Source organism: Esox lucius, chromosome 2, assembly GCF_011004845.1.
Source record: "Esox lucius isolate fEsoLuc1 chromosome 2, fEsoLuc1.pri, whole genome shotgun sequence".
In the NCBI taxonomy this organism is placed as follows: Eukaryota; Metazoa; Chordata; class Actinopteri; order Esociformes; family Esocidae; genus Esox; species Esox lucius.
Genome location: NC_047570.1, coordinates 4496135 through 4734951, shown reverse-complemented (window position 1 = coordinate 4734951; position 238817 = coordinate 4496135). Strand labels below are relative to the sequence as shown.

Below are 238817 nucleotides of genomic sequence, written 5' to 3'. Positions count from 1 at the left end.
AATTTTTTATTCAGTGCAAAATCATATGTCTATTTTGGCTATGCAAGTAGCAAAAGGTTGTTTATTTGTGTTTGGCATCCATCCTCAGGTGCACAAGGATGGGCCCCTCATTGTTGGCAGGTTTAAATGATAACAACCAGAGATCAGCCATGCAGAACTTAAAATGATGTAAGTCTCCCTAAGCCTTCCTAAGTCTCCCAAATACTATATTACTATGAAATGGAATATTACTAAAACACCTTGTAATAATACTATTGCTCACTTTCAGCTAAATTCCCTTGGAAACTTCTACTATGAAGGTAGTGATCCGAATTAATATTTAATCAAATAGATTATATCTTCTTGTAGTCCAGAAAAACATTTCAAAATGCTCAAAATACTCAAATGATAAGAAAGAAGTTGGTGGGATTTGAGCCGTTTTATTGTACCTTACCATGATTTTACAGTTTTTGTAATCAGGTAAGTATGATCAAAAACACACCTGGGAGCAATTGCTGCCTTGCTCAAGGACAGAAGGACAGATCTTTCTAATTTCTGGCTTAGAGTGAGATGGTGAAGAGAAGGGGGTGAAGAGAAGGGAGAGATGAGAGAGGAAGTGAACTATGGGAGATAGGCAAAGAGAAAAGAATGATATGCATTAATGGGTAGAGACCAGGTAGAGAGAAAAAAAGAGAGAAAGAGGGAGAGAGGGAAAAGAGAGTAGAGAGAGTTCTCTGTATTACTAGATTTGAGTTTATAGGCCTGTCTGATTGCTTTCCTGGTCCAGGGCTTCAAAGTAGAAAGAGAGGGGGAGAGTTAAAAAAGGGTAGAGAGGGTTAATGGGAAGCGAGTAAGGTGATTCATGAAAAGGTTATGTCTTTGAGGTCGTTCCTTAAGCATCAACATTGTAAAGGCAAGGTTGTGAGAAAAATGTCAACAAGGCTTTTGTGACATACAGAATCTCACAAAAATGAGTACACCCCTCACATTTGTGTAAATATTTGATTATATCTTTTCATGTGACAACACTGAAGAAATTACACTTTGCTACAATGTAAAGTAGTGAGTGTACAGCTTGTATACCAGTGTACATTTGCTGTGCCCTCAAAATAACTCAACACACAGCCATTAATGTCTAAACCGCTGGCAACAAAAGTGAGTACACCCCTAAATGAAAATGTCCAAATTGGGTCCAATTAGCCATATTCCCTCCCCGGTGTCATGTGACTCGTTAGTGTTACAAGGTCTCAGATGTGAATGGGGAGCAGGTGTGTTAAATGTGGTGTTATCACTCGCACACTCCCTCATACTGGTCACTGGAAGTTCAACATGGCACCTCATGGCAAAGAACTCTCTGAGGATCTGAAAAAAAGAATTGTTGCTCTACATAAAGATGGCCTAGGCTATAAGACGATTGCCAAGACCCTGAAACTGAGCTGCAGCACGGTGGCCAAGACCATACAGCGGTTTAACTGGACAGGTTCCAATCAGAACAGGCCTCGCCATGGTCGACCAAAGAAGTTGAGTGCATGTGTTCAGCGCCATATCCGGAGGTTGAAGGGGTGGGGGGGTCAACCTGTCTGTGCTCAGTCCATATGCCCGCACACTGCATCAAATTGGTCTGCATCGCTGTCGTCCCAGAAGGAAGCCTCTTCTAAAGATGATGCACAAGAAAGCCAAGCACACCTCCAAGACGACCACTGCCTTGCTAAAGAAGCTAAGGGTAAAGGTGATGGACTGGCCAAGCATGTCTCCAGACCTAAACCCTATTGAGCATCTGTGGGGCATCCTCAAACAGAAGGTGGAGGAGTGCAAGGTCTCTAACATCAACCAGCTCCGTGATGTTGTCATGGAGGAGTGGAAGAGGACTCTAGTGGCAACCTCTGGTGAACTCCATGCCCAAGAGGGTTAAGGCAGTGCTGGAAAATGATGGTGGCCACACAAAATATTAACACTTTGGGCTCAATTTGGACATTTTCACTTAGGGGTGTATTCACTTTTGTTGCCATCAGTTTAGACATTAAGGGCTGTGTGTTGTGTTATTTTGAGGGGATAGCAAATATACAGTTATACAAGCTGTACACTCACTACTTTACTGAGTGTACAGCTTGTATAAGTGTCATTTCTTCCGTGTTGTCACGGAAGTGTCATTTCTTCCGTGTTGTCACGGAAGTGTCATTTCTTCCGTGTTGTCACGGAAGTGTCATTTCTTCCGTGTTGTCACGGAAGTGTCATTTCTTCCGTGTTGTCACGGATGTGTCATTTCTTCCGTGTTGTCACATGAAAAGATATCAAATATTTACACAAATGTGAGGGGTTTACTCACTTTTGTGAGATACTGTATCTTTCCCCATTGAATTTATTGAGGAAAAACATTCACTATATCACATTAATTTCTTCCCACTGTATCTCATGTCTTAAGAAAAACAAAATGTGACTTTTACCATTAAGTAAAACTTTAACCATGTGACCCTCATTTGTGTTGACAAAAAGCTATATTACATTAATTTAATGCATTGTATTGAGAAAAACATCAATCAAGTGACATTATTTTTCTTCAGTAAATGCTATGTATTGAAAACTAATTTGAAATGTAACTCGTTTAATTTTGATCCCATCTTTCATGAGCTGAAATAGAAGTATCAAATAAATATTCTATGAAAAGTATTAATTAATTAATTAATTAATTATGTATTAATCCATAAATTTAGGCATAATTCGTATATTCCAGTTATTTTTTCCTTACTTGAACTGTAACTCATTTTCTAGTTGAATGTACAGTGGATATAAAAAGTCTACACACCCCTGTTAAAATGCCAGGTTCTTGTAAATAAAACTCACAATAACCTGGATGCTTAAGTTTGCACACCCTTAAACTAATACTTTATTGAAGCACCTTTTGATTTTATTACAGCACTCAGTCTTTTTGGGTAGGAGTCTATTAGCATGGCACATCTTGATGTGGCAATATTTGCCCAATCTTCTTTGCAAAAGCACTCCAAATCTGTCAGATTGTGAGGACATCTCCTGTGAACAGCCCTCTTCAGATCACCCCACAGATGTTCAATTGGATTCAGGTCTGGGCTCTGGCTGGGACAGTCCAAAACGTTAATCTGCTTCTGGTGAAGCTGTGCTTCTGTGGATTTGGATGTGTGCTTTGGGTTGTTGTCTTGCTGAAAGGTGAACTTCCTCTTCAGCTTTCTAACGGATGCCTGAAGGTTTTATGCCAAAATTGCCTGGTATTTGGAACTGTTCATAATTTCCTCCACCCTGACTAAGGCCCAGGTTCCAGCTGAAGAAGAACAGCCTCAAAGTATGATGCTGCCACCACCATGCTTCAATGTGGGTATGGTGTTCTTTGGGCAATGTGCAGTATTTTTGCGCCAAACATACCTTTTGGAATTATGGCCAAAAAGGTCAACCTTAGTTTCATCAGAACATTACAAATTTTTCCACATGCTTTTGGGGGACTTGATGTTTGTTTTTGCAAACTTCAGCCGGGCTTGGATGTTTTTCTTTGTAAGAAAAGGCTTCTGTCTTGCCACCCTACCCCATAGCCCATTCATATGAAGAATACGGGAGATTTTTGTCACATTTTGCACACAGCCAGTACTTGCCAGAAATTCCTGCGGTTCCTTTAATGTTGCTGTAGGCCTCTTGGAAGCCTTCCTGACCAGTTTTCTTCTAGTCTTTTCATACATTTTGGAGGGATGTCCAGTTATTGGTAATGTCTCTGTTGTGCCATATTTTCTCCACTTGATGATGACTGTCTTCATTGTGTTCCGTGGTATATGTAATGCTATGGAAATTATTTTGTACCCTTCTTCTGACTGATATCTTTCAACAATGACATCCCTCTGTTGCTTTGGAAGCTCTCTGCGGACCATGGCTTTTTCTTTGAGATGCAACTAAGGAAATGTGAGGAAAATCCTACTAGAACAACTGAACTTGTGATTAATCAGAGACACTTTAAATGATTGCAGGTGTGTAATGACTTCTATTTAACATGAGTTTGAATGTGATTATATAGGTTATGAGAGGGTGTGCACACTTATGCAACCAGGTTATTGTAAGGTTTTTATTTCTCCCCCTCGAAGATTTCTGTTTGTTTTTCAATTGAATCACATTAAAAGTGGAAAATGTTCTGACATGATTTATTTTTGTCTCATTCTTTTACATCTCAAAAACCTGGCATTTTAACAGGGGTGTGTAGACTTTTATATCCACTGTAATGTATTGAGAAGAACTAACCACATGACCACATATTTTCCTCTTGACTGCAATGCATTGAAAAAATATTTATGTTACTTATTTTGCCATTTAATATAATATATTGAGGAATATGTTGACAATTTGAAGTCCCATTGAATGAAATGTGAAAAAACATCAACCACATTAAATTTATGATTTATTATTGAAAGCAATACATGGACAAAAGAAGCTATTGTGACATTTTTCCTAAAGAATGTTATGTACTGAGGAAAGAAATTACGACTTGACATTCATATTTTCCCATTGATGGCAATGCCAATTGAATGCAGTGTATTGACAGAAGCAACAATCAGATTGCACTTATCTCTTCCCACTGACTGCATTGTATTGAGGAAAATGGCAACGTATTTTCTCATTGAATGGGACTATTGGGGGATGCCTACTGCAAAGGTTAGAAAGCTGGTTATTCTATAGATAATAATCAACAGCAGGATATTCGCAATTGTCTATTTCCCCTGTATTATGAATGCCTATGGAATGCCACATTTTCGCAGGAGGCGTTTATACTGTGTCTGCCACTAGATGTCAGTACTAACCAATGTTCACTACTAACAAGTGAGAAATATCCTAAAGCTGAATGTTAAATACAGTTTTAAACACACTCATCCGTTCCATTTCCTACTCACATTTCAAAGGAAAACAAATTACAATTTCAGTTAGATTTATATCTTTGAGAGTGGTAATACATTACTTATCACCCATGTTAGAGTAAGTGTTCGCTGGTCTATTTATTAGCATGGCTGTCCAGAAATAAAATGCGTAAAAGCTCTATTAATATGTCAGTCATGCACACATGGTTTATTCAATTGAGTGACTCGTCCTTGAGGAAGCACACTTGTGTGAAAAACAATTCAGTATTTGATTTTACAATATATCATATTTCGGCCTTTATTGAACAATGTGTTGTCACTGTTGCCATTTTACTCATTTGGTATATTCATGTACATAAAACTTCTGTGGGTAATTATGAAACAGTATTAGCTAATAATTCAGATCTACCAGTCACCAGTTGGTTATTAATTATATCATAATGAAAATGTTATGATTTACTGTCATTACAAAATGTATTAAGATTCTAGTAAAACAAAACATTGCAATAGCACATAAAATGTACAATAGCTGATTTGTAGTTGATTTATTAACATTCATTTATTGTGTATTTGAGTCTCCCCTGGAGTCTCATGTCAAATGACGGCATGCGGTGATCTATTTGCAGTAAAAATGGTGTCATGTTCCTAAGGGCATTGAACATGCTGAGAACAGCCCACTGTACGGCAACAACATGTGGAATGGAACCTCTTTGGTGATTACATCACCACTTAGCCATTGAAATCAGACCGTTGGAAGAGAGAGACATCTGTTAGGAATGGCAAAGTAAAATAAAGGAATGAAATTGTGGGAAAAATTTAAACAAAGAAACTAGTGATGTAATTTGACATTTTGTTTTGAGAACATTCCTTAGAAAAGTATTGTAATTCATTTTGTTATGAAATTGGGTCACTAAAACTAGTGCTGTCTGTATTCTGCTTCTCACCTCATGATCAAAGGTTTGGAGTTTGAGTTTTTGGCAAGTACAACGTGTTTTGGAAACGACACTGTCATTTAGCAGTACACTGTTTTACACTTGCAGATTTAAAAGAACAGGGGTGTGAACTGATGTTCATGTATCCCTGCCAGAGGAATGTTGGCTTCTGTTATCTACCAATGCAGTGCCTTTAGCTGTAACTCAGTCGGGTAACACATTCATGATGTGATTGGCACTCTTTCTTAGATCTTCGTCATTGCACTGTATCCTTCAAATGGGTCCTTGTTTTCCATCATAACTGAGACTGTAGATCCAAGAGACTCTGAAACTGCTGTTTCAACAACAATATGGAAAGAGTTTTGTAATAAGCATTGTGGGCAAATTGGACTGTGAATATAATTTTTTTCTGTGATGTTTGGAGAATGAATATGCATAACCAGAATGGAAAGTCATGGCAACCTCTCACTAGTTTTCACTGGGATTATTTAAGGAATATCTCATAACACTGGTGCTTATAATGCCATCAAGATTTTGTATGGGAACTCTCAAATTGAGCTTATGGATGGCCTTGGATTGTCAGTCTGAAGCTGAAATACAACCAGTGTTTTTTAAACACCATATTCAGGATGAAGATTTCTAAGTAAAGCAGCTAATAACATTATGATAGCTGTCAGTTGGACTTGTAACAGCAGTAAAAAAAAAAAATCTGTGAAGCGACTTTTCTTTATATTTTTCATATGCAGTCCATTAGAGCATTAATATTTGAAAATCTGTTATCTGTCATGTCGCATTTTGAAATGGTATAATCAGCATGAAAGTATCTCAAATAGGATACCCTCTGTAGCATTAATCCAATCAGGAAATACCCTACATATTTTGTTTATTACCTTTTGCCCCAGCTGAGATTTCTGTGCTCATGAAGATATCATGGCCAGCATCAAGGCATAATAGTGCCATTAATGGTGCCGGCAGTCAGCAGACGTTGCAGAGACGTCCGTTCCTGTGGCAGGCACTTTGGCAGACAGCACAGAGTTTAGCACCACTGCAGCCATGCACTAACAGCCCAATTCAACAATTACCGCACCAACTACTACACAAAATGCATACTGCATATGGAAAGCATGTTTACTCTCTGCTCACCAAGCTAAAATAAACAGGCCACGTGGCTATGATTCAAAAGAAACAGAACAACTCGATTGTGTGTCCTTTAAAAGGACACGGTTTGATCTGCAATTATATGTGTAGGATTTTAATTGGAATATGTCCACAGAATACTGTCCAAACAGAATGCACAAGGTCTTTACTTATTTGATTCTACTTAAATTACTAACAGATAAATACAGTTTGCATTCTCGAGAGGCTTTAACATTCCTCAAGTGTTTTTCTATTCAGTGACATGCAGTGAGATCAGGCTAAGCAATTATCAAAGAAAGATTCAATAGTGAATAAAAGGGTCAATTCCAAGTTCACCAAACACAATAGATAGGAGTACCAAAATTAGGAAACCATTTTCACCGTAAGCAAGGCACCAAATGTAAGCAAGGCGCCTTTTATGATACACCAGCAATAATCTTCAATGATTAACATGAATGCATGTGTCATAACATACACAATCACAAACATAAACAGCTCAACATAACCACGGCCTTCCACACGTCATCACAGAGAAACCAAACTCACCAAACTCAAGTTATTTTCACTTAACCTTTTGCCAGATCTTTTGCACAGTTTTCAGGTGTAATACTCAAGTTTGAGCTTCCAGTTTGTACTGCATAGTGACTAGTGATGGGTCATTCTATTTGAATAAATCTTTTTGGTGAATTGTGATTCATGATTTATCTCTTTCAGATCTTCGAATCTTGTTCCCCAGAAGGAATGATGAACGAAATTATTGATGATCCATGGATCTTCAAATCTCGTTCACCGGAAGGAACAATGAACAAAATGAGTTATTCTTTATATTGAATGATTCGAAAAGATCCGGATCAGTAAAGTGAGTCGAACTTCTCATCACAAATAATGACATGTCATGACTAAAAGGGACAGAAAAAGTCAAAAACAGTACATTTACCCAGTTACATAATAATTCAGTGACACAGACAGGCCAACATAGGTAATGACAAATGCAGAGACGGTAAGCCAGTATAACCAGAAATCTTACTCTAACAAACATCTCCTTTAACATGATAAACTCCATCAAACACCACTTCAGAGAGAATTCAAAATATATAACTAATTCAACAATTTTCAAAGATAAGCAGCACACACACAGAACACGGAAGTAATATATATTGACATATATTCTGAAAACATTTGTTTTTAATATGTGCCTATATTTTTTTTTATATATACTAATATATGTATTATATGTATTACTAATATATGGCCATATACAGTGGGGAGAAGAAGTATTTGATACACTGCCGATTTTGCAGGTTTTCCCACATACAAAGCATATAAAAGTCTGTAATTTATATCATAGGTACTCTTCAACTGTGAGTGACGGAATCTAAAACAAAAATCCAGAAAATCACATTGTATGATTTTAAAGTAATTAATTTGCATTTTATTGCATGACATAAGTAATTGATACATCAGAAAAGCAGAACTCAATATTTGGTACAGAAACCTTTGTTTGCAATTACAGAGATCATACGTTTTCTGTAGTTCTTGACCAGGTTTGCACACACTGCAGCAGGGATTTTGGCCCACTCCTACATACAAGACCTTCTCCAGATCCTTCAGGTTTCAGCGCTGTCACTGGGCAATACGGACTTTCAGCTCCCTCCACAGATTTTCTATTGGTTTCAGGTCTGGAGACTGGCTAGGCCACCCCAGGACCTTGAGATGCTTCTTACGGAGCCACTCCTTAGTTGCCCTGGCTGTGTATTTCGGGTTGTTGTCATGCTGGAAGACCCAGCCACGACCCATCTTCAATGCTCTTACTAAGGGAAGGAGGTTGTTGGCCAAGATCTTGCGATACATGGCCCCATCCATCCTTTTATACAGGTAATGAGTTCAAACAGGTGCAGGTGCAAATACTTATGTCATGCAATAAAAAGCAAATTAATTATAAAAAAATTATACAATGTGATTTTCTGGATTTTTGAAATCCATAGGCTGTACACACACCATCACGTTCAGCGTATCCATCAACATAGTATGCCCCGATTTTCATTTCACCCTGGTACAGGGCATGCTATATTGATATATTCTCATCGGAGGCCACATATTCAAGCCACTGGATTGAGCTGTTTGAGAATGTCTTCTGACAGTGATTGTAGTTGTCTGCGGGGACCAATGCGATTGTGTCCTGGGCAAAAACCCTGACAACACAGATATATTCAAGGCTATATTCAAGGCAAATTAGACCGCAAAATACGGAGTTAATATGATCCAACCACAACTGTCATTGACTTAATACCATGAGAAAATCCAAAATCCGTATTGGCACTGTATAAGCACGTAGGAAATTCATAATCAAAATGTTCCCTTGACGCGGTGACTAGTCCCGGAGATATCATACATATATATTACCATATTTGTATTGTTTCCTGTCATGTGTTTATTATGTTAACTAGTCGTTTCTTTGAAGTACTTTTACAGAGAAGAATGGAGTTTATTCATATTGTTGTCATAATGAGTCTCTTTTGAAATGTATACTTGGAGTACAAAGTGGTTCATTATATTGAAACGGAAAAAGGTGCTATATGCTGCTTGACAGTAACTAAAGTCAAAACTTTGGTGTATTTACTAAACATTTATCATTATATTGTGACACAATGGCAGTTGTATGATACTGTGAACAAAGGTCCTTATTTCATTTTTCTTTTTTTTCTTTTGACATTGCCAGGGTTTAAACACATTTGCCACATTTGAGCTAACACAAAATGCCCAGGTGGCTACATTGGAATTTTCTTCAAAGTACACATAAAAAAATTATAATATATATATAATTTTTATATATAAAATAATTTAAATATATATATAAAATAATTTAAAAATATATATAAGAGAAAATAAAAAGAATAAGCATATCAATATAGTACATCACCATTGGGTAGTTATTCAGTCCTTCCATGCCAGGTTCTGCATTCCCAGCGCTAGCATGTGTCGTCGTCCCCCCCCAAGATTGAGGAAGGGGTCCCATATTTTATAAAATGTAAAAGGTTTATCTTTTAATGCTGTTGAAAAAGCTTCATATGGAATAAGGCCTTTAGCAGTGTTAATCCACTGTGTTATTGATGGGGCTTGGTCTGTTATCCAACACACAAGTATGCATTTGCGGGTACAGTGTAGTAGGATTTGAAGGAGGTGGGTCCCTTGGAAATTGGATGGGAGTTCCTGGCTCATACCAAGCAAACATGTCTTTGGTCCTAATTGTACTGAGCAGCCAAAAATACCTTCAAGTTCCCTTAGGACGCCCATCCAGAATTGTTGTATTGTCGAGCAGCTCCAAAAACAGTGAAAGAGGGTTCCTTCTAGCCGTTTACATTTGTTACAGAGGTTAGAGAATTTTGGGTTTACTTTATGTCTTTGGGCTGGGGTCACATGCAAACGGTGAACAATTTTAAATTGCATTTCCCATGCTGAATTGTTGGCAAGATAAGAGGGCATCTCACATATGGCTTCCCAATCAGTTGTCTGAATTTCCTCCCCAAAGTCCTTTAAAGAAATAATGGAGCCACGGAACTGTTTAAGTGCTTTGTTAGGAATAAGTACTGGTAGCATTTGAAGTGGGTAAAGAAGGCGGGGTAAAATATTCATTTTGACCAGGTGGACACGACCCAATAGAGATAAAGGAAGATTACACCATCTGTCTAGGTCTGATCTGATTTTAGTTAAAATAGGGACAAAATTGCTTTTATATAGACTTTCCAGCTTCGGTGTAATCTTTACACCCAAATATACAAAGCCTGCAGGAGACCATTTAAATGGGTGAGAGACTGTAGGGTTGTGGGAATGTGATTTACTTAACAGCATTGCTTCTGATTTTGAAAGATTTATTTTATACCCAGAGAATGAGCCAAAATTAGAAATTGTATCAATAAGATGTGGAATTGATTCTTGTGGAGAGGCGAGGTAAATTAAGATGTCATCCGCGTACAGCGATATTTTATATGTTCTCTCCCAGTCTAAGTCCTCCAATAGATGGGTTATCTCTAATGACCGCAGCCAGCGGTTCAATAGCAAGTGCGAATAGCAGTGGCGACATTGGGCATCCTTGCCTGGTACCACATGCTAAAATAAACTCAGGGGATTTAAGGCCATTAGTAATGACTCTCGCTGTGGGGGAAGACTACAATATCCTGACCCATTTAAGAAATGCATCACCCAATTTAAATTTAGAGAGTACTGAAAATAAATATGGCCATTCGACCCTATCGAATGCTTTCTCAGCATGTAATGAGATGACTAATCCAGAATTTGCATACTGATTTAAATATTGAATTATATTAAAAAGCCTTCTAATATTATGGGCTGAGGATCTGCATTTGACAAAGCCTGTCTGATCAGGATGACTTATTTTAGGAAGATTAATTACCCGAGTGGCTAGTATCTTCACCACAATTTTTGTGTCTACATTAAGCAGAGAAATAGGGCAATAAGAATCACACTCGTCTCTGCAATAAATTAGCTAGATATTTGTTAGGTTTATTGGCAAATTCATACATTCGCTGTCTAGCGAAGAACACAGATTTTTCAGCTTTCTTTGTAAGAATTGCTTCAAGAGAGGTTTTAATCTCTTAATCTGACGGGCAAGTATTATATTTGGTTTTTACAAAGGTCCTTATTAAATTGAAATGATTGACAACCAGTAGTTTCTTTACTTACATGTACAATGTATTTAATAGAAATTATGGTAAATACATACTGTACAATTTACAAATTGGCTCTTGTTTGTAAAAGATAATAATTGGCTTTTCACAGTAATTAATGTAATGCAATTAGGCTTAGACTGGTGGTTATGTTGGTTTTCTCCCCATTTTGCCAACAATAATTAGTTAAACTCACTATAACAAGTAGATTCTCTGGAAAATAATGTCTTGATGGTTAATACCATGATGTGTTGATGAGAAATGCTTAAAGTACTGCATATTCATATATTTAATTATTTTAACACATAAAAGTCTACGTATTATGATACTGTGGAAGTGCAAGTTATGTATTTCATGAACATATTGAGGGCACATATGTAAATACATGTTGTTTAATCCTCTACATACAGTGAGGAAATTTTGAACTAAGGTACATTTGAGAAATGTCTGTCTTTCCATTGGCTGGTATGTAAATCTTTACTTTGATTGTGAATTTTGTCTCTGTTTCTTACTCCTTTAAGAGTGTCGATCGATGGAATTGCCATTATATCCCCTGCTGATTTTGTAAGTTTGCTCACTGACAAAGAAATTATCAGTCTATAATTTTAATGGTAGGTTTATTTGAACAGTGAGAGACAGAATAACAACAACAAAAATTAGAGAAACACATTTCAAAAATTATATTAAAATTTACCTGTATATTTTCTGTACATTTATGAATTTTTCACTGCACATTTAGAATAGCCATATGTAATGCATTTGCATTAATTGCACACCTACTGTATACATTCCACTTTTATATACATTTACTTACACATTTTTCTGCACTCCTCTATTTGCACTTCTGGTTAGAGGCAAACTGCATTTCGTTGTACTGTACTTGTACTGTTCAATGACAATAAAGTTGAATCTAAAAATCGAATATAATACCAAGGGGGGTCGCTGCTACAGTATTAACTCCCTTTGAACTTTTCAACATTGTAATACAACGTGATATCAGAATTCATTTAAGCAGGATGTTTTGCCATTGATAAATGAAGTCTTCAAATTGTTGTTAATTAACTACAGATATAAAACAGTCTGTAATAGATAGAATAAATATTCACCCACTTTGCTATGACACAACTGAATTTGCCTTGGTGCAACCAGTTGTCTTTAAAAGTCATGTATGAGTTTACTATTGTCAATGTAAAATTGGCATTGGGGACAAAAAAATATATCCTATCCATGAAATATGGCAATATGCATAAACAAATGAAATTCGCTCTAAATCTTATCACATCAGATGGCATCATCACAACGCAATATCAGGAGTCTTGTTATATAATGTAAGACAATGACTGTGTTTGAAATTGGTAATGGTGGGCTGTGTTCTCCCATTCTTTCAAGGGTGAACTTTCAAGGGGAATGAAGGGGAATTAAAACAAAGTGAAAATGTCTCTGGCACTGCTCCAAATATGAACCAAAAGAATCCCTGAGAAAAGAAGAGTAGATAAAATTGTATAGAAGCTGCATATATAGTCTGGCTATTTATAACAGCTATTCTCATAGGTTATTACAAGGCATGCACTGGCTGAACTGCTTACCCTGACGGCACGTCACATCCATTTGTCAAAAGACATGACAGTCTTCTGATTTGATTGCACTCCACATGATTGGCATGGCAATTTTCTAAGAATTTTGCAGAGTAAATGGCACAGCAAAATTAGAGAACACTGTGTGTCGTGTGTAACATTTTGTTGATGCAAAAATGATATCAAGGAATATTTGTATCTGTGTGCCCTTGTAAATTGATGCTATTATCTTGTATCCCACCTCCCATCTTTAAAATGAGACACTGCAATGTGATGTTGCCAACAGGATATTGCAGATCAGTGTTATGTACAGAGTTATATAAAGGCCTCCTAGTGCCTGTGTGACATCTAAGCTTGCTTCCTCATTATTGTTTTCTTTACAGCTTACTTGGGCTCAGGGTGTACAGTGATGCTACATCTTGAAAAAATATTTCAAAAATATTAAAAATTATATACAGTGGGGAGATCAAGTATTTGATACACTGCCGATTTTGCAGGTTTTCCCACTTACAAAGAATGTAGAAGTCTGTAATTTTTATCATACCCACTGTATTTACTGGCGACCTCTGTAACCATCTTTTTTGATATGTTGTGGAAAAAGACTTTCCTTGTATGGATTAATATTTGGTTCGGATTATGTCTGGTCTTATTAAGCAATAAATCACAAGGGTGTGTGGTATACAGTGTTTTATAAATTGATAATATTTTAACAGAAACATGTCATGTACTTAAGTATTCAGACCCTGTATTCATTTGCAGGAGCGTTTTCGGCAACAACCACAGCTTTTAGTCGTCTTGGGTATGCCTCATTTGCACACCTGGACTTGAGCAGAATCTCACATTCTTCCATTTAGATCCTCTGAAGCTCTGTCAGATAGGATGGAGAACTTCAGTTTGTATTTCAATTGAATTGTTCACATTATAGGTAACATTAAAAGTGGAAAACGTTCTGACATGATTTATCTTTGTCTCATTCTTTTACATCACAAAAACCTGGCATTTTAACAGGGGTGTGTAGACACTTTTTATATCCACTGTACCTGAAAAAAGTGTCGGTCTGTGTTTCTTTACACAGACCGACACCATCTGTGACCTTTTCCTGAGGCAGTGTAATGAATCAAGGACACGGAGGAGGATTCAAGTGCAGTAGCGTAGTAGTGGACAGGCAAGGGTCAGATACGAGCGAGTGTGGCAGAACCCGGTGACGGTACCAGAGGGCAAAGGCAAAAAGACATAGTCGGTGAGGAGTATCTGAAGCTAGGGTCATAGGCAGGTATCCAGGTAACTGTAATAATAGGGAAGTTCACACTAAGCACTAATCAAACAATCTCTAACAAAAGTCTAGTAGGGATGTCTGGCTTAGGTACTGTGGCAGAAGGGAAACACCAAGCGACAGGTGTTCTGCATTAATCAGTATTCAGGGGAATGGGACCTGCCCGCGTGGGCGTGGCCAGGTGCCTGAGAGCGTGTGCTGTGCTGGAGAGAGTGTAGGGCACTTGTGGGAGTCACGGATCTTACAGGCAGAGTGTTTTTTGTGTAATTACACATTGAGGACTTCCCTACCAGAGCAATAAAACCATAAGCTTAATTAAAAACAGTCCTGGATTATTTCAAAGACTTTTAACACAGACTTAATTTCTTGTTTTTTCCTGTTTTCATTTTCCCTTGATTGAATCCAGAGCTGGACTGTCATCCATTAATCAAATATTTCAGCACAGACTTGGATCTATTTTATTGTCACTGTGCAGATGCATTAAACAGAAGTGAGGGCGTAGCCATTCTGGCATGATAACCTCATCTCTATCTGTGATTTATAATTCATTCTTAATGGGAGTCCTACTTTGGCAGGGATGATGTGTGCCTACCCGGAAAATGTCTATCCATTTTCACCGTCAAAAGGTTCAGGCAAGTGGAACTTTTTAAGGCCAAATGTTAAAACTAATTTTAGCCAATTAAAATAGAGGACACACGCACAGGACCTTGGATCAAAATGTTCATTTTGGGGTCATTGTTAACCAATGAACAATTGCCCATCCACCAATGTACACATTATAAGAGTTTTTTTGATTGTTATTTTGGGAGAACCACCGCGCCTGCAAACCTGCTAACCTGCTAACCTTGAATTCATTTCAGCTGCCACACCTTCAAGGAGCAGGCACATCTGCCCCCAATCAGGCATCGTCAGGAAGGATAAAAGGGCCCCAGGTAGAACAGAATAAAAGAGTGGGCTACTGTATCCTGTAGGTTTTTGCATTTAAATTATTTCTTAGGTCTTTCTGTTAACTTTCTGTTAATAAATGCCCTCCAGGGCCCTTAACACTGGCAATGTGCCTGTTCCCTGTACGCTGGCAATGTGTCTTTCCCTTTTTTAACTACTGTCAGAGAAAAATACCAATGTATACCAATGTTTCTTAGTGCATCTTTAACTCCAGACACCAGCTGTTCAATCAATACCAAGTCAATTTCACTGCTTGTTACATTATTTACAATTTTGCTCATAAGTTTGCGTACACAGGCAGAAAATGTGACATTTTGGCATTGATTTTGAAAATATGGCTGATCAATACACTCAAAAATACACTTTTATTTAAGGATTGTGATCATATGAAGCCATTGATTATCACATAGTAGTTTGGCTCCTTTTTAAATCCTAATCATAACAGAAATCACCCAAAAGGCCCTGATCAAAAGTTTGGCCTTGTTACAGACGCACAAGGTGACACACAGTGGTTAAAATGGCAATTAAAGGTTAATTTCGCACACCTGTGGCTTTTTAAATTGAAATTAGTGTCTGTGTATAAATAGCCAATGAGTTTGTTAGCTCTCACATGGATGCACTGAGCAGGCTAGATACAGAGCCATGGGAAGCAGAAAATAACTGTCAAAAGACGTGCGTAACAAGGTGATGGAGCTTAATAAAGATGGAAAAGGATATAAAAAGATATCGAAAGTGAAAATTTGGGGATCTCTTAATACCAAGCCAAGGTCAGGTAGACCAAGAAAGATTTCAGCCAATGTTCGGGATACTAAGAAAAACCCACAGATAACCTCAGGAGAAATATAGGCTGCTCTGGAAATAGACAGTGTGGTTGTTTCAAGGAGCACAATATGCTGATACTTGAAAAAATGAGCTGCATTGTTTGAGTTGCCAGAAAGAAACCTTTACTGCCCCAATGCCACAAAAATGCCTGGTTACAATATGCCTCACAACACCTTGACACGCCTCACAGGATCTAGCACACTGTATTTTGGAGTGATGAGACCAAAATAGAGCTTTATGGTTACAACCATAAGCGGTATGTTTGGAGAGGGGTCTATAGTGAACAGAATATCATCCCCACTGTGAAGCATGGTGGTGGCTCACTGATGTTTTTGGGGTGTGTGAGCTCTAAAGGTTCAAGGAATCTTGTGAAAATTGATGGCAAGACGAATGCAGCATGTTATCAGAAAATACTGGCAGACAATTGGCATTTTCTACGAAAGATGCGCATGGGACGCTCTTGGACTTTCCAGCACGACAATGACCCTAAGCACAAGGCCAAGTTGACCCTCCAGTGGTTACAGCAGGAAAAAGTGAAAGTTCTGGAGAGGCCATCACTGTCTCCTGACCTTAATATCATCGAGCCACTCTGGGGAGATTTCAAACGTGCAGTGTATGCAAGACGACCAAAGACTTTGCATGACCTGGAGGCATTTTGCCAAGACGAATGGGCAGCTACACTCACCTAAAGGATTATTAGGAACACCTGTTCAATTTCTCATTAATGCAATTATCTAATCAACCAATCACATGGCAGTTGCTTCAATGCATTTAGGGGTGTGGTCCTGGTCAAGACAATCACCTGACCTCCAAACTAAATGTCAGAATGGAAAGAAAGGTAATTTAAGCAATTTTGAGCGTGGCCTGGTTGTTGGTGCCAGATGGGCCGGTCTGAGTATTTCACAATCTGCTCAGTTACTGTGATTTTCACGCACAATCATTTCTAGGGTTTGTGAAAAGGGAAAAACATCCAGTATGCGGCAGTCCTGTGGGCGAAAATGCCTTGTTGATGCTAGAGGTCAGAGGAGAATGGGCTGACTGATTCAAGCTAAAAGAAGAGCAACTTTGACTGAAATAACCACTCGTTACAACCGAGATATGCAGCAAAGCATTTGTGAAGCCACAACACGCACAACCTTGAGGCGGATGGGCTACAACAGCAGAAGACCCCACCGGGTACCACTCATCTCCACTACAAATAGGAAAAAGAGGCTACAATTTGCACAAGCTCACCAAAATTGGACAGTTGAAGACTGGAAGAATGTTGCCTGGTCTCATGAGTCTCGATTTCTTTTGAGACATTCAGATGGTTGAGTCAGAATTTGGCGTAAACAGAATGAGAACATGGATCCATCATGCCTTGTTACCACTGTGCAGGCTGGTGGTGGTGGGGGGTGTGGGGGATGTTTTCTTGGCACACTTTAGGCCCCTTAGTGCCAATTGGGCATGGTTTAAATGCCACAGCCTACCTGAGCATTGTTTCTTACCATGTCCATCCCTTTATGACCACCATGTACCCATCCTCTGATGGCTACTTCCAGCAGGATAATGCACCATGTCACAAAGCTCGAATCATTTCAAATTGGTTTCTTGAACATGACAATGAGTTCACTGTACTGAAATGGCCCCCACAGTCACCAGATCTCAACCCAATAAATCATCTTTGGGATGTGGTGGAACGGGAGCTTCGTGCCCTGGATGTGCATTCCACAAATCTCCATCAACTGCAAGATGCTATCCTATCAATATGGGCCAACATTTCTAAAGAACGCTTTCAGCACCTTGTTGAATCAATGCCACGTAGAATTAAGGCAGTTCTGAAGGCGAAAGGGGGTCAAACACAGTATTAGTATGGTGTTCCTAATAATCCTTTAGGTGAGTGTATACCACCTGCAAGAATTCAAGGCCTCATAGACAACAATTACAAAAGACTGCATGCTGTCATTAATGCTAAAGGGGGAAGTACACAGTATTAAGAACTAAGGGTATGCAGATTTTTGAACAGTCAGTTCAGTTTTTCTGTGTTGCAATATATTTTTATTATTGTGCCATTCTGTTATGACCTACAGTTGAATGTGAATCTCATAAGAAATATAAGACATGTGTTTTGCCTGCTCACTCATGTTTTCTTTACAGATGGTACATACAGGTGCTGGTCATAAAATTAGAATATCATCAGAAAGTTGATTTATTTCAGTAATTCCATTCAAAAAGTGAAACTTTTATAATGTATACATTCATTCCACACAAACTGATATATTTCAAGTGTTTATTTGTTTTAATTTTGATGATTATAACTGACAACTAATGAAAACCCCAAATGTAGTATCTCAGAAAATTAGAATATTGTGAAAAGGTTCAATATTGAAGACACCTGGTGCCACACTCTAATCAGCTAATTAACCCAAAACACCTGCAAAGGTCTTTAAATGGTCCCTCAGTCTAGTTCTGGCCACACAATCATGGGGAAGACTGCTGACTTTACAGCTGTCCAAAAGACGACCATTGACACCTTGCACAAGGAGGGCAAGACACAAAAGGTCATAGCTAAAGAGGCTGGCTGTTCACGGAGCTCTGTGTCCAAGCACATTAATAGAGAGGCAAAGGGAAGGAAAAGATGTGGTAGAAAAGTGTACAAGCAATAGGGATAACCGCATCCTGGAGAGGATTGTGAAACAAAACCCATTCAAAAATGTGGGGGAGATTCACAAAGAGTGGACTGCAGCTGGAGTCAGTGCTTCAAGAACCACCACGCACAGACGTATGCAAGACATGGGTTTCAGCTGTCGCATTCCTTGTGTCAAGCCACTCTTGAACAAGACAGCGTCAAAAGCGTCTCGCCTGGGATAAAGACAAAAAGGACTGGACTGCTGCTGAGTTATGTTCTCTGATGAAAGTACATTTTGCATTTCCTTTGGAAATCAAGATCCCAGAGTCTGGAGGAAGAGAGGAGAGGAACAGAATCCACGTTGCATGAAGTCCAGTGTAAAGTTTCCACAGTCAGTGATGGTTTGGGGTGCCATGTCATCTGCTGGTGTTAGTCCACTGTGTTCTCTGAGGTCCAAGGTCAACGCAGCCGTCTACCAGGAAGTTTTAGAGCACTTCATGCTTCCTGCTGCTGACCAACTTTATGGAGATGCAGATTTCATTTTCCAACAGGACTTGGCACCTGCACACAGTGCCAAAGCTACCAGTACCTGGTTTAAGGACCATGGTATCCCTGTTCTTAATAGGCCCGCAAACTCGCCTGACCTTAACCCTATAGAAAATCTATGGGATATTGTGAAGAGGAAGATGTGATACGCCAGACCCAACAATGCAGAATAGCTGAAGGCCACTATCAGAGGAACCTGGGCTCTCATAACACCTAAGCAGTGCCACAGACTGATCGACTCCATGCCACGCCGCATTGCTGCTGTAATTCAGGCAAAAGGAGCCCCAACTAAGTATTGAGTGCTCAACTAAGTATTGAGTGCTGTACATGCTCATACTTTTCATGTTCATACTTTTCAGTTGGCCAACATTTCAAAAAATATTTTTTTTGTATTGGTCTTAAGTAATATTCTAATTTTCGGAGATACTGAATTTGGGATATTCATTAGTTGTCAGTTGTAATCATCACAATTAAAAGAAATTAACATTTGAAATATATCAGTCTGTGTGTAATGAATGAATATAATATACACATTACACTTTTTGAATGGAATTACTTATAAATCAACTTTTTGATGATATTCAAATTTTATGACCAGCACCTGTATATTACCAATTCGCCAAGGGTATGCAAACCTTTGAGCACAACTGTAACCAGTAACCAGGGGCGGAGTTTAGCTTTCACTCAATGGGTGCAAGACATAACTTCGCCCAAATTCTTGCTTTTCTTTACTCTTCTGAGTGGTAAACATATCTACTTTTCATTTTTATGTTATGGTACTTAAATTAAGCTAGCTTTTTTCCTCAACTCAGATATTTAGCTAATGGACAGGCAAGATAATATTACACCCCCATGATCACAAATGGTTTGATCCAAAAAATGCATTATAGAATCAAAAAACATTTCAGTTGTTTATTTGATTAGATTCAACTTTATTGTCATTGAACAGTAAGAGTACAGTACAACGAAATGCACTTAGCATCTAACCAGAAGTGCAAATGGAAGAAGGCAGGTAATTTACAAGTATTAAATAAAGTGTGTGTTACAAGTGGAATGTATTGATGTGCAATGTACAAAATTCTGTACAAAATGGCAATTCTAAATTAGCAATGAAGGCAAATAGGGGAGGGCAGAAAATGTACAAATTTACAAGTATTAAGTATATGTATGTGCAAGTCATAATGAATTAGTTGTGTGATGAGGCAAATGCAAGTACAAATGGCAATTCTGACTGTGCAATCAAAAAAGTTGGAGGTGTTAGTCTGTGCAACTGAAATGCAGCAATGAGGTTCCCAAGGTAGACAAGTAGTACAGGGGAGTGGTGCAACAAGGTCCCTGAGAGGCAGTACTATGCGGTGGGCGGGTGGGTATGGTTAGTGTTGGGATGGATCACAGAGTTTAGCAGGGTTACAGTAGATGGGAAGAAGCTGTTCCTGAGCCTGCTGGTGTGGGAACGAAGAGACCTGTACTGCCTGCCTGATGACAGGAGGAAAATAGTTTGTGGCATGGGTGTGCAGGGTCTCTGATGATGGCTGGGACCTGGGCATCAGTGATGTGCTGGGCGGTTTTTACCACCAGTTGTCAGGCCTTCCGGTTGGCCACAGAGCATCTACCCAACCACACCATGGCACAGTTTGTCAAAATGCTCTAGATTGTGCAGCGGTATAAGTTTGCGAGGATATGGGAAAGCAGGCCTTCTTCTTCGCTGCTGCTCCTTTTTGACCAGGGTTGGGGTGTTGAGTGTCCAGGAGAGGTCCTCAGAGATGTGGACACCCAGGAATTTGAAGCTGGACACGCTCCATCTCAGTGTCATCAGTGAGAACTGAGGCATAACTGCAGCCTTTAGACTTCCTGTAATTCACAATGTCAAATATTCTGTTAAATAAATAAACTAACTAAACTAAATAGTATATAGCAAAACAATTAAATTATGCTAGGTTTTCTGAATGATGAGAAAACATTTCTTGAGAGCCTTTCTGTTTGGCTGCTATCGGTGCCATGCAAAAAATAAAAACCTTACAATATCCTGGTTGCATAAGTGTGCACACCCTCTTATAACTGGGGATGTGTCTGTGTTCAGAATTAACCAATCACATTCAAACTCATGTTAAATAGAAGTCATTACACACCTGCCATAATTTAAAGAGACTCTGATTAATCACAAATAAAGTTCAGCTGTTCTAGTAGGATTTTCCTGACATTTTCTTAGTTGCATCTCAGAGAAAGAGTCAAGGTCCGCAAAGAGCTTCCAAAGCATCAGAGGGATGTCATTGATGAAAGATATCAGTCAGGAGAAGGGTACAAAATAATTTCCAAAGCATTAGATATACCATGTAACACAGTGAAAACAGACATCATCAAGTGGAGAAAATATGGCACCACAGAGACATTATCAATAACTGGATGTCCCTCCAAAATTTATGAAAAGTGGTCAGGGAGGACTACAGCAACATTAAAGGAACTGCAGGAATTTCTGGCAAATACTGGCTGTGTGCAACATATGACAACAATCTCCCGTATTCTTCATATGAATGGGCTATGTGGTGGCGTGGCAAGACAGAAGCCTTTTCTTACAAAGAAAAACATCCCCCAAAAGCATGTGGGAAAATGTGTTTTTTGGCCATAACTGTTTGGCTATAATAAGGTATGTTTGGTGCAAAAACAACCCTGCACATCACCGAAAGAACACCATACCCACATTGAAGCATGGTGGTGGGTGCATCATACTTTGAGGCTGTTCTTCTTCAGCTGGAACCTGGGCCTTAGTCAGGGTGGAGGGAATTATGAAAAGTTCCAAATACCAGGCAATTTTGGCACAAAACTTTCAGGCGTCCGTTAGAAAACTGAGGAGAAATTCACCTTTCAACACGACAACAACCCAAAGCCCACATCCAAATCCACAAAAGCATGGCTTCACCAGAAGCAGATTAACACTTTGGAATGGCCCAGCCAGAGCCCAGACCTGAATCCAATTGAACATCTGTGGGGTGATTAGAAGAGGGCTGTGCACAGGAGATGTCCTCACCATCTGACAGATTTGGGGTGCTTTTGCAAAGAAGAGTGGGCAAATACTGCCACGTCAAGATGTGCCATGATAACAAACTCAAGTGCCCAAAAAGTGCTGTAATAAAATCAAAAGGTGCTTCCACAAATTATTAGTTAAGGGTGTGCACACTTATGCAATCAGGAGTTTTTTATTTTCCCCCTCAAAGCTTTCAGTTTGTTTTTCAATTGAATTGTTCACGTTATAGGTCACATTAAAGGTACCTGGCATTTTAACAGGGTTGTGTAGACTTTTTACATCCACTGTACATATTGCCATAGTCATGACTTTGTTTGTCCTAAGTCAATCTTACTGGTTTTCCCCATAATCCTGTAAAATTAGACCACAATCTTATTACATTTACCATCACGACAACAAATTCACAAGTACCCCGAAAAATAACTTTTAATTAAAAGCCATACCAAAAATGATCAATTAATCCAAATATTTTTGGATGCACTTCCAGATTCCCTCAACTTATCCAAGGATGCCAGAGTAAATAAATCTGTTAACAATCTAACTGAGGATCAAAACTCAATCCTGTGTAATACCTTAGATGCGGTTCCACAATTAAAAACAAAAACATATTTCATAAGAAACTAGCCCACTGGTATATAGAAAATACCAGAGCTCTTAAACAAGCCTACAGGCAGTTGGAATTTTTTTTTGAAAAGTTTGAAATACTTAGATTATCCTGGAAGACAGTACAATGCAATATCAAAAAAATATTTCTAGTAATTTTCTTGAACTGATGTATTTATGAATTCTAAAAATATGTATGGGTGATTAAGGAATTACTAGTTTAAGTACTGAGTCATTGTGTAATGGAAAAGTACTGAGTCATTGTGTTTAGACAAGAAGAGGAGTGCCAGATGTGTTGATAATGTTGTAAATGTTGGGAAAGGAAGAACATGAGGTGCTGATGTTGATGTAATCCATATGTCAGAGTGGGGGTGAGGATAGATCAATGTATTTTATGATAGGATAGAGGAAGAAACAACAGAGGATTGGAAGGGATAAAGAGAATATATGCTGTTTTCAAGGGATGCCTATGCAAACGTTTACCCCCACCCATTCTAGTATTGAAGTACTGAATGTACAGTGGGGAGAACAAGTATTTGATACAATGCCGATTTTGCAGATTTTCCTACTTACAAAGCATGTAGAGGTCTGTAATTTTTATCATAGGTACACTTCAACTGTGAGAGACGGAATCTAAAACAAAAATCCAGAAAATCACATTGTATGATTTTTCAATAACTATTTTGCATTTTATTGCATGACTTAAGTATATGATCACCTACCAACCAGTAATAATTCCGGCTCTCACAGACCTGTTAGTTTTTCTTTAAGAAGCCCTCCTGTTCTCCACTCATTACCTGTATTAACTGCACCTGTTGGAACTCATTACCTGTATAAAAGACATCTGTCCACACACTCAATCAAACAGACTCCAACCTCTCCACAATGGCCAAGACCAGAGAGCTGTGTAAGGACATCAGGGATAAAATTGTAGACCTGCACAAGGCTGGGATGGGGTACAGGACAATAGGCAAGCAGCTTGGTGAGAAGGCAACAACTGTTGGCACAATTATTAGAAAATGGAAGAAGTTCAAGATGACGGTCAATCTCCCTCGGTCTGGGGCTCCATGCAAGATCTCACCTCGTGGTGCATCAATGATCATGAGGAAGGTAAAGGATCAGCCCAGAACTACACGGCAGGACCTGGTCAATGACCTGAAGAGAGCTGGGACCACAGTCTCAAAGAAAACCATTAGTAACACACTATGCCATCATGGATTAAAATCCTGCAGCGCACGCAAGGTCTCCCTGCTCAAGCCAGCGCATGTCCAGGCCCATCTGAAGTTTGCCAATGACCATCTGGATGATCCAGAGGAGGAATGGGAGAAGGTCATGTGGGCTGATGAGACAAAAATAGAGCTTTTTGGTCTAAACTCCACTTGCCGTGTTTGGAGGAAGAAGAAGAATTTGTACAACCCCAAGAACACCATCCCAACCGTGAAGCATGGAGGTGGAAACATCATTCTTTGGGGATACTTTTCTGCAAAGGGGACAGGAAGACTGCTCCGTATTGAGGGGAGGATGTATGGGGCCATGTATTGCGAGATCTTGGCCAACAACCTCCTCCCTCAGTAAGAGCATTGAAGATGGGTCGTGGCTGGGTCTTCCAGCATGACAACGACCCGAAACACACAGCCAGGGCAACTAAGGAGTGGCTCCGTAAGAAGCATCTCAAGGTCCTGGAGTGGCCTAGCCAGTCTCCAGACCGAACCCAAAAGAACATCTTTGGAGGGAGCTGAAAGTCCGTATTGCCTAGCGAGAGACCCGAAACCTGAAGGATCTGGAGAAGGTCTGTATGGAGGAATGGACCAAAATCCCTGCTGCAGTGTGTGCAAACCTGGTAAAGAATTACAGGAAACGTATGATCTCTGTAATTGCAAACAAAGATTTCTGTACCAAATATTAAGTTCTGCTTTTCTGATGTATCAAATACTTATGTCATGCAATAAAATGCTAATTAATTACTTAAAAATCATACAATGTGATTTTCTAGATTTTTGTTTTAGATTCCGTCACTCACAGTTGAAGAGTACCTATGATAAATATTACAGACATGCTTTGTAAGTGGGAAAACCTGCAAAATCGGCAGTGTATAAAATACTTGCTCTACCCACTGTATATACATATATATATATATATATATATATACTTAAGTGTTTGTATGTATATATGAATGTTTGTATGTATATAGAGAGAGTTGTTTATGTTCACTTGGATTTAAATAAAATATCAAGTGAGAACAGGTGCACTACTGAGGCATTTCGGTGAAAGAACAAATTGTTCTTGTTATGAATCTGTCCCCTTGTCAACTTTGTGATGAATGGGGAGAGATTCCTCTCAGCCTCAGCCAGGATGGAAAATGGGCTTCTGCTAAGGAGATCATATTCTGCTCCTCTAGCTACTCCTACACATCAGTTTGGTTTGTAATTTCTTTTTTTTTGATGGAATCCTTGTTTTTCAGGTTGCACTTTCCATTCTGAAATGTGTTGGCTCCCTGTATGCTGTGTCTAGTGTCTGTATAAACAGCAGTCAGCGTCTGATTATTCACTCTCTACCTCTCTGGCCACATTGCGTAGTTGGTAGTGCTTCGCCAAAGCAAACACTCCTTTTAAAGGGTCTGACAATTTGTCAGACCAGTTTTTCCTCTAGTTACCTCTCAGAGAAAGAGATATTTTCCCCTAAACTTTGAAGGGCATGTTGGAGGCTGTAACTGAATGTTTGTCACGGGTTACTGCCATGGCATACTGAGAGGGTCATAAAACATCAATAGAGCATTAAAAAGAGCTCTTATGTTAGCGGATGTTCAATAGAAACCTAATCTATTATGGCCTATTAATTCACCGGTTAAGTGTAATATTTTGTGTAGAAAAAGGCTGAGTGACATGCTAGTCATTAGACGACGTGGGCTAATTTGGTTGCAGAATGAAAGCCAATAAAGGTGCTTAGAGTTGACATGGTGCAGCGGTGAAGCCACTGCCTTGCAGTTAAATGCATAATTGTGAGATCAGGGTCTGAATCCTGCCTGCGGGTTAGCCAAGTGGTCCCACGGAGGACGGTGCCCAGAGAGGGCTGCAATTGTCCAGCGCCATTCAGGTTTGGGTGTTAGTAATCTTATATTGTTGCCCTGTAGCTTGGGCACCTGTGAGCTCATTCGAGGTAGGCCAGAAGGCACATAAGGCTGTCGGCCTAAACCAGAACAAGAACAGCATTAAGTGATTTGGAAAACACATATCTCAACATCAACTGACTGTAGTTGTTACTATCAAGCAGGGCCTTAATCACAAATTGGATATCACAAAATTGGGTAGAGGAACCGGTAAAATAGAAAAAGCCTTTAAATGAATATAGAATTAGAATGTTCTCATGCTGTTAATCAGGTCATTGTGTCCTTTATTTAGGATTTTATACTCTTTTGCCAGAATCCTCAATGTTACATCATCATTATCCTCATAATCTAATGATTATGAACATTTGATATCATCGAGCCATGCTATATTTTGCTGGGAGCCCTATGCAAACCAATATATTTTTATGATTATAGCTCTCTTGAAAAATTGCTATGGTTAAGTCTTACTAGTTTCCCTAATGAGGTCGGCCTTCTTTTTGTGGTAAAATAGCGATTTGCCATCACTCTCGGCCTTGTCAAATTTGTTTTCAGAGAGGAAGAGGGGTAATCATCCCCATGGCGTTCTTATAAGATAATGACAAATGTAATTGTTGTGCCCTGTCTGTTGCTGCAAGGTAATGGTAGTGTAATTTCAAAGTTTCAATGTTGCTTTGCTTTGAAAGAGGCCCTATATGAAAAACATTTTGTTCAGCTTGAAAGAGAAAATGTTCTTATTGTTTGTTTAATGACACTGAGTCATGTATCCCAAAGCCGAATTTTTAAACCTTTGCATCTCTGCCCAGAGTCCTAGGTATTTTGCAGAAGAAAGCCTGCGAAATTTGTGAGTATTATCCAGATATAATGTGATTTCATATGAAAGTCCCATGTGTATTTGAAAACATTTGAGCTGGTACAGATGCTGTTGTCAACAGTGATCATATAATGATCTATCAAGAGCAAGAGAATATTAAAGACTGGCTTGCCAAATAATAGTTTTTGATTTCTGCATCTCTGTACATTACGTTTTGCATGCCTCCATGAGTTGGCTTATGCATAGGTACTTTTTTTTGGGGGGGGGGGGGGGGGTTGTACATGCTATTACAAACCTCTTGGATATTGGTCTGTTTGTGATCATTGCCTTAGATTTTCAGATACTGAACCAATACTATTTCATAATAACACAAGTAATTTCTGATGGATTGCTGTTAACAGAACTTACATTTGATAATGATTTTGGAGATTTACACATGGCTGTATACTGTATCCATTATTAACACATTGTTTTGTTTTGGGTGGGGGTAGTATGGTAGGACATACAACTCTGCATTATTGAAAAGAAGCACGGCTGTGAGACCTAATCATTCACTGGCTGCACATGCCACTAATTATGCATAATGTGTGTGTTATTTGCAAATTATATCTTTGCATTTGTTGCATGTTGTTCTGGTCTTGCAGTCATTCCTATATGGGCAGTCCTGGCACCCAACAAAGCTTTAGATAAACAATCAGGAGAAGCAGGAACAGAATGTATTCCCAACAAGGCTGCTAAACGATAACAATACGGGTGACATTTTGGACATTAAGACAATTAATTATGCCTGAAATGTGCAGAAAAGTAAGTTGGTATCCACTGAAAAGAACAGGGCATGCACTCACTGGGCACAACGTGTGGATGAATGGGTGTTTAAGTGTTAGTCAGACACTCTCCACTCTGTAACTGCACTAAACTCTCTACCATTGTTTTAAGTGCTTTAATGACCCTAACCAAAACACTGAAAGGTATTTTTGATGTTTTATCTCCATCATTTGCAACATAAGTGTATGGGCCTTTTCATTAGGAATTGAATTGTACTTTTAATGTTTTATCAAACGTTATGTTTTTGTGTGATAGTGGGGAGTGTAGAATTTTATGAATGTATGCTTTTTATGTTTAGATTACAACAGAACATTCATTTATCCGTACACAGGAAGTCACGTCCAGTCAAAGCGTGACAGTAATCTGTTAAAAGTAATCTGTAACAACTGATAATGTAAAAAAGGCTTTTAATTTGATTGATTGAAAATTTTATAAACTTTTCAGATGCATCTATGAATGTATCTATCAATAGAGGGCACATATGAATTCTCTGCTTAATATAGAAGTGTCCCAAAGGTGTGTCTGTTCACCTACGACCCTATGGATTTGCACAACACAAACTCCATAATCAAACTAGCAGACAATACCATGACTGTAAGTCTGATAACCAACAACCAGAAGTCAGGGAGAGGGAAAGCAAACTGGCATTGTGGTGCCAGGACAACGATCTCCCCCTCCATAAAAGCAAAACAAAGGAGATGATTGTCGACTATAGTAATCAGAGGAAGGAACACCAGCAAATTCATATCAAAGGGATATCAGTAGAGAGAGCAGGCGGTTTTAAGTTACACGGATCCACATATCCACCAGTGTTGTCATTAGGGAGCAGCCTCAACTCTACTCCCTAAGGCAACTCAAGAAACTTGGCATGCCACTCTTGGTCCACTCTACAATAATGACTGACTATATGACAGCCTGGTACGGGAACTTCTCCGCATATGACCGCAGCGCCTTTCAGAGGACAGTAAACACGGACCAGCAGTGAACATCTGCTCTAAACAGTGCAAGACGAAAGAACCTGAAAACCTACTCTGACTCTTTCCCTGTTCATTTACATACATTTTTGTCATTTATCAGACACACTTATCCATACTTAAAAAATGTATGTCATATTGCTAATCATTTTCCATAATCTAATGTTGATCCCCTTACCTTGTAAAGAATTTTTTTTTTGTTATTAAAATATACCTGTCTCTAAAAAATTTAACCAAACTAGTAATGGGCATTCAAAATCACTACAGTGAACTGAATAATTTAGTAGAGTTCTTTTAAAAGATTTGAATATTTGGAATCATTGATTCATTTAATCAACCTTTTTGTCCAACCTCTTAATTAAAATTCTCATGATGGGACTTTATTACTAGCACTCAGTTCAATGTTTTATAGCATGGAACATACAAAATACTAATAGTATTTTTTGTAAACAAATTATATTTGTGTGATGGCTGTGGCTGTGGCGTCCCCATTTCTCACCTCTACAGGTCTTACAGTTGGGTGTTGTGAACTCAAATGTCTGTGGAGTTTAGCATTTGATTTTCCACAGACTGACAGAAGGATTTAGAAAATTGTAGACTTGGCAGTATATACATTTATTGATAAAGGTAGTACCAATATTGCTCCTGTCACTGTGCTCTCATGTTGCTTTTTTTTCATCTGGCATGTTTTTTTGTGGTTTACTTAATATACAAAAAAGGCTGTGTTGATATTGACCTACGTCATACCCAGAATTATGTTGTAATGTTATAATGTTCAAAATAACATTTAAAATATTCACTGAGGTACTTTCTGAAGGTAAATAAATTAGATTTACAAATGACACATCTTATGCTCATTAGGTATGCTTAAATTAGAGCCATTTGGATATTGTTTATAATTTAAAGTTGATAGCTACGTGTCATAAATGTTTTCTAATGAATGTAATCTACCTAAATGGCTTTGAAGTGATTAAAACTGATGAGCAGGCATACAAATTTGTTTCCACCATTATTTTTGAAAATATAGTTTAATCAGGGCATTGTGACATCACAAAATAGTTAAGCATTTATGATGAAAGAGTTTTAATTCTATGACAGTGTAAATTTGTGATTCTCTCTTGTGAATAGTGATTCACTTGAATTAATCCTCTAAAGCATTGATTTAGTACACTGGGTTGACTGAAAACATTTGTTCAAAAAGAATGAGTCAGTCATTTGTACATTGCTAAAGCATTCAATTACCCGAATTGCCTCTAAGATTATAATTGTAATGGATGCTATTTGCCGTTCCTATTTTATTACTGTAGAATAAAGAAACCTCCATGTTCGACACTCCATTATTAATATCCAAAATAATTAAATGCTATCACAACACTGAGACACTCCTCCACACTAATGTGTATAATGTTTCTGACAGTGACTGTGTACAAATCAACATTGCTGTTGTAATGACAACATTTATTAATCACCTCTGTATTGCAATTGCTGCAGAATAGCTTAATGTGACCTCATCTATTAGTTGAATATCCCATATAATTATGGATCATTTTGAAGCCTACAGAATAACAAGAACCACATGGAAACAACCAATTAAGAGTAGCACACTCCTACATAATATTAATAAAAAACTCAGCAGTTTGGGTTTGACATCACTTTAAAGCTGTATATAAAAATGTCCTAGTTTGCTCCCAGAATGATTACACCAACCAATCGATCCTTCTGGTCATGTCACTGCTCCAGGTTTAATAGTATTCGTCATATCTGATAGCAAAGGCTTCTGAGATCACTATTTGACAGTCTACAGGGTGCACATGTTTCCAATCATTTGATGAAAACAATGGCAGGTTGATGCAAGCTTAATTTGAATTGGCCCAGGCTTCATGAAGGCTCCCATAAAACATTTTTTGTAGGGCTTCGATTGCAATCATGCTCGGGATCTGTACAATGGATACATTTATAGAAGAGATCTGGCACTGAATAAAAACATGCATCTTATTACACTTACAGCTCGGCATGCAGTGTCACAGATTTTCTCGCCAAATTATGCAGACGGACATTTTGTGCAGTATAGTCTTTGATTTCAGAAAGGATTCAACATTAATCCTCTACAAAAGTGATAAGAAGGCCATATTATGGATGGCATATTTTCTTTCTCTATGAACAGAATAACATTTGATCAAGACTTGAAATGGCTGTCAGTCTACATTTTCCAGGTAACCAACTTGCATGGATAGGAAAGCAAATTAGTTGTTTTTGCTATTTGCCCTTAAAATGAAAATTATATTTTTACAATAAGATTGTGTTTTAATGTGTGCATGCTTTGTAGACAATACAATTTTGTATGTACAGTTAAGCCTAAAAGTATTCATACCCATGCCAAATTTTGAGACATAGTGAATTTTTATTTGACCAATATGTTTCGTCTGGCTGGAAATTACATAAACAAATGACAAAACACAGTAAGACATAGTGCTGGAGATACAAACGAATAACGTAACTTATTATTTTTGTAGCCATGACTTGCAGTTGACTAGTAACTGACTAGAGAACTACTGCTGTTCAGCTGTTCTCAATTTATAGGTGATCAGAATGCTCACTCATGGTAGAAATTACAAGACCATTTTAAATGGTATAGAAACTTGCATTTTCTCAAAAATGTCAAGGGGTATGAATAATGTTGGACATGGCATTTTTCGTAAAAAGGTGAAAAAACGGAAATACTTACGTTATTCATTTGTATCTCCAGAACAATGTCTTACCGTGCTTTGTCACTGGTTTATGTAATTTCTAGCCAGAAGGAACCTATGGGTCAAATAATTGCACTATGGCTCAAAATTTGCCATGGGTATTGTCCTGCATTAATGTGGATGTTACTTTGACACAGACCACTTACCTGAGCATTGTTGCAGACCATGTGCAACCTTTCATGGCAATGGCATTCCCTGACGGCATTGGCCCCTTTCAGCAGGATAATGCGCCCTGCCAAAAGAGCAAAAATGGTTCAGGAATGATTTGAGAAACACGAGTTCAAGGTGGTGACTTCAAATTCCCCAGATCTCAATTCAATCGAGCATCTGTGGGATGTGCTGGACAAACAGGTCCTATCCATGGAGGCCCCACCTTGCAACTTACAGGACTTAAAGGATCTGCTGCTGATGTCTTGGTGCCAGATACCACAGCACACCTTCAGAGGTCTAGTGGAGTCCATGCCTTGACGGGTCAGGGCTGTTTTGGCAGCAAAAGGGGGACCTACACAATATTAGGCAGGTCGTCATAATGTTATTGCTGATCGGTGTACATGATAAAGATAAAGCCTATGCTACTCATCAACAATTTCCATGACAAAATAAATGTCTAGATAAGCTACTTTCAAAAACAGTACTGCTGTTTGCTCATTGTCAATTGTTGAGAACTTTGTTTTAGGTTCTAGGTTCTGTTTTCAGTGGTAGGCATTTGCTTTTCAAACTGTTGGTTTTTCCAACAATAGTAAAAAAAAAAATGCTACTACATAAATATCATCATTCCTAGATGGCAGTTCCCATTCAAGTCAATTCTGGCAGAACTTAATTGTGTACTCATGAATAAGTTCCAAAACCCTTCTAGAGGTAAACTTTTCAACATATTATATTGCATGTCTATGGTATATTTGGCTTGTGTGTTGGCAAAATAGCATGCAAAAACTGACTATAGGCTGCAGTTGTATACATTTTTGTATAAACATGTATACAGTTATCTTTAAAGAAATCCTTTATTAACTCACAAATATGCTTGAAATAAAGCTCTCCCTTTCCTCTTTTAAATAATGGTAATGGTTTATGTTAATCCAGTGGCATTTTATGGGTAAATGAGCGCATTCACCTATCTAACCTTACATCATGTCTTATAAAGGCAATGTAAAAAAATCACAAGTCCTGCTGAGTTTCACTGGCTTTATTTCCAGTGACAGCCTCTCTGGCATCTAAGGATTTAATTGCTCTATGATGCTGATTCCTAGAAAGAGATCTTCAATTAATAAAAATGTATTTCATGGAAAATGCTGCTAGCCCAAAACAACTATGGTTTATCAAGCTCCACAAAAAATAAAGATGAAAAACTACCACGCAATAACTGTAGCCCAGTGCAGTTCAAGTTCATTTGAGGTTTGTGGGTTTGTGATTTATTACCTACTTCTCCTGAGAGGTTATGTTGTAACTTCTGTCATATGGTCTTTAATATTTTATAGAGGTAACTAATAAGGATGTGGTGAGGTAATCTTGAGGCTGCAGTATATTATAGCCAAAATAGAGTTCAGCATCCACCCACAAGGAAAGAAAATGTCAGAACCCTTCACATTGACACATCGCCTCACAAGTCACCTTAATTTCTAAATGTACTCTGAAAATTAGAGACAAAAAATAAATAATGAAAATGCTTTGTTTAACAAAATTCTATTAAAATTTTTGACTTATCGAAGTAGACACCTTTTGCAGATATGACAGCAGAATACACTTGTGGCATTCTTTCTACAATGGAAATAAGTGTTCTAAAAGTTATTCCCTACACTGTTGCAGAAATTCCAACAAAAATGTTTCACTTCCCAAACCAGGTGGATGGGGTTTGTCTGACTGTGCTGACCATTAAATTATTTGAATATGAAACATGATATGTTTTGTGTCATAATCTTGTCGTAGGATGGACCCCTGACCAACTAGGTGTATTGCATGATGCTGCAAAATGCTGTGGAAGCCATTTTGGTCACCAAATCTAGATCCAGAAAAATAGCCCTAGACCATCAAGCTTCCTCTTCCATGTTTGACAGTTGGTGTCACACTGAGGAATGATCCTTTCGCCCACTTGACAGTGTATAAAAACGCTACGTGATGAACCGAAGATTTCACATTTTGGCCCATAAGACCTACTTCCAGTCTTGAGTATTCCACTGGCATTCCTTCATTGCCCAGAAAAAGGCTCTTTTTCTTATTTTGCTATCATAGCAATGGCTTTCTTACTGTCACTCGACCTGTCAAACCTGCAGCTTGAAGTCTTCTCTTCACTGTTGAAATTGAGACTTGCTTAATTCGATCAGTGTTAATTGATGCTTGATGTTGTTGTCACGCAAGCTATTGACTAAAAAACTTGTCTTCTGATTCTGTTTCCTGTCAGTGTCCTCCAGTTTCCAAGTGCCTTTTGATGGTACAAGAAACTGTACTCTCTGAAGGAAAGACCTATACAAGGGTTATAATGGTCTGTCTGTCTTCCTTTGTTAATTGTGTTTTTCTCCTCATTTAATAGAAATATACTACTTCCTGCAGTACAATAATATAGTAACACAGTCTGCTCGAAAACTGCTTTTATACAGAAAGGGCATTTGTAAGCAATCAACAAAAGATGGGACACTTGTAAGGAATGATTAGCATCAACTTTCAAGGCTTAATTTATTAACATTGCTGCAGAACAGATCTATTTTAACCCATTGTAAGGTTTTGGTGACCTAAACTTACATTTGTACCATTTTCAGGTTATTCACTGGATTTGAACTGCTTAAATTTGAATAAAAACTTGATAAATGGGGTGTTCTAAAACTTTTGACTGTTAGTGTATGTCCGAAATTATGAACTTCTCTGCATATATGATAATGTATAAAACACAATAGAAGACATCCAGGTGTAAAACAGCACTAAATTAGATTAGATTCAACTTTATTGTCGCAGTTTGCATCTAACCAGTACTAATAGAGGAGTGCAGAAAAATGTACAAGTATATGTATATACAAGTGGAATGTATAGGTGTGCAATTAATGCAAATGCATTACATTTGTTGGAACCCATATTTCAAAAAACAAATTGTCTGGGAATGGATTAATTTCTCTACTAGAATTAAGAAAGCAAAGGTATGTTTTCAATGATTGGTGGCAAAGAGAAAGCGATTTTCTCATTTCAAAAACACGGCAATACCTGACTGATTACCTCTATCAATATAATATCTTTATGATGATTTTTGAGTTAACGTAACTATTCTCAGTACATATTGCCCTTCAAAAAATGTATGAAGTTGTACTTCATATGAATAATAATAACTAATTATAATTAAAAACAAATCCATATTTTTTAAAGTTTGGCATACTCGTGGTATAGATAATCTGAGTGGTATTTTTGATGACTCTGGTAATCTCTATACATATAAGCACCCAAGGATTCCCAATTTTTTTTTACAATTGTCAAAGCAATCCCTGTTGGCCTATTTCAGTTAGAGAGGGCCTGTGGAAAGATACACAGGATTTGAAGAGTCAATCACGCATTGTTTGTCAGATGCTTACATGTAAATGACCCAAAACAAGTCTTTATGTATGACATTACTGTATTTTTTTGACTTATGAACTGTTACTTAAGAGTTAGGTAAACAATTTCCACAAACTGTAAAATGGTATGATATTGCAGGAGTACCTCTCTTAAATCTAGAGTAATAAACAACAATCGACCATAACCTGGAGGGCTGTATGAAAGTGCAGCCCTTCATACCTTGGGGTATGAAAGTGCCTTTATTACCATGGTCACTAATATAGACTGCTCAAAAAAATTAAGGGAACACTTAAATCACACATCGGGTCTCGATGAAGGAAATATATTAAAGATCAAAATCTTTACTGTATATTGTGTAACTTGTTGAGAACAAAATTACATAGTAACGGTCAATGGAAACCAAAATCAACAACCAATTGGTTGGATTCAAACACATACCAAAAATCTAAGTAAACAATTTAAATCACAGGATGTTCCAATTGTGTGAATTTCATTGCAGCAACACATAATGTGACTCAGTAGTGTGTATGCACTACCGACAACGTCCGGGCACGCTCCTGATGGGATGGCGGATGGTATCCTGGGGGATCTCCACCCAGACCTGGATCAGGGCATTAGTGAGCTCCTGGACAGTCTGTGGCGCTACATGGATACATGGTCTGGGGAACGTGAGGACCAGTCAATGGCACCAATGCCTTGGTCACCAGGAACTACCTACTCACTGTGGCCACATGAGGCTGGTTATTGTCCTGCACCAAGTGGAACCCTGGACCCACTGCATCAGCATAAGTACTGTCGATGGGTCTGAGGAATTAATCCCAGAATCTAACAGCAGTCAGGGAACCGTTGTCTAACACACGGAGGTCTGTGCGACCCTCCAAGGATATGCCTCCCCAGACCATCACTGACCCACCGCCAAACTGGTCATGCTTGAGAATGTGGCAGGCAGCATAACGTTCACCACAGCGTCTCCACACTCTTTCACGTCTGTCACATGCTCAGTGAGAACATGCTCTCATCTGTGAAAAGAATGGGCGCCAATGGTGGACCTGCCAATTCTGGTACTCTCTGGTAATTGCCAATTGTGCTGCACGGTGCTGGGCTGTGAGCACAGTTCCCACTAGAGAATTTTTGGCCCTCATGCCATATTCATGGAGTCTATTTCTGACAGTTTGTTATAAGGTTATTGTAAGGTTTCCCCCTCGTAGATTTCAGTTTGTTTTTCAATTGAATTGTTCACATTACAGGTCACATTATATGTGAGAAAAAGTTCTGACATGATTTATCTTTGTCTCATTCTTTTACATCACAAATCCTGGCATTTTAACAGGGGTGTGTAGACTTTTTATATCCACTGTACATGTGGCTGGCATTAGAGAGCTGTCAATGTGTAGTCTTGATTCTAAGCTTGGATTTCGCATTTGGTGTCTGCAATTGGTGTCTTTCCCATACATGAGGACAAAAGAGGTGTCAGTGAAAGTCAAGGAAGAAATTATCAAGTTGAATTATCTTCAGCTTGATACAAAAACAATGGTTAGGAACTAAGTAAAAAGTAGGAAAACACTGGTGAAATCAGTGATCGCAAAAGGACTGATAGGCCAAAGCGACCCTCTACAGTCGATGACTGAAGAATACTTACTATATAAAAAATAAAAGAACAACTATAGACATACAGTATCAGGAACATTCTCCAGGGGGCAGGCGTGGTTGTCTCAACCACTACCATCAGCAGAAGAGATAATCAGCAGACATACAGAAGCTACATTGCCAGGTGCAAATCAATAGTTAGATGTCCATGTTATGTTTTGTTGGCCACTTCAGTGCCATCATAGACAGAGAATGCCTGGCTACTTATTAAATTAAACTGGCAAAATCCATGTTATACTTTTAAGTCTATTGTGGATTTGTTCCCCAAATGCTGTATCATCTGTTACATTTGTTGATGGGATGTTATGGCTTAGGCAAATATGGCTGCAACTGGAACTGGCTCACTTGCCTTCATCGATGATGGAGCTGGCAGCAGTTTAATGAAAAGGTTTGTCTGCTAATAGGGAGCCCCATGGTCATGTAGTGGGTACAAGCTCCAACTGGAAGACAGTAAGAGTGTCTGCTGAAAAGTGGGATGGCACTGGAGATCTTGGTAGAGGTTGACCACCAGTTCTGAGAGAGTTCAGCTTGAATTAGCCTAGTGGACAATTTGTGTTGCAATCGCCCTCGAGAGTAACCTGGAAAAATAAAGGTTAAGTTAAATATTTATACAGGATGGCGACAAATGAAAAGAAAAAAATTCATTGAGATACACCATCTCTGTGTATACATAATAATTTAACACACCCTTTTTTATATACATAATTGTGAAATATTACAGTCTGCTTTGACACTGCATTTGCAGTACTTTGAAAACCTCTAACAGTCCATGTGAACTTGGGACCAAACACAAACCTCAAGATAAACAATGTGTGCTGGAATATGACTTTACCTTTTAGGTATCCTTGCTTGATTCTGCAATTATGTCAAGCAACGATCCATGCAAAGACATGGATAGATGAATGCATGGTTTAGGTTCTGTTCAGGCTCCATTCCGGGGGTCACAGTCTCTGTCATCACTCACCAAGCCTTTTAAGAATATAATCAGTAGAGGGCTTAAACCGCACTGTGACAAAAGGTATCCTTCAGTATAAAGGAATGTGGTTAAATGGACGATGAAGTTACGCAAAACTAAATACTATGTGAACCTATTTAATCAAGACCATTCATTAAGTTTGCAGGTACCATAACAGCAACCCGTCCTTGATTCCTTTCGGAAGCCAGAGTAAATAGTAATTTCCTAATTTAATAAAAACAGGTAGTAGTATTTTCTTGAATACTTTCTGGTGACCATTAACTTTTGTAAGACACTCTTTGCTACATTTCTGTGACCTCCCCTAGCCATAGGTCAAGGTTTTACAGGCATTTTAACAACGGTACTTTCAGTATGACACCTTTTGGTACAAGGCTGTTTAGTGAAAATGTTATAACTTCCAGTTCCACACTTTTACACCCCTAATTTTCCTTCTCAAACCACAAAGTTTTGGAAAGGAATGGTTCCATATTATTTCCATTCATAGGCCTATAGCTGGATAATTTTGGCAAAATATACCATTATACGATCCAGCATGCTTGCAATTAAGAAATCAGAACTGAGCAATCTATTGTGATACTGATCTATAGTAAATGGATGTACTTACATAATGAATGAATAAGCAGGAAATAAAGCCAGGTTGCATTGTTCATCCAGGTTGGAAATTTAAAAAATGTAAACTATCAACTACGATTGAAGATATATTGTAGTTTAGGATCAATTTTGCTTGATATTAAAGGTTGCCCACTAACATTTCTAACAGAAAAAAAAATCGAAAGAGGCTAAACTACTCACCCTATTCAAAGGTTAACATTTACATAGATGTCACTCCAGATGTAGCCTACAGTACTCTTAAAGCCGGTTTTGGATTAAAAACTGAGGAACCACAGACAGAAGATGGAAGTGACGGGTTTTAAGCTATTTGTTGGGAATTGTATTTTTGTCAACTTTGTAAATGTTGAGACTTCTCTGACGCTTACAGTGGTTTCCATGACCCCCTATTTATTTTTTCATAACTTCGTGCAAAATTACCTTTATAGGCTACACTGAAAGTTATAAATCGTACCTTGTGTAGTATTTTGGATGGAGCGTCTTTTTCGTGGCACTTCTGTCTTGACAGTCCAAAACTGCGCAGCGTGACGGAGCAGGGATGTAATTTGAGAGAGGGGTAGCCTATCATTAGCCAAAACCAAGCGCGGCGCTTGAGAAATCCAGATGTTGAAATTGAGGTTCAGCGTTTCGTGGGGCACTTTCAAAACGTTCGCAGTTGGATGCGTTTCTTAAACTGCTCCATTGTGGAATCTTCGTGGGAAATATATGCTTAAAGATAAAGGAACGTAGCTTTTTAAAAACTTGTCAAGCTCACGTGACGATTGTTTGTGGCTGAGCTTACACGAGGAGAGCTGATAGAAGACCTAAAAATATCTCAAAGTTTGGTGCTAGTACTTTCGGTCTGTTCGCTTTTGGATACATGCCTTGTAAGTTTAAAAATGTTTGTGATTGGTGAGGGAATTAAATATATACTTTTTGCGCTCTGAAGAAAAGCATCTTCTGTTCACGAATTGCCAAGAAGTGGGTAGCATGGCTTTTCTTCACTTCATAATAGCTGCAGGGATGTTTTCATTACCCCTATGCGGTGCATTTTTTAAGGGACCTCTGTATCCCGAAATGTCTAATGGCACTTTCCATCACTACTTTGTGCCGGACGGTGACTATGAGGATAACGATGATCCTGAAAAATGTCAAATGCTTTTTAAAATGACAGACGACCGAAAATGCGGTCTTGACGAAGACCACGATTCGGTCATTCGAGATGATTTCACGATCATCAAAAGACAAATCGAAGACTCCGCCAGAGTTCTGGAGGGAATCGGGAAAAGCATCTCGTTTGACTTGGACGGAGAGGACAGCTATGGAAAATATTTGAGAAGGGAGACCACTCAGATTGGTGAGGCATTTACAAACTCTGAGAAGTCTCTGTTAGAACTGGAGGTGAAATTCAAACAGAGTCAGGAGAATGAGCTGAAGGAGGAGCACCGCATAAACGACGACTTTCTGAACATGGTTGTCCACACAAGGGACATGCTAAAAGAGACACTGGACATATCTGTTGGGTTGAAGGATAAGTACGAACTTCTCTCTCTCATCATTCGAAGTCACGGGACTAGGCTGAGTCGACTGAAAAATGAATACATGAAAGTTAAACATGGGTAAGCTACAAAGCTTAGGCCTAGCTATAGAAGACGCTATACAAAAAAATATATGCACCAAATTATGTTGTAATTCATTCTTTTTATAAAAACAGAGGGACAACATGCAGAGAAAGAAATGTTACCAGTGTTTTATTTATTAAACAAATACAATAGACTTAGTAGTGTTTCAAATGTCTTGGTTGAGATGTATTTAATTGACAATGCTGTCAGTTTATTTAGTTTATCAATGGTTTACTTCTGGCATTATTTGGGGATTTGCAATATGGCTGGGTTGGGTTAATATGATTGGGTTAAATTGGCTATGCAATTAAGCATTTTCTATGCCTTTCTTAAAAAGGGTGATTTTAAAGAGGCCTATTATTCACCTATCTAGGAATTCAAAGGTGTATTTCCACATAAGAATTTAACTGATGTTGATCGAGATTAAGTTGACTAACAGTTGCAACATTGTTATTTATAATGTGTCATACAGAACCCATCTGGCAGTATGTTTCACTCAGAAATATTCCTTCCAGTTGAGTGAATTTTTGCAGGAAATTATTGAAAAGTTTACAATACATCCCTATTCTCATGTAAATTTTTCATGTACATAGCTTTAAATAATAGCCTACTTTGCACAGTTTTTCATATCTCTTTTCCATTTTGTGGAGGTAATATAATTTGGGGAAATGTTCAGAGCATGTTCTTGAAATAAATACTGTGAGTGTCAATATCTATGTTACAGAAGAGTATAATTGTATTCATTCTTGTTTTAAATGTTCCAATATTGAAAATGTTTTGTTTCTTTATAACATTATATATTGGCAAAAAGTTAAACAAAAATACTTAAGACTGCAGGCAGCACTCATGGATTTCAAACACTGATGTCTGTGGCAACATTCCTGAGAGGTTGTGTCTGTTCCGTTTTTAAATAAAGATTTTGTGTTTGAAGTTCTATGTTGTTGGGACACTTAGTCATTATTGATAAGACCAAAGTACAGCTGGCAGCAACAGTTTGCACAGTGTTCCAGGTCACATGGTAGTTAACGTAACAAAGCTTCTAAGGGCTCACTTTAGTGCCTTTAATGCTCGGCAAGAAGTATTTAATTACAAGACTTTGAGTACTGCTGTGAGTAAACTTCTGAATGTGTGTCATTCACACATGCACAGAGAGAGAGAGAGACTTGTGTATACACCTACAAAATACCTATGCTTTGCTCTGTGGACTAAATCTTGGTCTCACAGACAGTCTATGATATTAGGCTGTAAGGGCACAGGGTTAACATTTTCTCACATTGACTCACTGTTCTGTCACAGAACTTTACACTACACATGTGGTAACAGTATACTTTCATCAAAGTATTCAACATAATGGAAATACCTGGCAACCAATAGTGTAGTAAGATAATTAGTATGCTATTATCATGTAGGTATTTTTTTGTAATTTCAGAGTCAATTCCAATTAGCAATCAGAAACTAAACTTTTAACTATAACTGGGTGACAATGACTGTAGTCAGCCTAATAGTCTCTATACTCCAGTAGCCTGCAGGTAGGCTGACGTAAACAGGCTCTGGATATGCAAAATAGGCTTACGTGTGAATACGGTTTATAGATGTACTTTTACCATTTCTTTAGTTAAACTATGTTATCCAGGTATTTATGATCCTAGGTATTGATTATCATGGGAACAGAATTCAAATCTATTTCCTGATGATGTTTCTACTCCTTGGAAGATTCCAGTGCAATGATGCAAGCCAGGGACTCGTTTATCATGTAATAAGACAGAGTACATGCTGATTAAAGTCTACGATACATATCATTGCACACAATTCCAGCTTACACATCAGTTTAACTTGCAAGGGGAAATGGCTGCAAGTCAAAATTGTAATGACAAACTGAAAAGCTGAGAGGTATAGAGGGATGTCTCTGTTATTCTAATTATGTTAACAATGTTTCGCATTGTATCTTAATACATTTTTCTAACTTCATATTGGGACACTACAACCCTGGTCTGTGGCTATCACTAAATACATTGGCTATGTTGATGTCACCATGTAGAGCAAATGTCACTGACCGCATCATCTTTCATGCCTCCACGACGACAGTGGTTATTATGTCACACGCCCGAGCGCTAAACCTAACCTTTCCCCTAGTTCCAGTCTGCAGTGCGTTTTTATAGGCGCGTCATTGACAAAGCACTTTCAAAAGTCCCGAAGCTTACGAAAAATATTAAAGGTAAATCTGTTTTTCTAAATTATTTTTTACTTTCTATTATTTAGATAATATAGTGTTTTTTTGCGGGTAAAGAGCATGCTGTTGACACTTGCTGGAGAAACTAGGTAAAGTTAGCTCCACCCGCGTTGCTGTGTTCGTATAAATATATGGGATATTCGCTAACGCCAGCAAATACTACCTTGATTCAAACATTGTCACAAGCTTTTCGTTAATCATTGAATTAACTTCAGAATGCGAGATTCTGATTTCATGACTATGTTGTTGTGGGATGCTACATGAAATTGTTATAGCTACAATATAACCTGGGCAGAGATAACGAGGTTACACAGCGTTAGTTAGCTACTAAACATAGCTATCGTTCCGACGCGCACATTAACATCCAAATAGTTAAAAGCAAGACACGTCTTTATGAACTTACTGAAATCCAGGAATATGGTTATCTATTAATTAATATGCGCACACGTTTTCTGTGTGGTTCAAGGCTGGTTCCTGAACGCTTGCTTCTTGGCTGTATTTCAATGTAATCATTCTCATTTCCTCTCTCCTCTCTGGTCACCTCCTTCTCAATTCTGAGAGGAGTAGAAGATCAGGGGGGCGGGACGTCTTGCTTTCTCACCCAATGGGTTTTGAGAAGGAGATAAAGATAGAGGAGGCAAGGAGAATGAAAATGAGAAAAGGCCCCAGTCTTTTACCTTTCACCTAAATTCCAAAACGAGAACATGTATTGTGAGAATGTTTCTAGCAAAATGTGTTTCTCTTCTGAAGTTCTTAGGATTGTTACATGTTTTTTTGCAATCAGTGTTGAATACAAAATGTTGCATAGTCTGTTTCTCTTAATCAGTGTGTGATATCTGCATCAGATGCATATAGTATTAAACATGCAATTAACATAATACTAGCATACAAGGTTATTTCCCAATTAGGAACCAGCATATTGGATGTTTGAAGGAACTGAACATTCTAAATTCTATGATTATTTACTAATAATTAAATTAGAGTTCCTGAACAGAGTTCCCGGACACAGCACTTGCCATGGTTTATTGGCAATATTTAACAAACCCTGAGATTACTTATCATGCTTAAAAAACTGGTTACCAACAGAATTTGACCCGTAAAAAGTGATGTTATGTCATACACGGGGTATATAATCTCCATGGCTCCATAGGCATGGCAATCAGTCAATCAGCATTCGTGATTCAAATCACTTGGAAACCTAAGGAACTTAATCAAGGTATGTATCTTCTCATTCATTGTAAATCTTCTGGGGACTAGGACACTGTAGGCTTTTTGTGTCCTGGGAATTAAAGCCCCCTTTGGCAAGCAATTGCAGTGGGGCACTTATTGGGTACCGGTGTTTGTGTGTTTTAATCATGACATCATGGGGAGATAATAGTGGTCTGGTTGGTTCACCCACGGGTCAAAGTCCAGTTCCACAATGTGTAAAACCCTGGCCTAAACCGTGCCCACAGGGGCGGACTGGGACAAAATTCTGCCCTGGCACTGTAGCCACACCAGGCCACATTACCACGCCTGCACATCCCCACCCACTGACACACACATTCCCTACTTACGTTTGTGTACAAATGGTAGAGCTATTAAAATATTATATAAACAGTACAGTTATTTAAACCTTTAATCTATAAGTGACTGGTAGGCAATGCGCACTACTTTTTAAAGAGCACATGTTTATAACAAATGCACACATACAGTACTTAGAATCTGTAAAAACAATGACTGTTCGCCTGAGTCTGTTCTACCGCTGTTATGTGCTGTCTGTCTATGCATTTTGTCTGCTGTCACTGTCTTGACTATCATTCAACAGTATGTTTTTCTTTGTTGTCACAAAGAACAACTTGGTTTGTTTGATCCTACTTGTTCTTCTCTGTTGTCATTCTCTGTGAACTTTGTCTGTCTGTCTGATTCTCCTTGTTCCTTTCTGTTCTTACTCTGTGAACTTTGTCAGTCTGGCTGATTCTCCCTGTCCCTTTCTGTTCTTACTCTGTGAACTTTGTCTGTCTGTCTGATTCTCCTTGTTTCTTTCTGTTCTTACTCTGTGAACTTTGTCTGTCTGTCTGATTCTCCTTGTTCCTTTCTGTTCATACTCTGTGAACTTTGTCTGTCTGTCTGATTCTCCTTGTTCCTTTCTGTTCTTACTCTGTGAACTTTGTCTGTCTGTCTGATTCTCCTTGTTCCTCTTTGTTGTCACTCTCTGTGAACTTTGCCTGTCTGTCTGATTCTCCTTGTTCCTTTCTGTTCTTACTCTGTGAACTTTGTCTGTCTGTCTGATTCTCCTTGTCCCTCTTTGTTGTCACTCTCTGTGAACTTTGCCTATCTGTCTGATTCTCGCGCTCTGTGAACTGTCTGATTCTCCTTTTTATGATGTACAGTTAAGTTTAAATGTATCTACATCTAGATATCATTAGGATTATTGTCATGTGTTCCCCTCTAGTGTTAATTACAAAACCAAAGTACATCACTGTGATAAAAATAGGGATGAGTCTCAAACACAGAACCCAAATATCAGAAACAGCATTCAACAATTGTTAAATTCATTTTAAGAATTTAGCAGTGTCAGACTTAAGAGCTCTTTTTTGGCTTTATCAAACTTTTTCAGCACCACCTTTCCTTTTTATTTTATTATCTAGTTATCGTTTTCTGTTCTGAAAACGATATTAACTTAGCTGTACTGACAATCAGCTCGCGTTGTACTCTCACTGATTTCGTGTTTGACTTTGACTGGAAGTCCCAATTTGAGCAACCTCTGATCGGGCCGGCCCATCTTGGGACCAGGCCGGCTGATGCGCCCACTGGGACAACTGCTTAATATGGATTATTACAACCACAGTGAAATTGTGCAAGTGATGAAAACCCATCCTAAGCGCCACCAGTCTGTAAAAATATTTGTTTATATATATATATATATATATATATATATATATTTAAAAATAAATCTGACCTGTCCACCCCAGTCCGGCCCCTCAGGCATTTGCCAGAATTGCCAGATAGCCAGTCCGCACCTGCTAGCACATAATCCCACTAAAATATTTTCCCATGCAATGCTGTTTTATTTGTCATAGATAATTATATATTGCGAAGTTTTTCAGGTTTTACAAATTTCTTACATCCTTTACAAACATCCTTGTATGCTTACATGTGAACCCTATCAAGTTGTTTCGGTACATATGAACTACATTGTTTTGGCATCTTAAAATAAACATCCCAAATTTGCTCCCAACTGCTGGACAATAGCTGAATTAGCCTGCAGTTAGCAAATGCGCATTCAAACCAGTTTTACTTTCATATAAAATTCTGGATAGAGCCTTCCTCTAACTGAGTTGGAATAGCCCTCCACAGTTAAATACTGACTAAATGCTTCTAATTCTAGATTTGGAGAAAATGTATACATTTTGACAACATTTTACATACATTACCTTATTCAACCTTTATTCACTTCTCCCACTGTCTCCCATTGATACCCCGAAAATATAGTGTGTCAAACTAAAACCAGCAATGTGCATTTCTAAAACATCTCATATCATTTGATGGTAAAATTGGCAACAACAAGAAGCTTACTCCAGGCCAACATGTCCTGACCTGTACCCTCATTAACCTTTGGAATATTTATGTTGACTCAGAATCCAGAGTGCACTGTTCTGATGTCTTTTCACAGCATTTAAATGGAACGTTTTTAGCCTTTGGAACATCTGATAAACTTAATGATGTTTTTTCCTTGGCAGTGAATTACTGTGTTGAAGTTCACTGGCACTTACCTGGCTGTGTTGTTTCCTCTTGTTTTATGAAGCATTTCATAAGAGCAGGTGACTCAAGGCATAATAAACCAAATTGCAGTAAACACACATTGAGACTTCAAACTCTATATATAAAACTGCCTTTCTGTGTTTTCTTCTGCCAGGTTTCTGTTCTGGAGACGCAGGTTTCGGTTCAAGGATGTGGACGACCACTCTAGCACAATGCACCCTTCAGACCATGCTCAAACGAAGCAACTCTGTCTTGGCCTGCCATACCTTGAGGGCTGGGGGTAGGCCTGGATGGCCAGTCGCCAGATCTTCATCTACTTCTCTTCGCACAAACTGGATGCAGCTCCGTGAGCATGGGACCCAGGCAACCGCCCGACTCCCCTTCACCCCCCTGTGGACCAGCACTGCAGTGAAGCAGGTCCGAAGTTTGGAGCAGGAAAGGCTGCTGGAGGTGGAGTGGGAGGATGCCGGACAGAGCCTGTACCCATACACGTGGCTTAGAGACAACTGCCAGTGCCCGGTGTGTACCCTGCAGTCAGCCCAGGCACGCAGCCTGCAGCTCTCTCAGCTGGACATCCACACTGGTGTGGACCAGATCCAGTTCACTGACAACAAGGTAACAGATCTCAAATAAGCTTACCTTTCCCCAATTCTAAATGCAGTTATTACAAAGGGATATTTAACACAGACCTTGTATCACTGTTAAACTACTAACACTTTTCTGGCTCCACTTAAGCATTTTTTTTACATGAGATGCCAATTTTATTGTATGAACTGTTAACTGCCTTTGTAAGAAAGTTAGGCGTGCTCATGTAAACTCTTAACCAATGTCTTTGGTTGCTTTTAGGTGTCCATAGTGTGGCCTGACCAGCACACAAGTGAATTTGACCCAGAATGGCTGAAGAAACGATGCTTCTCCTCCGCTGCCAGACAAGCCCTGCAAGAGGAGCTCTTCCTCAATGGTAAGATTTATGCCTGCAATATTGCCTGTCCCACAATGATCAAGATCATTCATTTGTTCCTTTGATTATTGAATTTGATTCAACCCCAGACTGGTGGGGCCTTTATTAGGTGTGTCAAACCTACAGTACATAGATTTTATAATAAACGTTAAAAATGAAACTGGACCTACATCTATTTGAACTGAATGACAGAATTAAAAGCTAGTCAGCCAGGGAGCACAGGAAAAATGGCTGTCCTCACAGACGCACAAAATCAACATGACTGACTTGGACTATATAGAAAAGATAGTGTCTATGATCAAATAAACATAATCTCAACCCTTTTTCAATGCAACAAATCAAAACAAATCTCACTTCGCAAGAATGAGCCTGTGATTCTTTTGGAGGCTGAGCCAGAGCACATCGGAGTAGAATTCTATTGACAGTAGCTTATGAGCAGTTTTCCAACATCGTAGTCTAGGGGATACGCTTTTCACATGAGAGTTAAGCCAAAAATAAAAACAAATGGATAATTGTGTTTGAAATGCATCAGAATGGTAATGGGAGTTCTACACATTACGGAATTATTGAGTGTAGAAAAGAAGACATGCATTGCTTTGAATTGCAATATTGACATGTAACCTTTTAATCTAGTAGCTCAAAACTGTTTGAAAGATTAAGTCAAGTTTGTAGTAGTGAAATACAATGCACTCTGTAAGTGCCTACTGCTAAATAGCGGACATTTGTGAATACCCACGTAACCCTGTCTCTAGTGTCGATGTAATCAGTAGGACTTTTTCATGAGAGATATGCCATGACCTGGGTTTGAGGAAGTCTGTTGTACTTGAAGTCTGTTGTTTTTTTCCCCATTTTGTCAGCAAGGAAATATAACTTTTCAGCACAGCCATATGGACCCTTTTTGAAAACAAAATGTGGCAACCGAGGCAAAATTAGTTCTGACACCCCTGGTGTCTGGCATAAATAGTGTGTTGTTATTTTCTTCTTTTTCTTCCTCTCTCTGCTTCTTTTTCATACGCAGGCACACACACACACAGTATGCCAATTCTCTGTCATAACGAGTGTCAGTTCTATTTCTGGCCATCCTAGTCCAGCAGTAGCTGACTCCCACAGTTCTCTGAAGACCCAAGAGATAATTGCTTTTCCTTTTTGAAACATCCCTGAAAGCTTTGTCTAAAAAATAAAAGTTATGGTGCTGTGCCCTTACATAAACCCTGAAAAATGTTGGTATTTGCCAAACTATTTGTGCCAAAAATTTTTGAAAAAGAGTTGTTAGGGTTAGGGTTAGCCTAACCCTAACCCAAAAGTTGTTGAGGATAATCTTATTTATAACACTAACCATACCTATAGTTTAAAACTATTTGCTTGTACAGATACCAGGCATCTAAATGACTAAAATGTAAAGTTTGCCAGCTGAATGGATAGTGCGTTGGCTACCACAGAATAATTCCGGTAACGGTGACATTTCGAGTAAGGTTCATTCACACACATCTGCGTACTGTATGAGATATGCAAATGCAGCTGTATTTACACTTCTCAATAAACTCCACATTTCAAAGTTGCAATATAAAGCGGCCGCATTTCAACCGAGGAGACGAGAGGGCGTGTCCACACGTGGTCCTGAAGGACCTACAGGGTCGAATGGCTGCTGCTTTGTCTCCACTCTAGAGCGATTAAAGGCTGTGTGTGGATAATCAAAAACCTCGCTTTTCTCCCTCCTTCAGTATGGATGTAAGAGCCCCCCACACACACACACACAAACACGTGCAGTGTTTCTGTTCTCCAACTGTTGCCAGGTCAGCACCAGGAGTGCTCCAACCAGACAGTTCAGCTCATGTTCTGTCTGGCTCTGTGCGCTTTCTGTCTCTTTCTCTTTATTTATCACACACACAAGCTCAAACACACGAATGCACACACTTAGTTCTGTGTGCCCCCCACCCGTCTGGCTTTAATTATATCCTGAAATTCCTGCTTGCTGAAAAAATCCTGGAAATGTCTACATTTTTAGATGGATGGACAGGGAATAAATGTTCACTTCTGGAAGTTTGGTTTACATCCCTACCTAACCCCCTTCTATTATTCTCTTACTCTTTTGTTTTCTGTTCAAAACTTACAGACAATCCAGTTCTGAATATTTATATGCACGACTGAAAGCCACTTTGGATTAAAGTTTCTGCTAAATGGTGTGTATTATATTATTATTACATTTTCCTTTTCATAGAAGACTGTTAAGTTTACAGGCCCATGCTTCCCTGTTAAAGAGTTCTGGATTGAAAAAGTGTAGAAAACGGTGGAAAACGTGAGGTCAGTATGATAGCATGAGCTGTGTATTTATTCTGTGTTACTCAGAATAAATACTATGTCACTTTGGATTTTCATTCCTGCCAGGTGTAGGAATTGACGGTATATTGACTGCCTACAGTTTCTTTTATCACATACACCGATGAACCATAACATTATAACCACCTGCCTCATATTGTGTAGGTCCTCCTTTTGCCGCCAAAACAGCCCTGACCTGTCGAGGCATGGACTCCACTAGACCTCTTAAGGTGCCATAAAAGGTTACACATAGTCTGCAACAATGCTAAGGTAGTTGGTACGTGTCAGAGTAACATCCACATTAATGGAAGGACCCAAGGTTTCCCAGCAGAACATTGCCCAAAGCATCACACTGCCTCCGCCAGCTTGCCTTCTTCCCATAGTGCATCCTGGTGCCATGTGTTCTCCAGGTAAGCGACGCACACGCACCCGGCCATCCATGTGATGTAAAAGAAAACTTGATCCATCAGACCAGGCCACCTTCTTCCATTGCTCTGTGGTCCAGTTCTGATGCTCACGTGCCCATTGTAGGTGCTTTTGGTTATGGACAGGGGTCAACATGACTGGTCAGCGGCTACGCAGCCCCATACGCTCAGATCCTTACACTTGCCCATATTTTTTCCTGCTTCAAACACATCAACTTTGAGGACAGAATGTTCACTTGCTGCCTAATATATCCCACCCACTGACAGGTGCCATGATAACGAGATCATCAGTGTTATTCACTTCCCCTGTCAGTGGTCATAATGTTATGGCTAATCGGTGTATATTTCTATTTCATTAATGTAAACACCATATAAAGTAGTGCAAGCGAAGCCAGTGTAGAAACTCAACAGGGATTCAATTTGATCCCTTGCTCTTGGGGGGGCATGTGTAATCCGGTACGACTCGCCCCCAATCATTTTCAATTATAATCTGTTCACCAGCCTCTACTGCTGCTGTCAAAGTGTTCAGTAACTTAAATTCTAGCCCAGAGAAGGTTGCTTTTACACTCAAACATCATGGTTGAGCTTTGCGTCGTCAGTATGTGAAACAACTTAATAACTTGAGACCTTTCGGCAAAAGGTGAAGTCTGTGTGCAGTCCTGTTCAGTTCCCATCCCCTGCCTTCCACCACATGGAATACTAATTAAATGGAACCTGAGTTGAAGTGGTTGCTTGGAGCCACTGTTTAGACCAAACTAAACTCTTGAGAAACCAATAGCCCTCTTGTTCATTCACACCCTGCAACTGAGGGGACCTTGTTTTCACTAGACCTGGATTTAAACAGAATTTGGTGCTTAGCAAGTGAGATTTGTGGGTATGTTGTTGATTTCACTATTCCAGGGAAACTTATGTAGGCTACAAACTGAATTCATAAGTTTTGTAAAGTATATAATCAAATGCTCAAGAGACTTGTTTTGTGCACAGGGATATTGGAGTCTACAAGCAATGTATTAGAATGTTCGAACTTGCCTTGTGCAGTTATAAAGCCTTTATACTGGTGCTATCAAGTCCCTTGTGGAGGCAGCAGTCTTTGAATATTGGAGAAGGACAGACGGTTTGAATGTTATCATTGGATTGAATGGGCGTTATCAGTGGTTATCAGACTCATAGATATGGGTCAGAAGGGGCCTGCTATGCCTACTGGTAGGCTCAGAAGGCTGTTATCATCCATTCACATGGTTAATTTAGCATTTAGATCATTTAGTATTGACTAAATTATCACAGTTTAAAGGCTCTCATTTTAATGGTCTTACCTGTAGACTTCCGGTTAGCGGAGACCTGGATTAGTCTGGGATTGGATCTGGAGTCTTCTCGTGTATTTATCCGTGATTAACCAATGCGAATGGATGATAACAGCCTTCTGAGCCTACCAGTAGGCATAGCAGGCCCCTTCTGACCCATATATATGAGGCTGATAACCACTGATAACCCCCATTCAATCCAATGATAACATTCGAAGTGGGTGAGGAGGATAAGGTTCTTGTTTTTCAGCCAGCATACTTCGAGCCTTTCACCTTCCATGAGGTGACGAAGGCATAGCAGTGTTGGCTGGTCTTCATTTAAAGGTTATACTACAGCAAGAGCTATGACTACCCTGCCAATATAATAAAATGAAAGATAAGCTTGAAATGGGAATAGGCTAATTGATTTAATAACCATAAACAAGTACTGTATGAGAGTTCACTTTTCTTAATTAACCCTAAATATTTCATGTTTCATCTGGTTGTTTATCAAAGTAAACTGGCCTATTGATCCTACTTTTTAGTAAACCCCTTTGTAGTCTCAGTTGACTACCGCTAGTAAATGTGTCACACTAAGTGTCTTCTATTTAGTACCTGATTACTGTGTCACTCTCTCTTTCCTGTAGTGCAGTGTGGATCAGCTCCCCTGGCATCACTTCCTAACATTCCTTGATGAAATGAGCAAGCCTGTCCTTCAAAATAATTTTGTTGCCATTACATATATCTTTGATAACATTTTATCAAGCAAGACATGTTTATAAATATATATACAAAAATAGGCTAGAATTTCCATGAAGGTAATTACTAATCCAAACTAGCCATGTTTTTATTACCTTCCCTGTGTGTTGAATTAATTGAGTTTGCTGTCTAAAATACTTTCACCAGCTCAATTAGCCAACTGTCCAGTTTTGAATATTATGATAATCTACCTGACTTCTTGCGTGTAGATTGGTCCGAGTTAGGCCTCATGGAACTTGATTGGTTCCTGCTCATCCAAGCTGCAGCTGATAAGTCTTTCCTCTGACCTAATGGGAGTCTGTGTCTGTCTCGACTCATCTGGTCTGTATTTAAAATCCCTCTAGATCTATGTGCTCTGGCATTGATATGTGAGAACACATCCTGAAAAACAAGGCTCCTGGAAACATAGCTGTGGTCCTGCATCGATGGAAAAACATGCGTCTTTTCCTTCAACCTCCCCACTTCCATGAAAGTGCACACGTCATTTATCAAAGCACACACTTCATTTATCAAGGAGATGAATCTCCCCCACTGAGCGCGCGCTCACACACACACACACACACACACACACACACACACACACACACACACACACACACACACACACACACACACACGGCATGCAACAATGGACATATAACCAGGCCTGCATAGTATAGCTCAGTTCTGCTTAAGTCAGCATGCTATTATTGCTGACTCTGTACAGGTCTTCCTGATCTATAAAAAGTACCATGGGGCAGAGGTAGGGAGTATGGGTCAGTTTGATATCTAGAGACTTCAAGCTTTCCAATGAAAACACAGTTCACTCCATCTGTCTCATTAAGGCTTAGGTAGCTCTGTAGCGCAGATTTCTCCGCTAGCTAGAGAAAGGTTTGCTTGTTTTATTGTACTGGGTGTGGGGGGCATTGGACTAGTTGCAGTAGTTTTCACGATGGTTTCATAAGATGCTGTATTCTTGTAAATTGGAGCACAACAGCTGCTGTACAATGTGATACACAGCTGCTGTACAATGTGATACACAGCTGCTGTACAATGTGATACACCACTGATGAGGTGTGTGCCTGCATTTGAATGGGACTTCATTTTTCATTTGATTGGATACAGGATTGTTGTTTTGGAGAAACCTCCATATTCAAATAGTTGTTCACATTAATCTGATTAATAAAACATGCCTTCACCTATTTCGATTTACCCAATATAAACTATATTTTGCGACTAAAATGTTTCGTTTAGGAGATTAAATATTGACGGGTGATAAATTAAAAGATAAACCAACCAATTGCCGCAGTAAAGTGTTGGGCCACCACGAGCCGACAGAACAACTTCAGTGCGCTTTGGCGTAGATTCTACGAGTCTCCAGGACTGGAACGTCACTCTTCAAGAACATATTCCCTAATTTTGAGTTTTTGAAACCTGGGGCCTCATGTATCAATCGTGCGTACGCACAAATATGAGTACCATGAGTACCCAATTTTTGCCGCAAAGTTTGGCTTTTATATTAATGTGGAACTTGACGGGAAAGTGTGCGTGCCTCTACGCAAATTTCAACCCATTGTTATGCACAGCCTAGCGGTTATTGAATGTGAATACCATGCTATTTCAGAAAAGCTGGTAGAGGAATGTCAACTGAAACACATGGGGGAAATCTTTTAAATAGAAATATGAATAGCCTACAGGAATGCGCAGACTGTTTCCTGCAACATCATAGGCTTATAGGCTATGGATGTAGCAAGCGTCAAAACCATACAGTTGTAACTGAACCATAAACATGTTAGGACCAATAGGTTGTAAAACGTAGCCCTTTCAGTGGGCATATCCATACAGTTTGAAAACAAGACGAACAATAGCCTCAGGTGCATGTGCTTAAAGCAACACATTCGACATTGCATTTATTTGAAGATGCTCACTTTTGCGACCTAAATGTTCTTTGTGTTTTTGAATGGGCTACAGGGTTATCACACATATTGGCTTACAATTTTCAACCTCATAATGTTTATTTTAGGTTTCAGACATTTAAATAGACATAAGCACGAGTAAAATAATACATTTGTAGTTTGTCAAATACACCCTGATGGCTGTGGAAGCAGCAATAACAATCTATTCAAATATAATTTACCGAAGTGTTATTCATATCAGACATAGGTGGAAGTAACTATTAAGTTTACTCTATTCTTCTCACAGTTCACCGCCCACTTTCTTGTATGTATTTCGGGAGAAACTGATGAATTACGTGCTCTAGGTTTTTCAAAGTTTTTAAAAGTCCAAACACACTCACTTACATGTATTTGAGAATCGGAATGTCAGATAGTTGATGACATGGTAAGCAAGTTGGTGAATATTTTGAATAAAAAAGGAAAAGGGAAATAAAAGCGATATTTGTCATACAGTGTTTGTGTGTCACGTCTAAACTGCATTGCATGTTTTATTTTGTGCAAATAAACCTTTAACATTTATTGGTTCGCTTGATTTTTCAGAACATTTTAACCAAATGCTTTCAAAAAATGGTGGCGACAAAATCAGCCATTTCAAAAAGTGGTGGGGACATGTCCCCAGCGTCCCCAGTGTGAATGACACCTATGCTCCTCACTCGATACCATAAGTAACGCTGCCATAACAAAATGCAGAGTAGTGATGTGATGTTCGCGAACGATTCGTACGTTTTGAATGAATCTTTTTAGTGACTCGGGACTCGTTCAATTCTATCGTTCATATGAACGTTTGACAGTGGATTTCTACAACATGATCACTTGCTTCTTGTGATGGGCATTTCGGCTCTTTTAAGGGAGCCGGCTCAATCAGCGCAGCTCACTAAAAAAGATAGTTTGACCATGATTGGTGTTAAAACAATTCTAATAAAATGTTTAAATGAAATCATACACTACCTTAACCACAATGTATTTAAATGCATTGGTTTGTTATGAAAAATAATGCTATTAAACATTTGCGTTTAAATGTTTAACTTTTTAATATATATAAACAAGGTGCATATAAATATATCCAGTCAAAACGAATACAAATCTGAACAGCATCATTTGAATGATTTTGGACCTGTGAACTGTGTGTCCCATAGAAAGGATAGACATTTTTGAGAAGCAACTTGGACATTAGGGAGCACTTATTGAAATTGAAAGTTTTGCACTGTATGGTTATTTTATGCATATTTTATTACATTCTACTGTATGCACAAAATGCACCCATTCAGGCATATTCATCTATAAGAATAAAATAGACCGCTGATTCATAAAAAACTAAGTGAAAATGAGTGTCGGTGTTGGTTCTTTCCTCCATGATTTTCGGCGATGTGTAATTAGTTATCGAAGCATTTCGCTCAGCTGCTTTTGTTAAGTGTCCAACAACCTGTACAAATGATGTCCGATTGTATGTGTTATTTACGGTAACTAATGCATTCAAACATGTTATTGAAGACTGATATCAGCCTGCATGGTCGGGCCTTAGTACTGTTAAACTATTTTGTGCAAAATGTCACCTTTTCTTTGCTGTTTTGAAAACCCCTTGATTACCTATACTATAAATTAGCATGTAATTCAATACAGTTCTTTATTTTTTGTGGTTTAAACCAATGAATCATGATAATTAGCCCCCCGATCTCTGTCCGTGCATGCTGCAATATGCATCAAAATAGATACGAAAGGTGTTTTCACGGCTCTCTCTAAGTTGCACTTTGGTGCGGTTTATACACCGTGCGACTATAAACGGGGAATTACGGTAGTCTGAGCACAGTCAGAACAAATGTATGTGCTTGAACATTTAGGACAATATTATTTTATTTATTTTTTCGTTCTTTGAATTAGTTAACTCTATTCATTTAAACCGTTTGATTATTCGTATGTTAATTTAAAAAATTGTTTTACCTACAAGAGACGGCTCTTAGAGCTGACTCGTTCGCGAGCGACCCATCACTACTTGCTTCATACCGGGTCCTCCAGCTCCGCTATCCGATCAACGTCTATATATGCTACATTAGCAGAGAAAAATCGGTCAAGGCAGGAACATCATAAAGACATGTTTATTACTGATAATTGGACACACGGTAGGTCTAAAATAATCTAAGTAATAGTTGATTTTTGATTGTAATGATAAACACATATGAAATCGTACACTGAGCCTTTGCCTACATAAAAAAGTATCTTGAACGACTGACTCGGTTTTATCGTTCAATTGAACGGTTGTTTCGTTCATTTAAACGGCCGCCAGCGGAGTTCTAAGCCGACCACTGACTTCCAGAGTAGCCTACTTTCCGTCCAACAGCTTTTAATTTGTCGTTCTCAAAGAAAAGTTGATCAAGAAAGTAACATTGTAAATACATATAATACAGATAATGGGACGCATCGCCTACAGTAGTTAATGTAGTATTTGATTTTTGATTGTAATGATAATGATTGATTGTAATGATAAACTGATCCGAGTGCTAGGGTCACAATACATTCGGGGCTTAGCCCACCTTCCCGCCCCGACCGGGACAGAAAGTACATGGTTTTGAATGTACATGCGGAAAATGTCGATGTACATGATAGCGGCCTACATGTCTACATTGTCATAATGCGCGGTCGGAATGATAGATGAATAGATCAGTGGCTATTTTTTTATTCTATTTTTTTTGGTCCGTTTGAGATCGGGGCAACTCATAAAAGACCCGTGGCTATAGCCCCGGACTAACGACGTAAAACTTCCATCACTAATGCAGAACCCAGGAACCCCACTCTGGTATGTCACTGCCAAGCGTGCCGCACAAGCCCTGAAAAGTGAAGCCAAAACGTCTCGATCGCCCCCTGGTGAGTGGTCCCAGTATAGGTCATAAACCCCGCCCTCCCCATGTTATTCAATGGGACGCGAGACCAACTAAACAATTAAATTACCCTTCAAATATCTTTTTTCCGAAGCTGGTTTCTATCATTTACTGTAGTTTGTATCACGCTAATGTAAATTCAAGAGTTTGTTTTTAAAATAAGTTGGTTTTTAGTTAGTTATTTAATGCTCTAAAAACGGTGGTGTGACGTCGTGATTCACAGCTGTGATTGACAGCTATCTGAGCCGATGAGCCACTGAAGCACCATCAGGCTTTTTTCGCGATCTTCGGAGGACTGAGGAAATTGGAGCTTTACATTTAATGTCTAAATTTCTATAATTGATATAATTTCACATGGACATAATGGGTTGTTCTGCAGTACATTGTGCTAATCGATCTGGCATTTCCAATCGATCTTTGAATTTTTTTCGGTAAATTAAATGTATAAGCTATTTAATTAGTAAATAAATGTAATGGGCTAGCTAACGTTAGCTAAAAGACAACAAGCCTCGTTAATAGCCATGTTAATAGCTAGCAGGTGATCATTAGCTAGAAGTTACCAATTATTTTTGTATTAGGCCTATTCTAAATGAAGGTTAAACATGATGTAAGTTAGGCTATAACATATCGTCTAGGTTTAACAAGCAAAGGTTGTACTGTACTTGGACTTGCGATTGATTACGGTATGCGCATTCTGCGAGGGAGAGTGAGGGCGGGGCACAGGGGTGGGGCCGTTGATTTCGCGGCTTTACGGCTTTACTTCCTGCTCGCTACTGCGCATAACTACTGCGCAGAACTGGTCCCAAGATCGCTATCTGCGCAGAAGCAAGTCCAAGATGTCAGCGCCGTATCGGGACACTGGCGGCTTCAGTTTTCACCAATGGAAAAGAGCGAAAGGCCGTCGTCCATTTTTTTTACAGTCTATGGTCACTGCAGATACTTGTTCTGTAGCGAAAATAACGTCCTAGACCCAAATTACTTGAACTGGGCTCGACCAATTCTATTTGATTTTATGTCTATATTTTGACATGTTACTTGAATGTGAAGTTGAAATGTTATGATAAGCTTAATGACAAATGATCACTTACTGCAACCCTTCCACAGTGACATGTTGGTGTCTCCATCTAGGACTTTTCCACTCAGATCTCCCTAATGATGCCAGCGATTTGCTGGTCAGTGGGAGAAATATCTGTCACACTTTGGCCACCTCCTGTAGTTTGGACACTGGTTAGGAGTGCAGCAAATTGATTTCTCTCGTCCACCTTGATTTATCTCTGACCACTTTATTTTATTTACAACATTTACGTACATTGCAGAGTATTTATGACTGGTTGTCGGGCTACTTGATCACTTTTGAAAAAGGACATGTTTTTACATTCTATATTAGATAATATTATTTGAGGTTCACATTATGGTAAATGTATTTTCTTGTAAGTTTTTCCTTGCTTCCTGTATCGACTGAAATTACATAGTCAATTTGGATACCTTATAGTGGTAATTGTAGGCGTTCATTAGGCTGAGATCTTAAGCTGGTTCACGGACACAGAAGTATAGTATGGGTCTGATTTATCAATGGAAGCTTGAGTATGTGTTGCGTACCCCAGTTTGATAAATCCCAATCATTTTGTGCTCATGCAAATCATAGGATTTCCTCATATGCCAGAATTGAGTTAGAAACGTACGCAGGACTGATATATGAGGCCCCTGGGGACTGCGAAGGCCATAGCATATGATATACATAATTTTTATACTCATCAAACCATTCAGTGACCCCTCATGCACTGCAGATGGGGGCATTGTCAGCGTGGAAGTGACCCAATATTGAAACCTCTTTCAAAGTCACTAAAATCCATTCTTCTTGCCATTTTAATATAAAATCGAGGTCAAGTGGGCCTGCTCAGCATTTTTATACATGCCACAGAACATGATTGGATGTTAGTTTTTCTGAGAAAACAATTCTTTTTAAGTAGGTTTGCGCTTGCAATGCAGCTTTTGTTGCTCGTCAATTCATGATGCTTCAATTGACAATGTTAATAACGCTAATTCCAGACAGGGACAGAGGTGAATAATTGTCTGTTGTGAAAAATACTCCATGGGCCTTCAAGAATAACTCAGGGTAAACGTAATTTCACCCAAATATGAATCAAAGTCAAACTATTCCTTAAACACCAGAATGGGTAGCTACCTCGAGTCCAGAGTCCTGTACTTGAGTTGTATAACAATGCCGTCCGAGACCTGTATTTGTTTCAGCTTTGAAAATCTCTGCATATTCACACAACAGTTTTTGGAGACCTCTACAACTGAAGTAGAGCATGGGGGAGAAAGGAAGAGAAAGAGACAGAGCCAGATGGCCATCAGTTGCCTGCCAGCCACAGGAGCCGCAGCTTCACGTTTCCTCGTCTGGAAAAGCCACGAATCAGACGAGTAAGGGGAAAAATTGAGTTGGATTATATATGCAGACACACACACAAAAACATTGACATACAAATGTGTGTGCACACTGCCATCAAACAGACAGATTTCACATACATACGCAAGAATAAAAAACAGATGCATTCTTTTACACATACGTACAAGCACAGACACAAGCTCCCTCAAGCGCACGCATGCCCAGCGCCTGACATTTTATCTCAGTTCAGCCCAGCTGGAAACTATGCAAAAGTGAGGGAGAGTAATCTCTAATTGGCCTGGTGTACTGCTAGACGTTCCAGGATATCAGAGCAGTGATTTTGCATTTGGTGAGAAAGTGAACGTTGAGCAGTAAACACCAATAACAGCAAGGAACATTTTAGGTCCGTCTGTACCATCCCAGCCTGTGCCGACTGTCCACCAGCCTCACCCTTTTTTTCAACTATTAAAATTTGTAAAGTCAATTTTGCAATTATGGCTTTGCCTCATCGCAGCAACTCCCCCTGAGCTTGGGAGAGTTGAAGATGGTGACTTCACCTCCGCATCTTGGCGTGAAACCATTCTGCTTGTTGTCAAGCCGCTCGCTCAACCTGTAAGTCACTACAGCTTTGCTGCTGCTACACACACACAAACACAAGTCAGAACCAGAATTTGACATTGTCTTTCCTGTGTGTTCCTCCTGCTTCAGCCTCTCTGTGACCGTCCTTTCTTCGTCTCTGACACCTGTACTGCTATCCTCTGCGAACCTTTGGTTTTTTTAACAAAGAAGTCCAAATGGATTTGTATTGGTCTTTTAGACATTGTTTGGTTAGGCATACTGTAGATCAATACGCAAGCTTGGGTACAGATTGTATGTGAAGGAGACACCTTTCAGGCAATGTGATTCCCACATTCTGGTCCCAATTCCATTCACATGGGGGCAGTAACAGAGCTAATCTCTTGCTGAAAACAATGCAAACTAGCTAGCCTTTTTAGCTTTCCACACAACAGATTTATAAAAAAATTCACATTTTTATACTTACCGGTGTAATCTATAACATTATTTAACTTCCCAGGTTGATATTCTGATTTAATGATTTCATTTCAAAATCAGCTAACAAAAATAGAATGTCTTCAGAGGAAAAAAGGACATGGTAAGCAAGTTGGCTACAGTGGTTCTTCCATTTTTATTATCAACAAAATACCTTTTGTGTGGATTGTTGTTGGGTGTACTGTTCAAACAGTGGCTGATATTACACTGGGCTATTATATAGCCTAAACAACCAGATTAGATTTAAACCAAACATCAATACCCCCACATTTCTATAAGGAATGATATGGGATGTTCACATTTTTCAGGTGACACAAAAGTACATAGATCAATTGATAATACTACAATGCACCTTTATGACAAAAAAGAACATGCAAATGTGTTCCACACCTTCTGTCTCTCTAAAGTCCAGATCGACTCATACTCCATCGCCCAGTCACTGGCAGTCCCTCTCTTCTCTCTATTCTCCCCTTTCTCCAGTTCTTTCTCAGATCCTCTGTCTTTTCTCTATCAATATGTTTTTGCCCTCAAGGATTAAATGTGTTTATTGATTCAAAACATAGTTCATTCCAACATTTGTGAAGGTAAATACCGATCTTGGATCAGTTGTTTCGGTGAAGAGGTCAGCGGTAATGTTTGCTAGACATGACATGCTCACCAGGCAAAGTTTTTCCCCCAACTAATTTGGGGGAAGGCATGCTTGGTCGAAACTCCTCATTTGATACACCTCTACTGCTTACTCTATCCTGTATGACAGCCAAAACCACAAGGGATCTGCCCCTGAAACACCCTCCCACCTCAAGCCAATAACTTGTGTGTGGGTGTCTATGGACTGATTTCATAGGAGTACTTGTAACATTAGAATATTGGAAGGAATTAGCAATGAGCTTTAAGACCAGACAGCTTTTATCTTTTTCCTTCATAAAATATTTGTTATTGACCCTTTGAACTATACCACCAGAGAACATTGTTTTAGAGATTACATCATGGAAGGATATGTAAAGTACCAGTTAAGAGTATCATTGTATCTCAGTGAGTCATTGTTAAAGCTTAAAATGCTCAGGATCATTCCCCATGGTGCCATAGCAAGCTGCAGCATATTCCTACATAAGACCACTAGAGTCAGAGAGACTCCATATGTTATTTTACTCAGAGCAAAATCCCACCAGTACATTGACGATGCAAAAACAAATATGTTCATCATGTTAGTTGATGCAGAGGCAGGATTTTAGACATCTAACTAGGGTTGTATCTCCTCAGTTTATTTTCGAATAAGTAATAAAAATAACTTTCGTACTAAAGATGGATTAGTATGAAGGTACGCTAATGTTCTTTCTCCAAAATAAATCCCAGTTAGCTAGGACAGCTTGTGGGCAGAACCATTATTAGACACATTGCTTTGGTTTTCTCCATTTAGAGATTTTCCACTGGAAGAATGATGGTTCACATACATTGCACAGGGTTTATTGGGTCCACATAAGAAAATATGTTGGCATGTTTTGGCTTCAATGCCATCATCAGAGCGAATAAGTCACATACAAATTCAAAAGGTAAGTATAAAATTAGCAGGAACAACAGCTGATAATAATCAGTGGTTAATAATATAGTATTGTTATCTGTGGTTCTTTTGAACTTGGCATGATGTGTTACAACATGCCCATTTGGTTAAGACCAAACGAGAAGACCAGTTTCTGACCTCTATGAAAAGGCTGGATCCTCCCAATTTACTCTCTAATGATTTTCTAATCATCATCAATGAATGTGGTTGGAATTTCGCTCAGATATCCATTTATCAAAATATGTAAAAAAAAGAAAAAAAAAAAGAAAAGGAACCAGGCAAGCCTAGTTCTGCCGCCCCGCCATTAGAAGGAATGAATGTTGTTGACCAAGCTGGATTCGATCCACGGTTTATTACATGAAAGACTGCGTCTTTATCCCCTACGCTAAATAAACAGTGGGTGTAGGTGCACATGATACGTGTTGAGATGTGGAGTCTGTTCACTTGCATTGTAAAACCAATTAGTTGAAATTCCATGGTTCCCTACATTAGTTAACATCCAGACAAATCAGGTATAACAGGATCACTACACTACATTCAACACGTTCAATTAGAGTGTACTATAGATGGCTAGGTAATAGCTATACAGTAACTATAATGAAAACAATGACTCGATTAACTCCATATCTGCTTCCTTTCTTTAGAAAACAAATAAACAGTTCAATAGCTAACCACTACACCAAGTAAACTTCGCTATGTAAATCGAAAACGAGAGCATTATAAACAAATCCTAATGTCTAATTTGTTTGATCTGTGGCAAGGATCAGACCCCGGTCACCAATGTGACAGTCTGCATCTCTAACCATTACACTATGTTGGGGATGGCTGGCTAATAGCTGTACAGTGGAATAGCTAACCACTACGCCATTTGAACTACACCATGTAAATCAAAAACGAGCAATATGTTCGTCGGCGGTGCAATATAACACAAAGTTCTAGTCTATCCTTAACAAATCCCAATGCCACATTTGTTTGGTCCATGGCAATGATTGAACCCCAGTCACCTGAGTGACAGTCTGTGTCTCTAACCACTACACTATTTAACAATGGGTAGTCAGTCAGGTAAGAGGCATTCGCATTTTTTGGCAGGCTCTGCTGATGCGGTCCGACCAAAAGACTATCTGTCCCATGGCAAAATTGCTGCACATTTTCTATAGAACTGCAACATTTAGGACCCCACAGTTGTGCAACCATTTAAGTCACTATTGCGCAGTACCTTTATATTTAATTAATTTAGCAGATGCTCTTATCCAGAGCCACAGTATTGAGTGTATACATTTTTGTTCTGGCCCCCAAGGGAATCAAACATACAGATATGCTTACTTTGCTGTCCATGTTGGTGATTTGTGTGTGTATGTTTGTGCAGTTGGATAAACATTTTGACTTAAGTTCCTGTTAGGAACCCCAAAGAGCATTTTCCTCCTTTCCTTTTTTTTTAAATCCTGGGACCTATGAGTCGATTGCCAGGTTATAAAACTTACTAGCTAACCTAGCTTCATTACTTGGTATCAAAGGTTCATCATGGTTGGTTAACATTAACACAGTTTCTAAAATACCTGACTAGCTATATATACAGTGCAGACCATAAGTATCATGTTTTTCTGGATCAAAAAGGGTCTTAGTTTGTGGACATGGTGAGGGGCATGGTCAGGGGAGTGGCCATAGACGACGTTGGCCTGTCACCTGACAGAATTTATGAATTTTAGAGGCCCCTCCCTATCGTGATAATGTTTGAGACTTTACTTCACATTTCTCCAAGGAGATTTTTTTGTAATTTTAGAACAAATTTCATGCACTTCTAACAATTTTCCCATGGACCTCAGAACAATGGCACCACATAGATTGCTCATACATTCAGCCTTTTAGTAGTTTTTCAATTGCATTATTGTTGCATCAAAATTTTCTGACAGTAGTGAATCAATCTAACAGTTAACAATTTAACATAACGGAAAATAAATAAGAAAGCTTGTAGGGGGTACTATAATACTGAGTAGTCCACCTCCTTTTCCCCACACCAACATCTCGGACAAACAGCTAACTAGTACAAGAACCTTTGGAAACTCTGCAATGTCATCCTCAATGTCTATCGAGACAATGAAAAACATGGTCAAGTATTGCTCAGTCTCGGACTGCCAGTTGCCCTCAATCTGTATATTGCAAATTCCTTCCAATATTCTAATGTTACAAGTACTCCTATGAAATCCGTCCATAGACACCTGTATTTAATAGTGCAAGCTTTTGTCATCTACCAAAACAAAATACTAGATACCTGCTAAAAACAAACGGCATGCACCCATTTTTGTTGAATGAACCGTTTCTGCGAGGGCTGTCACGGTTCTGTTTAACTGCCAGTATAGCTGAGAAATCTACTGAATTCCCCTGCATTGTTTTTTAGGGAGTTTCATTTTAGCAAGAACAATGATTTCTTTACAACGCTGCGATATTTGGGATTGCACATTTAAAGTAAAGAACTGATAGTTATGGATGTTTGCAATTATCAATCAGTCTGCAAAGCTATCAAGTGAACGATCACCTTCAAATTTCAAAAATCACTATTGCAAAATGTTGATATATTGGAATAAGTTAAGGGTACAAGACCTGTGTATCTTTCAGAGAGTGAGTGGGAAAATAAACTACTTATCCCATGAAACAGTGTGTTCTGTAGTGTCCAATCACCAACTAAATACAAGTTACCTGGCCTATCTCCTCAGAGTGCGCACGCAAACACTCGGGAAGCTACTAACTAGCATAACTTTGGTAACTAGCAGTGGTTATTTTGAGCCAGATCCTGCTGGAACCGGATTCACTTTGCACCGTAAACATTCCACTAGAAGCAATCGGAGTTCATAAAGTTGCTTATTCCTGCAGCCTCATGTAGCCTCAGCACTGCCTGACAAGATTGTGAAAGTTTTAGCTTTTAGTTGTCTGCAATTTGCACTACCAATGTGCCTTATTTGCGTTGATTTGCCAACCGGATCCATGTCTTTCATCCACCCCAATGTGTCCCGGGATCTCTCTATTTACAAATTAAGCACTGGTAACTTGATATATAGTTATGTATATACAATACACAGCCATGGGTCAGTGTTTAGTACCAGGATGTAATCATCACTATGGAGTAATTGCTAATCGTTTTATCGGTTTCCCAACAACGAAGCTAAGAACTGTCAGTGAATCAGACTGATAAGATAAATAGCTAGGTACCTAGCTAAATGTACAATAACATTATACTTCAGCACTAGTTACGACAATGTAGCTACATACCTAACATTAGCTACTAGGCTACTGGCTGCTTGTAGTTGGCCATCCTCAAATCCACCGCACAAAATTTGCTGAATTAGTTACCACTTTGGTTAGCTCTGAAGATAATTAATAGCTATAGCAGTGCCACTAAGGCTTGTGGTTAGTGTAGGTTTTGGGCTCTTAGAAAAACACAACTGAAGGTTAAACACAAATTACCATTTACAACATTTACAACCGATTGCCACAACATGGTCATAGGAATTGTTTCACCATCTTGACAAAGAACAGAATGTCTACGTTGTACAGTAATATAGCAGTCCTTAATATTTAATATCTCTATGGCTCAAAACAGTGGATAACTTCACTTTCCAAGTCTATAGCCACCACACCATGTTGTCATCGGGGTGGGCGTGAACTTTAATCTCAACAAGATATGTGAAGATAGGTAGCTTGGCTAGCTGGCCCATTTTAGTCAGTGGACTTCAGCATTGTAGATATTTATCATTAAGGAAAATTCTGTGATCATGTTTTTTTTTGCAAAGAAAGGTACAAGGAACATGGGAGAGGAAATTTGAGGTTTCACTTGTTTTCATATTGTAATCCAGAGTTGTGTAAACTACACTGCTCAAAAAAATCATCACAGTATAACACCAAGTCAATTAAACTTCAGGGATATCAATCTGTCCCGTTAGGAAGCAAAAGCAATTGTGAATCAATGTCACCTCTTTTGGTGCAAATACAAGTGACAACAGGTGCACTGGAGAGGCAACCATCAAGACAACCCCCCAAAGGGAATAATTTTAAAGGTTGTGGTCACAGACAATTGCTCTCACTTTTTCCTTCCTGATTGATTCTTCTCTAGTTTTGCATTTTGCTAGTGTCCTTGTCACTACTGGTAGCATGAGGCGGTACCTGCAGCCCATTCAGGTTGCACAGGTAGTCCAGCTACTCCACGATGGCACATCCATACATGCCATTGTAAGAAGGTTTGGTGTGACTCCCAGTACAGTCTCAAGAGCATGGAGGAGATACCAGGAGATCTGGGCTGTTACACAAGGAGAGCTGGACATGGCCGTAGAAGGGCATCAACTCAGCAGTAGCTCCTTTGTGCGAGGAGGAACAGGAGCAGCACAGCCAGAGCCCTACAAAATGAACTCCAACAGGCTACTGGTGGGCATGTTTCTGATCAAACTGTCAGAAACAGACTCCATGAGGGTGTCATGAGGGCCCGACATTCTCTTGTTTACATAGTTTTTTAGGCCTAATAAAGGACTTTGAATTGCCCCTCGAGTGGGAAATGTGCTATACAAATAAACTTGCTATGCCTTACACAATTGTTTGTTAATATTAGATGGCTACTTACTCATTTGAGAGCTGTCCAATGGATCCCTCATGCCTAGAACGTCTTTTCCAGTTTATTTTTGGAATGTAAAAAAGTTCCCCAGGAGTTATGAGTGGGGCGGAATCCAGATGATCAACCACACATCTTGGAACAATTTCAGCTTCAGGGACAAAGTCATTCAACATGGGCATCAATAGTTCCCATTAATTGCAACAAAGCATTCTGTTTCAGTTGGCATTAGATTGAACGACCCACAACTACCCCACCAATCTCTGGATATTCTGGGCAAGGGTTGGGGATTAACTTGTTCACTATTGCCCCCCTCAGCTGCTGCCGAGCTTGTATTCGGTCAATTCATCCTCTGTGTATTCTGGTTTGAACAAGTAAGGCTCTATCCCCCAAGAAAAGTATTCTTCCTGGCTGGATTCTGAGTCAGACATGATATATAAGTATTTTCCTTTCTTTCTCAAGCAAATAAAGTTTCACTGTCCGAGGTGAATATCTACGATGAAATAGGAAACTTGCTTTCTAGTTGGCCAATGCTAACTTTTGTTGACTGTGACGTATACACTTCCTCTTCCTGAAAGAACCTGAGATACAATTGTGAACAAAACTTACCAGTAAACACAGGAAATACCAGTTTATTTGAAAATGTGATTTATATTGCAAAAATTATAACTTTATTCGAGGTAAACAACACCTCTAGTCTTAGTTGTAAGTTTTTTGGAGTAGTTTTCTGCTTGAAATGCAGCTTTTTTAAAGTGGGATGCACCATTTCCATTCATGAATATGGACGATACTAATAATGCTAATTACAGACTGGGACAGAATAATGGATTGTTTTGAATGTATCAATCAATCAAATGTATTTATAAAGCCCTTTTTACATCAGCAGTTGTGGCAAATTGCTTTTACAAAACAAAACACACAGCCTTAAACCCCAAGGAGCAAACAACAATAGTGTTGAATTTAAGTGGCTAGGAAGAAACCTATAGATGAACCAGGCTCAGAGGGGTGACCAGTCCTCTTTCTGGCTTTGCCGGGTGAACATTTTAAGAGTAGAAATTGTAATAATTAATAAATGCATGTGGGCATTTACAGTCCAGAGTGTATCTAAACCTGTTCCAGGTCGGAAGCATGACCAGATGGACAAGGACAGGGACGACGTGGGGGGTCAGCAGAGTGGCAGCTGAAATCGTCAGGTATCATCTTGATCTGCAACACAACCAGGAGGACTTTAGACAGGGACAGCAATGAATCTTTCAAGCCAGGTACTCCGGAGGTTTGGGCCAAGACCTCATGTCTTCCTAAGTTTAAAACAGGGCAGGAGACAGGGAAAATTTTGAGTAGTCCACCTACTGGAGAAGGACAACTGACTCTACTCCCCCGGCACAATAATACAGCAGCATAAGACCTTGGGGCTGAGACACAGGGGTCCGGTGACACTGTGGCCGTCTCTGGGGGAGGCCTCAGACAGGGCCCAACAGGCAGGAAATCAATCCACCCACATTGCCAAGCATCAACCAAAGGGACACCCACCAACCGCAACCACCCTGAATCAAGGCCGAGTATTGCCAGCAGAGTACAGCCCAATCGCACAATGTGTGCAACAGAGAGACAACAACAAGCCAGTGACGCCGCCCCCGAAAGGCATTGGAGGGAGGGCATCCCAGTGGCGATGAGAGCCCACCTGGCAAGACAGCAAGGGTGGAGAGTATCAAGTCTTTCTGATCACCTTCACACGCCTGTGCTACACTCAATCATAGACCATGCTAAATAGATGAGCCTTTAGTAGACACTTGAAAGTTTGCATTGAGTCTGCATTTCTAACCTTAATTGGCAAATAATTCCACAGTAGTGGAGATCTATGAGCGAAAGCCCTGCCTCCGGCTGTTTGTTTAGAAATTCTAGGTACAGTTAGAAGGCCAGCATCTTCCAATCTAAGGTTACGTATAGGTATGTATGTCTGGATCATTTCAGCGAGGTAAGTAGATGCAAGTCCATATATTGATTTATAGGTTAACAATAAAACCTTAAAATCAGCCATAACCCTAATAGGCAGCCAGTGTAAAGAGGCTAGTATTGGAATGTGTTAAATTTTTTTGTTCTAGTTAGGATTCTAGCAGCCGTGTGCAGCACTAATTGAAGTTTATTTATTGATTTGTCAGGGTAACTGGAAAGTAGAGCATTGCAGTAATCTAGTCTAGAAGTAACAAAAGCATGGATTAGACTTTCTGCATCAGTTTTTGATAGAAAGTTTCTGATTCTTGTTCCAAAGATGAAAATAAGCAACTCTTGAGTTCTATTTTATATGTTCATCAAAGGTGAGGTCAGGGTCGATGCCGAGGTTTTTTAGTGCAGTTTTTTGGGATACGAAAAATATCTGAAACACATGCTTTCAAAATAGCTAATTTTGGGGCTTCTCCATGCTTCATCGAAATATATAACTGTGTCACCAGCAAAAGAGTGAAAATTTACATTGTGATTCCGGATTACATTACCCAGAGGCAGCATATATAGTAAGAACAATAATGGGCCCAAAACCGAGCCTTGAGGAACACCAAAACATACCTTTGATTTGTCAGAGAATATGCCATCCACACATACGAACTGATATTTTTCAGATAAGATTTAAACCAGGCTAGAACATGTCCACGTAGCCCAATATTGGTTTCCAGTCTCTCTAAGAGAAGGGTTAGTGCTACTTTTTCTATAATGTCAAAAGTAGCACTAAGATCAAGAAGCAACAGGACGGATGCAGAGCCTTTGTCTGAGGCCATTAGAAGGTCATTTGTTACCTTCACGAGTGCAGTCTCAGTACTATGATGGAGTCTGAAACTGGACTGGAGCATTGCATAAATGTTATTTGTCTTCAGAAAGGCATTCAGATGGGAAACACATTTTCAATATTGGCTATTCTTAGTGAGTTTGGTACACATCAATTTTACCTGTATTTAACCGGCTAAAAAAGCTATTTACAGCCATCACCTGGGAACAATTAGGGTTAACTGTCTTGCTCAAGTGCTAAATGACAGGGTGTTAGCTTCAGTAGCAATAAGGCTACTCTGTCCTGAGACCATTAGGCTACTCTGTTCTGAGACAGCTAAACATACATGATCTACAAACACTAAGAGAGACCGGAGCTGTTCCCATCCCCTTTGATGATTTTTCCAGTAGAGCTACTTGGATATTAAAGAAAACCTTTGAAAACAGATGTTTTATGAGATGTTTTGAGCACACACACCATTTGTGCTCGGCAGCTGTGTCTTCACTGCATAGCCTGTATGAAAAGATCACTTTAAGCCAGGTAAGTGCAGAGCATAGCAGTGGGTGGATATTTCCACTGCTGTCAGCAAAGACATGTAGACTTCTTACTCCTTTCTCTCAATTAACCCTCCTGCTCATTGAGTATTCCAACCATATTGAGCTGACCTAATTCCCTCCTGTCCCTCAGAGGAAATGGTCAATTGACATTGACATATTATGTACAGATAGTAAATATACTGTCTATTGACAGGTTGTTGTGTTTGTCTGTGTGGTTGTTTAGTTATGACAACATAAGCTGTCCATGGCCAATTCAAGACATTCAGTCATTGCAAAGAGCCGATAGTGTCAAGTTGTCCTCCTTGATAGAAAAGTGCCAAAATGTGCATCGCAACAGCTTCAAGTTGTGTTCTCTTAGCCTTAGAAAAATTCTGACCTAGCAAAATCCAGAAATTTTCCGGGCTTTAAAAAACAATGGTTCAAGGATTTCAAGTTGGAGGATTTTCCTTCTTGTTACTCAACTTTGAGCTGGGAACCTGAAAGCCCTGGTAACTTTTTACAATTCAAGATGGTATACTATTCTATGCAGGATAGTACAATGATTTGCCTTTACTGAAGTATGTATATATCCTTTGCTCTCAGAGCGTGTTTACTGGGGCTCAGAGCTGCAGATTCCAACGGCCAGCTTTGAGGAGGTCCTCCGTGATGACAAGGCCGCCCTGGCATGGCTGCTGGCTCTACGTCGCACGGGCATTGTCTGCCTGAAAGGGGCGCCAGTTGAGCAGGGCCAGGTGACTCGCCTTAGCCAGAGGATTGGATACCTTCGACTGACGTTCTATGGGTAAGAAACCATTCCATCCATTTTTGCATCACCATCTTCAGCCAAACTGAAGTTATATTATTCACAAAGGTTTATTTATTAAACTTTGCCACTTTGTTAGATTTTCCGATTGATTTCATTCTTTAGAATTTTTTTATTCAGAAAGCAGTCACATACACTGATCAGCCATAACATTATGACCACTGACAGGTGAAGTGAAAAACACTGATAATCTCGTTATCATGGCACCTGTCAGTGGGTGGGATATATTAGGCAACAAGTGAACATTCTGTCCTCAAAGTTGATGTATTAGAAGCAGGAAAAATGGGCAAGCATTAGGATTTGAGCGAATTTGACAAGGGCTAAACTGTGATGGCTAGACGACTGGGTCAGAGCATCTCTAAAACTGCAGCCCTTGTGTGGTTTTCCCGGTCTGCAATGGTCAGTACCTATGAAAAGGTCCGAGGAAGAAAAAGTGGTGAACTGGCGACAGGGTCATGGGCTGCCAAGGCTCATTGATGCACGTGGAGAGTGAAGGCTGGCCTGTGTGGTCTGATCCAACAGACGAGCTACTGTATCTCAAATTGCTGTCAGGGTGCCCATGCTGACCCCTGTCCATTGCCAAAAGCGCCTACAATGGGCACATGAGCATCAGAACTGGATCACGGAGCAATGGAAGAAGGTGGCCTGGTCTGATGAATCACGTTTTCTTTCAGCAGGAAAATGCGGCCTGCCACAAAGCCAAAATGATTCAGAACACACCAGTTGAGGTGTTGACTTGGCCTCCAAAATCCCCAGATCTCAGTCCAATTGAACATCTGTGGGATGTGCTGGACAAACAGGTCCGAACAGGACGATCGGACCTGTTTACAGGACTTAAAGGATCTGCTGCTTCCGACTTGGTTCCAGATACCACAGCACACCTTCAAAGGTCTAGTGGAGTCCATGCCTCGACGGGTCAGGGCTGTTTTGGTGGCAAAAGGGGGACCTACACAATATTAGGCAGGTGGTCATAATGTCATGCCTGATCGTTGAATCTTTATAAGAGTATTGTTACTATCAACTATATGTTAAGGATATGCAACCTAATTGAGTGTTGGGAGGCCTCTGTCCATCTCGATCTGTGATGATCTTGGTTCAGTGATGCTGAACCAAGGGAGCGACTAGGAGGCCAAGTCCAGATCAAGTTGACCATGAAACATAACTCAGGTAGGAACAAGCATCCCACCACAGCCGGTGGACTACCTCATGTTGGTGGTAGCTGACAGCACAAGACATTTCATGAAAGAAGCTGCAGTGTTAATGCCTTCCACATGTTGCCTCAACCAACAACCCCTAGAGACCCAACAAAATAGACGGGCATACATTTGCATATATTTGAGCGCAGAGACTCAGAGTAAAGATGGGACCTAGTATAGTTGACATACTATTTAGCGTGTTTCCGTTGGGACTTTAATCAGTTGCAGTGGCAACATTAGCACGTTGAAGTTGGGATGTGTGGAAAATGGCACAGTGGCAAACATTTGGAGGGTCTACTCTTTGCTGAAGATGTAAGTATTTTTGCCACAGGGCTTTTATTTTTGCTTGAGTTTTAAAGGCAGGGTGTATAGAATATACAGAAAAATGACAGAATATACAGAAAAGCTCTTTTCACTTTTGTGTCCCTTACTGTCCCTTAATTGGGTTGCTTTTGAAGAGTTATGGGTAAGTTAATTATTGGCTGATACAATTGCCAATGTTCTTATAGCACAGTTGGTCAATGTTGATACCGATGTTTTGTCATTTCTGTACCTGTGTACTCTAGCATAAATTTGATAAAATGTTGCTTCTAATTTCAAATGCAAATTCTGTCATAGTAAAGCTATTTATCTATATATTTTAATAACAAGACGTATGTCTACTAATGTATATGTAATAAATAAATTTATAAATTATTTGATAATAAATTCATTTGTAAATGTACATTAACCAATGCCTTAATTTAAGTGTAACAATTAAGGTATTAGACCTCAACAAAACTGCAACTGAGAATTTTTTTTATTCAAAAACATATACAAAAATTACTGGAGCATATTGGACACCTATTAAGGCTGAAGCACAATTGGCCTGAAACAAATAAGCCACATTTAAAGCAATCAGTCATTAAAAACGAACACATTTTGCCTATAATTGTCTGATACCAATATATCAGTGCATTCCTAGTTCTTGGTGTACTTTAGGTTTCTTTTTTAAGGAATGTTTCCGCCTAGATTCATATTTAGGGGCAATAAACTTGCCTTGAGTTGTTGAAGCCCCATGGAGTAATTTTTCAAAACAAGCAATTATTAAACTTTGTCCAAGCCTAGTTTTGCCATTTTTCGCAATCGAAACAAGCAATTGGGACTGCAAAAGAAGCCCAAACCAAGCAACTTGGTGCTGCGGACGAAGCCCCCAAAAAGCTTAAGTTGGTGACCTATTTAAGAGAGACAGCTGCTCTGATGGGGACGAGTACCTGATGTTGAAGTACTGTTAAAATTTTTCAATGAAGTTTTGATGTAACTTTATTGACAACCTGTTACAACCACTTTGCATTTGCTAGGCACTGTGTTTATTGCAAAAAGCATGGAGAAAAGAAAGAAAACAAGATAACTGCCAGACACAAAAAATTTGCCAAGCATGTACACAAGTTCATCACCACAGATCCTTGAGCTTTCTGTTTTCATCATATGTAATGTTATCAAGAGGATAACAGCCCATGCCACTCTAGCCAAATTCCTTGGATGTGGCCACAAGAGAGAACTTGATGGAAGATCAAGTAATGCAGCAAAGTAGAGTTTGAATGTTGGAGAAAGTGACTTGTTCTACTGCCACACAGATTCAAGTTGTCCTTCAGACACAAGGTACCACAGTTTGAAACTAAATACCAAATATCTGTTTTCTAATGATCATTAACCTTTCAAGTTCATTATTCATTGCTTCCAAAGGAAAGGCCAGGTCACTAGTGGAATGCTGCATTTTTGTTAACTTGGCCTCTGTATGTGATGACAGTTCCACCAAAATGAATTGTCAGATGTATTTAATTTTGATTAATGTGCCCAATAGCAAGCTGACCATGTCTTACTACCGGAGTTTAATTTTGTCCTTCGGCAACCTGTACTGAGCTGTCACGGGTCATTCTCTAATGTGCCGCTCGACTTTGCACCCCAGCTAGGATAACCCTCCGTGGGAGGTGTGAGCTCCAGGGAATTTTATGCCCTGGCTATGGACGGTTAACCTGCATGGGGAACGGTCAGGATTAGGTGTCCAGGTGAGCACCACAAATTCGGTGGCAATTCCAGCGAATAGAACACAAACTTTTAGGAGTAGTAGGTGCAGAGACAAAAGTATCTTGGCACAATTAGCAGTTTTATTAATACTTGCAAGGAGAGATCATTGTTACAAGGTAAATCATGAGACATCTCTGAGGGCAGTTGGAAATACAGTGGGGAGAACATGTACAGTGGGGCAAAAAAGTATTTTGTCAGCCACCAATTGTGCAAGTTCTCCCACTTAAAAAGATGAAAGGCCTGTAATTTTCATCATAGGTACACTTCAACTATGAGAGACAAAATGAGAAAAAAAATTCCAGAAAATCACATTGTAGGATTTCTTATGAATTTATTGGTAAATAAATAGTATTTGGTCAATAAAAAAAGTTAATCTCAATACTTTGTTATATACCCTTTGTTAGCAATGACAGAGGTCAAACATTTTCTATAAGTCTTCACAAGGTTTTCACACACTGTTGCTGATATTTTGACCCATTCCTCCATGCAGATCTCCTCTAGAGCAGTGATGTTTTGGGGCTGTCACTGGGCAACACAGACTTTCAACTCCCTCCAAAGATTTTCTATGGGGTTGAGATCTGGTGACTGGCTAGGCCACTCCAGGACCTTGAAATGCTTCTTATGAAGCCACTCCTTCGTTGCCCGGACGGTGTGTTTTGGATCATTGTCATGCTGAAAGACCCAGCCACGTTTCATCTTCAATGCCCTTGCTGATGGAAGGAGGTTTTCACTCATAATCTCACGATACATGGCCCCATTCATTCTTTCCTTTACACGAATCAGTCGTCCTTGTCCCTTTGCAGAAAAACAGCCCCAAAGCATAATGTTTCCACCCCCATGCTTCACAGTAGGTATGGTGTTCTTTGGATGCAACTCAGCATTCTTTCTCCTCCAAACACGACGAGTTAAGTTTTTACCAAAAAGTTATATTTTGGTTTCATCTGACCATATGACATTCTCCCAATCCTCTTCTGGACCATCCAAATGCTCTAGCAAACCTCAGACGGGCCTGGACATGTACTGGCTTAAGCAGGGGGACACGTCTGGCACTGCAGGATTTGAGTCCCTGGCTGCGTATTGTGTTACTGATGGTAGCCTTTGTTACTTTGGTCCCAGCTCTCTGCAGGTCATTCACTAGGTGTGGTTCTGGGATTTTTGCTCACCGTTCTTGTGATCATTTTGACCCCACGGGGTGAGATCTTGCGTGGAGCCCCGGATCGAGGGAGATTATCAGTGGTCTTGTATGTGTTCCATTTTCTTATAATTGCTCCCACAGTTGATTTCTTCACACCAAGCTGCTTATCTAATGCAGATTCAGTCTTCCCAGCCTGGTGCAGGTCTACAATTTTGTTTCTGGTGTCCTTTGACAGCTCTTTGGTCTTGGCCATAGTGGAGTTTGGAGTGTGACTGTTTGAGGTTGTGGACAGGTGTCTTTTATACTGATAACAAGTTCAAACAGGTACCATTAATACAGGTAACGAGTGGAGGATAGAGGAGCCTCTTAAAGAAGTTACAGGTCTTTGAGAGCCAGAAATCTTGCTTGTTTGTAGGTGACCAAATACTTATTTTACCGAGGAATTAATCAATAAATTCATTAAAAATTCTACAATGTGATTTTCTGGATTTTTCTCATTTTGTCTCTCATAGTTGAAGTGTAACTATGATGAAAATTACAGGCCTTTCTCATCTTTTTAAGTGGGAGAACTTGCACAATTGGTGGCTGACTAAATACTTTTTTGCTCCACTGTATTTGATACACTGCCGATTTTGCTGGTTTTCCCACTTAAAAAACATGAGGAAGTCTTTCATTTTTTATCATAAGTACTCTTCAACTATGAGTGATGGAATCTAAAACAGAAACCCAGAAAATTCACAATCACATTTGGTACAGAAACCTTTGTTTGCAATTACAGAGACCATACGTTTCCTGTAGTTCTTGACCAGGTTTGCACACACTGCAGCAGGGATTTTGGCCCACTCCTCCATACAGACCTCCAGATTCTTTAGGTTTCGGGGCTGTCGCTGGGCAATATGGACTTTCAGCTCCCTTCAAAGATTTCCTATTGGGTTCAGGTCTGGAGACTGGCTAGGCCACTCCAGGACCTTGAGATGCTTCTTACGGAGCTACTTCTTAGTTGCCCTGGATGTGTGTTTCGGGTCGTTGTCATGCTGGAAGACTCAGCCACGACCCATCTTCAATGCTCTTACTGAGGGAAGGAGGTTGTTGGCCAAGATCTCGCGTAACATGGCCTCATCCATCCTCCCCTCAATACGGAGCAGTCTTTCTGTACCCTTTGCAGAAAAGCATCTCCAAAGAATGATGTTTCCACCTCCATGCTTCACGGTTGGGATGATGGTATTCTTGGGGTTGTACTCATCCTTCTTCCTCCAAACACGGCAAGTGGAGTTTAGACCAAAAAGCTCTATTTTTGTCTCATCAGCCCACATGACCTTCTCCCATTCCTCATCTGGATCATCCAGATGGTCATTGGCAAACTTCAAACAGGCCTGGACATGCGCTGGCTTGAGCAGATGGACGTTGTGTGCGCTGCAGGATTTTAATCCATGACGGCGTAGTGTGTTACTAATACCATACCATACCATCTTCTTCCGCTTATCCGGGGCCGGGTCGCGGGGGCAGCAGTCTAAGCAGGGATGCCCAGACTTCCCTCTCCCCAGACACTTCCTCTAGCTCTTCCGGGGGGACACCGAGGCGTTCCCAGGCCATAGTCCCTCCAGCGTGTCCTAGGTCTTCCCCGGGGTCTCCTCCCGGTGGGACGGGACCGGAACACCTTCCCAGGAAGGCGTTCCGGAGGCATCCGAAAAAGATGCCCAAGCCACCTCAGCTGACCCCTCTCGATGTGGAGGAGCAGCGGCTCTACTCTGAGCTCCTCCCGGGTGACCGAGCTTCTCACCCTATCTCTAAGGGATCGCCCGGCCACCCTGCGGAGAAAGCTCATTTCGGCCGCCTGTATCCGGGATCTTGTCCTTTCGGTCATGACCCAAAGCTCATGACCATAGGTGAGAGTAGGAACGTAGATTGACTGGTAAATCGAGAGCTTCGCCTTGCGGCTCAGCTCTTTCTTTACCACGACAGACCGATACATCGACTGCATTACTGCAGAAGCTGCACCGATCCGTCTGTCAATCTCCCGTTCCATCCTTCCCTCACTCGTGAACAAGACCCCTAAATACTTAAACTCCTCCACTTGAGGCAGGCACTCTCCACCAACCTGAAGTGGGCAAGCCACCCTTTTCCGACTGAGGACCATGGCCTCGGATTTGGAGGTACTGATTTTCATCCCCACCGCTTCACACTCGGCTGCAAACCGTCCCAGCGCATGCTGAAGGTCCTGGTTAGAAGGGGCCAACACAACAACATCATCTGCAAAGAGCAGAGACGAAATTGTGTGGTCCCCAAACCTGACACCCTCCGGCCCCTGGCTGCGCCTAGAAATTCTGTCCATAAAAATTACGAACAGAACCGGTGACAAATGGCAGCCCTGCCGGAGTCCAACATGCACTGGGAACAAGTCTGACTTACTGCCGGCAATGCGGACCAAGCTCCTGCTTCGGTTGTACAGGGACCTGACAGCCCTTAGCAAAGGACCCAGGACCCCATATTCCCCAAGCACCCTCCACAAGATGCCGCGAGGGACACAGTCAAATGCCTTCTCCAAATCCACAAAACACATGTGGATTGGTTGGGCAAACTCCCATGAACCCTCCAACACCCCGTAGAGGGTATAGAGCTGGTCCAGTGTTCCACGGCCCGGACGAAAACCACACTGTTCCTCCTGAATCCGAGGTTCTACTATCGGCCGTATTCTCCTCTCCAGAACCCTGGCATAGACTTTCCCGGGGAGGCTGAGAAGTGTGATCCCCCTATAGTTGGAACACACCCTCCGGTCCCCCTTCTTAAAAAGAGGGACCACCACCCCGGTCTGCCATCCCAGAGGCACTGTCCCCGACCGTCACGCGATGTTGCACAGGCGTGTCAACCAAGACAGCCCCACAACATCCAGAGACTTGAGGTACTCAGGGCGGATCTCATCCACCCCCGGTGCCTTGCCACCGAGGAGTTTCTTGACCACCTCAGTGACTTCAGCCCGGGTGATGGACGAGTCCACCTCTGAGCCCTCATCCTCTGCTTCCTCAATGGAAGAAGTGACAGCGGGATTGAGGAGATCCTCGAAGTACTCCTTCCACCGCCCGACGACATCCTCAGTTGAGGTCAACAGCTGCCCACCTCTACTGTAAACAGCGTTGGTAGGGCACTGTTTCCCTCTCCTGAGGCGCCGGATGGTTTGCCAGAATCTCTTCGAGGCCAGCCGATAGTCCTTCTCCATGGCCTCACCGAACTCCTCCCAGGCCCGAGTTTTTACTAATGTGTTACTAATGGTTTTCTAATAATTGCGCCAACAGTTGTTGCCTTCTCACCAAGCTGCTTGCCCATTGTCCTGTAGCCCATCCCAGCCTTGTGCAGGTCTACAATCCCTGATGTCCTTACACAGCTCTTTGGTCTTGGCCATTGTGGAGAGGTTGGAGTCTGTTTGAATGAGTGTGTGGACAGGTGTCTTTTATAGAGGTAACGAGTTCAAACAGGTGCAGTTAATACAGGTAATGAGTGGAGAACAGGAGGGCTTCTTAAAGAAAAACTAACCGGTCTGTGAGAGCCGGAATTCTTACTGGTTGGTAGGTGATCAAATACTTATGTGATGGAATAAAATGCAAATTATTTATTTAAAAATCATACAATGATTTGTACCTATGATAAAAAATTACAGACCTCTACATGCTTTGTAAGTAGGAAAACCTGCAAAATCAGCAGTGTATCAAATACTTGTTCTCCCCACTGTATAATATAATTAACGAATAACAGAGGCTGTGTGTGGTGGTTATAAAAAAATACCCTGCTCATAAAATACCCTGCTCAAAATAATGAAGGGAACAAGTAATCATCACAGTAACACCAAGTCACTTAAACTTCAGGGATATCAATCTGTCCAGTTAGGAAGCATAAGGGTTTGTGAATCAGAATCACCTGTTTTGGTGCAAATGAAAATGACAACAGGTGCACTAGAGAGGCAACAGGAACACAACCCCCAAAAAGGAATGCATTTGCAGATGGTGGCCACACAGAAATACTCTCTCTATCATGGTTTAGAGTAGGCAGGACACAAGGCACAGAGCGAGTGTAGGGAAACATCCTTTTATTTTGAAGTATAAAACAACAAAAGGAGAGGCAAATCGTGAACTGAGCCACAACACACAAACACGACTGGCACAAACAATGATCCACAACACAGCAATCCAAAAGGGCAACTTAAATAGGGTCCCCAATTAGAGGCAATGCAGGGCAGCTGCCTCTAATTGGGAACAATAAAAAAATGCAGCACAGAGATGCCTAGAGGCACCTCTGCACGCTGGCCCTGGGTGTGACCCCGAGGTGCATAGAGATGCATAGAGGACCCCTGCCAAGACAGGACCTAACACTTTCCTTCCTGACTGATTCTTCTCTAGTTTCGTGTTTTGCTAGTGTCCTTGTCACTACTGGTAGCATGAGACAGTACCTGCAGCCCATTCAAGTAGTTCAGCTCCTCCAGGATGGCACATCCATACATGCCGTCACAAGACAGTTTGCTGTGTCTCCCAGTACAGTCTCAAGAGCATGTAGGACATACCTGGAGACGGGCCGTTACACAAGGAGAGATGGACAGGGCTGTAGAAGAGCATTAACCCAGCAGCAGGACTGCTATCTGCTCCTTTGGGCAAGGAGGAACAAGAGGAGCACTGCCAGTGCCCTACAAAATGACCTTTAGCGGTCTACTGATATGCATGCTTCTGACCCAACTGTCAGAAACAGGCTCCATGAGGGCCCGGCATTCTCTAGTAGGATCTGTGCTCCCAACCCAGCACCGTGCAGCTCAATTGGCGGTCTGAGACGTGATCCCCCTGGACAACATCCTTTGCCAAATCAGGAGCATACCCAGACATTGTCGGGAGTGCATACAGGCACGTGGGGGCCATACACACTTCTGAGTCACATTATGAGTAGCCATGATGAAATTCATGTGAGTTGGAACAGCCTGGGATTTCAACTGTTTAATAGATTTTCGGTGGTGAATCTGAATCCAGCCCTCCATCAGTTGGTGATTTTGGTTTCCATTGACAGTGGTTATGTCATTTGGTTCTCAATAAATGACACAATGTACAGTAAAGATTTTGATCTTTAATATATTTCCTTCATCAAGACCCAATTTGTGATTTAAGTGTTCCCCTTAATTTTTTGGAGCAGTGTAGTTTGCATAGTGCCAGTTTGCATAGTGCCAAATTCTGAAAGCTGTTTTGTCAGTGTGCAGTTGAAAACAATTTATGCAACCCATTAATTAATTTAATAAAGTGTTTTTTAGTTCTGCTTACAAAGCAGCTTTTGTTTTTGGGTACACACAATTAAGGATTTTGGACAAAGATAATAAAGCTAATTCCCGGCTGGGAAAGAGTTGAATTATAGGTTGTCGAGAAAAATGACTTTATGGGCCTTCAAGAACAACTCAGGGTGAGTGTTATTTCACCCAAATATGAATCTAGGTCGCACTATCACTAAGTGTAGACTGAAATGATTAACTACGTGAATAGTTTTGTAGTAGTATTTGAGTACCTGCTTGGGGATCTTTTTGGGTCATTTATTGGTTAACTTTTGGCTTACTTATAGGTACCAGTGCCTGTTTGGAATACTTTGGAGTTGAGTTGGTTTCTTTTGTTTACTTTTTGTAATTTCTTGGAGTATTTTTAGGTAAGTTGGGTAATACTACAACCAATTGTTATCAGTTCACCATCTTGTCTCCTTAAAATATACCTGGTTTTAGTTAAGTTTAGTTTAAGTTTATTATAAACATTTAATATTTTTTAAATGTTTTAATATAAAACTGCCACATCTTATATTGTTTATGAGTAATGGCTCGCCGCTAAGAATGAGTAACTTTTACCATGTCCTATTGCACTTCTACATTTTGAAGATGTTTCCTTACAGAATGGCTTGGTCATTAGTGCCCAGCACATTTGAGAGTAGACATTTAATTCTCATTAATAATGACCTATTGGCACTTTTCTAACTCTTTCTATAGGCATACATGGCAAGTACAGGACAAACCCCAGGCCAACAACGTGGCCTACACCTCTGGCAAACTCAGTCTCCACACTGACTACCCAGCATTACATTACCCACCTGGAGTAAGTAGACATGATGACACTAATCCTTTTTTTTTTACCACGATTGGTCAGACATGTGAGTCACAGACACACACAACCATGGTTTCCTGACTTGTCATGACAAAAAAAAAATCCCTGTACACGTCAACAAAATCTTACCCATAAGCCTATAAAAGCATTTAAAAATGTAGGCTTTGCAAAAAAAAGCTAGAATTGTCACTGTTTCATGTAGTATCAGGACATTTCGATGAAGTTTGGCTCTGAAAGGTGAGGAACCAACCATACACACATACAAGCAGTTTACAGCACCCAATAGGCTTATATCCTTACATATTGTAAGATGCAAGTATTATGTCTGTGCTGAAATCCTGTATGACTGTTTGCAGGTGCAGTTCCTGCATTGCCTAAGCCAGGCCAATGAAGGTGGGGACAGTGAAGTGGTGGACGGCTTCCACATGGCAGAGCGACTGAGAAGAGAAGACCCAGAGGCCTTCAGGACCCTTACTTCGCTTCGCGTGGACTTCACCGACACTGGGGCAGACTACTGCGACTTCATGGTGCAGTCCAAGAACCACATAATTGAGTAAGTGAGAGCACCACACTACCAAAAAAAAGCCAGACGCGTCAGCCAGTTGTTCACACACTTAGAGCTGTCGCTGACCTCACCTGTGACCTAACAGAGATCTATTTGTGCTCCAGGTTCCAGCACGTAGAGACAAATACACAGTTACATGATGGTCACTCACTCCAAAATCATTGTTATATATGGAAGATACATGGATGTAATTTAGGAGCTTGGTGGACATGTAAATATTTAAAGTGTATGATGTCGCCATCTGCTGCTGAGAATGGAAACAGCCATATGAATGTGATAATACGCAATGGCCTAATCCTAAATCAACCTCTACCCTCTGTGCACTTGTGGAGATTTGAGAATTACACTGAGACTATCAGAGATGTTGTTCCAACCAAATTGCTTACACCTGCCAGATCTCCACAAGTACATAGAGTGTAGGGCGTAGGAATCCAATTGGGATCAGTCCAACCTTCGAAAGATTTATGTCAACCAACAAGGTCACTTTGGTTTCATTTAGATACTGATCTTATATTTTCAGATTAGATTGTTCTAGGATTAGTGCATTTGACATTTGACTCCTGAATCTTTCAAAACACTCAACTTCCTGAGTTTAACTTTTTACTGATTTTCAAAAGTTTGAATTAAGGTTAATACAGACTGAGACACAGACAAACAATGGCACCGGTCTTCTTTCTGAGCAGTGTTGATAGTGACGGGCAGGTGGTGCGGATCAACTACAACAACGCCACTAGGGACTCAGTGTTGGACCTTCCTCTGCACCAGGTCCAGCCCTTCTACTGCTCCCTTCATGCTTATGTCCAGTTGATGATGCGGCCAGAGAACATTGTCACCTATAAGATGGAGCCTGGTTAGTATGTGTGCGTTACTGTGCCCCTACAATATCAGCAGTTAGTGATGCCTCCCCGGATAGGTCTTTGCAATAGGATTATATAATAGCACTTGAGTACCTAACACATGTTGAAGAGTAGATTTTTTGTCTTTTGTCACATCTGTACATATGCTATTCATTTGAACTTTCATCTCAATAAACCTGTATCTGTATAACAGGAATGATACTGATTCGCTATATCTCTCCTCCTTCTGCAGGCGACCTGGTCACATTTGACAACTGGCGCCTGCTTCATGGCCGCAAAAGCTATCTTAGCCATCCAGACCAGGTGAGACACCTGGAGGGAGCTTACCTGGACTGGGATGAGGTCATGTCTCGCCTTCGGATACTACGCAAGTCTGTCCATGGAGAGAGCAAGAACCAACAAGCTCCCTAGAGTGAAAAGAGGAAGGCTCCCCCAGTTATATAAGAGCCTACGGGATATAAATAATATACGTGATTTCTGAGCAGGAAGGGCAAGTGGATCCAACATGGCTAGTGGGCAACAGCTTTCCAAAAGTGAAAATTGGGCAAAGTGCAAGAACAAAAAGGTTGAAAGCTACATGCCCGTTTTTTTTTATTTAAATGACCAATTTCTGGTTAAACAATTTACCAACTGCTCAGTGGAAGAAAACATTTGACACAATTCCCCACTTATTTAGGGAGCAGTAGGTAGCTGTAGTGTTATCTAGTTGTAGTAACTAGGTAGCATGGGTTATCTTCATCAAGTTTGCATTTTATGAGAGATAATATCCTAAAGTAATACTTCACCGTCTAATAGCAAACTTTTTTTAATCCACTTTTCTAGAATCCATTTTATCTGTAGATACACCTGGGATCTTTAAGTAAATATGTGACATTTTGCTGGGTAAACTTCTGCCGATACACTCCCCAAGTGGTACAGCCAACAGGTAGAGCGAAATAACATGTGCTTTAGGGAATGGTGAGATGTCTCAGGGATTTGCAGAAAAGAAACAGCTTTGGAGATTTGACAGAAAATACCTTTAAATGCTTTTCAACCATCTTTTCCACCCAAAGTATGAAATGGAAATAAGAGGACAAAAGAAAAATAAACTCACCAGAACAAGTAGCCCTTGAAGGTCAGGGCAAAGCATTGTAGTGTCTTCTGCAGTTTAACATTGAGAATGTACAGTAGCTATCAGGGAATATATCCTGTCATTTGTTAGTATAAGACAATTTCTGAAGTTGACTGAACCAGCATGAATGGTAGTAGCAACAAGAGGTTTGAAGCCCAGAGGCAAAAATGTGTGATACCTCCTGGAAATGCTTGCAAAGCAGGCTTGACAGACAAGACAGGAATTTGGTGTTTCACAAATCAATGGGACTAGTGAAAAATGTATGCTTTGTTAATTTTCTCTAAACCCTATTGAAAAACAAACATTGTCTTAAGCAGCCATTACTGTCATTGCTTCAACCTTATGAAGACAACAAACACATTTCGTTTTTTCAAAAACAACTACATTGATTCAATAGCCTGTACATGGAATCTTTATGCACATGGGCTTAGCTAGCAATGGCATTACCTACTAGAGTTGATTGGTGATGGGTCGTATCTTCTCGCCTCGTTTCCTTCTCAAGACCCATTTGGATAAGGTGAGTGGATTTACCTAGTGGACATTTAAATGGAGAAGAAAACATTCAAAAGGAGAGATGATACCTAAGAATACCAGCAATTTACTGTGTTTACATTTTGAATGACTAATGCCTTGCTTGGGGCTGTGCAAAGTAAAATATTGAGCTGCAGTAAATGTTACTATACTCATCTAAATGTTTCTACTTTTCTACTTTATGTTGTATTTATGATCAGTATACCTTGCCTCTTAAGTTGTCACATCACTGAGATGATGCCAGGCTGAAACATTTTCTACCTCAATCATATTAGACTGGCAGTCCAATTATTTTTTGTTGAAAAAGATCTGATGAAAACATCCACTGCTATATTTTGGTTTCAAGCAAGTGTGTAGGAGCTGGTGTTGACATGTCTCCCCCAATGTTAGAAGCAGATAAATTAGTCCTTTGCAGATATATTAAATGTGTGTCCCTCAATATGAAACTCACTCCAATGCCCCCAAGTATTAAACCTCAGGACGAAGTGTCTAGCACTATTACTTACAAAAAGCATACTTTGGGAAAGTGTTTGCTAAAGGGCATACTGTTTACATGGCCATGTGTCAATGAATAGATCTGCCATTTCAATATAGGGTTGTATTGACATTTACATACAGTAAGCACCATAATTCATTGGGCAGTGATTTTCTTTTGTTATTTTGGTTCTGTACTCTAAAAACTCATGTTTGAAAGGATACAATGACAATGATGTTGAAGTGCAGACTGTCAGCTTTAATTTGAGGGGATTTTCATAAATATCAGATTAACCATTTAGAAATTATAGTACCTTTTGCACAGTCGTCGTTTTAACGTAATGTAGTATAAAGTAATCAGTGTTAACATTTGGTTGCATTACTTTTGCATGCAATGACTGCTTGAAGTCTGTGATGCATTGACATCACCAGACGTTGGGTATCTGCCCTGGTGATGCTCTGCCAGGCCTGTACTGGGTATCTGCCCTGGTGATGCTCTGCCAGGCCTGTACTGGGTATCTGCCCTGGTGATGCTCTGCCAGGCCTGTACTGGGTATCTGCCCTGGTGATGCTCTGCCAGGCCTGTACTGGGTATCTTCCCTGGTGATGCTCTGCCAGGCCTGTACTGGGTATCTTCCCTGGTGATGCTCTGCCAGGCCTGTACTGGGTATCTTCCCTGGTGATGCTCTGCCAGGCTTGTACTGGGTACCTTCCCTGGTGATGCTCTGCCAGGCCTGTACTGGGTATCTTCTCTGGTGATGCTCTGCCAGGCCTGTACTGGGTATCTGCCCTGGTGATGCTCTGCCAGGTCTGTACTGGGTATCTTCCCTGGTGATGCTCTGCCAGGCCTGTACTGGGTATCTTCTCTGGTGATGCTCTGCCAGGTCTGTACTGGGTATCTTCCCTGGTGATGCTCTGCCAGGCCTGTACTGGGTATCTGCCCTGGTGATGCTCTGCCAGGTCTGTACTGGGTATCTTCCCTGGTGATGCTCTGCCAGGCCTGTACTGGGTATCTTCTCTGGTGATGCTCTGCCAGGTCTGTACTGGGTATCTTCCCTGGTGATGCTCTGCCAGGCCTGTACTGGGTATCTTCCCTGGTGATGCTCTGCCAGGCCTGTACTGGGTATCTTCCCTGGTGATGCTCTGCCAGGCCTGTACTGGGTATCTGCCCTGGTGATGCTCTGCCAGGCCTGTACTGGGTATCTTCCCTGGTGATGCTCTGCCAGGCCTGTACTGGGTATCTTCCCTGGTGATGCTCTGCCAGGCCTGTACTGGGTATCTTCCCTGGTGATGCTCTGCCAGGCCTGTACTGGGTATCTTCCCTGGTGATGCTCTGCCAGACCTGTACTGCAGCAGTCTTCAGTTCCTGCTTGTTTCTGGGACTTATTGCCGTCAGTGTCCTATTCAGCATGTAAAATGCATGTTCAATTGGATTCAGATCAGGAACTTCCACTTTTTGTCTGTCAAAAACTCCATTGTTGCTCTAGCAGAATGTTTAGGGTGATTGTCTTGTTACATAATGAAGTGACGTCCAATGACTTTGGAGGTATTTGGTTTTATCTGAGCAGGTAAAATATTTCTGTAGACTTCAGAATTCATTGTTCTACTTCTGTCTGCAGTCACATCATCATGACAAAAGTATTGTCTCATCTGTCCACAATAAAGGTTTCTTTTAGGTGCTTTTTAACTAACTGTAATCTGGGCTTTCTGTTCTTCATGCTTATCAGTGGACTGCATCTTGTAGTGTACCCGCTGTTGTCCTGCTGTTGTAGTCTTCTACGTATGGTAGACTTTGACACATCTACACCTGCATCCAGGAGAGTGTTTTTGATCTGTTTTTTGTGAGTTTTCTTCACCATAGACAGTATTCTCCGGTCATCCACTACAGTGGTCTTCTTCTGTCTACCAGTTCATTTGACATAATTGAGTTCACCGGTTGTTTTTTTCTTGTTAGTGATAAACCAAACTGTTGACTTGGGCATGCCCAGGGTTTTTGCAATGTTCCTGATTGATTGATTTTCATTTCTGAGCCTTACAGTCAGCTTCATTTGCATTGACATTGCGGTCTTCCTCATTTTGTCACACCCCAACAACAACCTCCAAAGTCAATTGTAAAGTCTAGTTTCAAGACTATTCATCAACAGCTCTCCTACATTCACTAACGATACAAATGAATACACCTGCCTGACAACACACATCTGTGAAGCCATTTCAACAAGTACTTGTAGTACCTTAAAATTGGGGGAGCATGTACAAAAGGTGCTGTCATTTCAAAATGGTTAATCTGATATTTATGAAAATTTCCTCAAATTAAAGCTGAGAGTCTGCACTTCAACCTAATTGTCATTGAATCATTTCAAACTCAAAGTGTGTGATTACAGAACCAAAATAACAAACAAAAAAAGTCACTGTCCAATGATTTATGGTACTCACTGTATGTAGTGTGGTAAAAGCCACAAACATTGTGCATTTGGCATTTAGTTTCTGTGCAGAAATATTTTTATTGTTTGGGTAAAATCCTAGATGCAATTTTGGATTTCATGCTTACAGTGCTCATTGCATTAGTGTGGTGAAACGGGAATCTTTTCCTGAAGGATATCAATGCTACTTGCATTTCTTTATCTAAGTAACAACTCCACATTTCATTCTGTTTTTCAAATTGTGGTAATATAATGACGTGAAACAAAAGGGAGGTCTTCAGTCGGCAACTTTTATTTTGATATTGCCAAAGCTGTACATGTTCTATAAATACTTTTTTCCAACACTGAAATATTTACACCCAAAGAATCATTTCATTTATTCTTCCTTTCTCTTAACAGCAGCACTCTAACTACTACAGTAATAGAGTTGATAGGTTTCAAATACACCTGTTTCTTAATGTTCGTCTTATGAAGCTATACCTAATGTTGTTATTGTCTTCGATTTGGTTTTGGAGACACTTCATTTAGATACTTATTTACACCAAAGTTTTTATTGTCAGGAATCAAATGACTAAAATAATTGCCTCATGAATTTGTAACAATATGTTCCTTACACACTCATTTCATCCCAAAAAAATTGAAGCCAAGAAAACATATCCTGACGATATGCTATAGCTGTATAATTAAAATATTGCTGATCTGGTGAAACAATACACTGCATGAACGAACACACAAACCCACATTTAACCCCCATTTACACAGGCACCCCATTCTGATTTTTTTTTTATTCTTTTAACCCATCAGACAGGCTCAGAAAAAGTTCTGATGTGAAAAGATCTGATGTGATAGGGCAACAGAGCAATTAGTGGAGAAAAGATCACAATTGGACCGCAGTGTAAACACAGCTTTACAGCAGGGTTGAAATGCAGTTGATTAGACTTATTTTTCTAACTACAATACAGACAACATGAAGACAACACACCTCCCAAACTAACCTAAAACATGACAGCAGTAGGTTTACACACCTCGAGAAGACTTCCAATACAGTAATTTTGCACTTATTTTGCATCATATTTATTTACTTCAATTTATATCTAACAATGAAGTCCTTTTTCCTGCTTTTTTTTGTTTTATTACATTCTTTGCTCTTCGAAAGCCAGAAAAGCGGAGACATTTTTATTAGACCAATGACCTGGCTCTGGCTAATTATGTAAAGTATTGCACATCTAGTGATTAAACCACACTTTGTAAAAAAAAAAAAAAATTCTAACAGTGAAATGTACAGCATTTTGCTAATCTTTTCAAATATGTTTTGCTCATAGTAACATGCAATTAAATATAGAAGACAACAGACGAGAAATCTTACAGAACTAATACAGTAGTTCAGCCTAATGGAGCAAGCTAAAGTGTTACACGCATCTTGGACCACACTCACAGTATTTAGGGTTCAGAAGGATTGAAAAAGCTTTTACATGCGGTGTTTCTGATGCACCATACAGTAGTAGCATTTAACATAGGAATTTACTGGTTTAGACTTGGACAGACTGGAGTTTTACAGTAGTATCACGTGTTGTACACAGAATATTAATCATACAGTCATAGGGAGCGGGGCAGACTGGAGAGAGTGGAAGGGGAAGTTGGTCGCTTATCAACTCACATGGCTGTGCATGGGACCTGCATGCAAGCTAGTGCCTCACATATCTCTCAGACAGACCCAGTTTCCCCTTAAACAAGCAAACATTAGGCTGAGACCTCAGGCTGGGTCTGTATGGGAGGGGCCTGGAGGACATGACCAGGTTTGGGGAGAAAGGGTGTATATGCACAATGTCAGAGACCAGGGTTCATAAACATACTGTATGTATATAGTCATACACCATATAAATCGTAGAGGGCATTTCTTGGGCATGTACTTACAGTACAGGTTGCATCAGGTAAAGAGTTGTGTGCTTAAGTAGGTCAGGGATTGTCAGAACTCACAAGTCATAGTAGGACGGATATTCAGCGTTTTTCAGAGTGAGGCACAGAAACAGGTTTGTTAGGGTACATTAGGTGGGGTTGTTCACTAGCTGGGCAGGGGTCTTGGAGACAGGGGTTTGGGCTTGCCTTCTGCTTCCTTCCCCTTAACCGCAGCCACATAGGAGAAAAGGCAGAGGACGGAGTAACAGATCTGGTGTGCCTGTTTAAGAGAGGAAAACAAGTATATAGAGAGAATCCAAAGAAAGTGTAGCTCTGACCAAGCTACTTTTGTCGAAGTCCTGCTACATCTGCCACCTTTCATTGTTATTTGCCGTCACAGCTCTGTAGAACATATACTAAGTCTTATCAACAAAGGAGGAATTCCATTATTAGAATACCTAACATTTTGATGTAGTAAAAAAGCCCTGAAAAACATGACATGCGTATTTAGCAGACACGTTAAAGAAATTAAAAATGCTATTTGGTAAAACAGACCTGGAGTCTTTTGAATGCCAAGGACATAGCAGTGGCTAATAGTGGAAGAGTTCTACTCACCATGGGAGTCTTGTACTTGTGGATCACCACTTCTTTAGTTTCAGGAACTACAAGCGCAGGTGCAAGAGACAAAACAAAGGATTCAACAGGAGTTGAAAACCCCTCGTAGGGAAGAGAGAGAGCTGGGGGTTGCAGGGGGTGTAGCATGTGATTAGAGTTTTCAGAATATGAGAGGGTAAAAAAGAGGCTGTGGGCCAAGAGAGTCCACACAGTACTGACCTGGTTCAGAGTTCAGAGGTTGCAACACAAAAATGTATGCTACCAAAATTGGGCAAGCACCAGATTGGATAAAAAATCAAAACAGCATGATACACTTGTGCATTCTTGACAAGCTTTCAATCAGATTACGATGAAGATTGTGGATACTTTTATTTTCTATCTACAAACAAAAAACGTCCTTCCGCAACTAGGTGTGGCCAATGGACTTGAGAGGCTAAGGGGCGAGGCGGTAGAATCGAAGCGCAGCTCTGGGTGGTTCTTGCTTATGAAAATACTTTTTTAATAAACCACTTAGGAATTATACTTTGTGAAGTGAAGATTGATCTGTTGCACCAACAAAGCCCCAGTAGGTAGCTAACGAGCCAGCTATGCTCATTGGCAAACAACCACTGCTACCTTCGAAAAATTATCACTAGCTACCATCACTATATGAAGTTGATTGGGTGAACATAAGTTAAAAATCGTTTAATGATGTTCAAACAATCTGTTTATTAGAGATTACAATCATGATCATGACTGTCTGAGGAGTTCACCAGAAATGAGATGCTAAGTAGAAAATATTTGCATATTTTAGAGTGGCCTTTTATTGTGGCCAGCCTAAGGCACACCTGTGCAATTATCATGCTGTCTTATCAACATCTTGATGCCACACCTGTGAGGTGGATGGATTATCTCGGCAAAGGAGAAGTGCTCACTAACACAGATTTAGACGGAGTTGAGAACAACATTTGAGAGAAATAGGCCTTTTGTGTACATAGAGAAAGTCTTAGATCTTTGAGTTCAGCTCATGATAAATAGGGGCAAAAACAAAAGTGTAGCGTTTATAATTTTGTACAGGGTATATAGGCTAGTTATTTCCTAAAGGATGCCATTTCCTGCCCCATATTTTACGGTTCCTAGATTCATTTTAATAAATAGATTGAAAGGTTTTCGATCAGCAAAACCTTTTAATTCAGGTATCAAATGATTGTGTAAAGAAGGACATACGTGGCCCACGGAAAACAAACATAATTACACAAATAGCTTTAAAAAATCTGAAACCATGCACAGTAACACAGTGTGAGGAAATGTGTACAACAATTACAATGTTAAACAATGTGAAGGAGAAGAATAAAAGGCAGGACATTATAGGGAGAAAAAAAGTTTTGTTAACCAAAATACAGAAAGCTTAAAGACATCACAGATAAGTGGTTAAAGATGCCCAACTCCCTAGACCAAGTTTAAAGCCACTGTCGGAGGACAGACTTTTCATTAGTAACTGTGAAACATACGAAAGTGTGGACAGTGAAAGGTAGGGGTCAGAAACAAGGCGGGAGGAAGAACAAAACCGTCTGCTCTCCACATTGTCAAGCCAACTAGCAAGTTTTCTTGGTCTCAAAACCTCAATGCATTGGGGGGGGCAATGCTATAGATGACAGAGTCAGCTTTGGAAGGGATGGGGAGGAATTACAAGACGAGCAGAAAGTTTCAGTTTAATCAACCAACCGTCAGAACAACAGGCAAAAAGAATGGGGGGTATGAGAGAAGGTGGGAACGTAGTAGAACAGTGCTTGTACATGAGGAAAAGAGTAGAAGAGAAAGGTGACAGCACTTTACCTGCTGGAGAATGAAGGTTTTCATAGCGGCAAGGATGAGGGGTAACGTATTACAAAAGCAGCACAGAGACACGGCAGTAACCCAGTCCTGCGCTGAGATTGATAGGGTCTATCAACTCACAGATCTAAGCCTCTCCTAACAATCTCATTTGTCATATGGACATCTGGACATCCACAGACCTATGTCAATGACCATCGGTAATATGTTTCAATCATGACAGTATGATAAGCAATCTCCTGTACACATAATCATAAGTCCTCATTTTGAAGAAAATGGTCTAAAACATCCACATTTTTCACTAGCCTTGTTCTCTATTTTGTGACGTTTAATAGACACCCACTTATGCTATTTAACGGGTCAAAGTCAGCACATTTTCCATTTCTTTCTGAAGAGACTTGACTATTTGCACCTACTCAATATAACTAAGTTAGCATCCTTGTAAATGTAGTATAAACATCTACAGCAGCCTTTTGTACTCCAAGGTAAATTATTTAATCTCTAACTTAGAGCTGAAACCAAAACCAAACATTTTCCAACATCCTTAAGTGTCTGGTGTATAACCAAGCTGAGCCCCAACTTTATCATAACATGTCCGACTAAAACCTCATAGGGTATGAAACAAAACAGTCTGACAAAACGCAATGACAGCAGAGAAAGACAAAAACCTCTCAGAACTATGTCCATTTGGGCCTATTTTATATCAGCAATGAGTATAAAAAAAAGTTACAAGGGCTTTGACATCTGAAACGCCAAAGTAAACTAGCTTTTGCACAGTCTATAATGGCCCTTATGTAAGCAGGCACCGTTGAAAATACATTCACCCCTGCCTAGTCACAACTGCTATCTTACTGTGTCAGTGTTGTTTTGGTAGAGAAGCTGAGTTACTGCCGTGTCGAGTACAGACCTATAATCAATAGATGGGTAATTACCAAATTCCTCCAGGACAAAGACTCCCTTCACAGTATTGCACTTTTTAATGTGATTCAGCTCTATGAAAACCTAAAACAAAAAAAAACAAAAAAAAGACATTAGCAAATCAATGACAACAGGCTGAAATTAAACATTTCAGATAGGAAATGGACAACGATAAATTCTCATCTAGTTAATACTAAAAGTAAGAAGAAAAAGAATATGGTATGCAAGCTTTTAAACACTATCAAAAAGAAAAACAGGGACAGCACGAAAATACATTTCCATGTTTGAATGCTTACAGGGGCGGAGGTTAGGTGAGTAGAAATGCATTGTGGAAATGTCTAGAATGAAGACTGCTTATAACCAATACTTGCGGAATAAATCTACAAAATGGCAATTTGACTGCCATTGCCTTAGATATAGCACACATCCCCATTAATGCAAATGCACTGTGGCCCATGTAGTGCATAGCATACATGGAAATTCCGTCAGAAAAAATTAAAAGAGGACACACAAAATAAGGTTTGCCACACAGCTAAAACAAATGTGGAGAAATAAAAAATAAGAGGAAAAAGGAACCCAATTAAAGAAAAGTAATAATCGCTAACAAGCAAACACAGCAGAGGTTGTGTACCTTCCGCTCCTTGCAGGGGGAGAGAGCATGGGAGAGAAACGGTTTGGATTATTATCTGACAGAGGAGCACAAACATTGGACGGCACTCAAAGCCGGCGCTATGCTATCCCCGAAACATAAAACCCAAACATAACGGACGGGACATATTAACAGCTATCTACGCCAATACCTATCACAGAAAACTCTACCAGAATGATAAAGGGCTAAACTGAACTACAAAAGTGGAAAAACAACTAGTAAAAGAGGGTCTACTCTATTTTTATTTATTTATGAGCTGGAGTTTGTTTGGTTTGTTACTGGGTTTAAGCCAATGGGCAAAGCTGGTTGTAAATTGTATCAGTACTACCAGTTACAAACCGATACTATGGCTGTCCTTACATAATTTCAACCAGTCTTGACTGCTGGGAACCCACGCCGCACCCAATGCCCTCCATGCCCCCTCCTCCAGCAACGAGGCCTGGCACCAACAGTCCAGTAGTACAGATACAAGAGGGCAGACACCCACATTGCTTTCCAACATAACAGGCTGCCACATATAACAACCTGACCTCTCTTCAACATGCCCACGTACTTAACTGCAATGACTCATGTCTAACAACGGAAGCTTGCATCAGAAATTGCTTGGAAATGGGTTGGCATAAACTACTATATGGAAACGCTGTAGATTGCATTTATACCTGATGTATGAAAATGACATGTACTGCATGTATGTAAGTTCCAGAGATTGTCACAATTGTGGACAAAATTAGCCAAGGTTTGAATTAGCAAATCTTCATCTTATTGGCAATTATAACAATTACTGTACAATCTGAAACATATCTGTTGTTCGTAAAAGATACGTTAGGACAAGTCTATTGGTATTAAACACGACATGCAAAAAATTCTAAAGATTCTACTGATTTACAGTTCATATAAAACATTTTTTTTACTATAATTTCATTATTATCATTAATATAATAATCATTACGCCCATGTCTACAGATTTACATGACTGGGAATACATATAAGCATAACATGCTCAATGGGTGACGTCCTGTGAGTATGCAGGCAATGTAAGAAGTGGGACAGCAGCAAAACCCCAGCACAATGTGAATCTCTGTAATGCACTTGGGGTTTAATCAGTTTCTTGACATACCACAGCTATTAGGTGGAAGGATTATCTTGGCAAATTATAAATGCTGACTTACAAGGAGGTTAACAAGTTTATGCACACAATTCAAGAGATATGCTCTCGGTGCAGGTCAAAAATGTATGGGATATTTTTTTCTGGTTTTGAGTGGGTATTCCTCTGTGAAGATTCAATGCGTTTTGTTGCAATAGGGTGATGTCAAGTTTCCTATGCCCATTACCCATAATTATTGGCAGACTAATTGGTTATTATTGTTTATATTTCATATCCAAGCATTTCCTTTGGATTCAAAAACATCTACATGGAAGGGGTGAGGATTGAGGTAATTAATATTCTTACTAATGTTAATTCTAGGAATTGCACATAATCCAAAAGTATCTGTATTTTTCAATATGCAACATAATTTTGATATGCAATTCAAAGGAATTGAGAGGGTCAAAACAAAGGATTATAAAATGTAAAGGCAATTATTAATGAAAAGTCTTTGCACAAGGTCATCTGCCTTACCTTTGATGCACAAATCTTGACACACACAGAACACTTGCTTTCCCCCCACACACAAACAGACAACAAGGTATGGGCAACACAATCAAGAATGTTAAGCATTACCGTACATTTTGAATGGCTATGTGTTTTCATCTGGAAACACAAATCCTACTAAATTATAGAAAGCCAAAGCACAAAAGTGATTTATTCCTCTAAGGTCCCGTTCAAAACTTATGTTAACATCAACATCAATGTTCCCTGATTTTGTGCTCAATTTCACTAAGCTATACTTTTATTTAAAGGAACCTTAGAGGAAGTGAGTCAGAGTTGCAAGAGAAAACAATACCAGGAGAGGAATTGAGGTGAGTGGTAAGGGTTTATGGGGTTGTGTGTGGGGGGTGCATTATAATACAGGCCCCCTACCTGGCTATGCATGAATTTGAGGTTGATGCCTTCCAGGGTGACTTGCAGCAGTCCCCCCTCGCCTGTCTTCATATCCTGCACAGGGAACTCTCCACCCAGCTCTGGACCTATCAAGAGAAGGGGGGATCTCTTAAAACAAAATATTCCTCCCCTACTAATTACAGAGAACATTGTACATTAATGATTTAGCATTCACTCTTACCCAGAGTGACTTACAGTGGTGAGTGCAAACAGTTGTGCAGTTCTTCAAAAGTTGTTATCAATGACAGATGTTTTTTTTACCTGGCCAACAGTACCGAGTCACTCAAAGGGATGAATGATACCAACATTTAGAATGTTGACACAATACCAATTAAACAACAATTCTCAATAGCTATTTTGATACCTACTTCGATACCACAGCAAAAATTAGCACTACTAGTACGCTAGGCCCATTTTAAAATGTTTGCATTTGTAAGGTTTTTGCTGGAACATGTAAGCGGACCCGGCCAATTACAGTGAATGCCTCAGAATGACTAACCGTTGTTAAATAGCATTGTGGTTAGAGACTGCTGCCCAGTTGACTGGGTATTGAATCTGGCCAGGGACAAGAAAGATTAACTGAGGAGACACAAGATGGCTACAAGCATCAGTAGTTACACTGTATCAAGTTAACATGCCAAAAGGAAAATATAACCGAATCGCCTGAACTGTCCACGGACGCAGGAAATTCACTTCAAATGCAGTCCTGTCTGCACCATTATGGAACGCAATTTGTGTCTTTGTGTGATGCAAAATTGCCATGTTAAATTTTAACGTGTTGAATAAGCCTATTAACATGTTGAATAAACCAATCAGCACTTGGCTACTTGCATTTGTAATGCATGTCACACTGATACATCAGTACATATGTAATGCAAAGACAGTTGATTTGCTGCCAGATATTGAATCATCTTTTATGGCTAGCTGGTGTTGCACAATTACCTTGTTGCTTTTACAACACACAGCCAACCATTTAAATTATAATGCAATGCTATATTGAGAATCTCATTGCAGCTATGAAATATGTTCCAGAAATGAACAAAAGCCATGGCTGAATGGTTCCCAGAGGTTCTGTGATGGTGTTAAATGCAGAGCTAAAATCCATGAATAGGACCCTTGCATAGGTTCATGGACCATCCACGTACTGTAGGATAAGGTGCATGCCCATGTTTACTGCATCATTCCTCACTGACAAAGATTGAATCAATTTCATTAAATTTGGCTTGAATGTGGGAGATCGATAATATGGCATTAGAATATGTATCAATTATCACGACATCCTTGCCTGAAAGTACATGCAATTTCCCCATGTTCCACAGCAAACTGACATAAAAAAAAAGATTACCAGACACGGCAAGCTCCCAGGTACTAATTCAAATCAACATCATTTACATAACCCCCACCCGTTTAGCCATTATTAGCTAAACACAAGGACTGCCAAAAGCTCACGCCAATTAGCTGTTGAGTTTGTAATTAAAATAAATCTGCCATTTTGAAAGCTACACCCTACTTCTTCCATTACTTTTCCTAATTAGGTGTATTTTACATTGTTCCGTTGTCAGAATTCCAAAATCACAAGTTGAAAACTATTTAGTGACCATTTACCTGCTTTATTTATCCCGTACTCCTACTTAATCTGCCACAATCACACGTCGCTTTGTGTTGATACCAACCAATACTAATCGAGGAATCCAGATGCCAATCACCCTCACTGAAGGAATGACTTCAATGCATGAATGGGCGATACCCAAAGGAAAAAGAATAATGAGCCTTTGTTGAATGGGTGCTTTAAATCCAGACACATGTGATTGAATTATGCATGCGATTGAATTGGAATGATGAAGAATGATGAGGGTGGATATAATGAACAATTCAGAGAATGAATGAAATGTACGTGTAGTTCCCAATGGCAAACCAAACCCAACAAATGTACGCATGTGCTGCAAAATTTGGATGAAATGGATTTAAATTAACATGTCTGATGTCCAGTCTGATTTTGATATTTAGCAAACACCTCCATTGCCTCAGACACATCGCAGGAAAACCCAAACTGAGCCATCGATAACCCCAACTTCTACTGCAAGACACAAGTCTAGAAAAGAGCAATGAGAGTGAACCAGAAAGGCGGCCTTAGCAAAATATCCTCACCAAGAACTCAGGTCCAACAACCCAGGCCAAGAGACTCATTGACATTAAACTCAACAGTTTTCTGTGACATAAAGATGCTGACAAGAATGTCTTTTCTGACTCGGGTGGTCCACTTCACATCCGATGCATGCTTTGTGGAGAATAGCCGCAACAACGTTTTCCAGAATCATACCCAATGTTGCTTTGATGATCTTTAATACTTGTGGTGCAAGGTGTTTGTCCATTTTGTGATAACTCTTGTCAGCATATGAAAGGTATGACAGATTAAGAGGTCAAGCCAATGGTAGTTTCTTGTTGGGTATGCTGGTGTAATCGAGTTGTCGGGGGTCCAGGGTTCCTTAGAAGGCTTCAGTGTTGTCATCCAAGGCGTCACACAGCCAGGCCTCAGCCTTGGGGTCTTCAAACTGGTTGGTTGTAATCTCGAGACATGTTTCGTAAATTCTTCCGACTGCTCGGTCTGTCGGTTTTTATGCTGTGTTGAGGACTGTGTTAACGGGGCTTCAGTGTCTTACGTCAGTCGAACAGCACGAAGTTGCATTCACAATCGAAACGGCTGACATTTTCCGGAAATTGTTCCAATCTAACAGAGTCATACTGCTTAATTCCTTCGATAACTTTAAACAGTACATCTACCGTATTATCTGTGCCCTGTTTTGGTCCCAAATAAAACACTTTTCGAAAAGGTGTTCCATAAACTGGCATTAAAAACCATTTGATCAGTCACACTGGCCTTAAACTCTTGGCCTTCGGCATCGGTTTCTTCGGGGTTGGCATGTTGATTGCGTCTCTGCTGTCCACTTGTAATCTCTTGCCGACTCGCTGACCAGCGGTTAAGCTTTTCTATAATGCTAACCTTATTTATTCATTTTATTCAATAGGCTTGAGTGGATACCCTTGACCAGATGGCAAGATTGTACTCGGTCAAAGGAGGTACTCGTCACTGGCTGTTGCCGTATTCTAAAACCTGTTCGACATGGATGCTATCAATGCATATGTACAAGCAATGTCTTGACAAGACGGTCAGCAGAAGACATTTCATTATGGATCTGGCATGTGAGCTTCATGAAAACTACATGAACACCAAGACAGCCACTAGGCAGCTACAGTAGCTTACACCCGGCAATAAAACACAAGACCAATGTCAAGTTGGCAAGTGCACACGAAACAAGACCAATGAAAACTGTGCAGTGCAAACGTTTTGTTTGTCGTTCTTCAGGGTTTTGCGGACTGTGTGCCTGAAGCATAAAGATTGGTTCATGCATAAACGCATGGTTAATAATAGCCCACTGTGTCCAACACAATTAACAAATTACTTTTTTATATTTTCATGGATATATTTAATCAAATAGTGACAAGTCTGGACTATTAGTATATTTATGATGCTGAACGGTGTTAGCTCTAGTGGATACAGGGGGTCTGAAAGGCCTATCGGTTCTAGTGTTAAAAAATGAAACCTATCTGTGGTAATTTAAATTCATAATGACATTATGGTATGGTGTGTGCATTTGTCAAAGTTTTGATTAAGCATCTAATGTATATCTAGTGTTAGAGTTCAACTAGATTTATTATATAATTTAACACAATGCAGAGGAGAATCATAGGATCACTAAGAAAAGCTAAGCTGTTTAATCTCTTAGAGGGACATAAGGAGATGTGGAATGGAATGGAAGTCTGAAACACAATTTTCCGGCAAAACCTATCACTATTGTTTGTTACCATTGCAAACACTGCCATTAAATGATGAGCTGGAATAATGACCCATTCCTAGAACGGAACATTCCTCTTTTGCTAGATACAAAATTAAAGGGCCAGATGTGCAATTACAGCAGTGTTTCTTAATCCTGGTCCTCGGGACCCAAAGGGGTGCAACATTTGAATCAGGTCTGTGAGTGCCCGGGCAAAAACAAAAACATCCACCCCCTTGGTTCCCCAGGACCAGGATTAAGATACACTGAATTAGAGGAATACCAAAATATCATTTGTTAGGTTTCCAGACCTAAACTTAGTACTGTCTATAGTAATTGGAATGGACATAGAAAATAATATTTAATCAAACAGATTTTGTGGGATGCCCCATTGTTGTTTTTAAACAATAACTTTAGGTATATTGAAAAGAAAGAAAAAAAAGCACAGCATTCACCTGTATACCGATATTCCAGTTAATGACCTGGAATGGCATTTAAAATGGTTTTGTACAAGAATTGAAGTATAACTTTCATGCATCATGTAAAATCCAAAAACTGTTCAAGCTTACTTACTGAACTAAGGACATAGCAAAGCATTGCTGGATGACGAAGGATGACATACCTGGTTTAATGCTCTGCTGGCGTGCAGCGGCTCTTTCCATGCTGTCCTTCACACAGTAGTACAATTCTCGACACTAGACAAAAAAATATATTTAAAAAAGTCAACATTAAAAATGTCACGCCACACAAACGACGCCAGTGTAATTATCTTTTATGCCATATCTTTATGATAGCTTTATTCAACTTCTAGCTGTGGGTGTCAGAGATATAATGGGTTAGCAAGACACTGATCTAGGGCTGCTTTCACAATACTTCTCATGTTTGTCCTGATGTTGCTGAATGTCGGTAGGCTACAACAACTACGATGATTGTAGTTGTAGATTGTAAACTATTTGAGAAGAGATATCCAAGTACATATTAAAAAGTATTGTTTTTCCTTTGTATTTCACCAGAGTAAAGCATGACAATTAAACAGGGCAAATTAGAGACAATTACTTCAGAACCGAAGACAAACACCAATATCCACCATGTGAAAATGCCCTTGCTGTTCAACTTGTTGGAGAATGCCTCCGTACCAAAACCGTAGCCAGCCCTACTCGGATCCATAGTCTACTATCCAATTTCAATGCAGGGACAACAAATTCGGATTAATGACTATGAACCATTTTTATAAAAGGGTGACATGAAAATCCTAATATTAACAGTCACACAGAGCTCATGAGTGTGAATGGGATGGGTTTACCTTCTTGGTGTAGAACTTATTGAGTTGGGTCTCCTGGCCATTGCGCCTCCATAGGCACAGCACCTTGGTCTTGGGGCAGTAGGTCATGTTGATGAGCTTCTCATACCACCAGCGCTCATACACAGTGCCAATGTTGCTGCGCAGGACTATGCAGTCATCACACACCTGAATGAGGCAAATTGACAGGCATGTTGTTATCCTCCTGACAATGCCGGTAGAGATACTAAAATAAAATATTGCTGAGTTTTGTCAACTGGTAGATTTGGTATATTCAGATACTGCAATTCATGCATCTTTGGGACACCTAAAATAAAATAAAAACCAAGGCCAGTGAAATATTTACAATGAGTGACAGGAAAGTAAATGCTTAGTGTCTAGCACATACCTCCATGAAGAAGATGTCCCCGGTGGTATCTGTCCCAGCATGTACCACAAAAGTCTGCTTTTTGATGTGACGGCTTCCGCTTGGTCTGATTGGGAGTTCACGGCCAGTCTAAAATTTAAGCGAACAACACGTTAAATACAAAGACTTCATCAGCAACACAAATTCTTAAGCAAACAGTAAAATGTGTTGTAAAAAATATTTGTCTCATAGACGAACATAATAAAACCATAATAACAAATAAACACTGAATAAAATGTCATATAACAAAGTAAAAGGAAAAAAAAAAGTGTTGGCTAAAATATAATTTATACTGGACTACACAAGGTGTAGTTCATGAATATAAAAGGGTAACGCAGGGCCTATATATAGGTTAGCATACAATATACAATAAGCAGCTTTTCATAAGCTCAATGTAGTTGTGATGTTAAAATGTTGAATGCATAAATGTGTTGAGAAGTTATGGACTGATTGGGCCAGTAACTGACAAGATAATGTTTTTTACTGGCTCGAGACCAGCAGGCTATTGTAAATATCAGACTCTTGACTCCTTTCATGCCAAAGAGAATCTTTGATTCTTCTTTTTCTTACCAAGTTGGCTAGTTTATCCAAACACTCGTTGATCTCTTGGCTGTGGCTAAGGCCGATGTGGGACTTCCCCATCAGACGCCTCACCTTCTTCCTGATGTCATTCTTGTTCACCTGGACAGACACAGAAACTTAGCAGCAGACATTTGAAGATCTGAACATTTGCAGATACTGTAATTGTTGTTGAGCACTTATTGAGTGTGTGTGTTTGTGTGAAATAAGCCACCTTCATCATTAACATGTAGGCAATCATATTGTGCAGTAAAGTAGCTAGGAGCCGGTCCTCATCGTCCTCCAGGCGCTTGCGGTCGTGCTCCCCGAGTGACAGGTATCTGTGTAAACAGTGGTAACAATCAGAACTAAAACAGGAAGTAGCATTATAGAAAAATACAGGACTACTCTGATGGGCAATCAGTACCTGTCAATCATCTCCTGAGGTCCCTGGTCCATGCCCATCCCCTCCCTCTCCAACATAACAGCATCCAAATAAGCATCTTCCCAGAACTGGACCTGGTCCCAAAGAGTGGAGCGCTCCTTACCTACATACACATACAATAGACACTGCTTATTTGACACCAAAGCACACACACTGTTACACAAAGACACAAGTGCGCTAACCCTCACTCATAACTTATGTACAAAATCACTAGATCAAAAATCCAGCCTAGGTGGCCTTTGCATCCAAACAAAAACAAAGAAGGTTAAAAGGTGACAGAGGAGTCAGCCCTACTCAGAGAGAAGGTTTCCATGGCAGCGTCCTCCAGCTGGTCCCAAACTGAGCTCTTGTCGCGCCCTACAAGGTGTTCCCCGGAGACGCAGCAAGGAGAAGGAGAAGCAGCAGAGCGAATAGGGTAAAGCCGAGAGGTGAGTGGGTTATTGGCAAGCCAAGAGCACAGACTGACCACGGGAACAACTGACCTCTGAACACAACCCCATTAACTTCAGACCTATTATAGCAATATTAACACAGGATTTGTTAGTCAATAAGCAAGAAAGAATTTTATGAACCAGAAGAAAGAATAATTGTTCTTAAGGGAAGAATTCACTTAACTGTAAATGGATAGTGAGATATTTTGTCAAGCAAGACATATTCTTCATGGATACTGTTGTAAAGTCTGTGTGTAGTTTGAAGGTTTATTTGAACTTGAGAGTTGACATTAGTTTTTGGTGCCATTGCTATTAGAATTAGTGTAATGCCTAGAAGTCTTTAGAATGTAGAAATATGCAATCCATGAGATTAGAGAATAGATCCTGGTTGACAAAATGCTGCACTTCCCCCATAAAAGAAGAATCAGCAAGATGGTGTTGCAATGATTGCAGATAGAGGTGAAAACCATGCAAGACTTCAATTTCATTGTCACTCACACAGCATCTACATGTCTACAGATGGCTTCCCCATTCTACAATGAATAGCTGTGGTACAGCCTTCCACTTCAATGCCCCTTAGTTGATGCTGGAATGTACCTGATGTTTTATACTTTGTGTACACATCTTATTGAGTCTATCTTTTAGTAGATATAAGGTAGATATTCACTGTAGCGTTTCCCCCCGAATGCCTAATTTGGAAAACTAAAGAAACCACTGGAGTAGAACCACAGACAGTCTGAAACATCATGTGGAACATACCCAACAGGCCATCACACAGGTAAATCCTCATGCTGATGTCCTCCAAAGGTTGGGCAGGTGGCCCCTTAGCCATGACGAGCACTGGCTTGGCCTCCTTTACACCCGGCTTCATCTGGTGTGTCTTACCCTGGGCAAACACTCACATAAGTTACATGGTAATTTTGTCTTGCCAAACATTATAAAAACTGCAATTACCACTTTATTTAAAAGACTGGCAACCCTAGGCAGATGTGCAGAGAATCTAGAAAATACCCAAACAACAAAAACATTGCGCATACTGCATTTTCACTGGTGAATTAATGAGACACACTGTGTAACTTCACACATACCAATATACACACTTACACAGATGCATTCACTCTTTGTGGTTGCCAGTGTTTTAGTGTCGTTGCCAGTGTGCGGTGTGAGAGCCTCTTCGTTGACCATTAACTCACAAAATCAACTAGGAAGTATTTTCCACTTACAAACACTGAACTGGTGGCCGGGTTGGTCTCAATCTCACTGTCAGACAGAGTTCCCCTGGAGAGATTGAGATGGGGGGCTTGCCTGCCACCCAAGCCATCCCCAGCAGTGCTGCTCAGGTCACTGTCAGCTCCCAGTGTCTCCCCTGAGCTGTTACTTATCTGGAGGAATCATGGGGTCAAAGTGTCAAGAGACCAGTTGGCTAAGCATATGAAGTTCATACAACAAAACAAAAACAGACAAACAGTAAAGCTAAAAAAGGCATTAAAAAAAATACACAGATGTATTACAACTATGGCTAGAAGAGATACTGTGCGAGTTAGATCAGTAATCCTTAGTCCCACACTTGCAATTTAATCTTTAGTCCCCCACTTGGAATTTGAGTACTAGGGATCACTGAGGTCTACTAAGGCTCAAAGACACTGTGACTGAAGCAGATTAGAATGACATACGGTTTTGGCAAGAGTCACTGTGAGAGGCTGAGACAAAGCAAGACAAGGGTGTAAGTGTGGAATGTGAGATTAAGAACTTTTAAGTATGTCTGCAAAAAAAAAGCATGTGTAAGCCTTGTAAAACTAGCCTAAGAATAAAAAGTAAGTATGGGTTTAGGATTAGGTACAGAGTTTCTCTGTGTTGGTCGTGCCCTACCACTGTGCTGGCCTCCGAGTCCTGGCTAGTGCTTCTGGTAAGGACTGGCGGTTCAGAGCTGGTCACAGACTCTGTGTCACTCTTCTGCAAAGCAAAACAAAAAATAAAGAAAGAGCTGAACAGCGATTTACCTAAAGTAGAAATGAACATCTTCGGCCAAGAACCATAGCATCTCCTGTTTAGTTTCTAATTCACAATTCAATCCCATCAACATCTAGACACTCTGTACAAAACCCTGGTTTTTCTGAAATAAAATGGCTATAATGAGAACCAGCAAACTTTGCTGCCCTCAAAGACCACTTGGTGGATAACCAAAGTGAACAAAACCCATTCCCTGTGCGCATTTAATTTTTACCCCGGAGTAGATCAGTCATGAGCAAGTAGACATTATAATAGTGTATGTGGTTTTATAGATTGATAATGTCAAATCCATGACATTACCAGAGCTGGCATTAGGAGAGAACATACCTGGGATCCGGAAGTGACGCTGAGGCCACTGTCAGCACTGATCCGAGACTTCTTCTCCTCTGCATCCGTCACCTCAGGAGGCTGCTTCTTAGTCCCCTCCGCTCCTGCAGAGGACACGCTGTCAGCATGGATGCCAGGCACACTTCCACACCGCCTCCTTACAGTGTCACATGACTGGCAACTAGCACGATGCAACTGTCGATGAACGTCCCCCCACCACCAACCTAAGAGATGCCGTCTAATATGGGCTTCCCCATTGCTGGGTAATAATATGGTACTTCCCATGGGACACCCGGCAACAGGCCGGCAAATGGAACAGTGAAGCCTCTCACCTAGATTGTAGTGGACACCTCAGGGCATTACACTGCTTTTCTGCCTGGGCGCCCAAACTGTCAAATTTGAAAGGTCAGGCATGTGACTGTTTAGAGGCAAGTGGACAGTGCTGAATCATGATGAATATTGATGGACGTAGGTCAGACTGTAAAAGCAATACATTGACAAATGCCAAATACCAATATAAAAAGAGGTCCAAGTTACAAAACTAGACATACAGACACAGGCAGTTAGGCATGCAGACAAACTGAGGACAATCAAGATAGGAGATACCTTTTGATCAACAGCAATGCTGATAATACTGTACCAGTCAGTTGTTACAGATACACCTTGTCATGACTAACACAAGGCTGGGAAAATCAACGATTTCACACAGCTTTACCATAGCGAAAACAAATAGTCTGCAATTCCCACATTTTGAAGAACCCAAGACATGAAACATTGTGAAGAATGTATATTTATAAAAACTGAATGCAAACCTAAGTGTGAATTCTATGATATGTTTGATCATGCAGACAGCAAAACTGTAAGAGTGTTTGTAATCAGAAATATCAAAGAAAGGTATTGTTATATATCATTTACCTTCTGGCCATGTATTGATTCCTAAGTCCTTTTTTCCAAAAAGCGAAATAAAATACAACAACAGTGTAAAAACCTTTATAGAACCTCAGTATCTGAGGAAGGAAGGGAATGTTTGGGATTGGGTATGGCCCTGATAGACTAATGACTGTTTCACAACTGAGGAAATGGGACTTGGGGAAAAGAACCGGAACATGTTGTTTGCAGAGTACCTCTAGGTAGAAAGTCATCACTTCATGACTTCAGATTTGTGATATTCAAGTGTAATTTGGTTACATTAAGAATACCTCTGAATCAAGATTACAGACCAATATTTCAGTAATCACTTCACATGTCTGAATGATCGCTTAACTACCTAAAATGTCCTTTGTGACTTACAGACATTGGAAGGTTGGGGAAAGGTAAGGAGAAGGCTGTGAAAACAGCTTGCAGTTATGAAATACCCCAGTCTTTTTCAGTGTGTGAGAAATATCTTACTCTGTTGTTTTTCCATAGCTTTTTGCTTATCCTTTTCGTGGTGCCTGCTCCACAATTCTACCCAAGATGCATTGCAAGCAAGGAGAGAAAGACAGAGAGAGTGTCAGAGAGCTGGTTGAGAAGGCAGGTATGAGGATGAGCTTTAGAGAAACCATAACATAAAACAAAATTAAGCAGTACAAAAATGTGTATTTTAACAATCAAGGATGTTTTGTAATGTCAGAGTAGTCACATTTCAGCCTGGCAACCAGGACAACGCTGATGTGGTTGTTCTCTTTTTACCCAAAGTTTGATCCATTGCCAGTTACTGCTACTGAGAAGTTACATTACAACACACCCAACACTCTTAGACCTTGGTCCTGGAGAACCACACTAGTTTGTATGCCAAGGTTCTTCTGAAAGTTCGCTCAGAGTTATTATGTTGCTGTTAGCAAGCAGTGTATGGCTCTCCAGAACCAGAGTGACAGAGGCAGCAGGGCTTGGTAAAGGGCGTGGAATGGTGGGGTGGAGTGGCCAGCCAGCTAGCCAGCAGGTGAAATGGAGCTGTTGCAAAAGCCGGGGTGCAAGTCTCAAAAAGACATTCCGTAGAATTGAAGGTGCATCTTCCCAAAGATATAAAATAACAGGGTTGGTGGGGTGAGGGTAGGTTGGTTGGTTGGTAGGGATATTATGAGGGGTTTGGGTGAAACTGTCCCCTGTATACAGACCCAAATGTACTGTTGAGATAGTAGAATGCTGGTCAAAAGCATAGAGCAATGCTTTGCTCCGTATCCACAGTTTGGTGTTAACCATAATCACAGCTTCTACTTCTTCAGTAGTTAAATGGCAACCGTGGTTTACCAACGGTAAGCGTGATTCTTTTCCTTTCCTTGGGCCTGTCTACTGGGGAGTGACGCTCCACCCTCCATGCTAAAGCTGAGAGCTGCTACTTTCGCACAGCACTCCTCAGTAAAACCTGCAGTAAAGGCCCAGATAGGTGTCCAGGCTCCTTAGCACAGTACTGCAGATTTGGGATTTAAAGAAGACCACAAACAAACAAAGACATGCACATTCAAGGAGCTGAAAGGCAAATAGAGGATGACTCCGCGGGAGGTGGCGGCAAACAGCCGTTCAACATTCAGAGATAAAGGGGGGAGGTGCAATGTGCCAACACCTCTCAAAGATGTTCTAATCTTGCACACATGGCAAGATATTATCCAAGGCCAGATTTAAAATAGAAATCTGTCAAATGTGGTTGGGAACTACATAGTGTGCAAATATGCAACCGGTATTCAATTATTACGGAAAACCAGCATAGTTTGTTTATGTTTTAACAATGCTTCAGACTTTTCTAGTTTTAAAAGTTGATCATTGTGAAACATCACTGGTGAGGTTTAAACTGAATACAATACAATAAATATAATTTTGAAGGTAGGGGAAATCCCTCCCCTGGTTGCCTGTCTGAAGAGGTGGGGCAGGGGGCAAGGGCAGGCATAGGACTGCTGAGCAAGGGGTTCTCTCAGAGCGCATGCAAGGGGTTATGGGGTGGGGTACACACCAATGGAGGCAATAAAATTCTCCTCGTTCAGACTTCGGGTGTCAAAGTGGCGGGTGCCTTTGCCCCCCGAGGTGGGGTGCGGCAGTTGGAGACGCGGCACCAGCAGAAGGCCAGGGGGCTTGGTGCCCTCTAAGCGAGCAGATGGGCTTTCTTTGCTGCCCGGGCTGCTTGCAGCATCACTCGGGCTCCGTTTGCGCTTTTCTGGGTCTACCAGGGCCACCGAGGAGAGGGGGACCAGGGAAAGTCCACCGAGGAGAGGGGGACCGGGGAAAGTCCACCGAAGAAGAGAAAAGGACAGAAAGGAAAGAGATTGTAGCAAAAAAAGAAAGAATGAAACAAAGTTGCAGTTGGGGGTTTGAAGGTTCGTATAGGAAGTAGTCGGTCTTCTGTTCTTATGACCCAGAGTTGCTGGTTAGCTTCTTAATTAAACTGCAAACTCACTGAAGGAAGAGCACTCTTAAAATCTGAGGAATCAAACTAGAATTGCTTTAATAACATATTGGGCTTGTTTCGCAGACACGGATTTAGCCTAGTCAAGGACAAAAAAATCTAGTTCAACATTGATCTTGTTTTGTAGTCCTAGACTAGGCTCAATCAGTGTCTACGAAACCAAGCCATTATGTTTTTACAGCAGTTCCAGTTTGATTCCTCAGTTGGTTTTTCCAAGTCAGGATTTAGTAGGGAAAATATCCAGATTGCACAAATGCATGTACTTACACTATATCCTAATTATTTTAATAAATGATTTCAAAACATAATCAGGCATCAGTACCTCTAATTTTACTGGGAAAAATAAATACTTCAATCAATTTGTTGGTTGACTGTGTCCTCCCAGAGATAGATAAATGCCAATGCCAGTGGCAGATGGGCTTTGAGCCTTACCTTTGGTTTGGTAGTGGGTGCGAGCTATTTCCATCAGAACAAAGACGCTGGCCATGCCTCCAAGCCCGGCATTGGTGTATGAGTGCTCCAGACTTGAAACAGTACACTTAAGTATGTCCAACATGCCCTTGTACACCTTCCTGCTAATCTCCTGATGAAAATAACACAGGGTTATTCAGCTTTAATAAATAATAAGCTCCTTTCTTGCCCAACAATCTGCCCACATCTGGGGGTGGAGCCACTCACCACATCACGGATGACCTCTTGCCTGGCGTCCTCTTCCGTCTGGACAGCACGATTCAGCTTACTCAACACAAAGACACGCAGCTGCTCGTTCTCCAGTAGGCGGCGCACCTTCTTCATGTTGAGCCAACCCACGCCCTGGCCATCCAACACACTCTGAACCACCTCCTTCAAGAACTGCTGGTTCTCACTTGGACACATGGGCACAGATCTAGTTTTAGTCACTCTGATCACTCTCTCGGTTTTCAAGTAGCCATTGGCCCTTAGGACTGATGTCAATTTAATCCCGCATTGCTTGCTCTTTAGGGTTTAATGCTGAGAAACTTTGTGACAATTCCTCATGTAAAAAGTGGCCATAAGAAATATCTGACGGATTATCTGGGCTTTGCTTTCATATTTCTTTGGTACCTGAAAACCTCCCCAGTCCCTGCCCATGACAAACATACCCATAACATGCAGCCAACATAAAATAAAGGAGCTTCCAGCCAGTAACATTTCTTTATTATTAATTTGATATTCTAATATTTTGAGACACTGGATATTTGATTTCCATGAGCTGTAAGCCTTAATCATCAATACTGCAACCAAAAAGGCTTGAAATATTTCACTTTATGTGTAATGAATCAAGAATATATGAAGGTGTCACTTTTCCAGGAAAATTATATTTTTTTGATTCACCTGTATATATACACTGTACACATACACACACGTGCACGTGTATATGTAAAATGTTGCTAGTACACCGTTGTGAAAGCTCCTAATTTATATAAATGGAAAAAGGGACACCATTAATATACCGCTGACCTCTACCTGTGAACCATTAAAGTTGCGGTCACATTTTCTTAAGTATGGCAGTAGCAGCATCATGTTGTAGTGATTGATGGCTCATTAGTGGTGGAGTGAAATAAAGGGAGAAGAAATGCTTCTGTCGACTAAAACACAAACTTAGCAAGAAATCCACCTTTCAGTGAGAAAATGATCAAAGTCCTGATCTCAATCCTGTTGAGAACCTGAGAACCTTCTCGTAATTAGCGGTCAAAAAGCATTTTCCCACCAAATCTAAACAACCTGCAGAAAATCTGCCAAGACAAATGGGCCAGAAGCAGTCCGACACTGTATGCAAAGCATGTACATACTTTATAAGTATAAGCTGTTAAAGCTTTCTCAACATAAAACCAATGTCACTTAAAATAAAAGATTGTATGTTTCCATGTTCTGAAATTCAAAGGTAAAACTTTCACAAGGCATTTATAGGTCAATTTATATTATATAATTAACACATATAGTTTTGGTATAGCCAACATCATCACGTCATAAAGAAAAATAAAGGTGGTCACCTACTTAAAAAATATTATAAGTTGCTATTAGGTTGCTCTTAGGGGTCAGTTACCTGGTGTTGTTTGCCCGACCCTGAGGCGAGGGGGACTCTCTCTTTACCGTGGGACTGTGCTTAATGACTGATGATTTCTGATCAACAAGGGCCCTTGGAGGACCTCGAACGCCACCTGGAGGAGCCATATAGAACATTGAGATCTCTACAAAAATCACAAACACAAAACAATAACCAATGACAAGTTAGACACGTACAGAAATGCTAGCTGCCTTGATACAGACTTCAACAAAGCATATATACTCACTATAACAACTTGCTATTTTGCTGTAAAAAAATAAGCTACCATAACAAAACCAGCCCAATTCTGGTCTTTTCACTACCTGGTCTTTTGACTAATCAGATCCACTCTAAAAACTATTGTGTTAAAGTGAAAAGATAGAATGTGATGGGTGAAAAGACAAATGAGTGAAAAAAATATCAGGATTGGGCTGCCTATGTAAACGCAGCACAGACAACCACATAAAGGACTTTGAAAAAAAAAAAAAAATGGGACACATAAAAAGGACACCCACACAAACACACTTTCCCTGACAGGGATTCTAAGCTAATGACTTGCAGAGCTACAAGCTTACTATGCAGACAGTACGTGAGGGACATGTCACACAGGAGTCAAAATGGCGCTGTGTTTGGGCATCACACATTGGCAGATGACAAAGGCATGATATGATAGGAGAATGGTCGGCATAACAACAAGACAGACGAGTTATGCATCATGCAGAAATAAACAATTAAAGTTGGGTTGAACAACAGTGTTGGGATTTGTTACATTGAACAAAAGGAATCTTGCGACATTATAGTATTCCTTTGCATTGAAAGTAATAAATTATTTACATAAAGTAGTCACAACGACTCATTCAAGAGTATTTCTTTTGTTGTACTATTTTGCACATTGCAGAATAATAGTGAAGACATCAAAACTATGAAATGACACATGGAATCAAGTAGCAACCAAATATTTTAAAAGTGTAAATTATCAAAATGAATTTATATTTTAGATTCTTCCAACCTTTATGTTGATGACAGCTTTGCACACTCTGGGCATTCTCACAACCAGTTTCATGATGTAGTCACATGGAATGCTTTTCCAAGTCTTGAAGGAGTTCCTACATATATTTTTCGCTGCTTTCCCTTCACTCTGCAGTCCGAGTTATCCGGAACCATCTCAATGTGGTTGAGGTTGGGTGATTATGGTCATCTGATGCAGCACGCCATCACTCGCTTCTTGGAAAATAGCTCTCACACAGTCGGTCAGAGATGTGTTTTGGGTCGCTGACCAGTTAAAAAACTATTATAGTCCCACTAAGTGCAAACCAGATGGGATTGCGAATAACTGGAAATGCTGTTGTAGCCATGATGGTTGAGTGTGCCTTGAATTCTAAGTCACCGACATTGTCACCAGCAAAGCACCCCGACAACATCATACCTCCGTCTCCATGCTTCACATTGGGAACCACACATGCGGAGATCATACATTCACCCACTCTGCCTCACAAAGACATGGGGATTGGAACCAAAAATCTCAATGAGGACTCATTAGACCAAAGGACATTTTCACCAATCGAATGTCCATTTAATGTGTCTTGGCACAAGCAAGTCTCTTCTTATTGGAGTCCTTCAGTAGTGATATCTTTGCAGCAATTCAAACATGAAGGACAGATTTGCACAGGCTACAACGACCAGTTAATGTTGGGATGTGTCTGTTACTTGAACTCTGTGAAGCATTTATTTGGGCGCCAATCTGAGGTGCAGTTAATTGAAGATTGTAAATGATGAACTTATCATAGGCAGAGGCAACTCTCCATCTTCCTTTCCTGTGGCGGTCCTCACGTTTCATCATAAGGCTTGACATTCAAAGTTCTTTCATTTTTCCAGATTCCAAACAATATGTAATGTTTGCTTATTTGAGCTGTTCTTTCCATGACATGGACTACTACAGTACAGACATAGTAATGGTCTACTGTAGACCATCCTTACCTAATCACAACATAACTACTGGCTGAAAGGCAGGAAGGAAATTAAATAAACGTTTCATTGAAATGCATTCCAGGTTACTACCTCATGAAGCTAGTTGACAGAATGCAAATAGTGTGCAAAGCTGTCATCATAGGTTGCCTACAACCCTGAAGAATCTACAACCCTGTTTCCAAAAAGGTTTGGAATGAAATGATGTGCAAATTATTTAAACCCTATATTCAATAGAAAATTGTACAAAGACAACATATCAAAAGTTTAAACTGAGAAACGTTAAAGTTACTTGAAAAAAATATGACTAATGATAGCAACATATTTCAAAAAGGAAGGGACTGGGTAACAAAGGACTGGAAAATTGTATAATGCAAAAATAGATCAAGCCAGCACGATTATAAAGACACCTATATAACTGATAATTAGATGCAGGGAACAATAATGACTTGCAGTTAATTAATTATTGTGCCGATACACACATTTATATGAAAACATTCACTGAGATTTCTTTAATGAGACTTGTGAATGACTGATTCAATTCAATTCAATTGTTTATTTTAATGACTGTTGTTCATTCCAATGGCTGGGAGCAGAGTTCTCAAACATCTCTGCCTGTGTTCATGCACAATACAACATTTTCGTTTATGTTATTAAAGTGCACTTTTCAAAGCCAATTTTGTAAGAGCCAAAATAAATCAAAATTAGATCAGTATCGAACCGGGATCTGGTGAGCTGAAATCAAATCTGGAGATTAGTGCTGATACCAGCCCAAAGGAAATGGCATAAGCCACAACAGAATGCGTTGAAGGGAATTTCCTTTAAAAATGCCTATTTTCTGAGCCTAATGCAATGTGTTTAGATTAGCAGGATTATTTTGCATTTCGCACACTACATCTGGCTCTTAGCTCACTAAAATAATTATTTTAGTGGGGGGTCGTTGTTTTATGATTCCTAATATTTGGGTACAAACCCAGGCCATAGAGAATACCATATAAAAACATATTTCAAGATTTACTAGTTTTTATTTAAATATAACTTTCCCCAATACTACACAAAATCTTAATGTAACACATTTTTACATAAATAGAGTCGACAGATTAAACTGGGTATGACCAAAATGTCACCAATACAGTATCATCACCACCACCACCACCAATACCGTACAGTACTTACATTTTTTTTTTTTTTAAATAAGACCAACATCAAATGTGTACACAGTACATCCAGCAAATGACCATTCCATGGATTTTATTTCATTAAAATCCTCATATCAAGATATTTTTTACATTTCATATAAGTGTTGATTTTGGAATGGAATGCAGATGCTGCATAAATACACTACCGTTCATAAGTTTGGGGTCACTTAGAAATGTCCTTGTTTTCCATAAAAATATCATTTGAATAGAAAATGTAGCAAAATGAATAAGAAAAATAGTCATTAACAAGGTTAGAAATAATTATCTTTAAGACAAATAATGTGTCCTTCAAACTTTGCTTTGGTCAAAGAATCCTCCATTTGCAGATATTACAGCCTTGTAGACCTATGGCATTCTAGTTATCAATTTGTTGAGGTAATCTGAAGAGATTTCACCCCATGCTTGCTGAAGCACCTCCTACCAATTGGATTAGCTTGATGGGCACTTCTTAAGTACCATACAATCAAGCTGCTCCCACAACTGCTCAATTGGGTGGAGATCCAGTGCCTGTGCTGGACACTTTATTATAGACAGAATACCAACTGACTGCTTCTTCCCTAAATAATTCTTACATAGTTTGGAGCTGTGCTTTGTGTCATGGTATGGCATGGCGTTGCAAAATGGAGTGCTTGCCTTCCTTCTTTAAGATCCCTTATACCCTGTACAAATGTCCCACTTTACCACCACAAAAGCACCCCCATACCATCATATAGCCTCCACCATGCCTGACAGATGGTGTCAAGCACTCCTCCAGCATCTTTTCATTTGGTCTGCGCCTCAAAGATTTTCTTTTGTGATCCAAACACCTCAAACATAGATTTGTCTGTCCATAACACTTTTTTCCAATATTCCTCTGTCCAGCGTCTGTGTTCTTTTGCCCATCTTAATCTTTTCTTTTTATTGGCCAGTCTGAGATATTACTTTCTCTTTGTAAGTCTGCCTGGAAGGCCAGCATCCTGATGTTACCTGTTGATGTTGAGACTAGTGTTTTACAGGTACTATTTAATGAAGCTGCCAGGACCTATAAGGTGTCCGTCTCTCAAACTAGACGCTAATGTATTTGTCCTCTTTTTCAGTCGTGCACTGGGGCCTCTCACTCCTCTTTCTTGTCTGGTTAGAGACAGTTTACGCTGTTCTGTGAAGGGAGTTCAGTTTCTTCACAATTTCTCACATGCAATAGCCTTAATTTCAAGAATAGAGTGACAAGTTTTCTGAAGAAAGCCTTTGTTTCTGGCCATTTTGAGCCTGTAATCGAACCCACAATTGTTGATGCGCCAGATACTGAACTTGTCTAAAGACCAACACAACAGTTTTTAGCTGTGCTAACATAATTGCAAAAAGGTTTTCTAATGATCAAGTAGCCTTTAAAAATGATAAACTTGGAGTAGCTAACAACATGCCATTGGAACACAGGACTGATGGTTGTATATAATGGGCCTCTGAATGCCTATGTAGATATTCCATTAAAATAATCTGCAGTTTCCAGCTATAAGTCATTTACAAAATAAACAATGACTACACTGTATTTCTGATCAATTTGAGATGTTACTTTAATAGACAATAAACCTACTTTCCTTTCTAAAACAAGGACATTTCTAAGTGACTCCAAACTTTTGAATGGTAGTGTATATCCCCTGTACAACTTTAAGAACACGCCTTTCACTTAAGACTCACAGTGAGGAATGTAAAGGGAAGAAAAAAACAGGGGAACGGAGGGGGCGGTTACCTCGGCATTTGCAACCAGTATTAATGAAACTGCAACCAGCATTAAGGAGACAAGGCTTTAAAATAAAATAGTTTAAAATGCTGACATGATTCATAAAGTACCAGACACAATACATGACAAGTAACTAATAATATTAACAAACAATTTGAACATAGTTCAAACCACTCAGTTACTCATTAAAGTAATGTATTCATTTGATGTGTCAGTGCTGTTAACCCCAACACTGGTCGTAAACACAAATACACAGATAAAGCGAAGTATAATTTCAATTAACTTTCCCAAAGGGGTTCATATTTTAGTCACGCTGCACAGTTAGACACACAGTAAAATTAACACACAGTGCCATGGTAGAAAACAAAATGGTGGATCACAACAGGGATTGGGCCGGTGAACAATATTAGTATCATCAAATGGATTATAATATTGTTACGCATGCATAACTTAGGCTAAATGTTGAGGAATTTAAAGTGTGGATACAAATAAGTGCATTCAATAAAATCCCTGGGCTCCTAGTCTTTCATAAACATTGGCTGTTACCAGAATATACAAGTCAATGTTCTGCTTGTGTAGTGTTATTTTGCCTATATAAAAACGTTACCAAAAACCTTGCCTAAAAACTATGCCATTTTGCTATTTCAGAAGAATAGTTATACAGAAAATGTTGCACAGTAAAACAAGTAGCACAGCATATAATTCCATGCCATTTGATGATTGCGGTACAGATACTCAGTTCTAACAACAGTCAGCTTAACTTGACAAAAACAGGAACTAGGAGTTTATGTAGTAAGACAGAACAAGGCTCTTGGTGCTTCAAGACTGCTCTCTAATTCTAGTATGAACAGTGTTTAGCCCACAAGACTGGAAGAACGATGTCATGCCTTACATTACCCTCAGGCTACCAATTTTCACAGAAAAAAGCCTGTCTTTGATGGCAAGGTGATAGAAGGTCTAGCCGTTTGTAGGAGTGTGTGTGTGAGAGAGACAGAGACCAAAGAGGGTCCAAACAAGAACAGTTTCTTGATTGGCTATAGGAATACTAAGAATGCTGATGTTAACCTACTTGATCAATGTCTTATTGTTTGATACAATGTGGTGGAATGAACCTTGGTATCATCTTGGACATGATACACATAATACACATTGCACCGCTACTAACAACCTGAGATTTTGAGGGCCCAACCCCAACTTACAGAAAGTGACATGGCAAAGATTAGTAATTGGTGAAAGACACTAGATTGGATGTACAACGACTAATGGTATCTCAATGGTACATGTTAAGTGACAGAGGAGTGTGACAAGCTGAGAGAGGAAGATGCTGGGAGTTGACTGGCTTGGAGAAGCATGCATCCCACACAGATTTAAAGGGCGGAACCCACCTTCTGAGCTCCCCGGGCCGGCCTCAGTTATTATCTCCATTAGAGAATTTAGCCCAAATACTGGACACAAAACCCAGAATTAGTGCAGAGCAACGGAAAGGACAGAGGACACCAGCCCAGACAGAACCCGTCTGAACATAAACCAACAACACAGATGGCACATGCATTACACACTTTGAGAGAGCATCCAGGGAGAAAAGAGAAGAGCTTAAGAGTGAGAGAGAAAAAGAGCAACAGCAAGACAGAAAGGCAGAACAAGGTAAGTGGGGCAGCTAATATTATTATTAAAATATATAGATATTTGTTTACATTGTGACTACACCTCTAAGCGAGTAGCCATTAAATTGAATATTGCATGTGGCAATTTAGACTAATTTTGTTAGAGTCCCATTGTCTTCTATCAATAATCTAGCGCTGGGAGAAGTAACATTTAGTTGCGTATATTCATAAGACCGCAAGTCTAGGGGCCCTCTGACCACAGAGGGACCTCAGACAGTGAACCCAGTAGAATGATGGAAAGACACTGAACAAATAAGCGAGCAAGCCAAAAAACAGACCCGTAAAAGGAGATCGGGTTTCAGGTCAGTTTCATTTCAATTCCAGTCCAGTTAAAAAATAAATTGTACTTCAACGAGAAATGCTCTAAGAAAGTAATGGGTAATTTGCAACACTGAAATTGAATGTCAATTCATCCCCAAATATTGAGTAGAATTGAGAAAGGACGTTTACCCCAACTAGTCAGAAAAAACAATTGAAGAACACCCCATTGCAGTGAAAATGCCACATCAAAGAAGGATCATATAAATGTTAAATGAATTGGCAGATAAGTATGCCGTCTATAAATGTGTTCATCGTAGCGCATCCGACTCCCACCAAACAGAGGAATGACAGGGAAACAAAAGGATGGGTACATGGATAAACACGAATAGAAAATGCAGGTATATCTCCTACTGTATTACCAAATAACTATGGATATAGACAGGTAGGGTAATAAAAAGGTCAGAGAAGCAGGAACTAGTTGGGTTCAAAACAAACAACCACACCAGACAATAACATACCCGGGCTGTCTGGACCCGAGCTACCGGGTGTACTAGCTGGGCTGTCATCTGAACAGTTAAGACAAAACAAATTACCATCAAAAATGCAGTTGTTCTACACAGAGTCAAACACATGCATTTCTTCTTCTCTCAAAAATGTTCCCATAACGTTCAGGCAACCATGTGGGATTTGGAACATTGAAAACAGGGATACTTGAGAGAAAATCAAGTTTTGTCAGGCCCTCAATCGACTGAAATGGTGGACGTGTCATAATCCCCATAAAACCTAGCTGCAAAATGCAATACTGTTTCTTACCGGATTTCACCAATGATTTTTCCCATAAGGAATTTTAGAATCTCTGCAAATAAGGTCTGTGCTTCGTGTAGGCTTAATCTGGCTCGGCTACTTAATAACCCTGTAAAACTCCCAGGACAAGTTGACGATTGTGGGCATATTTACTTTTGTTACCTCTACAAAACGTACATGTTAATAAACAACACAGAATACCCAATGTAAGGCTACAATTCCCTCAAGTAAACCTACCTACATTGATTCTAACCAACATATGGAAGCTAACGTTGACCCATGCAAACATTTCAAACCGTTGTGCGGTTGTATTGAAATGTACTGCAAATAATGACGCAGGGTCAGTGATTATGAAAGCATAAAATGACACAACCAAGACAATACATTCATTAACAATATTAATGTGAATCTGAGATTGTGCAGAGTTATATAAAATCGAAGTCACCAACCGTTTTAGCCAAAAACGTCTGTCATCTATCAAGTCCACCATCTTTAACTTGTTAATGAGAAGACTACCAATGATAAGTCACATAACTGACAGACTGAAATTGTATGCTTTCTGTTCTAGTTGACTTGTTAGCTGTAATTGGACTTATCAACGTAGTGAGATGCTAACCACCACAAAGTGGGTCTTTTTGCTAACTGTCGTAAGCATGGGCTAGTTCAGGGTTAGTGTACTTAAGAGTTTTCTGAAAGTCCACATGTGGTACAAGAAAAACAATATTCATTACTAAAATGAGAAACTACAATGAAGAAAAGTGAAACAATATTATTTCTTTACATACATGATATCTGCTATATTCTTGCTAATTTACTTGCCAATGGTACTCGCTTGGAGGGAATGGTGGAGGATTTTCCTGCAACCACACACTGTACTTGGTGATGACATCAAACATAAAGCGTAGTTCTGTAAGATTAGTGGCAGATTAGAATTCCATATTTCTTTTGATAAAACTAGCTAAAGCCCACAGAGCAAAATAATGTCAAAGATGTCCATTCAATGTCTTTTCCAAATCCTTCGCTCGGTGAGAGATACTGATTTTGAGAGATACTGACATTGAAGTCACCTTGTCCTATAGATATTTACAGTTATCAAAATGGTGAGCTGGTGTTAGCCCACATGAAATACAGACCTTATTTGAAGTGAGTCTAACAGTCCCCTATGGAAGAAATGAATGGTGTAATAACAGAAAGAGAGGCTATTCCAGTTGTGCCGCTAGATTTAATGGGTACTATGACCCATACTATTTCAGCCTATATCCATCTAATGCTGTACATCAACTTAGCAGTCCAGAGGGGGACAAATACAAATTTAGAATGAAAAGGTAATTCATTCTAAAGAAAATACATATTTCTACAAACCTTCTTCAATTTCTTCCTCTAGATCAAAATTTAAATATTCTTTTTTTGGAAAGAAAATAATTAATAAAATTAAAAAAAGGGGAAAGGCAAAAGGAAAGAAGATGAAAATCAGCAATACAAATTAATGCTGTGCTGTGGAGGAACACAGATGGCTTTCCAAATATTTTTGCATTAGCCCTGAATTTGAACTTGACTTAAGTCATTGTAACACTTTTAGATTGTCTACTCTTTTGGTAAATGGCATGTCTACTTGATTCTACATATCAGGTTAAGAGATTATCTCATAAGCAAATAGGTTATGCTCCAGGTGTCTAAACAAGATATACTCTAGTGTTATAGGGTATAGTTCTAGGTATTTGAAACTGGGTTGATAAAAAAACATGCAAAACATGAAAAAAACTAAAGCATATCCCTTTTAATTTCTCCAAGAGCTGAATGACAACCCTTTTAATATACTTCCTGCCTTCAATTGACATATCTGACCACAAATCGGCTATAGTGTAGATACTGAATTGAACAGAAAACAAGAGAGGAGAATAACACCACAAAATGAAATGGAGGAGATGAGATCATGGATAAATGAATTAATAAAGACAAAGATGAAGAGGGTGGATGAGTAAAGATAACGTGAAAGACAAAGTGCCGGATGGAGTGGAGCATCATTACTGTACCTTTGAGATTGGGGAAGGGCCCGGCCCCGGCTGCCTTCTCCCTCAGCCCCCCCTTGTTGGGTACAGCCAGGTTGGAGAGGCTGAAGCTTGTGCCATGGTTCTTGTACAGATTACCTGCGGCGATGGATACAGGTGCTCAGGTAATGGGACCCATCATTCGACCAATGCATTCTGTAAGTATCAACTGTACTACGTTTGAAAATGAACAAACAATTGCATAACTAAACCATGGCCCATTCAGATCTGTGATAATCATTCAAACTGAAATAAAACCTGGTTGAGGATACTCACTAGCAAAGGACATGAGGCCCCCAAAGCCATCGCTGCTGTTGTTGGAGATGGTAGAGTTTGGAGAACTGTTGTGGGAGTCGCCCTCTCCATCAGACTCTCCAGGCAGCTTCAGGCTGCTGGGCCTAAGGGGGCGTTGAGGTCTGGAGAACAAAATGTGTTGGTCTGGTGGATTGGCATGTTCTGTGAGCGCAGTTTTAAGACAGCTACACCAACCAGAATATCTCAGGTAGAAATCCAAAAACAAATTGTATGTGTATGTTTAAGCTTTGTTTATTTTAAGCAAATAAAATTTTCACAGTTTGTAGCAAACTATAATTTTTCATATGTGCAATGTTTGGCGTATCATACTTGTTGCCATTGAGATTCTGGTTGAACCGGGGCGTGTAAGTCTCTTCTTGGTCTTCTACATCAGCGTCCTCTTCAGCAGGGAAGCCATACTGAGGCTCAAAATACGGGTTGTCGTACTCTCCCTTCTTATTGGCAGGTCCCACCGAGGCAGTGTCCGGGGGAGGTCTAGAGAAGGGCAGAGCACCCAATCCCGGGACAGGGTTCTGGAGCGCTACACTGGCCGATGCCTCAATTTCAACTGGCTCCATCTGCTCCTGGATACAAACACCAATAAACTGTCACTTAAGGTTTAGACCAAAAATATGAGAATAACGAATGGGAGAAAAGGACAAATATTAAGCAAATGTACACAATTTCCATAATGATTTCATGGTTAAGGAAAAAAAATCCTAATTGCCAGTTGCCAATATTTTCAGTTGCTAAAAACATACTGTGTTAACTGAATCATTTTGTAATAGAGTAAACTGAGCTGTTCACTGACATTGGTGACTCCTTGGATGATTGTGCTGGGGCTGGAGCTTGCAGTTGTGCTGGAGCTGGAGCGGAGGGCTTGCCCATCTGGAGGTTCGGGAGCTCCATCAACCCCGTCAACCAGAGCCTTGTCTTGGGGGAGAGGATCGTCTCCTCCCTTGAACTCCTGGAAGTCCTGGAACTCCACTTCACTGGCATCTCCCAGTGCAGCATGAGTTGGGGGATCTAGATCTGACAACCGAAAGTAGATATAAATGGACAGGTGCAGATAAAAACATGTAAGAGGTCCAAACATTGCCAGAACCATTGCCAGAAAAGGTGCTTATTTTTGGATTACTATTGTCATGACAGTAACATATTACCAACAATCACAGGCTTAATCTCTTGATACATATTAACAAACTACTAAAACTTAATACATTGATTAATGAACAGTAGGTGTATAGTAACAATAGGATATAGGTTTAACTTTAGTTAGAAGGGACCAGAACTGCTGGCGGTGCATTTGGCTAATGACTGGCATCACAAATGTATTTTTTAATATACATTTTGGCATTTGCACTGGACAATAAATTAGTGAAACACAAGAAAGTAGGTCAGACTCGAACCCAAGCCACAACAGTACATTTGAAATTGACATTTTGGTTGTCAGAAAGCCATTGTCCAGATGTAAACACTCCAGATATTAACAAAATGTAACAACAGAAGGCTGATTACTCCCTTACTTCCACAGTAAGCCATCAGAACATAGAGCAGAAAGATCTGTACAGGAACTTACTTGTTATGTCCCCTTGGATGTCACACTTGATCATCTCGCTCACCAAGTCTCCAAGTGATGAGTAAGAAGAACTGGAATCATCGTAGCCAGTCTCACTGTCGCTGCCACAAAGACAAACACAGAGTGGCATTACTGTGGAGGCCATTTTATTGACAGTGAATGGAAAAACACACTGAACCTTTATCTCATACTCAAATAAATCAAAATGTTTTGGCGAGACTAGCCAGCTAACCACTGAACTACTAGTTGACTACAGGCTAAGTATTGTTCACCACCTAGCTTCTAATGCATTTACCACTGACATTCTATAACCTACCATGCCGTTCCTTCTTTTATGTCTCCGTTTACCGAACTTGGAAGACACCCACGATGCACACATACAAAGACAACTGAACGATCAGACACAGGACTTCCCCTAAGGTCAAGTTTTTATATTCAACTACATTATGTTCTAACATTTTCCACATTGCAAAGGTGTTTTTAAACTTCTAATAGTACCCAGCTCTGGAGAAAAAAAAGTATATTGAAGATTTTGTCAAGTGTTGGCATAACATCCGACCACTGAGAGGGGTCAGAGGTTTTTACCTATCATCTGTGGGGTCAGAATCATTGGCCTCATCCTCGAGGGGTCCACTCATGGCCTCAGCTAGCTTAGAGCTGCTGTCGTATACACGGTAGAACACAGGCTGCAACTGGTGAGCATACCACTTCGGCTTGTCTCCGATTAAGGATGGGTCATACACGTCTGTGGAAAACAGACAAACAAGAATGTGTGTATTGCTCATAGAAATATTCAGTACTGCACTTCACGCCATAACATACTTTTTTCTCTAAACTCAAAACTATAAATATAAAATCTGGCAAATGATGGTTCGGAAATGAAAAACAAAGCATCAGCCAGTGCATGATACACAGCAGGTGTGTGAACTAGGGTGACTCACTGTTGTGGATCCTCTGAAAAGCCAGGTTAGTGGGGTTGAGGGCCCACTCTCCATAGTACTCTACTGCCTGGGTGTGTGACAGCTTGTCAGCGAAGGCTGAACGACGGGGCCTTGAGGCCAGAAAGGATGTGGCTTGGAAAGCCACAACTGGCCGGGGGAAAAGGCGCAGTGTGCGTGTGTGCATCTGGAAACCCTGGAGCACATTGGGGGAATTGAAGAAGCGCACCATTGCAACCCTGTTGGAATAGGAAGCAAAGAACAGTCAGTCTTCATTGACTAATTAAATGACAATAAAAAAAGCAAACATAAAACTGTTTGCATGGCATAATTTTGTTAAAACAAATTATTAGGAAATTTTGGAAGTGGGAACAAAGGTCAATCCTGAAGTCGTGCATACGCAAATTATCTGCAGTCATCAGGAACTAAATGACAAGGAGTACAAGTGTACATCAGGTCCTAACTGGATTATTCAACTGGGCTTACATTTCTAATGGAACTTTACAACCATGCAAATTATTATAAAAAAGTACTTCAAAAGGGACGAAGTGAAACGAGAAGCTTGCCTGGTGGCCACATCCACAGAGTCCACGTCATTGCCATAAATGAGAGGGTTGAACTCTGTTGAGGAGGGTGAAGCCTTTTCCCGCCCAGGTGGCAGAAGGGGTAATTCCTGGCCCTCTTGGAACTTCTCCAGGTTCAGAATGGGCTGTGTGTTGAGACTCATGCTGGCCAAGGCCTAGAGCAAGTAGAGAGGCTTTAACCAACACACTGCAGTAGAGATGAGAGGAGGGGGTCCTCCACCTTCACTAGGGGGCACTCTCACGTAAGGCATCAGCTAAACAGTGGCGCAATATAGTGGTCTTGAAAAGACCAGTGTGGACCTGTCTGTTTTGGAGTTCAAAATGATGCTGTGTTGAAGTACAGGAGATTGGGGAACAACTAAAAAAACATTAGGAAGTCATAGCTTTTCCTTTTGGTTATTACAGCCTATTTGTTCATATTTTTTAACTTAGTGATGCCTTATGTATTGTTATGTTTTCTAATAATACTAAATACTAATAATAGTAATACTAAAAATATAACTAATATAGCATAAGGGAAATGCTGGGTTGGTTCAACGGCATTTAATGTTATAAGCTGACCAGTGTTTAGGGACAAAATGTGCAAAGCTGGTTTCCCTGCAAGTTAATCAGAGTAGTGAATGTTTTCTGCTGATGCCTGAAATGGGAGCGTCATTTGGAAGAGGACATGGGAAGGAGCGGTAACAAGGGAGGGAATTCACTATTCTGGGATCACTGCAGACTCTCATTCAGTGTTTGGCAGGAAATTAGCACAATGAATGCTTTGACGGCCAGGGTCAATCCTGGACACAACCTATGTTTTACAGCAAATGGCTGCATATACACTGTTTGTTTACAAAAACTAACTGAAGACAAGAGAGATGCACATACAATCAGGCATGCTCAAGCCAGAACAAAGCAGCCAGTGGAAAGTCTGCAAATGAATGATATAGGTGTCTATGTTTCCAGTCGGCCACTATATCTCAACAACTTGAAACTTGAGAAATGAAAACAATAAATAAAGCAACATAAAAAATTTTGGTTTGGTGAGGGAGTTTATCCGTGCAAGGAGCATGGCACATTCCACAGAAGGAAAAATTAGGAACCTTATTGTCAGAAGAGAAGATCTGCTTTTGGGTGATCACGGTCAACCTAACCAGACACTTGGGAAGGGGAGGAGAACAAGAGAAATGCCAGGAACACGATCACATGAAAGGCTGAGCAGACCAATCGCTGAGCAGGATTGGAACAGGACTAGGGCTGCACATTATGGACAAAAAAATCATATTGTGATTTTTTTGCTTGACATTGCGATTGCGTTTTGACTTGCAACACGATAAACAACAACAATTAACATGTCCTTTTGATGTGGTTTAGAGCATATCTTTGGCTAAATAATGTGACTGGCTCTGTTATTGCTTTATGTCTCAGTAAGCTCTTCTCACATGGAGTTACGCTGGCAAATGAAGGGATTATTGACAAGATCGGCGGCTGTAGGGTTGTGTGTGGTGCAGCAGTAACCCTGCCTAGCCCACCCAAAATAAAAATTGAGTAGAATATTAAAAGTAATGTATTGTTGGAAGTATTTTGTCTGAACATGTAAACTGTATAAAAACAGACAACCCACTTTTGGGAGTTTCCGAATTCAATTCAATAAAAAATGAGTAGCCTATAGCATAATATGCAAATTAGGATAACTTGGGCATTCTCTCTAGTGTTCCATGGGCAATTTTTTACACTTTGTATATGCCTTAGGCCTATCCATTTCATAGGATAGTGTCTAGACTATTCAAATTACGTTTCTCAGACTTGATGTCTTACTGTTAACTATTTTAATGATTTTTAATTACTGCACTTTTCATATCAGTTATAAATGTGAATGTTTATAGCTTGTAGGCAACGCTTTTCTATAGTGTAAAGGATAATTTTGTTAGGCGATTTTCTTCTATGCTCTATTGACTATAGCTTTTGCTATAGACTAATAAATAAAAAGTGACCTAATTTATTGGTATGACTGTGCATATTTAGAGTTAAATTACATCTTTACCAATATGTCCATTAAAATAGCAAATCCCACAACCACCGTCATGAAACAGTTCCGCTGCCCCTGATTATTGTTTGGTTGGTCTGGGCTGGGTATGCGATTTATTTATGTTTTGTCAAGAGACTTCTTTGCCACAAATTTTTCAAGCAAGTACCTATGGCACTGTCTCAGGTGTTGAAATAAGTTTGCTGTGTTGCCTTGTGTTGTTCCAACCACCGTCTTACAGGTTTTGCATACTACATTAGTTTGTGACATCTCTCAGGAATCCAAAATATTCCCAAACAACAGAAGATTACTTATTTTACGGTACTAAATGTCCTCTGGATTAATTTTCTTAAACGTTCCTCTTCCTCTCCCTAACTGCACATTCTACTCTGCACTATTCTTTTGCAGTGTGCATCTTTGATGTTTCTGATCAAAATTAGAATATGCTGTAGAGTGCCTGCACAGCTAATATAGCGTCTATGGGATATTTTAAGAACAGAATAGTAATCCATTCATTTTCATCTATTTCAGCCTCAGAGAGAATTCCTCAAAATTTATGTTTTCAATACACACTTTAACTCACTTTTAATAAATTGGGATGAGTGACAGGCGTAAAGAGAACAATGTATTGATTGACTGATTCAAGAGAAACAGCTCGACATTTGAATAGTAAACGTTTATTATCTTAAAATAGCAAAACATAGGGAAAGACGTAAGAACGCTTGTATGTTTTGACAGACAAAATTGTGCTGTTCGCTTGACAGGCTCCAACCTTTTTAATAACAATCTGAATGATTATTTTCAAGTAGGCAAACAGATTCTAAAATCAAATCTAATAAACTTTATAAAAATATGAACATGACTATAGCGAGGATAGCACATCAGTATAACTTATTATTTGGATTGAGGTTAAAATAAAACCCCAAATCACAGGTTTCTGCAGTATAGAAACTGCACATGTTCAGATCACGATTTTATTATGATTTTGATTAATCGTGCAGCCCTAAACAGGACATGACAAAAGACAAAAGACTATGTGTCCAATTCCTTTTAAATAGATTATTTTCCCAATCTCCCCTTAGTCCTGACTACTAAACTACTGAAAAGGTTGGGATGCTGAAGCAACATGGGAACCATGACTACACAACAGCCTTTCAAATGGGTTTTTGCAGACAAAGGGAGAAAGGAAAGAAGTGCCATTTTGGAGAATTGGGACATAGTCTGAATACATTAGAGGAACAATGACAGACAGGTACAGCGAGAGAAGTGCAAGAGAAAAAACATGTTTTACAGAGGTCAAACCATGACACAGAAGTGAGAGAGACAAGACAGACACACGTAAAGATGAGTACAAAAAAACAGCACACAAAAAAGGGATAGTAATGCACCGCGCCACATCCATCAAAGGTTAGCCACTGAAGAAGTCTAGGGGATTAACTGTGGGATTACCATCTGGGAGTATAACCAGTGGCGAGATGATACTAGGACACAGAAAGGAGCAGATCTCTTGACAATAAAGAAAAATTATAAAAATATTTTTCGCTTTTGGGGGTGTTTACACCATCCATACACCCCTTAACAAATGTTCTCCCCTTAAACAAAAAACTTGTAAGATGCTGATGTCACTCCCTGTGAGGTACTGCAGGGACCTCCTTTACACTAGTTAGTTTCTGTGTTGGAGAACTTAGAACTGATTTAAACCTTCCATAACAGAACCTTCAGCCATATTCTTTAAATTTGCTTCTTACCAGAACAGACTTTTGGCCTTGCCTCATCTTATTCAATCACACGACACATGGGTGTAGGGGCAAATAAATCACATACAAATACATCACTGGTTCTGATTCAAAACATATCAACTAACTGTGAAATGTAGGGATTGTCTAAATGACATGGTAAAATCAGGGGAACTAAGTTTAGAGAAATACACAACCAATGAATGATGACTGATGAAGAGTTAAGATGCTTTAAAGGTTCAGATGTAGCAAATATTGTCCACATTGAAGATTAATAGGTTTTGCTGTTTATTTTAACAATGTTTATTTGCATCCCTTTTCTTCATAAAACATTGTGTGGTTAATATGCACATAAAAATTCTAATAAACTCTAAATGCAGATGATGAAAATATTGGGCAATGTTAGGGGCAAAATGTACTAACACTAGCTTGTGATATAAAGATTTGGGGTGGGGTGTGACAGATGTCCACAGAATGTTATTTTTTTCTTAAAATGATTTAGTCATATGTGCATACATTTTTACATATGCGTCAAATCCCCAATCCTGGCATTTCAAGCAGCACACTCTACCAACTACACCATACAGTACCAATGCTAAACTGTGTTGTAGTTCTACAGTGGAATGGTTGACTAACATGCAAAACGTGTCAAGGATAAGGTTCTGAATCAGGACCAGCTTCTAATCTACAATCTTGTTAGTTATCATACTAGAGTTGTTACTGAGGTCCCAGAAAGTAAGACCTAGTATCTGCTTTACCTCCAAGAGCTAGCGCATGCAAAGAAAAGAGAAAAAGAAAAAACACTTGTTTCGTTAAGACAATGCTCAACTCCCCAATGCTCCCACACTATATGCATAGTATGAGATGGACGATTAGAGAACAAGGACACCAATGAGCTTGTTCAAATAATTCAATTATCTTGAAACATAAAAAAGTGAATAAAACACTAACACATAATATTGCAGAGTACTACATTCACTGATTATAACACTAGAACCGCCAAATGCCTACACCAATTGAGTTTGAGTTTGTAATAAAAATGAAACTGCCATTTCGATAGCTACACCTTCCTCCTTCTATTACTTTTCCTAAATAGGTTTATATTAGTGTTCCGTTGTCAGAATTCTAAACTGACAAACAGAAAACTATTTAAAGACTATTTACCAGTATTTTTAACCTGTTTTCTGACTTAATCTGCCAACAGCCTACGGCACATAGCGTTTGGTACCCAAATGGTACCTAGGCGCTAATCACCCCTCACTGAATGCATGACTTCAGTGGAAGAATGTGCGATACTCCCAGATGAATGATCAGAGCCTTGGTTGAATTTGAACAAACTTACAAATGAAATATCAGATTTCCATGACCTTTCAAAAACTTGATTAGGCTATTATTGAAACATAATACCACCGATATAAGTTACTTATCACACGTTACTGTTTTTCAATAGGAGATTCGGCTTAATGTGTAGGCTAATTCATCAAATGTAAAAATGTATTATGCTAAATAATTATTCACGAAACGAAATACGAAGGATATTGTTTACCAGTCATCAATTACCAATTCAACAAAGGCATAAAAATGTACTGGTTTTTATATTAGGAGAAAAAGATAAACAAAATCGCACACACATCCTATCTTTGAATTTTCTCTCAGACTTTTCTTTGCTTATTTTACTAAAGAATAATATTCTACAAATGTATTAAGCAAATTAATTATTCACAAAACGAAATACCAACTATATTCCTTACCACTAGAGCTATGCATTGGCATTGAAATCAACTCGATAGCCCCACTACAAACCCGGGAAGAGACCTGCAAAGACGCGCCGTTCACCAAGCCTATTAATTTTAGAAGTTGTCTTTTTCTAACAACTCCTCTTGGTTTTTCGATAACTTATTCATGTCACCTATAGACAAATCTTATATGCCAGTAATCTAGAGCTATGCATTGGCATAGAAATCAACTCGAGATTCATGTCACCTATAGACAATTAATGTCACCTATAGATTGGCTGTGTAATTTTCATTTTGTACATTTATAGGGCCCTAATAAACAACTGAAAATGCCTGTGTTCTTAGAAATAATCGTTCTTTGTATTATTTTCAATTCATAATTTTTTTTGATTATTCTATATAATTTGATAACAACCCAGTAGTTGAACTGATGCTCTGGCTGGATGGTGATGCTGCAGAGGAGAACATGTATGCTAATAGGGATGATTAGTATGCTAATGACGTCGAATGGCGTTCGACTCTGGCAGATATTGGGGGTCTGAAAGGCCTGGCGGTTCTAGTGTTAACTGATGCCGCCCCCCCCCCCCCCCCAAAAAAAAATGCTCAGCTATATTTACCTGTTTCAGGTGTTTCTTCAGTTCTGTGGATTCAGGCTCAGGAAGAGGGGGTAGGTGCTCTGCATTGGTGGGTGCTTTCACCTGTGGCAGAACAAAGCATAATTAAATTGGCCAATTGTAGCAAGCCACCAAGTATAAGCACTGGATCACATATAACCACATGAGGGAAAAAAGTATTTGATTTGCCCACTGAAAAAGAAATGATCAGTCTATAATTTTAATGGTAGGTTTATTTGAACAGTGAGAGACAGAATAACAAAAAAATAATCCTGAAAACCCATGTCAAAAATGATATAAATCAATTTGCATTTTAATGAGTGAAATAGGTATTTGATCCCCTCTCAATCAGAAAGATTTCTGGCTCCCAGGTGTCTTTTATACAGGTAACGAGTTGAGATTAGGAGCACACACTTAAAGGGACTGCTCCTAATCTCAGTTTGGTACCTGTATAAAAGACACCTGTCCACAGAAGCAATCAATCAATCAGATGCCAAATTCTCAACCATGGCCAAGACCAAAAAGCTGTCCAAGGATGTCAGGGACAAGATTGTAGACCTACAAGGAAAACAATTGGTAACACACTACGCTGTGAAGGACTGAAATCCTGCAGCGCCGGCAAGGTCTCCCTGCTCAAGAAAGCACATGTACAGGCCCGTCTGAAGTTTGCCAATGAACATCTGAATGATTCAGAGGAGAACTGGGTGAAAGCGTTGTGGTCAGACGAGACCAAAATCGAGCTCTTTGGAATAAACTCAACTTGCTGTGTTTGGAGAAGGAGGAATGCTGCCTATGACTCCAAGAACACCATACCCACCGTCAAACATGGAGGTGGAAACATTATGCTTTGGGGGTGTTTTTCTGCTAAGGGGACAGGACAACTTCTCTGCATCAAAGGGACAATGGACGGGGCCATGTACTGTCAGCCAGGGCATTGAAAATGGGTCATGGATGGCTATTCCAGCAAGGCAATGACCCAAGGCAACAAGGAGTAGCTCAAGAAGAAGCACATGAAGGTCCTGGAGTGGCCTAGCCAGTCTCCAGACCTTAATCCCATAGAATATCTGTGGAGGGAGCTGAAGGTTCGAGTTGCCGAACGTCAGCCTCAAAACCTTAATGACTTGGAAAAGATCTGCAAAGAGGAGGGGGATAAATTCCCTCCTGAGATGTGTGCAAACCTGGGTAGCCAACTACAAGAAACATCTGACCTCTGTGATTGCCAACAAGGGTATTGCCACCAAGTACTAAGTCATGTTTTGCAGAGGGGTCAAATACTTATTTCACACATTAAAATGCAAATCAATTTATAATATTTCTGACCTGTGTTTTCCTGGATTTTTCTGTTGTTATTCTGTCTCTCACTGTTCAAATAAACCTACCATTACAATTATAGACTGATCATTTCTTTGTTGGTAAACCTACAAAATCACCAGGGGATCAAATACTTTTTTCCCTTACTGTACAGTAGCATTCACCAGAAAATTTGACCTGGATGTGGTTGAAGGTTTTAGCAATGAAAACACAGATGCTCTCACACTGAGTCGAAGGACTCACACTGCAGACCGTTTCTGCACTGGTTTTGAATGACGAGGAATATAATTTTACCACCTGCATTGTCATTCAATATTTAGCCTAACAATTCATCCTACATAAAAAAAAAATTATCCCCCAAATGGGATAAAGCAGTAAACTTAAAAACATTGAAAGAAAGTGTCTAAACATCTAACATTTTGGAAAACAGATGGGGTGGGAAATAGCATTAGCTGATAAATAGCTAAGATCTATGGTGAGAAAGCATTGATCTGTGGAAGACAAAAATAGATATGAGTGGAAAAAAAGCATAACTGTGGAGAAAATGGATGGGATGCTGAAAGGAACCTCCCATTGGCACACTGACCTTATTACAATCCAGGTCTACCAGCCACACATCATCAGGCATTTTGAAATCGGACTTATAGAGGAAGAAGCTGGCGGGCACGCCTATGATGTAAGGGGTAGGGGCGAGGAGGAGCTTCAGAAAAAGAAAGAAAAAAACATTTGTATGACATCACTAGCACATAAAATCACGCTCAAATATGAGCAAGATAAGCAGGAAGCTCACACTGTAAATTATAGTAAACGGGCTAGAAATCCACCAGGCATACATTCTAATCTCATGTAACACTACAATTAGTATGTAAGTCATTAAGCAGACACTTATCCAGGTCAACAGGTTACAGAAGTGACTGCATACATTTCCATACTGGGGCCTATGGGGAATCAAACTCAGAACTTTGGCACAGTAGGCACCATACAGTACCACTTGAGCAACACAAGGCTCAGCTAGGGAATCTCCTCTCCTGCATGTAGTTACAAATTGCAAAAAAAAGGGGACGGAAGAATGCCACAAAATATGCATAAATAAAAACAAGAAAAGGAACCAGGCAAGCCTAGTTCGGCCAGCCTGCCTTAAGAAGGGATGAATGTTGTTGCCCTCTCTGGATTCAAACCTGGATCTCACATGTGACAGGCTGTGGCTTTAACCACTACACCATTAAGATATACATGGGCCAAGGGTCGGTATAGCGTCTCGACATTAGATAATTTTTGTCACGCATTAACATCACACCAAGTTTGAATATTTAGACGCTAGACACCATTAAACATTGTGTTAAACTGACTAACGTTTCTTATTAAGCTTCCACCACAAACAGCATCTGTGAAATGTACGGCTTTTGCTACTTGCCATTTTAACAGCTTATTTGCCAGAAATAGGCTTACTAGTATCCACAAACTTACTACATGGAATAGTCATAAGCATTGAGCAATTGCTAGCGAGACTGAGGATGAACTGTACACTGCCAAAGCTATTTTATTTCAAGGCACAACAATGTTCATTTTTCTTTCATTCATAACTAATAATATAGGTGACGATAACTGACTTGTTCGACAAGTGAAAAGACGAGAGAACCCCCTCCTCTTTTACTGCCCTAAGGGTTGTGATTTACACCAATCAGGCATAACATTATGACCACCTGCCTAATATAGTGTAGGTCCCCCTTTTGCCACCAAAAAGCCCTGACCCATCGAGGCATGGACTCCACTGACCTCTGATGGTGTGCTGTGATATCTGGCACCAAGACGTTAGCAGCAGATCCTTTAAGCCCTGTAAGTTGCAAGGTGGGGCATCCATGGATCTGACCTGTTTGTAAAGCACATCCCACAGATGCTCGATTGGACTGAGATCTTGGGAATTTGGAGGCCAAGTCAACACCTTGAACTCGTTGTTGTGTTCCTCAAACCATTCCTGAACCATTTTTGCTTTGTGTCAAGGCACATTATCCTGCTGAAAGAGGCCAATGCCATCAGGGAATACCGTTGCCATGAAAGGGTGCACATGGTCTGCAACAATGCTTAGATAGATGGTACACGTCAAAGTAACATACACATGAAAGGCAGGATCCAAGGTTTCCCAGCAGAACATTGCTTAAAGCATCACACTGCTACCGCCGGCTTGCCTCCTTCCCATAGTGCATCCTGGTGCCATGTGTTCTCCAAGCAAGCAACGCACACACACCCAGCCATCCACGTGATGTAAAAGAAAACATGATTCAGCAGACCAGGCCACGTTCTTCCATTGCCCCGTGGCCAAGTTCTGATGCTCATTGCAGGCGCTTTCGGCAGTGGTACAGGGGTCAGCACGGGCACCCTGACTGGCCTGTGGCTACCTCATGCGCAACAAACTGCGATGCACTGTGTGTTCTGACACCTTTCTATCAGTACCAGCATGACATTTTTCAGCAATTTGAGCTAGAGTAGCTCGTCTGTTGGATCGGACAATATGGGCCAGCCTTCGCTCCCCATGTACATCAATGAACCTTGGCCCGCCCATGACCCTGTCGCCGGTTCACCGCATTTGATGTACTGACCACTGCAGACTGGGAACACCGCACAAGGGCTGCAGTTTTGGAGATGCTCTGACCAAGTCATCTAGCCATCACAATTTGGCCCTTGTCAAAGTTGCTCAGATCCTTACACATGCCCATTCTTCCTGCTTCTAACACACAGAATTCGTGGACAGAATGTTCACTTGCTGTCTAATATATCCCACCCACTGACAGGTGCCATGATAACGAGATTATCAGTGTTATTCACTTCACCTGTCAGTGGTCAGAATGTTATGGCTGATCAGTGTATATTACCCCAAAAAGCATGCACGGATGGGTACTTCAAAAATCCTCCAGAGATGGTAGCAATATAACGGTAAATAGTTTTATTTTGGGCTTACATAGCTACTGAAGTTTGTAGCCTGTGAAGTTGTGTCTATCCTGAACAAATCCTAATGCATAATTTGTTTTGATTGTGGTGAGGCTTGAACACCGGTCCCCTGCATGGCAGTCCGTCTCTAACTACTACACTATGTAACAAGGGGTAGGTAGTCAGTCAGTCACTCAGAAAGAGATATTCACTTTTCTTGGCCGGCACCTCTGCAACACCTGGCTCCTACTACTTTATAAAAAATCTCAATAATCTCAACTACTGTACTAGAATGGAAGCTTATTGGACTCAAGTACCTGTTCAGCCGAGGCCATGCAAGTGGGCAGCAGTGGAATGACAGGGAACATGTACTCCAGAGGGTAGATCATGGCTACAAACGCCATGACACTCATGGTCAGAGCATTGTAGTCCCGTGACTGGAGGACCACCTGGGAGACAAATCAACTAGAACTTCATTTGACCAACACTTCGTTGTAAATGGAAAATAAATGTACTTTATTGCGGTCGATTTCTAAGGAAGAACCTCTTCAAAACACCCTTCTCACCTTGTGCTCCAGAAGGATGCAGCTGAGCACCATGAGGCAAGCGTCAACACCCAGCAGCTCCAGCGGAAGGTGCAGCGGGAAGTCCACCATGGAGAACCGAGAGTTGTCAGGCAGGGCAAATGTAAGAGCCGGCTGCATTTCGCTGGGCAGCACCTCAACGTCCACACGCCGCTGGCCCGCCACGGGAACCGGGGATCGCAGGAGGCGGTAGACCCAGGACTCAATCTCCCGCAGATCGGCAAGCAGCTGGCTGCCCTTCTCCTCCACTGACAGGGCCCCCGTGAACACGCGCCACATGGTGTCTCTGGCAGAAGGCACATCAGTCAACAGAAACACATGGAGGGGTTTAGATTCACATGGAGGGCCCTCTGTGACATACGGGAGAGTCAACAAGTCATACTTTTATCAGACATTCAAACATTTCCAGCTAGAATCCTGGTCGAATTGACCCAATCTCATACCATCACAACTCCAACTGGTCACGTACATCGCCCAAATATTAGGAAAGCCACATCATTGAAATGTTAGAATACATTCGCACAGACACAACACCATTCTGGTGAATAGTACGATGATTGTGCAAAAGGCAAATGCACAAGAGGCCTCTTAAGAGGGCCGCAGATAGGTAGACAGCCCTTCACTCTAAAAGCGCCAGCGCACCCTTTCGCACATCACGTTCACTCGGAATGAAGACCTGGCATCTTTTGGCGAGGGAGAGAGGGAGGCAGTAGATTAATTATTAGCTCATCAGAGCACCGCCCCGGGCTGCCGCCCACTGCAGCTGCTCCCGCAAGGCAGTCAGAGACCTCATTCTGTCAGTAGAACACTGTATATGCCTGGTAGTCATATGCTAATGCATACATATGTCAACTGTGTTCGTGTGCGTGTGTTGGCCCGGGTGTAGACCCTAACAATATTAACTAAAAGGTTAGCATGTGTAGAACTGCATACATGCATATTAGGGTTACTTACACTTTTTCTTACAGCAGGAACTTAATAATAAATAATGAACCGGAACAAACAAAACCTTAATAACGCAGGCCTGTCTGTTAGTTTGCTAATTCTACCTTAGGCTGTTTCACTTCTGAGGGGCAAACATTCCTCTTTTAACAACTAGCCTGGGCCAAAAAAATTGTGCAATCAACATTTGTCATTGTATTCAGTAATATGTTATTTGGTAAACATGTCTAATGAGTAGTGATAATAGAATTCAAGCATTGGCTCAGCTTACTTATTGTCTATATATGCTTCTTCAGCCCTGGAACATAAATACCGACCACAAAACCAAAACATAAGTTGATAGATAAAACTGATTACCTACAGATTTTTATTCACATATAATGTTAGACGTGTCAAAAGGTTTAACTCTGAGAAGAATGAGGAATTTAAAGCCACCTGTATGCAAGCAGAGTTGTTGGAAATTATACTCATCGCCCTCTCCACTCAAAGAAAAAAAAACAAAAAAAAACACTGCCACTCCAAATTTAATCCATTCATTTTATGTCATAATTTAAACCAAACAAATGTTTTGACTATGTATTTTGACCATTTATTTTTTAAATATTAAAACATAACCACATACAATGAAGCCAATAGTCTATTTTTATAAATAATATGAAAAGGTGACCTTATGCCTTTTAAATAAAACTTATACAATTGAATATTATCAGCTTATTATTCAAATACAGTAGCCTACAAAGAAACCGTTGTCCTAAAGCAGTTGCCACACCCCCTAGGTAGCCAGGAAAATCTGAATATATATACAGTGGGGGAAAAAATTATTTGATCCCCTGCTGATTTTGTATGTTGTCCAAAGATCAGTCTATAATTGTAATGGTAGGTTTATTTGAACAGTGAGAGACAGAATAACAACAAAATAATTGTGAAAAACCCATGTCAGAAGTTTCCTAAACAGAATGATTTCTTGGTCCCATGTGCTTTTAATACAGGTAACGAACAAACTGAGAGGAGTGCTAAAGGGAGTGCTCCTAATCTCGGTTTGTTACCTGTATAAAAGACACCTGTCCACAGATGCAATCAATCAATCAGATTCCAAACTCTCCATCATGGCCAAGACCAAAGAGCTGTCCAAGGATGTCAGGAACAAGATTGTAGACCTACATAAGGCATGAATGCGCTACAAGACTACTGGCAAACAGCTTGGTGAGGTGACAACAGTTGGTGCGATTATTCGCAAATGGAAGAAACACAAAAGAACTGTCAATCTCCCTCGGTCTGGGCTCCATGCAAGATCTTTACCTTGTGGAGTTGCAATGATCACGAAAACGGTGAGGAATCAACCCAGAACTACAAGGGATGATCTTGTCAATGATCTCAAGGCAGCTGGGACCATAGTCACCAAGAAAACTATTGGTAACACACTACGCCATGAAGGACTGAAATCCTGCAGCGCCCTCAAGGTCCCTCTGCTCAAGAAAGCACATGTTCAGGCCAGTCTTAAGTTTGTCAATGAATATCTGAAAGATTCAGAGGAGAACTGGGTGAAAGTGTTGTGGTCAGATGAGATCAAAATCTTTGGCATCAACTCAATTTGCTGTGTTCGGAGGAGGAGGAATGCTGCCTATAACCCCAAGAACACCATCCCCAAACATGGAGGTGGAAACATTATGCTTTGGGGGTGTTTTTCTGCTAAGGAGACAGGACAACTTCACCGCATCAAAGGGATGATGGATGGGGCCATGTACCGTGAAATCTTGGGTGAGAACCTCCTTCCCTTAGCAAGGGCATTTAAAATGGGTGCGGGATGAGAATTCCAGCAAGACAATGACCCAAAACACACAGCCAAGGCAACAAAGGGGTGGGTCAAGAGAAGCACATGAAGGTTCTGGAGTGGCCTAGCCAGTCTCCAGACCTTAATCCCTTAGAAAATCTGTGGAGGGAGCTGAAGGTTCGAGTTGCCAAACATCAGCCTCGAAACCTTAATGACTTGGAGAAGATCTGCAAAGAGGAGTGGGACAAAATCCCTCCTGAGATGTGTGCAAACCTGGAAACTACAAGAAACATCTGACCTCTGTGATTGCCAACAAGGGAATTGCCACCAAGTACTAAGTCTTAAGGGGGGTCGAAATACTTGTGTCACTCATTAAAATGCAAATCAATTTATAACATTTTTGACATGCGTTTTTCTGGATGTTTTTGTTGTTATTCTGGCTCTCATTGTTCAAATAAAAACTACCATTAAAATTATAGACTGATCATTTCTTTGTTAACCTCGCAGCCAACATCTGACTAAGATAACCACACAGAACAACACAACATAAAATATAGATGCAAGAAAATTATTATTATTGAGGCCAGGCACGGGCCCCTACCCACCAAAGGCCCTGGTGCAGCCACACACCGGGCATCCCCAACAAGCTACGTCAGTGTTGTTGCAGATTGCGGAGGACCCCAGTATTTACTTTTGATTAGTTGCACTTATTCTCACAATTCAACCGAGTGAATCAAGAAAGGACAGAGACCGGAGCTACATCTCAAAGCTACAAGTTTACTATGAAAAATTTAAAAATCACTCCTCAATGGGTTACATCTGTTAACATATCAACAAGGAACAGTCTCCTGAGGATACTCAAGAAGTTTGGCATGTCTTTAAAAAGTCTCACCAATTTCTACAGGTGCACCATTGAGAACATACTCTCAGGCAGCATTACTGTCCTGCCAGAGGGTATAGTCTGCAGAGCGCGTCATCGGCTGCCATTTTCCCCTCCGTGCAAGGCATCTACCATACACGATGCCATAGGAAAGCACAGAATATCATCAAAGAATAAAGCCACCCAGGCTATGGTCTGTTCACACTGCTGCCGTCTGGAAGATGATCTATAATATTCGATACTTTTACCCATATTGTTCACATTCCCCTTCCTATTCTTTGTAAAATCGCTTATATTATGTATATTATTGGTTTACTTGCTACAGTTGGGCAACAAAGTATTTAGTCAGCCACCAATTGTGCAAGTTCTCCCACATAAAAAGATGAGAGGCCTGTAATTTTCATCATAGGTACACTTCAACTGAGAGAGACAAAACTGAAGAAAAAAAATCCAGAAAATCACATTGTAGGATTTTTTATGAATTTATTGGTAAATTATGGTGGAAAATCAGTATTTGGTCAATAACAAAAGTTAATATCAATACTTTGTAAAATACCCTTTGTTGGCAATGACAGAGGTCAAACGTTTTCTGTAAGTCTTCACAAGGTTTCCACACACTGTTGCTGGTATTTTGGCCCATTCCTCCATGCAGATCTCCTCTAGAGCAGTGATGTTTTGGGGCTGTCGCTGGGCAACACAGACTTTCAACTCCCTCTAAAGATTTTCTATGGGGTTGAGATCTGGTGACTGGCTAGACCACTCCAGGACCTTGAAATGCTTCTTACGAAGCCACACCTTTGTTGCCCGAGCGGTGTGATCATTGTCATGCTTGTTACGAAGGACGACCCTTGTAGGCAGGTAAATTGGCTGTTTTAGAATTGGCCAATCAGGAGCACCATTGCGCTCGGCTTTTCACTGAGGAAGATGGTTTAAGTTCAGTTTTAAGAAAACCAGGAAGAGGGAGCTGACGTTGGAAAACTGTGCGGTTGATTTATAGTTATTATTATATAGTGTTACTGTTATTATATCTAAGTCCTTACAATTGTGTGCGTGCAACTACCAGTAAGTAAAACAGATGTTGTTGTTCGTTTACCTTATAAAGTGACGCTTTGTTCATTGTGCTGTAACGAGTTCGCAGCATGTTGCTGTTCCTTATTGTATAATGGCGGAGCCTCGCACTGCCCACATGTTTAATTGTTTAGACTGCAGCATATATATTAATGGAGGTGTTGCTTTACAAGCCTTATATATATCTACATTTGAAATATTTAGGTTGTTCTTGCACCATGTGTAACGTTGTTTACATCAAGGAGGAATTCTGAATCTTATCATTATGTTTTAGCTATTTAGAATGTTGGGTATTGTTGCAGTGAATTTGCAGCACTTAACCTCTAAACAGGCAGAAAGTGTACTACTGCATTTAAGTTGTATAACGAAACTAATTTAATCTCTTGATTGTGTGTTTGTTTATTATATACCTGCTAAGCATGTAATGGCTAGTTGGCATTTATGTAGTCTTCATTTACTGATTTGTATCTGTATCTTTGTTTTAGAACCACACCCACCAATGCCCGTTGAAACGTTTATACTAATAAATCATCTAAAGGGAACATCTTGTCTGCATTCTGATCGATGCCCCCTTGATGGCCACAACATTTTAAAGACCAGCTGAAGTATACAGTCCAAATCATCAAAACAATGCTGAAAGACCCTGCCACGTTTCATCTTCAATGCCCTTGCTGATGGAAGGAGGTTTTCACGAAAAAATCTCACCATACATGGCCCCATTCATTCTTTCCTTTACACGGATCAGTCGTCCTGGTCCCTTTGCAGAAAAACAGCCCCAAAGGATGATGTTTCCACCCCCATGCTTCACAGTAGGTATGGTGTTCTTTGGATGCAACTCAGCATCCTTTCTCCAACAAACATGACGAGTTGAGTTTTTACCAAAAAGTTCTATTTTGGTTTCATCTGACATTCTTACAATCCTCTTCTGGACCATCCAAATGCTCTCTAGCAAACCTCAGACGGGCCTGGACATGGCTTGGCTAAGCAGGGGGACATGTCTGGCACGGCAGGATTCGAGTCCCTGGCGGCGTACAGTGTTACTGATGGTAGCCTTTGTTACTTTGGTCCCAGCTCTCTGCAGGTCATTCACTAGGTCTCCCTGTGTGGTTCTGGGATTTTTGCTCACCGTTCTTGAGATCATTTTGACCCAACGGGGTGAGATCTTGCGTGGAGCCCTGGATCGAGGGAGATTATCAGTGGTCTTGTATGTGTTCCATTTTCTTATAATTGCTCCCACAGTTGATTTCTTCACACCAAGCTGCTTACCTATTGCAGATTCAGTCTTCCCAGCCTGGTGCAGGTCTACAATTTTGTTTCTGGTGTCCTTTGACAGCTCTTTGGTCTTGGCCATAGTGGAGTTTGGAGTATTACTGTTTGAGGTTGTGGACAGGTGTCTTTTATACTGATAACAAGTTCAAACAGGTGCCATTAATGCAGGTAACTAGTGGAGGACAGAGGAGCTTCATAAAGAAGTTACAGGTCTGTGAGAGACAGAAATCTTGCTTGTTTGTAGGGGACCAAATACTTATTTTACTGAGGAATTTACCAATAAATTCATAAAAAATCCTACAATGTGATTTTCTGGATATTTTTTTTCTCATTTTGTCTCTCATAGTTGAAGTGTACCTATGATGAAAAATACAGATCTCTCATCTTTTTAAGTGAGTGAACTTGCACAATTGGTAGCTGACTAAATAGTTTTTTGCCCCGCTGTATATCTATAACAATCAATACTTCTACCCATATTGATTACACTCACTTAAAGGATTATTAGGAACACCTGTTCAATTTCTCATTAATGCAATTATCTAATCAACCAATCACATGGCAGTTGCTTCAATGCATTTAGGGGTGTGGTCCTGGTCAAGACAATCTCCTGAACTCCAAACTGAATGTCAGAATGGGAAAGAAAGATGATTTAAGCAATTTTGAGCGAGGCATGGTTGTTGGTGCCAGACGGGCCAATCTGAGTATTTCACAATCTGCTCAGTTACTGGGATTTTCACGCACAACCATTTCTAGTGTTTACAAAGAATGGTGTGAAAAGGGAAAAACAACCAGTATGCGGCAGTCCTGTGGGCGAAAATGCCTTGTTGATGCTAGAGGTCAGAGGAGAATGGGCCGACTGATTCAAGCTGATAGAAGAGCAACTTTGACTGAAATAATCATTTGTTACAACCGAGGTATGCAGCAAAGCATGTGAAGCCGCAACACGCACAACTTTGAGGCGGATGGGCTACAACAGCAAAAGACCCCACCGAGTACCACTAATTTCCACTACAAATAGGAAAAAGAGGCTACAATTTGCACGAGCTCACCAAAATTGGACAGTTGAAGACTGGAAGAATGTTGCCTGGTCTGATGAGTCTCGATTTCTGTTGAGACATTCAGATGGTAGAGTCAGAATTTGGCGTAAACAGAATGAGAACATGGATCCATCAAGCCTTTAGACCCCTTAGTGCCAATTGGGCATCGTTTAAATGCCACGGCCTACCTGAGCATCGTTTCTGACCATGTCCATCCCTTTATGACCACCATGTACCCATCCTCTGATGGCTACTTCCAGCAGGATAATGCACCATGTCACAAAGCTCAAATCATTTCAGATTGGTTTCTTGAACATGACAATGAGTTCACTGTACTGAAATGGCCCCCACAGTCACCAGATCTCAACTCAATAGAGCATCTTTGGGATGTGGTGGAACGGGAGCTTCGTGCCCTGGATGTGCATCCCACAAATCTCCATCAACTGCAAGATGCTATCCTATCAATATGGGCCAACATTTCTAAAGAATGCTTTCAGCACCTTGTTGAATCAATGCCACGTAGAATTAAGGCAGTTCTGAAGGCGAAAAGGGGTCAAACACAGTATTAGTAAGGTGTTCCTAATAATCCTTTAGGTGAGTGTATATTAAAAAAATTAAGACAAAAATCAGTGGAAACCTTTTTGGAAGACTCAGAGACCTCTAATTCCCTAGATGCTCCCAGTGTTATTAGCTTCATACAACACCCCAAAAAAACATCCAAGGGAACTTATCACATTTTAGAGTGGCCTTTTATTGTGGCCACCCTAAGGTACATCTGTGCAATATTCATGCTGTCTAATCAGCATCTTGATATGCCACACCTGTGAGGTGAATGGATCCTCTCGGCAAAGGAGAAGTGCTCACTAACACAGATTTAGACAGATTTGTGAACAATATTTGAGAGAAATAGGCCTTTTGTGTACATGGAGAAAGTCTTAGATCTTTGAGTTCAGCTCATGATAAATGGAGGCAATAACTAAAGTGTTGCATTTATAATTTTGTTTAGTGTATTTGATTATTCATACAGTGTTTTATTTTACATACCACTGACCTATTCGTTTAATCAGATTTGTTTGTAAGCTTGAACGTAAAGTCACATTCTCATATCAAAGAAAGCAAAGTCATCCTGCAGGTTTCACCAATCCGTGAAAGACTGCACAGGCAAACAGGGCAAACATTTATGAATAACGTTTCTCAAAGTAAAATAGCAAAGTGTTTGAGGATCTCATCTACGGTACTTAATATCATTAAAAGAGTCCGGAGAAATCTCTGTACGCAAGGAACAACGCTGAAAACCAATATTGGATGGGTGTGATCTTGGGGCCCTTAGGCAGCACTGCATTAAAAACAGACACGATTTTGTAGTGGACATCACTGCATGGGCTCAGGAACACTCTCGAAAATCCTCATCTGTGAACACAGTATGTTGCTGCATCCACAAACGCAAGTAAAAACTATACCATGCAAAGAAGATATTATATATAAAGAAGATCAGGAAAAGCTGCCACCTTCTCTGGGCATAGGTGACGTCCACATCTGTGAAGCCAAGATTAATGCTGAACAGTATATACAGGTCTTTTTTAGGGAAGGTCTTGCTTATTTCAGCATGACAATGCCAAACCATATTCTGCACGCATTACAACAGCATGGCTCCGCAGTAAAAGGGTCTGGGTGCTAAACTGGTCTGCGTGCAGTCCAGACCTGTCACCCATTGAAATCTTTTGACGCATTATGAAACAAAAATATGACAAAGGAGACCACAAACTGTTGAGCAGCTGCAATCCTATTTTCAGCAACATTCGTTTTAATGAGAAGGAACCACCCCATTTCCCGTTAACACGGCGCTTCAACAATCTCTCTCTTTGGCTCCATTCATTCTGTTAATATAGTACGGCCCTTAGGTTTCCCCCTCACCCTGTTACCATGCCACGCAAACACACATTACTACAATCAGTTCCCAGATATTTTAGACCCACAATTATGCTAACATTAGCCCACTCGTAACCATAACATGAAATCTATGTTGCTTTTTGTTTGAAATACTGAAATGTTTGTAAACAAGTTGGGTTTATGCTTGATCACAATTGTGACTGATTGGAACATAGTGTACTTTCGCTCTGCTTTCATTAAAATGAACAGGTGCATGCTAATGTAATAGTGGCAACATCACTGCTATGCAGTACACCTGGATCACCGCTGCCAAAAGTTTATTTTTACACAGTGAAATAAGTCAGATAGAATCTTTTACAGATACACTCAAGGACCAATGTAACCAACTAAAGTAGCTAAATATCAGGAACAGGTTTACAGAAAACGTACATTTTAAATCAGTTTCTTCCGTTAGTATCTGCATTATAGTAAGCCTGAAATAAAACAGTTTACGGTTATATTGCGACTGTTCATGCTGAATTTTCGAAGTATGCATCCATGCATGCGTTTTGGGTCAGGATAGACAAACACATTTGCTGGCTTAACATACAGTAGTTACGTTATAGTAAGCCTTAACTGAAACTGTATAGGGTTAATAAGAAATGTTAGTCAGTTTAATGCAATCCTCAATGGACCCTAGCGACTGCTGAAATATGTAATGCTGTGGCGTAGTAGTTTAAAAGAGTGCCTCTCATGTGGAAGACCTAAGTTCTACTGAGAGCAACAACATTTATTAATTATCTCTGGTAGATTCCACGATTCTCTCACCTTTTCACTTGATGAAAAAGTTAGTTGCCTTTATTGATAGTTACTGTATAAATGTCATTCACGAATGAAATGAAATAGCTTTGGCAGACTCGCTAGCAATTGCTCAATTCTTATGACTATTCCAGTAAGTTAGTAGATACCAGTAATGCTTATTACTGGTTAATACGCTGTTAAAGCGGGCAGTGGCAAACGCCATACATAGCTGCTATTTGTGGTGGAGGTAAACTTAGTAAGAAACATTAAGTCAGTTTAACTGTATCAATGTCATACACAAATGGCCAATTAACTATTAAAACGGACAGTGGAAAAAGAGGATTTGTTCTGGATAGAGACAAGAAGCTATACTGACACCCAGAAAATATATAGCTCTGTGGTGTAGTGGTTAACAACATAGCCTTTCATGTGGACGACATGGGTTCAAATCTCAAGATGGCAACACTTTCTATTGTGGGCCGGCTGAACTTGACTGGTTTCTTGTTTACAGAGCTTAGCAACAACTGTTACTATAGTCCCTTTAGACAAGAAATGGACAAAAAAAGAGGACTGGCTCATATAGTAAGCCTTATTTTTTATATTTGTCTTTTAGAGAAAACACAATCTAACAATCTAATGTGTTAAAGACTATTTTCACCAACTGTAAGAAGTGGTTATGCATAGCAATGACACCATATCCTTGGAGTGTAAGGTGCATGCGCACAATGTTCAGAGATCTTCATCAGTTCCCTAGCATGAACACCAGCTGACAACAGCATGATGGGGCATGTGCCAGTGTGCAGGTCTGGAGAGAGCAGTGAAACCACACATTTCCTGAATCATTTACAAGGAAATTTAACAAGAGGTAAGTAAAAGCCATGCAGACTCACTTATGACATTTCACTACCAAGACTCTCATAAGGGATATGTTTGTCATTGGAAGGATTCTGACTGAACTAAATCTCCTAAACATGATGGAAACCACAACGCTATTAGGGTGGTACGAACAGGTCTCACCTTTGAGTTCCACGGGCCAGGCCCGCACGCTGAGTCAACCTCTGGCTGCAGCAGTCCACCATTCTCTTGAGAATGTACAGGCACTCCCTAAACGTGGAGAAGAAGGGATAGTGGCTAATCATGCACAGCGACGTCAGAGTGCTGTCGCGGTTCCGACTGACCACCTTGGCGGAGCTGCGTTTGTGTCTAGACCTGCCCGCATTTGGCTCACCGCCAGGCAGTCCTGGCTCCGTGCCTGGCACAGATGTGCCCCCGCTGTCAGAACCAGCAGGTGGCGGCAACGTAGAAGCAGCGGGGCCGCCACTGCTACCATCGGAGCTCTCGCTGGTCGCTTCCTCCGTTTGGGCAACCGTCCCACTGCTACCCATCTTGTCACGGCTGCGGTGGTGGCCACCTCGCTGGAAGGAGCGGTAGAAGTTCACGCAGATACCATAACGTGTGATGCCTGAGTCTTTGTCAGTTAGTGCAAAGACAAAAGAGGCATCATCTCGCAGGCTGACGCGCCGCTGCCTGATGCTCTGGCATCCTTCAGGCTGGCAGAAGAAGACCACATCCGGTGGCAGAGGGAAATCCGGGTGGTCCTCCAGTGGATAGCGGCGGAGGAGTTGGGGGGTCTGGGACCCACTGTCGGTGCTGGGTTGCCTGGAAGATTGGATGCAGAGAGAGTGAGCCTCAGAAATAGTGACATATTTCAAATGCAAAAAAAACTAAAAAGCATCAAATGTGGTATAGTCAAAGAAAATTGGGAGTGGACTAATATCGCCCAGCCAACCCGATAAAGTCATCACCTGGCTCCCACCACCACCAGGTAGTCCAGCAGACGGGGGCACATTTTCTTTTTCTCCATTTTTGATTGATGACTTCTTTAAGTCATGGCAACTTTGACATGTACAGCCTTTGTAATTGGTCAGCAGCAATCCAGTCACTATGAGGCAGGACAAAGTGTGGGAAAAGCATGCAGGACCTCGGTGATCATTGTGGACATCTGTGAAAATACAAATGGGAACACCTGCAAAACAAAAAAAATGGCATTTACCGTTAACAGAAGAAACTCGGCTAATTGTTAACATTTATATGGAAATAAAACTTAATAAGCAAAAAGTGCAGGAGTGGATTGAAATAGCAGTTTGTTAGAGCAAGCATATTCGTTTAAAACATGTTATGGTAATTAAATCTTGTCTACCATATACAACTGTGACAATTTGATCAAGTTTGACTTATTTCCATTGTTGGATTCAGTACTGCCGGAGCATGCAGGAACCTCTACTGGTAAACAATACATTGAGGACTCCTAAAATAATAAATCTCACTTGCTCTAGGGGGCTTATTTGAGGAAACAATGTACAATTTTAACAATGTACATTTGTGAGTGCTAGCATACAAACACCATGATGTACTGATATACCATTAGTGAAGTGAAATTCCAGCCAGCTTATATTGTTAATTACTTTAGTTGGCAGAAAAATTCATTCTCAAATTTGAGTGGTGGAGAGGCAGGATGTGTGGTTACATTTGTTTAAAAAGCTAAGTCCACTGAATTGCCTAAATTCAGTGCTCTAGACAAAATTGGCTACAACGGGCCACTACATTTTTGTTTGAAATTAATACACAAAGGTGTTTAAGTCCTGTGAAAAAATATTTACACCAAAGAATAAATCTTACACCAAATTATATGGCTAAACTCAAATATATTAATTAAAAATAAACCAATTTCCATTGAAATGTTTTTATTAGAAGGGTATCTTGTTTCTTAAAGATATCACGAACAAAGACAGGAAAAGTATCACTCATGAGAAACTCAAACAAGCATAATGGTGAAACATTCACTTCAGAGGTATAAATCAACTCATTGCAGCCATAGCAGACAAATGAAAAAAGAACACACACTAGAAAGCAATGAATGTCCTGGTCGCCCATCTATTAAAGGTCATGCATGGATAAACCGGACTAACATAAATCATAAAATGTATTCCTTCCATCTTGCTACAAAAAATCTGACTGCAGCACCCTACAGTAATCAAAACATTTGGGAAAATATTTTTGATATTCCAATCTCATGGCACCAAGTGTATGGATTAGTATTTAAAACAATTATTGATGAGTTTCTGAGACCCTTTCAATTTAAATTGTTGTACAGAATTCTGCTAAGAAAATGCTTAGATTATGGGGACTTGAGCAGTTGCCCGTCACAGAGTCACACGGAAAGTTAGTTTACAGAGAGTCATATTGGGTGACCTGAGAGGCAATGCTCAATCAATTGAAAACATGAATCTACTCCTCGGAAAAACATTCATTTTCATGACTGCATCGGTGGACGCCTTGAGCCTCGACGGATTAAAATATGTTGTAAAGAATCATAGCAAGACCGAGAAATACTGTATATTGCAGCTGGTAATGAAAAACATGTTAGTCTACTGGGAAAGATGGTCACCTCTTTGGAATCTAGAGGGATGGAACTAATTAAATAACTAGAATGTGTGTATAAATCGTGAATGTATGTATGTACGTACGTATCTATTTGTGAATAAAAATGATGGATTAATCCCATTGAGATTCCGCTGGTAATCTCAGAAAGATACATCTTTTACTATACAAGTGTGTCTAAACAGGCAATATGTTTTTTGTTTCACACCAAATTTTTGTAGTCGGATGGCAGTTTTGGCTCGTGGTCTGGGGGACTTCGGATGTGCGGCATGTGGGTGGTGCACCTTTTTTTATTCTAACATATGATAAAACTGCTGTGTGCTACGGGCTCCTCGAGAAGTACTCTTGCAACATATATTACATCCTCCAATCCTCCCCAATATGTAACCTGAAGTGTGACCAGTGAAGAGGGCTGGTTAGCCAATGTTGGGTAAGATCCCAACTGTGATATAGGGACAACCTAAGACAGGCATCTGGTCACAATCCACAATATACCCGAGGTACATGTGTACATAACCCAGAAACAGGACCTGTGCTGAACAAATAGCATAATGACTAGACCAAGAACATGTGTTTTCCAGGTCCGGGGAGGTTGTCGAGTGTCAGTCAGACAAATGCACTGGATTCCCAACTGCACACATTGTTAGTCTCACTCGAGGTTGGGGCATAAACCCAAGTGCCGATTGTTTTTTCGTTTTCCTGGAGCATGGGCCCTCACATCTTCCGGATATAAAAGCAAGGGACATCGCAGCACTTACATATTATTGTGTTTGTCTGTCTGTACTTTGTATCTTTTATGTGTGAGTTTGTGTGATTGAGTGTGAAATGATGCATTAGAAAAAGAAAAAAAAAAGGGAGAAAAGAGGGGGTGCAGAAATAATGCTAATAATGACAGTATTCACCATTGATTTAGTTGACATTAATAATGACAGTATTCACCACTGATTTGGTTGACACCATTGATGATGACTGATCTGCACACAGAAAAATGTTTTAATAATAATACACTCACACAACCCTTATCTATATCTCGGTTCATAATAATGTGAAAGAAAACATTAAGTATATTTTCACTGCATTTAACAAAAGTGGTTAACTTAATAAAAACGTTGATTTTGTGTGGGGAAAAAATATGTAAGCCTGTCAATAGCTTGTGGAACCTCCATAGCAGCAATAACAGAGCAAACGTCTCCTATAGCCACTAATCAGTCTCGGACATCATTTCTGGGGGGGATTTTTGCCTGGCCTTTCTACACTTTGAGTGAAGTTTGAGGGGTGTCTGGTATGTACTGCCAGTTTCAGCTTCCTGCAGAAAGATCTTGACTGGATTAAGGACAATCTAAAACACAAATCTTCTTTTTCCTGAGATATTCTTAGGTAAATTTGCTTCAATGCTTTGGGTTGTCTTGCTGGAAGACCCATTTTGAGGATAGATTTAGCTCCTTGACTGATGGCCTGATGTTCTCTTTAAGAATACCCTGGCATACCTCAGAATTCATGGGTCCCTTGATGTACAGCTGACCAGGGCCATAGAAGGATAAGATGCCCCAGATATTGACATGCCCACGATCATGCCTGACTGCAGGGGTGAGACAGTGGAGGCTCCTTCCAAGCAACTCTTCTTTAAATGCTATTTCGATTCAAAGTTCTTACTGCTGAAGCATGCACAGTACCCTGAGATGCAGTAAGAGGTCTGCAAATCCAACCTGGTCTCATGGGACTACGCAGCCTATTTTACATAAATCTTTGACAGCTAAATTCATAAGCTATATTATGTCAGGTAAAGTAATGTTACAATAATAATCCAGAAAAAAAAAACAATACACCATGTTTCAAACCAGGGACCTTCTGCTCTGCAGCAGAGTGCTCTACCCACTGCACCAAACAGGAACTTGCTGTGGTGGTGTTACAACATCAATTTTACAAGTGTTTTTTTTCTTCTAACCCAAACCTTAACCCCAACCTTAACCCCAGTGCTGTGATGTCTTAACCTAACCCCAGTGCTCTGATACCTAACATGCAGTGTAACGTCAAAATGCATTTATTCCATATTGTAGCGACCTTGATAAGGCCTCTACTAGTTCCCTGATATCCATATACCCTGTGTGGAGCGGTGGGTAGGGTGCCCGTCTTACGATTTGAATATTGTTGGTTCGAAACATATTTTGTGTTTCTATATATATCTATCTACACTCACCTAAAGGATTATTAGGAACACCTGTTCAATTTCTCATTAACCATCCATAGTCGACATCCGCGATACCGCGGACAGTGCTCATTTGCATAAATATTTCGAAAAATAGATTCGCCATAATCGTCCGATTCCAATGGTATATTATTTGTAGCCACTTTCCTGAAGCGTTCCGTGTATAATTGGGGTTTTCCGTGTATAATATGGGTTGTATAGTTGTATAGTTTGGGTTGCTATGAGAACCTTTCACCAGGCAACGACATTGCCAATGCATCTTAGAAAGGCTCATTTGTACACTACTATGAATATTACATGCGTGTACATCACTATATATGATGTTTTGAACCATAATACATCGTTTGTATTATATATAAAAATTAATATTTAGTCAAAATAGTATGGGGATGTTCTTGAGTTTTTGGGAAGAAGTTGGTAATTTTTCTGAGTTTATAAAATATATAAGTCCAAACGTAACTAGCGATCTAGTGCTGCCACCTGCTGGCCGTTTTGTGTCATTAAACTAAAGGAACCGTTATATTGGGTTTTTATCTTTTATGTTATAGTGTTTCATTTCTAGGTTGAAGAACCAAATTTTTTGGGGGTGCCTATATTTTTTACCTTCTATTATATAATTATTTCATTATTTTCAACCCAATTACAGTGTAATTTGATATTAAAGGCATGAAAGTATGAGGAAATACCATTGACACAAAATCTCATAATGCTTTAAAAAAAAAAATCTTGATGCTGAATGGCAGAAATGTTCTCCGAAAAAATTGTTTTGCCTTTCAAACAGATGAGTTTTATAAATAGTGACCCAGAAGTCTGTTTTTATTGTAGCCAGAGGGGTTGCTATTAAAAGGATTCATCATAATAGGTTGTATCTGTTACAGAAATGAATCTAGGACCCAAAATGTCACACTAGTGAAATCCGGCCGAGGTCAGAGGAGAATGGGCCGACTGATTCAAGCTGATAGAAGAGCAACTTTGACTGAAATAACCACTCGTTACAACCGAGGTATGCAGCAAAGCATTTGTGAAGCCACAACACGCACAACCTTGAGGCGGAGGGCTACAACAGCAGAAGACCCCACCGGGTCCCACTCATCTCCACTACAAATAGGAAAAAGAGGCTACAATTTGCACGAGCTCACCAAAATTGGACAGTTGAAAACTGGAAGAATGTTGCCCGGTCTGATGAGTCTCGATTTCTGTTGAGACATTCAGATGGTAGAGTCAGAATTTGGCGTAAACAGAATGAGAACATGGATAATACCAGTATTAACTTTTTCAGCAATTTGAGTTACAATAGCTCATCTGTTAAATCAGACCACACAGTCCAGCCTTTGCTCTCCACGTGCATCAATGAGCCTTGACCACCCATGACCCTGTCACCGGTTCATTGCTTTTCCTTCCTTGGACCACTTTGGATAGGTACTGACCACTGCAGACCGGTTACACCCCACAAAGGCTGCAGTTTTGGAGATGCTCTGTATAGCCATCACAATTTGGCACTCGTCAAAGTCACTCAGATCCTTACACTTGCCCATTTTTCCTTTATTTTTTCGACAGGGAGACGCAAAAGTTATTATTTTATGGACATTACTTTTGTTAGTTATAGGTCCATCACGGAATTGGTTTATTTTAAGAATACACACGTTAACTCCCTTAATAAAGTGGGATGAGTGAGATGCGTGATCAGAACAATATATTGTATAGTTTGATTGACCGATTCGAGACGTACAGTCAGACATGTGAATTGTAAACCTTTTATTGTTTTAAAATAGCAATAGAGTAAAAATAAAAAGCCTAAATCACAGCTTTCCCATTTACAAATAACAAATGTTCAAATTGCAATTTCATTATAATTTGGATTTATCATGCAGCCCTAGTAGAAGTTGCCAAAATGGTGGAGTAATAAACTCAGGAGTGTACAGACACACACCGTAGGAAGCTTATCAGTTGAAAGCAACTACTAAGCGGCACAAACATACCTACATCTGGGATTAGCTTCTGGAAACAAAGGGAGAGCCATGTGGACTGAGATCCCAATAGAGGAATCACACCACAACAAAGCAGTGATTCCACATTGCCACTGGTATTTGATTCCAGCAAATTGGTAACTGCAGAACGATCTAGGAATCACACATCGGTCAAAGACAAATGAAATTTGAGACCCTTTTTGCATAAGAAAAATGTGAGCTGCTCTTAAGGAAACTGAATTCTTTGAACTTGACACCACTAAGCAACGCCTGTAGTATGCCCGACAGCAATCGTATATCCTCAGAAAAACCCAAGGCGCCGGCTGGTGTTGAATTATTAGTTCAAATTATGATGCAAGATAGGGCTTTAGGTGAGCTACAATACTGCATAATGTATCTCACAGAAGATCAGACCCGGTGCATCCAATAATCTGACATGCTGACCGCAAAGAAGTGTTTGAATACATGAGATGTAATCCAGCAAAGGATTATGTAGATGTAGCCCAAAGCACAGGAGAGTGAAACCCATGAAATGAGCTTCCTTCACATGCATTTTTACCACTTCACCAAACCATGAGTAAGAAGTAGGCCTAGTTTAACAATTCCCAATGTGTGGTCTAGGCTGCTACCTAATGGAACACACATCCCAAACAAGCGACTGAATCCTGCCCACAGCTATTCCAGCACACCCTATCCACTCTCTGTACTGTCCTATCAAATAAAAACAATTAAAAAGACAAAAAATAAAACTGGGCAGGCCTACTCCTAAGAATAAAAATATGCACACTGCAATAAAACATCACATTGAAATGGCCCAGTCAGTTAATTGTGTTTAAGGGCTACACTGGATACACACATTTAAACTAAGATTGTATTTCTGAGCATGAACTAGTTATCCAATAAAACACTTATGATAAGACGAATACTATGATAAAATACTTCCTAGGTTAATGCTTGTGGAGAATCGCTTGGGTTGTAAGACTACCTTAGCCCTTAACCAAGCAAAACGATCAATCTGTTGTTGGCAAAGCGGCGAAAACAAAGGCTTGATTCCGCTATTAAAGCAGGCACATCTGCTCGATGGGGGGGTTCCTAGAAAGAAACTCTCACATATCAACCCTGTGGCTAGAGACTTCAGCCTGGTTTGGTATTAGCTGGGCAGATATAGTAAGTCACCTGTAATGGGCCATTTGAGTAGTTAACCCATCCACACAAGTTGTGTAGGTTACCAGAAGGACATTTTTGAAGGACATTTGGAACAATGGATTGTGGTCTTCAAATGTGCTACAGCATCTGCCAGAGTTGTAAATCCACAGAAAAATGACAAAAAACCTGAAAACAGGTTACAGGCTATTTGACAGACCACTCATCCCTATCAGTAAAGCCCTCTCAGAGGGCTCCTATTAGGCTACACATGAGAAAGAAAAGTCAAATCCAGGGGTAAAAAACAGGCTATGGAAAAGTCTAGCTGCAAGTAGCTTTGGATAAGTTGTGCCTGAATTACATTACAACAGTTATCGTGTTCCCCATTTCAAACAATTAAGGCTGGTGGTGTAACGCCCTAAGAACAATGCAAAAATGGGATCTTGCAGTCTTGTTTTGAGTTATGAATTTCATGGCTGCACAGGATGGCGCAGTATTGAGGGTAAACCTATTTACATAGCCACGCAAGAAAAACTATTATGGCCGTACAATGCGTGCCCGTTGCCTCGATTGACGCACACCTCATTCACCTTTGTTTGGAGATGAAAATCATGGAAGTTGGGGATTTGGATATTGCACATGTCAATATCTCAATTTCGAATATAATTCGATTAATGGTGCAGTCCTGCCGCCCAATAAGTGACAAATTACCATAATTTCCCGTTTACAGACCACATCTTATACACAGATATTGAAAACATGTTGCAACCACATTTAATACATCGGTGCAGCTAATACACAAGTTGACATTTTGAAAACTGTTTCCACTGGCAAACTTTTTCACAGATGATTGCTTGATGAGATAGAGGCCTCAGAATCTCATGAAGCAAATTGGTGTCACAGGGTTTTCAAAAACATATTTTATTCTTCAACAAATACATTTTGATAGCACCCTATGACAATGCTTGTGCAAGTCTTAATTCCCCGGGCAAATGCGTTTTGTATAAGGGTGTGGTTAATACTCTGGTTCGTATACACACAAAGCTATAAAAGTTAATGGTGTGTATTATACACAGTGCGGGATATAAATGGGGAATTACGTTATATAAACCCAGCTTTACAAATAAAAACAACATTGTCAGAAAAGATGGAATGAACAACAAATGGGCACACAAACTTCCTTTCCATGAGCTTAGGCTGAATGATCTAGTGATACTAGCTAGTAGTGACAGGCATTGTTTTTGTTAAGGATTCCCTTGTGAATACCGATTTATGTACAGTAGTTATCAGCTCTGTAATTGTCCATAATTGTTGTGGTTAATTGTCTGCACTAGAGACAGTTGAAAATATACCATAATTTAACTGTATTGCAAAATGTATTTGTCGCTGCTTTGAATTTTAACACACACTCCAACATACAGCCGTGCGTAGATGCCAAATTTTTTTTTTTATCTATTACTAACAACTGCAACATTGCATATCAGATGGTAATACCGATAATAAATGTACATAGATTTTAACTTTGTTAAGGATGTCACAGTTGTTTCAAATGTTCACATCCCTATATAATTTAAGTAGGGGCTGCAGCTATCGATTATTTTAATAATCAAGTATTATACCGATTATTTCATCATCAATTAATCTGATAAGAAATAATTGCGCCTTCTTAAAGAACAATTGTAAATATACAAAGATTTTTTATTTCTTAAATTGCATATAAAAATATTATCCATCAAAACTAAACGCATTTAGTGAATTTAATGCCATATTACATTCTGGGTTTTAAAGAAAACCTTTTCTGAAAAGCAAAAGCAAATAAATAAAAAAAGTTTTTTTCAAATGACTAACCTAAACACAGGCTAAAACTAAGGTATCAAATTAAATAATAAATAGTAATAATACAAAGATTGTTTTAAGTTGGTGCAAGTTGGTGCAAGTTCAGAACTACAAGTTTCAACCTAACTACAGCTCAAACATAACGTACGCCTTTACTGTCATCTTCGAAGTCTTTGTGGCATTTGTAGGAGGCAAAAAAGAAGAAGCGCGGTCAGGATCGTATCTACAGGATGAGGTGTGTGTGTGTCATAATAACAACATGAATTGAGCCCAGGTTTTAACACATTTTATTTTCTGTGGTTATTTTCTTGAGCAAAACTAACTTAGGGACATCTACTGATTTAGATGTCAACATACTGATGCCAACCTACTGATATACGTTCTTAACTAGCCATTACATGTAGCCATAATTAACGCACATTCTTCACAAGCATTCATCTCAACTAACAATCATATTGCAATGCTAACGTTAACGTTACCTTGTTTCGAGTCTGTGGACTGGATGCGTAGAGTGGATGCTTTCTGCTGAGATGCTTAATCATTGACTTCGGGCTATTGTGGTAGGCAAGTTTGTTTTTAGAATAGACGCACTGTACTGAGTTTTCGCTTTTTTTTTATCATCTTAAAATGATCCCAAACTTTCTGACGTTTTCTCTGGCCTGTCTCTTCGCCTCGCTCCATGACATTTTCTCTCCCTTTCTCCCAGTGGTGTAGTCTACGTGATACGCAGGTATACGCCGTATACCCACTAGGAAAAGTCAAGGATTTCCGTATACCCACTTACAAAAGCGCGATGATACGTAACAACATCGTTGTGACAGAACGTTCTCATTTTCATTCATAAATTCACCCCGTCTGTGTTGTGAAGCACTGACACTTGGACCTTTGAGGCTTCCGTGGCGGTGCCCTGGTTACCTATGGTTACCTTATATACCGTATATACGTCAATGAACGTTACTAAGCAACAACAAGTTGTTTCTCGCAACTAGCTAGCTAGGTAGAGCAGAGCCAATGAAACGTAAACAGACCCAAAAAACACAATTTCAGTGTTTTAAAAAGTCGGTCCCTGAAGCTACTGCCGCGTCGGGTGACACAGCTGCCGCAGATCATGACGACCGGATTACCGTTACAGAAAACCAGCCCGACAATCCAACCGCAACGTTACTGTTACCTGGTAAGTGACAGTATCATAGATATATTGTTCTATATCTATGGACAGTATCTTATATGATGTTGTGTGTGTGTGTGTTTTAAAAGCATTGAAAAAGTCTTAAATTTGATAATCTCAGGCCTTAAAAGCCTTGAATTTGGTATATAAAGTCTTGGATTTCGTTACAAATGTCTTATATTGTTTGCCTTCCCTAGGATTAAGTTCATACCATAACTAAATGAACTGTTACTAATGTAGGCTAATTAAAAACTGACCGGAGCGAGGACCGAGACACAAAGTAAACACACCTCTCTGACCGGTACCGGGAGGGGGGGTTAGCTCGGTTAAACTGATCGGCGGATGTGCGGAATGTGTCGGAGCCTGGCTGGCCACTCGGCGCCTTCAGACAAAGCTCAAGGTAACAGGCAAACGGCTTATTAGCTAGCCAAACACCGAGTGGCTCCATTAATCTGCTCTTATAACAAACCGAGCATCTGTGATCCGTGCAGGACTTCACTGTGAGCGGACTGTTTAGAGACCATGTTACCGGCAGGTAACGTTAAAGGTTCGCTGCTACTGTAGCGGAGCTGCAGGTAAACCACCAGGGCTCTCAAGTGTCACACATTGAGCGTGACAGTCAACGTAAAAAGCAAACGGGGCTCTGTGTCTGTCAGACGGTCTGAGATTTACCCTATCAGCAGAGCAATCATGTAATGCACAGCAGACTATGGTGCAGGTAGATTATTTGTATAGTTTTTTTTAGGTACTTTATTTCTCTCAAAATATCACGACTCCTCCAAATCTCAGAGAACACGGATATATTTTGAATGTGCACAAAGTTTTGAACATGAGCAGAAATCTTGCTCAAAACACATCTGAAATATTACAGTCCAGGGGTGTATTAATTCATTAAAATGAATGCATTTATCATTGAGGTGAATAATTGTCATATGCACATTAAAGGAGGTTACTTCCTCAAAAAAGGTGTCACTCTTGTCCTTAAAACTGACCTGAGCTATACGTTTTCAGTGTTAAACACAGCTGCAGGTATTCATGCACAACTGTTGTTGGTGATTTACAGAGGTGGAAGATCGTGTATTGCAGTAAAAGTAGAAAAAACAGTGTTGTAGAGTTACAAATTACTTGTCAGTTACAAGTCCTGCATTCAACATTGTCCTTAAGTAATAGTACAAAAGTATTATCAAAATATACTGTAGGCTACTTAAAGTACCAAAAGTAAGTGCTCATTATCAGTTTAATATATCTTATTTTATTGGATTATATTATAATCCAATAAATTGTATTAAATGACTGATACTTTAAATATAACTGTTATATTAACTCGCCTTAAACTTGAGACATTAGTTAATGAGTGGCCTGTTGATACCTTGAACCTGTTATGGATGGATAATCTCTAAGGGAAGAGCATGGCTGGTTTTCTTAGAGTGTGATGTCCTATGGTGTTCAGGTTCAGTTGCATTTTTCAAAAAGTGTTTTTCCAGGGCTTTCAATAAACGCCATCAATACTGAAGCAGTTGTCCGTGTATACTAGTTTGTATATGGAAACGTCACAGTGCTTAGTGTATGGGGTGTTGCTCTGGGACAGGCGAGTAAGAGGCTGGGAGGGGAAATCACAGTATACTCACTACAAAAATATAGACTACACCACTGCTTTCTCCATTCTGCAGTCCCCGCTATCAAATCACGTCTAGCTCACGTACAGCGTAAACGCTGTTGTAGTTGCAACAGTAATTATTTTTCGGGCGAAACAGGGTTCACTGAGCTGTACGGATTAACCGAAGCTTTGATGATTTGCATCGATGATTTTTAGTAAATCGAGGTTTTCGAGATTCTCGAGGAATAGTTTAAACCCTTACTACTAATATATAGACTAACGACTACATAAAGTGTCACTATTTTGAATAGCTGGAACTGTATCTACAGCTGACCAATGAAACAAGTAACAAATTATTTTAATTTCAGGCGTAATTCATGAAGAAAATGTTAGCCTACTGAGTTTATGCAGAACATTTGAGAGAAAAATCTATGAAAAGACAGTCTAAAATCTTTATTCAATTGGTTATGTGGCCTGCTTGTTTCCCCGCCGATAATCTTTTATTCTGCCTACAGCCCTAGCATGGCCGTCTGAGTTAATAACATTCTGCATGGTCGTCATAGCAACCCAATCCTGCTTTCTTCTTGTTCAGCTGTGTGTCTGCTATTTTTGAAATCAGAGAATAGACTGACCCACAGCCATCTCATGATTGAGAACGGTATAAGAGGCATGGGTTCTATAATCTAGGACCTAGCCTGTTTAGCTTATCGGTTGCTATCCAAAATATGATTAGGTAACAGGTCAGATCATGAAATTAGCCATGATAGATGGACCAGACCTAACCAAAAGGTGAAACTGAAGGCAAAACTCAACATTTCGCATAATGGGAAAACGAGAAGTGCTATTCCAGTCTTCTCAAAGAACATATGAGTGGATTAGTAACCTAAAATGGGCTTGCATCCTACAAATTCAGAGAAAGGATCCTGCTAAGTTTCTCTGGCAGAATCAGTGAATCTCTGGCCTACCCTTGAAAGGTAGCCAAATGTTTGACTACAGCAGATCTAGTTTATTCAATTTCCTCAATGACGCCTGTAGCTCATTTGTTCAGTAGCACCTTTCACAATAAAGCCTAATTAACTGCCCACCGGACTCAGAAAAACATTCATTAAAAAAATATATAATTGCATGCTCAATTTCAGGTCACATCCATAAAATATTATGCAGCTGTCAAAGGCTGGTACGAAGAAAAGTCTCTGGGGGGGGTTTCCCTCAGTTATTAGGCTGCTATTATGAATGGGCAACAAAGCAGCTCAGTCTGTAACCATCTAGAATGTTACTTAACAAAGAGAATACATCTTTTGTCTTTTTACCCCTAATCCGGCGAAAGATTGTGTAATCACATCCTTCTCACACCAATAGCCTAGGCAATTTAATGTAAGGCCTCACAGCATGTCAGCATAATTTTTCCATTCAGTAACACAGTGAGGAAAATATGGCTCAAGTCTTCTTCACTGGTTTGATTACCAGCAACAGGGACGGTGCCCATTCTGGAGTAGCCTTTAAATGTGCGGACGCTGATAAACTAGGCAATTCAGCATTGAAGTAGCAATAAAACAAAGCCATGTGGCCATGTAAAAACTCTGCAAGCTTAAATCTTGTTCATAGTAGCTCTAATGATGATAGGTTTGCTCCACTCTGTATCTTAGACTTAAGCTACCTCAATACTGATTTTTCAGGGGGTAAAAAGACAAATCAGAATTAGGCTGCCTGTTTAAGTGCAGTGCACGATGCCTGGTTCTTGACTACTCAGTGAGTTCTGCACTAGAAACTAGATACAAGTAGTGCCCGGCCTCACCCAGAAAGTCAAATACTCCACAAGCATGACCTGTCATTAACCTAGATCTGTAAAAAGTGGTTGTGTTTGATCTGATGGGTTAAGACATGCTCAAATATTATCCTAACAAGCCTAGCTGAGCTCTTAGAAGAAAATAAATTCCACACAGAATACATTGAATCCACCAGACTGTCTGAGTAGGATGTGTGCCTGGATAAGTGAAATAAGGCCTGTTCGTGCCATTCATCTGTTGATTGGTCATGTGCCATTTGGAATGGTTATGATTCAAACAGCCGGTGTGCAGCCCTCAACAGACCACAAAATACTGTGTTCTTCAGCTACTGAATTTCAATTCCTCAAGGGCCTAGACAACAATGAAAAAATATTGATTAGAGACTACCCTACCTTGTAACACCTATATTCGGGGCATACTGGCCCAAGAAATTAGCTACCATTAGAGTAGCTAATTTCATTCATTTGGTATCATTCATTTCATTCATTGTTCTTTCCAGTGAACAGGATTCAAAGATCTGAGAGGGCCACGGATCACTGTTCATTTCATTCATCATTCCTTCCGGTGAACGAGATTCAAAGATCCTACTGAGATTAATCATAATTCACCAAAAAGATTTGTTCAAAAAGAATGAATCATTCACAAACGACCCATCACTACTACTAGTGAAGGAATCTGCCATGGCAGATAAGGGAGATTTTTTTTTACCAGTGATGTGCATTGGAAATGATTTTATTATCCGAATAATGTGAGTTATCGTTTGAATAGTATTAGACTAACCAAAATACATGTTTATATAAACTACATATACCACAGGAGCGCTACTACATACAGTGGGGAGAACAAGTATTTGATACACTGTCGATTTTTCAGGTTTTTCCACTTACAAAGCATTTTTATTTTTATCATAGGTACACTTCAACTGTGAGAGACAGAATCAAAAAACAAAAATCCAGAAAAATCACATTGTACGAATTTTAAGAATGTAATTAGCATTTTATTGCATGACAAGTATTTGATCACCTACCAACCAGTACGAATTGCGGCTCTCACAGACCTGTTAGTTTTTCCTTTAAGAAGCCCTCCTGTTCTCTACTCATTACCTGTATTAACTGCACCTGTTTGAACTTATTACCTGCAAAAAAAAACCTGTCCACACACTCAAACAGACTCTAACCTCTCCACAATGGCAAAGACCAGAGAGTGAAGAACAGGAGGGCTTCTTAAAGAAAAACTAACAGGTCTGTGAGAGCCGGAATTATTACTGGTTGGTAGGTGATCAAATACTTATGTCGTGCAATAAAATGCAAATAAATTATTTAAAAACCATACAATGTGATTGTCTGGAATTTTGTTTTAGTCTCTCACAGTTGAAGAGCACCTATGATAAAAATTACAGACCTCTACATGCTTTGTAAGTAGGAAAACCTGCAAAATCAGCAGTGTATCAAATACTTGTTCTCCTCACTGTAACGTGCGAAGAAGTGGGTGTCGTTCTCATCTAACATCGGCTCAATCAACAGTTTATTTAAAGTGTTAAAACACGCCCCAATGTTTAAAGTGACTTGAGTGGGGATTGACATTCCAAGTCGAGCAGATAAATCCAACTAATAAAGGAAAAAAACATCCATAAATCAAAACGAACACTAAGCATCTTTACTAACTACATACTAAATACTAAAATAATGACTAATTGCAGGCTGTCATCTTGCCAATTGCCGGCATCAAAATGACCAGTAAATTGAACGCATTATTGTCATGTCTAAATACATAGGACTGTGACATAATCTACTGAAAATAGTGGTTTTAATAATTAAGTGGCCAGTAAATTTTTTTATCTATGCACCCCTTTTAAGTCTGCAGGATACAGCATCTCAGAGGTTGCTTGATGAGCCGTCCTTCATGCAATGCAGATACATAGGCCTAGATCTTTTGGGGTAGAGCCAGTAGAAATTGTAGGATGGTAGAATAAATTAAACAATTTACCCCGAACCCTGGTCTAGCTAACTCATAGGAAAATTGTCCAAAGGAAATATCTGTGTCTCATTAGGGCTTAGCGAGGCAGTAACTGATATCCTTGGTTCATGAAGATAGAGTAGAAACAGTAAGTGAAACACTGCCAACGAATGCCAAAAAAAACAGGCAAAATACAAGTTGTTGCAAATTATGTTAATCTCCCAGATGCCTAATCTGACAAGAGATGAACTATGGGAGCAAGAAATCAAAGCCTAATCAAAGGGAAATCAGAAAAGGCTAGTGAAATGACCGAACCAAAGGAAAGAAAGCAGGCCCACGCAAATCTAATCAACTGCACAGGCTAAATAATGGAACAGGTTAAGTCAACAGCTTGTTGGTCAGAGCGTTCTAAACTGCAGGCGGCACTGAATGGTTATGTAAGCAGTCAGGTGAAATATGATACACAACATGCAAACCAACACTAGGCAGTAACACTGAATTGCAACGAAGACAGCCTTAATGGCCATTATTTTTTGCTGCAAAGAAAACTGAAACTGCAAATAGCCACCTAGAAACATCAACAAATAATGGAAGTAGACAATAAGTGTACACTGGGGAACAATCTGTAGACCACGGGGTGAAGCCTAGAATTGTTTTGTAACCTCAGTTTTTTCTTGCCTTTTCCCAGTTAAGGTCTTACCTTGTTACTAGTACCATCTTTGAACTCATTGCTTGTTAACCTGCCACTAACTTTAGCAACCTTAAAGCCATGCACACAGATGGCAAAATCTGCAAATTCAATTGACGGGTGAGTCACTACAACATTTGCGTATTTGCCACAATCTAATAATATGAAAATGATATTTCTCAAAATTCTAAACACGGTGCAGTAAAATGCTATTAAAAGGGCTGTCTTTTATTACTTATCACTAAGGTTGTCTTTGATGGGCTTGGTTGTTATGTACATCCACGCCTGATGTTAGTATTTCATTTATAGATAAGGGGCCCATTTATAGATTGCACATTGTGTTGCCAATATTATGTAGAACATTTGCTTTAGGACCAATTTCAAAGTGGACATTTGTCACCTTTGGTCATCATTTTGATGCTGCAATGTTTACTAGTATAATGTTAGCTTGGAGAATAGGGGTGACATTTCTTATCTTGCCAGCTTAGGAATTCAATCTACCAACCATATGGTTATTGGTAAGATGATCGAACGTATAAGCAGTCCTGCTTCTCCACAATGATGAAGACATGCAAACTATGAAGAGATCAGGACCACAACATTTTATTTCTCATTAAATTCATTGTTTTTACAGAAATCCACCCCTATTCAGGAAATCTTCAAACCGGGATTTCAGATGTACTGTGTGTATATTTTTTTTATCATGTATTTATGTGCCCTCTGTAGCTAGACATTGAAATATTCTCTTACAATAATTGGTAAAGAGCCAAAATACCCTTGGCCTTATAATATTTAAGTTTTAACTGTACTACTTGCATAAATACAAGCAAAAATAACCAATGGACTCAAGTTCATATTTTAAATACAAAATGTCAAAATAAACAAGGCCTGCAATTAATTTAAAATGATTAGCGCTGTTGATTATGTTGTGGTTAACACACTGTTCGTTATGGAGCCTCAGAACCATCCATAGTCAGTGCTTGACCTGCCTGGAGAGCAGTAACTGCATTAGCAACAACATACCGGTAACTTTACTGGCACTTCTGTTGGAGCTGTCCAGAGTGCTTCACAGGTACTTCTTTTTGAAATGCTGAGTATGTATTAATTTCACAAAACATGTTTACTCGTTACTGGTCTGTAAACCCTGCATAACAGTGCAATATTACACATCCTTTACTACATAGAATGCATGGAGTTGTCTGAAATTGGAGCCGCACCTTACGGGACTTAAGCCTCTCCACATCTTGCTCCGGAAACCGAGCAAACAAGTAGGCCAGTAGAGCCTCCTGTGACATTGTTTTCCAATTGGTCCCGAGATGGTGTGTGGGCACGAATACAACAGTTAACACCTTGCTTGTAGCATGGTCAGTTACCATAATTTTATGCTTTACCTAGCCTAAGCTAAACATTATCATTGTCAGTCAGGTTTACATAAAAACATTAAATTAACAAACAACTTCCATGCTTTGCATACATTACAGATCTCTCCTGATTAATGTTTGTAGATAAACATCTCTAGTCAATCAATCAAATGTATTTATAAAGCCCTTTTTACAACAGCAGTTGTCACAAAGTGCTTTACAGAGACACCCGGCCTTAAACCCCAAGGAGCAAACAACATTAGTGTTGGATTTCAGTGGCTAGGAAAAACTCCCTAAGAAGGCCGAATTATAGGAAGAAACCTAGAGAGGTCCCAGGCTCAGAGGGGTGACCAGTCCTCTTCTGGCTGTGCCGGGTGAGATATTAAGAATAATAAATTACAATTAGAATAATAAATTAGGGACACCCACCAACCGCAACCCCCCTGAATGAGGGCAGAGTATTGCCAGCAGAGTACAGCCCAATTGCACAAGTGCGCAACAGAGAGTCAACAACAAGCCAGTGACTCTTCCCCCGAAAGGCATTGGAGGGAGGGCATCCCAGTGGCGACGAGAGCCCACCTGGCAAGACAGCAAAGGGTGGACAGTATCAAGCCTACTGCTCACCTTCATGCCCCCGGGCCAGGCTACACCTAATTATAAACCGTGCTGAGGAGATGAGTTTTTAGTAGACACTTGAAAGTTTGCAGAGTTTGCATTTCTAACCTTAATTGGCAGATCATTCCACAGGAGTGGAGCTCTATGAGAAAAGGCCCTGCCGCCAGCTGTTTGTTTAGAAATTCTAGGTACAATTAAAAGGCCTGCATCTTGCGATCGTAGGTTACGTGTAGGTATGTATGGCTGGATCATTTCAGCAAGGTCATGTATTGATTTATAGGTTAAGAGTAAAACTTTAAAATCAGCCCTAACCCTAACAGGCAGCCAGTGTAAAGACGCTAGGACAGGAGTAATGTGTTCAAATTTTTTTGTTCTAGTTAGGATTCTAGCAGCCGTGTGCAGCACTAATTTAAGTTTATTTATTAATTGGTCTGGATAACCAGAGAGAAGAGCATTGTTGTAATCTAGTCTAGAAGTAACAAAAGCATGGATACATTTTTCTGCATCAGTTTCTAATTCTTGCAGTTTTCGAAAGATGTAAATAAGCAACTCTTGAGACATATTATTTGTTCTTCAAAGGAGAGGTCAGGGTCAAGGGTAACGCCAAGGTTTTTTACAGTTTTTTGGGATACGACCATGCAGCCGTCGAGGTTCACAGTGAGATCTGCTTACAATGCTATTTGTTTCTTGGGTCCTAAAACGAGCATTTCTGTTTTCCTTGAGTTTAAGAGCAAGAAATTCTGTCATCCACTTCCTAATATCTGAAACGCATGCTTCCAAAGTAGCTAATTTAGGGGCTTCTCCATGCTTCATTGAAATATATAACTGTGTGTCATCAGCGTAACAGTGAAAATGTACATTGTGATTTTGGATTACATCGCCCAGAGGCAGCATATATAGTGAGAACAATAATGGGCCCAGAACCGAGCCTTGAGGAACACCAAAGCATACCTTTGACATGTCAGAGGATATGCCATCCACACTAACAAACTGATATCTTTTAGATAAATAAGATTTAAACCAGGCTAGAACATGTCCATGTAGCCCAATATGGGTTTCCAGTCTCTAAGAGAAGTGAGTGATCAATAGTGTCAAAAGCAGCACTAAGATGAAGAGGCAACAGGACGGATGCGGAACCTTTGTCTGAGGCCAATAGAAGGTCATGTGTGACCGAGTGCAGTCTCAGTACTATGATGGGATCTGAAACCGGACTGGAGCATTTCATAAATGTTATTTGTCTTCATGAAGGAATTCAGTTGTTGGGAAACACATTTTTCTAAGATGTTCGAGAGGGACGGGAGGTACGATATTGGCCTATAACTGTTTAATATGTCGGGATCCAGATTAGATTTTTTTTTTTTTTTAGAAGAGGCTTAATTTCCGCTATTTCTAGTGAGTTTGGTACACATCCGGAGGAAAGGGAGCAATTTATTATGTTCAACATTGGCTGACCTCGCACAGGAAATAGCTCCTTAAGTAATTTTGTTGGAATCTGATCTAGCTGACAGTTTTTGGGTTTAGAACTCATTACAAATTTTGTAAATGTGTCGAGCGATACGGTATCAAAAAATGTATGTGTCCCCATTAACACCTAGTCAGGTAGATTCAGGAAATGTTTAGGACAACTGAGATTTTGAGGACCATAACTATTTAAGGAGGAGTCAGTTATTTGTTTTCTAATGGTGATGATCATTTCATCAAAGTAGTTCATGTATTCATTATAACTAAAGTGAAGACCCACTTCACTTGTTGAGCTTAGCTTTTTTGTTAACTTTACAACTGTATCCAAGATAGATTTTTTTTTATTGTTTTTGTTCACCTCAATCAGGTTGGAGAAATAAGCTGATCGAGCAGACGTGAGTGATTTTCGGTATTGTAGTGTACTGTCTATCCAGGCTAGTCTGAATACTTCCAACTTGGTGGAGCGCCACTTTCGGTCCAATTTTCTGGAGGCTTGCTTAAGTGCTCTAGTATTGTCTGTGTACCAGGGAGCAAGTTTCTTGTTGCGTATTTCTTTTGTTGTTAGTGGTGCAACCGTGTCTAATGTATTTTGCAGTGTTGAGTTTAGATCCTCGATTTGATCGTTTACAGATTTATTTACTCTGTCATTAATGAGCGAACTTGTAAGAATATCAAGGAATTTATTTGCAGTCCAAGAATATATAGTACGGCTTTTGAAACTCATTGTTTGCGGAGGAAATGGATTTCTTTTTTAACGATAAATGTAATAAGACAGTGATCTGATAATCCAGGATTTGGGGGGGAAATTATTAGATCTACAATATCTATTTCTCGTGACAGGACTAAAGGGTCTGATTGTGGCAATGTCATTGGACCTTTTCATATGACTATTGAAATCGCCAAAAATTTGAATACTATCTGCCATGACTACAAAGTTAGACAAGAATTCTGGAAACTCATTCAGGAACATTGTGTATGGCCCGGGGGGCCTATACACAATAGTAGCTATGTAAAACGAATTATCGGCCTGGTTAACTTTCATGAGTAAAACTTCAAAAGAATGAAAATCAGTGATGTTTTTGAGAGTAAACTTTGTATTTACTGTCAAATATTAGCAACACCCCCTCTTTTTCGGGATGCACAAGGGATATGATCACTAGTATAGCCAGGAGGTGAGGCCTCATTTAAGGCAATTAATTCATCAGGCTTAAGCCACGTTTCACATAAACCAATAACATCTAGTTTATGATCAGTGATTAATTAATTTACTGCACCTGCCTTTGGAGCAAGGGATCTAACATTTAGGAGTCCCATTTTGAGATGCGAGGTGATGGTCAGTCATTTTTATTTGTGACGAGGTGGAGGAAGGCTTTATCTTAATAAGGTTGTTTTTGTTAGCACTACCTTGTTTAACTTTTCTCAGCCTGGAACGAGTCACAGTGGAAATAGGTAAAGCTGTACTAACTACTCTGGCTATGCTATCGACAGACTCAACTATGATAGCAGGCTGGCTAACAGCCTGCGGCCTGACTTGCACCCTATCTCATGGTGAGGCTATAGGAGTGAGACTCCTGTCAATGTTCCTATGTAAAAGAACAGCACCACTCCAGATAGGATGGAGTCCGTCGCTCATCAGCAGATCAGGCCTGTCCCTATTTCTGGGAGAGTCCCAAAAAGAGAGCCAGTTATCTACAAACTCTATCTCCTGCGATGGGCAGAACTCAGTTTTCAGCCAGCGATTGAGTTGTGCAAGTCTGCTGTAGAGCTCGTCACCACCCCTAGCTGGGAGGGGGCCAGAGACAATTACTCGATGCCGACACATCTTTCTAGCTTGTTTACACACTGATGCTATGTTCTGCTTCGTAACCTCTGACTGTTTCATCCTAACGTCGTTGGTGCCAACGTGAATAACTATCTCTGTACCCAGTTTTAGACTTCACTAGCACCAGCCCCAGATTTGCAGCTACGTCGGAGGCTCTGCCCCCCGGTAAACAGTGTACAATCGCCAGCTGATTCTTTAGTCTATTACTGCGGTTAATGGAATCGCCAATGACTAAAGTTTTTAGTTTTTCAAGACCACCGGTAGAACATGCCTGCCGATCATTCCCCTCCTAAGACGGCTCAGGCCTTGACTCCGACTCCAGTGGGGAAAACCTTTTGAAAGTGTCAGTTGGATTTAGCAATGACTCAGTTCAACTGGTCGACGGCATTTCTTCCCAGTGACCAAGAGAAAGTTCTTGCCTGGCTGCAGGAGCTGTGCCGGGGGGCTAACAAGACTATCGTTTCTTCCTGGTGGCACTGACGCAGTTTTTTTCTATTTCTACACTAACATAATCCTTGCCTGACATTTGCATCAGAAGCCGAGTCTCTAACTCTGCTATCTTTACCTGAAGATGATAGTTCTCCTCCGTGTTGTTGCTACAACAATTAGTGGCATTTTAATGATACATAGCGTCGGGTGTTCAGGGGTGAGTAGTTCTGTTAATTATGTCCAAAAATAATCCTGGTGTAGTAAAGTTGGGTAAGGGGTCAACAGATTAAAAATATGGCGTTGGTAAACTCCTAAAGTACAATTTGACCAATTAGTTTATATAGAGTAAATTCGGAAAAAAAGAGTACTTTGATTAGCAAACACAATGTACCTCTGGAACACAGGAGTGATGGTTGCTGATAATGGGCCTATGTATGTAGATCTGATGCAGAAAAACAAATCCATGCTTTTGTTACTTCTAGACTTCTAGACTAGATTACGGCAATGCTCTTCTTTCCGGTTACCCTGCAAGGTTATAAATCGTTAACGAAAACAAACGAAAAATGAAAACTCGGTGGGAAAAAACATTGTCGTTACCAGAAATAAAAATAAAAACGAGGCATTACAAAAAAACGATAACTGACAAAACTAATTAAAATAAAATTATAGAGTAAATGTTCTTAGTTTGTCTTTGTCAATGTCTTTCCTTTTTTAACGCTGTTTAAAACACGCAGAGTATTCTCTCAGCTGTGTTTCCTTTCCCTGCTCTCCCTCCGTCTCTCTGTCACTCACATACACACAAGTTTTTTTTAATTTTTTTATTTGTCATGTTCTTTTCTCAGATTAAGCTCCCTGACATTCTGACAGAAATTTCTTGTGTGACTCAAAAATGAGTTGAATACATGCGGTTCATCATGTATGTCTTCTTTAGTCTGTTGGCAATCTAGTTTTTTGTTCTTGGCACACGTCACTTCCACATTTTGCATTTATTGCGGAGTGTAGACTGTTTACATATTTGTGCCCATATGATGTTTTTGTTGAGTTATTATTACACAATACTTTTTCTGACCTTTTTGAATCTTGCCCCTGACAAATAGCCCATATTACAAAAAAAGACTAAAACTAACACTAAAACTAATAAAAACTAAACCAAAACTAAGCATTTTCAAAAAATAAAAAATAAACTAGCAAACCCACTTTAAAAACTAATTAAAACTAAACTTGAAAAACAAAAAGTCAAAACGAAATAAAAATAAAAACGAATAAAAAATGCAAAACTATAATAACCTTGTTACCCTGACATATCAATAAATAAACTTCAATTAGTGCTGCACACGGCTGCAAGAATCATACCTATAACAGTTTTTTTTTTTTAACACATTACTCCTGTACTAGCGTCCTTACACTGGCTGCCTGTTAGGTTTAGGGCTGATTTTAAGGTTTTACTGTTAACATATAAATCAATACATGGACTTACTTACCTTGCTGAAATGATCCAGCCATACATAACTACACATAACCTACGATCGCAAGATGCATGTCTTTTAATTGTACCTAGAATTTCTAAACAAACAGCCGGAGGTAGGGCCTTTTCTCATATAGCTCCACTCCTGTGGAATGATCTGCCAATTAAGGTTAGAAATGCAAACTCAGTGCAAACTTTCAAGTGTCTACTAAAAACTCATCTCTACAGCACGGTTTATAATTAGGTGTAGCCTGGCCCGGGGTGTGAAGGTGACCAGTAGGCTTGATACTGTCCACACTTGCGGTCTTGCCAGGTGGGCTCTCGTCGCCACTGGGATGCCCTCCCTCCAATGCCTTTCGGGGGAAGAGTCACTGGCTTGTTGTTGTCTCTCTGTTGCGCACTTGTGCAATTGGGCTGTACTCTGCTGGCAATACTCAGCCCTCATTCAGGGTGGTTGCAGTTGGTGGGTGTCCCTTTGGTTGATGCCTGGCAAGGTGGGTGGATTCATTTCCTGCCTCTAAGGCCACAGTGTCGCCGGACCCCCCCGTCTCAGTTCCAAGGTCTTACGCCGCTATACTATTGTGCTGGGGGATCGGATCAGTTCTCCTTCCCCACTAAGTTCTCCTCCTCCACTATAAATCTTTGTTGATATGAGGAATGCATTTTCTGAATTTTCCCAGTCTCCTCCCGTTTTAAACTTTAGGAGGAGATGAGGTCGTGGTCCACACCTGCGGAGTACCTGGTTTGGGGGGCCCGTTGCTGTCCCAGTCCTTGTCCATCTGGTCATACTTCTGACCTAGTCTAAATTTAAATCGACTCTGGATTTAGCCCACATGCATTTATTTATTCCAATTGGACCCTTAATATTTCACCTGGCATAGCCAGAAGAGGACTGGTCACCCCTCTGAACCTGGGTTCTCTCTAGGCTTCCTATCTAAAATTCAGCCTTGTGAAATTCAACACTACTGTTGTTTGCTCCTTGGGGTTAAAGGGCGGGTGTTTCTGTAAAAGCAATTTGTGACAACTGCTGTTTTAAAAAGGGCTTTATAAATACATTTGATTGATTGATAGATAATCATCACAATATAACCATCTGTCCAGGTAGGAAGCATAAGCAATTGTGAATCAATGGAGGTGGTGGCCACAGACAATTGCTCTCTCCTGATCCATCCTGACTGATTCTTCTCTAGTTTTGTTTTTTGCTAGTATCCTTGTCACTACTGGTAGCATGAGGAGGTAACTGCAGCTCATTCAGGTTGCATAGGTAGTCCAGCGCCTCCAGGATGGCACATCCGTAAGTACTGTCGCAAGAAGGTTTGCTGTGTCTCCCAGTAGTCAAGAACTTGGAGATAACAGCAGACGGGCCATTACACAAGGAGAGCTGGACAGGGCTGTAGAAGGGCATCAACCCAGCAGCAGGACCCTATCTGCTCCTTTGTGTGAGGAGGACCAGGAGGTGCACTGCCAGAGCCCTACAAAGTGACCTCCAGCAGGCTACTAGTATGCATGTTTCTGACCAAACTGTCAGAAACAGACTCCATGAGGGTGGCATGAGGGCCAGACTTCCTCTAGTGGGAACTGTGTTCTTAGAACAGCACCATGCAGCTCAATGTGCATTCGCCAGAGAACACCAGAATTGGCAGATCCGCCATTGGCGCCTTGTTCTCTTCACAGATGAGAGCAGGTTCACGCTGAGCACGTGACAGACGTGAAAGAGTCTGGAGACGCTGTGGTTAATGCTGTGCTGCCTGCAACATCATCCAGCATGACCGGTTTGGCGGTTGGTCAGTGATGGTCTGGGGAGGCATAACCTTGGAGGGTTGCACAGATCTCCATATGCTAGCCAATGGTATCCGGACTGCTGTTAGGTATCGGGATGAAATCCACCGACCTTATGCTGGTGCAGTGGGCCCTGGGTTCCTCCTGGTGCAGGACAATGCACAGCGTCATGTGGCCAGAGTGTGTAGGCAGTTCCTGGATGAAGGCATTGATGCCATTGACTGGCCTTCACGTCTCCCAGACCTGAATCTAATTGAGGACCTCTGGGACGTTATGTATTGGTGCATCCGGCGCCACCAAATAGCGGCACATTCTGAACAGGCGCTCACTGATGCCCTGATCCAGGTCTGGGAGGAGATCCCCCAGGACACTATCTGCCGTCTCATTAGGAGCATGCCCAGACGTTGTTGGGAGTGCAAACAGGCATGTGGGGACCACACACACTACTGAGTCACATTATGAGTTGCCATGATGAAATTCATGCAAGTTGGAACAGCCTGTGATTTCAATAGTTTACTTTGATTTTTGTTGTGAGTTTGAGTGTTCCATTGACAAATTACACAATATGTAAAGATTTTGATGTTCTCTTGTATGTAACTAACCCATATACGGGGTTATCACATCCAAGAAATTCATTCATTTGATTAGAACTTCCGAACGGTTTCACCTTGGCAATGTTATTCGATCATGTATGACTGATAAGTCACATCGGTTGTCCACAGAGTTATTGCATTATTGCACATTCAAAATGGTGTTTCTTCGCTTTGTGTACACTGATTTTGTCGTGGATCCGTTCCCACCATGTTGGATTGACAAGTGTTGTAGCCAATTAGATTTGCCTTTCAATGGACACTTGGAAACAGCTCATCACAACTTATTAAAATATTTGCCCAGATCTAGCTCTATCAATCCCCAATTTTCTGATAATGTTGACATGTTTGGGAAACCATAGGATGTGTTTATAGCAGTAAATATCAATATGTACGTTTCAGCCTGCCCATAAAAAAAATAAACCTTCACTGTGCATGTCCTGACAAAATACGTGCACATAAACTGTGGTTATAAATGGGGAATGGCAGTACAGGTGGAAATCTCCATTAGTTTTACAGTCCAGAAGGATTTTGTTCACAGAAACCCGATGTGTGATTTAAGTGTTCCCTTGTTTTTTTTGAGCAGTGTAGTATTTAAAATAAATACTACAGGACATTTCTACACCGCAGGGCTTACTGGTAATAAGATCAACTCCGTATAGTCCCCAAATGCAAATTTTACCTCAGCCATACATTTTTTGCTGAAACAACAGAAAGTTTATTCACGGAACTAAAGTATACTCTTGTACAAAGATTACTCTAGATAGTTAGCTAATAGCTATACAGTATCTATAATGAAAACAATGACTAATCACTCCATGGCTGGTTCATTTCTTTGGAAAATAAATATAGTCAAGGGTCACTTAATACCATTATTCTATTAAATATGAGATCTGTGGTATAATAGACTGGATATATATTGTTTGACGAAAGTAGAAGTCAAGACAATGAGTCAAGACAATAGCAAGAGAGCTAACTTGGAGTGACATTTCTAAAAGAACTCAACAGGAAACTCATCGGGCCCTGGAGTTTTACTACTTTGCATGGACTTGATTCTCCTCTCAGCCTTGAGGAGGCTGTGCAGTCTATCAAGGTCAGCCGCAGTGTCGGAGTCAACAGAAGGCGTCTCCGGATCACCTAGGAATGGAGTCATATTGGGAGTACCTGATAGGTCAATATATTTATGTGTCATTTCTGTTATTTAAAAGTGATTTTCCTAGTTTGTGGTCATTCATATTGAATGTATACACACATTTCCTCATCAATGTGAGACACCATTCTAATTAGCATGAAAGACAATAACAGGTAAATACAGCAATATTTTTTGGTAGTGGAGACAAATAACACTTGTTTTTCATAACAGTGCAGTGCACACCAACAGCTACCCTCACTCACGATGGTTTAGGTGTGACTGTGTCTCCTTTGCAATGTTATTACATATATGTCCCTGGTGATTTATCCATTGTGAGAAGTGTCATGTTTTTCTCCCTAGATGCTTGTCTGCTATGAAAGTCCCACTGTCCATTCCTGCCCAGCTGCTTGCCTTGTTCCCAAACACCACCTTGGTCCCAGAGCACTCCCTCTGGGTATGTGTTTTACTGTATTTTATGTTATTATTAAATACTGGCATATCCATTACTGTGGATTTCTTTAGAAACGGTTGCTATTCTGTGATTGCATCCTGTTCCATTCAGTCCTCCATCAAGTGATTCATTTGCTAATAGTAATACTCAATAACTGTAAAGTTAAACAATGTGTTTGTTTGTTTTATGTTTTTGTGTCTGGAACAGTACCAAAACCTATGCATCCGTAAACACTGCAGTCTCAGACTAACTTTGTGAAACAGAGCAGTAAGGTTATTGGTTTCACCTCATCCTACGCATGGTATGGTCTATTCTGACTCCCAACACCCCTTATTTGGTGAATTTTATATTCTTCCCTCAGCACGCAGATACTGGATGGCTCAGTTTAAAACCAATATGTTCAAATGTTAATTTATTCCTTTTGCAACACATTTTCTTAATAAGCCATAGTGATGTTTAGCTACTTTGCATGTCAATTGTCTATTGTTGTTGGGTTTTTGTATACAGCCTTGTATATTTATGACCATGTATTCTATTTGACTGCATGTTGCAAAACAAACTGTCCCTAGGGGATAATAAAGACTCTACTCTTGCTCCACCACTTCCCACTGCACAGCTGACGACCTCTCACCTGCCTCCTGCCCCTATGCAACCCTTACCCAGCCAAGAAGCCTGACTCCCTACCTATGACCTAGATGTCAGCCGCGGGTACAGATCAGCACAGCAGAGGATCTGGATGAAGATGGAGTTAGAAGCCATGGGGCTATGGCCAGGATCCAGACTGGTACTAGTTAGTACAGGCACACACACAAAGACTTGTATGTATTGTGTATATTCTACACATGTAATATGCATTCTTGATTAAGGCTGTTCTTGTTGGACATAAAATCACTTTTTCCCCTTTTCACATATTTTTCCCTGTATTCTGTTGTTTAAAATGGTTGTTGCACATTAGTATGCTCTCATTTATATTTTAAATAGTTTAATTGCTGATATCTTTTACATAGACAGTTGATCAAAATGGTTGCTGCACATTACTATGCTCTCGTTTATGTAAATATACATTGTAATCATTCCATTGTTGAAATTTTGTACATTTCCAGTTGATCAAAATCGTTATTGCTCATTATTCTTTGAAAATTATAATGAAAGTTGATCCTACTGTTGCAATCTTTTGCATGTCAAATTACTTTAAACATTAACAATTTAAGCAAATAATATTTTTATTATTCATGAACCCACTAAAAAACCTCTCCTCACAGATGGAGTCATGTCATGAAAGAAAAACATTTTTACAAATAAAAGGTCCTGAGATCTCATGTTGTTAAAAAAAAAAATGTCATGAAGGGAAGGATCTCTGCATTCAGAATCAATGCATTATAATGTAACAGCTTTCAATCAACTAAACTTCAACAGTGCATACAAACTTAAATGTATTTCATAACTGTTTATACAGTTATTCACAGACAGACACATACACACACAAACACACCATTCTTTTGGAAAGACAGCGAAAGTTAGTATCCACGAACTAGCTCAAACAAAAATGCCAACAAGTTTATCAACAGGCTTTGTTTACTAAACTGTAGCTCACGTTAGGAGTGGGATTTATTGCTACATAATGCCATCAAGAACCTTGATGTGTCTGTACGTGTATGAATCTGAATCGGCTCCAGCATGTGCAACAGATGTTAGGGATGCACCGATACCAGTATTGGGTATCGGTGCAACTCGATGGTTGTGTCGCATCTGAACGCATTGTATAGAATATAGAACTCAGATTGGTATAGCGGGACGACGTAGATGTCAGCAATGACACAAGTAGAGTGCAAGCTCTGCTCTGCTAAATTGTCAAAAGGAGGAAAGGAAAAACACTAATTTAACACAAGCAATTTGATCAAACATCGTTTGACACAATACAGCACAAAGTTCAACGAATCGCGCACAGTCTACTATTGCACGAGAATCAGAGCAGAGAAGCAATGTCCTGCACGTTCAGAGTATGAAACTAGCTAGTAAGGTAAGAAAATAGTCCAACCCACTCTCTTCCTTTTGCGTACATATAACACGGGTTCACACAATGTCGTGCTATGCATACGCCAAAGTCCTTTTTTGCGTGCAGTTGAGACGCGATCTCCTACCATTAATAATAATGGTCAATAAAATCGTTTCATTGACACGCACCAACTGAAACCTATTTGACGTCACCATCATCGAGGCACGGATTTTACGAAGATTGACTAATCGTTTAAAAGCCATAGATGTTTAAAAGCCGTTTAAAAGCCGTGTTATATGTACACAAAGGGAAGAGAGTGGGTTGGTCAGTCTCTGTGAATGCGCACGTTTGTGTTGAACGTCAGTAAGTGGCTATGACAATTGTTGAGATAAATGTAGTTTAAATAATGCTGATTTAATAACCATGTATTCTTATGTTTTTGTTTTATTAAATTGTATGCTGCAGCCAGGTTAGGGAAATATGATTGAATACAATAACCATAAAAAGTTTACATTACACTCAGCCACACTCACTCAGACTTTACACCTGGCTCAGATAGAGAGACAGGATTAAAACCCCACAATTAATATACAAATGAAACTGCCCCCTATACAGCACAAGGAGACCTTCTGTCTCCAGCCCCCTGATGATCTAGTCTAGGTTAGGACAATAGAATGTAAATTACTGTAACCTGATTAAGATTTCACACCTGTATGCAAAGAACCTGTTGATCTATGACCGAGAGTGAGAGCATGTCCTTCCTCATTGGATGGCGAAAACCAAGAGATTTGTCCAACATCTCACCATGCCAACAAAGAGCCAATAAGGATGGGTTTTACTCACGAGAGTGAAAAGTAACCGCCCCTGTGGCGGGAGTATTAAAACCAATGTTCGATCTTTATTCGGGGCGAATATTTTGTGGAAGCTCGAGGGTTGAGCAAATATTTGACCGCTGCAGTGTATTTCATGTATTTTGACTTATCAATTCATATTAATAAATCTTTGTGCTAAATTTCAATTTGGACCGGAGCCTCGTCCTTCTTCAGAAACTCTGATACACTTAAAATTCTTAACACATTCATATAAAGGTAGCCATCGTCTGAGTGACAACTCAAGGTAAGAAGCTAGCAAACTAACTTTCACAACTGGATAGCTACAATGGATTAGAATCATGCAAGCTATGTTAGAAATTCGGCAGCAACAATATGATTTCAGATTGTCGTTTGTTGCCTTCAAAATAAAAGCCTGCGATGGGTTGTGTGTGTTTATATGTATTTTCAAAGGAAAAACTATGTGGGGTAAAATATAAATTAAACTAATTACTATTTAAATAATACATTATGAGGTAAAGAATATTATAAGGTGCGGCACATTCAGAAATGGTTAGAGCTTCAGTAAGTTAACGTTGATAACCTATCTAATAAAGAAAATCAGATTTGTAATGTTATTGTTGTTAATTTGCTTTTGCTCATTAGGTTTGGAGAGGGATTGTGTTGTAAATCTGGGAGGCAATTCATGAACAGTTTTAAATAATTATTAATTGAGAGGGAGTAATTAGGTTAGTATGGAATAATATTAAATAAGTATTGTCAAAACTATTAAATTGTCAAGGAAGACTGAAGTTATTGCAATACATAAACATGTTTATAGCATCACATAGAAAAACAAAGTTTTGTGAGAATTGGAGATAGAGTTTCAAGAGGCTGGTTACAGTTTGATGCTGTGGCGACGAATTGTTCCGAATTGTTCCTATATTTCATAGATGCCATTTTTGGTGGAAGTAAACTTAAGAAACATTAGTCAGTTTAACACAATGCTTAATGGTGTCTAGCGAAATATTTAAACTTGGTTTCTTTTTTTGTGGATTAAGGATCAAAAACAATGGAGCAGCGTTGCTTCAAAAAGAAAAGCAAAAAAGGCAATATTATGGAAAAAAAAAAAGTCCCAGCAATTTCAAAATGTTTCAGCAACCAATATAAAAATATAAGAAGACAAGGAACGGTTTTACGTGGGGGGGGGGGCATTCGCATGTGTGCGAACGTTGAATACGTTTGGGGGTACGGGGCTCAAAAGACACTTGTGCCCAGGGGCTAATACAATGTAGCTCTGTCCTTGCTGCAAACATTCAAACCTTAGATGGATTTTACCTAGAGTATGTCAATACCTAAAAGTACAGCATTTGGTTAGTTCGTTCACTCCTCCCAGACCCACATTTATCATCTCCAATCCAAAATTTTTTTTTTATTCCATGATAAAGCATCCTTCACCTATGCTGCAAAACATACTCTTGCAAAAACGACCATCCTGCCAGTCCTGGACTTTGGTGAAATTTTTTACAGGCTAGCTGCTACAAATAATCTAGAATAAATTAGAAGTAGTCTACCACAAAGGCATCTGCTTCATCACCAATGCCCCCTTCAACACACATTGTGATCTTAATACTGAATAAATTCAGCCCTCGTTGCACCACATCAAACTCACGAATACCATCTCATCTACAAATCACTTTTGGGCAAATCCTTCTCAGTTTGCTCATTAATATCATCCAACCCAACAGCTATGCGCTCTGGTAAATACCTCACTGGTCGTTCCTGAAGTCTATATCTCCTTTGGACAACACTCTTCAGTTTTCTGCTGCTTGTTCAAACTCAAACGGTCTGAGCTGTTAACTGATTTACCCCCACACTTTTTATTAATAATTTAATATTGACCATATCCATGTCATACTTTGTAATTCCTACTCATCTACAAAGTGTAATTAATTTACTGCATAGGTTAAAGATATGCCAATTGTAACCAAATAATTTTATAAATGTCATGCATAGTTTTACTTTTATCCAACATATTTAACATTGTTTATCTGAATAACTAAATTAATTGTCAGAATTAACATAATGCTTGATTACTAAAACAGTCGTTAGTGACAGCCGTAATCTCTAGCCAGCTTGCCTACTGGCTTTGACTATTATTCAAGTATCTTACCAAATGCATTTCATAGAACTTGGGAATCATTTAATAAAGACAAGTTGTTGGTTGTGGTGTTGGCAACCGCCCACCAAAAAAGCTAAAGTTTGCAGTAACTTTCCCCAGCGCCAGATTCTAACCAGATATTAGTCTAAACATCTAAATACAATAAGCTTAGGCAATATTCACTGTTGGATAAAATGCCTGCACAATCAGCAGTTCTACAAATACTTTTTTTTGTTTTTGTAGCTTACAATAGAAGGTATTGTAATTGGCCTTGATCAAGAGCACTATGATAGGAGACGGTAGAACTATGGGATCTACGGACAAAACCCTATTGCTGCTAGTTGTTGTGGTAACTTGAAGGGCCGGGCTCAACCTGGTCTAATGTACCAACTTGGAAAAAGGCAGGTTCACTTATTTAATTTCTCATTTCGAGCACGGTCCATAGTTTACAATGAAACTAAGTATGTTTTTAATATAATGCACTGCCTGTTAAATGTTTTATTTATGGCCAAATCTGAACACATTCTAAAAGAACGATTAACTATATAATACTACGTGATTACGTTTGACAGGACAATTCATGAGTAAAAAACAAAATTGCACTGATTGCATAAGATTTCCCTTTTAAAATTTGTCGCCGGTCGGTCTAGTTGTTTGCAGTGACTTCTCATACTTGCTTTAGGCACTCGCAGTACTATCCTTCCCATCCTATACCACCCTGGACTAGCTAAATACTACTCCGATCTCGTTCGGTAAGGGTAGGAGAGAAGTCGTGTTTTGGTCCTGTAAATGTTAGAGGCATTACTATACACAGTGGGCCCTTAACTATGAGGCTGGTTCGTGTTGGAATTATTCAGAGGAAAAGCGGCATACCCGTGATTTTTATTCTTCCAAGAAAAACGTTGGCGAAATTTACAAGCAACAGAAAGAACAAAGGTAACACGGAGGGCGCTACAGTAACCGAATTTATCTTGTTTGGGCGAAACGTTTTTTTTTGGCCTGTATTAGTTGCACAAATTATACTGCTGGCGGAAAATTGGGAAACTAAAACCAGGGTTTCTATTGCACACATTTAGGTAGTCAGCTCCCGTTCAATTTGTTTCCGTTTTAACAAAATGTCTTGCAACATAATCTACGGAACGAATACCTGCAGGAGCCTAGTACCTCAATAGATTGGGGCGCGACCTCTGCGTAGCATTCAGGTCGTACCTAACTAGAAGCTAACTGCACAGGCTTGCTGGTTAGTTAGCCAGAGCTTAGCGGTCACCTGACTAGCTAATATTATACTAGTTAGCTCGCGTAGTCTTGACTGAACAGACGAAAACAGTGATAAAATGCTACGTAGGTACATAGCTTCAAGTGGTTGACAAGTTCCATGTTTACAAGGTACAATCAAGTAGTAGATAACATATGCGCTATCTACATCAACAATGCATTCAATTGCCTTTCCAGTATTTAGCTAGCTTGCTAGTACCGTTTAGACATAATCAGCATCCTTCAGGCCACAGAGTAAACCAACTCCATCACTTCTACGTCATGAGTCAGTGCATTACTGTAGGCAGATATCTAGCTTGCTAGGTAGCTACATTTGCTACATCGTATCTAGCTGTCTACCTTGTATATCCGAGTGTTTACTATGATGAACTATTAACTAAACAAATTCACGTTGTAACATCTGTACTGGTTGTGGATTTAACAAGACACAAATAAAATAACAAAATCAAGCACATCTTACCAGTGTACGTTGGCTAGCAATATGTTAGCTATATGGCTGCTAGCAATACCAGCTAGCAGATGATGTCGTCGGTCGTGGTTTTGTAATGTTGGTGGTAGGAATAAAGCTAGAGAGAATACCTATTCGATATTTAACTAATATTCAGGGTGCATTTTACCGAGATTGTTTTTAAATAGGTCTTCCATGTGTGCTTCAAATCCACGCCTTCTAATTGTAGCCAGTACTAGGTTAGCTACCTACTTGCTTGCTCTCAGATTGGCTGAGAACGTTGTACCTGTCTTCGTAACATTTCCACCAGATCATCTGCAGGGACTCGTAGCTCAATGACTGGACAAGAGTTCCGCATTACAGTTTGTGGGAGGGAAGACTGTACCATTGTGAGAATGGGATATAGTACAAAACAGAAATGGGGCAATTTGCATTTCGCAAATGTTTTGGACTTATTAATCATGGGCACCCATTGATCATTGAATACTATATGCCTGATAAACTCAACTGTTATACCACTTCAGAACCCAAAATATAAGCTGTTTTTACGCAAAAGATAATTGTATGCACCAAGCAAATCTTAAAGAAAAGAATGTGTCTTGGGATCAGCTGTCATACCCACATTATAATATAATATTTTACTCCAAATCTTTGCAAAGTGAATACAACTGTACACTATATAACCTTAAAACAATAACAATGATTAATGAACACAGATATTTACCTGTGGATTTAACTTTAAATCTAGCTTAATACTTGTAATATAAAAATGTAAATGACAGGAAAATAGATTCAGAAGTACTAGAAATGTAATTGCATAAACACTGCTATGTGTAATAGTAAAAACTCTACTTAGTCTTTGCAACCCAATGGTGAACGCAGCTTCTGCTTGATGCCAGGACAGCAGTCACTGTCCTTCTGAACACTTGAATATGACTTGAGTTGTGTGGTTGTCCCACCTTGCCATCTTAGGATGAATACTCTAACTGTAAATCACTGAAAAGAAAGTCTTCTCAATGACTTTGTATTGTACTGTATTGTCTACATTTAAAAATGTAAATTTTAAATATAGTCAATACAATACAGTATATGCTAAATTGAAATTACATTACCCAATGAAATTTGTGGCAGAATTCAGTATTAGAGAAGCAGTTTAACTATTTGATTACAGAACAAGGTAAAAACACAAGTAAGTGAACTAATTCCAAAGATAGGTTTACAGGCCAATGTGAAAACTAAATAATAAAAAGGCATTATAAAAAGCTAGGAGAGCAATTACACAATTTATTGATATTGAATAAACTGAACTCAAATCACTTGAAATTGTAATAATAATAGAACATCTGGAAAATTAGTGGCTTTTTCTTTGTTTGGACACAAATATATAATCTGGCGATAGGCTACAATAGTTTGACTGGTTTAATTTATACATGAAGCAGAATATACAAGGTCATAAGGTGTTAAAATATTAAAATAAGTTCTATATCAACATTGTTTACAGCTTCACACTGAGATGTAGAGTGAAATTATTTCGGCCCACCAGAATGTCAGGAATTCAATTACAATTGAGTTACATGTTAACAGCAATTTCAAGGAATATTGGTGTATTCCAAACAAATAAAAACATGAAATAGTCCCAAGACCCATACTATTAATCGCATAACTTGTGTTAATGTTTAGTTTTCCATTCATTGTAAAAACAAAAATACTGAAATAATGTAATTTCAATGCAGACAACATTCATTCTCTGGTACGCGTTGAAGGGAAAAAAAGAAAATTTGTGATTATATGGAATTTTTTCCAATGTTTAAACTTTAAAGATGCACTATGGGATCTTAAGCACACCAAATTTGTATTACATTACAAATTTGATTATCTTGTCATTTTCTTGTAGGTCATTACATATCTTATGATATATTGATGACATGGTATACAATTGGATTAAGTAGTACACACACACAAAAACACAGGGACCCGTTTTGGCTCAAAAGTACCACTTTAAACACCACTCGCCAAAATAATACATAAGCTCCACAGTGCATCTTTAAGTCTACCCTGTGCATTTTAGTTTTTTTGAGGCAGAATTGTGTGGCTGACGCATTTCACCTGCATCCATGCCATTGATGGTCAACATCCATAGTAAACCCAAGAATGTGTTTAAAACCTTCAATTTGTACTGGAAGCCAAATAGCGAGCAATACACATTTCCCAAACACCACCATTTGGGTCTCATAAGCAACTGAAAATAGATTACATGGCCAGACAGGAGAGAGAAAAAACTTTGACTAGTGTAGAATTACCATAATAGCCATAATGAGGAAATGGTTGATATAGTACACATTACACTATGTTAATTAATTGCATTGCTTTTCTTATCGTGAAAACTCCCTTCGGTAATTGTTCTGTATTGCTCATTCATTTCTGTGCTACATTGCCTTATTGTGCATCTGTAATAACATAATCCTCTAGTTTTTATTTAAGAGTTAATCTTCCCCTCTATATTCCACACAGATTTACATTCAATTTGGGTAAGAAGCTGACATAAATTGGTGAAAACATTTGCTTAAAGAAAAAGCTCATCTCTAATTAGTCTCAAATTAAGTCATCATCATACAAGGGGTCTACGTTCCAGTCGAAGTGGTTGAAAACACAATGAATGGCCATATTACTGATCAGAAATGAATAACTACTATAATTTTCCTGAATAAGCACTGATAAACAATGTACAAATAGTGTACATACTCTTTTTAGATTATTTTGTCATTATGACAATCATAAACATTTATAAACATTTACAAGGATTTATAAAGGCTTATTCATGAAAGTTATAATGGTTATCCAGAAATGTTGATAATCAAAAAATGATATACTACAATGCTCACACAATTTAACTTATTTTGCCATAACTGTAATCATGCCATTTTTGGAGGGGGGTGGGCTGTACATATGACTAGACCATTACACAAGAGCATTAATCTATTTTAAGGAATGCAAATCTCCCTAGGAATGCTTTGCAGATGGCTGATCAACTAACTCAAGCGGAAACATTTCAATTCACAGATAACCGTAGGGTCATAGAATATCAGTGTTTGAATAAACTTGTTTAATAACCTGCTTAAAGCCTCTTTAGGTTTTGGAAATAAATAGGCTTCTACTCCCTGGTGTAGAACTGAAGTAGCTCCAGTGTATAAGGGCTCAGCTTGTCTGCCACATATCCAGTGATGCTAGAAAAATCCCTGCTTGCTTGTGCGTTAGTGAGTGTCGAGCACTTAAAATGATGTCTTGTGAGCTTACTAAGTGCAGATAATTTACATTTTAGTTATTTAGATGCTCCCATCACATACTTACAGGAGCAATAAAGGTTAACTGGCTTGCTCAAGGGCACAGCGACAGATCTTTTGCCTTTTCGGGTGGGGGGCTCAAACCAGCGACTTGTTGATTACTGGGCCACCACTCTAACCACTAGGCTACCTGATACCTGTACTTCGTACATGTAAATAACAGTCATGTCTGAGCGCTTTTAATTGTTGTAGGATGCCCCTGGGCTTGAAAGCTTTAGACTACACATCTGTATACCAACACTCCCAATCATCATCACCACCACACAATTCTAAACCATTCAGAATATGTTCCTTCCCCAAGAGAACCAATCTGATGGCTTACTGTCAAACCGTTAACAGCTCTATTGCAACAACATCAAGCAGGTGACTTTCCATTTTAACATACATATAGGATATCTAGACAGTGCATACCAACACTGAGCAGCAGCCGTTAGCATACCTTTCTGTATCCAATCCCATCAAAGGGTTTTACAATGGCTTTTCACTTTACTTTCACTATGGGGTTATCGTCAAAAGAATGTAGTTCTGAAAGGGGGGGTCAGACAATTGCTAAGATCTTCTCAAAGTTTCATAACAATTGTCTTTATAGCTTGAACAGATATGACTAGATATACTGGTTAAAACTGACTATGAAGTCAGAGCTGAACTTTGACCTTGGTGGCACAATCTCACCACAAGCCTGTCTTACCTTCAATACAACCAGACATGCATGGGAGAGGAACCAGGTGTGCACTCTCCTCAACCCACAGTTTGAGCAAATTCTATTCATTCTACGTCCAAATCTATCCCATTAATTTAGTGACCCAGTCTGCAGGGCCTTAACTATTCTGCCTAACCACACAGAATATATAGGAAAAAAAATGTCCTCCAATCTGGCAACGTATTCCGTCCCACAACCGATCTGTAGGTTGACGTTTGGGTAGCCTAGAAGACATTGCTTCATTTTCAGTCTTTTCTTGAACACTCGAAAGACAGACCCAAATGTTTCTGTCCATCCCAGTATGTAGGTTTGCAAAGCGCGGCTGAGTTCCACGTTGGAGTCTGGGAAGTCACTCATGGACATCCCAGATTTCAGAGAGCAGCGGCGGGAGCTTCTTGTCTTGGAGGCGTAGGGCAAAGACCTGTTCAGAGTGGACACTGCTGAGGGTACGAAGGCTAACCAGCTTCATAAGCATGCGTGGAAACATCAGGTGATCCTAGAAGCAGGAGAGATTAAGTTATAGTAACCCCACTCATAACATCACATCTCAAACTGAACATTTACAGATTCTTTATTTGCCATATTTCCTGTTACTACTGGAAACATTTCACCCAATGCTGACAAGTGTTTACGTGACAGCTGAAAACATCTACCATACTGGTACTTAATGGCTTATGCACCTTATAACGTAACAAGAGGGCAACTCACATTTGGTCTCTTTATCATGATGTAAGCACGGAGGGCATCTACATATGGCTGTTGCAGCCGCTCCACCAGGTCATGATCCTGCACATTGGGCCGGTCTGGGGAACATACCAAAACTGCTTAATCACATTTACCTCATCAAACACAATACATATGTATCTGTTCAATCTGTTACTTCCTACATACGTTCAAGGTCTCAATAGTACCAAGGTCAATACATAAACATTTTGAAATCCTTTAACACTTAAAGAGGAAAATTATTTAAGGGTGAAAATTAAGTGATTACCATCAATATGGCAAATTGTTATAACAACTCAGCCAAAACATTATTAACTGTTTTACAGTCATTGTATTTACTGAAACAAAAAAACTAAAAATATTACTTTAATTCCTGAACACTGTAATATTTAATATCCAGATAATTCTGATTCTGTATTTGGTGAACAAACAAACAAGGATGCGCAATGTATTTGCGAACCATATTGGTATCGGCAGAATAAGCCTTTAAAATCTTCTATACTGGATATTTAACATCAGCGCGTCCCTAATGATTTTGTTGATATCCACATCTTCGTAATAAAGGGACCATGCATATGGGCTCCGTTTCACACTAGCATACCACTTGACCTCTGACCTGCAGAGAATATGTTGATGGCAATGAGCAGGGCGTACTCCGCCTCGTCGAGGTGCAGGTCGTTCATGCCCTTGGAAAAATCAAAGATGGGATTGATAAACTCCAATTGTAACCCTGTAGGGGATGACAGAGACATGGATAAATACAGACATGTTGAGACCAAGGGGTCATTAAAGAAACAGGGCAACGTTTCCTGATATTGCCCTATGCAGTATCAGATACAGAACAGGAAGGGGTTGAGGCTGAGTAGCTTGTTTTTAATTCAGAAAGTGAATGCAACGAGAATGTAAACCATGAAAGAAGACATGGGAATTGTTGTACCTGCTTTGGCAAAATCCTCCTTGTTATAACTGAAGTCCTTTAGAAACGTGATGCTCTCAATGGCAGGGTTATATCTCCGTGATGTCTCCAACAGCATGATCTGCAGAAAAAGAAGGCTTCTCAATGATCTGGGTGACATCAGTCTACTATGTAGAAAGTGTGTGTCCATCTGGGTGTTTCCATTGCATGGGAAGACAAACATTTACCATCTGTTAATGTATTTTTATCAGAATTTGCCAGTTTTATATTTTCCTGAATACCGTTATATGCTTCATAAGTAGATAATGAACCTAGGGTTGCAACCAATACATTCCTGTGATGATTTCATATTGTTGAACCACGCTTCAACTTATTATGCAGTGCAGGATAGTACTGAGACCACAACAATTTCTTCACATTTTGTTAGGTTATAAACTTCATTCATTTTTGATTAAATTAATTTGTAAACACAATACTCCATAATGATGAAGAGAAAACACATTGGTAGAAATTTGTGCCAATTTATTGAAAAAAAAACCCTGAATCTCTCATGTACATAAGTATTCAGACCCTATTGTAGAAGTAAAGTATTCAGGCCCATTTGGGCTTGGTTGAGCCATTCAGGGGACCTTCAAAGACTTGTCCTGAATCCACTCCAGCTTTGTCTTTGCTGTGTGCTTCAGGTTGTTGTCATGCTGAAAGATTAATCAATGCCCCAGTCTGAGGTCCGGTGTGTTCTGGATCAGGTTCTCTTTAAGGACCTCTTTAGAAGCATTCTCATAGCATGATGCTCAGATCACCATGCCTTACCGTAGGGTTGGTAGAAACCAGGTGATGAGTGCCATCTGCTTGTCATTCAGGCCTAAGAGTTTCATTTTGGTCTCATCAGACCAGAGAATCTCTTTTCTCATGATTTCAGGGTCTTTCAGTCAGCATGTCATTTGCCTTTTACTCGAGTGGCTTAAGTCTAGCTGTGATAGAAGGCTGCAGAGATGGTTGCCCTTCTGGCAGGTTCTTCCATGTCTGCAGAGAAACTCTAAGACTGTTAGAGAGGCCATTGGGTACTTGGTCACCTCCCTGACCAATTTGCCCAGTTTCTTAGTTTGGCCGAAAAGCCAGCTCTAGGAAGAGCCTTGGCGGTTCAAAAGTTCTTACATTTCACAATTACGGAGTCGAATGTGCTCCTGTGAACTTTCGATGCTTTAGCAATTTTCTTTATAACATTCCCCAAATCAATATTATTGAGAGAATCAACACAATTCACTCAGAGGTCAACAGAGAGGTCTTTGGACTTCATGGTTTTTGTTCCGATTTGCACTGTGAAGTGTGAGATTTTATATAGATATGTCTGCCTTTCTAAATCACGTCCAATAAATGAATTTGCTGCAGGTGGAATCCAAATTTAAAAAATATGTTTTCACTTTGTGTTTATGGGGTATTGTGTGTATATTTATATGATCATGATCAATGCACTTCTAACTTTTCTCAGTCTCCTCCAGTTAAACATTTTAGGAGGAGATGAGGTCCTGGTCCACACCTGCGGAATATCTGGTTTGGGGGGCCCGTTGCTGTCCCTGTCCTTGTCCACCTGGTCATACTTTTGACCTAGTCTAAAATCAAATAGACTCTGGATTTAGCCCAGAGAAATTTATTTATTATTCCAATTGGACTCTTAATATCTCATCTGGCACAGCCAGAAGAGGACTGGTCACCCCTCTGAGCCTGGGTCCTCTCTAGGTTTCTTCCTAAAATTCGGTCTTCTTAGGGAATTTTTCCTAGCCACTGAAATTCAACACTATTGTTGTTTGCTCCTTGGGGTTTAAGGCCGGGTGTCTCTGTAAAACACTTTGTGACAACTGCCGTTGTAAAAAGGGCTTTATAAATACATTTGATTGATGATTGATTGATGTTTCTCACAGGACAAGTGAATGATATAGCAATTTTATGTTGCTCAGTGCTTATTAAACAAATATTCAGCATGCAGCATGTTCCGTGTGGATGGACAACCCTTATTAAACACATTGAAACATGCGCTTACAAGCTTTTCTTTTATCCAATCAACATTTTAGATTTTTAAGAACTGTTAATATTGTAAAGATGTATACAGCACTCGAAATTGTAGGTTTATTTGGAGCTGTTGGAATTGGTCACATCCTTGATGCCCCTGCGCCATACTTGGCCAACTCACCGGAAAGCATCAGATGAACAGAGATCTGAATCTCTGGAGTTGATGGTAATTACCCACTAACTATAGCCAAGGATAATGCCAGTTCCTTATTTATAATGGTTATTATTATAATTCAAATAATGGGCTGACAAAAATTACATGGGGGGGATGATGAAGCATTGTGCATTTTGTGTGTATCAGCAGGTGCCGTCACAGCGTAACAGTAGCCTATTCATACTTCTGTCCGTTTGGAAGAGATCCACTGCCACCACCTCTGTTGTCTCTTGTCAACTTTACATTAATATACTTATTATGTGTATGGTCTTCTTTCCAGCAAAATAAAATGTGGTTGTTTCAACTAGCTCTTTTAAAAGTATTTTTTTCCATCGGTTTTAATGCTATAGTATTTTTATCTATTTTCTTTTTCTTTGTAAAGCACATTGAATTGCTTCTATGCATGATTTGTGCTATATAAATAAACTTGCTTGCTTGCTAAAAGGCATGCACTTACTATAAGTCTAGCTTAATGACTAAATGACTAAAAATGTATATGTAAATGTAAAAACAACCAAATTATTTTTTCTGGACGGCAAATTTAGTTTTGGAACTGGCCTGGGCTCAGGCCTCAACTAAGGCAGGGGTTCTTAAACTTTTTCACTCAACCCCAAAAACCAAATATATATATATATATATACACTCACCTAAAGGATTATTAGGAACCCCATACTAATACTGTGTTTGACCCCTTTTCGCCTTCAGAACTGCCTTAATTCTACGTGGCATTGATTCAACAAGGTGCTGAAAGCATTCTTTAGAAATGTTAGCCCATATTGATAGGATAGCATCTTGCAGTTGATGGAGATTTGTGGGATGCACGAAGCTCCCGTTCCACCACATCCCAAAGATGCTCTATTGGGTTGAGATCTGGTGACTGTGGGGGTCATTTCAGTACAGTGAACTCATTGTAATGTTCAAGAAACCAATTTGAAATTATTCAAGCTTTGTGACATGGTGCATTATCCTGCTGGAAGTAGCCATCAGAGGATGGGTACCTGGTGGTCATAAAGGGATGGACATGGTCAGAAACAATGCTCAGGTAGGCCGTGGCATTTAAACAATGCCCAATTGGCACTAAGGGGCCTAAAGTGTGCCAAGAAAACATCCCCCACACCATTACACCACTACCACCAGCCTGCACAGTGGTAACAAGGCATGATGGATCCATGTCCTCATTCTGTTTACGCCAAATTCTGACTCTATCATCTGAATGTCTCAACAGAAATCGAGACTCATCAGACCAGGCAACATTCTTCCAGTCTTCAACTGTCCAATTTTGGTGAGCTCGTGCAAATTGTAGCCTCTTTTTCCTATTTGTAGTGGAGATGAGTGGTACCCGGTGGGGTCTTCTGCTGTTGTAGCCCATCCGCCTCAAGGTTGTGCGTGTTGTGGCTTCACAAATGCTTTGCTGCATACCTCGGTTGAAAACGAGTGGTTATTTCAGTCAAAGTTGCTCTTCTATCAGCTTGAATCAGTCGGCCCTTTCTCCTCTGACCTCTAACATCAACAAGGCATTTTCGCCCACAGGACTGCCGCATACTGGATGTTTTTCCCTTTTCACACCATTCTTTGTAAACCCTCGAAATGGTTGTGCGTGAAAATCCCAGTAACTGAGCAGATTGTGAAATACTCAGACCGGCCCGTCTGGCACCAACAACCATGCCACGCTCAAAATTGCTTAAATCACCTTTCTTTCCCATTCTGACATTCAGTTTTGGAGTTCAGGAGATTGTCTTGACCAGGACCACACCCCTAAATGCATTGAAGCAACCGACATGTGATTGGTTGATTAGATAATTGCATTAATGAGAAATTGAACAGGTGTTCCTAATAATCCTTTAGGTGAGTGTATATATATAACACAAATTACAGTCAGACAGGACAAGCAATTTATGATCAATACAAACCAGGGCTGCAATATTCTGGTAACCAACATTTCGTGGGAGTCAGGGAAGGTGCCAAAGGGGTGGCGGACCGGGGTGGTGGTTCCCCTGTTAATTATATATATATAAAAACACTGTTCCAAAGTTAACACAAATTATAGTCAGAGTGGACAAGCCATTTATGATCACTACAAACCAGGGCTGCAATATTCTGTTAACCAACATTTTGTGGGAGTCAGGGAAAGTGCCTAAGGAGTGGCGGATCGGGGTGGTGGTTCCCCTGTTCAAAAAGGGGGACCAGAGGGTGTGTGCCAATTACAGGGGTATCACACTTCTCAGCCTCCCTGGGAAAGTCTACTCAAAGGTACTGGAAAAGAGGGTTCAGCAGATAGTCTAACCTCAGATTAAAGAGGAACAATGCAGATTCCGTCCTGGTCGCGGAACAACTGACCAGCTCTTTACTCTTGCAAGGATCCTGGAGGGGGCCTGGGAATATGCCCATCCAGTCTACATGTGTTTTGTGGATCTGGAGAAGGCGTATGTCCGGGTCCCCCGGGAAATTCTGTGGGAGGTGCTGCAGGAGTATGGGGTGAGGAGGTCCCTTCTGAGGCTATCCAATCCCTGTACGTCCTAAGTGAGAGCTGTGTTCGGGTTCTCGGTAGTAAGTCGGACTCTTTCCAGGTGGGGGTTGGCCTCTGCAAGGGCTGCGCTTTGTCACCAATCCTGTTTGTAACTTTTATGGACAGGATATCGAGGCGTAGTCGGGTGGGGAGGGGTTGCAGTTCGGTGGGCTGACGATCTCGTCGCTGCCTTTTGCAGATGATGTGGTCCTGATGGCATCATCGGTCTGTGACCTTCAGCACTCACTGGACCGGTTCGCAGCTGAGTGCGAAGCGGTCAGGATGAGGATTAGCACCTCTAAATCTGAGGCTATGGTTCTCAGCAGGAGACTGATGGAGTGCCCCCTCTGTGTAGGGAATGAGGCGTTACCCCAAGTAAAGGAGTTCAAGTATCTCGGGGTCTTGTTTGCGAGTGAGGGGACAATGGAGCGTGAGATTGGCCGGAGAATCGGAACAGCGGAGGCGGTATTGCATCCGCTTTACCGCACCGTTGTGACGAAAAGAGAGCTGACCCGGAAGGCAAAGCTCTCGATATACCGGTCAATTTTCGTTCCTACCCTCACCTATGGTCATGAAGGCTGGGTCATGACCGAAAGAACTAGATTGCGAGTACAATCGGCTGAAATGCGTTTTATCAGAAGGGTGGTTGGCTTCTCCCTTAGGGATAGGGTGAGAAGCTCAGCCATCCGTGAGGAACTCGGAGTAGAGCCGCTGCTCCTTTGCATCGAAAGGAGCCAGTTGTGGTGGTTCGGGCATCTGGTAAGGATGCCCCCCAGGACGTCTCCCTAGGGAGGTGTTCCAGGCACGTCCAGCTGGGAGGAGACCTCGGGGTAGGCCCAGGACTAGGAGGAGAGATATTTCGACACTGGCCTGGGAATGCCTCGGGATCCCCCAGTCAGAGCTGGCAAATGTGGCTTGGGAAAGCGAAGTTTGGGATCCCCTGCTGGATCTGCTGTCCCCGCGACCCCATACCGGATAAGCGGATGAAGATGAAATGAGGATGAGCATTCGCAAATAACACAAGGCCTCAAACTACGCAACACAAATGTAGACACATTCAGTAGATCATATCAAGATAACCAATAAAAGAACCATTCAACTATTACATATTAATGACCTGTTCTCTCAGGTATGTTTATAATTTGCAAGTCTGAGCAACTTATTTAATGAGATCAGCTGGCCTGCTTTTTGGAACACAACAGCTGCATCCTGGGTTTGATCGTCGAAATGGCAACTCTGAGATCATCCTCCAGATTTAGATGTGATGTGTATTTGTTTGTAAATACATGTCAATGTGGAAAATGTTGCCTCACATCAATGCATCCATCACTGCTTTGGTTTGGATAGTCATGGGTTTTCCTCTGCAACTGAAATCCTGAATTATGAAAGTATCATTGAGGCAAACATTTCCATTCAGGTCCAATCATTGGACGGCTCTATCAGCACATCCTCGAGGTCAGATGACAGGTGATCCCAAGTTGCTATGAACGGTTGTTGTATCCAGTCATATCGTTGTGGAGTTGTCTCATTTGGGAAGTAATTCACAAAGTGATCCAGAAGGTCTTGGAGATGTGAAGTGATCATTTCCGTCATGTTATTCAGATCCAGTTCACTGTCCTCCACAAATTCTTCCAGGAAAAATTACGACATTGCCACCTTTAGGTTGCACAGGCCATTTCTCCAAAGTTTGTGTGAATGCATCGATTTTATCAGACAACGACAAATGGCATATATTTGTACTAGTGCTTTGTAGTGATGCGTTAAGTACATTGACTTTGTTTTACAAACCATTCTGTCAGGTTGTTGGGACCCAGACTCAGTCAGGAAAAAGCACACCTTGTCACGCAGCTCAAATAGGCTGATGAGAACTTTCCTCAGCAAAAGTCACCTGATCTCAGAACAGCAAGGCTTCATGTTCTGAGCCCATCTCTTGGCATAGGGTGGTGAACAGCCTGATGTTCCTGGGACGTGATTTGATGGAGTTTACTATTTAAAATAGCACGTAGCTCTGCCTCCTTTCAGTGGAAACAACATGTTGATTTATCAAATGTCTTTTCAATTTCGCTGGCTTTAAACTTTCGTGTGCAAGAACCTCTGAGCAAAGGGGGCTTGGCTCAGACAGGCTTTGAATTTTCAGGTCAGATGACAACTCTAACCAGGCCAGTGCTTACATCATAGTAGGACTGCATAATTAATCAAAATATAAGCGTAAATGATTTTCAGCTCCAAAAAAGGTGAATGCCCGTCACGCGAGGTGACGGGCATGCATCGTATGTCGATAATAGTTTTTCTTGCGGATGCTGTAGGTATTTCTGTAGATTACTTAAATACCTGGACTAATTTTGTTTAAATACTTTGGTTTTTCAAAGTTAGTTTTAGTAAAAACTGCAACTGCTAGTGAAGGCGTCTGCTTCAAGTTAGTGAGTGGCACCAAAATATTGTCCCACATACACAACAGCATGGTTATTAAAAATGTCGGCTTCAATGTTGGTGCCTACAAACAAACAAAATACCTCAAGGGTTGACGAGTTTTGCCAAACCAGCTATGGAAACAGCACAAACATAGCAAAGCCAGATTAAATGAGCAGTAAAACGAATAGTTTGACAAAGGCTGCACCTTCAAATTTGTAATACGTGTAAAATAGAAAACACTGAGCTTTAACTCAATTTTTATTCAGTTAATAGCACATTATGTAAGCTATGAGCTCTATTTTTAATTTTTCTATTTTTCTATGGTTTACACCCATGTTTGAAAATCGCAAATCATAACTGTAATTGCTATTTTTGTCAAAGAAATCACGATTCAATATTTTATCCAAATTGTGCAGCCTTAGGTCACGGTATAAAGGCAATGTTCCACAATACCCCGAGGTGCCTAATTGCTATTATAAGCAGGCTACCAAGGCAATTAGAGCAGTAAAAAATTATGTAATGTCACACCAGTGGTATAGAATCTCAGATATTGTGCTGATCTGCCAATCAGCATTCAGGATTCTAAGTAATTGGTTTATAATAATGTATTTACCACTTTTAGAAACCTGTTAGAAGGGAGGAAAAGAAAAGGAAAACCATGAGAAAAATGATAGAGTTACACACACAAAAATAGAATGGCTCACCTCAATGGTTGAGGTTTTCAGAAGGGCGATCTGGTCTTCTCTGGTGAGCTCCAGGAAACCAGGAAGCTGCTTTGCAAAGTCCACTATCTCCTGGACCGACATGATGGCCAGCTCAGTGAAGTGGGCAAAGCGCTGCTGCCGCACTTCCCTGTTCTGGGGGTCCTGACTCTGAGGCCAAGGCTGGATGATAAAAAAAACAAAACATCAATAGATAAATAAAACTATAAATGAGCAAAACTTCAATTCAATAGCAATAAAAAAATGAAAATAATTCAGAAATTTCACCATGTGATCAGATAAGGTAAACTACCAAAAACAGTAGATGACATCTGAATTGAGTAAAATGTCTGAGTAACAATACTTTATAGTGAATCAACCCACTATCTTCCTTTTGCGTACAACACGGGTTCACACTTCACAATTTCGTGCTATGCATACGCCAAAGTCCTTTTTTGGATGCAGTTGAGACGCGATCTCCCATTAATAATTATGGTGAATAAATTTGTTTCATTGACACGCACCAACTTAAACCTATTTGACGTCACCATCATCGAGGCTCGGATTTCCCGAAGATTGACGATTCGTTTCAAAGCCGAAGAACGTCAAAGGGTAAAGATAAAACTTACATTTCGAATGTATTCACCATAATTATTAATGGGAGTAGATCATGTCTCAAGTGCTGACCTCCGAGGGGGAGAATACATCTGAACACTTTTTGAAAGCTCAGAGAAGTAACATTAGGTTTGACATCACTCGAGATGGCAGCGTTTGTGGCAAAAGATTAAAAAAACTATAAATTTGTGTTGCTCCACACACAAATAAGTCACAATATATGTTTATTTAGGATGCACTCATTAGCACAGGTGATTGTGATGTTAAAGGATACTTAACGAAATTACCTTTGGGTAACTGAGGTAATGTTATACTTCTGGCTAGCTAGCCTTAACATTACTTAACTGACAATACTGGTTGCCTGTTTGTTGTCATGTGAACACTCCCAAATAAAACGTATGAAATGAAACAGATTCCAGAATCTATAAATATTTGAGGGAGTAGATGATTAAAACATGATAATTAAACTTTTCCTGTGCAAAAAACACATCAGTTATAAGTTATCATTCAAATTATGATATTAAAACATGAATAATGTATATGTTTATGTCGGGCATTTTTTTCTTCTTATCAACAATTCAAGTTGTTTATTTGTAAGCTCCAAATCCTCTTATTTCACTCAATGGCTTTTGTGCCCTGGCATGTGGCCTTTGTGCCCTAAACATGTTTGTGATATCGAAGGCCAAATAACCCCTAAAATAACAAAATTCCAAACCTGAGTAGAACACTCAGAATTACCGTGACTTTGGGCCTGTCAATGAATGAGCGTTTGTTGCACTGCTTCTGCATGGCCACCAGCTTCTCGATCATCTCCAGCTGCTCAGGTGCCAGTGGGACCGCCTCCGGCAGAGTGGGTGTCACCACTGAAGACGTGCGCGCAGTCTCTTCTTCGTTCTTCTTCAGCTTCTTTACTCTGATCTGCTCCTCCGAGAGAACACCTGTGTAAGAACAAAGGGTATACAATTCCATCAGCCCAGTAATGAAACGCAGGAAAACATACCAACATGAGGGATGCACCGATACATTGGCCAGCAAATATGAAGTAATTGAGCTCTTGGTGCTATTGTATTTATGTGCTACTTTAGAATCACAGTGGCATCGTCCTCGTTATCAGAGCCAGACAATAAATGCAGCACACAATGCCAACCAGCTGCGTGAGCAACAGAGTGTGCATGGTCTTCTGTAGAGGAGAGTAGGGGAAGAAAAACAGAGAGAGAGAGAGACAGCGAGAGAAAGAGAGACAGCGAGAGAGAACGAGAGAACAGCACCAACGTGTGGTCCGTAGCCTACCGGAGTGGATCGTTGAAAGATTGATTTCCAGCACAAGATACTTCAGAACCGAAAATCTCCTTGAGCCAGCTTTGTTAGCAGGTTTGTTAGCAAGGGTAATGGTTTTCAATGTCAGTTTGAGTTTAAACTGCAACTACTAGCAAAAATGTCAGATTACTTGTCAGGATACCAATCATCAGTTATTTAAATATATCTTCTAGTACAGAGTAATCTTTTGATCATGTTGTCAATGTTTTGTTATTATTAGTGACAGGAAAAATGTTAGCTAGCATGTCATCAATTACCATTTCTAAAACATAGGTGAAAATATTAATATTTTCAGCAAGTTGGTTAGCGATGTTGATGAAAAAATACAATCCCTAACGACCAATCCCCAGTTATCAGATGCCTGATTATTTTGTTCAATTACTTTCATTTCCTTTTTACAATTGTTAAAAATAGTATATTATTAGTATATTATTAGTAAGAGTATATTATTAGTAAAACAATGTTATTTTCCACTGCATTTACATTTTGAGCTTGAGAATATTGAAATTCTCAGACTGCTAGAAATGGACAATAACGGGAAAGATAGCTACAGGACAGTCAGACACTAGTCAGCTAGCAACTTGCAGCAGCTTGCAGCAGATAGACATACGTGCTGTTGTCTCCTTAACCACAGCAACCCTTGATTTGTGATACTATTTCTTGTTTATATTGATGTTACATCCACCCAAAATGGCTTACATTTACTAACAATAATAATGCATTTAAGAGATGAGAGCTTTTTGCAGAAGCAGATTCTGTCTTCAATCATTTATTCAAAACAAATGTGAATGCTTCAAACTTTATTTTCAATAAATGCTCTCTATTATTATTATAATCTAAAGGAAAGGTCTAAAACAAGAAGGCTGCCACAGGGAACTGTGATTCATGACCACAAAAAGAGAACTCACATTGCTCCAGCATGCCTGCCTCACGGCATTTACGCAGACGACATTGCTGGCACTTGCGACGCATGTACATGTCCATCTCACAGCGACCATTGTTCTTGCAAGAGTACTGGGCGCTCTTGATTACACTGCGACGGAAGAAGCCCTTGCAGCCCTCACAGCTAAGCACATTGTAGTGGAAGCCAGAAGCCTTGTCCCCACATACACTGCACACCTCATTCCCCAGCATCTTGGGGGCAGGACCCTTTTTCCTCTTCACCGGCTGGCCCTCTGTGAGAAATACAGAACTATTAGGGAAAATAAATAATAAGAGCATGTAACCAATAAGGTTGACTATCTTAATCAAGCAATCTCAGAAATACATTTGCATTTCTGTCCTTGAGTAAGACAGCTTAACCCTAATTATTCACAAAGCTCCCAATGTTGCATTCCTAAATACCCCATGAATTTGATTAAATTGTGTTCAATGCATAGACTGTATATAGAAGGTCCTACTTGAATTTCTTTAATTTTTTCTATCAGTGCCTTAGGTAAAAAAAACTAAAACAGAAAAGGGACCAGGCAAGCCTAATGCAGCTGGACCGCGATTAGAAAAGATGAATGTTGTTGTCCCTGGCGTGTTTTGATCCACAGTTTCCTGTGTGATGGACTGTGTTTTTAACCATTAAGCTATTTAAACAGCGGGAATGCAACTTTTAACTCAGCCATTACATTTTGCTGATATAACGTGGGCAACAGAACATTTATTAACGGAACTAAAGAGTACTTTTGTACTAGCATCTACTTATTACATGAATGAAGTAATTGCTAGCAAGACTGAAGATGAACTTTACACTGCCAAAGCTATTCATGGCACAACATAGATTTTTCTTACAATCGTGAATGACATTGATACAATAACTATCAATATAGGTGAAGATAACGGACTATTTAATCAGTGAAAAGAGAGAATCGGGGTAACCCCTCTTCTTTTACTGCGCAAGGGGTTGTGATCCATAGGATATTACCCCAAAAAGCATGCACGGATGCATACTTCAAAAATCCACCATAAATTGTTCCAAAATAACCGTAAACAGTTTTATTTTAGGCTTACTATAACGTAGCTGCTGAAGGTTGTAGCCAGCGAAGTTTGTAGAACCTGAACAAATCCTAATGCGTAATTTTTTTATATCTGCAGCGAGACTCGAACACTGGTCGCTTGCGTGGAAGTCCGTGTCTCTAACCACTACGCTATTAAACAAGAGGCAGTAAGTAATTCACCCACCCACTCACTAAGAGACATTCACTCTTCTTGGCTGGCTTCGCTTACACAGTCTGGCAAAAAAACTAAACAGAAACGGAACCGAGCACGCCTATTCAGCCAGCCCGCAATTGAAAGTGATAAATGTTGCCAGCACTGGATTCGAACAAGAGTCACCCACATGAGAGGCTGTCTTTAGCCACTCCCCCACATACAGTGGGGCAAAAAAGTATTTAGTCAGCCACCAATTTAGTCAGCCACTTAAAAAAATGAGAGGTCTGTAATTTTCATCATAGGTACACTTCAACTATGAGAGACAAAATGAGAAAAAGAAATCCAGAAAATCACATTGTAGGATTTTTAATGAATTTATTGGTAAATTCCTCAGTAAAATAAGTATTTGGTCACCTACAAACAAGCAAGATTTCTAGCTCTCACAGACCTGTAACTTCTTCTTTAAGAGGCTCCTCTGTCCTCCACTCGTTACCTGTATTAATGGCACCTATTTGAACTTGTTATCAGTATAAAAGACACCTGTCCACAACCTCAAACAGTCACACTCCAAACTCCACTATGGCCAAGACCAAAGAGCTGTCAAAGGACACCAGAAATAAAATTGTAGACCTGCACCAGGCTGGGAAGACTGAATCTGCAATAGGTAAGCAGCTTGGTGTGAAGAAATCAACTGTGGGAGCAATTATAAGAAAATGGAAGACATACAAGACCACTGATAATCTCCCTCGATCTGGGGCTCCACGCAAGATCTCACCCCGTGAGGTCAAAATGATCACAAGAACGGTGAGCAAAAATCCCAGAACCACACCTAGTGAATGACCTGCAGAGAGCTGGGACCAAAGTAACAAAGGCTACCATCAGTAACACACTACGCGGCCAGGGACTCAAATCCTGCAGTGCCAGACGTGTCCACCTGCTTAAGCCAGTACATGTCCAGACCCGTATGAGGTTTGCTAGAGAGCATTTGGATGGTCCAGAAGAGGATTGTAAGAATGTCATATGGTCAGATGAAACCAAAATATAACTTTTTGGTAAAAACTCAACTCGTCATGTTTGGAGGAGAAAGAATGCTGAGTTGCATCCAAAGAACACCATACCTACTGTGAAGCATGGGGGTGGAAACATTATGCTTTGGGGCTGTTTTTCTGCAAAAGGACCAGGACGACTGATCCGTGTAAAGGAAAGAATGAATGGGGCCATGTATCTTGAGATTATGAGTGAAAACCTCCTATCAGCAAGGGCATTGAAGATGAAACATGGCTGGGTCTTTCAGCATGACAATGATCCCAAACACACCGCCCGGGCAACAAAGGTGTGGCTTCGTAAGAAGCATTTCAAGGTCCTGGAGTGGCCTAGCCAGTCACCAGATCTCAACCCCATAGAAAATCTTTGGAGGGAGTTGAAAGTCTGTGTTGCCCAGCAACAGCCCCAAAACATCACTGCTCTAGAGGAGATATGCATGGAGGAATGGGCCAAAATACCAGCAACAGTGTGTGGAAACCTTGTGAAGACTTACAGAAAACTTTGACCTCTGTCATTGCCAACAAAAGGTATATAACATGTTATTGACCAAATACTTATTTTCCACCATAATGTACCAATAAATCCATAAAAAATCCTACAATGTGATTTTCGGGAGAAAAGAAATCCAGGCCTCCTTCATCTTTTTTAGTGGGAGAACTTGCACAATTGGTGGCTGACTAAATACTTTTTTGCCCCACTGTAAGTGCACAATTATCTAGTGTCAGTATAGCATCTCAACATTAGATCATTCTGTCACCCATCAATGTCACACAAAGATTTAATATTTCACTAGACACCATTAAGCATTGTGTTAAACTGACTAACGTTTCTTATTAAGTTTAGCTCCACCACAAATAACATCTATGAACTGTATGGCGTTTGCCACTAGCCGTTTTAACAGCTTATTAGCCATTCGTGAATGACATTGATACAATAACTATCAATATAGATGACGATAACTGATGTTTTTGTCAAGTGAAAAGACGAGAGAATCTTGTAGCCAGCGAAGTGTTTGACTATCCTGAACAAATCCTAACATCCACCAGAACTGTTTAATTTTAGGCTTGCTATTATGTTGCTAAAGGTTGTAGACAGCAAAGTTTTTGTCCGTCCTGAACAAATCTTAGGGCATAATGTGTTTGGACTGTGATGGCAGTCGAACGCGGGATGTGTTGTTCCATAGTCCACATCTAACCACAAGGACTAGTCAGTCAAGCAATCATTTAGTAAGAGACATTCGCACTTTTAGGCCGGCTCCATTTCCCTGGTCCAGCAAAAAGTTTAACATTAGGCAGTTTTGGTCGCTGACAAAAAACAACTTTGGGCATACACCTTCACATTTTTTATTGTCTTCACTGTTCAAACTGATTTTCAAGGCTTTTGAAATCTTTTTACACTCATCCCTAAATTGTTATCTTTAGCTTCTCAATGATTATGGTTGAGCTAAGTGGTGCATTGCAATCATAGCACAACTACTTAAACCAACTATCAACACAATCTAGAACGAGCAAATTTTAAATGTTGCAGTAGAAACTACTACTTCTGTATTTGGCTGTTCGTAAAATACCACAAGTTCCAGATTTCATAGTGAACGTAGATACCGGCTCCCAAACAAAAAGGAGATCAGAGAATAGGTTAATATTCTAAAATAATACTTTTTATTATTATCGAAACCACAATTGGTATAACATGGAGGCTCTGGAAAATTAAACAAAACATGACAAGAAGTCTCTCAAACAGGATAAACACCACCTAAAGTCCTCCCAGGGCTTAGCGCTACTTAAGAAACCTGCAGAAAATGTGGAATTCATGTGAATCACTCCAATTTAACACAGGGCATGGTTAAATGGTAACACTCCAAGCCTCATGCACATATGTGGTTCCTCATCACAGACAAGGGTAAATAACTTGACCCTTCTCCTCTGTCTCCAATGTACCAGTCTCCCACTGATTCTTACATATAGTAAAAGCCTAGGGAACCATCGAGCTGGCTTGTTCAGGTGAACAGATCTCCAAGAGCTGACATAACAAAAACACTCAGAATGCCAATCTGAAGTTTGCAGCAAGGGGCCAATTGGACACAAAGTTAATCAAACCAAAATGCATTCAATTGGTTTGGGGGGGGGGGTTGGACCATGCTATCTATGTGTTCATAATACAGCTAGAGGACCACCTGTACCAACAGATAAAATGGGTGCTCGTAAATACGCATATTCAGTACAAACAGATTTGCAGTAAGCTGGACCCAAGTGACTTCAGAAGAGCGGTTGGGGGGCTGTTGAGAATAAGAGGGAGCCAGCAAATCTCAAGGGGAGGCACTTTGTTGGAGAGTTTGAAAAATCTAGGGGTGGATTGTGAAGTGTGCTCTTTACAGTGTGCTCTTTACAAAGGTAATGCACAAAAGTAATGCACAAAACAGCAAAGAAGGAATAAAGTAAACCGGTGCCTACACTGTATACCAAAAAACAAGAAACAACAGCTAGTAAGTTCTCCTTTTGCTGACACTCCAAACACATATGATAATAATTATTATGACAATATTATAATTATTAGATAGGTTGTAATTATTGTTTTGTGGCATTGGTTTTCTCCATTGCACATAGTGGTTCTCAATTATTCACCTTTCTTGGACCACTTTTTATTCGGTAACAGCATTAATTCAAAATGGATTTTATCCATCATTTTGTTACTAATCAACACAAAGAGTCCTTAATGTCAAAGTGAAAAAGAAAATCTGATAATTGTTCTGAATTAACTGCAGATATATCTTTTTAAAGATTCCCACAATTAAGACATCCCTCACTATCAACAAATGTTTACCCAGGTACAGTAGTTCCCCTCAATTGAGGGCAAGATTCTATAGAGCAGGCTCACTGTTGCAACCTTCATCAGGAAAGATATTGAATAGCGCGACTACCTGGGGAAGACTGATTTAACACTTTTTTTGATAGCGAGGGACACATTAAACAAATTGAACTGTCCATAGACATTACAAATGTGCTTTTGTTGACAGGAACCATGTCTTTGCTGTGTCTGGCTACATTTGTGTCTTTACTTCTGTAACCATGATCACATAAGGATGTCTACAAGTAAAGATCCAAATCACTGATTTGGAGACAATTCCTTAAATGTGATTGAAGCTAGAGCAAAAATGTATATTAAGGAGCAAATGTGAATAGGGCAAACTTACCATTAAACAAAGTTCTCCCCACAACACAGAACCTACACTAATAAACCATTTTGTAGTATATACCTTTTGTATAATTACCATTTATATTGGAATTATTTATGAATTGTATTCTGAATAAATTACAAGATCGCTCAAAAAGTAATTATGTTTGGAAAGCAATATCTGTGCATGATCATCAAAGACCCTCTACTGACCTCTTAAATATATTTAGCATTTGGGCAATAAAAATGGAGGCCTTGATTACTCGCTATGACTCATTTCTAGTACTTGCTTAAAATAAAAGAAACAGGTAACTTATGAACATTTGATCATTTACAGTGCAATTAGGAACCTTTAGAACACTGTCATCTTTAGGGCTGTGTTACGCAATGAGCTGCCCGCAAGCCCTTAATTGGCATAACAAATAATGCATTATAGTTACAGTTGTGCTAATAAGTTTGCACATCCTGACAGAAATTGTGAAATTCTGGCATCGATTTTGAAAATATGACGATCAGGCAAAAAAACTGTCTTTGATTTAAGGAAAGAGATCATTTGAAGCCATTTATCACATAGTTGTTTGGCTCCTTTTAAAATAATAATGATGATAAATCACCCAAATGGCCCTGACCAAAAATTTACATACCCTTGAATGTTTAGCCTTGTTACAGACACACAAGATGACACACACAGGTGAAAATGGCAATTAAAGGTGAATTTCCCACACCTGTGGCTTTTTAAATAGCCATTAGTGTCTGTGTATAAAAAGTCAATGAGTATGTTAGCACTCCCGTGGATGAACAAGAAAGATTTCAGCCAAAACAGCCAGAAGAATTGTTTGGGATACAAAGAAGAACCCACAGGTAACCTCAGGAGAAATACAGGCTGCTCTGGAAAAAGACTGTGTGGTTGTTTCTAGGAGCACAATACGACGCTACTTGAACAAAAATGAGCTGTATGGGTTGAGTTGCGAGAAAGAAGCCTTTACTGCACCAATGCCACAAAATCGCCCGGTTACAATATGCCCAACAACACCTTCACACGCCTCACAGCCTCTGGCACATGGTAATTTGGAGTGACAAGACCAAAATAGAGCTTTATGGTCATAACCATAAGCGCTATGTTTGGAGAAGAGTCCATAAGGCTTATAGTGAACAGAATACCATCTCCACTGAGAAGCATTGGGCTTACTGATGTTTTGGGTGGGGGGTGTGAGCTCTAAAGACACAGGGAATCTTGTGGAAATTGATGGCAAGATGAATGCAGCATTTGATCAGAATATACTGGCAGACAATTAGTATTCTTCTGCACGACAATTAGCATTCTTCTGCACGAAAGCTGCGCATGGGAAGTTCTTGGACAACAATGACCCTAAGCCATGTGTTGTTTTATGATTGTTCCATTCTGTTATGACCTACAGTTGAATGTGAATCCCATAAGAAATAAAAGGTGTGTTTTGCCTGCTCACTCATGTTTTCTTTACAAATAGTACATATATTACCATTTCTCCAAGGGTATGCAAAACACCATGAGAAACAAGGGATTGGGCAGGGCTAGGGATAGGCGATATTTAACAGATGAGTCTTGAGGCGCTGCTGGAAGATGGGGATTGTCACGGATGGTTTTGTGTAGAGATTTCCAGAGCCTAGGAATAACCCTTGAAAATGACCAATCACCAAAGCCTTTGAGCTTTGACTTGGGGATTATGAGGTAGTCTGCAGTACCGGAACAGGGTGAGTTTGTAGGTTGATATGGAAGAAGGTCAGAGAGGTAAGCAGTGTAGGGCTTTACATGTCAGTAGGAGGACCTTGTTGTAAAAATGCATTGGGAGATAGGAAGCCAGTGCAACTCACAGAGTATGGTGTGATATGCTGTTTAACCAGGCCCACCATGCCAACTTTAATGAAACATGTCCACCAAAAAGCCACCTAAGAAACAATAAAACTGAAAAGACCATGCCAGAAAAGGACAACAAAAAATTCGACAGATAAAGTACTGTTGCAGAAGAAAAAAATAACTGAGGCAACATGAGATTGCTTGAATACTCGTGAGAAAAAAGTAGGGTTTCACAGATGCAGAGACAGTCAAAATATCTTTTGGTGCCTCAGCCGAAATATTAAAAGTCTAACTTTACAAAACAAGGAAGGTACATTAAGGCAAATAAAGGGATTACAACTCTTAAACTTGACTTAAACAAGGCATATAAAAGACATCAGAGACATGCTGAAATATCAGTGGTGCCATGTTTCAGCATTGCCAAAGTAATATTTATGTTTCCTGTTTTTTCTGGGACAAACAAGAGACTACATTCTGGAAGCACTTTTTTTGCAGAGAATAATATTGACTGGTCACAACTGGTATTTGTGTGCACTGAACATGCATCGAGAAGGGACTTAAAGGCCTGATGAGAAAGAGAGGAAATTCTCAACTTTGTTGCTTTGCACTGTAACATTCCCCAGGAAGCACTTGTATCTACACTGAAAGACTGTCTTACAGAATGTGATGCCACAAGTCATATGTGCAGTTAACATCATTATTGCAAGGGTACTGATGAATTGATATTGCACAATGAGGTGACCTGGCTGTCTCGAGGCAGAGTTCCTGGAGAAATGTCTCCTCCCTTACATCTGTAAAAAGGAGAAATATGATCGAGCTGGAGGATCTGCAGTGGCTATTAAAGCAGTTTTTCTTTTTACTCACGGCAACATGCTACGTGTGGTCATAGCAAACCAACAAAAAAAGAAATATCACCATACTATAATTGACAAACAGTTAATTTCCCACAAGTCAGAGGAGTCACAACAGCCCATCCAGACATAATGCAACATCTAAACTATGATCAGTCAGTGAAAGTGTTGGAACAGTTGAAGCAGGAGTTTTTGAGTCAAGATACAAGAATGTAATGGATTAAAGGGAGTTCTTTCTACTTCAGTGAGAACATATTTCATGTACCAGTGTCATCTCCTACCTCAGTCCTCATATAGACATTGCAACTAGAACTAAGATCAGGTATGGCCCATTTCTGGATCATGGTATCAAACAGGGAGTACCTACTTCAGAAGCAGTGTATGCAAAAGGTGACGTCCTTTTGTACTTATTCATATTAAGCGACATTTCCCACTATTTCCACCACTAATACAAAGAAACAGACTGACTAAAGCACATCTGGACTAGCTATAAATTCAAAAGGAATTCAGTCAAGAAGGGACATTAACACTCAGCCGACTTGAGGTAACCCTCGATATACATGCAATATATGGGTGTTATACATGTATGTGTGTAATGTGCTGTATATCAATTTTAACATGATTGTGCAATTACAAATTTTGCTCAATAGATAATATGGGGAAAAAATTATAATTCTGCAGATGGCAAATATGTGTGCGGCCCTCTGAATGATTCCCAGCCTCCTTAAAATATTTTCTGCAATACTCTAGAAGGACATAGCTCCACAGCAGTTAACAGGTTCTCATGGATGGCAAATCCGTCACTCAGTCACGTCATTGCCATGGTCACTAAAATTATGTAGACAGCACAGCAATGCTGATGACCAGAAGCTGATTGGGGACTAATTACTTATAAAAAAGGGTTAAAACTGTTGTTTAAATTACACTATATAGGCTTGGAAATATTTTAATTTTTTCTATTGATCAAAGATATTGCTTTTAATTATTTACCTTATTTATAGAGTGAAGCCATAGCAATGAACTTGACACTAAAGATCTTGTAAAGGCCTGAATCACAGACCCTTCTAAAGAACTATCCCTTAATTATATAATGGTAACTCAGTTGACTGGTGCATTGTGCATATAGTAGAGTAGTCCACATGTGCTGAATAAACATTTCACAGTACATTATTCTAAGTGAGGTATTGTAACAATGAGCTTCAGGAACAACATTAGGTGATTTCACATTAGCCCACAGTTCAACCAATAAAATGGAGGGGAGTGGCATCATCAAGACAATTGTTGAGATGGCTTGTTGCAGGATGTTTTTTCATCACTTTAACAATAAACAGCTCCTGCAAACAATACATCTATTAGCGATACAAAGACAACCAAACCAAATGGGTTTCTAGAAAGGCACACAGAGCATAAAAAACATCAGCCTGACCCACATGGACCTATCCAGCTGGTTTGATGATATCACTGAACCCCACAGCTGCCTGGTCCCACAAAATGTCTTGACTTCAATGGGATTTACTAGATGAATACAGGATAAATAAAATGTTAAATTAAATTATAAAGACCTGGGTTGGCAGGCATGTCGCCAGCGGGGTCTGCCTTGATATCAATCGGCTCCATCGGCAGCGGGCTGCTCATCTCAGCCAGGGAGGAAGACACGTTCTGGGGTGGGCTGCTAAACCCTGCCTGGTGGGGTGATTCCAGGGGGAGGAGGTTGCCCTCATGCTTCATTTCTGTACTTCTGTGGTCGTCACCACTTCTGAGGCAGTCCAGCTGCAGCTCTGGCCCCCTGTGGAACACCTCACCTGCGGTCCAGACACCATAAACACAAACCCCACTGTGACAAAGACATTAAAGATGTCTTTTAAAAATAATATATAGACACTTTTTATAAAAGACACGCCAATGGAATCTGTAAGGCACAACATTGTAAGGGATTGACCTTTAGGCCTGAATGTGCCCTGAGTACATTTACATTTTAGTCATTTTGGGGGCTTTAAGCTACGTGCAAGCTGCCCGCTCACTCAACTCGCAAATCGCTCACTCTTCCCTAGCGTGCATGTTGTCCACTTGGGTGGGGCATATCTTCCTATTTTATGCCAGCAACAACCAATCAACCAGAATAGGGGAAACATCAGTCTCTTGCAAATATTAATAAATATTTAGTATTTGCGTGACTCCACTACTAAAAACATATTACAACGTTACCAAGTCAATGATATCTCAATGTTCAAATCACTCACCCATGATCCCAACGATCTCTGAAACCTTCCACGCATCCATTTTTAGAATTATATCTCTGTATGAAGCCAGAGAAACATCATAAATAATTGGGACACCGCAATTATAGGTTTCTCAATTTGTTTTTTAGCTAGCGAGTAGAAAAGAGAAGGGACTTCAAGATGCAGAGAACATCTTCCCTGCCATTGGTAGACGCCGAACTCTGTCACTGCCTGCTTCCTGGAAATTAACATAAAGTTGAATATTTCTCAACTCTCAACTGTCGCTGGGAGATTTGGTCTCAGACAGCAGCTCCATCCACTGTCGCCTTGCTTTACTGGCTCTCTTTGGAAATGAATAGGAGCGTGCCTCTTTCTAGCACTAGCGAGCGGACAGTGTGCACGTAGGGTTAGGGAAGCAAACTGGTTAGAGCTTGCAACCAGTAACCAAAAAATTGCTAGATCAGATCTCAAAGATGCCAAAGAAAAGAAAACGTATATTCTGTGCCTGAGCAAAGCAGTTAATGCTAGGTTCACCAAGGGCATTGCTGATGTGGCCTACAGTATCTGTGGTCCTAATCAGTGTTATGACAGTCAACCGAGAACCTAGCTGATGAACAGGAGCAATGTAAATACACAGCTCACAACTAAGCTGGCATTTCCCTTTTAGTAATACTGCTGACGTTCTTTCCCAGGGCAACCTTAGTGCATGCATTTTAAGATTCCTTGGGGTAATATTAAGAAGCAACTGGGTTGTCAATTGAAAAATTGCAAACATCTAACATATCTAAACATTAAGGTGCCAGCATTCAGTCAGATTAGGATAGGATGCAGCGGCTCTTACCATGTCCAACATCTGTGATATCAGTCGCAGACACTGTGGACATCTTCTGCACAGGAACTTGTCATTACGAAATCAATTTGCACCTAGGTGAAAAAACAAGAATCATCATAGAACTCTTAATAACAGCTAATAGACTACGCTTGAAATAACATGAAATAAGGCATAAGAGGTCCATCAAAAACTTGTGATAGACCACTGCCTATACCAAATCTTTATTTCTATTACATACACTACTGTTCAAAAGTTTGGGGTCACTTAGAAATGTCCTTACTTGTCGTAATTACAAGTAATTATATTTATTATAAAAATAAAAAGGTAGAAACCCAATAAAAAATACAAAATGACTAAGCTATTTAGAAATGTGGAATCAAAATATTATCAAATCTGAATCCTCATGAATGACTTGTCATAGGCAGATCATAAAAATTCTGCAGGTTCATGTTAGATAAAATGTAATGAGCACTAGAACTGAAACTACTGATCAGAGATTTTTTCTCAGTCTACTTTTTAACTCTCCAAGAAAAAAATAGCTTTGATAATAATTGTCAAAACGACAGAGCCTCTGGAAGAATAACACTTTTTACAGTACTTCTGAGGTTTACTAGAGATAACACATAATTGATTAAGTAGTCTTACCTTATCCAACAGTATGTCTATTTTTACACCTTAAGTCTATTAAAATTGTCAACATGGACTTGCCAGCCATGGACTTGTTAAAACAAACCAAATCTGATCACATACGAGTCTCACAAAAAAAGGACTATATGCCGTGTTTCCACTGGTGCTTTACCCGGCACCAGGGTCACATCAGTGATTTATGCTAATGTTGGCTCCAGACTTTCCTGTTTCCACTATACATTTGGTAGGGGATGGAGGAGTAAACTATCAACACAATTTAGTTTTTCCAGTTACGAAAAATAAAAGACAATATTTTTCTGGTAGTAAAATAAAATAAACAACGCCATGCTCAGTTTGTTTACAATGCGATGCTTGAACTTGGATAATAAAACTAATTTCTTTCTCAAACTCTTGCGACCGGCTCCTTCTCCACCTACACTCATAACTGTTTTCATACTGTGTATTCATTATTTCGTTTGATAAGTATTTTGTCAAAACTATCTGCCTTTTAATAGAATGATTTGGGAAAATTCTGAGGTAATTTTATGTTGTTATAGGGTCTGCAGGCAACGTCTCGGTCTCAGCGCTCCATTTTTGGAGTCTGTGACTCCCCTCCCCACCGCCTCTGGGGTGGCTGGCCGGGATGGGTGTCCAGGCAGTTTTTTGTTGGGCGGGGCAGACTTCTCTGCTCGCCCCTCTGTGGTGTCAGGTCGGCTATGCTCGGATCCACCGCATGCTGGAGCCTCTGTCTCCTTGGTTACGGCTGTAACCGGTGGGGAGACAGACGGCTCGGCACGGGTGGCGCATGCGTCGTCCTCTCCCTTTCAGGGTGGCCCCGCCTTGGGCGGGTTGGCTGTTCGTGAACAGCCCTCCCGCAGCGGTCAGGGCAGAGGAAGCATACAATCAGTGGTTGACCACAGCCTCTCAGCTGCGTGCTCACCCGCTCACTCTGTTCTACTCAGAGTGGCGTCGGCTATACAATCTGCCGGGGTGGCTAGACAAGACGCTGAGGAAGGGGTACGCGCTGCAGTTTCATTGCCAGCCTCCCCCGTTCTCTTCCTGGGAAGGTCGCTGCCCTACAGGGGGAGCCTGTGAACCTTCTAGAAAAGGGGGCTGTGTCCCTAGTCCTAGCTGTACTCCCCTTACTTCCTGGTGCCCAAAAAGACGGGAGGCATGCGACCGATTCTAGACTTGAGCATTTTAAACAAATGCGTGTCAAAGCGGCCGTTTAGCATTCTCACAACGAAACATCGCCTGGAGTGTTTGCATCCCGGGGATTTTTGCGTCAGCATCGATCTGAAGGATGCTTACTTTCATGTTTCTGTTCTGCCGCGCCACAGGAAGTTCCTGTGGTTTGCCTTTCAGGGTCAAGCATACGAGTACACAAGGATTCCGTTCGGGTACGCGTTGGCCTCCGCACTTTCACCAAGTGGAGGCTGCGTTGGGACCGCTGAGGTGCCAGGGGGTCAGGATTCTGGCCTACCTGGACGACCTGTTGGTTCTGGCGCATTCGGCGGAACAGGCAAGGCTTCACACGTTCTGGTTAGTGACTCGCCTGGGCTCGACTGGAAAAAGAGTGCCCCCCAGCCCAGTCAACTGGTGGTATTTCTGGGGCTCCAGTTATCCTGAGTCTCTATGAGGACTGGGATATCCGAGGTGCGGAGAGAGGCCGCTCTGCGAGCCTTGGCTCATGTCCGGCCGTCACGCACGGTGTCAGTGTACGCGGTCATGTCTCTCCTGGGCCTGATGTCGTCAGCCCATGAGGTGGTCCCGCTGGGTCTACACCACGAGGGGCCTTCAACGCTGGTTTGCCCGCCTCCGTTTGGATCCGGTACGCCACCGGCGACGGTTGGTCGGTTCGAGTCCCCGTGTTTTTACCGCCACAGGGCGTTGTCGCAGGTGAACGGCACGATCGGGGCATTCCCTGTGCTGGGTCAGCCGCTGCGGGCTTGGCTCCTGAGAGGGCCAGGCTGCGCCGTCAGGGACTGACTGCAGAAGTGGTCGCGACCATTCAGGGCGAGGGCAGCTTCGACGTCAGCTAGCTACTCTAGTCACTGGGGTATCTTTGCCCGCTGGTGTGAGGACGCAGGGGTTGACCCCCACTGTTGCGACGTGGGCAGTGTCCTGTCGTTCCTGCAGAGACTTTTTGAGCAGCAAAGATCCCCTGGCATGCTTAAGGTGTACGCATGTGCAATCTCGGCGTGTCAGGGTTTCAAAGGAGTGTTTAGCCACCCCTTGGTTAAACGGTTTCTGGCCGGCGTTTTACGGCCGATGGCCCGGCGGACGTTGCCTCAGTGGGATTTGGCTTTGGTTCTGGCGGTGCTGTGTGACACACCGTTCGAACCTATTGATCAGATACCGTTGCGGATGCTGTCCCTTAAAACGTCAGCATCGATCATCGAGCTTTTGTTGGCTCTGACCTCTGCTAAGAGGGTCAGTGACCATTGTGCGCTGTCGATGCAGCCTGGCTGTCTCACCATCAATGGCGATGGCAGCAGGGCCGTGTTGCTTCCTAACCCGGCTTTTCTGCCCAAGGTGATCAAGTCGTCTTTTCGTTCCATGAAGATGGTGTTGCGGGCGTTTTCTTCCCCTCCCCATGCAGGTGCGAGGGAGGAGAGATTGCATCGTTTGGGTCCGGTCCGCTCTTTGGCACAGTATGTGCAGCGCACGGCCACAGTGCGGACCCCGCCCCGGCTCTGTGTGTTATGGTGGCCCCAAGGTGTGCCAGCCGTCTGTCTCAATGGTTGTGTGAGGCGATTGATCTTGCCTACAAATCACGTGGTACTCCTACGCCCGGTGGGTCTGGGGCCCACTCCACGCGTGGGGTGGGGTGGCGGCCTCAGCCGTGCTGTTTAGGGGCATGGGGTGGAGGACGTTTGTGCAGCCGTGTCTTGGGGGACGCCATCGCCGTTTGTCCGATTTTACTTATGTGACATGGCCACATGCACGTTGGCTCACTCTGTGCTCAGTGTGGCTGAGTCTGGGATGTGAGTTGCGTCCGTTGAGCTATGGGGACGGGCCTATAGACTTGGGTAGGCTGTGGTCAGTGTGCAAACCTATGTGCTTAGTGTGAGCTGGATGGAAGCGGCTCAGTGTTGTGGCTTTCCACGCCTGGGCCGTCCTGTTTGACACTAATCTCTTCGTGAGGTGGATGACAGGCTTTGCCCTAAACCAATAGGAGCGAAGCCCCTATGGGCAAAGCTTCACGACATAGAACAATTCCCAGGAAGGCGTTCCGGAGGCATCCGAAACAGATGCCCAAGCCACCTCAGTTGACCCCTCTCGGTGTGGAGCGTCGCCCATAGGGTTCATACCTTGACCTGTCATTGACTGCTTTTCTCGTGAAGAAGGGTATGTCGGGAGGCAGATTGGGGTGTGACGACCTCTTTTATAGCCATGGGGCAGATGGCCATGAGAGGTGCAATTTGCATGTTAAAATTTTCAGTAACTGCCTATTTGCAGAGAGGGTAAACCAATAGGAGCGAAGCCCCTATGGGCGACGCTCCACTCATAGAACTTGGGTTATGAAAGTAACCATCGGAAGTCAAGCTCAAGATTGTAAATCAGGAAGTGCAAAGAAACATTTCAACTCATACCAACAATTCAGCAATTGTCAGGGATTTTCCACTGGCTGAAGGGGAGTGTAACGTTACTACCAAAGTGGCCACCATTTGAGAAATAATTTGAGAATTTGATTACCATGCCAATAAGTAACCTTTGTTACATTATTCAACATTCTGCATTCTTGTCTTGGTGCTAAATTAGCTATCACTGGCATCGTGCAATTAATGTTATCCAGTTATGTCAACGGCAGCAAAAATGGTTCCGTTTCATGCACATGGCTAAACTGGCTATTAACATTAAGTTTAAACTAGGCAAATAATATACTGAGCTAATACCAGAGACGTTATAGACTATGCTAACGTGCTAATGAGCCAATCGATTATCTTAAATAAGCACAGTTATTGGGTGGCAGAGTTGTAAGCAAGCTAACTGGATTAGAGATTTATGAAATGACAATGATATATTTGAGATACCATTCAAGGTAGGTTTTATTACATTGTCATTCAAGCAATAGCATGAAGTGAGGATTGAATGATTTAACAACAGTATGTACAGGTGCTGGTCATAAAATTTGAATATCATCAAAAAGTTGATTTATTTCAGAAATTCCATTCAAAAAGTGAAATTTGTATATTATATTCATTCATTACACAGACTGATATATTTCAAATTTTTATTTCTTTTAATTGTGATGATTATAACTGACAAATGAAAATCCCATATTCAGTATCTCAGAAAATTAGAATATAACTTAAGACCAATACAAAAAAAATTATTTTTTAAGAAATGTTGGCCAACTGAAAAGTATGAACATGAAAAGTATGAGCATGTACAGCACTCAATACTTAGTTGGGGATCCTTTGCCTGAATTACAGCAGCAATGCGGAGTGACATGGAGTCGATCAGTCTGTGGCACTGCTCAGATGCCCAGATTGCTCTGATAGTGGCCTTCAGCTCTTCTGCATTGTTGGGTCTGGCGTATCGCATCTTCCTCTTCATAATACCCCATAGATTTTCTATAGGGTTACGGTCAGGCGAGTTTGCTGGCCAATTAAGAACAGGGATACTATGGTCCTCAAACCAGGTACTGGTAGCTTTGGCACTGTGTGCAGGTGCCAAGTCCTGTTGGAAAATGAAATCTGCATCTCCATAAAGTTGGTCAGCAGCAGGAAGCATGAAGTGCTCTAAAACTTCCTGGTAGGCGGCTGCGTTGACCTTGGACCTCAGAAAACACAGTGGACCAACACCAGCACATGACATGGCACCCCAAACCATCACTGACTGTGTAAACTTTACACTGGACTTCAAGCAACATGGATTCTGTGCCTCTCCTCTCTTCCTCCAGACTCTGGGACCTTGATTTCCAAAGGAAATGCAAAATGTACTTTCATCAGAGAACATAACTCAGCAGAAGTCCAGTCCTTTCTGTCTTTAGCCCAGGTGAGACGCTTCTGACACTGTCTTGTTCAAGAGTGACTTGACACAAGGAATGTGACAGCTGAAACCCATGTCTTGCATATGTCTGTGCGTGGTGGTTCTTGAAACACTGACTCCAGCTGCAGTCCACTCTTTGTGAATCTCCCCCACATTTTTTAATGGGTTTTGTTTCACAATCCTCTCCAGGGTGCGGTTATCCCTATTGCTTGTACACTTTTTTCTACCACATCTTTTCCTTCCCTTTGCCTCTCTATTAATGTGCTTGGACACAGAGCTCTGTGAACAGCCAGCCTCTTTAGCTATGACCTTTTGTGTCTTGCCCTCCTTGTGCAAGGTGTCAATGGTCGTCTTTTGGACAGCTGTCAAGTCAGCAGTCTTCCCCATGATTGTGTTGCCTACAGAACTAGACTGAGACCATTTAAAGGCCTTTGCAGGTATTTTGGGTTAATTAGCTGATTATAGTGTGGCACCAGGTGCCTTCAATATTGAACCATTTCACAATATTCACATTTTCTGAGATACTGAATTTGGGGTTTTCATTAGTTGTCAGTTATAATTAAGAATGTTCCAATCAGGTTTTTTTGCCCTAGAGTCCGAGTCATTTGATTTTGAGGATCTACCGATACCGAGTCCCGATCCGATTCTTCTATAATATATTTTTAAAAAATAAAGAAGAGCGGAATAACAGATCGAGGATGTTCCTTAGTTTTTATTCAATTCACCTTATTTTAACATTCAACAACTCTGTAAACAAACAGAGCACTTCTGTGAGGTAGCTTGAACCATCAAGTAATAACATAAATTCTTCCCTTTTGGACTTTAGTGCAACAGTAAATATAAAAAAAAGTCTAACATAAAAAGTGCCACAGTGTTTTCAAAGCCAGTAATGTGCATTTAGGAACTGCACTCCTAACTCTTACTGTCATCACAGTAGTAAGTTTCACAGAAGGGAATGTATGTTTTTCTTAATGAAAACATCTCTACCTTGTCAGGTTTGAGCCCGTTTCTATTTTCATCAAGGACGTCACTCATTGCGATCATTTGTGCTGTCTTGGCTGTGACGTCCCACGCCTTCGTGCTGTCACGGGGCATTTTTTCTCTCCTCCTCAAACTCTCCTGCAGCGTGAGCTGACTCATCTTCGGCTGGGTTGCCTGGGTAAACTCGCTTTATTGTGTTGGGTGTATGTTTTTGAGGTGCCGTATCAGGTTTGTTGTGTTAAATGTAGCCTTTTCCTTTCCACCTCTTGCAATCCCAAGGTTACATATCTCACAGTTTGCTATGACAATGTTCTTGTCATCAACTTTATAATACCTCCAGACCGCAGACATACTCGTGCTTTCCGCTTCAAGCAGCTTCCGTGTTCTACTTTGCCGGCATTTAACCAATTGCGCCTCAGCAACCAAGTGATGTCATGCCGCATGCGTTGCTGTTTCTGTGTGGAGTCAAAAGGGTCTAACTCTGTGCCACCGCATAACTACAGATGTGTTAAAAAATAAAGAGTATATATACATATATATCCAAGTCCTGATTGGGAAGTAACGTCCGATTCCGATCGAGTCTGAAACCACGTGATCGGGCCCAATTTCCGATCACATGATCGGATCTGGACATCCCTAATTATAATCAACAAAATTAAAAGAAATAAACACTTGAAATACATCAGTCTGTGTGGAATGAATGTATACATTATACAAGTTTCACTTTTTGAATTGAATTACTGAAATAAATCAACTTTTTGATGATATTCTAATTTTATGACCAGCACCTGTAAGCTCAGGATTCCTTCATGTCTTTGAAAACATGTTTAACATGTTTTGATTGACATTGCATGTTCACTGTTAATTTTGACCTCTTTGCACAGATGTGTGTATTTGACAGGATGTAAGCAGATACATGATCAAAGATAGTCTTCATCACAACTCAGCAAAACTATTGTACTGGGCAGCGCTGCAGCATAAGGTGCCACACCAGCCGATGATGGGATCATTGTCATTGATAGAACTGAGATGCTAGATGGATGTCAAAATCTCACAAATGCGTGCCTTCTGCTCATGGGGTTCATTAATTCCCTGAACCGTGGCTATCCCTCAAAGCTGAAGCACACATATGAAGTGTTTCAGAAGATCTTTCTTTAGCTGGATGCTCTGAAAATGTATCCAAAATGTAATTATTTGCATAGAAAACTACTTACAGAGACTGAAAGGTGTGCACTGTGTTTGATTACTTGGACTTTTGTATATTGCATTCATTCTTTTATGCAGTGAGTGTTCAGTTTAATCATATATACCACAAATGTCTTTGCCAGGAATACTAGTTATGAATGTCTGCAAGTTGTGCGCCTAGTTTGAAACTTAATACTTACACATATACCCTTTGTATTCGCTCTTTTGTGCAGTGAGTGAGCATTCAGAAACACTGTTTATCAGTTGGTTGAAAGGTGGATATCATTTCTCTCTGTACTCGTAATTTTGTCGTTTTAGCCAAAGCAAACTGTTCTTCCATTAATAGGAGAAGACATTCAAATAAAAATACTGTTTAACAAGTCTGTCAATTCATCTTAGTGGCTTTTGTTTTGTTATGAAACTCATCAGTATTAACACTTGAATACTATAATGTAAAAATACAAGTAAACATTAGGAAATTGTTGCCTAGGTTTTTTTAAGCAGACCCTACTCCAAATTATTTTCAGTGTACAGTTAAATGCTGTTTCATACTACACTGTGCAAATGAAAAATCAACCACAATGTGGAAACAAGGCTCTCAACGTCTTCACTGACAATTTCCCAGCAGTGTTATGTTATTAGATTCAACTTTATTGTCATTGAACAGTACAGTACAACGAAATGCAGTAAGCATCTAACCAGAAGTGCAAATAGAGGGCAGAAAATGCACAAGTATTTACAAGTATTAAGTATATGTATATTACAAGTGGAATGTGTAGATGTGCAATGAAGGCAAATGCAGTACAAATGGCAATACTAAATGTGCAATTAAGGCTAACAGAGGAGGGCAGAAAGTTTACACATATTAGGTATTGTGTATGCTACAAGTAGGACAATAGTTGTTTGGGTACAAATCTAATATGTAATATACCTGGCAAAACTCTTCTAAAGCTAATGCAGTTTTCACGTTTCCCGCAGCAGAATCTCATAGATCCCATGAATCAGACACTTCAGTTTCCTAGATACTATATAATAAAGTCATAATTTAAACCGTCAAACCCCTGTTCAACCACTATTGTCTTGAAAGCTTAACCTGATTTTCATTATATTGCTTGGACTACCCGTGGTGCATGCATTGGATGATCGCCTAATGAGCTGTGCTGTGTGCAATCCGTGAAGGCAAACGTAAACAGAGTTAGAACATCATTTGGATCTATTTGTTATTTGATTACTATAACAGCAGCAATAGGGTTCCTTTATCAAAGGCCACACATTCCATTTTTGCTAGAAGTGCAATGAAAGGACTTGATTTGTTTTAAAAGAAAAATACACAAAACAAATCTAAATATCCAGACTCAGATTTTTTTATTCTGTGTTATTGAATTCTTGTTATAGAAGGCTATTATGTTTTTTAGAAATTACTATCTTTAATATTAGTAGATAAGTATGCTAAAAAGAATGCCAAGCGAAAATACAATGTTTGGAAAATGTAAAACAGAATGTATATTAAAGTAGTTTATATATTAATGAAAACTAACAGGAAACAGTGCAGTACTTTTTCCTTTTGAAATAAGGACGTAGGGAAAAGTTGTAGGGGAGAGAAAGATTTTGGGTCACGTTTAATTTAAAGAAAAAATTTCATGTTTTTATCTCTATTGTTGTCCATAAATGTTGTGGTTAATTGTCAGCATTAGAGACAATTAAAAGTCTACTGAAACAATAGAATTGTGCTCCTAAATTAATTAGCTTGTGCCAATATTTTTCAGGTATATTTGGTCCTCCTTGCTCATGTATTGCACTATTGTATTGTACTCCTTACAATACAAGCAATATATACACTAGCAAGGAATACATTGCACTCCTTGCTAGTGTATTGCTCTATTGTATTTTTCAGGTATATTTGGTGCTCCTTGCTATTGTATTTTATGTTATCAAATCTAACAATATTGAATGATATAAGACAACATTTTCACTTTTTGTCATATAGCCCAGTCCTACATGGTACTCTTATTCAGCCACTGACTAGGCTATAATATGTTAGCCTTTAAGCAAAAAATAATTGTTCTGATTTACAGTACAAGAGCTAAAATAAAGAAATCAAACTGCATAGTAGTAAAAGCTAGTAGTTTTGGCATTCACAAGAATCTCATACAAGCTAATTGCCTATTATGCAGCTAAACATTATCCCTGTTATTCATAAAGGACAATGACCTTTCTCTCACCAACTACCAAACATGACCAAAACATTAAATACACATTAGTGCAATAGTCAGGCAGGAATACTCGCGAGGACATTAGCCTATATCAGCATTGTTCAAAGGTGACCAACTGAAAAAGACTTGTCTGCCATATCCTCAGGAATTACCACTGATTTAATTGAACCTTTGTGGTAAATGTAGGCATAATATATGTATTTTCTATGTATTAAACATAGATTTACAATTGGATTCATGTGGTTTTATCAAGGTGCATCTGGGGTTCAACATACCTCTTAAGTAATGTCTTGTTATGACCTGTCCATCTGGCCCTTGTTTGACTGAAAGCTCATTCAATGTGGCTGCTACCCCGGCGTTGACAGACGAACAGCTTCAGGGACAGGCCTGCTTCCGTCCCACTCAAAAAAAATACAAAAAAAACCTGTCTTCCGAGTCGTGGACCTTTATAGAATTCAATTATATCTTGAGAGATAGCAGCATTGCTTCTGCAAAACACTTTTCCTTTCCTGTGGGAAACAGAATGCAAGAGAGAGAGAGAAAGAGAGATAGAAAAGAGAGAGATAGAAAGAAGGAAGGGAGGGGAGGCATGCAGGGTGAAAGCAGGAACATAGGCAAGGTTACTATTGGTTGTTTGTGTAGATCTGAATTTCCCATAGCCTGTTCTGTTGTTGAATTTTCCTGTACACATGTCACTTTCTACAACAGATGAGGACAAAAATCCATATTGCAACAAATTGACTGAATTTAAAATTTTCAGAAATAAAAATGCATAAGTGGTTAGCATGATCAGTGTCAAAAATGTTCTTAAAAAAAGGTGAAAACACCTTCTCAAAGTCTACCGATAATTTGTAAAAATCAGTACCCATAAGTACCAAGAAAAAATCCTAACCTAAACCATTTGAGCTAGTACACACAAAACACTACCAGAGCAAAAAATGCCATCTTAAATGTGAATAAACAATTTGTTTACAATACTTTTTGTCGAGGACCATAGTTTGGAAGCTACATCCCCTAACTTCTTACACCGCTTTTGATCACATCACTAACAAGGTCCCCTGCTCTCTGTGGACGAACTGAGAAGACAAAGTCCAGTTAATCACGTTCACCTAAATTGTGACGGCTCCGAATATTTTTGTCTGTCTAGCCTAGGCTATTTCATGTACAATAGGCTGCTATTTGTAAACAATCTAATTGATTCTTAAAGAACCTATGAACTACCACAACCACAACATCCCAATGGCAACTTCAGTTTTACTTCAGTGTTGGTAAAAAATTTAGATGAGGCTATAATATAGATTTAAAATAAGCATTCATCCATAACACATGACGGTGAGAGAATTTCTCTAAGCCTACATTTCTCCAGACTCATAAAAAAAAAGTGTCTGGTTCGCAGTTTGAATATAACAATGAATCAAAGTGTGTTCCTTTAAAAACCGATGAAAATGCACTGGAAAATGTACTACACCAGAGGCTAAAAATCATTTCAATGTTAAGAGGACATGTTATCTGTTGCTAGTAAGGAGAGCTTGAGTCCACTGGGTGAATAAAAATTATTAGGTTCAGTGGGCCACTGACCTAAGGTAACCCCACTACCTTGCTCATTCCAAGTGCAATGTTCTGTACAGCTTATCAGTTACCTTTGTCCAGGGAATGGGTGCGACTGCTCTCAAAGACTAGCAAAATGTAAATCAAAGGAGACACCCACTGTAGGCTTAAATAAAATGTGATTTCCTAAATTAGGCTAAATCAAAAACCTTCCTTAACAGTTTCCTGGTGGCCATAACGGTTTTCATGAGGATATTCAGAGGTAGAAATTGAGGAAGACAAATTTGCCCTTTAGTCTTTTTTTATTCTGAACCAGTCACGAGAGTTAAGACTAGAGGGAAGGATCCCCAAAGGTCTAAACATAGGATTGTTACTCAATAATGGTAAATAGAATATACAAAGCTCTATAAAAAACAATGTCATGTTGCTTATGCTCAACTTTCAGTACCTCCTTTGAGCATGCATGGGAGCATAGAGGACAAGTGTTTTTACAATTGTTAGGTAAAATGCCATTCTTTCAGGGAACACAGCAGAACAGCATACACATTTGGGGGGAATTTTTTTCTCCTGAATGTCACAACATAAGCGGATACCACTGTAATGGTTAAGCAAAAAGCATGTGAGGGAAAGATACAGTTGGTGAATTTGATCATCCAGAATCACACTTCAGGGCATTTTGTAAACAGAACTACAGCTCATCTATACATTCACATCTTTTTACTATTATTTGGCAGCCACTGTCTGAGGAGAAAGTTATCCAGGCTCCTTATCATACTTTTCCACAAACATTGAATAAGCCAACTATTATGGTTAACAACAACAATGAAAATATGATTATATTTTAAATCACCTTTTCAAGTTAAATTGTGGGAAAGGCTTAAAAATCATTTTAAATTATTGTAAATGTTATACGTATTTTAAATGTTGGAATTGTTAGAAATCTGCTGTGTTAATTACGTTCTGCAAGGGATTTAGTCACCAGCATCATCAATCATGTTGTCAGATTTTGCTGGATTGTTAGCCAGCGCGTTAGTACTGTAGTTACATAACATCTACTTTAGGTAGCTTTCCAACCAACTTTCTTACTAAGTAACAACAACACAGCCAGTGTAGCTGTCCGGACAGCTAGTTAGCTATTATTTAGGATGTGTTGTAACTATTAAAATATCCCACTTTAAAATGTATCAATTCATCAAGACCATTATGGTAACCGTATCAAACAAACTAAACTGGTTAGATGCATTGCTGATGTCATCTGTTCTGTTGACATTAATGTAGTTAGTTTGCTAGCTAGCTAGCTAGGTGAATTATGTAAAGTTAGCTAGCTAGCACAACTTGTTAGCAGTGGTTTAACAAGCAGTATCTCGTACCCTACCGTATACTGTTGGATTTGTTTTGTTTAACATAACGTTTGTTAGCTAGCTATATGATCGGTATCCGACTCGTAACGTAAAATGTTAAGTAATTTGGTCGGTACTGTAACTGGCTTGTAGAAAATATCAGGCAGTCTACCGTTAGCTAGCATCTAGCTAGACTTAGCATGCTAGCACTTAGAAGCTCAATCAAAGTCGTGGTTGGATTCTAGATACGAAGTTCGTCAGCTAACATTATTGCTGTAGCTAGCCAGCTAGGTCGACGCAAGCAGAAAGAGACATGTCTGACATGCCACTTAAAGCAGAAAAACTGTCATATCTCCGAAATACAAAAAGTCAGATTTGTTGACTTGCCTGGTAATTTTACTTCGTAACCGAGAGTTACCCCGTTTCGTATCGCATCTAGCCACCTGAGACAGATCCCACAGCCATGCACTGTTTCATGGAGTAGACGGTTAATCATGTGACTTAATCAGGAAATAGAGCTAGATTAGGTTAGTTCTAAAAATCTTTGTATAGGCATACGCAAACTAACCGTGTAATTAGCCGTTCACATGTCAGAACGAAGCCACAATAAACTTATGTGTTGACACAAATACAGCAAAAAATAAATACACGTTTGAGAATGTAATGTTTGCCCGCCTTGTATAATCAATTACAAATTATGTCAAGCTATGGCAATTGACAGGTTCGCTCGATTTGGAAGGTGCTTGACATTAATTCCTTGAATATGTATCACTTTATCAAACTATATGAATCATGCAGTGTTTTTTCTTGTTGATTTTGGAATTACAATTCTTACAGACAGCGTTTGGTAGTTGGCATCTAATCAGGCTTTTCCTCAAGGCGGCGATATGTAAAGCACTGTGGTTGTTTGGCCACAGAAAACCACAGAAGAGAATGATGACATCATTTCCGGTAGGTTGAAGTAACAGACAATCAAACTACTGTTTGATTCGATGCTCTTTCGCGGCCAGTGCTTTTGTAGGTAGTTTCGATTTTATTTTGAATAGCTACTACTGTAAATAGATTTGCAGCAGAAAAGAGACAGACGGTTCACCATGCCTGTCACATGTGCCGTTAACGGCTGCACTAACAAGTTTGTTAAAGGGTCAGAAATACGATTTTACAGGTAGGACGTCATGCTTTCGATAGCTAACCAACGTTAGCTAAGTCGTCCTCTAAACATTGTTGCGGTTTTAATTAGATAGCCTGTTGCCAAGTAAAAAATGTAGCTAGTTAGCTACCGGTAACCATCGATCTACAGTTATTGGGTTTGCAGGTAGTTGTTTGTATTTGGTATGTAATTGGTATTGGTTTTTAGTACCGGAATTCCTCAAAAGTTCTCACATGAATAGTGAATGACGGAAATACTAACAAGCGAGCTTATTTTGTTTTTTTGGTTTATGTTGTCTAGACTATCTTTGCCTTAAGGGTTAAGATCAGAATCACATAATTGCCAAGAACAAGGGCCGAGCCGACAGGGAGAAAAATCCTGTCTTTCTGTTGCTGAAAAGGGCATTTAATCCCAAAATGATGATAACATACCCATCTGGTAAAAAGAACAATCTCTAAATAGTTATGTACATGCTCAGTTAGGAGGTAGGGTTAAGTCTAGGGTTGTGGGATTGTGTTCTAAGTACTTAGTTGGTACTCCCCAAAAGTATTGTTCACCTCAAGTGGGTATGTCTACGTACATTTCATATTTCATTACGAAAACTCATAAAATTGACCTGATATTACCACTCTGTTTCTGGAAAAGTTGTGACGCTGTCAAAAATGCAAATAAAAACAATATTGAACATAGTACAAAGACAATATTTGTTTAACCATTTTGGAAAAATACATGCCTGTTTTGTATTTGATGCCAGCAACACATTTCCCAAAAAAGTTGGCACAGGGGTGTGTTTACCACTGTGTTGCATCACCTCTTAACAATATTCTGTAAGTTTTGGGGTACTGAGGAGACCACTTGGTATGGTTTTGATAGTGAAATGTATTCCTATTCTAGCTTGATATAGGATGTCAGCTGCTCAACAGTTCGGGGTCTCCTTTGTCTTATTTTTTGTTTGATAATGCCCCAAATGTTTTCTGGACTGCCGGCAGGCCAGTTTAGCACATGATCTCTTACTATGGAGCCATGTTGTGGTAATATGTCCAGAATGAGGTTTGGCATTGTCATGCTGCGGTAAGCAATGCCTTTCCTGAAAACGACGTCAGCTGAATGGCAGCATATGTTACTATACAAAACCTGTATATATTGTTCAGCAATTATCATGCCTTCACAGATGTGCAAGTCACCCATGCCATGTGCACTAATGCAGCCCTATACAATTGCAGACACTGGTTTTTGTACTGTGTGCTGATGAGATGTCGGATGGCCTCTCTCTTTAGTCCAGTGGACTTGGTGTCCATGATTTTGATTAGTCAGACCACAGGACAGTTTTCCACTTCGCCTCAGTCCATCTTAAATTAGCTTGGGCCCAGAGAAGGCGACAATGTTTCTGTATCTTGTTTATATCTGGTTTCTTCTTTGCATAGAGTAGAGTTTTAACTTGCATATCTGGATGCTGCGACGTACTGTGTTCACAGACAATGTTTTTTGGAGGTGAAAAAACACTTCGGTTTTTCACTGAGCCCATAGTGACTGAGCCCAAAGGGATTTCCATTACCAGAATCATAACTTTTTTTTTAATGCAATGCTGCCTGAGGAACCCCTACCCATTCACAAGTCTGACAGACCCATCCTCTTTTTGGAATGATCTTTTAATACCCAATCATTTTACTGACCATGGTGCCATTGAACCTAATTAGTTGTGATATTCCACCAGGTTTAGTTTTTTAGTATTACACAACTTTTCCACTTTTGTTGCCTCCGTCACAACTTTTTTTAAACATGTTGCTAGCATCAAATACAAAGTGGGCATATTCAGTATTTTTCAAGAATCGATAAAATGTCTCAGTTTCAATATTTGATGTATTGTCTTTGTACTATTTTGTTTTGTATATAGGGTATAAATGATTTGCACATCATTGTATTCTGTTTTTCTTTCCATTTTACAAATTGTCCCAACTTTTTTGGAAATGGGTTTGTACAGGGTTTATTGGTTAGGTTAAAGGTACAAGCTATTTGAATGGAAAGAAGTATTTCCTAGTTTTACTATACCCGTGGGACCAGAAGTCCCTACAAAAGAAAGTAAAACCTGAATGTGGTGTTTCCACAAGGTTTTAACCCTGTCCCCACTAGGGAAAATGTCTACTTCCAGGTTAGTTTTGGGGTAAAATGTACATTTGCATGTATTCAACCGTGTTTACTGTCTTCTTCCTCTTAGGTTCCCCATCAGTAAGCCTCAGCTGGCCAACCAATGGGTACAAAGTTTGGGGATGAAAAACTTCATCCCTACACCTAACACTTGCCTCTGCTCAGTGCATTTTAATCCAGACTGTTTCCGAGACTATAATGGCAAACAGTTTCTTAGGGAGGATGCCGTTCCCACCATTTTCGGCGCTGATTCATCAAAGGTTTGGGAAAATCAATATTCTATGCAAGAAAATGCATGCCTACTTCCAGCTAGTCAATAGATGCAGTGCATGGTTTCGTTGTTGATCAACATAGCTTAAGCCTATTTTTATTTTTTTAAACTAGTCTCTATGGTATTAAATTATATATGTTAAATAACCCTGCAGCCCGAGTTACGGAAAAGGGGGATAATGACCAAGGATGCAAATGCCGTTAGTCGTTTTGGGACACCTTCAGACCGAGAGAAAGCTAAGGCACTTGAAAAGGTCAAGGCAAAGGAGAAACGACAAAGTACCCGGGATACCAGCAGGGTGGGTCATGTTAATATTTTCATGCTTATACAGAGGAACATATTTCATACTTTTAAATGGTTAAACCCCCACTTTTCACAAATATTGTAATAGAGTTGTTACAGCAGAAATCCGGTTGCAGAGTGAGTTTTGCTGTATATCTGCACAGCTCGGTGCCCAAGAGCTTGGTGCTGTTGTTTGAGTGCCCAAGTGCTAACTACCCTGGGTTTAGCTATTAACTTTCACTCCGTTGTCGCCATTTGTTTTGACTTTTTATTGCAGGGGAGGGCAGATGGTAGAAGGCGAGGAGGACGGGGAGCAGTGTCTTCCAACTCGGATAGGTAAGATTGGAAACCTGTTTTCAAAATCTATCACTAAATGGGTGCATTGCTTCACTACCTTGCTTAAAAGCTATCGCTGCAATTACTTCTTGTTTTAAGTATTGCATTTTAAAGACTTTAGGGGTCTGGCCTCAACTTATTTAATGTTTTGTTGTGTTGTATAACAATATGTCAACTATACACACATTTAAAGGGTTTAAAAATACAGTCACACCATTGGCAGCCTTTAGAATTACTTTGCACAACAGAAATTCTAGAAAATTGGTCAAGGACTGCAAATGTTGTTATTGATGGGCATTGATATTCAAAGCATGACTTATTTTTATTAGCAGATTGATATCAGGAAGGAGTCTGGATCATTCAGAAAATCCTTGTGGTTTCTCTTGCAAAGCATGCTTGCGCCTGACCTAGAGAAAAAAATTACTATCCCAGGGTTGGGCAGGTATCCCAGGGTTAGGCCGCTTTTCCTTTTTACCTGGGTTTTGCCTCTTGCTATTTATTTTAATCAAAACAAATCCTGGCTTGTGACAAACATATTCATCTATGATGCTGCCACCTCAATACAACCCATTTCTGCGACTTTATTTACAAACATTGCGTTGAAACAGAAATTGTGTACTTAAGAACAGAATTTACAAAAGTCGTACACAAATTAGTTAGATTTATTAAACAGTTGTATGCACAACAATAAAGAGAGAATACTTGATAAATACCAATCGTTCTTTACCTCAGTGCTCATACACAATGTTGGGTATTAGCAATTTGAAGCACAGATAATTTGCCATGTATGGTCAGTCATCCCTTTAAACCTATAGGAAACATCCAATGTCAAAGCATGAGCTACAATGATACAACCCAAAGATGGAAGACATAGATTCTTCAGACATTGACATAAAGGAATACTGTACAGGTGCCGTAATTCAGATGCTGTACAGGTCTGTAATTCAAATCAAAAAGTGACACCTTCTTATATTCTTGATTCAGTACACATAAAGTGAAACATTTCAAGCCTTTTGTTTCAGCATTGATGATTATGGCTTACAACTCATGGAAATCAAATATACAGTATCTCAAAATATTGTGGCACTGCTGAGGTGTTACGGAAGCCCAGGTAGGTTTTTGATAGGGGCTTTCCGCTCGTCTGTGTTGTTGGGTCTGGTGTATCTCATTTTACTCTTGGCAATACAGGTCAGGCGAGTTGGCTGGCCAATCAAGCACAGTAATACCATGAGCAATAAGCCGTGATCATCAAGATTGAAACCAAAAAGGCTTGAAATGTTTCACTTTGTGTAATGAATCTAGAATATATGAAGGTGTAACTTTTTGATTTGAATTAGGGAAAAAGCAAACTTTTCCACTATATTCAAATTTTTTGAGATGAACCTTTACATGCTTAGATGGAACCTGAATGAATGCCAAGATTATTTATTTTTCTCACTCTATAGTTATTCCCTTGAGTAGTAATACAAATAATGCTGAAAAGAGACCAATTTAAGTGTCTTTAGCTTTTGGAAATATGTTTAAATTAGTAGGCTATTCAATAAAAATCAAACAACAATGGGCCTCCAATCCAGAACAGCTGTCATGTAGCATCCCTCGTGTAGCCTGGTACGCAAATCTCAGGCTGAGGTGTATATGTTGAACGGGGTGCTGTCTATTCCTGATTATTTTCAAAACTTATAATGGCAACAAAACAAACTCCTCTTGAGCCACACATTGTATAAAATGTTTAGGTTTGCAGGCATTAATCGGCGGGCGCATCCTGGTTGAGATGCCAGATTGACAATGCCCTATTTAAAAGTGCCTTTTGCAATAAACCCAAAGGGGATGGCAGTTGGATGTACACTAGAATGGCATTTATCTTCTTTTGCCTTGTTAAAATGCTCTGTAAAATATAGAAAACGCCAAATAACGATGCACTCTCAGAAATTCTCATTTGATTTCATATTTTTTCAGTGTCTTATAATTCAACAGTGGTTTTAGACAAGGCTATTATTTTAACAAATTGCTACTTAATATGGATTCTTAATCATTATAAATTAACTGATTTGATCATCTCATAGTCATAGCCTTTTCAAAAACATTGTATGAAAGGTTCAATGCATAATACAATACAATCAACAATTATTCAGGAAATGTAATTCACACATTTCAAAAATATATTTTCCACATGGACTAGTTTAGAAGAGGGTCCCCTATTCCATCACTTGAAACTGTGCATATGCATGGTCATAGCTGTGCTAAAATTTCAAGCATTTTGGAAGACATTTAATTACACATGTTCATGTATCCTGTAATGTTCATGTATCTGAAAAAGGGTTGAATATCGCTGTCCTTCAGCAGTTTCTGACCAAACTTAATAAGCTTGAGCAAAAAAAAAATCACAAATATTTGTCCTAAGTTGTGCAAGCTCTCATGTCTGCCAAATGAGCTTTCACAAAGTATTAACTCTCTCTTACAGAGACATACACAGTCAAGATTCTTTATTATTATTTTTTTTATTAACATAGAACATTTTCTAATACATTTCTTTACCTGTCAAGTAGGTTGTGTTGATCTGGGTCATTTTAATCCTCTTAGGTTGGGCTCTTACCTCCTGAAACACAGACAAACCTGTTCTATGTCATGACATATGTAGATCATTCTTGACATGTGCCTGTTTAGTAATTAACTGGCTTTTTCAAATTGTTAAGAGTTTGCTGAAGTGTAGTCAATCACTGGACGTTATGTAATGCATTCAGTATCGAGGAAAAGAAGGTAACACAAGAAAAAGCAGTGTCATCAAATAATGCAAAACCAATGAAGCATGACAATGACCATGGCCGTGTACAGGAGGCAGGTCAGAGAAAACCAACTGACACAGTCATTGTTTTTTGTGAATTGTGCAGACAGACGTTGGGCGCGAAGAGTAAGGTGTATGACAGCAAAGGCCGTCTGCTCTCCTGCGGAAAGGACATGTGTGACTGCCTAGACGCTGACTGCATGGGCTGCTTCTATCCCTGCCCTGAATGTGGGTCTCGCAAGTGCGGTGTGGAGTGCCGCTGTGACCGCAAGTGGCTGTACGAACAAGTGGAGGTGGAGGGAGGAGAGATCATCCGCAATAAGTACGCTGGCTAACTCCCTGCTGAGAAACAACACAAACTCAGTAGTATTAAGCCAGTGTTACAGACATGGCATACATATGTAGACTTCTTCTTGTACCAAGATGTCCGCTTCATGAAGGTGTATGCATGTACTAGACTTGAGAGTGCGTGGCTAATGAGAAGACATTAAATGAGAAAGAGGTATAATTGGGATTTGTTTCAGCCTTCCAGAAAGTATCCATATGGTTGTTTAAATTTTGTTTCCTTGCTAGTATTTTCAATTCTCTATGTTTTGATTAAAGTTTTTTTCTATAATGACTTTTTATGTGCAATTCTGTTGACAATGTTTTAAATATTGAACTACACAGAGGGACTATTATCATTCTTGAGTTTTCATAAAGGGTGACTTATGCATTCCTTATCAAAATATCTATCTGATGAGAACCCTTATATATCATCAGCTAACATTAAAAATGGCTGGGTGTCAGGACTGATGTTATCCCCACTGCCTTGGTTACAAGTAAAAGGTACAAGGCTGGGATGTTCATAGGTGTACATCCTTGAAGGTGTGTGAGTTCAGGGCCAGTGAAATGTTTTGATTGCTCGTACACAGTGTTAGAAACACGCGCACGATTTCTGAAGAAGCAGTGGCAGGCACAGGCAGATTGATATCCCTGAAGTTTAATTGACTTGGTGTTACTGTGATGTTACATATGTCAATAAGTCACATCCTTGCTTGCCAAAAATGGGATGCAACGGCTTTATAGACCAGGCTCCACATATGTGAACCTAGCCACAATAGTGGAATTTGCAGTTTGACTTTAAAATAAAGGTCCATCATTGGAAGAAATGCTAATGAGTGTAAACAGTGGAATTATGCAACATGTGGGCTAGGTAATACTTTACAAGTTTGGCATATTGTCTGAAAATGTACAGTGAGGGAAAAAATGTATTTGATCCCCTGCTGATTTTGTACGTTTGCCCACTGATAAAGAAGTGATCAGTCTATAATTAATGGTAGGTTTGTTTGAACAGTGTGAGACAGAATAATAACAAAGAATCCAGAAAAACGCATGTCAAAAATGTTATGAATTGATTTGCATTTTAATGAGTGAAATAAGTATTCGACCCCTCTGCAAAACATGACTTAGTACTTGGTGGCAAAACCCTTGTTGGCAATCACAGAGTCACCAGGTTTGCACACATCTCAGGGGGGATTTTGTCTTACTCTTTGCAGATCTCCAAGTCATTAAGGTTTCGAGGCTGATGTTTGGCAAAGTAATCTGTGGCATCGTCTTCATGACATCCTGTCCTGGTGACTTCAATAAAAAAATATTTTTACCATCTACATGGAGTGGAGGTCTAAATGGAGAATGATCCAAGACATTTCAACAGAGATTGGTTTGGCAGTGTACTCTTTCAGTCAGAGAAGGTCATATGAATAGAAGATTATCTAACTTTCATTTGAAGTTCTCGAAAGATTGTTTTCTGGCCTTGCAAGCATGTGGAGGTAGGAGGGATTGCTTAACAAAAGCAGTTTGTAGGTTAAACCGTGCGCAGCCTAACTTCACTCTGTTTCAAATAGTTTTTGGTTGTGACCAGATAAGGGTTCTGGTTTCATCTGATAGATGTGACACCCCCCCCCATTAACTGTTTATTACTCTGGGCTGCACCAAGATTTAATGCTTAACAGGGATTGATAATGCTTCAAGGTTCTTTGGTTGTCCAGATCTTTGGGTTTTACTCTCAAAATGTCCACAGTAAGAACTTATTGAAGTTGTTTACATTGTAGCTGTTCTTTGCAATTTCAACAAACATGCATTTCATCTGACATAGTTGGTCTATGTTAACATATCTCACTCCATCACTTTCTTAGCCATCAACCACATACCAACCAGCCCTGTGGCACAAAGCTCTGATGTAAGTAGATATGGCTATGTTTAAACAAGCCATGCAATTTATTACACACACACCAAAATGTGTCCAATGTCCTTCAGATATGTAGAGGAAGTGATAAAGGGCGATTGCAATGTGTTGTGGGTGTAACCGTGAAGTGACTTTCCCTTATTGATCAGGAAATCTTGCTTTTCTAACAATTATTTTTTCATTTGCCATTGACAGTGACCTACCCGCCAACCAATATCCTATTTTCCCTGTATGTGTGCGCGCTTGTCTTATCTTTATTGTACCTACTATTGCAGTGCATGATGTAGACAAAATGTTCAATGAAGACAATAAGAGAACAACAATGTTGCTGTGGTACAGTAGAACTTTATGTTGCAGAACAGAGTATTTATGTACTTCTACAATGTCATTGTCCTTACACAATTTATGACCTAAATGTGTTTCTTTAATATGCATTTTTAGAACAACGACCACAATGTTGAATCGGGTAGGTATGCATAGTGTTAAATTATTTGAAGTGAATTCCAGAAAGTTCCCATTGGTAGAACAAACAATTGAAAAAGTACCATACAATGAAATGAAACCATTGCTTAATTTTGTTGGCTACCTTTGTCTAGACAGGCTGTTGCAGGACTAAATTAAACTTCAAACTTCTACATTTCCAATGGGAAATGTTGTTGGCAGCTGTATGATGTTGCCGTGCTCATACGATTACAGTCTGTGCTATCCATCTTGCATTTGCTGCAATCACAGCTCTTGGCCACAGGTATCAAGAAAGGGTCCGCCCCCGGTGGACAGCTCTCCAAGTAGACTTCCTCATAGGACCAGTCCTTGAAGTTACACACACCCTGGGCATGTGGTATCCGCTTGCTATAATAGTTCAGATCCTGCCAACAACATAATTGATACCATGAATGTAAATCATCTGAGAGCACTGGCCTGGTGCCAAATCTGTTGATATATAATCAACACTCAGTTGGTGGTTTAGCCTGTTTTATAATACTACTCCGAGACCTGGTTATTGGGAAACAATGTAATCGATTGTTACTGTTTTGCTGCCATTGAGATCTGTATACAAAAAGGGTAGCTGGTGCAAAAGTGAAAGCTTAGTTAATTCTCTCTTGGTTCAAACTAAATTTTATTGTGAGGGACAAAGTACTATCTCCATCTAGCTACCTCGGTTTTGCACAGGCCTGCGCAGGTGGGAATGATGACGCTTCCACGGCAGTCCTCTCTCTCCAGGGGGAATGTCATATTCTGTAGTCTGCAGCTGTACATGCAGTCTGGTCCTGCCCCCACCGGTGTCAACCACAGCATTGCTGTGACAACCAAAAGCAGTGTCCTCAACTGTGTGCAGTACATAATCCTTCCACAAGGAGTTACAGGTCTGTTCAGGTATCTGCTGCAGATCAGATGAAAACATTCAACACCAAAATAATTGGCACCCTTTCTGTTTGTTAGGTACATCTCAGTCGTAAAGATTGATATTAGGCCTTCCATGTAGCCTGTTTCACTCTGGTATTAAAATAATATTCTATTTGTCATCTGTCTCCACTGGGAATTTCAAATCACTCACAGTTGAGAAAATTGTGTTTGATCTTCATACATCAAGCAATGGGTAATAATACAATTAAGTTTACATACCCTGGCAGAAATGTTATCATTGATTTTGAAACTATGCCTGGAATGTTTGGTCTTGTTACAGACCCACAAGGTGACACACACAGGTGAAAATGTCAATTAAAGGTTAATTTCCCACACCTGTGGCTTTTTCAATTGCAATTAGTGTCTGTGTATGAATGAAGTCAATGTGTTTGTTAGCTCTCCCATGGATGCACTGAGCAGGCTAGATACTTAGGCATGGGGAGTAGAAAATAATTGTCCAAAGACCTGCGTAACAAGGTAATGGAACTTTTTTAAGATGGAAAAAGATATCCAAAGCCTTGCAAATGCCAGTCAGTACTGTTCAATCACTTATTAAGAAATGGAAAATTCTGGGATCTCTTGATACCAAGCCAAGGTCAGGTAGAACAAGAAATATTTCAGCCAAAACTGCCAGAAGAATTGTTCCGGATACAAAGAATAACCCACAGGAAACCTCAGGAGAAATACAGGCTGCTCTGGGAAAAGACTGTAGTTGTTTCTAAAGGAACAGAGAATCTTGTGAAAATTGATGGCAAGAATGCAGCATTTGATCAGAAAATACTGGCAGACAATTTGCATTTTTCTGCACGAAAGCTGAGCATGGGACGCTCTTGGATGTTCCAGTACGATAAATGACCCAAACCAGCCAACCATTGGAAATAACTGACATAGCGATATTTTGTTTTTTGCCGATTTATATATTGCGAAATGAAAAAACAGGATGTCTTCAGAAAGAGCTTTGGCTATCAACCTGATATCCTTCATTCTTCTCCAGCCCCATCTTCTACAATTAAAATGTATGAAACGTATGAAAATTTTAATATTTCAGAACAGGTTGCTAGGTAATAATATGTAACAGTAATAGTATAGCAATAGCAACCGTAGTCATATAGAATGCGCAATTTGGTATAACTTACAAACTGCAAGATGCAGTCTGTGGCCAAAGCACTGCAATCTGGTCCACTAGTTTAGGGCGGCAGCCTTCACAATGTTCGCGTCATTGTCTGTTATGGCAGCCTTCAACATGTTTGCGGCATTGTCTGTTGTTATACAGACCAGACGACTCTCATCTAGGCCCCAATCAGCTAAAGCTTCTCTCATCCCTGTTGCGATGTTCTCACTTGTATGATTCTCTGGGAAAATGCAGTTTGAAAACAGCGACTTTTCAGGTGGAAGTCCTCATTAATAAAGTCAGATTTATGTAGGGCTCCGTTGTCCGGCTGGACCACAAGTCTGTTGTTGCTGTATATTATTACAATTGTGACAGCTCTGTTTCAACTTGTCTTGCATTTCTCGTACAACTCTGGGGTGGCAACTTGAGAAATTGTTGTGTGATGGCATTACATACCGCTTGTCAAGCAAAGCATGTTTTTAAAACCCTCTTTGATAACCGTTTTCATTGGTACCATGTCTTTGGCGACGTGTAATGTTATTGAATCTGTGATTTGTTCTGCTGTTTGGAACCTTCCTTTTATGAGCTGTTTCTCAATGTCAAGGAAGGATCCTTCGAAGCCAGAATTTGGAGGATGCTACGTCATCGACGTCCGTCAAAGGACCGTTCCAATATCGAGGATCCTCCGAAACCCACCAAGGACTGAGTCCTTGGTTCAGAGAATTTCCCAAGCGTGCCGCACAAGCCCTGAAAAGTGAAGCCAAAACGTCTCGATCGCCCCCTGGTGAGTGGTCCCAGTAAAGGTCATAAACCCCGCCCTCCCCATGTTATTCAATGGGACGCGAGACCAACTAAACAATTAAATTACCCTTCAAATATCTTTTTTCCGAAGCTGGTTTCTGTCATTTACTGTAGTTTGTATCACGCTAATGTAAATTCAAGAGTTTGTTTTTAAAATAAGTTGGTTTTTAGTTAGTTATTTAATGCTCTAAAAACGGTGGTGTGACGTCGTGATTCACAGCTGTGATTGACAGCTATCTGAGCCGAGGAGCCACTGAATCTTCGGAGGACTGAGGAGATTGGAACTTTACATTTAATCTCTAAATTTCTAGAATTGATATAATTTCACACGGACATAATGGGTTGTTCTGCAGTACATTGTGCTAACCGATCTGGCATTTCCAATCGATCTTTGATTTTTTTTCGGTAAGTTAAATTTATAAGCTATTTAATTAGTAAATAAATGTAATGGGCTAGCTAACGTTAGCTAAAAGACAACAAGCCTCGTTAATAGCCATGTTAATAGCTAGCAGGTGATCGTTAGCTAGAAGTTACCAATTATTTTTGTATTAGGCCTATTCTAAATTAAGGTTAAACATGATGTAAGTTAGGCTATAACATATCGTCTAGGTTTAACAAGCAAAGGTTGTACTGTACTTGGACTTGCGATTGATTACGGTATGCGAGGGAGAGTGAGGGCGGGGCACAGGGGTGGGGCCGTTGATTTCGCGGCTTTACGGCTTTACTTCCTTCTCGCTACTGCCCATAACTACTGCGCAGAACTGGTCCCAAGATCGCTATCTGCGCAGACGCAAGTCCAAGATGTCAGCGCCGTATCAGGACACTGGTGGCTTCATTTTTCACCAATGGAAAAGAGCGAAAGGGCGTCGTCCATTATTTTTACAGTCTATGGAATTTCCCATAGACGGCAAAGGATGTATATGTGTATCCTTCACGCTCCTATATTACCCACAATCCTATGCGCACGGCTTTGCCATCTCCTAAAAAAAAAAAATGACGGACCTAAGCGGAGTGACGGGGCAATATGCTTTTAAATGTAAGTATCTTTAGTTTAGTGTTTAACGTTACCGTATCTTTGTTAAAACGGTAGTACGTAAAAGTAAAGTTTAACGTTTAAATGCCAGTACAAATTGCTATTGATAATTAGCTAGATACCTCACGAGCTAACGGTAGGCTAGCTAGCTAACGGAACCGAACTGGACCTGTCATATTAGCTAACAGTTGTTAGCTTGGTTGCCGTCACCGGCATTTCTTTTATAAATCACTAGACGAAGACGGAACGAAGGCGGGCCTTTTCGTCATAGGAGTGCAAAGCATCTTAAATGATCAAACATTGGTCGTGTTGCCTGTGTTGTGGCAACAATTGCAAGGCACTCTCTACAAAGTACCTGTTTTTGGTCAACATCATCCTGTCTGTAGCAAAAATATTTCCATGTAATTGACGATGCATTTCTTTTTGCAAACAAATTCTGTATTTTGGCCTTTTTTGCCTGTTCCTCGCTCATCATTTCGTCACGCGCAAGCAGAACCTGCATGTCAACCACGTGCAGCAACAAACCGTGTTTAAAATAATAATAATAATAAACTGTGTATCCAACAACCCATAAATCAGAGTATATTACGTTATATCAGACAGATATAATTCTAGTGTAACGTTTAAAAAAAAAAAAAAGATATGTTTACCTTACTAAATCACATGTTTTGCGATGTGACTATTGCGGATGCTTCACAGCGCTTTGTCGGTGCTGAAACTATATATTGTGCAGCCCTATTTCACATTGTTGCTTCTAGGTCCTAGAGCCCTTGGTAAGGCCTACAGCATCATTAACTATATCAATTACTAGGACATTTTAACCCAAAATTTGTTTGTTTCTGCCAGGAGGCTGCCTGCAACATCTTCCAGGATGACCAGTTTAGCGGTGGGTCAGTGATGGTTTGGGGGGGCATATACTTGGAGGGTCGCTCAGACCTCCACGTGCTAGCCAACGGTAACCTGACTGCTATTAGGTGTTGGGATGAAGTGCAGAGTGTTTTCAGAGTGAGTTTAAATCCAGCAATCAATCGGTTGATGATTTTGGTTTCCATTGATCATTGTTACTTAATTTTGGTTTCAACGAATTATACAATGTACATTAAAGATTTTGATCTTCATCAAGACCCGATGTGTGATTTAAGTGTTGCCTTAATTTTTCTGAGCAATGTATCTGTTTATATATTTATACAATATTAGCTTTGTATTTTACACAGGTTTTTATGCAACTTTTTTTAGGGTGCTCCTTATTTTGAAGGTAATCGTAAGTCACACTTTAATGTAAATGTATCTCCTTATACATTTTTTTTTTTAAATGACCCGAAACAATTAGGAAATAAGGACTGTATAAAGGGTATTGGGATATGCAACATTTACCAGTGTCAACTGATCTTTACATTTTCAAATTCTGTCAGTAACTCAAAACCTCTCTGAATATTTTACTGTGCATCTGTTATGTCTGTCAGGGATAATGCCATCAAAATCAAATATATTTCGAAGCGCAAACGTTAAGGATACAGACATAGACTGCCATTCTAAGAAAACAAGATACCAGGCAAGCCTAGTTCAGCTGGCCTGCAATAGAAAGTGGGTTATAGCCAGAAAAGTCTTTGTTTGTCCTGAACCTCGGGCATAATGCATTTAGACTGTTATGTGAGTCGAACGTGGGGACCTGTTCCGTAGCCCGCGTCTTTAACCACTACGCTATTTATCAAGGGGCAGTCAGTCAGTCAGGGATTGACTCACGCACTCCGTAAGAGACATTCGCTCTGCTAGGCCGGCTCCACTTAAGCGGTCCGGTAAAAAAGATAAAAATACTATTTGGGTTTTTCGTGTTTTTTACTCTTCGCTGTTTTTTGCCAGAACGTGTAAGCGGAGCTGGCGAAGAAGAGCAAATGTCTCTTGCTGAGAGAGTGACTGACTACCCCTTGTTAAATAGCGTAGTGGTTAGAGAAGTGGACTTGTGAACTATGGGTCCCGAGTTTGTATCTCCTCACAGGCGACGCCAAGTATTCCGTATTGACCCATTGTGAATTCTTGACGAAAACTTTGCTGGCTAAAACCTGAAACTATACAGATATATTGCAACTGTTTCTGGCATGGAATAGTTCATCTTCAGTCTCGCTCGAAATTGCTCAGTTCTTATGATTATTCCTAGGAAGTTAGAAGATACTAGTAAGCCTATTACTGGCTAATAAGCTGTTAAAATGGCCTGTGGCAAAAGTCATACAGTTCATTGACACTATTTGTGGTGGAGGTAAACTTAATAAGAAACATAGGTCAGTTTAACACAATCCTCAATGGAGTCTAGCGACTGCTGAAACATGTAATGCCATGACGTAGTGGTTAAAGATAGTGCCTCTCATGTGGAAGACTAAGTTTAAATCTATTGAGAGCAACGACATTTATTAATTATTTCTGGTAGATTCCACGATTCTCTCGTCTTTTCACTTGATGAAAAAGTTAGTCATCGTCACTTTTATTGATAGTTATTGTATAAATGTCATTCAGGAATGAAAGAAAAAAGTATGTTGCTTTGCCATGAAATGAAATAGCTTTGGCAGACTTGCTAGCAATTGCTCAATTCTTATGACTATTCCAGAAACTTAGTAGATACCGGTAAAGTTTATTACTGACTAATACGCTATTAACACACCCAGTGGCAAACGCGATACATAACCGCTATTTGTGGGGGAGGTAAACTTAGTAAGAAACATTAATCAGTTTAACTGTATCCGTGTCATTCACAAATGGCCAATTAACTATTAAAACGGCCAGTGGCAAAAGAGGATTTGTTCAGGATAGAGACAAGAGGCTATACTGACAGTTGGCAAATGTACAGGTCTATGGTGTATTGGTTAACGACACAGCGTTTCACCTGGGCGCCCTGGGTTTGAATCAGGAGCTAGCAACATTTTCTATTGCGGGCCGGCTGAACTAGGCTTACCTGGTTTCTTGTTTATACAGCATTATGATTAAACCTTTTTCTGTAAAAATTGTTTGTTCTACCAACAGCCAATCAATGATACTCTAACACCTACAGCCAATCAGTGATACTCTAACACCTACAGCCAATCAAAGCAATACTCTAAACACCAGCGCCAACATAACTTTGTTAAATCCTACATAGTGCAGCTTAAATAATGTTCAAATTTAACCAATAAATGTGTCTAACTACAGAAGCTATCTGGCTAAAACATTGCCACCATGCAACCAAAACTAGGAGCACCGAACTGGAAGAGCAAATCTAAAAGAGAACATCTGGGACTGAGTAGGTTATGAATTGAAAATATGTAACATAATAAATAACCTGTGTTGAAAACAAATGGATTTGAATGCAGCCTAAACAATAAGATGTTTATGACGTTTTTTTGGACAGTAATATAAATATAAAAAAGGAACCAGAATGCTGTTTACCTAAAATTAGAAGAACTGGAATGCTGTTCTGGCCCAAGTCAAGCACTGGTTAAATCTGACATAAAAATTTAGTTAGAAGAAAATAGTGTGTCATTGAAAGAAAGGTGTTTTCCTCATCCAACATATCCTAAAATCTCTGTGGCCAGGCACACTTGTAGTAATTTTTGACATTGAAATGAGAAGACATTATGAATAGAGAGGTTTTAAAGACAGTTATTGCTCTCCCTAGGACAAGATAAGATCATAAATTAAAGTTAATTTGATGTTATTTATGCATGTGTCCAGGGAGGTGGAGGACAAATATATAACAAAAAGATTTGGAATTAGATTGCATGGAGTTATCTGATTCATCAATCATTAAATCTGATCATCTGTAATGCCCTTAAATGTGCTACCCTGAAAAATGTTTAAGTAAAGAGAAATATATTCTGTTTTTTTTTTTAATTATTGCATTATCAACTGCTCCATCCTCGTAATAAAGCAGAAGGTGAAAAGGGCAGACAAATATGCAGCAACTTACTTTAAAAATTACTTTTATGAAAATCTTTTAGATAACAATTTAGCAATCACAGCATAAAACCATTTGAATTCAACTGACCATTCCAATGTAAATTAATAAATTAATTGGCAGTTTTCACATTTATGTTTTAGATGATAGCAATCAGATATGCACTAACCTACACAACAAACACAAAACAATGAATATTAGAGGCTGAGTTAGTTAATAAGCAATCACAAAGGTCTGCAAAATCGACATGCTCACCTGTTTAGTTCTGCCTTAGTGAAAAGAAGGGTTGCCTCAGATCTTATATACTCTCTCCACATATAAATATTATCAGACAGGGTTTTACTCTATCTGGGATTGCTTTCATCCATCAAGGACCATTCTTATAACTGGCATGGGGGTGGACTCAAATCTCTTAAGCCCTGTTGCCTTGGAACAGTGAGGTTTTCCTACCTGTCTGTCTTAGTGTGAAATATAGGGGTTTAGCTCATTGAGTATGGGCCTCAGGTCTGCAACTCAAGGACAACACACCCACACAAAAGAGAAGCAAGCTCACATCTTTGGACTATGTGTCAAAACACAAGGGAGAATGGCTTAAATGGATCAGGAATGTTTCGTGGTCACACTAAGACCTACATGTAACACAGGCCCGGCATGGAAAATGTACTTCACGCCTCCGTGTTCCACAGGTGCCTGTCAGCTCCATCACGAAGTGTAGTGGGGAAGATTTAGGCCTGTAAATGTAGACACACTATGTGGGACTGGCCTGTACCAGCTTGACATGTTCATTTTTATCACACAAAGTCTGATACTTCCAAGCTGACTGGACACAGATGTTGCACCTTGCGGTGTTGAGATGGGACTCTCCATTGAAAGGATGTTTCTGTGGAGTCTGTTGTCACTAACAAATCGTATGAATACAGATGAAACAGGGGTTCATGAAATTAATGTATTCTGAATGTGATTTATGGTTGTATATGCACTTTCTGATTTGCTCATGAGGGTTGAAAACTTCATTATGTTTTTTTGTATTGTATGAATCCTTGTTGACTATAGAATAATCTGTATGCTGACTGTTTCTTAGATGATAACCATTCCTGTGTCCTGTCATAACACTGAAGTGTAGGAATGTGTTAATCAGATAAAAACTGGGTGTTGTACCATTTAGCCAGGAAAGTTCCAAGATATGTTGGGGGTCTCGATTTCCTGTCTTGTCGCGTTCAAATTGAGTTTTACTTACCAAGCTCATATGGCTACAGTCACATAACCTTTCTCTGTTTGAACATTCTGAAGTGTTGCCAAGGTAAGTTACATTTGATATTAGACAATTCTTTAGTATTAGGAGTTTGTGTGCACTCCATGTACTCTGTTCCTTTGCAACTAACTAAATCTGTTGGTTATATAGTAAATTAATTCTAAAGTAGTACTTTAAGTTATGATTTCATACTTTTCTATTAGTGATTCTATTAGCTAAATATACCTTGTTCAAATCTCTGTCAAAGTAGTGCAGGCACTGGCTAAATGGTCAAATAATTTTACAGGCATGTGTGATTATAGTATTATACATGATGTAACCTGTATATAGGTACAACAGCTTTGAGATTAATAGTATACTCACTGTCTAACTGAAGCCTTGAAACAAGACTGTGTTTTAATGGTGGATCAAAGGGTGCTACATTACTCAAGTCAGTATGTTATACACACATTCACAGATGGTAGGATTACAAACTCAGGTAGGGCTGTTGATCTTTACATGTATTACTTTAGAGCTTACATGTTTATGAAATGCTATTCTACAAAAGAGGACAACTCCTCAAATATGTATTATATTAAAAAACAAACTTATTGACCAGTGTTGGTGATTTACGATAACATTTCTGGTCTATTTTAATAATGTTTATAAAGGCACTTGGTTGACAATTCCATTTTGTTCAGTATCATCATTATTCAATTCCATTTTAAGTTCTTAAATTACAAAAGATAATTTGAGGCAGATCTCTAAAGAACCTTATTTGGCATAGGATCAATACTTGATCAAACCTATCTAAAAATGGTGGCGTCTGAGATTATGGAAAATACTGTAGCTCTTACTGTGCTCAGTTTTTATTATTTGCATTAGTAACTTGCAAACTCATATTTTTTAAAGAATCAGCTGTTATTTAGGCATGTAATAAACATGTAATAGTTGTTTTAATGGGTCCCCCACTGTACCCTAATATAGCAAAAATATCACCCATAGTTTCCCAAAACAGGTACCCCAAAGTTATCATAAGTACGCCAATAGGTACGCAGAACATATCACAGCACCCTAAACCAGTGCATCCCAAACTTTTTCAGTCTTGTACCTCCAGCTGATTTTTGCTCTGTACTGAGTACCCCTGAATTAACCCTTCATTTGCATATTACTAGTAAGCCTATGGTCTTCTCAGGGTTAGGAAGGTAACTTTTTAAATGTAATCCATTCCAGTTTCAAATTACCTGTCCACATTTGTAATCAGTAACGTACATTTTTGATCACTCAAACTCAGTAACGTATTTTGATTAC

The 238817-nt window shown here is 40.0% G+C and overlaps 6 protein-coding genes and 2 long non-coding RNA genes across 56 annotated transcripts; 3 read left to right on the top strand and 5 right to left on the bottom strand.

Moving 5' to 3' along the window:
• Window positions 1–20802: 20802 nt before the first annotated feature.
• Window positions 20803–31873, bottom strand: LOC105025964. The gene is made up of 3 exons (XR_829169.4): window positions 31837–31873; window positions 31598–31683; window positions 20803–21214 (listed from the first exon to the last, which is right to left on the bottom strand). It is a non-coding gene; the product is annotated as an uncharacterized LOC105025964 (long non-coding RNA).
• Window positions 31874–36303: 4430 nt separating this feature from the next.
• Window positions 36304–42522, bottom strand: LOC109616756. The gene is made up of 3 exons (XR_002198018.1): window positions 42449–42522; window positions 37462–37598; window positions 36304–37207 (listed from the first exon to the last, which is right to left on the bottom strand). It is a non-coding gene; the product is annotated as an uncharacterized LOC109616756 (long non-coding RNA).
• fibinb (fin bud initiation factor b) lies at window positions 38345–40099 on the top strand. The gene has a single exon (XM_010897052.5). It carries the CDS (start codon window positions 39184–39186, stop codon window positions 39814–39816), a length of 633 nt encoding a protein of 210 aa, XP_010895354.1. The 5' UTR covers window positions 38345–39183; the 3' UTR covers window positions 39817–40099.
• On the top strand, window positions 41875–83087 carry bbox1 (butyrobetaine (gamma), 2-oxoglutarate dioxygenase (gamma-butyrobetaine hydroxylase) 1). 3 transcript variants are annotated; one of them, XM_020055144.2, is made up of 9 exons: window positions 41951–42030; window positions 45768–45848; window positions 45944–46404; window positions 46636–46750; window positions 69826–70024; window positions 80436–80541; window positions 80907–81103; window positions 81799–81965; window positions 82205–83087. In XM_020055144.2, the coding sequence occupies exons 2-9, from the start codon at window positions 45827–45829 to the stop codon at window positions 82381–82383; spliced, it is 1446 nt and encodes a 481-aa protein (XP_019910703.1). In that variant the 5' UTR covers window positions 41951–42030; window positions 45768–45826; the 3' UTR covers window positions 82384–83087. The 3 variants fall into 3 exon arrangements, with proteins under 3 accessions (XP_012986944.1, XP_019910703.1, XP_012986946.1); XM_013131490.4 differs by lacking the exon at window positions 45768–45848 and having other exon boundaries at window positions 41875–42030; XM_013131492.3 differs by lacking the exons at window positions 41951–42030; window positions 45768–45848 and adding an exon at window positions 43222–43261.
• Window positions 83088–86777: 3690 nt separating this feature from the next.
• On the bottom strand, window positions 86778–178719 carry madd (MAP-kinase activating death domain). Of its 41 annotated transcripts, XM_034286804.1 has the most exons (44): window positions 178390–178719; window positions 149581–149637; window positions 144600–144820; window positions 143812–144453; window positions 133140–133443; window positions 132891–133022; window positions 130235–130348; window positions 128341–128421; window positions 126746–126754; window positions 123329–123385; window positions 122226–122398; window positions 121663–121898; window positions 121307–121466; window positions 121038–121073; window positions 120722–120822; window positions 119954–120174; window positions 119473–119726; window positions 119125–119264; window positions 118834–118947; window positions 118163–118201; window positions 116515–116562; window positions 115457–115516; window positions 109191–109305; window positions 107804–107990; window positions 107558–107708; window positions 106676–106882; window positions 105139–105195; window positions 103750–103853; window positions 103285–103365; window positions 103086–103112; window positions 102636–102794; window positions 102172–102298; window positions 101276–101338; window positions 100964–101084; window positions 100772–100877; window positions 100549–100659; window positions 99961–100068; window positions 99576–99740; window positions 98895–98967; window positions 94419–94525; window positions 92381–92389; window positions 91764–91833; window positions 89020–89066; window positions 86778–88684 (listed from the first exon to the last, which is right to left on the bottom strand). In XM_034286804.1, exons 3-44 carry the CDS (start codon window positions 144656–144658, stop codon window positions 88571–88573), a joined length of 5289 nt encoding a protein of 1762 aa, XP_034142695.1. In that variant the 5' UTR covers window positions 144659–144820; window positions 149581–149637; window positions 178390–178719; the 3' UTR covers window positions 86778–88570. The 41 variants fall into 41 exon arrangements, with proteins under 41 accessions (XP_034142695.1, XP_034142688.1, XP_034142700.1 ...); XM_034286797.1 differs by lacking the exon at window positions 149581–149637; XM_034286809.1 differs by lacking the exons at window positions 92381–92389; window positions 149581–149637.
• Window positions 178720–179641: 922 nt separating this feature from the next.
• Window positions 179642–217401, bottom strand: nr1h3 (nuclear receptor subfamily 1, group H, member 3). Of its 4 annotated transcripts, none has more exons than XM_010897074.5 (11): window positions 216902–217401; window positions 216199–216432; window positions 205929–206011; window positions 204431–204670; window positions 194738–195004; window positions 193251–193450; window positions 191901–192080; window positions 184079–184178; window positions 183743–183871; window positions 183127–183221; window positions 179642–182914 (listed from the first exon to the last, which is right to left on the bottom strand). In XM_010897074.5, the coding sequence occupies exons 3-11, from the start codon at window positions 205969–205971 to the stop codon at window positions 182768–182770; spliced, it is 1401 nt and encodes a 466-aa protein (XP_010895376.1). In that variant the 5' UTR covers window positions 205972–206011; window positions 216199–216432; window positions 216902–217401; the 3' UTR covers window positions 179642–182767. The 4 variants fall into 4 exon arrangements, with proteins under 4 accessions (XP_010895376.1, XP_012986943.1, XP_010895377.1 ...); XM_013131489.3 differs by having other exon boundaries at window positions 183758–183871; window positions 216902–217398; XM_010897075.4 differs by lacking the exons at window positions 216199–216432; window positions 216902–217401 and adding an exon at window positions 205109–205164.
• Window positions 217402–219680: 2279 nt separating this feature from the next.
• Window positions 219681–226396, top strand: arl14ep (ADP-ribosylation factor-like 14 effector protein). 4 transcript variants are annotated; one of them, XM_010897080.4, is made up of 5 exons: window positions 219681–219762; window positions 222177–222366; window positions 222532–222675; window positions 222937–222995; window positions 225884–226396. In XM_010897080.4, the coding sequence occupies exons 2-5, from the start codon at window positions 222229–222231 to the stop codon at window positions 226110–226112; spliced, it is 570 nt and encodes a 189-aa protein (XP_010895382.1). In that variant the 5' UTR covers window positions 219681–219762; window positions 222177–222228; the 3' UTR covers window positions 226113–226396. The 4 variants fall into 4 exon arrangements, with proteins under 4 accessions (XP_010895382.1, XP_010895380.1, XP_010895381.1 ...); XM_010897078.4 differs by lacking the exon at window positions 219681–219762 and adding an exon at window positions 219772–219976; XM_010897079.4 differs by lacking the exon at window positions 219681–219762 and adding an exon at window positions 219779–219832.
• A 1942-nt stretch (window positions 226397–228338) lies between these two features.
• fshb (follicle stimulating hormone subunit beta) lies at window positions 228339–229704 on the bottom strand. The gene is made up of 3 exons (XM_020053187.2): window positions 229628–229704; window positions 229160–229385; window positions 228339–228870 (listed from the first exon to the last, which is right to left on the bottom strand). Exons 1-3 carry the CDS (start codon window positions 229645–229647, stop codon window positions 228637–228639), a joined length of 480 nt encoding a protein of 159 aa, XP_019908746.2. The 5' UTR covers window positions 229648–229704; the 3' UTR covers window positions 228339–228636.
• Between the last annotated feature and the right edge of the window lie 9113 nt (window positions 229705–238817).

What these genes read in the sequence shown, in the direction of transcription:
- fibinb (XM_010897052.5), top strand. Translation starts at nt 39,184, where the DNA reads ATGGCTTTTCTTCACTTCATAATAGCTGCAGGGATGTTTTCATTACCC.
- bbox1 (XM_020055144.2), top strand. Translation starts at nt 45,827, where the DNA reads ATGAAGCATTTCATAAGAGCAG. An exon ending in CTTCGACTGACGTTCTATGG is followed by an intron (nt 70,025 to 80,435) that starts GTAAGAAACCAT and finishes CTCTTTCTATAG; the next exon opens with GCATACATGGCAAGTACAGG. An exon ending in CACCTATAAGATGGAGCCTG is followed by an intron (nt 81,966 to 82,204) that starts GTTAGTATGTGT and finishes CTCCTTCTGCAG; the next exon opens with GCGACCTGGTCACATTTGAC.
- madd (XM_034286804.1), bottom strand. Translation starts at nt 144,658, where the DNA reads ATGGAGAAAAAGAAAATGTGCCCCCGTCTGCTGGACTACCTGGTGGTG. An exon ending in AGCTATGGAAAAACAACAGA is followed by an intron (nt 103,854 to 105,138) that starts GTAAGATATTTC and finishes TGTCCTCTGCAG; the next exon opens with GAGCGGAGGGGACTAAGAAG. An exon ending in TGGATAAACTAGCCAACTTG is followed by an intron (nt 100,069 to 100,548) that starts GTAAGAAAAAGA and finishes CTTAAATTTTAG; the next exon opens with ACTGGCCGTGAACTCCCAAT.
- nr1h3 (XM_010897074.5), bottom strand. Translation starts at nt 205,971, where the DNA reads ATGTCCACAGTGTCTGCGACTGATATCACAGATGTTGGACATG. An exon ending in GGCAGGCATGCTGGAGCAAT is followed by an intron (nt 193,451 to 194,737) that starts GTGAGTTCTCTT and finishes GTTCTTACACAG; the next exon opens with GTGTTCTCTCGGAGGAGCAG. An exon ending in TGAAAACCTCAACCATTGAG is followed by an intron (nt 184,179 to 191,900) that starts GTGAGCCATTCT and finishes CTTTTTCTGCAG; the next exon opens with ATCATGCTGTTGGAGACATC.
- arl14ep (XM_010897078.4), top strand. Translation starts at nt 219,906, where the DNA reads ATGCCTGTCACATGTGCCGTTAACGGCTGCACTAACAAGTTTGTTAAA. An exon ending in GTACCCGGGATACCAGCAGG is followed by an intron (nt 222,676 to 222,936) that starts GTGGGTCATGTT and finishes TTTTTATTGCAG; the next exon opens with GGGAGGGCAGATGGTAGAAG. An exon ending in GTGTCTTCCAACTCGGATAG is followed by an intron (nt 222,996 to 225,883) that starts GTAAGATTGGAA and finishes TGAATTGTGCAG; the next exon opens with ACAGACGTTGGGCGCGAAGA.
- fshb (XM_020053187.2), bottom strand. Translation starts at nt 229,647, where the DNA reads ATGATAACATTTCTGCCAGG. An exon ending in ATGATAACATTTCTGCCAGG is followed by an intron (nt 229,386 to 229,627) that starts GTATGTAAACTT and finishes TCTGATCTGCAG; the next exon opens with CAGATACCTGAACAGACCTG. An exon ending in CAGGCCTGTGCAAAACCGAG is followed by an intron (nt 228,871 to 229,159) that starts GTAGCTAGATGG and finishes TGTTGTTGGCAG; the next exon opens with GATCTGAACTATTATAGCAA.